The 285,960-nt window shown below is 36.9% G+C and overlaps 31 protein-coding genes, 2 long non-coding RNA genes, 2 other non-coding genes and 4 pseudogenes across 38 annotated transcripts in view; 15 read left to right on the top strand and 24 right to left on the bottom strand.

Moving 5' to 3' along the window:
- The window catches only part of LOC125202272 (uncharacterized), a 1,432-nt gene extending 568 nt beyond the window's left edge, over positions 1-864 (bottom strand). The window contains exon 1 of the mRNA XM_048100644.2: positions 1-864. This exon is cut by the window's left edge and continues 568 nt beyond it. Within this exon, the coding sequence (XP_047956601.2) occupies positions 1-719 (719 nt within the window). The 5' untranslated portion in view covers positions 720-864.
- A 2,208-nt stretch (positions 865-3,072) lies between these two features.
- Positions 3,073-5,307, bottom strand: LOC125202274 (uncharacterized). The gene is made up of 2 exons (XM_048100646.2): positions 4,359-5,307; positions 3,073-3,673 (listed from the first exon to the last, which is right to left on the bottom strand). Exons 1-2 carry the CDS (start codon positions 5,181-5,183, stop codon positions 3,191-3,193), a joined length of 1,308 nt encoding a protein of 435 aa, XP_047956603.2. The 5' UTR covers positions 5,184-5,307; the 3' UTR covers positions 3,073-3,190.
- A 2,868-nt stretch (positions 5,308-8,175) lies between these two features.
- LOC125199513 (18.2 kDa class I heat shock protein-like) lies at positions 8,176-8,902 on the bottom strand. The gene has a single exon (XM_048097503.2). It carries the CDS (start codon positions 8,770-8,772, stop codon positions 8,293-8,295), a length of 480 nt encoding a protein of 159 aa, XP_047953460.1. The 5' UTR covers positions 8,773-8,902; the 3' UTR covers positions 8,176-8,292.
- Positions 8,903-14,884: 5,982 nt separating this feature from the next.
- LOC125191816 (7-deoxyloganetic acid glucosyltransferase-like) lies at positions 14,885-27,510 on the top strand. The gene is made up of 3 exons (XM_089066001.1): positions 14,885-15,456; positions 20,091-20,158; positions 26,555-27,510. The coding sequence occupies exons 1-3, from the start codon at positions 15,005-15,007 to the stop codon at positions 27,508-27,510; spliced, it is 1,476 nt and encodes a 491-aa protein (XP_088922127.1). The 5' UTR covers positions 14,885-15,004.
- Positions 27,511-28,961: 1,451 nt separating this feature from the next.
- Positions 28,962-29,591, bottom strand: LOC125202276 (17.8 kDa class I heat shock protein-like). The gene has a single exon (XM_048100648.2). It carries the CDS (start codon positions 29,517-29,519, stop codon positions 29,049-29,051), a length of 471 nt encoding a protein of 156 aa, XP_047956605.1. The 5' UTR covers positions 29,520-29,591; the 3' UTR covers positions 28,962-29,048.
- A 1,207-nt stretch (positions 29,592-30,798) lies between these two features.
- Positions 30,799-31,556, top strand: LOC148932099 (18.2 kDa class I heat shock protein-like). Its single transcript, XM_089063667.1, has one exon. It carries the CDS (start codon positions 30,956-30,958, stop codon positions 31,424-31,426), a length of 471 nt encoding a protein of 156 aa, XP_088919793.1. The 5' UTR covers positions 30,799-30,955; the 3' UTR covers positions 31,427-31,556.
- Positions 31,557-34,590: 3,034 nt separating this feature from the next.
- Positions 34,591-37,652, top strand: LOC125217046 (uncharacterized). The gene is made up of 5 exons (XR_007175551.2): positions 34,591-34,996; positions 36,079-36,208; positions 36,312-36,388; positions 37,192-37,235; positions 37,324-37,652. It is a non-coding gene; the product is annotated as an uncharacterized LOC125217046 (long non-coding RNA).
- A 1,006-nt stretch (positions 37,653-38,658) lies between these two features.
- On the top strand, positions 38,659-39,298 carry LOC125202547 (17.8 kDa class I heat shock protein-like; annotated as a pseudogene).
- Positions 39,299-47,006: 7,708 nt separating this feature from the next.
- Positions 47,007-48,024, bottom strand: LOC148932098 (uncharacterized; annotated as a pseudogene).
- A 9,714-nt stretch (positions 48,025-57,738) lies between these two features.
- Positions 57,739-59,170, bottom strand: LOC125191807 (uncharacterized). Its single transcript, XM_089064998.1, has 2 exons — positions 58,514-59,170; positions 57,739-58,455 (listed from the first exon to the last, which is right to left on the bottom strand). Exons 1-2 carry the CDS (start codon positions 59,168-59,170, stop codon positions 57,739-57,741), a joined length of 1,374 nt encoding a protein of 457 aa, XP_088921124.1.
- Positions 59,171-74,920: 15,750 nt separating this feature from the next.
- On the bottom strand, positions 74,921-75,673 carry LOC125200967 (17.3 kDa class I heat shock protein-like). The gene has a single exon (XM_048098821.2). The coding sequence runs from the start codon at positions 75,519-75,521 to the stop codon at positions 75,042-75,044; it is 480 nt and encodes a 159-aa protein (XP_047954778.1). The 5' UTR covers positions 75,522-75,673; the 3' UTR covers positions 74,921-75,041.
- Positions 75,674-76,068: 395 nt separating this feature from the next.
- Positions 76,069-77,391, bottom strand: LOC125202229 (uncharacterized; annotated as a pseudogene).
- Positions 77,392-78,344: 953 nt separating this feature from the next.
- Positions 78,345-79,386, bottom strand: LOC148932097 (uncharacterized). Its single transcript, XM_089064997.1, has 2 exons — positions 78,894-79,386; positions 78,345-78,829 (listed from the first exon to the last, which is right to left on the bottom strand). The coding sequence occupies exons 1-2, from the start codon at positions 79,384-79,386 to the stop codon at positions 78,345-78,347; spliced, it is 978 nt and encodes a 325-aa protein (XP_088921123.1).
- Positions 79,387-93,257: 13,871 nt separating this feature from the next.
- LOC125201196 (17.3 kDa class I heat shock protein-like) lies at positions 93,258-94,009 on the bottom strand. The gene has a single exon (XM_048099212.2). It carries the CDS (start codon positions 93,899-93,901, stop codon positions 93,422-93,424), a length of 480 nt encoding a protein of 159 aa, XP_047955169.1. The 5' UTR covers positions 93,902-94,009; the 3' UTR covers positions 93,258-93,421.
- Positions 94,010-95,985: 1,976 nt separating this feature from the next.
- LOC125201765 (18.2 kDa class I heat shock protein-like) lies at positions 95,986-96,765 on the bottom strand. The gene has a single exon (XM_048100006.2). It carries the CDS (start codon positions 96,625-96,627, stop codon positions 96,157-96,159), a length of 471 nt encoding a protein of 156 aa, XP_047955963.1. The 5' UTR covers positions 96,628-96,765; the 3' UTR covers positions 95,986-96,156.
- A 1,765-nt stretch (positions 96,766-98,530) lies between these two features.
- On the top strand, positions 98,531-99,190 carry LOC125201582 (17.8 kDa class I heat shock protein-like). Its single transcript, XM_048099755.2, has one exon. The coding sequence runs from the start codon at positions 98,605-98,607 to the stop codon at positions 99,073-99,075; it is 471 nt and encodes a 156-aa protein (XP_047955712.1). The 5' UTR covers positions 98,531-98,604; the 3' UTR covers positions 99,076-99,190.
- A 673-nt stretch (positions 99,191-99,863) lies between these two features.
- Positions 99,864-102,785, bottom strand: LOC125212870 (7-deoxyloganetic acid glucosyl transferase-like). The gene is made up of 2 exons (XM_048113154.2): positions 102,125-102,785; positions 99,864-100,953 (listed from the first exon to the last, which is right to left on the bottom strand). Exons 1-2 carry the CDS (start codon positions 102,642-102,644, stop codon positions 99,998-100,000), a joined length of 1,476 nt encoding a protein of 491 aa, XP_047969111.1. The 5' UTR covers positions 102,645-102,785; the 3' UTR covers positions 99,864-99,997.
- A 16,808-nt stretch (positions 102,786-119,593) lies between these two features.
- On the bottom strand, positions 119,594-120,273 carry LOC125200663 (17.3 kDa class I heat shock protein-like). The gene has a single exon (XM_048098375.2). It carries the CDS (start codon positions 120,173-120,175, stop codon positions 119,726-119,728), a length of 450 nt encoding a protein of 149 aa, XP_047954332.1. The 5' UTR covers positions 120,176-120,273; the 3' UTR covers positions 119,594-119,725.
- Positions 120,274-120,913: 640 nt separating this feature from the next.
- On the bottom strand, positions 120,914-121,032 carry LOC125202924 (U5 spliceosomal RNA). The gene has a single exon (XR_007173254.2). It is a non-coding gene; the product is annotated as a U5 spliceosomal RNA (small nuclear RNA).
- A 3,627-nt stretch (positions 121,033-124,659) lies between these two features.
- LOC125191790 (receptor-like protein EIX2) lies at positions 124,660-127,551 on the top strand. Its single transcript, XM_048089209.1, has one exon. It carries the CDS (start codon positions 124,660-124,662, stop codon positions 127,549-127,551), a length of 2,892 nt encoding a protein of 963 aa, XP_047945166.1.
- Positions 127,552-128,771: 1,220 nt separating this feature from the next.
- LOC125202283 (17.5 kDa class I heat shock protein-like) lies at positions 128,772-129,436 on the top strand. Its single transcript, XM_048100658.2, has one exon. It carries the CDS (start codon positions 128,861-128,863, stop codon positions 129,299-129,301), a length of 441 nt encoding a protein of 146 aa, XP_047956615.1. The 5' UTR covers positions 128,772-128,860; the 3' UTR covers positions 129,302-129,436.
- Positions 129,437-130,737: 1,301 nt separating this feature from the next.
- LOC125206560 (uncharacterized) lies at positions 130,738-133,218 on the bottom strand. Its single transcript, XM_048105807.2, has 5 exons — positions 132,879-133,218; positions 132,591-132,815; positions 132,178-132,475; positions 131,457-131,594; positions 130,738-131,365 (listed from the first exon to the last, which is right to left on the bottom strand). Exons 1-5 carry the CDS (start codon positions 133,035-133,037, stop codon positions 131,247-131,249), a joined length of 939 nt encoding a protein of 312 aa, XP_047961764.1. The 5' UTR covers positions 133,038-133,218; the 3' UTR covers positions 130,738-131,246.
- Positions 133,219-147,743: 14,525 nt separating this feature from the next.
- Positions 147,744-150,649, top strand: LOC125202834 (rop guanine nucleotide exchange factor 5-like). The gene is made up of 7 exons (XM_048101309.2): positions 147,744-148,235; positions 148,424-148,540; positions 148,623-148,777; positions 148,977-149,051; positions 149,158-149,448; positions 149,530-149,868; positions 149,938-150,649. Exons 1-7 carry the CDS (start codon positions 148,040-148,042, stop codon positions 150,418-150,420), a joined length of 1,656 nt encoding a protein of 551 aa, XP_047957266.1. The 5' UTR covers positions 147,744-148,039; the 3' UTR covers positions 150,421-150,649.
- Positions 150,650-151,619: 970 nt separating this feature from the next.
- On the top strand, positions 151,620-152,600 carry LOC125202832 (uncharacterized). The gene is made up of 2 exons (XM_048101306.2): positions 151,620-152,018; positions 152,419-152,600. Exons 1-2 carry the CDS (start codon positions 151,691-151,693, stop codon positions 152,433-152,435), a joined length of 345 nt encoding a protein of 114 aa, XP_047957263.1. The 5' UTR covers positions 151,620-151,690; the 3' UTR covers positions 152,436-152,600.
- Positions 152,601-152,858: 258 nt separating this feature from the next.
- Positions 152,859-154,590, bottom strand: LOC125202139 (uncharacterized). Its single transcript, XM_048100487.2, has 6 exons — positions 154,331-154,590; positions 153,720-153,792; positions 153,510-153,619; positions 153,347-153,422; positions 153,167-153,220; positions 152,859-153,058 (listed from the first exon to the last, which is right to left on the bottom strand). The coding sequence occupies exons 1-5, from the start codon at positions 154,469-154,471 to the stop codon at positions 153,204-153,206; spliced, it is 417 nt and encodes a 138-aa protein (XP_047956444.1). The 5' UTR covers positions 154,472-154,590; the 3' UTR covers positions 152,859-153,058; positions 153,167-153,203.
- A 10,322-nt stretch (positions 154,591-164,912) lies between these two features.
- Positions 164,913-165,537, top strand: LOC125201694 (small ribosomal subunit protein eS30z/eS30y/eS30x). Its single transcript, XM_048099907.2, has 2 exons — positions 164,913-165,121; positions 165,394-165,537. Exons 1-2 carry the CDS (start codon positions 164,980-164,982, stop codon positions 165,438-165,440), a joined length of 189 nt encoding a protein of 62 aa, XP_047955864.1. The 5' UTR covers positions 164,913-164,979; the 3' UTR covers positions 165,441-165,537.
- An 817-nt stretch (positions 165,538-166,354) lies between these two features.
- TRNAY-GUA (transfer RNA tyrosine (anticodon GUA)) lies at positions 166,355-166,438 on the bottom strand. Its single transcript is given in 2 exon segments — positions 166,355-166,390; positions 166,402-166,438. It is a non-coding gene; the product is annotated as a tRNA-Tyr (tRNA).
- A 365-nt stretch (positions 166,439-166,803) lies between these two features.
- LOC125208765 (protein DA1-related 2) lies at positions 166,804-170,766 on the bottom strand. Of its 3 annotated transcripts, XM_048108348.2 has the most exons (13): positions 170,204-170,348; positions 169,691-169,845; positions 169,047-169,134; positions 168,852-168,969; positions 168,637-168,757; positions 168,456-168,539; positions 168,250-168,369; positions 167,960-168,172; positions 167,816-167,878; positions 167,602-167,717; positions 167,477-167,535; positions 167,301-167,374; positions 167,048-167,224 (listed from the first exon to the last, which is right to left on the bottom strand). In XM_048108348.2, the coding sequence occupies exons 1-13, from the start codon at positions 170,247-170,249 to the stop codon at positions 167,183-167,185; spliced, it is 1,299 nt and encodes a 432-aa protein (XP_047964305.1). In that variant the 5' UTR covers positions 170,250-170,348; the 3' UTR covers positions 167,048-167,182. The 3 variants fall into 3 exon arrangements, with proteins under 3 accessions (XP_088922314.1, XP_047964304.1, XP_047964305.1); XM_089066188.1 differs by lacking the exon at positions 170,204-170,348 and adding an exon at positions 170,742-170,766 and having other exon boundaries at positions 166,804-167,374; XM_048108347.2 differs by having other exon boundaries at positions 166,804-167,374.
- Positions 170,767-173,810: 3,044 nt separating this feature from the next.
- Positions 173,811-178,611, top strand: TOPP4 (type one serine/threonine protein phosphatase 4). The gene is made up of 4 exons (XM_048098463.2): positions 173,811-174,142; positions 176,018-176,577; positions 176,641-176,855; positions 178,272-178,611. The coding sequence occupies exons 1-3, from the start codon at positions 173,965-173,967 to the stop codon at positions 176,827-176,829; spliced, it is 927 nt and encodes a 308-aa protein (XP_047954420.1). The 5' UTR covers positions 173,811-173,964; the 3' UTR covers positions 176,830-176,855; positions 178,272-178,611.
- Positions 178,612-178,752: 141 nt separating this feature from the next.
- LOC125200780 (GDSL esterase/lipase At2g40250-like) lies at positions 178,753-180,233 on the bottom strand. Its single transcript, XM_048098548.2, has 3 exons — positions 179,546-180,233; positions 179,192-179,471; positions 178,753-179,094 (listed from the first exon to the last, which is right to left on the bottom strand). The coding sequence occupies exons 1-3, from the start codon at positions 180,158-180,160 to the stop codon at positions 178,892-178,894; spliced, it is 1,098 nt and encodes a 365-aa protein (XP_047954505.1). The 5' UTR covers positions 180,161-180,233; the 3' UTR covers positions 178,753-178,891.
- A 1,326-nt stretch (positions 180,234-181,559) lies between these two features.
- LOC125191782 (GDSL esterase/lipase At1g20120 pseudogene) lies at positions 181,560-182,316 on the bottom strand (annotated as a pseudogene).
- Positions 182,317-199,913: 17,597 nt separating this feature from the next.
- LOC125201505 (GDSL esterase/lipase At2g40250-like) lies at positions 199,914-201,392 on the top strand. The gene is made up of 3 exons (XM_048099654.2): positions 199,914-200,522; positions 200,610-200,919; positions 201,011-201,392. The coding sequence occupies exons 1-3, from the start codon at positions 199,914-199,916 to the stop codon at positions 201,211-201,213; spliced, it is 1,122 nt and encodes a 373-aa protein (XP_047955611.1). The 3' UTR covers positions 201,214-201,392.
- A 692-nt stretch (positions 201,393-202,084) lies between these two features.
- On the top strand, positions 202,085-207,483 carry LOC125222359 (folylpolyglutamate synthase-like). 2 transcript variants are annotated; one of them, XM_048124944.2, is made up of 16 exons: positions 202,085-202,491; positions 202,882-203,021; positions 203,127-203,192; positions 203,352-203,461; positions 203,639-203,699; positions 203,887-203,970; positions 204,049-204,105; positions 204,253-204,313; positions 204,555-204,601; positions 204,710-204,787; positions 204,965-205,129; positions 205,211-205,489; positions 205,931-206,009; positions 206,232-206,381; positions 206,540-206,700; positions 207,099-207,483. In XM_048124944.2, the coding sequence occupies exons 1-16, from the start codon at positions 202,224-202,226 to the stop codon at positions 207,156-207,158; spliced, it is 1,866 nt and encodes a 621-aa protein (XP_047980901.1). In that variant the 5' UTR covers positions 202,085-202,223; the 3' UTR covers positions 207,159-207,483. The 2 variants fall into 2 exon arrangements, with proteins under 2 accessions (XP_047980901.1, XP_047980983.1); XM_048125026.2 differs by lacking the exons at positions 202,085-202,491; positions 202,882-203,021; positions 203,127-203,192 and having other exon boundaries at positions 203,349-203,461; positions 203,644-203,699.
- Positions 207,484-209,911: 2,428 nt separating this feature from the next.
- LOC125203966 (Integral membrane Yip1 family protein) lies at positions 209,912-213,318 on the top strand. The gene is made up of 6 exons (XM_048102499.2): positions 209,912-210,048; positions 210,614-210,656; positions 210,727-210,813; positions 211,799-211,964; positions 212,178-212,451; positions 212,935-213,318. The coding sequence occupies exons 1-6, from the start codon at positions 209,995-209,997 to the stop codon at positions 213,124-213,126; spliced, it is 816 nt and encodes a 271-aa protein (XP_047958456.1). The 5' UTR covers positions 209,912-209,994; the 3' UTR covers positions 213,127-213,318.
- A 789-nt stretch (positions 213,319-214,107) lies between these two features.
- LOC125201297 (mannose-1-phosphate guanylyltransferase 1-like) lies at positions 214,108-217,136 on the bottom strand. Its single transcript, XM_048099355.2, has 5 exons — positions 216,977-217,136; positions 215,638-215,772; positions 215,445-215,507; positions 215,105-215,344; positions 214,108-215,028 (listed from the first exon to the last, which is right to left on the bottom strand). The coding sequence occupies exons 2-5, from the start codon at positions 215,746-215,748 to the stop codon at positions 214,357-214,359; spliced, it is 1,086 nt and encodes a 361-aa protein (XP_047955312.1). The 5' UTR covers positions 215,749-215,772; positions 216,977-217,136; the 3' UTR covers positions 214,108-214,356.
- Positions 217,137-218,698: 1,562 nt separating this feature from the next.
- On the bottom strand, positions 218,699-221,780 carry LOC125202164 (wall-associated receptor kinase-like 20). The gene is made up of 3 exons (XM_048100517.2): positions 220,969-221,780; positions 220,830-220,880; positions 218,699-219,939 (listed from the first exon to the last, which is right to left on the bottom strand). Exons 1-3 carry the CDS (start codon positions 221,741-221,743, stop codon positions 218,888-218,890), a joined length of 1,878 nt encoding a protein of 625 aa, XP_047956474.2. The 5' UTR covers positions 221,744-221,780; the 3' UTR covers positions 218,699-218,887.
- Positions 221,781-223,729: 1,949 nt separating this feature from the next.
- LOC125195571 (protein FAR1-RELATED SEQUENCE 5-like) lies at positions 223,730-227,462 on the top strand. The gene is made up of 4 exons (XM_089064996.1): positions 223,730-223,919; positions 224,746-225,475; positions 225,942-226,374; positions 226,464-227,462. The coding sequence occupies exons 1-4, from the start codon at positions 223,730-223,732 to the stop codon at positions 227,460-227,462; spliced, it is 2,352 nt and encodes a 783-aa protein (XP_088921122.1).
- A 786-nt stretch (positions 227,463-228,248) lies between these two features.
- LOC148932096 (uncharacterized) lies at positions 228,249-231,362 on the bottom strand. The gene is made up of 8 exons (XM_089064182.1): positions 231,282-231,362; positions 231,113-231,196; positions 229,843-229,977; positions 229,588-229,754; positions 229,321-229,501; positions 229,130-229,252; positions 228,714-228,857; positions 228,249-228,626 (listed from the first exon to the last, which is right to left on the bottom strand). Exons 1-8 carry the CDS (start codon positions 231,360-231,362, stop codon positions 228,249-228,251), a joined length of 1,293 nt encoding a protein of 430 aa, XP_088920308.1.
- An 8,506-nt stretch (positions 231,363-239,868) lies between these two features.
- On the bottom strand, positions 239,869-241,125 carry LOC148932095 (uncharacterized). Its single transcript, XR_016135028.1, has 3 exons — positions 241,055-241,125; positions 240,813-240,909; positions 239,869-240,164 (listed from the first exon to the last, which is right to left on the bottom strand). It is a non-coding gene; the product is annotated as an uncharacterized LOC148932095 (long non-coding RNA).
- Positions 241,126-285,960: the final 44,835 nt, after the last annotated feature.

The following is a 285,960-nucleotide window of genomic DNA, read 5'->3' as shown; positions in this document are numbered from 1 at the left end:
TCTCTCCAGTCAACACTGGCGCTACCACAGGAGGAGGAGAGCTCGTTTCCAACCACCGATCCTTGGCCTGTTCCAGCCTTAAACCAAGAGATCGTTTTCGACACCACAAGATTGCCCTCAGCAATCTTAGCAAGGTATATAGTAGTCTCCCCTTCCTTATCAACCGGAAAATCACCTGAATATTTCCGTAGAAATGGCATATTCACCACTTCATAGTGCATAAGAACTTCGTTCTCACTCCCACCAGATCCATTGATTTTAACGTCAATAACGAAAGTATCACACGAGACATTTAAAGGAACACAATAGGTAGGGAAGTAGGTGAAGTATATAGGGCCATCACATAAACTTGACTCAGCCTTGCTCAGTACAGAATCTTCATATTTCGTCATTCCTTTATCGCGGAGAACTATTATTGCAGAGGTGTTTGAGCCTAGTTTTATAGGTTTCAAACCCACCTGAATCATTCCAAAGCGAATGAAGCTGTAACCGAATTTATGTGCAATTTTACGAAGTTTAGACAAGTAGAGAGGAAACGTTGTGGATCCTCTATTTAAAGGAATTTCTTTCTCCACAGTGTTAACTCTACTAAAAGGAGACCAACTAGAACCCCTTGTTGTCCAAAAAATATCTGAGGCTGAAGAAGGAGGAAGTTTCCAATCTTTAAGACATTTTTCGAAATTTTCGGTGACTTTTTTGTTAGAAATAGAATTCTTCATATTGCCTTAGTCCTAGATTTATGAGTAAGGAGAAAAATGACTTACCTCAAGCATTAATCTTACACCATATGAGACATAACTATGTGAGCCAGAGAGATTTGGAAAATGAAATGATTTGCATGATATCGGGCAGATACTAATTAGAAGTGCTTAAATTAGGTGAGGTCAAATTACAATTGAATAAATTGAGCATCAATAATTGTGTCGAAATTGTACATCCACTTGTTGATTTAATATGGTAAATTTGGCTCAAATTATTAGAGACCGCATTAACTTTTTTTGCATAAATTACAAGGACTTTTACTAAAGCAAATTAAAGTATTGGTAATCCGATAAACTACAAATTTAAAATTTGTAATCATATAGCATCATCAAACATCCACGCATAGCATGGCAAGGAAAATCTTATTTGTAAAATTTTTACATAACATTACATGAATGAGTCAAATAAAACAAAAATGTAAAGGATGAAAAAAGAGAAAATAAAATATCAAAACAACAAAGTTTTTTTTTTAATAATCAATAATGGTTCTCGTTTACACCATGATGATACTACCTATCTCTTGAATGGATAGGAAGCATCAACAAGGAGTTCAACATACTAAAATTTTACATTATAATTATGAGTTCTAACATCACTCTTTTTTATCATAAAAATTACATTTACGCAACTTTATTATCTCGTGCATACAAAAAACCAAGACTAACAACTCTTAATAATTCATAATAAAAAAAGTACAAAAGAAAAAGATACTAAATACTTAGAGTATGATCATCATCTCGGTGCTCAAGGAAGTATTAAGCACATATTAACTGTCGTGCTCACAAGCCGATGAAGCGTTTTGAGCATGCGATAGTTGCACGTGCAAGCGTGTTTGTGGACACATAATTAATGAGGGACATAGAGAGTACATGACACCAAACCAAACTACTAGGAGTCACACTTTACCATTTCGATCCGTCCCCAATTAAGAGTCACACTTTTTCATTTCGGTCCGTCCCCAATTAAGAGTCACACTTCATTTTTACCATAAATAGTAAGTAGGTCTCACATTCCACTAACTCAATTCACTCACATTTTATTATAAAACCAATATAAAAAAATGAATCCCACATTCCACTAACTTTTTCAACCAACTTTTCTTTATATTTCTTAAAACCCGTGCCCGGTCAAAGAGTGACACCTAATAGGTGACGGAGAGAGTAACTAGTATATTAGAGTCAGTCATATTGTCAAGTATTTTTTTAATATTCAATCATCTTTCACTTTTTAGTGTAGAAAAAGTTAAACATATTTTAAAATTTTCGAAATTAGATTATTTTTTCCCACCAGAATCCATGGCTGAGTATATACCCAATGATATTATCAAGTAGTAGTGTGGACCGTTCTATTATAAACAGCGGCGGATCCAGGTGGGGTCGCGCGGGGTCGGCCGACCCCACCGGTGGTCCACCGAACACTGCCGGAAAACATCATCTTCGACCTTCGACCTGGTGCAGTTCTGTCTTCGACCCCACAGCAGCTTCAACTCTACCCAAGCCTTCCGCCGTTTCCAGAAACTAAGAGGAGAAAGGAACCATACGGAGTAATAAGAATAGAGGTATAGATAAGGGGAGGGGTTGCAGAAATTTGATGTGGGAAGCGGATAAAAAAGATGATTGAAATATTTAGGCCTATTTTATTCTTATGTGTTGGGCCACCAAAAATGTTTGTAGCTAGTATTAACTTAATAGGCTGGCTCATTTTGTGGATTAACTAAGCATAATTACTTTTATAATTTTCATTTCATCAACTGCAATTTCATTACATTTTTTGTTTACTCATTTTTTGAAATTATTATTAAAATATTTGGTACTGAAAATTTTAATGGTACATACAAATATTCAATTACTACTTAAAATATAATAATTTTTAAAATAATTATTTATATATTGTACTCCCTCCATCGGTCATAAGTGAGTCATTTATTTTAGGCATATGATTTAATGAATTAATTTTAAAAGAGTTAAATTAGAATAGTAAAGTATGAGATAAAGAAAAATAGAGTGAAAAAAATAAAATATTTGAGAAAATAAAGTAAGAGTGAAGATTTTTTGTTTAAGGAAATGGCTCACTTATGCTGGGACATCCCAAAAATAAACATATCGTAACTCGTTTTTAACGGAAGGAGTATTATTATTATTATATTCGACCCTACGGATTCCATGTTCTGGATCCGCCATTGATTATAAATAAAGCCAAATGATACTCGGTATTGATCTCGTATAGCCCATAGGTACTGAAAATCACCATTTTTTTGATAAAACAAGAAATGGCTGTAATTCATATAAATGTTAGGAAAAGGGCAAAAGATTACACAAATAAAAAGGTGGTCGATGTATTAAAATTTCATCAATATTACATTACACAACTTTATTATATCGTGGATGGATTATGGATACAGAGAAGCAAGAAAACCAGTAATATGTGATTAACCAGAAATGTCAATAGCCTTCACTTCAGGCTTCTTGACTTCCTCCTTTGGCACCGTCACCGTGAGCACCCCATTCTCCATGGCCGCCTTCACCTGTTCCAACTTCGCATTCTCCGGCAGCCTGAAGCGGCGGCAGAACATGCCGCTGCTCCTCTCAATCCGGTGCCACTTGTCATTCTTCTCTTCCTGCTCCTTGCTTCTCTCCCCACTAATCTGCAGAATGCCACCATCTTCAACCTCAACCTTCACTTCTTCCTTCTTCAATCCAGGAACATCAACCTTGAAGAGATGAGCCTCCGGCGTCTCCTTCCAGTCGATGCGGGCGTTGGCCACCGCGCTGGTTTCACGGGCAGAGGAAGTGAAGTTGTTGGAGGAAGGAAAGTCCTGAAAGGGATCCCACACATCAAGAGAGAACGGGTCGAATACGTTGCTGCTGCGGCGCCCGAAGAAGCTCGGAATCAGAGACATTTTTACTTCTAATCACAGAATTTATGTTTGCGATTGATTGAATGATGCGAGTTTATGTGATTTCTGATGATGAATCGGGATGAAGGAGGTGGAGAATTTATAGTAATGGGAAGAGAAATCGGTCGGTTTCGAGTGGATTCTGGATTCCTCTGTTTCGGGATAGAAATGGAAACGTTAGATTCTAGATTCTACTCCTACATTCTACACATGTCTTAGAAAGCTAATGAATAAATTCACGGCCCATGACCAGCAAGCCCAAATTGTACCTTTTTTTAGAATAGTTAATTTACTCTTTTTTAATTTGAAGTTCTTGAAGAAAAAAAAAAAAAAAAAACTCTGAGTAATGATTGTTTTATAAGCAACAATTTTGTAAAATATAACCTGATTATGAATTTTTATTTTCAAGATACACTTTTTATAATAATATCAAACAGCTTATAAGTTTAATTATTTAAATACTTTATAATTTATAATCTATCAAGATATTGCATCTTATAAATTCTTAAAACATCTCGTAAACTCATGAAGGCTATAATAAGCTCTCTCTAGATATATAATATTCGGGTCCTTGAAATTAACATGCAATAGAGAGACTATGTACAGTAAGTCTAACAAATGAACTACAAGCATACAAGTAATAAGCATAGTCCTAAGACATGGACTCCACAATTCTTAATCACCACAATTTGCTTAATTAACCGGAGATATCTTCAACCTTCACCTGCATTTTCCTACTCACTTCCTCTTTTGGCACCGTTACCGTCAGCACCCCTTTCTCCAACCTCACCCGACGAAGGAACTTCCCACCGCCACCACGGGAGGAGGAGAGCTCGTTTCCACCCACCGATCCTTGGCCTGTTCCAGCCTTAAACCAAGAGATCGTTTTCGACACCACAAGATTGCCCTCAGCAATCTTAGTAAGGTATAAAGTAGTCTCCCCTCCCTTATCAACCGGAAAATCACCCGAATATTTCCGTAGAAATGGCATATTCACCACTTGATAGTGGAACTTATACATAAGAACTACGTTCTCAGTCTCACTCCCACCAGATCCATTGATTTTAACGTCAATAACGAAAGTATCACACGAGACATTTAAAGGAACACAATAGGTAGGGAAGTAGGTGAAGTATATAGGGCCATCACATAAACTTGACTCAGCCTTGCTCAGTACAGAATCTTCATATTTCGTCATTCCTTTATCGCGGAGAACTATTATTGCAGAGGTGTTTGAGCCTAGTTTTATAGGTTTCAAACCCACCTGAATCATTCCAAAGCGAATGAAGCTGTAACCGAATTTATGTGCAATTTTACGAAGTTTAGACAAGTAGAGAGGAACCGTTGTGAATCCTCTATTTAAAGGAATTTCTTTCTCCACAGTGTTAACTATAACAAAAGGAGACCAACTAGAACCCCTTGTTGTCCCAAAAATATCTGAGGCTGAAGAAGGAGGAAGTTTCCAATCTTTAAGACATTTTTCAAAATTTTCGGGGACTTTTTTGTTAGAAATAGAATTCTTCATATTGCCTTAGTCCTTAGATAAGAGTATATGGCTACAAAAACTGGGCAAGATTTACGAGTAAAGAGAAAAATGGGTCTAGCAGACTTACCTCATCATCAATCTTACACCATTTCAGACATAACTATGTGAGCCAGAGAGATTTGGAAAAATGAAATGATTTGCATGATATCGGGCAGATACTAAATAGAAGGTGCTTAAATTAGGTGAGATTAAATTAAAATAAATTTTAGCATCAATAATTGTGTCGAAATTGTACATCCACTTGTTGATTTAATATGGTAAATTTGGCTCAAATTATTGGAGACCGCATTAACTTTTATTCCATATAATATAAGGACTTTTACTAAAGCAAAGTATTGGTCATCCGGTAAACTATAAATTTAAAATTTGTAATCATATATCATCACCAACATCCACGCATAGCATGACAAATTGACAAGGAAAATCTTATTTGTGAAATTTCTACATAACATTACATGAATGAGTCAAATAAAACAAAAATGTAAAGGAAGAAAAAAGAGAATAATAAAATACTTGAACAACAAAGTTTTTTTTAATAATCAATAATGGTTCTCGCTTACACCATGATGATACTACCTATCTCTTGAAGGGATAGGAAGCATCAACAAGGAGTGCAACATACTAAAATTTTACATTAATTATGAGTTCTAAAATCGCTCTTTTTAATCATGAAAAATACATTTATACAACTTTATTATCTCGTGCATACAAAAAACCAAGACTAACGTTCGTAATATATAATTCATAATAAAAAGTACAAAAGAAAAACATACTAAACACTTAGAGCATGATCGTCATCTCGGTGCTTAAGGGAGTATTAATTAAGCACATATTAACTGTTGTGCTCACAAGCCGATGAAGCATTTTGAACACGCGATAATTACACGTTCAAGCGTGTTTGAGGATACATAATGAGGGACATAGAGAGCATATATGATGGCACCACACCAAATTCACCATGTTTCATCCCCAAGCAAAAGAAAGATACAACCTCTCTTTCTCAATTGAACAAAGTTTCAAAAACAAACACGCAACAACATCTCTATTTTACACAACATAACAATCACAAATCCACAATTCTCTTGCTTATATAACCAGAGATATCAATGACCTTCACTTCAACCTTCTTGACAACTTCCACTATAAAAAAAAATGTCAGTTTAGCGATGTAATTGCCGACGGAAAATTTTCGCTACATATTACCGACGGAAAATACATTAATTAAAAAAGGAAAAACATTACCGACGGAATATTCCGTTGGTAATTAGTAGCGAAATTTCGAAATTTTTTCCGTCGGTGAACCGACATTTTTTTGTAGCGTTCCTCCTTAGGGCACCGTCAACGTCAGCACTCCATTCTCCACCGCCGCTTCCACCTCATCCAAGTTGGCATTCTCTGGCATCCTCAAGCGCCAGACAAATCTCCCTTTGCTCCTCTCCATGCAGTGCCACTTGTCAGTTCCTTCTTCACCCCCTTCGCAGTCGCCTCTCTCTCCACTGATCTGTAGAATCCCACCACCTTCAACCGCAACCTTAACTTCCTCTTTGTTGAAACCAGGAACATCCACCTTCAACACATACCCCTTCGCTGTCTCCTTCCAGTCGACATTAGCGCTTCCCATCTCAGCACCGTAGGAGGCGAGTTCATTCCCAGCCACCGATCCCAGGCCTATTCCCAGCACCGGGGAAAGGCTGCGCTCCCTTCATGTAAAAAAACTTCTTTCTCAACGGTTTTGACTCTACAATCAGGGAAGAAGCAGCCACTGCTGCTTCGCTCAAAAATACCTGAGGCTGAAGAAGAAGTTTCCAATTTTGAAGAGATTTTTCGAGATTTCGAGACAACATTCTTTTAAAAAAATTGGCTGAGATTTATGCTACATGAGCATCAATCTAACAGCATTTGATGAGACCTAAGTTAGTGAGCTAGAGAGAGCTGGAAAATGAAATGATTTGCTCATATCGAGCAGATACTATCCAGATCATGAGGTACTTAAATTAGGCCATGGGGTATTAAATTTCACGATCAATATTTGTGTCGAAACAATACACCCACTTGTTGATTGAATATGTTGAATTTGAAGCAAATAATTGGAGTGTGCACTAAAACTATAGAAAATGAAAAAGGTGCTACTAAGCTAGTGAGACTTCTAACAAAAGCAAAGTCTTGGTCAATCGATAAATTATAAATTTGTTACTACTATCGTAGTAGCATTACCAAACACCCACCCATAGCATGGCAAGGAAAATCGTACTATCTGGGAAATTTCTACACAGCATAAATGAAGGAATCGAACCAAATAAAAAGAGAAAACGACAAAAAATAGAGAAAAATATACTCATTATTATTTATCAACCTAACTTAAATAGAATGAATGCATTATCCATCATCCATGCATGTACGTGTGCTACATTATATTAGAGTGAACCATATTGTCAAGTACTCCCTCCGTCCCCTATTAGGAGTCACTCTTTGACTGGACACGGATTTTAAGAAATGTAAAGAAAAATTAGTTGAAAAGGTTAGTGGAATGTGGGACCCATTTTTTTATATTGGTTTTATAATAAGATGTGAGTGAATTAGTTGAATGTGAGACCTAATTACTATTTATAGTAAAAATGAAGTGTGACTCTTAATTGGAGACAGACCGAAATGGAACAGACCGAAATGGAAAAGTGTGACTTTTAATGGGGGACGAAAGGAGTATTTTTATAATATTCAATAATCTTTATCACTTTTTAGTGTAGAAAAAATTAAACATATTTTAAAATTTTCGAAATTAGATTAGTTTTTCCCACCAGAATCCATGACTGAGAGCATACATGCACCCATTGATATTATCAAGTACTCCAGTAGTGTGGACCGTTCTATTACAAATGTAGCCAAAAAGATACTCGGTATCTGAAAATCACCATATTTTTTATAAATGTTAGGAAAAGGGCAAAAGCTTACACAAATAAAAATGTGGTCGATGTATTAAAAATTCATCAATATCACTCTTTGATCATAAGAAATAACATTACACAACTTTATTACATCGTGGATGGATTATGGATACAGAGAAGCAAGAAAACCAACAGTAGATATGTGATTAACCAGAGATATCAATAGCCTTCACTTGAGGCTTCTTGACTTCCTCCTTTGGCACCGTCACCGTGAGCACCCCATTCTCCATCGCCGCCTTCACCTGCTCCAGTTTTGCATTCTCCGGCAGCCTCAAGCGCCGGCAGAACTTGCCGCTGCTCCTCTCAATACGGTGCCACTTGTCATTCTTCTCCTCCTGCTCTTTGCTCCTCTCTCCACTGATTTGGAGAATGCCACCATCTTCAACCTCAACCTTCACTTCTTCCTTCTTCAATCCGGGAACATCAACCTTGAAGAGATGGGCCTCCGGCGTCTCTTTCCAGTCGATCCGGGCGTTGGCCACTGCCGTGGTTTCACGCTCGGAGGAAGGGAAGTTAGCGATGGCGGAGGAGAGAGGAAAGTCCTGAAAGGGATCCCATACATCGAGGGAGAATGGGTCGAAGACGTTGCTGCTGCGGCGCCCGAAAAAGCTCGGAATCAGAGACATTTTTGCTTCTACTCAGAGAATGAATGTGTGCGATTGATTAATTGATTGATTGATGTGAGACTCGAGATTTCTGATGATGAATTGGGATGAAGGAGGAGGAGAATTTATAGTAATGGGAGGAGAAATCGGCCCGTTTCGTGCGGATTCTGGAATGCTCTGTTTTGGGATAGAAACGGTAGATTCCAGATTTTACTCCTACGTTCTACACATGTCGTAGAAGGCCAATGGATAGAAACATATTTTTTTTAAACTTACCTGACTTCGATTTGCTTTTTTCAATGACACTTTTTAAAATTATCTCAAACAGCTTATACGTTAATTATTCAAAGACTTTATCATTTATAAGCTATCAAGATATTGCATCTTATAAATTCTTAAAATATCTCAATAATGCTATATTAAGCTCTCTATATAATAATATTAGGCAAAGAGAATAAATCATAGAAAAGTGCATATTTATAATATTCGGTACCTTGAATGTAACATGGAATAGAGAGACTATGTACGAAATAAGTCTTGCATATTACTACTACAAGCATACAAAATCAATTCGTGAGATTCGTAATTGGTTAAACTGAGACTAGTAAGTATCAGCGATATTTAGGATTTTCTGGGTACTTGGATCAAAGTACCTATATTTCTTTTGGTTTATCTCATGCCCTACAAACACATATTTGATTGCACAGGGGGGAAAGTTTGGTTCTCTTATGTTTGGAAATATGGACGTAGACAGTACAGCCAAAGACTCTAGGTGGCATGCTAAGGGGTTCTGGTATTTGGGCTTGTTGGGAAAGAATGTCAAGAGGGGTTTTCGTGTTTAGGATTTTGGTAGGTAGTCTGTTCATCAAGTATACTGAGGTTGCAACAGCTTCAGGCCAAAGGGAGTCTGGGACTTTGGATTCAATCATAAGGGCATGGGTGATTTCTAGAATGGTTCGATTTTTGCTCTCAGCAGCCCCATTTTGTTCGGGTGTATAGACGCAAGATGTTTGGTGAACAGGACCATTTTTTATAAAGAACTCAGACATGATATTATTGACAAATTCCCTCCCATTATCTGAACGAAGAATTTTTATGGTGGTGTGGAATTGTGTTTGGATCATTTGAAAAAACATGATAAATTTATCAACAACTTCTGATTTATGTTTTAGAAAATAGATCCAAGTCATTCTAGTGCAATCATCAATAAATGTCACAAAATATTGAAGACCACTACCCCCAATAACAGGTGCAGGACCCCACACATCGGCATGCACTAAATCAAACATAAATTTTATACGAGTATCTGAAGGTTTAAAAGACTGTCGGTGGCTCTTGGCCAAAACACATGTCTCACAGGAAAAATCTCTAGGTAATGAAAAATCGGAAAACAAAAGTTTGAAATAACCATGAGAAGGATGTCCTAGTCTTCTGTGCCACAACCAAGCCTCTTTCGTGGACCCGTGAGCCAGCATCGCACTGCCATGTTGAGCTACCCCATCCACGTAGTAGAGTCCTTGGTTCTCAGTGCCACGCCCAATGATCCTCCTCGTCCGAATATCCTGTAAGATACAAAAACTTGGATGCATTAGAAGTGTACAATTCAGCTCTCTTGTCACATGATTCACCGATATTAGTCTCTGAGACAAGCTAGGAACAAATAAACAATTTGAAAGTCGGAGGTTAGGGGAAATTGCTATGGTTCCTGCCCCGGCTACCGTAATTAATTCCCCATATGCGGTTCTAATATAGGTTTCAGTCACTTCCCCAAAATTACTAAAATCAGATCTTTCTGGAGTCATAGTATCTGTGGCATCACAATCAAAAATCCAACCCTTCCTATCAACATTATTGGTATTTTGCACAGAAAAAGCAGCGGAAATATTCATTAGGGGTGCAAAACTTTTTTGAATTGAAATTTGGTCTATAGTAGGGGTTATTTTGCATTTTCAGATATTTAGTGGGGGGTTTTCATAATTATGCATATCTGGGGGTTAATTTTAGGAGGCTAGGGTATGAAATATGAATTATGGGACACATAAGGACCAATCTGAAAAGTATGAAAATACTTGGGGTTTGATCCTAGATCAAACCCATTACCTCCACAATGAGTGTTGCTGTTCCATTTTTGCGATTCAGTCGCTCCAGCTCTCTCCACAAAATTTTCGACCTGAACCCCGCCAATTCCGCCGCCACCACCACTTCCACCGGTGGTTTCTGGATGGGAGACGTTATTTGGCTGATTCGCCCCTCCAATTGCTCCTTCTTGGTGCTGATTTTGGGCATTACTCCGTCTTTGCCCTATCTCACTGATTCCGACGGCGGCGAGCTTCGCCTGAGCTCGTGCTCTCTGCCTTTCATCCCACACTCCGGGTATCCAACGCAGAGAAAGCAGGTCTCCCTCGTGTGTTTGTTCTTCCCGCAATGAGAACACCTCAATTTGCCCTCGTCTATTTTTCCTCCAGTTTGGTGACCGGTTCCGGTAGGCGGCTGTCGCGGTGGTCCACCTCTGTTGGTTGGTCGGTCTCTCTGTGGCCCGAATCCGGAGTCTTTGGTGGTTTTAGGGGATGCCGGTGGCATGATTTTTAATCGAGCCGCTTCCCTCTTGACCCTTCCATAGGCCTCTTTGACTGAGGGTTATGGCTCTTCCTTGAGGATGTCCCTTTTCGGATTGTATCATATTCTGGATTTAGCCCGTAAGGAACTTGAACAGCCTCGATGTGTTTGAGAACTCCCTGAATTGCTTTGACTCCCTTGTCACAGCAGTCGACTAGCTGTTTTCGGCATCGATCCACATTAATCCACAGCCTGTGGATACGCCGGTAGTAGGTTTCCAGGTCCAGGCTTCCTTGCCTGAGTGCGATTGCTTTATCCTCCAGATCGTATATGAGATACGGGTCTCTCTTGCCTTCGAAGGTTACAGCGAGATTTTCCCATATGGCTTTCGAGGTTCGATGATGGGCAAAGTCGGCGATAATGTCGTTTTCGATGTTGTCGACGATCCACGAAAACACCACAAGATCGGTTTCTTCCCAATCGGCATATCCGTGACTTTCTGGTTCCGGTGGCTGGTCTTTGATGTGCGAGTATCCTCCTCTGCTTCCTATCGCGACTTTCATTAGTCGCGCCCACAAAGGATAGTTTTTTAACATTCTTGCTTGTCTTCAACTTTGAAGGTTTGATTTTTGGTTTGGTATCTCCTTCTGAATCTGAATCTGACATTTTCGGTGTGCAGGGATTTTCTAGTAGGAATTTGAATTTTCTGGCTTGGTTTTGGTCTCGTGACCGAGATATGGTATGAATATGAACACGACTATGATGAAATTTTTCTGAGCCGGATCTTTCTCTGCTCTGACGCTATGATAAAATAGATTGGGAGAAGGTTTCGTTTTATTTAGGGTTTAGGATTTTATTTACTTGATGAATATCACACAATATGTTACATTGTTATATAGGCATAGAATATGCAAATATGGTAAACCTAGATTATGAAGATGTTATTCTATCTTTGGTAATAGATCAATTTACAATCAATCACATTATTCTCGGTATCTTCCAACACCGGGCTCGACAGTGGGCATCACTTTACCCCCCAGAATTAAACCGGGGTCAGCCGCGCAACACAACGATGGAGGCAACGAGTAGGCGCACGGTTCTGATAAATAAAATTCCCCAGGTCCAATTTTTGGTGCAATGGTCGTCGGACGCAGATGGAGTCTCCTCCTGGAACCCGAGGAACACTTGCGCTCTCATTTTCCTCATTTACGCCTTGAGGACAAGGGCGTTTATATGGGGGGAGGAGTTGATACGACCATAACCAATGAGATAGCAGTCAATGACAAGGATGAGCTGCACGAGCCCTTGCAGCTGGAATCGACGAGCTTGAACGAAGAGACAGAGTCGAGAACGAGGGGCAGAACCAAGACTAGAGGGATCAAGAAGGGTCGGCCGAAGAGGAACGTGTCTCAGCTGCCCAAGTATAGAGATTTCATCAGATATTAGAATTAGGATTGTTTTGATTTGTTTTGCTTTATTTTTGGTTTATTTCCTTGTTTTACCAAATTATTTACCATTAAGATAGAGTCAAATCTTTTCGGATTTCTTCTTGATTCTTTCCTGAATCGTAAGTCCGAATCAAGCAGGGGGAATTCTATAAGAATTTCCTTAGTTCGAGTCATTGAGAATTAAAGTAGAGTAAAGGTCAAATGTGGTCTTTAACATATGGTCGTTTTATCAATTTGGTCCTAAACATTGCATTATGAATTATTCGGCCCCCCACATTTAAAAACGAGCTGAATTCAGTCCTTTATTGGACGGCTCCGTTAAAATTAACGGTCAACAACCATCTAAGCTATTTTGACTGAATTAAGATTAGATTAAATATTTAATCTTTTTCTAATTTTTTTTCTTATTTTTTTCTTAGGGATTGGGATAGCGGTAGAAATCCTCCGGCGACGGAAATTCTTCATTCCATTTCGAAAACCAATTTGAATCATTTTCCCTCATTGTCTCTCTATCTACAAAATCCCTTCCCTTTTATTCTAAAAATTCCTTCTCATAAAAGAGGATTCTTGGCTAAAAAAAGGGTAGATTTAAATATGGGATTGGGGAAATCTATGGAGTTCAAGAGAGAGATACAAGAGGAGGGGGATTTATCGCTGAGGAGGGTGGCGATTATTGTCGCCGTGCTGGAGTTCTAGGGGGTGCTGCTGAGGGGATGCACGTGACCACCACGATATAGAAGGCCCTATTTCTTCTTTGAGATGGGATTCAGAGTCGGTCTTGTACCGGATGGCCTAGATGAAACCCAAGGAGAAGATCAAGGAGCAGAGAGAAGGGAATCAGGAGGGCGGCAGAGGTGGGAACGTGCGGCGGCAGAGGAGAAGAGGATGAGGAGGGCGGTGGAGTGGAAGAGGAAGAAGAGGAAGATGCGGTAGAGGTGGGAGATCTCCTTGCGGGTGGCGTCGGTTTGGGTCTCCTTGAGGGAGAGACGTTGAGGATGAGCTCCTCCTCTAGTCCTCTTTGAGCCACTACTTCAGGAGGAGTTTGTGAGTTGGGTTATCGACGATCTGGTAGAGGGATCCATGTGTTTGCTTCAATTAGAGAAGATGATTTTGTGTTGGGAGAGAACTTGAACTTCAAACATACAAAGAAAAATAATTAATCTTGCCTCTAATTTAGTCAAAATAGCTTAAAAAACCGTTGACCATCACTTTTAACGGAGCCGTCTGAAAAAGGACTAAATTCAACTCGTTTTTAAATGTGGGGGACCGAATAATTCAAAACGTAATGTTTAGAACCAAATTAATAAAACGGTCATATGTTAGGGACCACATTTGGCCTTTACTCATTAAAGTAATAAAAAACACTTTTTCTCATACTATAGCTTTCGAAACCCTTGCCTCTCGCTAGGGTTATTGTTCTTGATCTCATACTATAAACGTTCTTGCAAACTTGTGCTCTCAATCTTCAATAGGGACAATCATTCTATCAAAGGAGCAGGAGGAGAAGAATGACAAGTGGCACCGTATTTAGAGGAGCAGCGGCAAATTCTGCACCTTATATCGAACAAAAATGAAAAAACTACTCCGTTTGAGAATATGGAATTTGGGGGTGTGGAATTGGAACGAGAGTATAATTTAAATCCAATGTTTGGGTATCGATTTAAAGTTTATATCTCAATTAGATAATTGGAATTCCAAATAGTTACTTATAAATCACATTCACCGCATATACCCATCGTGTGCATACACACACTATATATAAAATACCCACTCTGCACACACAATACAGTATACACAACATACTTACATTGCACATACGCATACTGCATACATTGTGCGTGTGTGCAATGTGTATTACAGTATGCATTTTGTGCGTATACACAAATTCTTCAAATTCATTTTATCAAAAATAGAATTTGATTTCAATTCAATTCCATAGAATTATAATTCCAATTTCATGTACCTGAAGTAAACTTTGAAATAATTTTAAATCACGAACTTCCTACCAAACAGAAATAAGACATTATTTCATGAATTAGATTGCAAAAGCATATAAGTGTATGAGATTCCCTCGTACAAAAGTCCAAAACTATTGACATATACCTACCTAGAAAAAAAGAGCCATTTATTAAGATCTACAAGCATATTCCCAACTGCATTAGTAGTACTATCACTTAATATAATCAAGTATACTACTCCATTAAACACTGCTTGCCTAAGACAAAAGATAACAATAGATAGAAACAAAGATGTTGAAGCAAGAAACCACCGTAACGCCGCCGCCGTCGCCGCATATTCTGATATTCCCGGTACCACTGCAAGGCCACGTGAACTCCATGCTCAACCTGGCGGAGATCCTCTGCCTCTCCGGCCTCCACGTCACCATCCTCCTCTCCGATCACACCCACGGCCGCCTCCTCCGCCACGCCAGCCTCGACTCCCGATTCTCCCGCTATGCCGCCGCCTTCCGCGTCGCCACCATCTCCGACGGCCTCCCCGACGACCACCCCCGCTCCGGCCACCGTATTCTCGACATCATGCTCAGCCTCAAGGAGGTGGGCGGGCCGCAGTTCCACAGCCTCATGGAGTCGAGCGACGGGTGCGTGAGCTGCCTTATCATGGACGGCCGGGTGTCGAGCTTCGCTGTACCGGTGGTGGAAGAGATGGGGATTCCGTTTGTGTATTTCTGGACGATCAGCGTGTTGAATGAAGATCGTTGACTCATTAATTCACAGCTCAAGACTTATCTAGACTTAGTCTTTGTTAGTTTTCAAAATTCCTAATGTTTAGCTATTTTCTGTTTTCGTAGTGGTCCTATTTCTTAGCTATATTCAGTTTAGCGGTTGCATTTTTATTGTGTAGAGTGCCTATAAATAGCACCTCATTTCAATGGAATAAATAAGTCTTTTGAGTCATTCTTCTAATACACAAAGGCTACGTTTATTTCCTTCTTCTTGCTTTACTCTACTCTCTGTTTCCAACATTTGTGGCATCTAGAGCTGGGTTCAATTACGATGGCCAGCAACGGAAGTTCGATGAGTGCTACACAACCACTCATTCCAGTCTTCAAAGGAGAAGGCTATGAATACTGGAGTATTCGGATGCAGACTCTACTGAGGTCTCAAGATCTATGGGACTTCGTGGAGCAGGGATATGCAGATCCCGACGAGGCGAACAGATTGCGGGAGAACAAGAAGAAAGACTCGAAGGCGTTGGCGATCATCCAGCAAGCGGTGCACGATAGCGTCTTCTCCAGAATTGCAACGGCGACCACCTCGAAGCAAGCTTGGTCAACTTTGCAGAAAGAATTCAAGGGAGATTCAAAAGTCATCGTCGTGAGTTGCAATCACTTCGACGTGACTTTGAAACGCTGATCATGAAGAATGGAGAATCTGTGGCTGATTTTTTGTCGAGGGCAATGGCAACAGTCAGTCAAATGCGATCTTGTGGATATAAGATCACGGATCAGACCATCGTTGAGAAGGTGCTCAGAAGCTTGACTCCAAAGTTTGATCATGTTGTAGCTGCAATTGAAGAATCAAAGGACCTATCGGTTTTTTCATTTGAAGAACTGATGGGATCTCTTCAAGCTCATGAGTCAAGGATTAACCGATCGTTTGAAAAGTCTGATGAAAAAGCTTTTCAAGTGAAAGGTGAATTCTCCAATCGGAAGGAGTTCTCTACGGCAAGAGGACGAGGCAGAGGAGGTTTCCGAGGTCGCGGACGTGGCCAAGGTCGAGATCGTGGCGGTCGATCTGATGCAAAGCAATATTTTGGTGGACAGCAAGGCGACAAGAGCCAAATTCAGTGTCATAATTGCGGCAAATATGGGCACGTGAAAGCAGATTGTTGGTCGAAGGAAAAACAAGCAAATTGCGTCCAAGAAGAGGCGAATGATAACAAGTTATTCATGGCGGTTGCAGACGTCGTGGATGTGCCGAATGATGTGTGGTTCGTGGATAGTGGTTGCTCGAATCACATGTGTTCCAACAAGGAGATGTTCAAAGAGCTCGATGAATCTCGCAAGATTCAAGTCAGGCTAGGTGATGACAAATCTATTCAAGTTGAGGGGAAAGGTACTGTACAGTAAAGGATGGCCATGGTAACACCAAACTCATTTATGATGTCTATTTTATTCCACACTTGGCACATAATTTATTAAGTGTTGGGCAATTGATATCTACTGGATATATGGTGGTGTTTGATGATCGTTTATGTGTCATCAAAGAAAAAAAATCTGGGCAAATCATTGCAAAGGTTTGCATGATGGAGAATAGAATGTTTCCGCTGCAAATATCAAATGTGGAGAAATACGCTCTTGTTTCTAGCACGCAAGAGGCGTCGAGGCTGTGGCATTTACGATATGGGCATCTCAACACCAATGGATTAAAGCTTCTTCGTGAGAAAGGTATGGTTCATGGGCTGCCTAAAAATGATGATTTTGATTTATGTGAAGGATGTATCTATGGGAAACAGAGGAGGAAATCCTTTCCTAGTGGTGTATCGTGGAGAGCTTCTAATTGTCTTGAGCTCATTCATGCTGATTTGTGCGGGCCTATAAATACAGAATCGATTGGTGGAAGTCGGTATTTCTTTCTAATTACCGATGATTATAGTCGCATGAGTTGGGTTTATTTTATGAAAAATAAATCCGAAGCCTTTGAGAACTTCAAGAATTTCAAGGCTATGATGGAGAAACAAAGTGAGAAGAGCATCAAGGTTCTTCGTACAGATAGGGGTGGTGAGTTTTGCTCTAATGAATTTAATCATTTTTGCGAGACTAATGGAATACGCAGAGAGTTGACAGCACCATATACGCCGGAGCAGAATGGTGTGGCGGAGAGGAAAAATCGCACCGTTGTAGAGATGGCGAGAAGCATGTTGAAGGCGAAGCATCTCCCCAACTCCTTGTGGGCAGAAGCTGTTGCTACTGCCGTATTCTTGCTGAATTTATCTCCTACAAAAGCTGTTCAAAATCGCACACCATATGAAGCTTGGGGAGGTACGAAGCCGACGGTGAGCAATCTAAAGGTTTTTGGATGCGTAGCTTATGCTTTGGTGAGCTCTCAACATCGTCGAAAGCTTGACGAGAAATCTGAAAAGTGTATCTTCATTGGGTACTCTTCTCAATCTAAAGCATACAAGCTATATAAACCTCCTAGTGGAAAAGTTATTATCAGCAGAGACGTTGTTTTTCATGAAGATGCTGGCTGGGATTGGGAGAGCAAGCAAGATGACCCATATACTCTCTTCCCGCTGGACACGAGTGATGCAGATTCTGGTGTGAATTCGCCGCACAGCAGCCCTCCGAATTCACCACAAAACAACCCCATAAACTCACCAAATACTACTCCTCCAAATACGCCTCATACCAGCCCTATAAATCCTCCAAACTTAAATACACCACCTTCATTAAGTAGTTGTTCATCTCTCGAAACACCCCCTCCACGAGGCTATAGGTCTCTAACTGAACTTTATGAAAGATGTACTTTTGCTCTTATGGTTGCGGATCCAAATCGGTTCCATGATGCTGTTGGAGAAGAGAAGTGGCAGAATGCAATGAATGAAGAGATTGCAGCAATTGAAAAGAATGGAACTTGGATGCTGGAAGACTTGCCGGAAAATAAGAGTGCAATTGGCTTGAAGTGGGTGTTCAAGACGAAGTATAATGCAGATGGGAGTGTGCAGAAACACAAGGCTCGTTTGGTTGTCAAGGGCTATGCGCAGAAGCAGGGCATCGACTATGAGGAAACGTTCTCTCCGGTTGCTCGCTTCGAAACCGTGAGAATGTTCTTGGCTTTGGCTGCACATCTTAAGTGGCCTATCTATCAACTTGATGTCAAGTCTGCGTTTTTGAACGGAGACTTGGAGGAGGAAGTCTATGTCATGCAGCCGGAAGGATTTGTTGTTGAAGGCATGGAATATAAGGTCTATAGGTTGAAGAAAGCTTTATATGGCTTGAAGCAGGCTCCGCGAGCATGGTACAGCAAGCTGGATTCGTTTTTCCAGCAAGATGGATTTGAACGAAGTGCTAATGACCCTACGTTGTATGCAAAGAAGGGAAGTAACAGTAGTTTGCTCCTTGTTTGTGTATATGTTGATGATATAATATATATGGGATCTTCTAACTCTCTTGTTACTGAGTTCAAAAAGAGTATGATGAATATGTTTGAGATGACAGATTTGGGTTTGCTTAATTATTTTCTTGGATTGGAAATTAAGCAAGGAGAAGATGGAGTGTTCGTTTTCCAGAAAAAGTATGCCGAGGATCTTCTCAAACGCTTCAACATGACGAATTGCAGAGCTGCAATTACTCCCATGAATATGAATGAAAAGTTGCAACTCAAAGATGGTACGGAGGAAGCTGATGCAGTAAGCTTTCGGAGTCTAGTTGGAGGTTTGATTTATTTAACACATACGAGGCCCGATATTGCCTTTGCCGTTGGAATGGTTTCCAGATTTATGCACAATCCAACACGTCAACATTTTGGAGCTGCAAAAAGGATTCTTCGCTACATAGCTGGAACTCAAAATTTTGGTATTTGGTACTCAAATGTTGCTGATTTTGAGTTGGTTGGGTTCACGGACAGTGATTGGGCAGGTTCGGTGGATGATAGGCGAAGTACTTCAGGCTTCGTGTTCAATCTTGGGTCTGGAGCTGTGACATGGAGTTCGAAGAAGCAAGGAGTAACAACGCTTTCGACTGCAGAAGCAGAGTATGTGGCTGCTACTTCTTCAGCTTGTCAAGGAGTGTGGTTGAGAAGGTTATTGGCTGATTTCGAGCAGGAGCAGAAGGAGGCTACTGGAATTTTCTGTGATAATCAATCAGCTGTTGCGATTGCAAAGAATCCAGTTATGCACGGGAGAACGAAGCACATTGATATTAAGTTTCACTTCATAAGAGATTTGATTAATGAAGGGGTCATCTCTTTGAAGTTTTGCAGCAGCCTTGAGAACTTGGCTGATATTTTCACCAAGTCGTTGTCTTCGGAGAAGCACATCAAGTTCAGAAATATGCTCGGAGTGTGCAATTATGAATCAAGGGGGAGTGTTGAATGAAGATCGTTGACTCATTAATTCACAGCTCAAGACTTATCTAGACTTAGTCTTTGTTAGTTTTCAAAATTCCTAATGTTTAGCTATTTTCTGTTTTCGTAGTGGTCCTATTTCTTAGCTATATTCAGTTTAGCGGTTGCATTTTTATTGTGTAGAGTGCCTATAAATAGCACCTCATTTCAATGGAATAAATAAGTCTTTTGAGTCATTCTTCTAATACACAAAGGCTACGTTTATTTCCTTCTTCTTGCTTTACTCTACTCTCTGTTTCCAACACAGCGCCTGCTCATTTTGGTCGTATTTCTGCATTCAAGAGATCATCGACGCCGGCCAAGTTCCTTTTAAAGGTATATTCTTACTTGTTTATTCATTTTTATTTTGAATAATATGTTTTGTTTGAATATTTTATGGAAGCGGTGATAACTGTAAAGTAAAGCTCCAAAATATAATGTCATCAAATAATCAAATGGAAAAAAATACTACTCCACAAAATACCTTACTCTCACAATAAACTAAGCACCTTTAGCTATAGATCCATTAACCACCTCGAAGTTAGGTCTAAATTTGAAATAATCAACATAAAACGACAACATCACAGCCAAATAAATTCGGTAGTAGTATAAAGAAGTTAGCAAAAACAAGAATTACACTCTAAAATTACGAGCAAAAAGATTAGAGAAAAATAATACCTATAGATCATGATTAATTAGTACTACTAGTCTACAATTATTTCTAATTAAACACTACCAAAGATTCAAAATTCCATTTGAATTTTAATTTTGCAACATACTTCACTTCATTAGGAGGAGCATATACCACCTCAAATTTTCCCTTATATAACTATAATAAAAATTACTATTAATTTATTATTTCTCATACTTAATGGAGTATTAATTCATTCTATCTTAATTTCTCTTTATTTATTTTACTTAACTGGACACATTTTTTTATCGCAAAAATATCTTCCGCGTGGGATAACGGAAACTACAAAATATAAATCACTCATGCACACTAAACACCTTTAGCAATAAATCAACTAATTTTGCTCAAAGTTAGGTCTAAATTTGAAATCGACATAAAACGGCCACGTTATTAGTCTAACAAACTCAATAGCTGTAAACCTTGTCATCTTCAACGATGGAATCAGAGAGTTGAAAATGAATGATGAGTTGGATAGCGCTGGCACTGCAATGAAATCCTTGACAGAAATCATGAAAGATAACAAGCAAGAAGTCAGGGATCCTTGACAGAAATTATGGAAGATTACAAGCAAGAAATTAGTGATCCATTCCATAGATAGAATGCAATCAAATCAAAGTATACCTTTGACATGTAGACATTCTCCCTATATAATGGGACGTACTGATCTCCAAATTCATCATCTAATACAATCATCTTTATGCAATACAGTAGCCTTGTTCATTTTCTAGCTATGGCTTTGAAGGCCTTCAATCTAACTTTATGTCATGGTATCAGAGCCTAGGTTTCGTACCTAGGCTTTGACCCCTTCCTTCACCTTAATCTCTTCTATCTTGAAATATGGCTGAAAGTGACAGCTCTAGCCCAACACAACAAACTTCAGTAAATAACACCCTCACCATTCCTATGCTTCCGCAAAGTCACCCGATATCCACAAAATTATCCGATAGCAATTATTTGATCTGGCGTCAACAAGTCTTAGCCACTGTTAGAGGATACGGACTCGAACCGTATCTCATGGGAGAGCAAATTGTTCCGCCAAAAATGGTGGTCACAACAGAATCGTCAACTATGTCGCCGAATCCGAGCTTTCTTGCGTGGCATCAGCAGGATCAACGCCTAGCGGCATGGCTGCAATCTTCTCTTGACGAAAGTGCAATGGTGATCGTGGTGGGTTTGACCACGAGTAGGGAGATCTGGTCGGCTCTTGAAACGAATTTCTCCAGCCAGTCTAAAGCAAAAATTATGCACTACAAGCTCCAACTACAAACCTTAAGAAAGGATTCCCTCACAATGATGGAATACCTCAACAAAATCAAGAGCATATGTGATATGCTTGGATCAGCGGGATGTTGAATCATGGAGATGGATCAAATTCTTCACATCTTGAGTGGCCTCGGAGCTGAATACAATCCTGTGATGGTGACGATAACATCCAAAGGTGAAACCTGGTCTGTTCAAGAAGTTACAGGACTTCTCTTGAGTTTTGAATCCAGATTCGAATCCACCAAAAGCCTCTCCATCAATGTGGATGGATCTCAACCTACTGCTCACCTGTGTCTCAGGCTCCTCCTCCAAGAAAGGAAAACGCTATTGGCCATTATGGGAGCAGCTTCAATCGAGGGGAAGGTAGCCGTGGAGATGGCAATTTCAGAGGTCGTGGAGGTCGAGGTGGCTACAGAAGTCGCGGCAATCGAGCCACCTGCCAACTATGCCAGAAACCTGGACACATGGCAGATAGGTGCTGGTACAGGTACCAACAAAATTTTCCAGCAACTGCATCTCAGCCCAGACAGTCCAGCTTCAATCCGCAGCATGTACCACCACCTCCTTCGGCAAACTTGGTGCAAACAAGGGGAAGCCCTAGTCATTACTCTCAAACTAATATCAGTGGCGACAACATGTCCTCTTGGTATCCCGACTCTGGTGCCACCAATCATGTAACAAATGATTTCAATAATCTGACCACCTCTTCTGAATACAATGGAGGTAATAATCTTCACCTTGGGGATGGTCACGGGGTCCCCATTTCTCACGTAGGTCAGTTTATTGCTAAATTATCTCCTTCTTCATCAAGAACTCTTTTGCTAAAAAATCTTCTCCTTGTCCCTAAAGTCACCAAGAACCTTCTGAGTGTCTCCCACTTTGCTCGAGATAATAATGTGTTTTTTGAATTCCATTCTTCTTGTTGTTTCGTGAAGGACCAGGTCACCAAATCAATTTTGCTCAAGGGCTCCCTTGAGAATGGCCTTTACAAGTTTGATCTCCACAAGCCTGCTGCTACTTTATCATCCACTCCCATATCACAGTTGAAGAAATGTGTTCCAGTCGCCTATACTTCTTCATTAGGGCACTCTACTGCTTTCCCTAAATCTACTACATCTAGCATAGATCTTTGGCACAAAAGGCTTGGCCATTGTGCTTTCAATATTGTTGAAAAGACTTTGCATAGTTGTAATATCCCCTTCTCATCTATGAAATCAAGTTTATTATGTCATCCTTGCGGTGTTGCTAAAAGTCATCGTCAACCATATTACACTTCTTCTTCTCTTTACACTGCTCCCCTCCAAATGGTACATAGTGATGTTTGGGGTCCTGCCCCCTTGTGTTCTAGAAATGGTTGCAAATATTATGTGAACTTCATCGATCAATTCAGTCGTTATACATGGCTCTATCTACTCAAGTCCAAATCTGAGCTTGTTGACGTGTTCAAACACTTTATGGTGTTGGCTGAAAATCAATTTGATACAAGAATCAAGGCTCTCCAATCTGACTGGGGTGGTGAATACAGGGGTCTTTCATCCCTCCTTCAATCTCGAGGGATTGTGCACCGAGTTTCCTGCCCATATACTCCCCAACAAAACGAGATGGCTGAGCGGAAACACCGACATATCACTTAGATGGGTTTGGCACTTCTAGCTCAATCAGGGCTGCCCACATCTTTTTGGGATGATGTTTTCACCACAGCCGTATATATCATCAATCGCCTCCCATCGCCCACTCTCAACAATATGTCCCCATATGAAAAATTTTATCACAAAAAGCCTGACTATACACTGCTAAAAACCTTTGGTTGCCTCTGCTATCCACATCTTCGCCCTACCAATCATCACAAGCTCGAGTTTCGATCTGATGCTGCAATCTTTATTGGGTACAGCTCTTCTCATAAGGGTTATAAGGTTTTACTTCCTTGTGACAAAGTTATCATCACACGGAACATCTTGTTTGATGAATACACATTTCCTCATAAAAAACCACTCTCTTCCCCCATCACAAATCCCACTGTCACCTCTTATACCTCCCACATTGCCTCTCTCTTTTCCCTCATTACCACCTGCACATATGCTCACTCCAGATTCTCCAATCACATCCGTCTCACCATCTACTATACCTCCAAACTCTCCTATACCTCTCAGCTCCCCCCCGACTCACATATGGACATCTCAGATCATGATTCTCCTGATCATGTACATGGATCCCCTCCACCCACCTCTCAACTACCACCTAATCAAGATCCTCCACCTGCTGTCACCTTTCAACCACCACCTAATAAAGATCCACCATCCACAGATTCATCCTCCTCGCCTTCCCCAATAACTCAGCCATCTAGCACTCATCACATGGTGACTAGATCTAGAACAGGAATTTTCAAGCCAAAGTTATTTCACATCAGTGTAATCGATCCTTCATCCACTGTGCCTCGTTCCATCCGCCTAGCTCTATCTATTCCAATCTGGAAAGCAGCTATGACAACCGAGTTTCTTGCCCTTCTTCGCAACAAGACTTGGATCCTCACTCTTTTGCCCCCGGGCAAAAATCTGATCGATTGCACATGGATCTTTCGAATTAAGAAGCATGTGTCTGGCTCAATTGCTCGCCATAAAGCTCGCCTAGTGCCCAAGGTTTTTCACAAGAAGCAGGCTTCGATTTCATTGATACCTTTAGTCCCGTTGTAAAGCCAAATACCATCCGTCTCATCCTAAGTATAGCAGTCTCATCTGGCTGGTCGATAACTCATCTCGATGTAAACAATGTTTTCCTATTGGTTCATTGGAAGAAGAAATATACATGCGTCAACCTTCCGGTTTTGAACAGGGTGGTCCTAATGTGGTTTGCAAGCTCAATAAGGCGTTGTATGGTTTGAAACAAGCTTCTCGTGCTTGGTTTCTAACCATTCAATCAGTGCTTATGGGTCTTGGATTCATTCAGTCTAAGGCCGATACTTCACTTTTCTTTCGCAAGATTGGCTCTGAAGTAATCTATCTCTTGGTCTACGTTGATGACATGCTCATCACCGGCTCTTCTCCGTCGGCCATACAACTTGTGATTAAACAGCTGAACAGTAAGTTCTCACTGAAGGATCTTGGAGAGGTATCCCATTTTCTCGGTGTGGAGATTTCAAAAACCTCTCAAGGAATCCACCTCTGTCAAGCAGCCTATATCAAGGAATTATTGCTCAAGGTCAAGATGGACAGTGCCAAAGCTTCCTCCACTCCTATGATTTCTGATTCGAAACTTAGCAAGCATGATGGTGATCCTTTTGTCAAAGGTAAGCTTTACAGAAGCGTGGTTGGTGCATTACAGTATGCAACAATCACAAGGCCGGAAATCAGCTTCTCTGTTAACAAGGTCAGTCAATTTATGGCGTGCCCTCTTGATCAACACTGGAAAGCTGTAAAGCGAATTCTCCGTTACCTTGCTGGCTCAGTTAATCATGGCATCCACATTCGTGCCTCTAATTTTAATCTCACTGGCTTTTGTGATTCTGATTGGGCTTTGGATCCCGATGATAGGAAATCGGTCTCTGGCTACTGCACTTATTTTGGGGGTAATTTGGTTTCATGGTGCTCACAGAAGCAAAAGGTTGTATCTCGTTCCAGCACTGAGTCAGAATACCGCAGCCTTGCACTCCTCGTTTCTGAAATAACTTGGCTCACCTTGCTTCTCACTGAATTGGGCATAAAACTTCCTCATTGTCCGATCATATGGATTGATAACATGAGCACTATCGCCCTTGCTTCAAATCCTGTCCTCCATGCTCGTTCGAAACACATCGAACTGGACATTCATTTTGTAAGAGACAAGGTAGCAGCAAAAATGATAGACCTTCGCCATGTCCCGACCACGGATCAAATAGCAGATATATTCACAAAGCCCTTGAGCCACCAATTCTTCTCTCGTCTGCGGAATAAACTCGGAGTTTATTCTCGTTCCTCCATCAAATTGAGGGGAAGTGTAAACCTTGTCATCTTCAACAATGGAATCAGAGAGTTGAAGATGAATGATGAGTTGGATAGAGCTGGCACTGCAATGAAATCCTTGACATAAATCATGGAAGATAACAAGCAAGAAGTCAGGGATCCTTGACAGAAATTATGGAAGATTACAAGCAAGAAATTAGTGATCCATTCCATAGATAGAATTCAATCAAATCAAAGTATACCTTTGACATGTAGACATTCTCCCTATATAATGGGACGTACTGATCTCCAAATTCATCATCTAATACAATCATCTTTATGCAATACAGTAGCCTTGTTCATTTTCTAGCTATGGCTTTGAAGGCCTTCAATCTAACTTTATGTCAATAGCATAAAGAAGTTCAGAAAAACTAGATCCCGGAGTTACACACTAGGAAAAAACACTTAATCAAGGAAAAAGAATGCTTCTATGTATATCATACTCCCTCCGTCCCACAAAGATTGTCCCATTTTCCATTTTCGTCCGTCCCACAAAGTTTGTCCCATTTCACTTTTATCATTTTTGGTAGTGGACCTCATATTTCACTAACTCATTCCTACTCACATTTTATTATAAAAGTAATACTTTAAAAGTATGACTCACATCCCACCAACTTTTTCAACTCACTTTTTATTACATTTCTTAAAACTCGTGCCAGGTCAAAATGAGACTATCTTTGTGGGACGGAGGAGTACTATTTAATTTACCATTTCTCATTAAACACAATCTAATTTTGTTAACCTAACCTTCACAACGTAGCATTTTCCAAACTCACATCCAAACTATTGATTATTTTAATTCAGATAAAAATGAAGACAAATTGACATATTGGAAAAGGAAAGAGATGGACTTAATGGTCACAAGCGTCCCGGGAATGGAGAACCTTCTCCGGCGACGCGACATCCCGGCCTTCTGCAGAGTCGAAGACATCAACGATGCCGGCTTCCAATCCATCAAAACAGAGACCAAAAGAACAGCTCAAGCCACCGCTCTCATACTCAACACATTCGAAGATTTAGAAGGTCCAATCCTCGATCAAATCCGCAAACACATTCCCAATCTCTACTCCATCGGCCCTTTACACTCCCATTCGAAAGCATTGCTGAAAGCAAAAGGAGTCGAATCATCGCATCATTCTAGCAGCTTCTGGAAGGAAGACAACACCTGCATTGCCTGGTTAGATTCTCAACCTCCCAATTCTGTGATATATGTGAGCTTTGGGAGCATCACAATGTTGACAAGAGATGAATTGTTGGAGTTTTGGTATGGTTTGGTTAAAAGTGGTTATAGATTCCTGTGGGTGGTTAGACCGGATTCGGTTATCGGGGATGGAAACGAGATCCCGGTTGAGATCGAGGAAGGTACGAGGTTGAGGGGGTTGATGGTGGAATGGGTCCCACAAGAGCTAGTTCTAGGGCATGAGTCGGTTGGGGCGTTTTTTACGCACAGTGGATGGAATTCGACTCTGGAAGGTATAGTGATTGGGGTCCCGATGCTATGTTGGCCTTATTTTGCGGACCAGACTACGAATAGTAGGTTTGTGAGTGAGGTGTGGGGGGTTGGATTGGACATGAAGGATACTTGTGATAGGGTGTTGATTGAGAGGATGGTTAGGGAGGTGATGGGAGTTAGGAGAGATGAGTTGTTGGAGAAGGCTTGTGGTATGGCGAATTTGGCTAAGGCTGCTATTTGTGAAGGGGGGACTTCGTGTATGAATTTGAATCGATTGATTGAGTTCTTGAAGTCTACGGTTTTGTGAAGGTTTTAATCAATTTAAATCATCATCTATGATGAATTTGAATCGATTGATTGAGTTGTTGAAGTCCACGGTTTTAGGAAGGTTTTAATCAATTTAATCCATCGTCTATGTGTTGGATGATCATGGAAACGAATTGTAGTGTATGTTGTTATTCATAAGTTGCAATTTGGATGGATCAAATAAGACTGCTTTGTTGACAATGCTACGTGACGAATCAATCTTTTTCTTCTAAAACAAATTTTGCAAATTTGGTAACAGTCAATAAATTCTGTTGGTTGACAAATTTACAAGAAATCTCAATTATGTCAAATTCTATCTAGTTTCATAAAATTGATATTCGCTGCTTGTCATGATAGTATTTTTTAATTGTCCTACCATAAAAAATTTCGATTTCGACTTTTGCGATTATCACATGATAAAAAGTTCAGTATAGTCTACGTATCTTAGAATTATAGACATGGCACATACGTGTCGATATTTCGATTTTTTGCGAATTTCACATAAAATAAATTTTGATGGTGGTATGTCATCAATTATTTAGGGTGGGGAACATACATTTATATTAAATTGAATGGAGACTAATGTCATTAATTTATTAGCCGGAAGACTTTAAAATTTCGTTAAATTATGACTAGACCCTCAACGTTTAAAATAAGTGAATATTTTTAATAATTTTACTATAAATTTCAGGTAATATAGTAAGACTTTATTTTAAAAAATAAAGTTCTTATTAACATCCCACACATACAAAATCAACTACTGATTTTGGGGAGTGATCAATTACTAACTCATCATTTAATTGCTAATTACAACTAATTTAAGGCTATAAAATTTTAGAAAACGTGTGGTCTACAATTTGCCACGTGTAATTTTTATTTTTATTAATAAAATAAAAAAAGATTAAAAAAACGTTAAATTAGGGTTTTAGATGAAAATGTCAATATAGTGTTTCAGAAATATCAACACAATGCTTTGAAAATGCCTTTAAGAATGTTAATCCATTACTTATATTGACATTCTACATGTATTATATTGACATGCTTATATTGACATTCTACATGTATAATATTGACATATTTTATATAGTATGTTTACATTTCTGCTTTACGAAAAAAATTGAAAAAATTTCGAATTTTTTTTTAAATTTTAACATCGGAACATAGAACATATGCATATGTGATATCGTTGGAATCCTTATAAAGTTATCTTTAATTTGAAATATGTTATATGAATTTAAAGTTTTGAGATTTCTTTTAAAAGTTAATTATAACTAAACATGTAGTTAATTAACATTAATACCCCTATTAATATTTTATAGAATTAATCCTATGATTTTATTAACATTTTTTGTTGATTGTATTGATATTTCTTAGTTGATGATCTAGACACTTAATTTAAATATTTAATAGCTATTATTTAGTTGTAGTTGTAGTTAGCAATTAGGTATTGAGTTAGCAATATAACACTCTCCGTCTATTTTATTTTGCTCTATTAACATCAAATACATGAAATCAGAAATTCTTGAGATGATTATTCATCTAAACAGAGATACCAATAGCCTTAACTTCAGGTTTCTTGACTTCCTCCTTGGGCACAGTCACCGTGAGCACCCCATTCTCCATCGCCGCCTTCACCTGCTCCAGCTTGGCATTCTCCGGCAGCCTAAAGCGGCGGAGGAACATGCCACTGCTCCTCTCCACGCGGTGCCACTTGTCGTTCTTCTCCTCCTGCTCCTTGCTTCTCTCCCCACTGATTTGCAAAATGCAACCATCCTCAACCTCAACCTTAACTTCCTCTTTCTTCAATCCGGGAACATCAACCTTGAAGAGATGGGCCTCCGGCGTCTCTTTCCAGTCGATGCGGGCGTTGGCCACCGCAGTAGTTTCACGCGCCGAGGAGGGGAAGTTGGTGGAGAGAGGAAAGTCCTGAAAGGGATCCCACACATCAAGAGAGAATGGGTCGAACACGTTGCTGCGCCGGTTGCCGAAGAAGCTTGGGATCACAGACATTTTGAAGAATTGATTGTTGGATTTGATTGCTGAAGATTTTTTCGGAATTTGATGATAGTCTTCGATAACTTAAGTGAGCATGTCATTTATACAGCTACCGATGATTCTAGATAATTCTAGTAATATTGGCGCATTGCGAATTTTATCCGTTTAGATCCGGGGATTCAGGAAAATTCGCGTAGGTTCTGTTCATAAAATGGGCTTTCGTGTCAGCATATAGTATATTTTTAGACCATGAAGAGCTAGGCCCATTTTGACCCTATCTTTTAATTTATTTCATTTTTCAACAGTGTAAATTGTAAATATATTGAATTATTTCAACCGTCTCACATTAGGGTCTGGTTGTTTATTTTTAGTTCATCCCGAGTCCCAATTTATTTATTTATTGAACTAAATAAATAGTAGTACATGATTTTTTCTTACGTACAAAATTAGGATGGGATCTTTATTTTATATTTTTTATACTCTGACAAAATAACCTAGGTACCAAACATGTGATTCTTTGAGTCATACAGGATATATATATAAATTTCAATTAAAAGTACCAAAATTATAATTTCACTCCTTTTTCCTTTCTTCTTTTCTTTTTCTTAGTTTTTATTTCCTCTTCTTTCTTTTTTCTCCAGTTTCTTCTTTTTAAAGTATTTTATACGTACATCTAATTGACATTCATAATATAAATTAAAAAAAAAATACCTAATTAAATTAATTACTTAAACTAATTAAATCAATTAAATATTTTTAATATTAATTGTATTATATCATTTTATGACTAAAACACCTAAAAAATATTCAGTCATTTTATATCGATGTAAAATAAATCATAATTTTAAAATTTATTAATATTATATTGATTAGCTATTAGTAAAATAAAATAATAAGTTATTATAATTTAATATTATATGATTTATATTTTAAATAAGTACTGTATATGACAACTGCTTCCATATACAGTTTACGACAATAACAATTAATTTGCTTTGCAAACCGATTATCATAAACACAACAAGAGAAAGAAAACATATTTTCATATAAATCAATTTAAAAATTTGAATTTTAAGAGTATAAAAAATTACTATTTTTATCAGTTAAATTCGAATGAACAGAAAAATTTGCAATATTCAGCAACTTAAAAAAAATATGAAAGTGCCGAATAATGCTAAAAGCCTTAAATAGTTATGTGTATTGACTTAGAAATATTTAAGTAAATTAATATTGCGTGTATGAATAAATAGATGCATCTGGAAACGACTGGTTAAATCATGAGTTCATCATTTCTAGCCCACCCTCGACTCTTCGAGAATCACCAGAATTCTCTCCTCGCGCTATAAATAATCCTTCTCCTTCACCCAATTTCCCAACAAACAATTCGAGTGATACAAAATTCCTCATCAATCAAACATTTGCACACAATAATTCTGTGATTATAAGCAAAAATGTCTCTGATTCCGAGCTTCTTTGGGCGCCGCAGCAGCAACGTCTTCGACCCATTCTCTCTTGATGTGTGGGATCCCTTTCAGGATTTTCCTCTCTCCACCAACTTCCCCTCCTCCGCCCGTGAAACAAGCGCGGTGGCCAACGCCCGCATCGATTGGAAGGAGACTCCGGAGGCCCATCTCTTCAAGGTTGATGTTCCTGGATTGAAGAAGGAAGAAGTGAAGGTTGAGGTTGAAGATGGCGGAATTCTGCAAATCAGTGGAGAAAGAAGCAAGGAGCAGGAAGAGAAGAATGACAAGTGGCACCGTATTGAGAGAAGCAGCGGCAAGTTCTGCCGCCGCTTTAGGCTGCCGGAGAATGCGAAGCTGGAGCAGGTGAAGGCGGCCATGGAGAATGGGGTGCTCACGGTGACGGTGCCAAAGGAAGAAGTCAAGAAGCCTCAAGTGAAGGCTATTGATATTTCTGGTTAAGTGGAAACTTTGGTTGCCAAGATTGATGTTTTTTTTTTTTTTTTTTTTAAAAAAAATTTCGGACTCTGTAACGTAACCTATCATAAAAATGTTGTACAAGATCGTTAAATAAACAGAGTGTTCTGATGTAGTGTTTGAACTTTTTATCCTCAGCAACATCTAGTATTTTAAATTTACAAGCCTTCTTCTAAACTTAATCGCATTCTTAATTTAGCAACAGCAACATGAAAAAGTTTGTTTGCTTAGTTTCTGAAAGTTGCATCAAACCTTGTTGGTACTTAGCAGATATGAAGTGGAGTAAGATAGAAATTATTTTATTTTTTAAGAAAGTCTGAAAACACTAGTAGGATCATAATTTTTCTGGTTTAATAGTACTCCCACATAATTTTTCTGGTTTAATAGTACTCCTACTACTTCCGCGAGTGATAATACAACCTTCTCAGTTGGGAGGAATCTGACCTTACAATCAATGGTGGATCGAAGGCGGATTATATAGTATTAGCTTGATTTAGTGCGCAAATGGCTATTTTTTTCATTGTTTGGGGCGACGCCGGAGGCAAACAGAGAAGACGGACAGGTAATTTTACGTCCTGATACGGGAAAAATAGTCACACAGAGAGGCGAGCGCCCCCTCCTGTCCCCCAAGATCCGCCGCGGCTTACAATCTATTCCTGAATAATCCAACATTGAGATCCATATAGTACTCCTTCTAGTTACTTAGACATAACACTAAACTAGATTATAATTTTAGGACCATACAGATCAGGGCGGATTCATTTTAGACCAAATAATATAACTAATATTTAACGGATCCAGAATTTGGAGTTAGTGGGTGCGATAAATAATTATAGTGAATTGAAACATCGAAGTCCGAGCAATCGTAGGCCTGTAGGCAACGACTAAATCCATTTGAGCCATATTTTCATGGCAAGTAATAATGAAAATAAAAAAAGTCAAATGAATTTTGACATTTAATAGTATTGCATTTTTATATTATTACAGATGCAAATATATTGTCATGTCCGAATAGAGCTATTAAAATATTAATATTATTATAAAAACATAAATAAAAGCTACTAAGATATTAATGAAATATAAATACAGAAATAAATCATAAATACAAACAATTATACAAGGAACTAAAATTCTAGTATGATAAACTAATACACTTAATAAGAGAAACAGAAAACAAATTGTCATTTTATATACGAAAAATAAAAGTAGATATAAAAGTGGTCTCACACATATATGTTGAACTTTAAAATCTACATTCCAATTAACTAGCTCTTCTCTACCACTTCTCCTCTGTGTAAAAGATACAAACACAGAACAAATAGGCGGCCTTTCCTTCCACTTAAAGCGGCGAGAGCTCCCAACAGAAGGTGATCGGAAAAAAATTTAGGGGTACAGTCGTACCCCCTTATTCCCACGTAGATCCACCGCTGCTTAAGATTAATATTTCTTTCGTTTCTTTATAATAGCTGAATTATTTTTCAATTTAGTGAAGTTTCTTTAAATTAAGTCATTTTCATAATATATAGGAATACTTAACTCACATTTTCTTTTATATTCTATTCTTTTTCTTAATTTATTCGCTTTTCCAATTTTATTTTCTCATCATTTTTCTTTTATCTTTCTCTATTACCTATCTATGTAACATACTAAACATCCATTCTTAAACTTTATCCTAAAAAGAAGTGTCTTAGATATAAAAAAACGGAGGGTGTAAAAACCAATATAATATATATACATTAGAAGAATTTTGTATGTGTAATCCTTTACTCGATTAAGTTAAAAATTGAATCAGTGATATCACGTTCGACACTTTCCATTTATACAAATAGTTACACCCTCAGTATCATGTCCCCAATTTTCATTTTAAGATATTGCTTATTAATTATTTTACTTTATTTTTATTACTTTAGTCATGAATTTCATATTCTACCAAATTACTTTATTCATATTTATTTTAAAATAATATATATACCAACGATCAACATTCTAGTACTAACTTTACTATCTATTTTCCTTTATATTTATTAAAATCCATACCAGATAAAAGTTGAATGCACAGCGACAGTATTTATAACTTAAAAGGTTAATTTTTCCCTTTTCGTTTATCTCGCGTTTAGCTTGTTTACTAATCTATGTAACAAAATTAGCTATTAAATTTTATCTTGAATTTAACTCGCCCATTATAGAATTGATTGACTAGCAAATTTTACTTTGAAAAAAGCTAAATTTGAATTGAATACTTTTCATTACTAAAGACAGACTAAGTTGGGCTTAACTAATGTTTTGACAAAATTAATAAAATATATAGATATACACTATTTTTATCCATAAATATAGTCTTAATTTTATATTTTGATCATTAACCAAAATTACTTTACTCTCTCCCTCCATAAAAAATACTCCTAAGAACTATTTTTATTTTAGTCCATTATATTAAAATGATGCACTTCTATGTAAGAACAAAATTTCTCTACAATGAATAAGGACTTATTCATTGTCCATTAACAATATTTCATTCACAATTTTCTTTTTATCAATCTTTTCCTTACATGTCTCATTAAAAGTTCATATTTTAAATAAATGTGAATAGTCATAAGGGAGGAACAAATATAATACTCCTTTAGTAACATATTCCGCTATCTAAATTCCACACGCATTTTTATAAAACTTATAGTAGTATATAAAAATAGGACTCAGATATCAATATATCATTAATTTTTTCAACTCATTTTTTTTTTGCACTCCTTCCGTCCTATTTTATCAGTCCTAGACGAATCATGCACATGTTTTAAGAAATGTAAAGGAAGTTGATGGAAAAAATTAGTGAAAATTGGATCTCATTTTCATGTATTAAGTTTATACAAAATGTGAGTGATGTGGAATTCTTAAAACCCTTATTGAGTCAAAGTGTGACACATGTTGGGGGGAGGGAGTACTACCTTCTATCGTGGGTGTTAAAAATATGTAACAAACAAATATATGCAAGACCTAAGAGAAGTACCCCATAATCACTACAAAAAATATCAATATTAGTGGCGAAAATTAGTGGCGGAAATAGTCCGCCAGTAATACTGGCGGAATAGTGGCGGATAATCCGCTAGAATATTTAGTAGCGGAATTCCCACGGAATTGTAGCGGATTTTAATTTGGCCATATCTGTGGCGGATTAATTCTGCCACTGTAAATCTTTTTTACAATAAAATAAATATATATTATAAGAAATAAAAATACTGGTGGATTTTTCCGCCACTGTTTTACGAATATGAATTAATTAAGTTAGAGCACAATTAGACTTACTTTTTCATTCACTACAATGCCTCCTCGCCCGCCCTAATTCTTCCACTCCAGCCCGTCGCCGCCGTCGTCACTCCAGCTCCGTCGCCGCGTCGTCACTCCAGATTCGTCGCCACTGTCGCCGCCGTCGCCGTTCCAGCCCTGTCGTCGCCGTCAACGCTCCAGCTCCGTCGCCGCTCCAGCCCTGTCGTCGCCGTCGCCGCTCCAGCCACGTCGTCGCCGCACCTTCTCCCACTGCCATTTCAATTTCTACAGCTTCTGGTTAGTCAATTATGCTCTCCAATACATACACCTTCCCCTTTTATCCTTATCTTATGTTTGAAAACTTTAATTAGATATTCAGAGATTCTGTGAAAATTGGCAAATCAGTTATGTGAGATTTCTCTAATGGCAGAAGTTGTGAGTTTGACATTAAGATTTCTGAGTGTCGTGCTATCTAAGACACTGGAGATTTAATTTTTTTTTTGTGCTCTGAGTGGAAACTGATCTTCTGTGATAACCACATTTGTTGGAACACTAGATACTGCTTGCTATCTGACTTGATAAAGGCTTACTTGAACAGAAGTTTGGTTAGCTTCTTTTCTTGTTTTCCATATATCCATTGTGCTGTCAATGTTTTCACATTTTACTTGTTGGATTTGGACATGCATGGAAGTGCCTATATCTGAATACCAGTTGCAAATTTTTAATTTTGTATAGCTTGTGTGTCTGGACAAGCAAGAGCTAATTGAATCGGTTGAACGCAAGGATGTCATATGTTCATTATTTACTAATTAATTTTGATATTTCTACAGATGAAACAGTAAGCAAGTCCGAAGTGTTGTCAAAATAAAAATGACTCTTGGAGTGTATATTGTTGCTTTGTTATTATGAATTTTGATCGAGCTTTTTAATGTTAGTTCTGAAGTTTTAATCAATCTATTAAAGACTGTATTAGTATTGTCTATAAGATTGGATACTCAATGCTATCTGTTTTTTTTGTGTTTTATGATAATCTAGAGTTAATTTATTATCTCGTATTAATTGAAAATACTTACAGTGGTGAATAACCATAATTTACTCTTGGCTTTTCCTTGTGGAATGAATGTACGATAGGTTGTTTCTTCATATATTTGCTATTCATTTATCTCATCTTTGATACTTTTATTTGATATAATTTTTATCGCAGTTATCCAATAATAATCGAAAATAATACAGGCTTTCTAGGTTTCACATATAGAAGTGGATGGATGTATACATACTGAGTTTTTCAGTAGTTATATTGATATGTTCCATACTCTAAGTTGTTTATTGTTTGTGGTTATATTGGCATGTAATCCATCTTGTTTCCTTATTAATTACAGGTGTTTGGAGACAGAAAAACCGGGTTAATCAGTGCTGAATGACTGCAGGATCCAACCAAGGGGGAGTTCGGAGAGGAGTTGGTGTCATTAACGGGCTCCTTCCACAAATCTGTGACTACTTCATTGAAAGGTAACCGAATAGATGAAGCTGGTGAGTTTGGATTGTAATGGCAGAGAATTTGCAGCGATGAGAAGATGTTGAACTAAATACTTATGTGGTTTTTCTTCCATAGGTGCTGCTTTTGATGAGATTGAGAGTGCTCTATCGAACTTCGATGATGGGCCATATTTTCTTAGCCAGCTCAGTTTGGTGAGATATTATACAACTTTTATATGATATGAATGTAAGCCGATTTATGATAATGGAAATTGCATTAAGGAAAGATGCTAAACATTCATTGTGTTTCTTGCAATGTTTCAAGTCTATGGTGGATTCAAAGTGTCATAAATTGAGTTAGTGATTAATGCATGAAATTTGCTAGAATGTTTTATTTCATGATTTACCTCAGATGGATATTGCCTATAATCTCTTCGTTGAAAGATATCAACCCTTCTTCTCTTAAGTTAAGAACCACGACATCACAGTAGGAAGGCCGAAACTTGCACTGTGGATTGAGGTACAGCAGCGGACTGTGTTTAAGGAAGAACATTTAATTGATTATACATATCATCTGCGTCCATTCCTTAGAATAGTACTTACAAGTTGGTATAATTTGTTTACCTTTAAACTTGAGTCTTCCATCAAGATTTCCAACAATTGTGAATACTAATTCCATGCAATTTCATCTGTCAGCAACTTGCCTTATATTTGTGCTCCCCTTAGTTAACAACTCTTCGTAAGACTGGCAGATGGATTGATATATTTCTGAAATATTTTGGCGTAAACCAGTACGGTCAGTTGGGAACTTGGGTGATATGGAAGTAGACAAATAGTAGTCTTGAGTTAGTGAGTCATCTTGTTTCTTAATTACCTCAACTTCGATATGGTTAGTTGCAAAGTACTCTAGGAGGGAGCAATGAATGGACTTGGCTTGTAGTGTATGATTTTCAATATAAAAAATGGTGGTTTGGTGTATGCTAAACTAATTAGTTTCATTCACTTTGTTGATGTAGAGGATGGCAAAACATTTTGCTGGGGATGGAACAAAGATGGGCAGGTATCATATGTACATAGTGAAGCATCTCATTTTGTTCATTAAACTCCAAACTATAGAATTATTGATACTCTGTTTTTGGTTGAGACAGCTTGGTTTGGGTGACGCGATAGATCGGAATACTCCTCTAAAGTAGCGATGGAGGGATATGTGGCGAGAAACGTGGAATGCGGGTGGTGACCACACTTCTCCTAGATGAGCCAACTAGCTGATCATGTCCCTCCCAGCCGAGACGAGTACAATTGAGCCAACAGTCCCACAAGTCAAGTTACTCCGCTGCCCGACCTGATGATTGTACTACATGAACATAAACCGTTATTTTGTTAACTAATTTTAGAATTTGCACTTATGCTCAATATTATTAAACTTTGGTGTAATGAATAATTTTGAGTAATTAATGAGTATTCGTGTCTATTGTTACTTTTGCTATGAAAAATGTATTGCTTTGTTGGAAAATTATCATAATAGGCTGGATAAATAATAAAACAAATATAATCAAAATTTGTATCAAAATATAGTGGCGGATTAATTCTGCCACTAAATAGCATCATATGTTAGTGGCGGAACAGTGGCGGAATTTCAGTGGCGGAACTAGGTTCCGCCACTAATAATGGCACCCCAAAATCCGCCACTATATTTAACTTTACTGGCGGAATTTCTCTGGCGAATTATTTTCCGTGAGTAATCCGCCACTATGTTTCTGTGGCGGAAAAATTTCCGCCACTGATATTTTAGCGGCGAATATATTGCAGCGGTTCTGTTCCGCCACTAAATCCGCCACTAACTGCTTTACTGGCGAAAATATGAGATTTAGTGGCGGATATTTCCACCACTAATTAGCGATTTTTTTGTAGTGAATTGAATACCCTCTTCTTTGGATGCTCCATTCATTGGTTATAATTTTTAAAAATCTTTTATGACACTCGATATGTTTCTGATTAAATAGCTACAATTTGGGCTGTTTTAAAATGGGCCGTTAATTAATTGACATGCCCAAATTTATAATTCAATCCTTAGATAGGAGAAACCAGAGACGTGCAGAAAATGGCAGCAGAATCTAGAATCTACGATTTCTACACCAATGCAGAGAAATCCAGAATCTACGCGATGCGAAACTGACCGATTTATCCCCACATTACTGTATACTCCCTCCGCCACCATTAGGACTCTCGTTTGTGGGCGGCATAAATTTTCCGAAATATTAAGAAAAATGGATGAAAAAAATTAATATAACAGGGGTCCCACTTGTATATACTTAGTTTTAAATAAAATATGAGTGGAATGAATTGGTGAAAGGTAGGACCCTATTATTACCATTTATGGTAAAAGTGAGCCGGGACTCCTATTCACGAACACGAACGGACTAAAATAAAAAAAAAAACGGAACTCCTATTAGCGGACAGAGAGAATATTCTCCTACTCATTCATCCCGATTCCTCGTCAAAACATCTCAAGTCTTTAGTATAAGTTCTCAGCAATAACCCAATCGCACGCATTAATATTCTCCGATTAGAAGCAAAAATGTCTCTGATCCCAAGCTTCTTGGGCCGCCGCAGCAGCAACGCCTTCGACCCATTCTCCCTTGATGTATGGGATCCATTCCAGGGCTTTCCTCTCTCCACCAACATCCCCTCCTCCGCCCGTGAAACCTTTGCGGTGGCCAATGCCCGGATCGATTGAAAGGAGACGCCGGAGGCCCATCTCTTCAAAGTTGATGTTCCCGGATTGAAGAAGGAAGAAGTTAAGGTTGAGGTTGAAGATGGCGGAATTCTGCAAATCAGTGGAGAGAGAAGCAAGGAGCAGGAGGAGAAGAATGACAAGTGGCACCGCATTGAGAGGAGCAGTGGCAAGTTCTACCGCCGCTTTAGGCTGCCGGAGAATGCCAAGCTGGAGCAGGTGAAGGCAGCCATGGAGAATGGGGTGCTGACGGTGACGGTGCCAAAGGAGGAAGTGAAGAAACCTGAAGTGAAGGCTATTGATATCTCTGGTTAAGTGGAAAATTTGGTGCCTGAGTTTTCTTTGATTTTCAGTTTGTGAAGATTGATGTCGTGTGTTTTTTTTTTTAATTTCCGAACAAAATAATGTAAACTATTTTCAAAGAGTAGTATAATATCTATAAATATATAAAAGGCGAGTTTTGAGAATAATTACACGTGTGCAATTGATAATATAAAAAAAAATTCTAATATACTTACTACATTATTAAATTTAAATAATAGTGTAACCTGAAATATTAATACTATGACTCTTATTTTTTTCATAATTAACTACCGACTAATAATATTTATTGCCACTTATCCACTAACCTATTAATTTTGGGATTTATATAGTCGTCGTAATAAATTATGAAGAGATCATCAATTTAAATATGTATGTGGATATACAAGTCAACCATCTTGAAGATTATGGTCGGGCTTCTTGCTCCAGACAAGGTAATCTTGATTCTTCCAAGTTCGTTCCTTTTATTTGGTATTATGTTGTACTTTATACTGATATTATTATTATTGATAGAAGCTAATTTTGATTGGGATTGACTGTCTTCTTATGGTCTCTCATTAATTATGAACAACTAGGGTGAGATATTGATTCGTGGGAGAAGATGGCACGAGTTGATCAGTGATGAGGAACTATCTGGCCTAAGAAGTGGCTTGGTGAGATAATACTGTTTGCACATCCTCAATCATTTCAGTAATTCTAATCTAGACAGTTCTTGAATCTACTGCTCACTGTAACAGGTTTTTCAGAGTGCAACACTTTTTTATTCTCTCACTGTTCGTGAAAATGTCGGGTTTCTGTTGTAAGATATTTGTCTTTATAAATAGTTTTTGCTTCATTGTTATCAACTGTATTTCATGTTTAAGTTATTGGTACAATAAATTGCTATTGTATAAATTTGTGATTTTAAAACTTGAAATAATAATATTGTTTCTCATTCGGTATATGTGTTATTTTTTTTGTCTGTCTGATTTTATATTTTTTAATAAATATTTTTATTCTATGTATTTATGATTTCAGATTTTATACAATGATATTTTTATAAATTTGTAAAATCATTTCACAATATAAAATAAGTTTAAATAAATAAAAAAAAGGATCGTGCATCGCAAGTGGGTGATACTAGTTGTTAAATAAACAGAGTGTTTTGATGTAATGTTTGAACTTTTTATACTCAGCAATACCTAATGCATACATAAGTTTACAAGTCTTTTCGCATTCTTAATTTAGCAACATAAAATGTTTGTTTGCCCAATTTCTGAAAATTGCATCAACCTCGTTGTTACATATTCCCTCCGTCCACAAATAGGAGTCCCATTTTTATCTGGCATGAATTGTAATAAATGTTAAAAAAAGTGGGTGGAAGAAAGTTAGTGGAATATGAGTCTCACTTGTATATGTAAGTGGAATGTGTTAGTGGAATGGGAGATCTTTTTACCATTTATGGTAATTATGAATCGGGATTCCTATTCATGGATAAACCAAAATAGAAAAACGGTACTCTTATTCGTGGACGGAGAGAGTATCAAATATGAGTGGAGTAACATGATATTAGTACAGTCTAAAAACACTAGTGGGATCATAATTTTTGGCTTAACCACTCCACTAATACTTCCACGAGTGATAATACAAGTGACAATACAGCTTTTCTTAATTAGGAAGAATCTGACTTTGCAATCTAGTAAAGCATAACACTAAACAAGATTCATTCTAGGAACATACAGGATCAGGGCAGATTCATTTTAGATCAAACAAGATTAGTACTCAGATTAATATTCCTTCCATTTCTTCGTACTCTCTCCGTTCTATATTTAGTACTCTCTCTGTCCAATGCTACTTACATATTTATTTTCACACTATCCCAAACTATTTGCGCTATTTCTATTTTAAATAAAAAATTATTGTATTTAATTAAGAAATTAGAGTTAATTAGTGTGTCCCTTATTAAGTGTTGTCTTATTACATTTAAAATTCTAATTTAATCACATTAATTACTCATGTTTAAATTTTCGTTGTCAAAGTGAAAAGTACGAGTTGCATGGGACGGAGTGAGATCGTTTTATGCTAGTAAAGTCATTTTCCCTTTTAGTTCTAGATCTAGGCCTCAAGTCCTGTCCACGTCATCATTTCCCTAATTTTCTGCGCTAGACCACAACTCCCACAACCCTGCAGCCTCATCTAGACCTCATTTAGGCCCCAACTATTAAATTAAACTATTCGCAACTACAAGCTATTTTATTCGTAAAAACAATTTTGAATAATTATATCATAGAAAATTCATTCTTTATTCGAAAATTGAAAATTACAAACATTAAAACATACTCCCTCGTTCCATGTTAATTGAATCATTTTATTATTTTGAGAAGTTCCATGTTAATTGGATCATTTCTATTTTTGGCAAAAAGTAATCATATATCTTACTTTATTCTCTTTTCATCTCATAATACTTTATTCTCTTTTACTTTATTCACTGTCCACTTAACATAATATTTTTAGTCTCCATGACGAAAAGAAGCGCCTCTACTAACAAAGAACAAACGGAGTAATATACTATTTAAAAACGTTATCCCATTAAAACTGTACAAATAACTAAATACATCAAATTGAAAAAAAGCTTAGTCCAAAAAATATATTTAACCTAAAATTTTCTCATTTCTCTTCGTCAAAAAGCGCGCAGTGATCTTTTTCCTCTCCTCTCTTTTAAAATTAAACAAATACTTTGAAGGTTCAAATACAACTCCTTAAAAATTACAATTTTCTTTTAAAAAAATTTTTGAATTGCGGCCGGATCCGTCCTGACCCGAACACCTCGCAATGTGGGGCCGAACCACAACTGAGCGCGTCCCGAGAGCATGCAAAGTCGGGCCGGACCACAATCAGGCCCGGCCTCAGGCTGCTCCGGCGGCTCCGGACGCATCCTAGTCCCGTAGACACCCCCCCCCCACCCATATGCCGTGGGCCAAATAGGAACACTTCCATCACTGCGGAATGAAGGGAGTGACTGAGTTACTTTTTAATTTTAGAAAGTTTCTTTATAATTAAATCATTTTACACTATAAATGTAATTAACTCACACTTTCTTTTCTACTTCGTTCTTTCTCATGGCACATTATTAATTTTTCAATGTTATTTTCTCTATTTTTTGATCTTACTCTATTACCTACCCACTTTAATATAGCTACACATTCATTCTTAAGCTTTATCTCAGAAATTATAAGTATCTCATGTTCGACAATTTCCATTTATACAAATATAAGAATTTTGTATAATCATTTACTTGATTAAATTAATATTTGAATAAGTGATATCATGTTCAGACACTTTCCATTTATACGAAAAGATACTCCCTAAGTTATCGTATCCCAATTTTTTATTTTATGATATCCCTTATTAATCATTCTACTTTATTTTTACTATTTCAGTAATGGTTCTCTTCTCATGTTGTACAAATCACTCTACTCATACTATTATTAAATTAATATATATGCAACCAACCAACATTCAAGTATTCAACCACTGAGATAAGTTAGTATAAGCGATATTTAGGATTATATAAAATCGAATCCGAGGCTGAAAATTTTCGTCACTAGACTCACTACAATGTACTAACAATACGTACATAAATTTTGGGCTAATGATTTAATCATTTAATTGATTTCCGCCCAGCAACAATTCTCATAACCTCACGCTCCTCCTCGGGCTACAAATATTAATTTATACTTACAAATAGGGGTGGGTAAACGGTTTTCGATTATTCGGTTAATCGATAATTGAAATTTACGGTATTCAGGTCGGTACCGGTTTTACGTTTTGCTTCAAGTCGGTTATCAGTTATAACCGACCGGTTATTATCGGTTATAACCGATAACCGAAATTAAATTAATTTTCATTTCAATTATATATTTAATTAATACTAGAAGAAATTGTAATTTATATCTAAATTTTGTCAAAGTCTCGTATTGCAATGTCAAAAAAATCCATTTTAATTCGTGTCACTATCAATAATAATAATAATAATAATAATAATAATAATAATAATAATAATTAAAAAAAAGTAGATAAAAAGTTAAAAGTTAAAACTATAAATAATTTTAATTTCAATTTTATTTTTAATTAATAATAAAAGAAATTGTAATGTACTTTTAAACTTCGTCACAATAGAAAAATTTGTAATTTACTTCCAAATGTTTGTCAAAGTCTCATATTGCAGTATCAAAAAAATCTATTTTAATTTGTATCACTATCACATATACTATACTATCTCAAAGTTTATAAAGTTTCTAAATATTATTTTAAAAGTAAGATCTCTCAAATTAATAAAGTGCTTAAGCATTACAACTATTTTAAAAATAGCATAACCCTTTACTTATTATTGGAGAAAAGTTTTAAAATTTTAGATCATATAAAGTTTAACTCTTTAAAAGTGCCTAAACAATTTATGTATTACTTGCAAATAGAAATAATAATAATAATAATAATAATAATAGTAATAATAATAATAATAAAGTAGATAAAAGTTAAAACCATAAACAATTTTAATTTTAATCCGGTTAGTTCGGTTATAACCGATAATCGACCGGTTCTAACCGAGTCGGTTAACTAAGTAACCGAACTTAAGATCGAGTCGGTTCCGGTTAGTTTTTTCATGAAAATAGAATTTTCAGTTTTTCGGTTCGGTTCGATTTTTAAAAAAAAAATTGATTTTTCGGTTCGGGCAAAAAAAAACTAAAAAATCGAATTATATTATAAATATAATATTATATATATTTATTCTATTAATTTAAATATATTATATCATATATATAATATATATTCTTTTAATATATTTTATATAATATGTATGGGGAGTGTTATATTGCTAACTCAATACTTAATTGCTAACTACAACTAAATAATAGCCATTAGATATTCAAATTAAGGGTTTAGATCATCAACCCCTAAATGTCAATACGATCAACAAAAACGTCAATAAGGGTATTAAGGTCAATTTACAACAAATTAGTTGTAACTAACTTTTAAAAAATATCTCATAACTTTAAAACATATATAACTTTCTCGATTTAAATTATTTTTTAGCATAACATACATCAAATTAAAGATAATAAAATAAGGATTCTAACGAGATCTCACTTACATATGTTCCAACGTCAAAATTTGAAAAAAAATTTAAATTTTTTTAATTTTTTCGTACAGTACAAAGGTCAACATATTATATAAAGTATATCAATATAATAAATGTAGAATGTCAATATAAGCAATGTGTTAACATTCTCAAAGTATTGTCTTGACATTCTCAAAGCATTGTGTTGATATATTTGAAACACTATATTGATATTTTCATCCAAAACCCTAATTTGGTAGTTTTTTTTATATTTTTCAATTTAATTAATAAAAATGAAAATTACACGTGGCAAATTGTGGACCACAAGTTTTCTAAAATCCTATGGTCTTAAGTTGTAGTTAGCAATTAAATAATGAGTTAGCAATTAAATAATGAGTTAGCAATTGATCACTTCCCTAATATGTATTATTAGTATTATATATTTATATTATATTAGTAGAGGTGTGTTATATTGCTAACTCACTCCTAAATTGCTAACTACAACTAAATGATAGGCATTAAAATTTTAAATTAAAGTTGAAGATCATTCAACCCTTGAGTATTAATATCATGCACAAAAAATATCAATATGGGTATTAATGTCAATTAACTATAAAATTAGTTATAACTAACTTTTAAAAGAAATCTCAAAACTTTAAATTCATCTAACATATATCAAATTAAAGATAATTTTATAAGGATTCTAACGATATTCTACATGCATATGTTCCGACATCAAAATTTGAAATTTTTTTTGAAAAGTTTTAATTTTTTCGTACAGCAGAAATGTCAACATACTATATAAAATATGTCAATATAAGCAATGAGTTAACATTCTTAAAGCATTGTGTTGACATTCTCAAAGCATTGTATTGATATTTTCGAAACACTATATTGACATTTTCATCCAATACCCTAATTTGGAGATTTTTTTTTTATCTTTTTCGATTTAATTAATAAAAATAAAAATTACACGTGGCAAATTGTAAACCACACGTTTTCTAAAATCCTATGGCCTTAAATTAGTTGTAGTTAGCAATTAAATGATGAGTTTGCAATTGATCACTCCTAATATGAGTATATACTCCATATTTTTTCGATTTTTCAGTTTTTCGGTTTGGTTCGATTTTGATTTTCAAGAAAATTCGGTTTTTCGGGTTCGGTTCGGTTTGGGCAAAAAACCGAACCGAAACCTGAATGCACACCTCTACCTCAGAGGTCACCATTGTGGAGAGAGGGTCTATCTCCATGCCCCATCGTCTCCACCTCAGAGCAGATGCTCATATCGGCCCTCATCGGCCCTGCTATGGGCCTCCATTGTGTGGGCTCAGACTGATGATGGAGCCGATATCCCCTTTTTATTTTATTTTTAAATTTAATTGAATTTTTAATCCATTATATATACTTCATTCCCCATCAATTCACATTCATCCACTTTCCAATCTCAATTTCAATTTTCTATCTTTATCTCTTATATATATATTTTTTCAATGTAGGATGTTTTATTTATGTTTTATTTTATTTTTAAATTAAATTTATTTTTTGTCGTATATTACATTGTCTTTTAATTACACAAACAAGTGAAATATTAAAAATAATGATGATGTAGAAATGAGAGGGACTCTAAGATAGACTCTAGGATAGGCTCTCATTAAAGGAAGATAGGCTCTGAGATGGGTCTGCTGATGTGGCAGGAGAAAATAGTGATAGGCCTTGAGATTGGCTCCGTAGAATGGTCACAACTGCTAATGCTAAGTTCAATTAACGGATCCTAAAAATTTAAAATACGAATATAGAAAAAATGGGTGAACAAAAGTTATTTATAAACAATTATAGGAATTTAAAAATTAGGGCTCGTCGCGTCGCAAGCACCCACTACGCGTGCAGCCGCACACGATATGCTGCCCAGGCGGCCTATCGCCCTTCCACACCCAGGGCGGCTCTCCCGTCAACGCCCACCCACAATCATTGGTTGCCCGCGCCCCTCAGCGCACCACAACCCAACCTTCTATATTATAATTACTCCCTCTGTTTTACTATAGTTGAGTCAATTTTTTATTTCGGAAAGTTTCTTCATGGTTGAAGTTGAGTCATTTCCATATATGGTAACATTTTTCTCTATCTTACTTTACTCTCTCTTATTTTATTCTCTCAACTTTATTTACTTTATACTTTATTCTCTCTACTTTTTTCTCTCTTACTTTTTTATCTATTTATTTAACACACCCAACATCCATTTCTTAGACTCCGTGCCCAAAAGTTTCGTCTCAATTATAGTGTAACAGGGAGTATTTTTTTTGGCTCATCTGATTATATCCCAAGTCAATTCATATCTCGTCAATCACAATCACGCTATGCCAGCAACACTAGATTTCCTTTTCAAAGTATTCTCAGTATTAGAGAGCAACAATCTGTTGTACTTGTACCTCAGGAAAATCTTATCAAGCGAAACATTGCCCTTCTCATTTTCTAGAGCTATTGAACTAGGTAAATTTTAATGGCAAACATTGTCAAAAAGCACACAAACAACAATAATTCAAGAATCAAACTGATGATACAATCAGACTCAACATATCCACTGCAGCATCCTATTAACACATAGCACTAATTCAAACACAATATTAAAGGCAATACTTCCTAGAATAAACATAAACTAGTTCAATACATGATTAATGAACTTATCCAGAGATTTCAATGATCTTCACCGGCTTCTTCGGCTTGACTTCCTCCTTCGGCACAGTAATTATTAGCACCCCATTTTCCATGCATACCTCCATCTCATCCAAATCAGCATTCTCCGGCAGCCTCAAGCGGCGGAGGATCCCACTCCTCCTCTCCTTGCAGTGCCACTTCTCGCTCTCCTCCTCCTCCTCCTCCTCATTGCTTCTCTCTCCAATAATCTGTAAAACTCGACCATCTTCAACCTTAATCTTAACATCCTCTTTCTTGAAACCAGGCACATCCACCTTCACCACATGCCCCTTCGCCGTCTCCTTCCAGTCCACGCTAGCACCACCACCGTTCTCACCGGCGTTTCCACCACATCTACCAATCTGATTCCACTCCATCGTTTTCGACACCACACGCTTGCCTCTACCAATATCAAGCACGTATAAACTAGTCTTCCCTCTCTCATCAACAGGGACACGCCTCGAAAAAGGCCTTACAACAGCTGACCATGTCTTCAATTTATAGTAGAACCTATACATAAGGGTTATCCTTTCATCCCCATTGATTTCAACATCAATGCCGAATGTGGCAGCAATCACTTACAGCAACACGATACTCAGGGAAGTAGGAAAAGTAAATTGGGCCATCACATAAACTTGATTCGGCCTTAGCCAATACAGAAGCATCAAATTTCTTAAATCTCTTGTCACGAAGATGGACTAATGCAGATGTGTTTGAACCGAGTTTTGTGGGTTTCAAACCCACGTGAATCATTACAACATGAACGGAGCGGCAATCATTTTGAAATGCTCTTGCACGATGTTCAGATAAGAGAGTAAACGTTGCGGAACCCTTTTTCAGAGGGATTTCTTCGTCAACGGTGTTAACTTTACAATCAAAAGACCAACAACAACCCCTTGGCTCAAAAATATTTGTGGCTGAAAAAGGAGGTAGTTTCCAATCATTGACGGATTTTTCGATTTTTTCTGAGATCTTTTTTACTTTGTTTTTGTGAGAATTCTTCATAATTTGCTACAACAAAAATTTCCTGAGAAAAATGGGTATAGTAAATGTAACATCTCGGAATTTAGAACCCTAATTTTAGAGCCCTAAAATTTATTATCGATGACGTGGAAGATGTGAATTATTTGATAAGTGAATTTATTGCATGAGTTCATTTGATTGAGAGTTTGAAAAGTCAAATTTGTTGACTATTATGATGTGGCATATGTGATTAATTAATTTATAAGGTGAATTATTTGTTTAAGGGTGAGTGAGAATATTAGAGGAAATTCCCATAAATACTTGTCACCTAATTTTTTTGTTTTGTAATTTTCGACCCCTAGCCTTTTGGAGGAGGAATTCTATTTTTCCGGATTTAATTTAATTCTTGGGATATTTATCCAAATTGAATCCAAAACTCAATTATTCCTTATTCTTTTTGGGAGAAAAATCGAGCCCTTTGTTTTTCTAGTGATTTTCGAAAATCACTTGTTATAGGAAGGAGAGAATTATTTTATTTTAGTTAATCCATTGTTTGATTCCTTTCCATACCTAGAATTTAAATATTCTACCAAATCTTTCCATACTTCAAGAGATCCTTGTCATACCTTAATTTAGCCAATATTCAAAAATCCATGCCTTATTTAGGCACCAAATCACACGCCTATTTCTAGGCCAATGGGGGAGAGTTTTTATTTTATTTTACTCCGTGATATTTTATTCTACTCCGTAAAATATACCAAAACGAAACCATGGCTAATTAGAAGGCCTAATTTTCGAAAATTCCATGTTTACGCCTTAGAACTTATTTTTGGTATTTCTTCTTCCCTACTTCACAATATTATTTTATTCATTGTGTAGAATAAAATCTTACCAAATATTCTATTCTAATTACCTAAAGATCTTGTTGAGCACTATAAATAAGAGAAGACCCCAACCCTAGACCCCAAATTTTCGTCCCCCACCATTCCCCCACTCTCTCAAATTATTCTTCTTCTACTCTCCAATATCTTGCTATCTTTTGGAGAAGAATCGAAGTTTAATCCAAGAATTCTTGAAGAACCAAGTCCCTACTTTGTTTCTACCGATCGTTTATCCCTAAAAAGGTACTTTGTTTATATATATATAAGTATTCCTCCATCTTCATCCCTTTTCCTTTTTCTAACCGATGAATCGGTCTTCTTGAACCCTCATGCATCTTGTTTGAGTGAAAGTGGGATAAAAAGGGATATGTGAATATGGAACGTGTGTGTGTGTGTGTCGTGTGTGAGTGTGTGTGTGTCGTGTGTGAGTGTGTGTGTGTCATGTGTGTGTTGTGTTTGTGTAGAGAGTGTTTGATGGCTAAATATTATGGTACGATAGATATGATTTTTATTGATTAGTAATGATAGGATAAATCGTTGGGAAGAGGGAAAAACATCGAGACATGCATAAGTAAGAGTAGTGTTGAACCTAATTTGTGATATGTGTGCCTATGTGATTAAAAAGGTGAAACCTCAGTTGCGAAGCCGGATAACAAAGGAAAGAACATACTTGAAACCTAAGCAGTCGAGGTGGGCTTTATTCTTAAACTCTTTTACTTCTTGCAAAAATATTGATTGGTGTTATAAGGCTGGTTTAACTGTTATGCCATGCCTATGTTTGTTTTGTTGTGATATTGTGCGTCTGATGCCTAGTTTGTGAGTTCGCTCCATTGGGCTAGGGCTGTGGATATGTTATACGAATTCGGGTCTGAGTACGGGCCGCAAACCCTACCAGGCTGTGTACACGTGGGGATCGGGAGCCGTCCTTGCTAGTCGGCCGGTCTCGTGGGCGAAAAGTGTGGCCACACTTTCGTCGCACCCTGGATATGATTGTGATTGTGGAATTTGATGAGAAAATGGGGGATTGTTTGATTGACCAATCTATGAAAAATATTTTTGTGATACTCGTTGAATATTTATTTTGAAAAGTGTAAAACCTCGAGTTCACTATGGTAAGGGTGGCATAACTTATAAAATATTTTGGCAACGAGCTCACTGAGTATTTCAAAATACTCAGCCCTGCATGTGTTTTCCTTATGTGCAGGTTGAACGATGACGAGCGGTGGCGGGTGTTGAGCATGATAATTAACTAAGATGGTTGTTATGAACTTCAAGCGTAGTTGTGTCTTCATACATAGCTATTCTTTCCCTTGGTCGCTTTCTGCTGAGTTTTTGCTACACTTATGCTTATTTGGAATATTTTGCACTCTTCTTTCGTTTTAGAGGCCTTAGACTATCTTGTGGTTTTATCTCGAAAACTATGTCATACTCTTGAGATTTTTGATCATTATTTATGATACCTTTCTTTCCTTATTCGAGCTTCTAGGTTAAGTTATTACTTTAAATACTCTGATAGTTCTTTCAAATCTTTTGGTCAACACTCTTTAATTGAAACCCTAGCCTTTGTTCATTTCTTCGTGTCCGTTTGGTAGCAGTTGCCGCATTTATTGTACCCTAGGAAAGCGGGCTGTTACAGTAAACTTACCAAAACATCAATTTTACACTATTTGAGACCGACATAAGAATCTGAGCTCGAGAGATGGAAAATGAAATGATTTAGAGCATCCCCGTCCGTGCACTTAGCTAAGAGCACGGAAGTGGGCCCGGACCCATTTTTACTCATTGTCCTTAGCTAAGAGCACAACACCCACATTCGTGCTCTTCCGCAAGGACAAGCTAAAGGGTCTCACCATTCTATTATTCAAATTAAATACTTTAATTACTAAAAACATTTCTACATTATAAAAATACATTAAAAAATAAAAAGTACATAATTAAAATCCTAAAAAATAAAAATACATAATTAAAATCCTAAAAATTAAAAATTACATTATTAAAGACTAAAAAATACCCCCGTGAAAGACTAGTCATCTATCCCCAATGTAATCTTGAGACCCCGGATCATTCCCCCATGTGTTGCAAGTTGCTTGGAAGTCATGTTAGACGTATCGTTCATATAGAGTTGACCCAAGAGGGCCCACAACGAGTTGTTCGAGGGTGGAGGAGGCACAAAGGGAGCGGGAGCCGGAGCGGGGGCGGATGGAGTCGGGGCGCGACGGCGGGTGGCCGTCGCCTTCTTCCTTCCTTACGGCCGGCGGGAACTGCTCGGGCCAGCGTCGGGGCTACCCAAGTTAGTTCCAGCAAGCTGGGTAGCCACATCATCGGAGGCGCCGTCGGATAGGACTACCGACCTCGATCGTTTGCTAGAGGAGCTGGAGGAGGATGCTACTACGCCGCCCCTATACCTCGGATGAAGGCGCCCTCCTGCCAACAAGCGAGGTACTTGAACGCTTTGAACTCCAAGCTTTGGTAGGTCGCCAAGGCGGCACTGATGATGTCGAGCTCGATCTTGCCGCTCCCCGCTGCCTCCTCTTCCTGTTGGAAGTACTCCTAGAACTTACTAATTGCCTCGTTTCATCTGAAGATGCAATTGCGCACCATACTATCATTGTGATAGATGGTTACCTCCGGCCGGGTTTCATTGTAAAGACGAGTGATGCGCCACCAATACGTTTCCACGGTTTGGTTTGTGTCAACGTCCGGATCTCGGACACTGCCAAGTAGGCTTTGAACATCGCCATCATCTCACCCGGAGTGTACGGGGTGCGGGTGCCACGAGTACGAGGAGTAGGAGTACAAATAGAAGTAGGAGTAGAAGTAGAGCTGCTGCTCCCTCCCGATCTGGGTTCGGGTGCCCACCCGAACCCGGAGGCATTTTGGTCGTCCATCGGGTAAGGGCGGTAGCCACCCGCAACTTGCGAACCTTGGGTTTGAGGAGGTGCTGTAAATTGCTTTTCTGGACTAGGGAATGAGTCTGAGTTGAACCAATCGTGGTTCCAACCGCAATTGCGAGAGGGGTGATCGTCGGAGCCGGACATTGTGTAGTGTGGTGGGAATTTAGATGAGAGAATATGAGAAAAAAGATGAGCGAATGTAAATGATAGAATAGATGAGAAAGAAATATGGGTGTTGAAAAGATTCATGACAAAACATAGAGAAGAAAGTGGATTTTAACATTTAGCCAAAAATGCCTTTAACTTGAATGTTGTTGTTTCATTGATTGAATTCAAATGCTCATTGAGCTGATACATGTACCCAACATTCGAACTATCTAGAATACTACATAATCTGTGTAGTACAAAATTACAATGTTTAATCATAACAAACTCTGCTAAACCACTTTCTTCTTTAAAACTTTGACCAACATGTTTCTCCAAGTACATGGTTGGTCCTGCACCTCAACTGCTCCCTTCGGTACAGATAGCAGCTCAGCTTTGTGGAGTTGTCTCTTGTTTTCTCTCGTCTACACTGCATTGCACTCTCACATTGTTCATCCATCCTCTTCACATTACAAGTACCAGCTTGATAAGTTTGGCAATTATCCACCATCTTCACATTGCAAGTAATAGCTTGATCAGCTTTGCATTCTCCTCTAACGGTGTAAGTATTAAAATAAAGAGAGAAAGAAAAATAAATATTTTAATAAAAGTAGAAAAAAGTGGTTGAATGTAATAATTGGAGAGAGAAAATTTTCAAATAAGAAAATGTGTCATCTTAGTTGGGACAAACTAAAGAGAAAAAATGTGTCATCTTAAGTGAGACGGAAGGAGTACTATTTTTTAGTGGGTATGATATTTTTAGAGTTGTCGGTCAGTATGATTAATTTGAGAGCATTATAGTGGGTGTAAGTGTAAGTCTTAAATATATAGAGTTAAATAGTACTCTCTCTGACTCATTGAAGATAATTCACTTTTTTTTTTGGTTTGTCTCAACTAAGATGATCATTACAAAAAATGAAAACACATTTATCTCTAATTTATTCATTCGCTCTTATTTTATTCTTTTCATCGAACACACAAATTAAAGTTGCATAAAATTTTGTTCTGCTCAAGGAACAGATTATCGTTCTTGGGACGGAGGGAGTAGTACTACTTTTGTCCCATTTTATGTGAAACATTTCCTTTTTTTAGGCAAAGGTTTTTAGGAGTGAAAAAAGTAAAGTAAGAGTGGAGATAAAGTAATTTGAGAGCAATATAGTGGGTGTAAGTCTTAAAGTAAGAGAGATATAAGAGCATCTCCAATGGCTTTAGGCCAGCCACAGGCTAGCCACTCTCTCTCCCTACCACGTCATCAGCACTAAAATTCCACCTGCCACATCATCATTTTACTCAAATAGGCTAGCCGCAATAAAAATAATTCAAAAACAACTACATTTACGCAATTAAATTTACGAGATATATACGGAAAAATTCATTCATTTCATTTAAATAAAAAAAAGATACATAGATAAAAAAAAGTACATGATAAAAAAAACCGGGCTTCCACACACGAGCCCCGCCTTTCTCTACTCCCCATTGTCGTCGCCGACGTCGTAGTCCTCGCCGCCGTTGCCGTTGCCAGCCGGGACCTCCACATCGGTGCCATCTGAGCCCGCGTCTGAGCCCCCCATCAGTGCCCTCGTGGCATCCAAATCCACCTGCATGTTGTCGAGCATCGAGCGAAGAAACCTCTTCTCCGTGGGGTCAGTTGCGGCCCTCCACTCTTGGAAGACCTTGTACATCTGTTCCTGCGTTTTTTTACGCGAGAATAAGGTGTACGTGCGTGGGGGGGTTGCTGAGATGACCCCCGCCCAGAACTTCTCGGAGTCCTTCTACACCAGATAGCACTCCCAGAAGGTGAACTCCTTATAAGTCCCCTTCACGAGGAACTGACTCTACGCTACCCTCCGGGCGTCCTCCTTAGTCTGCATACTAGTCATCATGCGGAGGGCGTTGGTGTACAACCCCGAAAATTGGCCGACCGCAGCCCTGATGTGTTCCCACCCCTTCCGACACCCCTCCCCACTGTAGTTCTTTCCGTGCGGGCAGTACCTCCTGTAGGCTGCTCTAATCTTAACCCACATGTTGACGATCCGCTGGTTGTTCGCAACCATCGGATCGTCGCAAACCGACAACCACGCCTTGGCCAGGGCGACGTACTCATCCTCCGTCCACTTCCTCCGCGTGGGGGTGTCGTCAACAGCTGCGACGACTCACCAACCACCTTGCTCTTCCCCTTAGTCTTCTTTTTCTCCGGCGCGTCCCGACCAGCTGGAACGGGAGTGTCCGCCTCCCCGATATCGATCCCTGACTCAACTTTATTTTACCCAAATAATACCCGCAAGTGTACGGGGTTATCGTAGCAAACAACAATCAAGAGTATATCGTATCCCACAGAGACAATTTAGTGTAAACCTAAGTACCACGAACAAATTTCAACTACTATCCAGACGATCGAGAATTTTGGTTTTAAACTAACAACTACTAAAAGCATATAAAATCAGATATTAAAATAAGACACTTAAACAAGAAAGCAATTAAGCAAGTTGTAGAAAATGATAGAGAAATATGCAGAATTCAAGGATCCGATGCACAACTCATAGCCTAACCCAATTGAAACCGATTTACCATTTAAAGTCTCCAGAATTGTTGAATCAATCACAAAAATAGATTAAACCCCCTCCCGAGGTGAGAAATCCGTAGATTAGGTGTAATAATTGAAGTCTCATTCTAATTCTTAGACCTAACTCCTACTAGTTCAATTAGATTTAAGATCTCACTCAAAACCTCAACTCTCCCGAGTTTTATTGAATTAAGGTGTGAATTATTCTTCTTTCAAGGTTAAATATTTCATCTCCCGATTATTCTAAGAAACCATACACTCCCAATTGGTGATCAAGCAATTGTTAGGAAAAAACACAAGAATAATTCAAACAATTGCAAGAGCAAGATAAAAACGAAGTCAATTGGATTAAAACTATGAATCAATGCATCTTCACCAAGAATTCTACATAAAAAGTTTAGTTACTCATGTTCATGGTAGAAAACAAAAAGAAACTAAGCAAAACAATGGAAATCATGATCTGAATTGCAATTGGCGGAAGAATTGAAGCTTGAATCTTCAATCTTCTTCCAAGAGTTCTTCACAAAGAGAGAGATGTGTTTTGTCGCTTGTAGAGAATGCCTAGAATTGACCTAATTCTTCCTTCTTATTTCCTCTTCAAAAAATTGCGTTTCAGCTCCAAAAAACGCCAAAATGACGGACCCAGCCGGGTGGAATTAATCCACTGGAAATTCACCCGGCCGAGTGGGACTTCTTCGGTACTCTCTGGAGTCTCGCAGGCTTAATTACGCCACCCGGCCGGGTGAGATTTTCTGGACAGCGCAGTGTTCGTATAACGGCCATAACTTCTTCTACCGAACTCCGATTGAGGCGTGCGAGATACCCACGCGAAGATCATTCAAAGACGAAGAGATTGATATGCATTAGGGGCTGATTGGACTTCAAAATATCTAGTAAATATTGTCTCAAACCAAGGCTGCTGCACATCCACATATTTTGTACCTTTTTCTACACATTCTTAACAAAATGGTCAACATACCAACATAATAGAGAAGTAGATATAAACACGCCTAATAATGACGAAATATGCTCAAATTCATACAAAACCACCCTCTAAAACTATGTAAAATCCAAGTATGTCAACTCCCCCAAACTTACATAATTGCTAGTCCTCGAGCAACGAAGAAAAAAGAACTAAAGGAAGACTTGGATTTAAAGGGATTTTAGACATCATCATCGTTTCAAAGAATACGGAATAAAGGAGCATATCACAATACAAATTCCATCAAGTTAAGATGTCGAATGCACTTTTACTACTAACTCGTATATCAACTTGGATTCATGCTTCAATCGGATGTATATATGTGTGTTTATTCACCTCACTCAAAAGTGTATAAGATATCAAGTAGTCGCTCAAATCAAACAAAAATGCATGGTTTACCATAAGCTTGCTCAATGTCTAACCTCTCCTCTACCTCGTGTGACAATAAATCAAGAGTCCGAAAGGTCTTTTATTTAGGTTATAATGTAGGCTCTTTGGTAAGGTAAGGAAATATTTGGCTAAAGTGACTGAAATTCCCAAAACGTAAAATTCCAAGAAATCACAACAATCAACTTTTAACTTCAACCATTCTCAAAACACTTCTCGATAATAACTAGACTTTTTCTAATTTCTTCCCAACTTTCAAATACCTCAAATTATTCTCTATATACAATTTTTTCTCTTTTCCCTTTCTTTTTTCTTTTTCTTCTTTTTTTTCGTTCACGTTTTTTTTAAGTACAAACTCAACCAACCTTTTTCAATCATACTCTCCCAACTCTTCTTTTCATATCTCAACGAATTTAGAGTCTAAGATTCGCAACCCACTTGATTAGCTTGACAAAAGAAAAGACTTAAGGCTCAAACTTGGCTATCAAGGGTGTTATACATGAAGGTTAGTGTTTAGGTAAAATTGAGGCTAACAACAATGGCCTAACATCTTCCCCTATCTTTAAGGTCGCTATGTAGACTCAAGAAGACCAGGAGCAAGTTCTAGAAACACATGCACAATTTATGATAAAACACACATGAAAGAATTGAAGGCTCAAAAATCTCACTTGGCTAAATAGCATGAATCAAGGCAAACAAGCATTTCGTTACTTATGCACCCTATTACTCAAACTCTCAAGTCAATGGTCAAGTGATAGCTCAAGATGGATGGTTCTTTAATCATAGATGACTAGTCTTCACCCCAATTATTACCAAATTTTTTTTTTTCAATTCAAGCCTCAAAATTTCCAATCAATCGCAACCAAACAAAATAATTCTATCCTAAAATAAAATAAAAAGCAACAAAAGACAACTAATCAATCTAAAGCACTAAGATAAGTACCTCGTTAGTGTCCCTATCCACCATATTGTCCCCCCCAAATTTATTCAAAGTTATGCAAAGAATAAGTTTGAAAAGTTGGTGGAGAAGGGAGACTTACATGGTATGCAAGCAACACAAAACACACTAAAAACAAACTGAAACGATAAAATTAAAAGTTATCTACTAGGGGTTACCTCCCCTACAGTGCCTTTGGTTATCGTCGTTGGCTCGACATCCTCCATGAGCTGCATCATGTCACGCCATAATTGGTGGTGTTGGCTTTTCTGTCAATCTTGGAAGCATAGGATCTCGCCAATCTCTACTTCCACCAGGTATTTTTCAGAGCTCCATCAGAAAGTTTGGTCTCTGCTTTGGATGAATTTTCACCTTTTATTTTCTTCTCCTTCACTTTAGGATTTGATGCAATCTTTTCTTTAGAAATTGATCCACCACATGAACCAAACAACCACTGCGGCAAAGATAATTCCCCAATTGTGGACTCAATTTCTTGTGCCTTTTGGACTTCTACAACATGCATGCACAGTTTTGCACTCCTTCTTCGTAACCAGTTCATCTTCCTCACGACTCTTCATAGCATTGTAGATAGATAAGATGTGGCGTTTGTTGCCCATATGAAGAGTGAGCTCTCCCCTCACTATATCTATCAATGCTTTTCCGTTGCAAGGAATGGACGCCCCAGGATAAGCGGTACATTCACGTCTTCTTCCATATCCAACACTACAAAATCGACAGGAAATATGAAGTCGTGTACCTTCACAAGAACGTCCTCAACAATTCCTTTAGGATAGGTGATGGTTCTATCTGCCATCTGCAGTGTGATTGTAGTCGGCTTGAGAGTGCCGATCTTCATCTTTCTGAAAAATGATAAAGGCATCGAATTTATGCTCGCCCCCAGATCACAAAGTGCCTTTGTCTGTCTGTCATTTCCAATGACGCATGAGATGTTGAAACTCCCAGGATCTTTAAGCTTGGCCGGCAGCTTTTTTCTGAATTATGGCACTACAGTTTTCAGATATGTTCACCGTCTCATAGTCAGTCCACTTCTTCTTCTTGGAGAGCACATCTTTTAAGAACTTTGCATATGTAGGCATTTCTTGAAGTGCCTCCACCAATGGGATATTCAAGTTCACCTTCCTGAAAATGTCTAAGAACCTCGAGAATTGAGCATCTGTCTTCTTCTTTTGAACACGTTGAGGATAAGGGATCCTCACTTCAGCTGGAGTATGAGCTGTAGGTGGTGTGGGTGAAGGTATAGTCGTGTTCTCCTTAGGTGGAGTAGAAATTTGCACTGTCTCACCTTCTTTGACCAATTCCTCCTCTTCAGCTCTCTTTTCTGCTACTCTACCCTCATTCCCGGATGGCATTGAAGGTCCGTCGTAGTTTGTTCCACTCCTCAGATGTATAGCTTTGCAATCCTTGGGATTGATGATAGTGGTAGAAGGGAACTTTCCTGGTTGCATAAGAGTGCTCACAGTCTGGGAAATCTGGCTGATTTGAATATCAATGTTCTTCAAATGCGTGGCCATTCCCTGTACATCTGCCTCGACCTTCTCCATCCTTTGATTGTTCTGCTCCATGACCTTATTAGATTGTAGCATGAAGGACTTGAGTATGTCCTCCGTGATCATCTTCTTGGGGTCGCTCATCATCCCATCAGAAACTGTGAGTCTCGGAGGAGGCTGCAGGACATTATTGGGATTCCCATAAGAGAGATTGGGATGCCCCTTGTTCCCATACTGGTTGTATCCTCAAACTATTAAAGTTCGGGCGTGAGTTGTTGTAATACCTGTTGCCCCCTTGCTGCACATAATTCGCATCCTCCATATTTCCTTGGGGCTCTTGAGACGGTTGCCCCATCGCCATGCAGTCGAACTTCATAGTTAATGCATCCAGCTTGTCAGATAAGGTGCTCATTGTATCATGATCCGTGGTATAAGCCACCCTATGCACCTTACTCCTTTCGTTGCTCCATCCTTCATCACTGGATGCAAGCTCTTCAATTACCTCTATCGCCTCCTCCTCTCCTTTCTTGAGAAGATTACTTCCCGCGCTTAAATTTAACTCTCGTTGCGCTTCAGGTAAACATCCCTTAAAGAATGTAATAACTTGCACTGTTGGGGACAGACCATGATTGGGACACCTCTTCAGCAAGGCTTTGAATCTCCCCCATGCATCTCTGATAGTCTCCGCAGGAATCATCTGAAAGGCAATGATCTCGTGCTGCCTCTTAATAGCCTCACTAGGGGGATATAACTTCTCCAGGAATTTATGGACCATCTGGTTCCATGTTCTAATGGACCTCGGTGCTAAACTCTCTAGCCAATCTTTCGCTGAATCCTCTAAGGAAAAAGGAAACAGTCTCAGTCGGATCTGATCATCTGTCACGCCATTCATCTTCGTTAACAACAAATCTGAATGAACTTGGTAATGTGCTTGTTAGGGTCATCTGAGGATTTGTCCCTAAAAGCAATGTTTTCCGCCATTTGGATCAGTCCTCTTTTCAGCTCAAAGGTGTTGGTGTCAATATTATTGTGGACTGGTGGGTTTGCTACTCCATTGTAGGCATATTGATTTTGCACTCGTACAGCTGGTGCACGATTGACCTGTCGGCGCAATTCTTCCAGCTGTCGTAAAAGCTCGGCATTAGTGGGAGGAGGGGGTGGTGGGCCATTGTTGTTGTTCCCTTCTTCGTTCTCCATCAAAATAGGAGAATCAGAATCAAGCTGAATATGATCCTGAACTGGTGATCGAATAGGTGAGAGGTCCCTCCGATCTGAAGATGCTCCTACGCGGTTAGGCGAAGAAGCCTGAATCTTCTTTGTGAGTCTCCTATATGCGTTCCTCTTCCGGTTTGATGCTTCGATTTCTGGATCAAAAGGTTCTAGAGGCACGCCTTTAGAACGTGTGCGCATACACCTGAACAAGAAACACAAATGTGAGAACCCGAAAAAAAAATTAAAAGAAAAATAAAGCAGTAATGTCTGAAGTAGTAATCTTGATTATTATCACGATATCAAGCTATATAACACAAAAAATTGTCCCCGTCAACGGCGCCAAAAACGTGACTCAACTTTATTTTACCCAAATAATACCCGCAAGTGTACGGGGTTATCGTAGCAAACAGCAAGCAAGAGTATATCGTATCCCACAGAGACACTTTAGTGTAAACCTAAGTACCACGAATAAATTTCAACTACTATCCAGACGATCGAGAATTTAGGTTTTAAACTAACAACTACTAAAAGCATATAAAATCAGAGATTAAAATAAGACACTTAAACAAGAAAGCAATTAAGCAAGTTGTAGAAAATGATAGAGAAATATGTAGAATTCAAGGATCTGATGCACAACTCATAGCCTAACCCAATTGAAACCGATTTACCATTTAAAGTCTCCAGAATTGTTGAATCAATCACAAAAATAGATTAAACCCCCTCCCGAGGTGAGAAATCCGTAGATTAGGTGTAATAATTGAAGTCTCATTCTAATTCTTAGACCTAACTCCTAATAGTTCAATTAGATTTAAGATCCCACTCAAAACCTCAACTCTCCCGAGTTTTATTGAATTAAGGTGTGAATTATTCTTCTTTCAAGGTTAAATATTTCATCTCCCAATTATTCTAAGAAACCATACACTCCCAATTGGTGATCAAGCAATTGTTAGGAAAAAGCACAAGAATAATTCAAACAATTGCAAGAGCAAGATAAAAACGAAGTCAATTGGATTAAAACTATGAATCAATGCATCTTCACCAAGAATTCTATATAAAAAGTTTAGTAACCCATGTTCATGGTAGAAAACAAAAAAAAAATAAGCAAAACAATGGAAATCATGATCTGAATTGCAATTGGCGGAAGAATTGAAGCTTGAATCTTCAATCTTCTTCCAAGAGTTCTTCACAAAGAGAGAGATGTGTTTTGTCGCTTGTAGAGAATGCCTAGAATTGACCTAATTCTTCCTTCTTATTTCCTCTTCAAAAAATTGCGTTTCAGCTCCAAAAAATGCCAAAATGACGGACCCGGCCGGGTGGAATTAATCCACTGGAAATTCACCCGGCCGGGTGGGACTTCTTCGGTACTCTCTGGAGTCTCGCAGGCTTAATTACGCCACCCGGCCGGGTGAGATTTTCTGGACAGCGCAGTGTTCGTATAACAGCCATAATTTCTTCTACCGAACTCCGATTGAGGCGTACGAGATACCCACGCGAAGATCTTTTGAAGATGAAGAGATTGATATGCATTAGGGGCTGATTGGACTTGAAAATATCTAGTAAATATTGTGTCAAACCAAGGCTGCTGCACATCCACATATTTTGTACTCCCTCCGTCCCATTGAAGATGACATACTTTCCTTTTTAGTTTGTCCCAACTAAGATGACCCATTACTTAAAATGGAAACACCTTTATCTCTACTTTATTCCCTCTCTCTTACTTTACTCTCTCCTCTCAACACACAAAATAAATTTGCATAAAATCCCGTGCCGCCCAAGAAAGGGGTCATCTTCCTTGGGACGGAGGGAGTACCTTTTTCTACACATTCTTAACAAAATAGTCAACATACCAACATAATAGAGAAGTAGATATAAACACGCCTAATAATGACGAAATATGCTCAAATTCATACAAAACCACCCTCTAAAACCATGTAAAATCCAAGTATGTCAATCCCCAACTCATGCAATGAGAAACGGTCATCCCCAGTGAACTGCGCCTCCACTGGGGTCGACGTGTGAGACGAAGCCGTCAAAAAATCAAGAGAGGGACGATAGACCATGTCCCCCCCCCCCCCTGACCCCTGCATCCTGTGATGCATATCGGGCCGCATCCCTCCCTGCCATACCGGCATCATCCTCATCATCTGTTGCAGCATCTGGGGCATACCTCCCCACCCTGGCGTTGTCTGCCCGCCGCTGGCCTGCCCCCCGCCCGGCATCCCCCACTGCATCCCCCCTACACTCCCGCCATCATCCCCATCAACTGTTGCAAAGGAACGTTAAACCCTTGGCCCATCTACCCGCCCATCCAGCCCCATCCAGATCCCATGGGTACCGTGGGAGTCTGAGATCCGCTCGTCGCCGGACTGGACTCGTTGTTGTTGTCCATCGCTCGATGTTGCTCTTGTACAGAAATTTAAAGAGAGAGAAAAATCGTTAAAACTAGTGGTGCATATGAAAATGAAACTAAAATCGCGTATATATAGTTTTTCAAAAAAATTCAAAAAATAAAAAATCCCGCTGGCCGGTCGCTCGCCGATCGGCACACCACAATGGAGGCCAGCGCATCGGCCAGCGCCCACAAATCGGCGTGCGCTCGCCTATTCTCTCGCCGAAAACGCGCTGGTCAATTCCAATGGTTCGGCTAGCCGACCGACTAGCGACGCGAATCGGTTAGCCAGTGGGCTAGGCGCTATTGGAGATGCTCTAATATTTATAATACCAAGTGTGTTATTTAATTAGAGTGTGAATTAAATAAAATGGTTAAATTTACTTCATTCGTTTCATGTTAATAGAGTCATTTTACTATTTTGGAAAGTTTCAAGTTAATTGAGTCATTTCTATTTTTAGCAAAAAGTAATTCTACCTTTTACTTTATTTTTTTTCGTCTTTCTTATTTTATTCTCTCTTGTTTTTTTCACAATCCATTTAACACACTATTTTTAAACTCCGTATCAAAATAAATGTGTTTATTAACAACGAATGAAAGGAGTATTAATTAACGATTGAAAATTACTAAAATTAAAAATGTGTTAACTTGGTTGGAAGAAAAGAAATTGTACAATTCAATAACAGTTTAGTGGATTATCTTTCATTTCCTAGGAACTAGTTGTGCAGGTCTATCTAGTCCATTTAATGGCACCAACGTCCTGATCCGCACTCAACCAAAATACGGTAATACTCCCCCTGTCCCATTAAAAATGAAACGTTTTCCTTTTTTGGCTGTCCCATTAAAAATGAAACGTTTCCTAAAATGGAAACAACTCTATCTCTACTTTTTCATCTCTCTTACTTTTCTCTCTCTTCTTTAACTCACAAAACAACACTATATAAAATCTCGTGCCGATTCCCAAATATTGCATTTTAAATGGGACGGAGGGAGTATTTTGTACAAAGTAGCTTTGCCTCTAGAGAATCTTTTCACCACTGTCTTGGTGTTCATCATTTTACTCCCATCATTTTTTATAGATATTCATTCCGGCATTAACAATGCAATGTTATAACCGTTGATAGTTTGTTACAAATAACACATATAGGCCTTACCTTGGCTTGTGTTATTCTTTACATTCGTTGCTCTATATATATTGCTCCATATGAAAGCAATGATTTATGATAATCAAACTGATAAGATTACATATAACAATGAACACATATCGGCATTAGGCTTCTTACAATAGTCTTAGCAACTTAAATAAAAACCACTCTAGCCTACTAACACGTGTTTAAAGGCAATACTACTTCCTAAAACAAACATATACTACTACTACTACCAAAGACTAGCTCAACACATGATTTTGCTTAACCAAACAAATCAACGATCTTCATCTTCTCCTTCTTCATCTTGACCTCCTTCTTAGGCACAGTGATTGTTAGCACCCCATTTCCCATGCACACCTTCATCTCATCAAAATTACCATTCTCCGGCATCCTCCACCGCTGGACAAACCCACTCCTCCTCTCCTTACGGTGCCACTTGCCGCCGCCCTCCTCCTCCTCCTCCTTGTTTCCCTCTGCAAAAATCCGGAGAATCCCACCCTCTTCAACCTCAAACTTAACCTCCTCCTTGTTGAAACCAGGCACATCCACCTTCAACAAATGCACCTTCTCCGTCTCTTTCCAATCAACATTAGCCACACCCGTGTCGCTAGAGGTCGCCTTCTCTTCGCCAGAGAGACTTCCACGGCCTATTTTGCTCCAGTCCGTCGAGCCTATGGCGAAGAGGTTTTCAATTTGCGTCTCACCCCAAGAGATTGTCTTGGTCACCACACGTTGTTGAGCAATATTAGTGACATATAAGGTGGTTTTTCCTTGCTCATCGACAACATTACGTCTCACAAATGTTGTTAACGCACCCTTCTTCAACAACCTATAAGTCAACCTAAAGAAAAGAGTGACGTTCCGATTTCCCCCATCCTTCAAACTAGAACCATCGATTTTAACATTGATGAAAAAATAATCGGAAGACGAGGAACCAGAGAGATCTAAGTAATCACAATTAGGGAAGCAGGAGAAACAAATTGGGCCATCATATAAACTCGATTCAGCCATTGCTAGCACCGAGTCTTGATAGTTGGGACGTCTCATGTCAACAACACAAATTTTTGCAGAGGTGCTTGAACCTAGATTTTTGGGTTTCAAACCAACTTGAATCATTCCAACCTCAAGGTAGTCATGATAACTCCAATTTGCTATTTTAGAACATTTAGCCAAGAGAGGAATTGTTGAATATCCTTGAGGTAAGGAAATTTTTTTCTCTAAGGTTTTGATTGTATAAAGTGGAGAAGGATTGAAACAACTGCGTGGCTTATACTCATTGGCAAATGGGGGTGAGAATGGAGGCAGTTTCCAATCTCGAAAAGACTTTTTCTTTTCGATTTCGGAATCGTAAATAAGCCGTTTAACATTAAAACAATTATATCTATATACTCTGTACCAAGATTGCTGCTCCATATTGAAGAGGGTGGAAAATCAGGTGTAGAAGACCTACCTGAAGATCAGTTGAGAAGCATTTTAGTCATTAAATAGGTGTGGCTAAACAGAATTGAAGATTCACAACTCACCAATTTCAAGTAAGCACTGTAAGAGGTTCTCAGAAATAAGATAGCTCTATTACATGAGTTGCAGCCCTTTTAAAACAATGAAATGCATGTACTTCCTCCGTTTCTTTTCTTTATAGTTGAGTCATTTTTCCATTTTGGAAAGTTTCTTCATAGTTGAGTCATTTTCATATATGGTAATTTTTTTTTCTTTCTTACTTTACTCTCTCTTACTTTATTATCTCTACTTTATTCACTTTATACTTTATTTTCTCTACATTTTTCTCTCTCTTACTTTTTTTATCTATTTATTTAACACACCCAACATTTCTTTCTAAAACTCCGTGCCCAAAAGTTCCGCCTCAACTATGGCGAAACGAAGGGAGTATAATTGTATGCCCTTCCAAATTAAATACTCCTCTTTATGCCACTTTGACTTGTCATATTCTATCAGTTCGTACCAATATTTTAAAAATTGGACCGGTAAGCGAATCGGTGAGGCTATTGGTTCATAGTTCAACTGATCTGACCGGTTAAACCATTGGTCGGACCGGAATACTGTACATAACTAAATATATATTATAAAAAATATTATAATTTAATATATTACCAAATATTGTATTAATTATCCATCATAAATCATATATATATATATATATATATATGGATGTACTAAGATGACAACCCTCATACCACCAATTTAGGCCATTGGATCTGAAAATCGTGTGATTGTCATGCTGCCACGTGTAAAAACACGGAGGGATAAAATAGGAAATTTCTAATTTTACGTTACCAGATTGCAGTGCTGTTCATTGAATATTGCATTCTTACCACAACAATATTGCAGTTTACCACGACTGCAATATCCAATACAGTAGACTGCAAACCCGTGTTTTTTCACGAAACTTAATCCTAGGCGTCCATAAATGAGATCTAACGGACTATATTGGTAGTATGGTGTTATCCTATCTATGGTGGCACCATAGTGCACCCCTATATGTATATATATATCTAAAAAATAAATTTAGTATCATTAAATACAAATTATTATACAAAAATGATTAAAGTATTGTATTATATGTATATATTACTATCATATAGTAACAATAAAATTTAATTATAGATAAAATTATAATTAAAACTTAGAAATGATAAACATAATTTCATTAGTGGTTGATAAACAAAATTACTACATTATTATACATAAAATGATTAAATTTATACAAAAATTATAAAATGATAATTTATTAGTTTATAGGAGTATATCATTGCAACATAATATTAAATTGATTTAAAAAATATGTATAAATATATATTTTAAAGATTTTGCAAGTATAATACTTACGTATACATAAAATGTTGATAGTATTAGTTATTTAAGGAATAGTATATAAAAGTGTTTACAGTATGGATGATAAATTCGGCAGTTTGCATATTAATATAACTATAATTAAAGTTCATGCTACGTCAGATACGTGAAAGTGGTGGAGTGGTGGAGGTTACAGTCTATTGACAACAAGGAGGTCTAAGGATCAATTCTTGTGGGAGCAATTTTATAATTTTTGAAAAACCATAGTAAAATGAAAAAGCGGTCGACCCGGTTTCTAGCTGAACCGCCGGTTTATCCGGTCCAAAACAGCCCAATCTCCAACTGGTTTAATAGACCAAAACGGACAAGACTAGGCACCGGTTCGCGGCCAAATCGTTCCGACCGGCCGGTCCGGTCCGTTTTTTAAAACACTGGTTCCTACCACTAATATGATTAGGGATGTCAATTGGGTCAGTCCACCGGATTTCGGGCCAATCCTATTTGGGTTGCGGTCTAATCAGGTTGTCATTTTTTTCGGGTTATAAAAGTTTAACCCTAACTCTAAAAGTTCGGGTTTCGGGCTAATCCAGCGGGTTAATCAGGTTGCTACCGATAAAATTAAATTCGACCAATCCAATAAATAATGGTGAAAATTAGTTGTATTTATTAAATGTAAAATATTTAATTATGATAAATTTGAGATATATGCTTAAACTCAAACATAAACATGATCAAATACTAATATTTGAGATTTATGCAAAATAAAACATAAACATCAACAAATTTTAAAGCATGTTTTAGAAATTTATATATTTTTTAGTGAATTTGAAGTTTCTAATTTATATATCTATTATTATGTTAATAAAAATTTAATATATAATTTATATATTTAATATATAAAATTGAAAGTTATTTTTTTAGTAATCTATATTATAAAATAATCAATGAAGTGTCCAATTAGAGTCAAACAAATAGAACGATAGAAATTTTATCGGGTTTTCGGGCCAGCCCATCGGATTTTCGGGTCTGGCCCTAACGGGTTGCGGGTTAATTGGGCTGTAATTTTATCGGGTTAGAAATTTTCAGCTCTAACCCCATAAATTTGGCGGGTTATTCGGGCCGGTCCACGGGTTGCGGGCTACATTGACATCCCTAAATATGATACTCCCTCCGTCCCAGATTAAGTGTCACTTTTTGCCATCAAAGTTCGTCCCAGTTGAAGAGTCACTTTTAGAATTTTCCATATTTGGTCATACAATTTTACCCCATTCTTCATCAAAATTACATAAAAATGTCATTATCTACATTAAAATAAATCAAAACAAAAATCAAAAGTCAAAAGGGACTCACCTTCAACCAACTCCACCATCTCACTTCATTTATTACACACTCTATCATTTCAATTCATGTATTACACACTCCAACATCTCACTTCATTTATTACACACTTCAACTCTTTCTTAAAATTCGAGCCATAACAATAAGTGACTTCAAATGTGGGACGGAGGTAGTACATATCTTAGTTCAAATGGAATTTTAGATGTATAGAAAGTAGTTAAATATACTAACGGGAGAGAAAAAAAATATGTTATCTTATTTAAGATAAAGAGTGAACTACATAAATGGTACCTGATCTTTCACTTTCGCACATAAATGGTACCTGGTCTTTATTTTATATCGTTTTTGGTACCCAGTGACAAAAATAACCCTAGGTACCAAATATATGATTTTTTTTTCATGGAGGATAATTTTGGAAATTTCCATGAAATAGTACCAAATATGTGATTATTTTTTCTTCCTTTCTTATTTCTCTTTTTCTTCTTTAATTTCTTCTTCTTCTTTCTTTTTTCTTCATTTTCTTTCTTTTTAGTATTTTATCTTCCTTTCTTTTATCTTTTTTCTCCTTAGTAAAATGTTTCTTCTTCCTTCTTTTTTCTTCTTTCTTTTTAGTAGTTTATACTTGCATCTAATTGCATTCATAATATAAATAAAAAAACAAAATACCTAATTAAATTAATTATTTTAAATAATTAAATCAATTGAATATTTTTTATTAAATTATTTTATACTCATTTTAAGGTTGAAACACATAACTAAAAATATTCAACTTTTTATATCATTATGAATACAATTCACAATATTAAATTTTTATTAAGGCTATATTGATTAGTTACTAATTTAATGTAAAATAATAATTATTATTATTACATAATATTATGTGATTCATAATTATATAATTATACTATAATTATTTATTAATTACTATTAATTTTTAGTATTATAACAATAATAATTATAACTATAATTATATTTAAGTATATTTGAATGATATTAAAAATAAATATTAATCTTAATATTGATTAATAATAATAGTATAAAGAATTAGGAGAATGAGAGAAGATATTATAATATCACTCTTGGTACTAATTTTATATTTGCCAAAAATACCCTCTATGACATAAATGGGAAAATATATTTGCTTAAAGGGCATTTTGGGAAAAAAAATTGCATCAGGTACTAAAAATGTGATTTATAGGTACCAAAAATGATAAAAAAAAATAAAGATCAGGTACCATTTACGTGCGAAAGTGAAAGATCAGGTACCATTTATGTAATTCACTCTAAGATAAATTATAAAGAAAATTGTGTTAGCTAGTTGGGACGGAGGGAGTACATTTTAAGAAATAATCTCTCTATCATATTCTAAGTGGAGCATTTCTTTAGGGCGGAAGGAGTATTTTTAATTACTCCCTTCATTTCATGTTATATGAGACATTTCTCTCTTTAACGAAAATTAACCCTCTATTTGACTCACTCTATTTCCTTATAGTTGAATCATTTTTTCATTTCGAGAAATTCTCTTTTGAGTCATTTCCTTATATATTAATTACATTTTTCTCTTTACTACTTTACATTTTCTTACTTTATTCTCTTTATTGTATTCACTTTTTACTTTAATTTAATTTCTCTACTTTTTTTACTTTTATTATTTATTTAATGCATTCAACATCTGTTTCTTAAACTTAGTACCGAAAAATTTCGTTTGTAGTCTTAGCCAATAGAGGATTTTTATTATAGAAATTAAGAATAGTGTTTTAAGTGGATGGTGAATAAAATAACATAAAATTAAATACTCCCCCGTTCTCTTAGTTGAAGTGAAATTTTTCAGTATGATGTTTAAAAAATAAATATTGAATGTATTAAATAAATAAATAAATAAAGTAAGAAAGACTAGTTAATATTTCTCAAGTTTAATCACAGTCCAATTAAAATCCTATTCTTAATATCTTTAACAAAAATCTTCCATTGGCTAAGAGAGCATCGACAATGGATGCCCTAGTGGAAGCCCTAGTGGAAGCCCTAGTGAGAGCCCTAGTGGTTGCCACGTCAGCATGCCCTATCTTTCTGCAATGGTGGAGCCCTAGTGCATGCCCTATCTCTTATCCACTTTTCATTTCAATTTTAAATCATTGTTTTTTAATTTTGTTTTTAGTTACTATAAAATACCAAAATATATTATTTTAAACACCACAAATGCAAAAAAAAAAAAAAAAAAAAAAAAAAAAAAAAACTACAATACTTAATTGAAAAGTGGAACTACATCATACTTAGATAAAAAAAAAAAAAACTACATTAAAACTAAAATACTAAAAAAAAGAAAAAACCAAACTAGTCATCTAAATTCAACCTTTGCGTCAAATTCTTGATCATATTCTTAGTCCTCTGTCGGGCTTCCGGGTCGGTTTTCTTGACGAAGGTTGTTTTGGGCGTCAAGTATAAACCTATACTCAACCACCTCGCGATAACCTCCGAACTCCTCGATCGCCCTGTCCATGAGCTGAACAGATGGAGGAGGCGCAGGCTGCGGGGGGCCGCTGATCCAGACGCGACAGCCTTCGCCTTCCCTTTGGCCTGGGCTTTAGCAGCCTTAGTACCAATGGGACGTCTAAAAGTAGACGTAGGCATGCCGGAACTCCCTTCCGGCTCAGCGTTCAGATCCACAGGAGATGGGTCGCTGCTCGTGTAATCGACAGCGCTGGTGTTCTTCGTCCGCTTCGGAGCCGAGGATCCAACCGGTATCCCACCGTTGAACTTCCTCTTGTCTTTCATGATCAGCCAAACATTGTACAGCTTGATCTGCCCGAACTGCCGTTGGTACTCGGACAACGACTTGTTGAGGACATCCTCCATGCTCTCACCCCTTCCGTCTCCCTGTTCCTGTTGTAGATATAGCAGAAGTTGTTGATGTGTACCTTGATCCGATCCCAACACTTGCGCAGCTGAACCTTGGTCCGCTTGAATGCCCACTTCGGTTTCACCTCGTTGTAGCGTTCTTCAATGCGATCCAACATCCTGGCCGAAGTCTGGTTGTTGGAGGATATCGAATCCTCCGATACATCGACCCAATACTGAGCCACCTTCAGGTACTCATCCAACTCGTAGTCAATACGCCCTGTTGCGTACTCCTCGTTCGGCTCGTCGTGTGGGACTGGGACTGGGACTGATGGCGCCTTTTCTTTCCGCGCCATCTTCTTCCTCCCTTTCTTCGGCGGCGACCGAACAGGGGCAGGAGGTTGCCCACAACTAGGCTCCATATCCTCAACCCGATACTCCTCGGTGCCGAAGAACGGATCGAACTCAGAGTCGGAGACGAAAGTGGATCCTACAGATCCGGACGTCTCAACCTGGTAGTCTTCGTGGCCGGGCCACCGGGCGCCGCCGCCGCCGCCGCCTCCTCCAAACATGGGCATATCGTCGTCGACATTATTCGGGCTTGGGTATTGACTCGGATCCATTGTTGAAAGTGTGGATATTGAGAGAATATAGAAGAGAAAGTGAAAGGTTTGGTGTGTGAAAACTGAAGAAAATGGAGTATTTATAGTGGTTTAAATTAGGGTTAAATAATTTATAAAAAAAAAAACCGAAAAAATCAGGCTGGGACTCGGGCGCGCCTCTGCAATGGGCGCCCGATTTCACGCCCGATCGATCGGGCGGGCGATCGGACGTGACCGACGCCTGCAATAGATGTCCGACCACCTCCAAACCCGATCTCTACCGACCGGGCGCGCGATAGGACATCCATTGTGGATGCTCTGACCATAATGTCACATCAGATCTCATCAAGCATGCAAAGCAAATATTGTCCGGTCATTTCCTAGGAACCAGATGTGCAGGTCTAGTTCATTTTCTTTTGAACCCATCAAATTCATGCACAGCTTTCTGTAGGAGTAATTGAATTTACTCTAGCTTTAAAAGCAGATTCTCAATCACCTAGATTGATCTGCTGTACCTCAGGATTGTGTAAATAATTTTTTTTCTTTTCATTTTTTATAGCTATTGAATGAATTACTGCCTTCCTTCGTTCCCTAAATTTTGACACATTTTGATCTGGCACGGATTTTAAGAAATGTAATAGAAAGTAAGTTAAAAAAGTTGCTAGAAAGTATTAGTTTTATAATAAAATGTGAGTAGGAATGAGTTAGTAGAATATGAGGTCCACTACCAAAAATTAGTAAAAAGTGAAGTGTGTCAAATTTTCAAGGACGGACTGAAATAGTAAAATGTGTCAAAATTTGAGGGACGGAGGTAATAATTTTTAAGACAAATCTATGTGACCAAATTTTTAATGGCCTACTTTTAGCTTCAAGATAGTGCATATTTTAAACAATCTGTCGTGATCCTCATCTAATTTTTTTCGTACTACTACTCAACTTATTAAAATATTGGACAAATTTTGAGACACAAATAAATTTTTTAAAAATAATAATAATTTAGGATGCAAAAGAAAACATTTTTAATAAATGATTAATTGACTTAATCTATTGTTTTTTTAATTTAGGACGCTTCCATTTACGTTCTCTAATTTTAATTAGGACACCAAAAATAAGGACATTTTTTGAGGCGTTGGTGTTATATTAGCGTCCTTAATTGTTTTAAAATATGTCTTAACGGTTTTTTTGTTGTAGTGTCCCCACATCATTAAAAAAAATAATTTTCAAAATTAAAAAAAGTATATACACTTGTAGAAAGGACTAATAAAGAAAGAGTGCATATTCTTATGAGACAGAGATATTATATATTATGAATATATTATGATTCATAAACATTGTATATATTACTCCCTCCGTCCCACATTAGGAGTGTCATTTAGTTATGACACGGATTTTGATAAATTGGTGGAATGTGTAATAAATGAAGTGAGATGATTGAGTGTAATTAATGAAGTGGATTAGTTGAAGGTGAGAGTCCCTTTTAGACTTTTTGATTTTTTTGATTTTTGTTTTGGTTTATTTTTATGTAGACGGAGTGTGTAATGACATTTTGATGTAATTTTGATAAACAATGGGATAAATTTGTATGACTAAATCTGAAAAATTCTAAATGTGACTCTGAAACTAGGACGAACTTTTATGGCAAAATTTGAGTCTTAAACTGAGACTGAGCGAGTATATATTATAAATATATATAATGATTCATAAACATTGTATAAATTAAACTAGACTTCCAATGAATATTAATGCTATTATTTAAATTAGGGGTGTCGAAACGGGTAGCGGGTAACGGGTAATCCCGAACCCGACCCGATACCCGGCGGGTATCGGGTACCCGTTACCCGACGGAATCGGGACACGGGGCGGGGTCGGGTATAATTATTTTGGGTTTTGCGGGTATCGGGTATCCCGATATCCGACCGGATAATCCCGATAGTCCCGAAATACCCGATATGTATATTAATATTCTATAATTTTTAATTTTAAGTGAACACAATTTCTTCCATTACCAGTTATCATAAAGATTTACAAACCTTTTTAATGGAGGATTTGGCATAAAGAACATATAAGAAGAAGCATGAATAACAGTGTACCACTATACCAGTTAGCCATCAAAATTAAAGTTCAGACATATGTTTGCTAATCTGAATTATTGATTTACCATGAATAGACTTTCTTAGTCATTTCTTCCATCTACGTGAAAATTGTATTTCAAAATGTGTTAATAGTATATAGATCGATACCTCATAGAAACAAAAGAACTTGAATCATTTTCCTACTAAAAACAATACTCATTCAGTTATTGAAGTGTTAGCATACATAACAAAATAGTAATAAGCTTAATATTAAAAAAATATATGAAAAATAAGATTTTAAAAAAAATGTTGCGGGTCGGGTACCCGCAGCGTCGGGTGCGGGATACCCGACTCGGGTATCGGGTTATACCCGACTCACTGCGGGACGGGTATCGGGACTGCCATTTTGTCCGAAACGGGTAGCGGATACCCGACTCGTCGGGTGCGGGTATCCGCAGGTACCCGTTTCGACACCCCTAATTTAAACCATATCAACAACAATCTTATATGTATAGTAGGGTTGCATTATAATGCTAACTTTTCTTAATTTGCTAACTTGCTAATTCATCAACGTAGTGCATAAAAAATGTCAACACGATCCAATAAAATATTAACTTAAATTTGTATTGACATTTAAATATCAATATCAACACACTGTATTAAAAATCAACTAAGTTTATGTTGACATTTCAATGTCATCTTGTTAACATTTTTAATAATTGCATTAATAATTAGTAAAATTAACAACTTAAGAAAGTTAACAACTATGCATTGATAAATTAGTATAATTAGCCACTAAGAAAATTAGCAACAGATCACATCTCTCTTATATATATACTTCATATGTTTTATATTTTTCTAACCAACATAAGTTTACAAAATCCGAGGGCTTATTTTGCAAATGTATCTTAAATATTTGGGTTGTGCTACTTAACGTGTATCGGCCCACATTCGTAATATATTCGCTAATTCTGTTACACACCGATTCATTGTCCCTACTCCGAGCTGACTTGAATAATGAAAAGTACTCCATTCAATATCAATTTTCTTTTCAAAGCAAAAAATAATTAATTCTTTTGACAGTAGGGAATAATAACGTGTTAGTAGCGAGATAAAAAAAGAAAAATAAATAAAGAAAAATAGACCAAAAAGAGCCTTTTATTAAATAATTAGAAAGTATTCCTCTATCCCACTTAAAATGTTTATATTCTTGGATTATATGGAATTTTAGAAAATATTGTTGTGTATAGTAAGTAAATAGAAAAAAATAGTTGAATATGTTAATAAAAAGAGAGTAGAGACATTTAATGTCAAATATAGAGAGCGGCATTTTAAGCAGGATAGACTAAAAAAATGGACATCTTAAATAGAACGAAAGAAATATTGATTAAATAACCTCCCATATTCCATTATTTATTTAATTGAAACAAGAGAAGGATAATGCTTTAGTTCTCATATTAAAGTATTATTCCTACAAATAAAAATAGTAGTATCATCCTAATTTTTTGGTAGGCAACTAAATTCTTGATGACTCTTGTCAAACAAACTCATAAGTTTGATAAGGAGTAAATATTTGGACAACATACTTGAAGTAAAAATATACTATCGTTTAATCGATAGATTAGGAGTTCTAAGTCACTATATTATATTCCTCTCTATTATATTCAAAATATTCATCATTTCTTTTTAATTTATTCCATCGAAGATGTCCGCAAATAAATCATTCACTATATTTTCTCTCTATACACCCCCTAATATCTCATACCTCCAAAAAATATGAACACCTATATTCCATGTTAATTGAATATTTTTTTTCAATTTAAAAGATCTCAATATAATTAAGTTATTTTCATTTCTATAAAAAATTATTCTCTCACTCATTTTATTCTTTATTCACTTTCTTACTTTATTCTAAATTATTTTGATTTCTACAAAAAACTATTCTCTCCCTCATTTTATTCTTTATTCACTCTCTTACTTTATTCTAAATTATTTTCATTTCTACAAAAAATTATTCTCTCACTCATTTTATTCTTTATTCCCTCTCTTACTTTATTCAAAAGCCATTAATCTTTATTCAAAATTATTCAAGATCTATTAACAAATTATTCTTAATCCTCGTACCAGGAAAAAAATTCTATCTACTAACACGAAATAGGAATATTATTGTTTTGTTTTTCAAAGTATAAATATACTTTGTAATAAAACTTGTTGTTTGGGCTTTGGATAGATAAAAAGTTCAAACACTTAATTTAAGACTCTTTATTTATGTATTCAATCTTTTACATAACTTCTTGGAAAATAGTAACATTAAGAAACACCAATCTCCACAAAGCACAAACTGAAAATCAAGAAAGACTTAGCCAGAGATATCAATAGCCTTCACTTCAGGCTTCTTGGCTTCCTCCTTTGGCACCGTCACTGTCAGCACCCCATTCTCCATGGCCGCCTTCACCTGCTCCAGCTTGGCACTCTCCGGCAGCCTAAAGCGGCGGCAGAACTTGCCACTGCTCCTTTCCACACGGTGCCACTTATCATTCTTCTCCTCATGCTCTTTGCTCCTCTCTCCACTGATTTGCAGAATGCCACCATCTTCAACCTCAACCTTCACTTCTTCCTTCTTCAATCCGGGAACATCAACTTTGAAGAGATGAGCCTCCGGCGTCTCTTTCCAGTCGATGCGGGCGTTGGCCACCGCGCTGGTTTCTCGGGCAGAGGAAGGGAAGTTAGCGACGGCGGAGGAGAGAGGAAAGTCCTGAAAAGGATCCCAAACATCAAGGGAGAATGGGTCGAACACGTTGCTGCTGCGGCGCCCGAAGAAGCTTGGGATCAGAGACATCTTTGCTTCTAATCGGAAAATTAGTATGTGCGGTTGTTTTGATTGATGGATTGATGTGAGACTTGAGATTTCTGATGAGGAATCGGGATGAAGAAGGAGGAGAATTTATAGTAATGAAGGAGAAATCGGTCCGTTTCGTGCGGATTCTGGAATGCTCTGTTTTGGGATAGAAACGGTAGATTCTAGATTCTACTCTTATGTTCTACACACGTCTCACAAGGATGATTAATAAAATTCACGGCCCATGACCAGCCAGCCCAAATTGTAGTAGCTCTTTTTTTAGTACTTGTATAGTTAATTTGAAGTTCATGAAAATCAATTAAAATATGGAGTACAACTTTGAGTAATGATTGTTTTATTAGCAACATTTTTGTTAAAAATAACCTGATTATGATTTTTTTTACTACACTTTTTATAATAATCTCAAACAGCTTATAAGTTTAACTATTTAAATACTTTATAATTTATGATCTAGCAAGATATTGCATCTTATAAATTCCAAAAATATCTCAAAAACTCATGAATAAGCTCTCTCTAAAATAGAGGATAAATAATGAAAAGTGCAGATATATAATATTCGGTGCCTTAATTAACATGGAATAGAGAGACTGTGTACAATAAGTCTTACAAATCAACTACAAACATACAAGTCCTAAGACATGGACTCCACAATTCTTAATCACCACAATTGTCTTAATCAACCAGAGATATCTTCAACCTTCACTTGCACTTTCCCACTCACTTCCTCTTTCGGCACCGTTACCGTCAGCACCCCTTTCTCCAACCCGGCCTTCAACTCATCCAGCCTGGCATTCTCCGGCAACCTCAACCGACGAAGGAACTTCCCACCGCCCCTCTCCGCACAGTGCCACTTGTCTCCCTCCTCCCCCCCCTCCCTCCTCCCTTCTCTCCCCACTAATCTGTAGAATTCCACCACCATCTTCAACCTCAACCTTCACCTCCTCTTCATTAAATCCCGGAACATCCACCTTCAACACATGCGCCTCAGCCGCCTCCCTCCAGTCCACCCGAGCCCGCTGCCACTCCGAGAAGGGGCTCTCCTCAACCAACCATCTCTCCGGTATCGAAACCCTATCCCAATAAATCTGACTCGACACCACACGGTTGCTTTGAGCAACTTTGGTAACGCACAATGTCGTTTTCCCACTCTCATAAACAAAATTACCACCAATCCTCAAGCTTGCATTTTGCATCTTCATCGCATTGTAATGGAACCTAAACATGAGAATTACTTTTTCTTCCTCACTAGAATTGGATCCGTTGATTTTGATATCAAGGGTTAAACTAGTAGCCAAATCAGGATCACGCAAGGTAAAATATGCATGTTTAGGCTTAGTAGAGACGTGGGAGAAATAAATTGGGCCGTCACATAAACTTGATTCAACCATGCTCAATATAGTAGTCTTGTTACGAAGGCATATAGTTGCGGATTTGGTTGAACCTAGTTTTGTCGGTTTCAATCCTACTTGGACCATTCCTAGATGAAGGAAGTGAAATGATGAGTATTCATCAGATATAGGAATTTCTGCCTCCTCAGATTTGACTCTATAATTACGACTATTATTGAAAATACCATTTCGATGGTAAATATCTGAGGCTGAAGATGGAGGGAGTTTCCAATCTTGAGAGATTTTTCAAAATTTTCTGAGATCGTTGCTTCTTTGTTTTTCTTAGAATTATTCATAATCTAGATAGTACTATGTGTCTATAAAAATTGCCCAAGATTTATGAATAAGGAGAAAAAAGAAGTGTAGTGTAGTGGACTTACCTTTACGACACTCTTAACACAATTTCAGACTTAAAGATGTGAGCTGTGGAGAGAGTTGAGTTGAGACTTGAGAGGATTGGTTTGCTATATAGAAGGACGAAGGTGCTTAGTAATGATATTATAGTAAATTTTAGCGGCAATAATTGTGTCGAAACGGTACATCCACTTGTTGATTGAAAATAAATTTGGCTTAAAAAATTGGAGGGCACGTCAATAATTGTGTCGAAATAGTACATCCACATCCACTATGTTATTTTCTCTTGGCGAAATACAATAGAAACTTCACCTGCTTATTTGTTTACACATATATATTAAGGACTTTTTACAAAAGCAAAGTCTTGGTCATCTGATAAACTATAAATTTTCAATTACAGCATCACCGAACACACCCTAGCGTGACAACTTAAATCGTATTCTACATAATAGACATCGTGAAGGAATCAAATCAAAGCAAACGGAAATAGACAAAAATAAATATTAAATGAATTTATATTAACCTAATCCTCCCACAATACAACATCGTGCCACACGCAGCTTTGAGGGTGATCTAAGAAGTTTTAGAACTTAATTTCTTAAAGAACGGTCATATAACTTCAACTAATCAAAAATGTTCTAGTCCATTTCCATGGAACTAATTGCAGGCCAGTCTACACCATTTCCTCGGTAAAAAAAGCTCACCTTAATTTCTCTACTCAATAAATGATCGGACAAAATTTAAGCGCAAACTTCGCCTTAATTATTTCACCAATTTTTTATGATCAATGGTACCAAATTATCAAGCAATTCAAGAGGAGGTACATTAATCATACATCAGACTCGTGTCAAACAACCACAATAGAAACTTTTTCGTTGACGAGAAAAGTAGAGTACTACGTAACATTTGATGCTTCGAATTTAAACATAGAATAAAAGTAGACTAAATATAATAGTCTTAAAACTTAACCACCAGTCTTACTATTATTACTACCAACACACATATAGAATTAGCACCACAACAAATATTAATAAGGCAATTCAGTTAATTAACCAAACACTTAATTAATTTTCGGCACCGTTACCGTCAGCACCCCTTTCTCCAAGCCCACCGTCGATTCATCCAACTTAGCATTCTCCGGCAACTTCAACCGGCGGAGGAACTTTCCACCGCCCCTCTCCACGCAGTGCCACTTGTCTCCCTCCTCCCCCCGCTCCACCCTTCTCTCCCCACTGATCTGGAGAATTCCAGTGTCACCATCTTCAACCTCAACCTTGACTTCCTCTTCACCGAATCCAGGAACATCCACCCTCAACACATGCGCCTCCGCCGTCTCCTTCCAATCCACGCGAGCATTACCACGGCGCTGCTCCTTCGAAAAGGCAGCATTGTTCTCATCCAGCCACCTTTCCGGCACCGAAACCCTATCCCAGATGATCTTTCTCGACACCACACGGTTGTTTTGAGCAACTTTAGTAACATACAATGTTGTTCTTCCACTCTCCTCAACAAAATGACTACTTCTCATTCCCACATACTGACAATCTTTCATCACATTGTAATGAAACCTAAACATAAGAATCACCTTTTCTTCCCCCAAGCATCTCACCAGAATTAGATCCGTTGATTTGGATATCAAGGGTTAAGCTAGTAGCCAAATCAGGATCATACAAAGTGAAATCATATTGAGAATCGGTAGAGAAGTGGGAGAAGTAAATTGGACCTTCGCTTAAACTTGATTCAACCATGCTCAATATAGTGCTCTTCTTACGAAGACAGATGGTTGCAGATTTGTTTGAAGCTAGTTTTGTAGGTTTCAAAGCAACCTCAACTCTTCCTAAATGAAGGTAGACAAATTTTCGGTAAGTCAATTTTAGATCATCGGAGAAGAGGTTAAATGATGCGTATCCTTCAGATAAAGGAATTTCTTCCTCTACTGTTTTGAGTTTGAAATGAAGACTGTAATTGAAAATACCATTTCTCTTGTAAATATCTGAAGCTGAAGAAGGAGGAAGTTTCCAATTTTGAAGATATTGTTCGGTGCTCTTAGGATTTTTACAGCTATTTTCACCAAGACAGAAATTTCTAGATAATTTATCCATGTCTAACTATACAATTCATAGACTTACCTGGAATACTTGGCAAAAAACAGATTTCACGAGGTGAAGTGTAATTAAATAGGAGTACTGAGAAAAGAATTTGGGCACATGTTTTCTCACAAGAGTTGGTGTATGTTGAAGAGGTAAATATAAACTGGAGTGATTATATTGCCTGTACGTACTTGATTTTGAGTTGCTTTCTTTATTCAGGGCGTCTCCGGTGGCGCCCTCCCACTCGTTCCTCCACTAGCCTTTCTCACAAAAACTGCATGTCACGTCAGCACTAGCCCTTCCCGAATACTGCCATAACACTAGCCCTTCCCACTGCACTAGCCCTTTCCACTAGCCATTTCCACAATTAAATTAATTCACAATTAAATTAAAATTCACGGAATTAAAATTCGACACAAATACGAACGGGAAATACGAATATTTCATTAAAAAAAAAACATACATCATTCGAAAAAAAAAATTACATAGTAGATAGAAAAAAAAAACAACCACATCAGTGTCCACCCCTCCGCATCCAAACCTCTTCGATGATATCCTCCTGAAGTCGAATATGGGCATTTCTTTGCCGCATGTCGGCAAATGCGAGCAACCGCTCAACCTCTCCATGAGGTACCCCCATGTTCACATTCGTGGTGGCCACGCCGTGGCTTGGACCGGCACCCGTGTCATCTTCGCTGGTTCACTGAGTCAGTTCGTCCCCATCACTTTCGACAATCATGTTGTGCAAAATGATACACACGTACATAATGTCGCCGATGTTGGGAATATACCACTGCCATGCCGGACCCCTCACCATCGCCCATCGACTCTGGAGCGCACCAAATGCGCGCTCAACATCCTTGCGCGCTGCCTCCTGCCGGGTCGCAAAGTAGGACTTCTTTGGCCCGATCGCATGCTTGATCGTCTTCACAAAGACGGGCCAGTTTGGGTATATCCCATCCGCCAAATAGTATCCCATGTTGTGCTGGTTGCCATTGGCGACGAAACTGATGGCGGGACCAACGTCATTGCACTGATCGTTGAACAGGGCGACGACTGGAGGACGTTGATGTCGTTGTTCGACCCGGCCACTCCAAAATAAGCATGCCATATCCATAGCTGGTAGGCAGCTACAGCTTCAAGGATCATCGTGGGATGCTTGGCTTTGAAGCCGGAAGTGTGTATCCCCTTCCAGGCGGCGGGGCAGTTCCTCCACTCCCAATGCATACAATCGATGCTGCCCAACATCCCAGGGAACCCGTGCACCGACCCGTGCATATTAATCAGCCGCTGGCAGTCTTCGGGGCTCGGACGCCGAAGATACTGATCCCCGAATATCGCTCTAACGCCCGCGCAAAACTCCAACAGACACTCGACGGCTGAAGACTCCCCAATGTGGAGGTACTCGTCGAACATGTCGGCCGGGCCTCCGTACGCCAGTTGTCTGATTGCGGCCGTACACTTCTGTATTGGCGTGTGTCCGGGTTTGCCAGCCGCATCCTCCCTGATCCTGAAAAACTCGTACCTTCTCTCTAATGCACCAACGATATGCATAAACAGAGGACGATGCATCCTAAAACGTCGGCGGAATAAGGCATCCCCAAAACACGGTTGCAGAGCAAAGTAGTCCTCATACAACCGAATATGTGCAACAATGTGGTCCCGGGATACATGCCGTCGGCGATGGATCGGCCGAGGCACGGCCGCCGCCGCCTGCTGTCGCCGCTGCTATCTCTGCCGGATCCGTCGATCAATTGTTTCTTGCACAGCGAGATCCAATTCATTATCACTATATCCATCACCATCACTAGCGCTTCCGCCACTACCACCCGCACGACTACTCGTCATTATAGATAATTGAAAAAAGAGGTTAGAGAGAGAAATTTGTCAACACAAGTGGTGTGAATGGAATGATGTTGGAGGAGCCCTATTTATAGAGTTTTTTTTTTTTAAATAAAAAAAATTAAAAATTCTCGACGTCCGACCTTCGCCATAGTGGCGGACGTCCGGTCGGACGTCGACGCGAGGGGCGAGCCCTTCGCAGGGGCACTCGGGACGGGCGTGGGCGCCCTTCCCGCTCCCTACGGCGGACGTCCGGTCGGACGTCGCCGACGAGCAACCGAGAGGGGCGCCGGTGGAGATACCCTTAGAGCTCTCAAATTATTATTGCATCCTATTTTGGACTCAATGTCGTATATCACTTGTGGGAATAATGGGTGTGGGTTGGATAGACTAAAATTTACTCTGTCCGTCCAACAAAAGATATCACACTTGTGAGACGGCACGAGATTTTAGGAGATTTGTTTTATGTGTTAAATGGAGAGATAAAATATGATTTTTATATTCATGTGAGAGAGAATTTTTCCAAAAGGAGAAATGTGACATCTTTTGTGAGACAAACTAAAAAGGAAAGTGTGATATCTTTTATGAGACGAAGGGAGTACTAGTCTTTTGTGTTGAGTAGCAAAAGCTTGTCGAATCGCTCGGGCATTGAAGTCCACGGCATCTCCCATTGCAGGGTGGGGGGAACCAAAGACGGGGCATGGTGGAGAGCCACTCCGGGCTGGGAGAGACGGCTTGCGTCTCTGTCCGACACCTGTCCAGAGTCAGACCCCGGGAGGTGGAGTGGGTTCAATCTCATTTTTGTCATGGTTTTGCAGTGAGATCACCCTCATTTCAACCATAATTTAGTTTTTATTAAAATTATGATATTTGTAAGGACAATTGGTTACTATATTATTGAAATTGGACCAATTTCAGATTTTCCATCGACTTAGAAAATTGTCCTAACATTATTATTAAATTAAGCTGAAGTGTTAATTAAATATTGAACCATTGTTCCTAGTATAAATATCACTAATTTCGACAGCAATCCAACTTTTCTCACGACTTAAAATTTGATCCTAAATACTCTTGGTCATCGAAGATGACCCATTTTTTTTATTGTCCTAATCAAAATGACTCATTACTTAAAATAATTTTTTCTTTCTTACTTTCTCTGTCCCACTGCAAGTGAAACATTTCTTTTTAGCTGTTATTTTTCGAAGATGATAATAAATAGTTAAAGTAGAGATACAATAAAGTACTCCCTTTGTCCCACAAAAGATGTTCACTTTCCTTTTTAGTTTGTACCACAAAAAATGTCACATTTTCTTTTTTTTTGGAAAAAGTTCTCTCTCACATGAATATAAAAATTATATTTTCTCTCTCTATTTAACACACAAAACAAAGCCTCCTAAAATTCTGTGTCGTCCCACAAGTGTAATATCTTTTATACTCCTTCCGTCCCATTGAAGATGACCCACTTTCTTTTTTAGTTTTCTCAACTAAGATGATCCATTACTTAAAATGGAAACACCTTTATCTCTACTTTATTCTCTCTCTCTTACTTTACTCTCTCCTCTCAACATACAAAATAAAGTTGCATAAAATCCTGTGCCGCTTAAGAAAAGGGTCATTTTTCTTGGGACGAAAGGTGTAATAAAGAGAACAATATAGTGATTACTACGTATATTTTATCCGTATTTTATCTATCTCCTCTTGCCACACAAAAGTAGTCATGTTCCTTGGATGGGGTGAGTATCATAAATTTGTCTGTTGTTGATTTTTTAAAATGTTTGATGGATAGCATATCACGTCAAGCTAGACAAGTAGTATTGACTAGTCATTTCGTAGGAACTAGTTGAGCAGGTCTATCTAGTACACTTCATTGGCACCAACTTTCCAATTCACACTCAACATAAATAAATAAATTTGTGTCCAAAGTAGTTTTGCCTCCGAGAATCTCTTCACCACTGTCTTGGTGTTCATCATTTTATTCCCATCATTATGTACAGCTATTCTTTATCAATTCAACTTCCAATCTTCAAAAACGTACGTTGATGGGTGACCATGCATGTATTTGAACATTCATGCCAAGCAAAGATTAACCTTGTGATGTTCTCTACATTCGTTGCTACATTACGTAAACACTACAAAAAACACGCTGATTACCAACGGCAAAATCCGTGGGTAAAATTAAATTATCCGTTGGAAAACTGTGATACTAAGGGATTACCAAGGGACACCAGACGTGAGGAAAAGGCACGTCGCAAATTTTTTTTACCAAGGGATATTTGTCGTTGGAAAAATTCCCAACGGCAAATCCCTTGGTAAATCTTGGGTTATGGTTTAGGGAATTTCCAACGGCAGTTGTCCGTTGGTAACTGATGATTATGGTTTAGAGAATTACCAACGGCAATTGACCGTTGGTAATAATGCAGAAATTTTATACCGCTCCATTTCACTTTTCATCATGCCTGTACACAATATCATGTTTCTAGCTATATAATAAAATCCATAATAAACAAATAATGACCAACAAAATAAGAATCACAATAGATAAAATTCACCAAAATATAACCAATATCGTACGAATCAAAAAGAAGCATAGAGTATCAAGTTTAGAAGTTAGTTTGTGAGACATCAATTCTAATAACTAATAGCAGCAGCATCATCATCATCAATTCTAGCTAGTAGCATCATTATCATCGTCATCATCAACAACAGGAGTGTGACTTGATTGTTGGGGTAGCTTGGACATAAACCGCTTCATCAACTCTTCCATCTCCAGTTTTCACTCGCGTCTTTCCTTAAGAAATTCTAGCTCCATTTTAGCCATCATTTCCTGTTGCAATCCATCTCGTATTCGGTCCACAATGGAAGGATCCAAGCCAACTGAGGGGTTTTGTGTCGAGTTGTTACACATAAAGCGTTTTGCAAAGTTCCCTGCCCCTATAATCCTCTTTTTCTTGTCGAGCTTGCCTCCAAGAACATCATCTATGAAAATCTTGCTCAAATTTGGATTGTCACCCTTTGTTGCAGCAATAGCTTTCACTTTCGCCTAAATAATAACAAATTTATACGTGTAAAATTAGCATTCAAGGATATTCAGACATAAACAACAGCCCCTCGCCACAAGTAAACAGATATTCAGACCTCCATCCCTCTCTCACTCTCTCACAGACACTGTGACTTTTATACGTGTAACTCCCATCCTCGTAAGTGTGTAGTGCGTGGAACGAGTCATAAGTACAAAAGGCAGTAGTAGAAACACATGTTGCCATGTAATATTGAAAAATATAGGACATATTTTCATTGAAGTTCCATAAAAAATAAATGAGCTTGCACGAGCAGTAGGAAGCAGAAAATTGGTCCTTCTAGCTAAAAGTTTTGGTTACTCGGTTACTATGCTCATATTGCAAAGAAGTAAACAACACAGTGGATCCTTCATTCATCTAATAAGTAATAAAAAAATCATACCTTATCCAGAAAATCAGACAGGAATCTGGTAAGCAGTCAGCGATCAAATAAATATTAAGTAGGATTTATCGGATCCTTGGTTCATCAATAAGATTCAATATCAGCAAACTTGAGGTAAACCAGAACAACAGAAAATCATCAATGTCAGTTAATTCCTCACCATTGAAAGAAGAAGAAAACGATTGGAAATCAGAGTTAAACCAAGATCTAATGAGAGGAATACCCATAAATGAAAACACAAGGTATGCTCATCCTCTCACATAAATGAAATGGAATTTCTTTGCTTTGTTGTGATGAGAAGAAATGGAAGCAGATTAGTGGCATGACTATTCTACCTTATTATATATAATGGTGTTATAAGTTACATGTCAAAAGACAAATACAGCTAGAAATAAAAAAGAAGCAGCCTGAAATATTATGATGATTGTTACTTTAACTACAAGAATTATACTAGTACTTCGTATGAGTATCATAAATCTCTTTTTCAAGGGAAATGGAATGTCGTCTCAAATATTAGTTAACAATCGCCTGAACGTAATAAAAGTCAGTATTTTGCAATAGTGTACCTCACCGTGGAAGTTGCATAAGTAGGCCCCGATCCTTCTATCAGAATTAAGCCTTGCTCCAAAGCCTGGTCCATTGCCGATAGAGCATAAGCAAGTAGCAGATGAGCACAAAATAAAATGGTACTACATCTGTTCTTCATTGTCCATTTATTTTGACATGTAACTAATAACACCAAAACCAAAAGAAATCATAGAATGAACCATCTATATTTGATCAAACAACTAGCATTTTCTCCTCATTCATTCTTCGCTGCATCAAAGAGTTCAAATAAAAGCAAGCAAAAGCAAGAATATCTGCCAACATAATTAAAGTTAATGATTAGCAACAACAAATAATCAATAGTACAAAAAGAGTTTATTTATCAAAGCGTGAAACTAGAAAAGACCAACTCGGCTATCAAGTTTATTTAGTTTACACGGGAATGGTGGTCTGTTAAACCCATATTTCTGCGTGATATTTTTGTGAATACTACATTTGTCTTTTGAAATGAGTTTGGGAGAAGCAAATGTTTTACATCTACTAGAATGTACAAATGCATTTTGCAGCTATTAGTCCATAACTTCTTATCATTACCGATGTCCTTTCCTCCTCAGTGGCAGCCTTGCGAATGTATTTGGACATAAAAAGGGTAACACGTGAGAAGTATAAAGAAGCTCAACTGAACAATGAGTTTAACTTATATATAAAGAAGCTCTTAGCAGTAATAACTCTCAATAAGAATGAATGCAAACACCACAATTTTTAAGTCCCGGCCAAAGCAATGCTACGTACAGAGATCGCTAGAACATGAAGGTCATACAAATATGCTCTTTTGTTTTCCACTGAGAAGTTTCTCCGCTATCCACAAATCAAAGTATCAAACACAGAGATATAGCAGATGATAGTCACATCAATGTGAAATAATTTCCATAGCCTTGATGGATTCTACTAGTTTGAGAGTTTTTTATAAACTAACGCAATGAAAAAAGGGCATTCTACTGTCAATTGAGAAATGTTTGTGAACACCACAACCTTCTAATGCAATGTATACTAGTAGTTCATAGTTTAACCCAAAATCAACACTAATTCTGAACTAAAAATCAAATGCATCAAACTATAGTTGAATGACAGAGTTGAATATAGAGAATGAGAAAATGCACACCAACACTCAGGGACGAAAATTGACAGAGTTGGATTGATAGAAAAAAATGCATAAATAAAGCATAAAAATGTGGAGAATTCCTAAAGTAAACCGCAGAAAAGAAGAGAGAAATCACCGAATCAGTGTGGGAAAAAACGACAACTCTCTCTCTCCTTCTCTCTCCTTCCTCGCAGTTAAAATGCACAAGCTTCAAAGCAATTTTCCCAGATTGGAGATAGAGAACCGAACGAACAATTTTCACTGATTGGAGATATCAATTTTCGCAGATTGGAGGAGAATCGAGCAATTTTTGATTTCACATAGCTGAGGAAGTAGAACTGTCGAAACGGTAGAAAGAGCTAGGGTTAAAGTAAAAGGCGGAATAGTGCATTTTAATTTCCCATGGATAATGGCCCTCAGAAATTAAATTCATAAACTAATGATTAAAAATGGAATATAGCATTTTAATTTTCCCACGGATGTTTCCTTCGGAAATTAATTCCTAAATTAATGATTATTAAAATAATAGCTTTACCCACGGAAATCTTCCGTTGGTAAAATAAAATGCCAAACTCCGTCCCAGATACGTTGGAAATGACGGCAGGAAAGTTACCAACGACAAATCCCTTGGTAATCCATCGGTAAATTCCTACGGATATTGTGTTCTCGGTAAATCCCTTGGCAATTAGCGGTTTTTTTTAGTGAAAAAAGCAATAGTTAATGATATTTAAACTGAAATGATTAGTTCATAGTAGGAGTACATAACAAAGAACATGGAAACAAGAGTAGACAAATTACAGGAGTCTTACAACTTAATTAAACATAGCAACTCCACCCTACAAACACATAATTAAAATATATTTAAGGCAATACGATTCCTAAAACAAGCATATACTACTATAAACTACTTCAACACATGATTTGCTTGCTTAACCATAGATATCAATGCTCTTCATTTTCAGCCTTCTTCATCTTGACCTCCTTCTTAGGCACAGTGACTGTTAGCCCCAGCCCCCATGCATTACTCCCCTGAAGGCCTGAACCAATCCAACCTCAAGGTAGTCATGATAACTCGAATTTGCTATTTTAGAACATTTAGCTAAGAGAGGAATTGTTGAATATTCTCCAGGTAAGGAGATTTTTTTCTCATAGGTTTTGATTGTATAAAGCGGGGAAGGATTGAAACAACTACGTGGCTTATACTGATTGGCAAATGGGGGTGAGAAAGGAGGCAGTTTCCAATCGCGAAGAGGCTTGTCATTTTCGATTTCGGCATCTAAAATGTTTCTATTAGGATTAAAACACATTGCTATTGAAGAGGATGGAAAATAAGCTGCAGAGCTTCAAGACTTATAAGGTTAGGCTAGAGTGAGTCGATTCGATACATGAGATCTATTAGTACACGAGTTCTTGCCCTTTTTTTTGTCCACAAACTTTGTCAAACTATTATTTTAAATCCTTTAACTTTTAAAATATCATTTGAGGTCCGTCAACTATGAGGTAATATCAATCGAAATACTGTTTTTACTATTTCCAAGTTTTTTCAGATGAAAATACCTCAATAGTGTACTACTCCTACAAAATTGATAATTGAAAAAAAATAATAATGAGGTCAAAAAAACATAATGCAATGCACTCTAAATGACATATTTTTTTAAAATAGAAACATCATTGTTTTACTTTATTCCTTTATTCTTTGACATTTACTCATAAAACAACATTACATAAAATCTTAATGTCAAACAAGAAATGTTTCACTTAGAATGCCACTAGATACCCGATACCCGACCCGAATTTGATTTCGGGTACCCAAATACCCGACTCGGGTATCCAGTCCCGAAAAATCGGGTATCCAGTCCCAATTGTGATTTTGAATTTTTTTTTAAAAAAAATTAACTACAAACTTTTAGAATTTATTTAATATTATTTAATTCAAATTTAATATAAACTTGAAGTACTAATATCCAAGTAAAAATAACTACAAACTTTTAGAAATACAAAATTCTTATAGTAGCTCGAATTAAAGAGAAAATAACTACAAACTTTTAGGAATACAAAATTCTTGTAGTAGTTCGAATTTAAAAGAAAATAACTACAAACTTTGAAAAATACAAAATTCATAAGTTATACATATTAAATTTTTTTATCCATCCATAATAAGTCAATAACCATCAAAATTCATAAGTTCAAACATTTATCCTTTATAAATATCAAAATTCAATAATTCATAAGAATCAAGATCTAACAATAATATCATCAAAAAATTCAAAATTATAAATATCACAAGTCAATGAAATTAAAATTTAATTAAAAAATTAAATTACATATCTTATATGCTAACTATTAAGTATTAATTAAATTATAGTTAAGAAGTTAAATTACATTTAGTTATAATAAAAATATAATTTATTAATTTTAGAAAATAAATCGGATAAATCGGATAATTCGGGTGTACTCGATCGGATATCGGATAACCCGATACCCGATAATCCAAAATTCTCACTACCCGATTCCGATCCGATACCCGAAAAATCAGATTTCGGGTATCCAATTATCCAACTTTTTCGGGTTTGGATATCGGATATCCAATACCCGATATCCATTTTGACAGGCCTAGCTCTTACTGTCACTGTTATTGTACATTACAATAGGATCATTTCTTTTCTAGGAAATTAAACATATTCCACTATTTAATTTCTCTTATTTTACTTTCCTTTACTTTATTACTATTTGCTCCTTTAGAATTGTTTCGTAAGAAATTTAATAACAGAATATTTAGTGTGTAGTACTAATAGGTAATAAAGCAGATAAAGTAGTATTCACTCCGTCTCTAATAATTCGTCACCATTTAATCCGACAAGGATTTTACGAAATGTAAAAGAAAGTGAGTTAAAAGAGTTGGTGACATTTGAGTTCACTTTTATAGAGTCCATTACCAAAAATGATTTAAGTAAAAGGTGACAAATTTTTAAGGACGAACAAAAATATAATTAAAATGATAAATTTTGTGGGACGAAGGAAGTAAAGAAAAACAAATAGATAAAATAAAATCTAAAATTGAATAAAGTTAATTAATTTCCTGGGACGGAGGGAGTAAAAGGAAAACAAATAGAGAAAAAAAAATCTAAAATTGAATAAAGTTAAGATAAAAATTAAAAAGAGAGGATGAAGGAGAAAAAAAAAGTAAATTAATTATTACTTATTAATTAATATTGTATATAGAACTCAACTATAAAGAAATTTCTTGAAATGAAAAAAATTCAATTACTTTTTTATTATTTTATTTTTAACATTTAATTTATTAAATACTCTGTACGTACGTACTGAAAAAAAAATATTCCAGCGGCAATATAGAGTCAATTCAAGCATATGCGCGCAGATGCAGTCAATAGTGTTTTGGTCATTTCCTATGAAGTATGAACAGATCACAGATGTAAAGGTCTAGTTCATTTATTTTGAACAAAACTGCTCCCTCCGTCCCGCTTAAGATGACACGTTTTCCTTTTTAGTTTGTTCCAACTAAGATGACACATTTCCTTTTTTGGTAACTTGCTTTCTCCAATTAATACACTCAACCACTTTTCTCACTCCTATTAAAATATAAATCTTTCTTTATCTCTCTACTTTAATACTTACACTCACCTTCTCTCTCTTCAATTAAACACTTTAACCAATAACTTCTAAAACTCCGTGCCGGCTAAGCAATGTGTCATCTTAGCCGGGACGGAGGGAGTACTACGTACTCCAATTTCTTTTCAAATCAATGAATCATGTTTAATATAAGCAGATTCTCAGTATCCTAATTATTTATGCTGTGCCTCAGGAAAATCTTATCACATCTGTCATGCGGTATTTTTTTCTCCATTTCATTATTTTAAAGCTATTGAGTAAGGTAATTTCAATGGGCTACGTACATTTAGCTTCAAGAATGCAGTAATTACTTTTTTATACTCCCTCCGTGATAGGGTCCTCGATTCAGAAAATATGGCCGAAAATCATTTCCAATATATCTTTCATGAATTTAGATGACAAAGAGTATCTTTACTTTAGTTAGTTATCTTTAGTTATTTTCTATGTCTTTTGCAATCTTTTATTTTAATCATCTTTCTTGATTAGCAAGACTATGTTAGAGTTTAGAATTCTATATAATAGAATTCTATTGTATTTTCAATTATTGAGAAATAAAGTTAATTACTTGTTCTCATTCCCCGGTTCTGGTGAAAATTGCCCCCTAGCATCTAAACTAGGGTTTATCTTTTCCTTTATCTCGTTCTTCAAACATTCGTGCTCTAATTCGATAGAACAAGGTTTCATCAATTGGTGCTTTCATCGAGAGGAATTAAATTATTGCTAATTCCCCGGTTTAGATTCTATTTTATTAACTTTTATAGGCTTCAATTTTATAGGTTCTATCAAGTTATTATTAAAGTTAATAATAACTTTTATTATTATCTGCTTTAATTGCCTATCTTGAAGAAAATGGTGATTGGCCTGAATTTGAGAGAGACTGGGGGAGATATCGGTTTTCTCCAAGAGGGAGAAACCGTGTTTGAGAGAATGATAAATATTAATTTAATTCATTCTGCTTGATAATAATAAAAGACTTCACACATCCTATAAACTAGGGAAGTAAATCAAAAGCAAATCAAATCCTAACTACTAGGGAAAGTAAATAAAATCATAGAAACTAAATAATACTAAAACATAAATAAACTAAATAAATATACGGAGAGAATACCAGCTCCCTTCCAGAATAAAATAGAATATCAGGTCCCTGTCAACTCCCCCACTGTTGAAAACCATCTTGCCCTCAAGGTTGAAGTCGGAAAAATAATCTTCCATCTCGTTGTCATTGTTTAGATCTTCAAGCAAAATTGTATTGCTTGTGACCTCAACGAATGATGGAGAAACCGTCTTCGGGCATGAGATCTCTTCAGCGATTTCAGTGACATAACCAATGATGACAACATTGATTTTTGGGCTATGAGATTGTGGAGGACATTTGGTTTCCACCAAAGCCATTGCCTCATTCAACGCTTGAGGCGATTCGTCGTCATCTTTTTCCGTCTCGTTGATGACGAGATCAGACTTGACATTTGTTGTTGACACATCGTCATTTTTTGCAGTAGTCTCGGCGACAGAATCATATGTGGCCTCCTTTTTAGCCATGGCCTCTTTTTTTGCTAAATATGCAACTGCCTCCGAAATTTTGTTGAGAAGTTTATTCGTCTCGGCGAAATAAATGGCATCCTCATCAAAGTTATGATAAACAGCATCCAGAAATTCTTGCCATGAGCAATTAAGATTCGAGCGTCGATACTCGTGGAGCCATACAGATGCTGGATGGTCAAAAAATAACCTCACAGAAAACAAACGATCAGTATCAGAAAACAAATGATAGTCAAAATACTCCTGGACATCCAAAATCCATCTCACGAGGTTAACACCAGAAAACCGAGGAGGAGAGTCTGGAGGAGAGTTTGACAGCAAGACGGACATGGTAGTAGAAATCAATAGGAGGATGAGAACCTAATAAAAGCACCAATTTGATAGGCTTTAATTGCCTATCTTGAAGAAAAGGGTGATTTGCGTGAATTTGAGAGAGACTGAGGGAGATATCGGTTTTCTCCAAGAGGGAAAAATCGTGTTTGAGAGAATGATAAATATTAATTTAATTTATTCTGCTTGATAATAATAATAGACTTCACACATATTTAGCATATGTGTGGTACAAAAAGATCTCCTATAAACTAGGGAAGTAAATCAAAAGCAAATCAAATCCTAACTACTAGGGAAAGTAAATAAAATCATAGAATCTAAATAATACTAAAACATAAATAAACTAAATAAATATACGAAGAGAATATCAGCTCCCTTCCGGAATAAAATAGAATATCAGGTCCCTATCACTCCGTCTTATAAAACTATGGGAATGAGAATGACACCGAAATTAAGATAAAAATTGATAAAATAAGAGAGAAGAGGAGAAAGAAACGGTAAAGTAAAAAAAATTAGGAGAATGCACATATTTTTATAGGACGGACGAAAATAGAAAGTGCATATATTTTTATGAGATTGGAGAGTAGTATTTTTAAAAAAAAAATTAAATATTGCATAAATTATACTCTTTATGTCCTTAATAAATAGACAATATCATTTTTCTCCGTCTTCCAAAATTAAACCAAGTCTAAATATGAAAAACTTTTAATAAATTATACAATCCATTTATACTATTTATACTAGTTTTCTTCGTATCTCTCTTACTTTATCAGTGGCACGTTAAAATCCTGTGATATTTATAAGTTTGTCTATTTAAATATCCGAGGGCTTCATTTGCTAGATGAATCTTAAATATTTGGGCTCAGCTACTAATAGATATTGGCCCAAACATACGAGTGCCCAAATTCTTAATATCTTCGCTAATACTGCTACATCGGTCCATAGTGTTATCCAACTAGGAATTGCTTTGTATAATGAAAAGTATTCAAAATAAATTTTCTATTTCAAAAATAGTTGTTTAGGTAACACTATGGAGTTATAATCGATGAGTTAGGAGCGAGATAAAAGAAAATAAGAAGAAAATATTAACCCAACAAAAGTCTGTTATAGAGAACTAAGAGTACTTATTAAATAATGAAGAGACATCACTTATTAGAGGATGTACAGTGTTTTATCCTCAAATTATTATCCAACATCAAATTTGTTCGAAGTTCTTGACAAACAAACTTCCAAGTTAGACAAAATACTTATTGTGAACTCAATAAGTACTGTGTTTGAGTGGATCGCCTACTTAAAAAATATGTATCATTTCTATTTCACACTCACAATAAAATAAAATGAACCAATAATCACTTATTAAAATTACTTATAAATGAACTTATTTGGCAGACACAAATTCGAACACCAAATGAAAGACTCCTTTATTTATCAATTATCAATCTTACATAACTTCTTGTCGATATTTTACATTACATTATACACCATATTCAAATAGAAACATAAACAAACACCAATCTCCACACAAAGACTCAAAAAAGACTCAGGCACCAAATTTTCAGCTTAACCAGAGATATCAATAGCCTTCACTTCCGGTTTCTTCACTTCTTCCTTTGGCACTGTCACTGTCAGCACCCCATTCTCCATGGCCGCCTTCACCTGCTCCAGCTTCGCATTCTCCGGCAGCCTAAAGCGGCGGCAGAACTTGCCACTGCTCCTTTCCACACGGTGCCACTTGTCATTCTTCTCCTCTTGCTCTTTGCTTCTCTCTCCACTGATTTGCAGAATGCCACCATCTTCAACCTCAACCTTAACTTCTTCCTTCTTCAATCCGGGAACATCAACTTTGAAGAGATGAGCCTCCGGCGTCTCTTTCCAGTCAATGCGGGCGTTGGCCACCGCGCTGGTTTCTCGGGCAGAGGAAGGGAAGTTAGCGACGGCGGAGGAGAGAGGAAAGTCCTGAAAAGGATCCCAAACATCGAGGGAGAATGGGTCGAACACGTTGCTGCTGCGGCGCCCGAAGAAGCTTGGGATCAGAGACATTTTTGCTTCTAATCGGATAAATTAATGCGTGCGATTATTTTGATTGCTGAGAGCTTATACTTTAAGACTGGAGATGTTTTGATGAGGAAACGGAATAAGTGAGGAGAATTTATAGTAATTTGGGGATAAATCAGTTGGTTTCGCGTGGATTCTGGATTTCTCTGTTGATAGAAATGGTAGATTCTAGATTCTGCGCCCACTTTCTACACGTCTCTGGTTGCTCCTCTATTAGTTAGGATTGTATTATAAATTTGGGCTTGTCAATTAATTAACGGCCCATTTTAAAACAGCCCAAATTGTAGCATCCAAAGTAGGGGGTATTCAATTATGGAGTAATAATCTTATGTCTTGCATATATTTGAACATGTGTCACGTCGAATGGATTTTAAGAAATACCTCTTCCATCCCACTTTAGCAGTTTCGATTATCTATTTTAGTCTATTTTATACTAAGAGTCCTAGTTAAAATGTTCCATAAAGGATAATCAATCCCATATTCCATTAACTTCATATTATTTATTTTATTATAAAACTAATACATAAAGATAAGATCCACATTCCACTATCTTTTTTCACCAATGCTCTTTACATTATTAAAATCTATGCACAATTCAACTTAGACTGTTAAAATGGGACGGAGGAGTTTAAAAGAAAATGAAAAGTTAATGTTATGTGAGTCCTACTTTTACAAAATAAAAAGTAAGTGGAATTGAGTTAGTGGAATATGAAGTCCATTATAAAAATACGAGTAAATATAAAGTGAGCCAAATAATAAGGAACATACCAAACTGAAAAATTAGGGCACGTAATAAGGGATGGAGGAAGTATTATATGTATTCCTCTCTTATGACTATTCACAGTTTCCATTAAAATACTATGAACTTTCAATGAGAAATATAAGGAAAGAAAAAAAAAATGTGATTGAAGTATTGTCAATGGAGAACCGAGAATGAGTCTTACTTCATTTTAGAGAATTTTTTTTCCATATATAGAAAATGCATAATTTTAATGATTCAACTAAAATGAAAATAGTTACTACTATTTTTTATGAACGAAGAAAGTATACTAATTTTTTTGAATGATTAAAATATAAAAATAAGATTATTATTCTGGATAGAAATAGTGTATATCTATATATTTTATTAATTTTAACAAAACATTAGCTAACCCGAACTTAGTCTGTCTTGAGTAATGAAATGTTCAATTCAAATTTCGCCTTTTAAAGTAAACTTTGCTAGTCGATACTGTAATGGGCGAGTTAAGTTCAAGATAAAATTCAATAGCTAATTTTGTTTTTAAAGAAACACACAGACTAATGAGCAAGATAACGCGAGATAAACGAAAAGAGAAACATTAAACTTTTAAATATCTGTTGGTTTTTAATTTTTAATTTAATCGAGTAGCGGATTATACATACAAAATTGTTCTAATATCTGTTGGTTTTTACTCCCTCTATTTTTTTTAATACGTAAGACACTTCTTTTTAGGATAAAATTTAAAAATGGATGTTTTAATATGTTAAGTGGATAGGTAATAAAGAAAGATAGAAAAAATAGAGAAAATTAATATTGGAAAGTGAGAAAGAATGAAATAGGAAAGAAAATGTGAGTTAATTATTTCTGTATATGAAAATGACTATTTTAAATAATAGAAAAATAACTCAATTATAAAAAAACGGAGGAATAATAATACTCTTGAGTACTAATCTTATTTGATTTAAAATGAATCTGCCTTGATCCTGTATGGTCCTGAAATGAATCTTGTTTAATGTTATGTTTTACTATGATCTCCATGTTGGATTATTCAGGAATAGATTGTAAGGTCAGATTCCTCCTAATTGAGAAAAGTTGTATAGTATATTATCTTATTTAAGCTAAAAATTATAATCCGATTAGTGTTTTTAGACTGTCCCAAAAAATAAAATAATTTCATCTTACTCCACCTCTAATCTGATAAGTACCAATGAGGTTGATGCAAGTTTGAAATTGAGCAAACAAACTTTTTATGTTGCTAACTGAAGCATGCGATCTAGTTTAGACGATGACTACTTATAAATTTAGAACATGTATTGGATGTTGCTGAGGATAAATGTTCAAACAATAAATCAAAACACACTGTTTATTTAACGATCTTATACAACATTTTGATGATAGTTTACATTACAGTGTCCGGAAATTAAAAAAAACCACACCCACACAATAAAATCAATCTTCACAAACTGAAAATCAAGAAAGACTTGGCCACCAAAGTTTTCACTTAACCAGAGATATCAATGGCCTTAACTTCAGGCTTCTTGACTTCCTCTTTAGGCACAGTCACCGTGAGCACCCCATTCTCCATGGCCGCCTTCACCTGCTCCAGCTTGGCATTCTCCGGCAGCCTAAAGCGGCGGCAGAACTTGCCGCTGCTCCTCTCAATACGGTGCCACTTGTCATTCTTCTCCTCCTGCTCTTTGCTTCTCTCTCCACTGATTTGCAGAATGCCACCATCTTCAACCTCAACCTTCACTTCTTCCTTCTTCAATCCGGGAACATCAACCTTGAAGAGATGAGCCTCCGGCGTCTCCTTCCAGTCGATGCGGGCGTTGGCCACCGCGCTGGTTTCACGGGCGGAGGAGGGGAAGTTGGTGGAGAGAGGAAAGCCTTGGAAGGGATCCCACACATCGAGGGAGAATGGGTCGAACACGTTGCTGCGGCGATTGCCAAAGAAGCTCGGAATCAGAGACATTTTCGCCTCTAATCAGAGAGTTTATGTGTGCAAATGTTTGATTGATGAGGAATTTTGTATCACTCGAATTGTTGGATGGGGAATTGGGAGAAGGAGGAGGATAATTTACAGCGCGAGGAGAGAATTCTGGTGATTCTAGAAGAGTCGAGGTTGGGCTGAAAATGATGAACTCATGATTTAGCCAGTCGCTTTCCAGATGCATCTATTTATTCATATACGTAATTTACTTAAATATTTCCAACTCGATAACACATAACTATTTTAAGCTTTTAGCATTATTCGGGACTTTCAGATTTTTTTTGTAAGTTGCTGAATATTGCAAATTTTAGGTTCATTCGGGTTTAACTAATATAATAGTCATTTTTTTTTATATTCTCTTAAAATTCTAATTTTTAAATTGATTTATATGAATATATGTTTTCTTTCTCTTGTTGTGTTTATGATGATCGGTTTGCAAAGCAAATTAATTGTTATTGTCGAAAACTATGGAAGCAATTGTCGTATACGTTTATAATAAATCATATAATATTGAATTATAATAATAATTTACTTATTATTTTATTTTATTAATAACTAATATAGAGTTAGTTGAATGAGAGATCTGCTAATAAAAATGAAGTGTGACAATTATTGTGGGACGGACCGAAATGGAAAAGAGTGCTAATTATTATGGGACGGAGGGGGTATACAGCAATTAAATTAAAAATATTCAATTAATTTAATTTAGTTTAAGTAATTAATTTAATTTGGTATTTTTTCCTTAATTTATATTATGAATGTCAATTAGGTGTATATATAAAATACTAAAAAAGAAATAAACCGAAGAAAAAAGAAAGAATTGGAAATAAAAACTAAGAAGTAAAAAGAAAGAAGAAAGGAAAAAATAAAGAAATTATATTTTTGGTACTTATAATTGAAATTTCTAGATATACCCTTTAGTCAACTCAAAGAATCACATGTTTGGTATCTAGGGTTATTTGTGTCACGAGTTACCAAAAATGATATAAAACAAAAAAATCATGTAATTTTTGTGCGTAAGCAGAAGATCAAATACTTCCTCCGTCCCACAAAGATTGTTCCATTTTTCTATTTCCGTCCGTACCACAAAGTTTGTCCCATTTCACTTTTTACCATTTTTGGTAGTGGACCTCATATTCCACTAACTCATTTCGACTCACATTTAATTACTATAAAACTAATATGTAAAAGTAGGACTCACATTTCACTAATTTTTTTAACTCACTTTTCATTATTTCTAAAAACCTATGCTTGGTCAAAATGAGACAATCTTTATGGATGGAGGAAGTACTATTTATATTACTCCCTCCGTTCACAAATAATAGATCACTTTTGCCATTTTGGGACGTCCACAAAAAATATATCACTTTCTTAAAATGAAAAGTTTATTTCTCATACTTTTCCCACTTTTTCTTCCCTCTCTTATATTTTACTCACTTTTTCTCCCTATCTCTCGTACTTTACCTACTTTTTCTCCTCATCTCTCTTACTTTACCAATTCTACATTAAAATTCATGTCATATACCAATTAATCTATATTTTATGAACGGATAAATACTATTTATATAGTTCACTTAAAAAATTAATTGGGACTCCTAATATGGGAAATAAACAACCAGACCCTAATGTGAGAGTGACACGGTTGAAATAATAGGACAATTTACACTGTTAAAAAATGAAATAAATTAAAGATGGGCTCAAATGGGCCTTACTCTTCATGGTCTAAAATTAAATACGCTGATAAGAAAGCCGATTTTGTAATAGTAACTATGAACAGAACGTACGAGAATTGTCCAGAATCTCCGGATCTAAACAGATAAAATTCGCAATTCGTAGATATTACTAGAATTTACTAGAATCAGCACTAGCTGCTATAAATGAAATGCTCACTTGTCAAAGACTATCATCAAATTCCGATAAAATATTTGACAATCAAATCCAACAATCAATTCTTCAAAAATGTCTCTGATCCCAAGCTTCTTCGGCAACCGCCGCAGCAACGTGTTCGACCCATTCTCCCTCGATGTGTGGGATCCCTTCCAAGGCTTTCCTCTCTCAACCAACCTCCCCTCCTCCGCCCGTGAAACCAGCGCGGTGGCCAACGCCCGTATCGACTGGAAGGAGACGCCGGAGGCCCATCTCTTCAAAGTTGATGTTCCCGGATTGAAGAAAGAGGAAGTTAAGGTTGAGGTTGAAGATGGTTGCATTTTGCAAATCAGTGGAGAGAGAAGCAAGGAGCAGGAGGAGAAGAACGACAAGTGGCACCGCGTGGAGAGGAGCAGCGGCAAGTTCCTCCGCCGCTTTAGGCTGCCGGAGAATGCCAAGCTGGAGCAAGTGAAGGCTGCGATGGAGAATGGCGTGCTGACGGTGACCGTGCCCAAGGAGCAAGTCAAGAAACCTGATGTTAAGGCCATTGATATCTCTGGTTAAGTGAATAATATCACAAGAATTTCTGATTTCATCGACGATGTAATAAATTGTGTAATTGTGTAATCTATGCTTGATTTTGTATGTGTGAGATGTTAATAAATTTTTTTTTTTTTAATCTTACTTCTACTCGAAATTTATACCAGTAGTAAAAATTACTTCCAACTATTTACTTATTTTAAAAGTTGAAGGTCTAGTCAGTTTAACGAAATTTTTAGGTTTTCCGGCTAACAAATTAATGGCATTAATAGTCTGCATCTAAACTACTTATATCATCAATTTAATATATATGTATGTTCCACCCTGAATAATTCATGACATATGGACCACTAGAATTTTATTTTATATTAAAATTGCATAAAATCGAATCATCAGATTGAGACACGTAGTATGTGCTATGTTAAGATACATAGATTACTGGACTTTCTATTTTGTGATAATTGCCAAAATTGAAATTTTTTTTATCGCAGAACAATTAAAAAAAAATCATGACAAGCAGCTAATATCAACTTTATGGTGCTAAATAGAATAGAATTTGACATAATTTTGAGATTTCTTGGAAATTTTCAACCAATTGGAAATTTATTGACTATTACCAAATTTGCAGAATTCATTTTAGAAGAAAAAGAAAAGACGATGACAAACGATGTGGTTTGAGATTTTTTATTTTGATTTATAAAATTACAATTTTACATATCATTAAAATGAAATAACTTTATTTACGTCTCGCTTATTCACTTCTACTAATTCCACTCCTTCTAAATTTGTATGCTTATTCGCCATGAAGCACATTGTTAACAAAGCAATCTTATTTAATTTGATCCATCCAAATTGCTACTTATGAATAACAACATACACGACAATTCGTTTCCACCTTTCCATGATCATCCAACACATAGATGATGAATTAAATTGATTAAAACCTTCATAAAACCGTAGACTTCAAGAACTCAATCAATCGATTCAAATTCATATACGAAGACCCCCCTTCACAAATAGCCTTCTTAGCCAAATTCGCCACACCACAAGCCTTCTCCAACAACTCATCTCTCCTAACACCCATCACCTCCCTAACCATCCTCTCAATCACCACCCTATCACAACTATCCTTCATGTCCAATCCAATCCCCCACACCTCACTCACAAACCTACTATTCGTCGTCTGGTCCGCAAAATAAGGCCAGCATAGCATCGGGACCCCAATCACTATACCTTCCAGAGTCGAGTTCCATCCACTGTGCGTAAAAAATGCCCCAACCGACTCATGTCCTAGAACTAGCTCTTGTGGGACCCACTCCACCATCAACCCTCTCAGCCTCGTACCTTCCTCGAGTTCAACTGGGATCTCGTTTCCATCCCCGATAACCGAATCCGGTCTAACCACCCACAAGAATCTATACCCACTATTAACCAAACCATACCAAAACTCCAACAATTCATCTTTTGTCAACATTGTGATACTCCCAAAGCTAACATATATCACAGAATTGGGAGGGTGAGAATCTAACCAGGCAATGCAGGAGTTGTCTTCCTTCCAGAAGCTGCTAGAATGATGAGATGATTCGATTTCTTTTTCCTTTAATAATGCTTTTAAATGGGAGTGTAAGGGGCCGATGGAGTAGAGATTGGGGATGTGTTTGCGGATTTGATCGAGGATTGGACCTTCTAAATCTTCGAATGTGTTGAGTATGAGAGCGGTGGCTTGAGCTGTTCTTTTGGTCTCTGTTTTGATGGATTGGAAGCCGGCATCGTTGATGTCTTCGACTCTGCAGAAGGCCGGGATGTCGCGTCGCCGGAGAAGGTTCTCCATTCCCGGGACGCTTGTGACCATTAAGTCCATCTCTTTCCTTTTCCAGAATGTCAATTTGTCTTCATTTTTATCTGAATTAGATTCATCAATAGTTTGGAGGGTTAGGTTATCAATAGATTGTGTTTAATGAGACATGGTATATTAAATATGATATATATATAGAAGCATTCTTTTTCCTTGATTAAGTGTTTTTTCCTAGTGTGTAACTCTGAGATCTAGTTTTTGTGAACTTCACTATGCTATTGAGTTTGTTAGACTAATAACGTGGTCGTTTTATGTCGATTGCAAATTTAGACCTAACTTTGAGCAAAATTAATTGATTTATTGGTAAAGGTATTTAGTGTGCATGAGTGATTTACTATTTCGTAGTTTCCTTTATCCCACGCGGAACATATTTTTGCGATAAAAAATTGTGTTGAGTTAAGTAAAATAAATAAGGAGAAAATAAGAGAATGAATTAATATATACTCCATTAAGTATGAGAAATAATAAATTAATACTTTTACTCCCTCCGTCCCACGTTACTTGAGGTGTTTCTTTTCGGCACTAGATTTAAGAAAGTTGTGTTTAGTAAATCAAATAAAGTAAAAGAGAGAATAAAGTAAGAGAGATGAGAGAGGATAAAGTAAAAGAATGAATAAAGTAAGTGTGATCAGATGTTTTGTTTTTAGCCAAAAAAAGAAATGACTCAACTCAAGTAACTTAAGACAATTTAAAATGGAATACGACTCAAGTAACTTGAGACGGAGGGAGTATTATAGTTATATAAGGGAAAATTTTAGGGGGTATGCTCCTCCTAGTGAAGTGAAGTACGTTGCAAAATTGAAATTCAAACGGAATTTTGAATCTTTGATAAATGTTTAATGAAAAATAATAGTAGTACTACTAATCATGATACATAGGTATTCTTTTTCATTAATCTTTTTGCTCGTAATTATAGATTGTAATTCTAGTTTTTGCTAACTTCTTTATAGTACCGAATTTATTTGGCTGTGATGTTGTCTTTTTATGCTAATGATTTCAAATTTAGACCTAACTTAGAGATAATTAATGGATCTATAGCTAAAGATGTTTAGTTTATTGTATTTTGTGGTAATTCTTTGAATAATATTTTTTTCCATTTGATTATTTGATGACATTATATTTTTTGGAGCGTTACTTTACAGTTATCGCCGCTTCAATAAAATATTTAAACAAAACATAATAAACAAAATAGTAATGAATAAATACGTAAGAATATACCTTTCAAAGGAACTTCGCCGGCGTCGATGATCTCTTGAATGCAGAAATACGGCCAAAAAGAGCAGGCGCTGATCGTCCGGAAATACACAAACGGAATCCCCATCTCTTCCGCCACCGGTATAGCGAAGCTGAACACCCCGTCCATGATCAGGCAGCTCACGCGCCGCCTACCGCCGCCGTCGCTCGACTCCATGAGGCTGCGGAACTGCGGCCCGCCCACCTCCTTGAGGCTGAGCACGATGTCGAGAATTCGGTGGCCGGAGCGGGGGTGGTCGTCGGGGAGGCCGTCGGAGATGGTGGCGACGCGGAAGGCGGCGGCGTAGCGGGAGAATCGGGAGTCGAGGCTGGCGTGGCGGAGGAGGCGGCCGTGGGTGTGATCGGAGAGGAGGATGGTGACGTGGAGGCCGGAGAGGCAGAGGATCTCCGCCAGGTTGAGCATGGAGTTCACATGGCCTTGCAGTGGGACAGGGAAGAGCAGAATATGCGGCGGCGGCGTAGCGGTGGTTTCTTGCTTCAACATACTGTTATGTTTTGTCTTAGGCAAGAAGTGTATGCTTGATTAAATTAAGTGATACTATTGGAGTTGGGAATATATTTGTAGATCTCAATAAATGGCTCTTTTTTTCTAGGTAGATATTGGACTTTTGTACGAGGGAATCTCGTACACTTATATGCTTTTGCAATCTAATTCATGAAATAATGTCCGGCGATTTAAAATTTTTTAGAGTTTATTTGGAGCATGAAATTAGAATTACTATAATTCTATGAAATTGAATAGAAATTAAATCGTAGGTAAATACAGTAATCGATACTATAAAATTGAATTTGAAGAATTTGTGTGCACGCACACAACACACATAATACACATTGCATGCATGCATAGTGTGTTTGTATGTGTACGTGTGTGTGAGCGCGTGCAAGCGATAGATATATGAGGCAGGGGCGGATTCACCTTGATATAATGTGGGGCAAATGCCCCTCCTCGAATATTTTTAACATATGCTATTTTGTTAATTTTGTGTTTTTTTTAAAAATTTCTTTTTATTTGCCATTTCTCAAATTTTCAAATTTTCCTTACATATAGTTTTCCCCCTGTCCATTTATATTCCTGGATCCGCCCCTGATATGAGGGGAAAGCATACAATTAAAAACTATTTAGAATTTATCTACTTTAGATATAGAATTCAAATTAATATCATTAGATTTGGATTTGAATACTCCAATTCTAATTCTAATTCTAATTCTAATTCCACTTCCACGTTCCAAATTCCATGTTCCCTAACGGGGTCTTACTTTTTTCGTTTTTATTCAATATAAGAATAGTTGGATTAAGTTGAAGCCAACGAACTATTTCAAAATAAAATGACCCATCAAAATGAGCTATTCAAAAAAGTGGAATGTCCAAATTATAAAACAAAAACAAAAACATTTAAATGAGACAGATAGTACATTTTAAAATTTAACCGTAAATGATTGTAAACTAACCATATCGAAAGTGATAAAATAATAAAAACAAAATGGAGACCCTACATTAATTTGAAATTAAAGTACATTAGTGTTTTCTTTTCCGAAGGAACTGGCTTGTGATTGAAATCAAATGAAACTGAATCGCACATGTGACACTCAATAGATGCGTATCATAATACTCTATCCATCCCACTCACTAAATATCAAACATTTAGTTTGTGACACGAAAATCAAATGAAACTGAATCGCACATGTGCACTCACTAGATGCGTAACATATCCCACTCACTAAATATCATACATACACGAAATTTTATATAATGTCGTTTTGTAAATTATTGAAGAGAGAATAAAGTAAGAGAGAAAAAAAAATATAGATGATGTTGTTTCTATTTTAAGAAACGTTTCATTATTAATGAGACAACCCAAAAAGAAAAACGTTTCATTTTTAATGGAACAAAGGGAGTAGTTAATACTATTACGATATTGTCGTTATTGCATACTATAGGGTTTGCACTTAATATATGGTTTAAAATATTCTTATATATATATATATATATATATATATATATATATATATATATAGGGGTGCGTTAAAATAACAACACTCTTAAAATGACACTGTGACACCACGCTAGACTGCAATATTATATATGCTAAACTGCAATAGTATAAACGCTAGACTGCAATCTATAGATTGCAGTCTAGCGTATTGGATATTGCAGTCGGGAAAAATTGCAGTCTAGTGTATTGGATATTGCAGTCCGTGAAAATTTACCCTTGAGCAATTTTTATAATTGCCACATGGCAGCTTATTATTCGTCCACATGTACAAATGATTGGCTAGGAATGGTGGTATGGTGTTACTTTAAGAGGTGTTGTCATTTTAACACAATCCTATATATATATATACAGGAGAGCACTAGGGTGCCCCCTTATTTAGAGTCACAACGTACATCCAATCTGGTGCTGCCATATGGCACAAAACATGCAATATTTTAAACACAAAAATGCAATCTAGTTGTATATGCATTTTCGCAGATTGCATTTTAGTTGTATGTAAATTGCATTTTATAGTGTTGAGTTTTGCATTTTCACATAAATTGCATTTTTTATTGTTAAGTTTTGCATTTTCACATATAAAAATGCAATTCGTCCATATATAAAATGCAAATTAAACAGTCAATATCAAAAATGCAAAACTCAATGATAAAAAATGCAATCTGCATATAACAAAAGTGCAATCCGCCGAAATTCATTTATAGCTTCTACAAATGTGTATTGCATTTTTCTGTATACAATATTGCATTTTTCGTGCCACATGGCAGCACGTGGTTGGATGTACGTTGTAACTTTAAAATTAGTTGTTATACTAGTACATCCCTATATATATATATATATATATAGGGGTGCGATCATATCATAACTCATATTTATGTGATAACCTAAGGGTAATATCGTCATTATGTTATCATATGATAATTTTCGTGGATGTTTTTTTATATCAACATTGTGTATTACAAATATCAACAATATGACATTAGAATATCAACACAAGGACAAGAAAATATCTAACACATTTTTATTGAGATTGGACATGCATAATATTGAGATTTTGCCTACAATATACTGAGATCTCGTTGGAATCCTTATTAAATTATCTTTAATTTGATATATTTTTTGCGAAAAAATAATTTAAATTGAGAGAGTTACGTAAATTTAAAGATTTGAGATGATTTTGAGGAGAGAGAAAGTAGTTAGTTATAATTACTACATATAGGATTTGACATTAATACCCTTTTAATTTAATTAATAATTATTTAAATTTAAAATATATTACACTTGACATTATATCAACCACAAGATCTTCTAATCTAATGGTTAAAAATTGGTCTCAATTTTGGATTGCTAATTAGTTAGCAATTGATCACCTCCCTATATATATATATATCCCATCCATTATTAAGATCTAAAGGCTGAAATTAGTTCCTGATATAATCATTTTTATTCATTAAAAAACTATAGAAGGGCGTTTAGGGGATATGCATTGACGTCGGTTATGATAAGTCCATGATTCTCTCCCTCACAATATCTTGCAGCGGTTTTTTTCATTCATAGTACAGAATTGTCTCTTCTCTTTCATCGTTCTCCATTCTCCATTCTCTTTCATCATTCTTCATTCTCGAAAATTCTGGTCTTAACAAATAGTGCGATCGTGTGAAACTTGTAGAATTATTTTTTGGAGAGTTCCGGGAAGATTATCTTTACTACAATGGAAGAAGGTGGTTCTTCAACAATGGACGAAGCTTATGATTCAACTATGGAAGAAGGTAAATTTGTCGAAAAGTATTTGATTATTGTATCAACGTTTCATTAATTTCCATATCACACATATTAATGCAACCCTTTTTGATTTTCTGTATCTGTTAATTGGTACTAGTTCCATAATTGACGTTAACAATGGAAGAAGGTTTATGTAACTTGAAACTATCCGGTAGGCTTTACCAGTAATTGGTGGATGTGGTTTAGGGTTTAGTGTTTATTTTGTTTTCTCGACTGCTGTGTTATGATGTACGAATAGTAGTCTTTTCTGGATTGGAGCAGCCCCGTATCGTGCCATATTATCGAATTCGTGTTGTTCAACAATGGAAGAAGTTAGTCCAGTAGGCTTTAGCAGTAATTGGTGGATGTGGTTTAGTATTTTGCTTAGGCGACAAGTCTCATGTATTAGGGTTTAGTGTTTTTTTTTTTTCTCGCCTCTGCTGTGTTGTAATTTTGGATTTATATAATGTACGGATAACAGTGTATAATGCATTATTTCTTATATGTAATGTGTGGTTGATATCATATAATGAAAATAAATTCTGATATGCTTTTATTTATGTATAGTGTTCGTTATACTGTTTCAAATCAAGGGATATCGCTTTTCTACGGTTTTATTCGACGGTTTGAGACGGACATTGACGTGCTTCGTGCATTCGTAGGTGGTTTGGAAGAACTTGTTAATTCTCTTCAAGCTGGAACTCCTCCAACGTCGGCCTTTGAAAAGAGGCGCATGATTGAAGAGTTTTATGGAATGCCAAGGCCTGAAGTAGTAGAGGTCCATCCTCTGGATGTTGTAAAGACCAAGGGTCATGCTAGCAGCTCCGCGAGCCAACTGATTTCAAAGAGAGAAAAGGCTGTAAAGGAGGCTAGTAGGCCTCTTAGACGTTGTAAGGCGTGCGATGAGTTGGGACATCACGACTCTAGAAACTGTCCAATGCTTAAAGAGATGGCGAAGGAGAAAGAGTTTAGTAAAGGCAAGAGGAAAGCTTGATGTGTTTTGTACCTAAAAAATTAGTTTTATTATTTGTTTCGTTGTCTTAGTTTTATTATTTCTAGCGCTGTGAACATTTTATGCATAATAAATTTGCATTTTTTGGGAGTTAATGTGCATTATCGAATAATAGCCTTGCATTAATAATGATTTTCTGTGCATTACTCCCTTTTTTATACCATTATTCCATCACTTTGTTAACGTGCATTATCGAACAATAGCCTTGCATTAATAATGATTTTCTGTGCATTACTCCCTTTATTTATATCATTATTCCATTACTTTGTTAACGTGCATTATCGAACAATAGTCTTGCATTAAGAATGATTTTCTGTGCAGTACTCCCTTTATTTAAGTACAGAAAGTTAAGTGCTTGTAGACAATAATGTACAACTTCGTTACTAATAATGTACATTAACAGACTAAAAATGTATAATTATTATGCATAAATTGTTGACAGTGGTAGGATTAATAACACATTCGAAACGAAATGATAACTAAGATTAAACCGAAAACTAGAACTAATAATGTTTTTAGGTACAAGATACATCAAGATTTCCTCTTGCCCTTATGAAGCTCTTTCTCATTCGCCATCTCTTTAACCATTGGACAGTTTCTAGAGTCATGATGTCTCATCTCATCGCAAGCCTTCCACCGTCTAAGAGGCCTAGTAGCCTCCTTTATAGCCTTTTCTCTATTAGAAATCAGACGGGAGGCAATAGGACCTTTGTGCTCAACCAACCTCTCCCTGAACTTTTGCGCAATCGCAAGTGGAAGAACATCATCCACCGCTTCGTCAATATCTAACCAAGGCTGCTTCGCCGCTACCTGAAAATCAATAATGTATCGCATTAATGCACAATACTAACTGCATAATGTAAAAAAGTAAGCAAATAATGCACCAATGAATATTACATTCTATCAACCATTGACCTTTTATAAAACCGAAGCATTTAAAGTAAAACAAAAAACATAATGTACACCACTCCATACAATAATTTACACCACTCCCTACAATAATGTACAAATGGCAACAAATAATGCAAATATGAATACAAATTTCACTCAATTTTAAGGCATTTTATCAAACCGACTGATGTAGATTCAAACAAAAAAGTAATGCACACCACTACCTACAATAATGTACACATTGCATCAAATAATGCATGAATGAATATAAAGGCAAATGCAAGACAAACCAAAAATCAACCCAGATACGATTTCATCTACCAAATCGCCCAATACACAATTGGAAACCAGTCATTCACTACAAACTTCAATAATGGACAGAACCCTATAAAAAATGAACACGATTTTACGATTTACAGTGGGTATTACGAAAAAATAGGCGATTAACAGTGGGTATTACGAAAAAAATGAACCCTATCAATAATCGACGATTAGGTTGTGTGTCGGCGGTGAAAATAGACGATTAACAGTGGGTATTACGAAAAATTGAATCATTAAATGTGTCGACCAAATGTGTGAAAAAATCGTCACTGTTTTAATGACGAAAATTGACGATTAGAAGTGTCTCTTACCAAAAATCGGAACTTTTGAAACCCGCCTTGTTGTCGACTGTAAATCTATCATCGCGCGGCGAATGAATCACATTAGAACTATGAATCGTCGATCGGCGGTGCTTTCACGGTGAAAAATCGGTGGGAGTGGTGGTGTCTCTTCAATTTGAGTAGCGGTTAGGGTTTTCCTAGTTTGAAATGAGGGAGACGATTTGAGAATCGTGGGCTGATGGGAAGAGACGTTTGGAGTGAGAGAGAGAGAGTGAGCATATGGAAGGATTGCTTAAATCTCGTTCCTGCCGTTTTAATTCATGGTTGTTTTACAATTTTACCCATATAAATGCACAGAATGAACCTAATAATGCAACACGGGATGATTTTGTGAGGCTTCATCTAGTCCATCCATCATACTAATCTAATGGATGTGATTAAGAAGGAAATAGTATCTAAAGGGGTAAAAGGAGTTTAATGCTACAAATATATATATATATATATATATATATATATATATATTATATATATATATAGTCCTATTATCCACAAATCCACTCTTAAAGACCGAACCACCGAACCCTACCAAATTAGGGCTTTTAGATCAAGTTTTTTATGGATAAGATACAGAAATTTATAAATTATTTTCGCCTTCATCACGAGCCTATTTTAATTCATCTGAAGGTAAATAAGTCATACTAACATGTTACGAAGATTTAACTTCGTTCTAGAATATATTACTTCATTCTAGTAGGTTTTTACTTCATTCTAGTAGGTTTTTACTTCATTCCAGTACATAAATGTGGTTTCGCCGTCGCGTGCCGTTCTTTCTCTCTACAATATCTATCACCAACGCCATGACGCTAATATGGTTTAATAAACACACGGAATAATGTAATAAATTATTGGAATGAAGTATGTGTAGAAGCATTTGAAGTACAGAATGAAGTAATAAACCTATATAATGAAGTAAAATGGGCTTGTAATGAAGCCGAAAAACTTTTCACAGCAGCACATCTCATAAAAAAAACTAGATCTAATGGCCCAGATTTGGTCTCTAGTTCGGTCTTTAAAATTGGTTCGACATTGATCACAACTCTATATATATATATAGGGATGTATTCAGGTCAGAACGCTAAGTATAAGTAAAACTCAAAACACTTGCAGTCCATTGGATCTTATGATCTAACGGTTAGATTAATGCCACGTGTCATCTAATGATGTAGAATTTTAGACTAATAATGTAGCATTTTAGTTTAATAATGTACAGTTTTAGTCTTACAATGTACATTTCTAGTCTAATAATGTACCTTGGCTAATAATGTAGATTTTTAGTATGATAATGTAACTAATCACAACCATCCAATCTAATGATCCAAGGGCTGTGATTAGTGTTGTGTTTTACACTAAGATGCTGTAAGGACCCTAACACACCCCTATATATATATATATATATATATATATATATATATATATATATATATATAGGGTTGAAAAAAATATGATCGGTTGAAAACTATCTTAAATTGATAACTGACAATTGTATCTACAATCTATGTTATGGACATGTCAACAGAAGACACATATCGTATGTCATTTGTCAACTAAGAGCATCCACAGTGGGGTGGATGATAGGTTAACCATCGTCCGCACCCGATCGATCGTCCGCGGACGATGCTCATCGTCTGTGGCGTCGCTGATGATGCGACGCATTTTTTATTTTTAATTTTATTTTATTTAATTTTCAAAACCTATATATATTCTCACTCTTTTCACTCATTTTTCACTTCTTTCGCTCTCAAATTCACACTACATATTCTACACTTCAAACAAAATGAATCCCGGAGATTACTTAAGTCTGAATAGTCCGATGTTCGGTGGTGCACGATGGTCGGGTATAGAACCCGATGAATATCGGCCATTCGACACCAACGCCTAGTACGATCCCGAGTTCAGCACGGACTTGTATGGGCTGTCAGACATGGAGCCTTCTCCGAACTGCACAACCGTCGCCGCTGCTCCTCACGGCCGATCCGCCGCCGCCGCCGCGTCGGGCTCCGCCACGAAGAAGAGGCGGCCTAAGGCACGAGCCCAGAAGTTGCCGCAAACGACAGTGTGAAGAGTACGCCCCGGGAAGGACGAACTACGGCACGGACGAATCCTTCCTCTTGACAAGATGTTGGATTGATGTGTCAGAAGATCCGATGTTCGCCAACAACCAGAAGGTTACGGTGTATTGGGAGCGCATAGCCGAAAAATACAACGAGGCCAAGCCGCCCCACGCCTACATGCGCCATAGGGAGCAGCTAAGCAAGCACTGAGATCAAATCAAGAAGCAGGTCAATCTGTTCGCGGGGGAGTACGACAAGTGCGAGAGGGAGCAGGACAGCGACGAGAATCTGTCGGATGTGCGCGACAAAGCGGTGATATCGTACACGTCATTGTACGGCGAGTTCAAACACTACCAGTCCTGGGCGATCTTGAAGGAGAACCAGAAGTTCGTTGGTGGTATGATTCCCCAATCGACGGCGGTGAAGAAGAGGGCGTCGAAGCGCACCTTCGCTGATTATACAAGCAGCGAGAGCGGCGCGTCTCCAATGGAACTCAACCATCTGGTGTTCGAGGATGAGAGTTTCGGCACTCCGATATCCCGGCGTTCCCCTGGCGTCAAGGCCACCAAGGCCAAGGGCAAGGCGACCACATCCGCCGCAGCGCCGCCTGACCATGCCTGTAACACCCCGACTTTTTGACATCATTTAAGCTCTTCTAAAAGGGACGCCGAATGGCTAGACAAAATTTTTTTTACACATAATCGTTAAGACGATCAAAGGAGCATTGGACATTTAACATCGATCAAGAGAATTTTCGAATTTCGTCTAGTACAAAGGAATTCAAATCCAAATAAGCAATCAAGTCCATAATGATAAAGTACAAGTGTTGGCCCATGTTGAATCCAGCCATTGGGCCCAGTACAGCTAGCTAGAATTTTTCAAACAACACCTGCAATGAGTATACAAAGTCATTTAATACCAAGACCCGCAGCCATTCCATTAACATTTATGACACAGCCATGCTTTTCAAAAATAAGCTAAGACCTTACCAAAATAGGACAAGTCAGCCACCTCTTTCCAGCACCTGCATCCCCCAACTTCCCCTGCCACAATGAAACAAAGATAATTATTAGACATGTACCTAGAATTCCTAATAACACAAAGTTCTCTTAAATTAAAGTTGTTGAAGAATCAACAAAGAGAGATCTTGCTGCAAGGAGAAGACAAGAGATAATAGAAACCCAATTAAGTCCTCACAAGATACCAAATCAGCTCCAATAAAGCCATGAGTACACTCTACAAAAGTTGTCACAACAGCTAGTAAGAAGCCAAGAAAGGGCAGACTTCCTTAACCACAATAGAAACAGTCAACAAAGACCAAGGGGACAGGATCCCTCTTTGGCAGAGATTAAGGCAGACCCAATCCCAACAAACTGCAATCCCTCTGCCAAAATCCCAACAACCAAGCAGATTTTTTGCCTATATATATATATGCGTATACATAGCCATCCAATTCCATCCTCTCTCCACAAATACACTTCGCAATCAGTAGCCAAAGAATAGAGGGTAGGGAGAGAGTTTAACAGTGAGTAAGTTGGAGGAGAGTTTGAAGTCAGCAAGGAGAACTCCCCAATCTCACCACAGTTCCTTATCTTTCCAAGAGGTAAACACCACCATACCCTTTGCATCATATAGAACAGTCACAAGAGTAAATTCCAGAACTTAGAATCATAGAAGCATGATCACTTAGGAAGTCATACAAATAAGGTCAATAGCCAAAGATATGATCTTTATGAGCCAATGCATAGCCAAAACATAGTAGTCAATAGGGAATAGCGTAGCATATATATGTAAAGACTCATACCAGTGAGCTAATTTTTCTCTCCAAGATCACAACCTTAAAACTAGGGCTGGGGAAAAATACCGAACAAATGATATATCGCTCGTATCGTATTGAAAAATATCGAAAAATTATCGAATTTTCGATATATCGTAATTTTCGATACAATACGATATCGTATCGTAAGTTTTCGATACGATAACGGTATGAATTTCCTTATATCGCGATATATCGTTTTATATCGAAAATACGATATATATCGAATATTTAACGATATATTGCGATATCTCGATATTTAATGATATATTGAATTTCGGTACGATATATCGAAATATCGATACGATAACGATATAAAATTTTTTTATATCGAAAGTTCGATATATCGAAACTTTCGATACGATAACGTTATGAAATTCTTTCATATCGATATTTTCGATACGATACACGATACAACGTTTTCGATACGATATATCGTATCGACCCAATCCTACTTAAAACACTATAATCAAAAGTCTCCAACATAGCTACTGTCCAAGAACTCAAAGCTTAATAGACCGAGCTTTAAAAGGATAAGAAAGAGATAGAGGACTTAGCTTAGTGCGTAAGGCTGTCCGCGGAAGCCGAGTGACGACAGAGCCCCAAAAATCACCGCGGGGCAGCGACGGAGGGCCACACTGCGAGGCAGCGCACGGCAGCGTTGAGGAGTGACGGACAGCAGCGGCACTGTCCAGCCTCACGACGCAAGCAGCATCGGTGAGATTTCTGCCGACGCAAAGCGAAAGGAGACCCGACGTTGGCCCGAAAGGGAGTCGGAGTTGGATAGTACGAAAGAGGGGAAGCAGTGGCAGGTTGCTGCTGTCAAAGGGTCGGCCGACGACGCACGGCGGAGAGTCGAAAACGCCGAGAGCTCCTCCGTAACTTGTCGAGAGTAATTGAGGGAGAATCACGCCGACCGTGAATTAGCCGGCGAGGCGGCGGCGAGTCGCAGAGCAGTCGACGGCGGGCGGTGTTGAGCACAGAAAAATGAAGATCCTTCGATATATTAGTACTTGGATGCGTCGTGTCTCCATACACGATGTCATCTGCTCTTGACTCTTCCGCTGCAATGTAAAAGTCGAGTTCACATTCTCTTTACCATGTACTCTAATTTATATAAATTCCAAGTTATTTCAGTTCATGTTCAGTTGTGCCACAGTTTTCCCCCTTTCTTCCCCGCTTCTTTCATCCTCCTCTAGTCGCGATCAGCCGGGTTTTCTATCCTTAGAAAGTGCGGTCGTGACAGAGTGGTATCAGAGCAATTTTCTTCCTGCTCTGGACCCAAGATTCTTATTCAGTCTTAGTCTAGATTTGTATCCCTAGACTAAAAGGTTAAACGTCGAAGGATCAACACCCCGACTCATCACGCTCAACTAGGAAATGATGTAACCTTACATTTTTCAGAAAGAGACCAAATTAAAAAAAAAAAAAAAAAAAAAAAAAAAAAAAAAAAGTTTTTGCCTAAAGGAATTAAATTCCCTTTGTGGAGCAGTTTTACAATTTTTCAGTTTTAAAGGAAAAGTGTTGTGCAATCCCTTTGTGGGACAGTTTTCAGTTTTAAGGAAATGTGCTTTTTCTTTTTTTCCTCTGTGGGACAGTTTCAATTTAAAAATAAGAAAAAGTATGTTGTGTTTTGCAAAATAGTGCTTTTTGAAGTAAGAACATAGTTTGATTCTCAAATTGAAAGTTTGAAAGTTTTTCTATAGTGATGTTTAATTTCAGTCAGAGAGTTGGAAAAGTACAAGATATCTTTTATGAGTCAAGTTTTCAAACAGTGAGACCTATAGAGTAGAGAACCTAGACATTTCTCGCAGAACATAGAGTGCTTTAAGATGCATGCCTTTCTCCTAGAACATGGTTCGACCTCGAACTTAAATGGAATAATTTCCAAGATCACTACTGCTTTCCAGAGCGATAAAAAAATGAGAAAGGACTAAAGGGAAGATTAGAAAAAAAAACAGATTAGAGCTATGAAGAGAAACTTGGTAGTAAATTTTTGGCCGATGGGCGCAATAGTTAGGGAATCGGTCGATTGTCCACAGTAAAGGTGTTAGGGAAACACCACAGACAAGAAGGGGCTACATGAGAATTGGAATGAGATTTAGGAGAAATATAAAACGATTTAAAGGACGTAACCAAATTTCGGGACGAAATTTTTATTAAGGTGGGTAGAATGTAACACCCCAACTTTTTGACATCTTTTAAGCTCTTCTAAAAGGGACGCCGAATGGCTAGACAAAAATTTTTTTTACACATAACCGTTAAGGCGATCAAAGGAGCATTGGACATTTAAGATCGATCAAGAGAATTTTCGAATTTCGTCTAGTACAAAGGAATTCAAGTCCAAATAAGCAATCAAGTCCATAATGATAATGTACAAGTGTTGGGCTATGTCTAATTTTCTCTTGAGCCCAAATTCTTTTATGTTCGGCCCAACCTTCTTCAACCTTGGCCCATGTTGAAACCAGCCATTGGGCCCAGTACAGCCAGCTAGAATTTTTGCAACAACACCTGCAATGAGTATACAAAGTCATTTAATACCAAGACCCGCAGCCATTCCATTAACAGTTATGACACAGCCATGCTTTTCAAAAATAAGCTAAGACCTTACCAAAATAGGACAAGTCAGCCACCTCTTTCCAGCACCTGCATCCCCCAACTTCCCCTGCCACAATGAAACAAAGATAATTATTAGACATGTACCTAGAATTCCTAATAACACAAAGTTCTCTTAAATTAAAGTTGTTGAAGAATCAACAAAGAGAGATCTTGCTGCAAGGAGAAGACAAGAGATAATAGAAACCCAATTAAGTCCTCACAAGATACCAAATCAGCTCCAATAAAGCCATGAGTACACTCTACAAAAGTTGTCACAACAGCTAGTAAGAAGCCAAGAAAGGGCAGACTTCCTTAACCACAATAGAAACAGTCAACAAAGACCAAGGGGACAGGATCCCTCTTTGGCAGAGATTAAGGCAGACCCAATCCCAACAAACTGCAATCCCTCTGCCAAAATCCCAACAAAGCAGATTTTTTGCCTATATATATATATATATATATGCGTATACATAGCCATCCAATTCCATCCTCTCTCCACAAATACACTTCGCAATCAGTAGCCAAAGAATAGAGGGTAGGGAGAGAGTTTAACAGTAAGTTGGAGGAGAGTTTGAAGTCAGCAAGGAGAACTCCCCAATCTCACCACAGTTCCTTATCTTTCCAAGAGGTAAACACCACCATACCCTTTGCATCATATAGAACAGTCACAAGAGTAAATTCCAGAACTTAGAATCATAGAAGCATGATCACTTAGGAAGTCATACAAATAAGGTCAATAGCCAAAGATATGATCTTTATGAGCCAATGCATAGCCAAAACATAGTAGTCAATAGGGAATAGCGTAGCATATATATGTAAAGACTCATACCAGTGAGCTAATTTTTCTCTCCAAGATCACAACCTTAAAACTAGGGCTGGGGAAAAATACCGAACAAATGATATATCGCTCGTATCGTATTGAAAAATATCGAAAAATTATCGAATTTTCGATATATCGTAATTTTCGATACAATACGATATCGTATCGTAAGTTTTCGATACGATAACGGTATGAATTTCCTTATATCGCAATATATCGTTTTATATCGAAAATACGATATATATCGAATATTTAACGATATATTGCGATATATCGATATTTAATGATATATTGAATTTCGGTACGATATATCGAAATATCGATACGATAACGATATGAAATTTTTTTATATCGAAAGTTCGATATATCAAAACTTTCGATACGATAACGTTATGAAATTCTTTCATATCGATATTTTCGATACGATACACGATACAACGTTTTCGATACGATATATCGTATCAACCCACTCCTACTTAAAACACTATAATCAAAAGTCTCCAACATAGCTACTGTCCAAGAACTCAAAGCTTAATAGACCGAGCTTTAAAAGGATAAGAAAGAGATAGAGGACTTAGCTTAGACTGTAAGGCTGTCCGGCGGAAGCCGAGTGACGACGGAGCCCCGAAAATCACCGCGGGGCAGCGACGAACCGGTAGCGACGGAGGGCCACACTGCGAGGCAACGCACGGCGGCGTTGAGGAGTGACGGACAGCAGCGGCACTGTCCAGCCTCACGACACAAGCAGCATCGGTGAGATTTCTGCCGATGCGAAGCGAAAGGAGACCCGACGCTGGCCCTAAAGGGAGTCGGAGTTGGATAGTACGAAAGAGGGGAAGCAGTGGCAGGTTGCTGCTGTCAAAGGGTCGGCCGATGACGCACGGCGGAGAGTCGAAAACGCCGAGAGCTCCTCCGTAACTTGTCGAGAGTAATTGAGGGAGAATCACGCCGACCGTGAATTAGCCGGCGAGGCGGCGGCGAGTCGTAGAGCAGTCGACGGCGGGCGGTGTTGAGCACAGAAAAATGAAGATCCTTCGATAGATTAGTACTTGGATGCGTCGTGTCTCCATACACGATGTCATCTGCTCTTGATTCTTCCGCTGCAATGTAAAAGTCGAGTTCACATTCTCTTTACCATGCACTTTGATTTATATATATTCCAAGTTATTTCAGTTCATGTTCAGTTGTGCCACAGTTTTCCCCCTTTCTTCCCCGCTTCTTTCATCTTCCCCTAGTAGCGATCAACCGGGTTTTCTATCCTTAGAAAGTGCGGTCGTGACAATGCCGCAATCCCGGCCCTGAGCTCGACCCCGACCGAGACTTCGGCTGCGTCCCATGCCTATACCGATTTGGTGGCCTCCCCCGACTACAGGACGTTGTTGGACGCGCACAACGTCCTGATGCAGGCGACCAACCCGGCTCAAATCGAAGGCATCCAGCGGATGATCGATGGCCTCAGCCGCAGATTGGGACTACTCTAGACCGGATTTAGTGCACTTTTGTTTTAATTTCTTAGGTTGTAACTTTTTTTTTATTTCTTATTTTGTATCTTTTTTTTAATTAAGTAAATGTAGGATATCTTACTTGTGTTGTTTTTATTTATTTATTTTGCTTGATATATTTGCATGAATTGTATAAAAATATAAAATAGAAGTAAAATGTTTAGGGCGTGGCTTAGGGCGGGCTATAGTCCGCCCCATTGCAGGTGGAAGTGGCGGAGGATAAAATGCTGACGTGGCGCTGCATAGGGCGTCGCTTAGGGCGGGCTATAGTCCGTCCCACTGTGGATGCCCTAAATGTAACTACATTTAATCGACTTACAATTGTCTTTGTGTTGATATCCATAAAATAGATTGTTAACATAATTATCAGCTATGAATATAAGATAGTTGTCAACGTAGCAAGACCATACAGGTATATATTACAGTTGGGTAGTGATAAAATACAAAATATATAACTTATATATTGTACAAACTCAAAATTTCTCAACACAGCTTCAACACAGTTTCAATACAATATCAACACAGTGTAAAATTTCAAGATTTTAATGTCAACACAGTATCAACACAACATCAATCATTCACTACCGTTAAAATGTTGTTGACATTTTTCTATTGATGTTTTTTTGTGATCTGTTGATATTTTTCAATAGTCCAGATCATAGTTTTGAGTTTATATAATATTTATAGTTTTCATTTGATCAGATCTATGTCTTCTTTATAAATTCCTCATTAATTCTTGTCTTGGTAGTCTAAAAATAGTTTCTCCATATTTGACTATGTTACGAAAATACGTTTGCCTATTAGTGAAATATTCATATACATTTGGACCAAACCGGTATTAATTATTAACAATGCTTTAATATTATATTATCTTTCAAATAATAAAGTCCTATCAGAATTGTTATATAGGAGTATGACGGCCCATGTGTTTTGACCCAAAACAATACTTAAATTCCACTGACCCATCTAGGAGTATTAGATTTACTTCAAAGTTCTTGCATCTTGTGTTTGTTGTAATGGATCTATTACCTCTTCAAATTACTAGCAAAGAAATTCCCAATCATGTAGATATGATCCTTACAAAAATTCATACTCCCTGTATCTCAAGTTACTCAAGTTACTTGGAGCCTATTCCATTTTGAATCATATCATATTCTATTTTGATTTAAAATTATTTAAATCATTTCTTTTTTTAACTAAAAATAAAAAATCTAATTATATTTTATTTATTTTGGATAAATAATTTTACTTTTATTTTATTATCTCTATTTTATTTTTTACTTTATTCTCTATTTTATTATCTATATTTTATTTTTTACTTTATTCTCTCATCTACCTAATATGAATTTATTAAACACAATTTTCTTAAATCTCATATAAAAAAAAACTTTATTCTCTCATCTACTTAATTTAAATATATTAGTTTATGTCTTCTTTATAAATTCCTCATTAATTCTTGTCTTGGTAGTCTAAAAATAGTTTCTCCATATTTGACTACGTTACGAAAATACGTTTGCCTATTAGTGAAATATTCATATACATTTGGACCAAACCGGTATTAATTATTAACAATGCTTTAATATTATATTATCTTTCAAATAATAAAGTCCTATCAGAATTGTTATATAGGAGTATGACGGCCCCATGTGTTTTGACCCAAAACAATACCTAAATTCCACTGACCCATCTAGGAGTATTAGACCCATCTAGGAGTATTAGATTTACTTCAACGTTCTTGCATCTTGTGTTTGTTGTAATGGATCTATTACCTCTTCAATTTACTAGCAAAGAAATTCCCAATCATGTAGATATGATCCTTACAAAAATTCATAGTCCCTGTATCTCAAGTTACTCAAGTTACTTGGAGCCTATTCCATTTTGAATCATATCATATTCTATTTTGATTTAAAATTATTTAAATTATTTCTTTTTTTAACTAAAAATAAAAAATCTAATTATATTTTATTTATTTTGGATAAATATTTTTACTTTTATTTTATTATCTCTATTTTATTTTTTACTTTATTCTCTCGTCTATCTAATATTGTTTTTTACTTTATTCTCTCATCTGCCTAATGTGAATTTATTAAACACAATTTTCTTAAATTTTATATAAAAAAAACTTTATCTCTTTTTCTTAAATTTTATATAAAAAAACTTTATTCTCTCATCTACTTAAGTATATTAAACATAATTTTCTTAAATCACTTATTAAAAAAAAACAGATATATTAAACATAATTTTCTTAAATCATGTATTAAAAAAAAACCTAGAAGCGAAAATAATATAAAAATTGTCTCATACTATTAAATTAAAAACTCCAACCCCATAGAACAAACACAGTATGATATTATTTCATTTCACTTCATTGCACATATGTTACATTCGACTCGATACATATTCAAACATGATTACAAAATAAAACACAACACACTTCTTATTCAAATTCCAACCACATTTCTCAACCTGAGATATCAATGGACTTGACCTCAGGCTTCTTGACTTCCTCCTTGGGCACCGTCACCGTCAGCACCCCGTTCTCCATACTCGCCTTCACCTGATCAACCTTCGCATTCTCCGGGAGGCGGAAGCGCCTGAGGAACTTTCCAGAGCTCCTCTCCACGCGATGCCACGTGTCGTTCTTCTCCTCCTTGTCGCGGCTGCGCTCGCCGCTAATCTGGAGGACGTTCCCTTCCTCCACCTCCACCTTCACCTCCTCCTTCTTGAGGCCGGGCACGTCGGCCTTGAACACGTGGGCCTCCGGCGTCTCCTTCCAGTCCACCCGAGTCGCCGCGAACTGCGACGTCTCGTGGCCGGAGGAGGCCACGGGCCAGTCGCGGAAGGGGTCTAGGAGATCGAGGGAGAAAGGGTCGGAGCTGCGGCGGCCGAAGAAGCTGGGGATGAGCGACATTGTGATTGATGATTTGTGATTTTGAGAGTGAATTTTACTATGAAATGATGATCAAAGTGATTCTGATTTCTGATGTTGTTGATCGGTGAGGAGGAGGTGCAAGCTATTTATATGGTCATGAAATGGTGAATTTATGAATTTTAAATTGTTTTGCTAGAAGGATATGGTGTTAGGGAGAATGTTATGGAGGATTCGAGATTTAAAAAGTTGTTTCTAGAGATATGTCGTGTATGTAGGCCGTGTTGATAGCCAATCAGGTGTTAACACGTGTTTATTTGCTATACTTTTTTGTTAACACGTTTTTATATATTTAAACTTTTATGTTCTCATATTTCATGAAATAGTTATACAGAAACCATTTGTAATTTACAAGAACTCATGAATATTTAAAAATTTGTGGACTTTAAATTAAGTATATGAAAAAAATGCACTTTACAGTTTACATCTTTTAGATTTCTGAATTTAAAATAATATTGCTAAAATTACTGAAAAATGTAAAAAAAAATATGAATCTAGTCAGTTCATTATCGTTCTCGCCATGGTTAATTAAATTATACTATCTTGACAGAATCACCAAATTCAAGAAACCATTTCAGAAAACATGGTTATGGTTTTCTGAGCTTCAAAAATGAATTAAATACTTTTGGAAAAGCAAAAGAAGTTTATTAAGAATGCCCTCAAAAAATATGACTGCTTGAATGCTACAAACACATCCAAATTCTAGACTGAATTGTTGGGCGTTTCCAATATTAGGAATGCCCTCAAAAAATATGAGTATGTTGCTTGAATGCAACGAACACACGGTATTCTTTAGTAAAAGGCGAAAGAATAGTTCGCTTTGTGCTCGAGGCGCAACTGCTTGAACCAAGTCACACACAACCAGGAGAATTTGAGTAAGGAGTTTCCTACCTCATTTTTTCCTTTTATTCGATGTGGGACATATATATAGTATACTACTACTATTCAAGTTGGTTGTGTCTCATTTTTCTTTCATAGTTGTTTGGGGAGTAGTTTTTAAGCTTCTTCCAAAAATAGTTTTAGTTAACTCTTTGACAGAGTTCTTTTATACTACCTCAATTTTCTTAGTTCAAGAAAATGGAGGTCGTTTTAGCCTTCTTAATCCACCCATTCACCATGACTAAGAAAAAAGCTTGAGTAGGAACAAGAAAGTTCTACTTCTTTTAATTACCGCTCGGACACACTCTATACTCACGCTGTCACGGACATTCGATGACTGAAACAATCGACTTATTAATTAGAAAGCAAACGTTTTTACCAATTGAGTAGTTCACCGTCAAGGGAAGATGCAAAATAAAATAAGTTAATGTAATGTATTCAGGTGTACTATATTATGAACTGAACATCTCCAAAATATACATGATGACTAGGGGTAAAATCTAGACTGAATTGCTGGGAGTTTCCAATTATTGGAATCACCCTTCAAAAATTATAGTATGCTGCTTGAATGCAACGAGCACAAGAATAGTTCGCTTTGTGCTCAGTGCACAGCTGCTTGACTCAAATGCTGCAAACAATGGATGATTTATACAAGTTGTTTCCTAGGTTGTTTGGTTGTTATTCAATGTGGGATGTATATCATGACAAAGCTACATCTCCTCTTAACTCTTTCGTACAAGCTAAATCAATATTAGTATTAAAATGACAAATCCATTAGATTATTTTACTTATAATCCGTGTCATCCATGTCAAAGTTGTTTCTGGATGAAAGCAGAATTAGTTATAATCTATACAAGGAAACATAAAAAATCTTATAAGAGAGAGTGACATAAAATAAATTAATGATTCCAACAAGACTTCATAGACTTCCTAGAAATTTCTTTGAAATATGGTCATTACCTAATTCAAAGTGCTTTACAAATTTATGTTTTCACCTGAAACAATGAATACCTCAAAAAACAGAGCTTTCTTCTTCCTCCTCATCACCATCTTCTCCAACTCCCATTCCTTCATATCAATCCATGGCGGCAGCACAAGTTTCTGCCACAAAATCGAAAAGCAATCTCTTCTAACCATGAAGCAATCCTTAAAAATTACCAACCACACCCTCTCCTCATGGAACACCACCAACTCCAACTGCCGAGCATGGAACGGCGTCGTTTGCAGCAATCTAACCGTTCACGTTCATCGCCTCCATCTCCGTTCTCAATCCTTACACGGCAAGCTAAATCTCTCCACACTTCTTGATCTCAAGCACCTCACTTATCTTGATCTCTGCCAAAACAGCTTCCAAGGATCAATCCCTTCATCCATAGCTTCACTCAAGAATCTCGAGTATCTGAATCTCTCCAACGCCGGATTCCACGGAAAGATTCCTCCGACGATAGGGAATCTTTCGAGCCAACGCACTTTGGTTCTAGAAGGATCTTTGTTGTTTCCTCTAAAATAATTTGATTATGAGTAAAAAATAACAATATTCCAATAAAATTAACCGCAGTTGTGAACCTCTACAATAGTTCAGTTAAATTAGAATATGAAGTGTGAACCATGTCAGTGATTTAAACTAGAATTAATGTCAAATATAACTGTGAAACTCTTTATTAATAAATTACTCTAAATTTTTTAAAAGGTCCCGCAAACTTAGAGGTGGATGGGGATCCTTTGAACCCCCGACAACTTGAGGTATTACAATATTATACCGTAGTAAAATAATAAGTTCACTCTTTAGCATAGTTGGTTTGTGAAGCTGCCTTGGTCTTGGAACCAACAAAGCATAAGTTCCCGCATTTGTATAAATTTTCTTATACTAATTCATATCTCTAGTAAATACTCTTTCCGTCTCACTTTAGGAGTCTCAGTTTATCAATTTTAGATATCCTACTTTAGAAGTCCCGGTTGAAATATTCCATAAATAGTATTAGGTACAACATTCCACTAACCTTTTTCCACTCATATTTTATTATAGAACTAATATAAAAAAGTAGGACCCACATTCCACTATCTTTTTTCACCAACTTTCCTTTGCATTTTTAAAATCCGTGCCGAACTCAACCAGGACTTCTAAAGTGGGACGGAAAGAGTAATTTTTTTTATGATTCTCATAGTAAATTCATTAGCTACTAATTAATTACTTTATACATTTTTAATTTTCTCACTCTAGTAATTTTATGTAATTGTTATTGTAAGATTATAAAGAAATGTATCTTTTATTTATGGAGTATAGTTCATTCTTAAATTATTTATCTTTACCATCCATCTCTATATCTCGTAGCTTTATATGTTCTTGTCGGACTGTTTATGACGTCGTTGACACTAAAAATATACAACAATTGATAATACTAATTCATTTGTGAAAAATATTCTCATTAATGGACGACACGAATATGTAAAGTAGTATATAAATTCGGAATGACTTTCCATTTTTAGTATGAGACTAATTTTGGTAGACAGATGGAAGTAGAAAGATGAAACAATTTTTTTGTGAACTAAAGAAATACTAGTAATTTGGACCCAGTATCAAAATCTTGCATCCGCCACTCGCCACTGCGCCACAAAGTAAGCTCGGCCATTTGGGTCGACCTTAAGTAGATGTCTCTCCAAAATGCAATGGAGATCACCAACTTAACCCATCGTAGAAATATTAGATCAGTGCAAATTAAAATTGATCGGTTTGACAGTGAACCGGCCACCGAGTAAACCTGTTCGCGTCGCTCTTGTTCTTTTATATTTCGCCAATTGAATTCTCGTTTATTATTTCTTGGGCCTTTTTGATTTATTATTAAATGTGTTCAGTGTGTGTGGGAATGCATGTGTACATTTTCCTAGGATGTAGGGTAAAAGTGTTAATAATGCCTTTCCTTCAGAGCTAGGTTATGTTAGTACTATTATATTAATTCGGTTTGAGCAGTTGTCAAGATCAGTAAACATAGTAAACGATAGCTTCTTTCATTTTAATTTCTAGTGGTTAGGTACTTAAGTATCAAGTCATTGTAAATAGGGAGCTAGCCCGGCGTATGAAACCCAATCATAAGGTTAATTTTGTAATTATTTAATACTAGTACTAGGATTTATTGTACTTAATCAGAGTATATACTGATAATTTCAAACTCTTAAAATTAAGTTTATCATTTAATAGTAGTGGAGTAGTAAGTATCAAAAATGACAAATCCATATTAGATTATTTTATTAAAATCCACATCATCTTTGTCAAAGTTGCTTCTAGATGAATGTAACATTATACAATATACAGTTATAAGAAAACATAAAAAAATCATAGAAACAGAGAGTGACATACAAAAGTAATGTTGGTAAACAGGATTCCTAGAAATTTCTGAATTTTGATAAATTTGGTGCATGATTACCTAATCCAAAGTCTTGATTTCACAAATCAAATGATGATTACCTCTAAACACAGTGCTTTCTTCTTCCTCATCATCACCTTCTTCTCCAATTCCAATTCCTTCATATCAATCCATGGCGGCAGCACAAGTTTCTGCCACAAAATCGAAAAGCAATATCTTCTAACCATGAAGCAATCCTTAAAAATCACCAACCACACCCTCTCCTCATGGACCACCACCAACTCCAACTGCTGCGCATGGAACGGCGTCGTTTGCAGCAATCTAACCGGCCACATTCATCGCCTCCATCTCCGTTCTCAATCCTTACACGGCAAGCTAAACCTCTCCGCACTTGTTGGTCTCAAGCACCTCACATATCTTGATCTCAGCCACAACAGCTTCCAAGGATCAATCCCTTCATCCATAGCTTTACTCAAGAATCTCGAGTATCTCAATCTCTCCAACGCCGGATTCCATGGAAAGATTCCTCCGACGATAGGGAATCTTTCGAGTCTACGCACTTTGGTTCTAGAAGGTTCTGGCCAGAAAGTGCATGGCCTCGAATGGCTGTCTGGTCTAGTCCGTTTGAAGCATCTCAACATGAATTTCATCGATGTCGGAAGGGATAACAAGTGGTTGCAAATCATCAACGCTCTTCCTCGTTTGGTTGAGCTGCATCTTCGTGGCTGCAAGCTTCTCTCACCTAGAATTGATCATGTTAATGTCACTTCTCTAACCTTTCTTGATCTCTCTAGGAATGAGATTGCCTCATTTTCCATTGCGAGGTGGATTTTCAGACAAGGTAGCCTTCTGTTTCTTGATATGAGTCGAAACTATTTCGAAGGCTACATTCCATCTACTAGCAACACAACCAAATTGCAACACATTGATCTCTCTTGGAATAAACTTAGCTCCCCAATTCCGGATTGGATTTACTCATGCCATGATCTGAAGTTTTTGTATCTGGGAAACAATTTCTTGAACGGTACGATTTCAAAACACGTAGCGAATCTAACGTCTCTTGAAACTTATGATTTAAGGTACAATGTGATTTCGGGGGAAATACCAAGAGAGATTGGTAGTCTGTGCATGATGCGAGTGTTGGACTTGTCTGGTAACAGACTGGAAGGGAATGTATCTCGTTTATTTGAAAATATGTCAAGTTGCTTCTTAGAAGCGGTCGTGATATTGCGCCTGAGGCAGAATAAACTGTCTGGTCACTTGACGGATCAGTTTGGTGAGTTCAAGAATGCGAGGTTTCTTGATCTCACCAAGAACTCAATATCCGGAGTGATTCCTAACAGTATAGGTAAATTATCGCGCCTAAGGAGATTATGGCTCGGATTCAACAAACTGAGTGGAGAGCTGCCAGTGAGCATAGGGCAGCTTTCGAAGTTGAGAAGTCTTACATTCGGGCGTAATATGATGGAAGGAGTTGTGAACGAAACTCACTTCGAAAAACTCACTAAACTGAAGTACTTGTTTGCATCTGGAAACAACTTTACTTTGAAAGTGAGCCCAGATTGGATTCCACCTTTCCAACTTGAGGAGATTGGCATTGGTTCATGGAATCTAGGGACAGTTTCTGAGATACCCTCATGGATTCAACTACATTGTAAGAATGTTTTAGTTCTTGATTTATCTGACACTGGGCTGTCTGGTGAAGTTCCAATATGGGTTTGGGATGTGATTTCACTCAACCTTTCTCACAACAATTTTCATGGAGAAATCCCGGATTTTAAACCGTGGGGAAATCGCCTTGTTTTCCCTTATTATCGTCACGCTTATTTGAGTTCCAATCGATTTAGTGGCTCGTTGCCTCGAGTGTCATATGATACATTGGAGTTGGATCTTTCCAACAATTCTTTCTCGGGCACTTTGTCACACTTTCTATGTAATGCCACAAGTGATAGTACTAATATACTGAAGATTCTCCATTTGGGAAACAATTTGATAAGTGGGGAGATTCCAAATTGCTGGATGAATTGGTCTTCTTTGGAATACATCAATCTAGGTAACAACTTGTTGTTTGGAAGAATCTCTAGCTCTATAGGGTCTTTGTCTAATTTGTTATCCTTGAATCTTTATGGAAACAATTTCTCTGGACAAATACCTTTGTCAATACAAAATTGCACCAAACTAATGAAGTTTGATCTTGGTGGCAATGGCCTTGTTGGGAAAATGCCAACATGGATTGGAACAAGCTTCTCCAATTTGATGATTCTTATCTTGAACTCCAACAAATTTAGTGGTGACATTCCTTCAACTTTATGTCACTTGCACACTCTCCAAATCTTGGATATCTCAAGTAATGATTTCTCTGGGTTGATACCTCCTTGTGTTCATAACCTCACTGCAATGGCTACAAGAAGAGGTTTTGGTGGTGGAGGCATACAATATTCTCAAGTGTTTGATGCATTTATAGAAAGTGTGTTAATTGATGCAAAAGGATTAGTACTTCAGTATGATACCATTCTTGTATTGGTGACAAGCATCAATCTCTCTGATAACAATCTGACCGGGGAAATCCCGGAAGGATTGACAAGCTTGGTCGAGCTCAAATTCTTGAACCTGTCGAGGAATCACTTGAGAGGGTCGATCCCGCGTGGAATTGGAGATTTAAGGGAGTTGGAGTCACTTGATCTCTCAAGAAACTCCCTGGTTGGTCAGATACCAATTACCATTACAGCACTCTCATTTCTGAGTTACATCGACTTGTCTTATAATTTGTTGGAGGGTAAGATTCCGGAAAGTACTCAAATTCTTAGCATGGGTGCGTTGAGCTTTGTCGGGAACCATCTTTGTGGGCCACCGTTGCCATGTAACTGCAATGAGCCTTGTAGCGACGACGAGGACGAGGAAGAGGATGAGAATGTTGATCATGAGAATGAAATAGATTGGTATAAAGTGCTGGTGTTGTTAGGATATGTAGTTGGATTTGTAGTTGTGTGCATTATATTGGTGTTGAACAAATCATGGAGTGAAGCCTATTTTGGTTTGGTGGAGAGAGTTTGGCACAAAATTTGTGTCTATTCCACCATAAAATGGGTGAGGCTCAAAGTATCATTGATAGGATAATAAGGTAGTAGTGCAAGAAAGTCCAATCTCTATTGTATTATCGTGTAACATCTCTTATTTTATATAGAGGTCGAAAATGTACTTATGAATTAGATTAGCATATTTGGTTTTAATGAATCAAATTGGGACCATATATTAATTCATCCAAAAAAAAGTATACAGGCTCTGAGCCCTGAGGCTCATGAGGCCATGCTGATGGGTCACTCGCGATGCTGTAGTAGCATTTGTTTTTCTCAATAAAAAAAGAGAGTAATAAATTATAGAACACATGATTATGAATTAATCACCAATGAATATGAATATGAATATGAATATGATACAGTGGCTAATCAATACTCTAACAACTGAAATGGACACGTGCCCACATAGTAACAGTCGGTTGATGTATATATCTAGATTCACTCTATTTGGAATTGGAATTGGAACATGTGATAAACTTCTGGAATCCTAAATTCAGTTTCAAATCAATAATCAAATTGCGGAAAATCCTCATATTCCATAGTATAATTATGCCACGTGTCATTAGCACCGAAATTCTACGAGGAAAAGTTAAAACAGTATGTTGTCGACACATCCAGCATATTGGACCCATGCCTACACATTAGCATTAAACATTTCCAAATTATGCATTATCGTCAGTAGTAATAGTGATAAATTTAATTAAATAATTGCATTAAAATCATCGTACTTTTGACGAATTATTTTCAGCGTTTGAGCCCAATTAAAAGGGCCTAGTTTAGAACAATGCGAGAATCCACGCTTGGTATGATTGAGCCCAATTAGTTTCTTTCTAAGGTAATTACAAAGGTTATTCATGGACAGTAACTATTTCCACGCTAATTTATAGTCACATATCACTCAATTACACCCCTTGACCCTTTGATAGTTTGATTTCTTAATGTTATCACTCAATTACACCCCTTGACCCTTTAATAGTTTGATTTCTTAATGTTAGAACACAGTGATTATAGACTTTAGAGTAAAATTTAAAGTACATAAGAAACTCCAAAGACCAAATTTTCGATTTTAGAAGCCATTATCCCTTGAGTAATCAGAGATTAATTAGTTGAACTTGAATTATTCGAGAGAATTCTGTGTCTATTTCAGATAAAGGTTACTATCTATCACACATGTTCCTGAACTCTCTAAACTTCTCCACATAACTTATTTTTAAATAAAACAAATCTAAAGCTGCACATATATATAAATACCTCAATCTCCCTCCTTCAAAATCACTCATCAAATTCAAACATCAAAAATTCACTCAAACATATCTCAATCTCACCATCAAATCAAAACAGGAAAAAAAATGTCTTTGATCCCAAGCATCTTTGGGCAGAGCGGGGCAATCGACCCCTTCTCCGGCGACCTGTGGGGCCCATTCCGCGACATGCGCGGTGACGAGGCGTCGCAGTTCGCGGCGGCACGCATCGACTGGAAGGAGACGGCGGAGGCGCACGTGTTCAAGGCGGACCTGCCCGGGCTGAAGAAGGAGGAGGTGAAGGTGGAGGTGGAGGACGGGAACGTCCTCCAGATAAGCGGCGAGCGCAGCCGCGACAAGGAGGAGAAGAACGACACGTGGCACCGCATCGAGAGGAGCTCTGGAAAGTTCCTGCGCCGCTTCCGCCTCCCGGAGAATGTGAAGATGGAGGAGGTGAAGGCCGGCATGGAGAATGGGGTGCTGACTGTTACCGTGCCGAAGGCGGAGGTCAAGAAGCCGGAGGTGAAGGCGATTGAGATTTCCGGTTGAGACGGCGGCGGAGTGGAGTTCGGAGGCTTGTTTTTTTATCAGTGTGATTGAATAATGAATTTGTTGTTTGTGTTTGTAATATACTTCTACTTTGTATTGCAATAAATAAATTTTACTACTATATTTTGTTTTAAATTTGAATGATTAAATTTATGATTCGACATGTTAATTTTAGACATTCATATGTAAGAATTTGGTTTATTGTTTGAACATGGGGTGATGTTATTGTATTGAAGAGAATATAAAATGAAACGTGAGAAACATCGTTTTAGAACGAAAGACTTTATATTCGGAAATGACGTGACTCATGTTTAAGAGTTTTTATAAAATAGAACATGAGAATCATTTTTCGGCATTGAGGAGAAAGGCATTTGAGTGTTACGTGTATGCATATCACGCCTCGCGCAACCATAAACACATATCACGCTTCACGCAACCATAAACGAATATTTCGTATCATTTGAATTGTATCACCGATATAATGTGACCATATTACCCTAATTTTGAAAAATCTATAAATTCTGTTTTGTAAGCTATATAATTATAAAAAAAAATTATTGATTGTATTACGACTATATTAAGTTATTTAAGTTTAATTTCGATTATTTACATGTAAATTCAGATATAGCACTTAGCCACTTAGACAAAAATATTGGCGTCCCATTAAATGAGTCTTGTGCTGATATTCGGTCAAATTTTACAGAAATAGTATGAGGCAAATCTCTTGTTCATTTTTAAGAAAATACAAAAATCAAAAATTAAAAAATATCCTTCTAATTTATTTTTTATACAAACTTCATCTCATTTTCAAACTAATCTTCTAATTAAGCTAATTATGCTTTTAATTTTAATGTAAATAGTTTATATGTTGGGCCATAATATATGACGATATATAGACATAATTTTCTACCTTACTCTATTTATACCAAAATTCGAGCCCATTTTAAAAGGTCCAAAACTCAAAGTCCTAAAATGCAATCAATCATTTACTTTTGATACAGACGTACAGTGTATTAAATCTAAACACTAAAGAATACGCTTCTCTTTTCCCTATGAATTGTAAATTAGTGTCCAAAAATGGAAAAGGCAAATAAACGTAAAATAATGTTAGTATTGATTTTATAATAAATGCCCATTGACGGTGAGAGTAATTTTATCACCTGCCAAGACATGAACCATTCAAAGAACCTAATCATATATTTAAACCACAAAGCCAACTCCAAATATCAATAATTGCAATTCAATAGCATACCTACTACAAATAAATTAATAAGAGTAATAACAACAGTCACAAATGATATAACACAATTCCAATTACTATTCATGATTATTGCCATTCAATAATAGCCTCCAATATTACCAAAACATTAAGAATTATATTTACATTTCTATCTACCATCCAACAACACAAAGGGTAATAATTTAAAGAGGGCAGATTGGCAATAAATAGATAAATATGATACATTAATAAGCAAAGCTACCATTCTTATTACATTATACTTCAGCAATTAAATACTCTATCTATTACAACAGCAAAAGGGGGACTGTGGATTTTCCTTCACTAAAACATTTTCCCAAAATGAAACTAAAACCCAATTTTTTCCAACATCCCTATTTCACACATAGGAATAAGCCCACTTATTTCTTGAAAACATTACAAAAAACCCCCAACTTCAAACTAATTTTCTTGCTGTTCTATACTAGTACTAATTCATACCCCCTTCTTCCTAATCTTGTAAAAAGGATAAAATCTCAAAAAAAAAGGAAAAATAACATGGGATTATCCTATTATTACCCTTCCCCTAACTACAATCATTCAAATTTTGACTGGTAAATCATCATGAAAACCAAACACCATATAGCTAATTATAGCTTAGAATGTTTCTTTTCTACCATCTTCAAAAAAGGCTAAAACACCATTCCTAGATGAACCTGCAGGGCATCATCAATAGGTCCACTCCTGAGGGAGGTAAGCACCACGGTTGATCGGAGACGAACCCTCGAGCAGAAAGCTCCGACGTTGCTGTTGCAACAACAAGGCGTTCCTTCGTGCCATCAACAGATCTGTTCACACATCATTCCACAAATGTAAGCAACAAAACAAATCACTGAACAACCACATCTATGCAACGTGTTAAGTTCCGGGATTACACACCGTAGTCGGAGATAAACCCCCTATCCAGCTTGGGGTGGTAAATTGGCTGAGGTTGAGATTGAGCAAAACCATTCATGTTATCCAAGTTCTTTTTCAAGGCATGAACATTTCTAATTGGAATGGCAGCAGCTGAGTAACCTGAGATTAGGGGAAAAAGAATATGTTAAACAAAAAACACAACTAGTAAAAAGAACAGTATAAGAGCATGTGAATCCAGTCAAATTGTCACACTTTTGGAATATGAACTAAAATGGACATATTCTTTTGACAAAATAGACATTGCAACCTCCAATTTCATACTATATTCATGATGCTATTACTATAAGTTTGTATGTTTCCTTAGTGCTTTAACATGGAATCTTGTGCTAGCACAAGACAAGAGGCATGGATTTGAATTGTTTTGGAAATACATGTATAGTCAAAAGTTTGCTACAAAACCTAAACCTTTGAAAAAGAAAATGGTCAAATTAAGGGCCCATTCCCACTGGCTAGCTATACATGCTTTGCAGTGAGAGAGACAGAGCCCAGTACACTATTTTTCTTTAATTAGTATTTCTTCCTCACCTATACCAACAGATAACAGGCAAGTTATTGAAAAAGAAGACAAAAGTAAAAGGCATAGACGATTCCAAGATCACTTTTTTATCACTACCCATTTCATGAAAAACACAAAACTAATCAAGAAAAGGAAATGAAGAGACGGTGGAGTGTGAAAATATACCTGCAGACTTCTTCCGAGCATCCGAAGCGTAATAAGCGTTACAGTCATTTTTAATAATAACATCATTATTAATAATATAATTATTATTCGGATTAGGATTAGGATTAGTATTATTCCCATATCGCCGTGGCAGAAACACCCCAGTGCCAGCGCACCCCTTTTTCACCGCCGCACCGCCGCTACCAAAAGCCGCCGCCCTTCCGCCCAACCCGACAACCCGAGTCGGGTTGGGCTGAACGGGCCAGGCCTCCTGACCCGCTCTCATTTGGTACTTCTGCTTTACCATTTGCTGCTGCAGCTGTACCCCAACATTTTCAAATTTCAAAATTCAAAATTAAAAAAACAAAATTGAAAACAGAAAACAGAACACGAAAACACCGTGAAATTTTTTTTCAAAAAAAAAAAAGTCGTACATAAATGCTGTGGACGAGAGAGGGATTGGGGGTTTTTGCAGCTGCGGCGTTGAGCTTGAGTTTGGCGAGCTGGCCGGCGGCAAGGTAGACGAGGTCTCCGACGGCGTCGTTTTTGGGGGTGGTGGGGGGAGAGGGGAAGCCGTTGGGGCTGCCGTTGTTTGACCCGGCCCAGCTGCTCAAGTGGGAGAGCGTCGACTGCGGCGACGTCGACATCACCCAACGCTTCTGCAAAAAATTGAAAAATGTGAGAAAAAAAAATCAAACAAAATTGAAAAAAAAGATTGGTACCTGAAGAAGGTGGTCGGTTTTAGCGCCGAAATCGTAAGGGAACTCAGTGGGAAAGCAGAACTCGGGGTCTGACTCAGTGAGATTCTCCTTGTCGAGGAGGAGGTCGTCTAGGAACTCGGAGGGCAAGAAGAACCCAGCTGCTTCGGCGTTACTTGACATTGTGTTTGTAGAGAGAGAGAGAGGGAGTGAGGAGTTGAGTGAGTGTGTTGAGTGAGTGAAAAGGTTTCTGCTTGGAGAAGCTATAATAATGAGGCGGTAATGGGAATGAGTATTTTGTGAGCAGAGAGGGACCCAGTTTAGATAGAGAGAGAAATTGTAGAGAGAGAGGGGGGGGAATGTTGAGGAAGACAAGGGAGAAGCATTTATTATGGGTACAGGGCTATTTTTGGACAAAGAATATAAGAAATTCAAAAATCAAATGGGTTTCTTTCCGCTTGTTTTTGAGACTGCGGTATTCGCTTTTTTAAATTTTAAATTTAAATTGGATAATAATCGAGTTAGGGGAGGGAAATATTTTTAAAAAATTGGTGGGGGTGTGAGTGTGTGTCAAGAGCCCTAAATTCATGCAGGGTTCAAGACATTTGTCACACTTGTGCTCCACTACCATTTCGTATTTTAATATTATTAGCATAAATGCAGATATAATATGATGGGAATTAATGTACTATACTTTTATTTCATAACTTCATAAAAAATTGATTTTACAAGAACGAAGTTACAACTACATTCATTCAACCTCATTTCGTATCCTAATTTATATTACAACTCACAACATTCCGTTTTACTAAAATCACACAATAAATTATAAACCATACCTTTTACTATCATATAGTAACACTTTATATCTATATTTCATCTTTTATAATTATCAATTTTTATAATTTTTATCAATTCAAAATTGCACGGGTGATCATAATCACAATCTAGTCTTTCCCACAACGACTTCATGTTGTTGTACTATGAGGCGATCTTCTCCCAAGAGAATTTCATCTTCTAGTTGTTGTCAAGAATAGATTTTTCGAAACGTCAACTCTGATGTAAGTTGGCATATTCGTCTTCTAAATTGTGTACTTTTTGGCTACTTCTTTGATGGCCGCTTTCTTCCCATTTCGCGAAGGCTTGATGGTTCCATGTCGAAGACTCCATAGTCTTTGATGTTCACCCTCATCAATTAAAAGGGAATATCGGTTGAACCATTCATACGTATTTGGGTTGAGCATGAAATCTGGATTGTTAGGATCCATTCGAGAAAGTTGTTTGAAAGGAAGTTGGATGAATTTATAAATGTAACTTTGAAATCGAAAAATAACTACATATCTTGCTTGATGCACTGCATCGCTCTCGGTATCTAGTGGCCATCGCCCAACCGGTATCGTACTAAGTACGGCATCATGCTCGCCATCCGCAGCACGAGCCACCACGCTATCACACCTCTGGCTCTATCCTAGAGGTGTGGTACCATGGTTTTTTTTTACGGGTCCTAATAGCCGCATACCCCATTCTTTCAACCACCAAAGGTGGTCTTTGTCACACTATTGTAGATTAACATTGCATAGAATTCGAAATTATGTTTAGAATGCTTCCCTATGATCATAGGTGGACCATATGAAATGTCAAACACAATGATGAGAAAGTATCCAAGAATTATTATTTTGGGTCAAAACGAATTAATTAACTAGGGTAACAAATCGCTTTCTATGAGGCCATATGCAATTGTGGTTGCCTCAACATGCATAATTCTCACCCCTTTAATTGCGGCTAAGAAGGACATGTTTGGCAAAAGTTGGTGAGTCTCTACTGTTCTAATTAGGTGAGTAATCATATGCATTGTGGCCTCGACATTGACATTACATCATTTATTTCTTATTGTATAATTTTCTATCAATACAGGTATAATGTATGTACATAGGTGGATAAACATGAAATGATATCACCAGGGTTGCTCATGCACAATGGGTCAAGAAAAAGATCGTTGTCGATGTCAAAAAAACAATGACCATACGTCGATTGTTACTAGCAATGGGCGACAAACAAAGAGCAAAAACAAAGCTGAGTCGAATTTCTTTTTGGGATATCCGAACTAAGTTGAGTCAAATTCTTTTTTTAGCTATCCCAACTAAATTGAGTTTTTTTTTTGACAAAAAGCAAAACATCAAATTGCTGGTACTTTATTTTATTTCATCATCTACTTTACTTTCTCTTTATTTTTTCTAGAGTACTTTTTTCTTCTCTCTTACTTTTTAACATAACAAAAAATATTTATTCAACTTAGTTGGAACGAAGATAACTTTATTTCTTAAGGGCTTGATTGGTAGCAATCTTGGGCTTTTACTGGAATCCCAGTTAACGTGAATTACAATAATTTTAGATTATTAATGTTGGCTTTAATGATGTTTGGTACAGACCTTTTTTAGCTTAAACCATTGTTTGGTAGACCAAAGTCAATTTACTGGAAAGTCATACTAAACATTGTGCTACCATTTATGTCCTTCCTTTTTGAAGGCAAATGACTCTCTTCTCCCTCTCTTCTTCCTCGTGACCCCTCTGCCTCTCCCTCCCTCTATTCGCCCCCTTCTCTGCCTCTCCCTCCCTCTCTTTGCCCCCCTTCTCTATTGCCTTTGGGGTCCTCCCAACTGCAAAAACCCTCATCCGGAAAACCCCAATTTCCCTTAATCACCGGAAAATCAAACCCAGAGCAAAATCAATCTCATCAAATCGGCTAAACTAGAATGAAATGCTTCCACTTCACTGCCGGCGGAGGGGACGACGACGGTCTCGCGCAAGGTCTCGTGGGCGCGCTCCCTCAGTGTGGCGTCCGTATTGTATTGTATCAGCTTTCAATTTTTCATAACTGAGGGAAAGCTTTCAACGTTTATCAGGCAACCTCGACTCAGCTCCGAGTTCGACACTGAGTCGTGCCAGGATTTCATAACTCAGGGCCGCGCTAATCATCTGTGGGTATTCTCCTTCGCCGACCTCAAATCGGCTACCCGCGGCTTCAGCCGCTCTCTCGTCATCGGCGAGGGCGGCTTCGGCAGCGTCTGTCGGGCCTTCCGGGCTTGTTGTTTCTGGCTAGCTGCGTCTACAGAGTGGAGTCGTTGGTGGACAAAATAGGTACACAGTTGCACTTCACTTTGTCAGAGATCAGGGCAAAAACTAATACCACAAATCTCCTAAGATAAGGAATTGCCAATATCCCAGATTTCAGTATGAATTTGTCGAAGATCCAACATTTTTCTTCCGGGTTTGTCGACTAATTCAAAATCTACCAAACAGGAGATAAGTCAGTAAAAAGGATGGCTTTTTAGGCTTTTTTAGGGTTTTATGGATTTTTAAGAGCTAACAATCAAGCCCTAAATACACATATGTCTAATATTGTTACTCCTAGTAAATGATTCTCCAAATCATGGCCTCTCGTCAAAAGAAATGAAAAAATGGTGCATACCCTGATGTAAGGTCCACCCTTTTTAATTCAGATTCACTAATTTCTAATTATAATTAATTGATTATTAGAGTACATAAATTATTACTACTAATTCTCAGTTAATAAAACTTAGTTTTTTCAATCTATATTCCTTTTTTTTTTGGCAATAATTAAATTGCTGTCAACAGTATCTTTGACACTAGAGATTTTGTTTAAAGATTTTAAAGGCCTCTAGATAATGATATTGTTCCACATGTATATAGGATTTCGGAAGATCATTTGAGTGAAGGTGAGTAATGAGTTGACATCTAATTAAGAATTATAGTACTACACAATTAAATTGGCCTTTGGCATCCGCGGTAGAAATACATATTCCTATATGGCAAGGGTGTGACAGTTATTAGGCAGAAGTACATAGTAGCTAGACTGTGATAAAATAAATGGGGCAAATCGATACATATAAATTATGAGTACAAGGATTTAGATAATTGGAATTATTATAATTTCTGTTTAAATCAAAATATTTTTGTGATAGGAGTATTAAAATGCTATTTTAGATTTGGAGTTGAAAGTTTTAATTTCGTACTCTCATGGATAATTTAAATTTTAAATCCAAATATTTTTACGATTTTAAAATACTCTTTTAGATTTGGAATTAAAGGTTTTAATTCCAATTTCATACTCTCAATTCCATGGTAACAAATAAAATATTTAAATTATCTTATTCATGACACTTTCTCCATTCTATAAAAATAAAGATATTTTTTATTTTGAGATTTCCTATGAAAAAATCTCAGTCAATTTTTGGCAACTTTATGCTCTCTAATATGGTGGACTCCATTCTTCATTAATAATAGGAATATTAGTAGTATTTTTTTATTTCTACTTCTTTATTACTTTACTAATTGTGCATTAATTCATGTATCGTCCTAAATATTCATATTTCTATACGATGAAGCGAGTAGTTCAAAAATCAAAACTATTTAAGTAGAATATTTAAAAAACTTTTATAAAAAACAATTTTCTAAAATTTACTGACAAGCTTTGAGCCCTCTGAGCTGATTGAGAATGCGACTAGAGCAATGATAGTCTTGAAGTGTGTCTCTCTAATTATAGAGCTATATTTATTGAAATTGAAACATCCCCATTTCTAAAGATATTTAATTTTTTTATTTTCTTATAAATCTAGAAAGGTTAGTTATTTTGTTGAACTATATCAACACTTTGCTTCAAACACTTAGAGCATCATCAACGTTGTTGGGCCGGGCTGCAACTCACGAGGTCCCGGCCCAATTTTAGCGTTGGGGGTATTGGAGTCATGGCCTGGGACGGTCCCGAGGACGTAGTTGCGTCCCTGGGCCGCTCCCAAGTCCCGTCTAGGCCTAGCGTTAAACGTGTTGGGCCGTGCCGCGGAGAGTCCCGGCCCGGCGTTATTTGGGGTCCGGGCCGGACCGGGACTCTACTTCATATTTTTTTTTAAATTCGAAAATTTTTATATAAATACCACTCTTCCATCCATTTTCATATTACTTCAACTCCATTTCTCTCATTCTCACAATAAAATTCGAAAAATGCCTCCTCGCCGTGAAGGTCAACGAGCAATCGAAGCTCAAATGGCTTGAATATTAGAGACGGCGATGCCCGCAATCCAAGAAGAAATCAACAACGAGGTGGAACGCTATCAAGCTGCTATTCAAGCGTGGAACGAGCAACACGTCCGGGTACCGTGTACTCGGATGTATATCCACCGAGACCGTGAACAAGCTGGTTTGTGGCTTTTCATGGATTATTTCTCTGCAGATCCTCGATGGAGTGATCAGATGTTCCGTCGCCGGTTCCGGGTGCGGAGGCATGTGTTCTTGCGCATTGTCAACGCAGTTGTAGCTCGTGACGCGTACTTTATGCAAACCTTCGATGCTGTCGGGCGGCAAAGTATATCGACTTTGCAGAAATGCATATCCGCCCTCCGCCAACTCGCTTACGGAACAACTGCAAATATGTTTGATGAGTACCTCCATGTGAGCGAGCATACTGGACGTGATTGCCTAGCCAAATTCTGTCGGGCAGTGATCGAAGCATTCAAGGACAAATACTTGAGAAAGCTAACGTCCGACGATGTTCGCAGATTGGTGCGAATGCACGAGGAGACCCACGGCTTCCCGGGGATGCTGGGCAGCATCGACTGTATGCACTGGCAGTGGGAGAATTGTCCAATGGCTTGGAGAGGAGCATTCACTAGCGGGCACAAGGGCACACATCCAACGATTGTGTTGGAAGCCGTTGCCGACCAACGGTTGTGGATCTGGCATGCCTACTTTGGAGTCGCTTGGTCGAACAACGACCTCAATGTGTTGAACGAGTCTCCATTGTTCAACGACTTGTGTGCCGGGCGAGCACCTACCGTAGAGTTTACGGCCAACCACCGTCGGTACACTATGGGGTACTATCTGGCAGACGGGATCTATCCTCGATGGCCCGTGTTCGTGAAGACCATCACATGTCCGACTACGGGTAGGAGGAAGTTGTTTGCGCGGAAGCAAGAGGCGGCTCGGAAAGATGTGGAGCGCGCATTTGGAGTCCTCCAATCACGTTGGACTATAGTGAAGGGAGCGGCCCGTGGTTGGCACCGTCCCCTAATCGCCGACATCATGTATGCATGTATAATAATGCATAACATGATCGTTGAGGACGAGGGAGAAAAAGTCACTTTCTGGAGCGACGATCTGCTCTCCAGCAGTAGCTACACTGTCACCGATCCGCCCGTGCAAGGTGTTCCTCCCGACGTGCGCAATGTCATGGCCCGTTCAGCGGCGATGCGCCAAGAAGATCAACACACACGCCTCCAAGCAGATCTAATTGAAGAAATTTGGAACCGCAATTGACTTATGTTTTAAATTTTTTTTTTTGAATTTTTAAATTTCAATGTTGTAATTTTCTATTTTCCAAATGAACAATGAATTTTTCCGATTTTAATTGTTCAACGTATTCTATTTTACGAGTAAAATAGGTAGTAGTTGTGAATAGTGCAAATGAATAGTTGTGGCCCGAGTTGTGGCCTGTGGTGTTAATGTCGTTGTGGCCCGAAACTCCAAATTTAGAGAAATGATGACGTGGAGGGGACTTGCAGCCCAAATCCAGGATGAGGTTAAGGATGCTCTTACTACTTGGTTACTTAAAATTAGTTTTCCCCGAAAATGCTCAAATTGAATTGATTCTTCAATATTAAACCATGTTTCATACTCATCCAATCGAACAATAATTATAAAATATAATTTTACATTAGATAAATTTTTTTTAAAAATCAAGTTTAATTAAATTATGATCCGCAATTTTAAAAATCAATCCAAAAAATTATGTAGATTAAATTTGTCTTAATACAATATGATCATCATGTGCAATATACTCCATTATTCTATGTCCACTTATGATTTTTAAAATTTAGCCAGAATTTGATTTTATTTTTTTTCTAACAGCAATTTAATTTTATATTTTTGGCAGGGATTGAGTGAGAAATTTAGTTTGTACAATACCATTTGCTTCAACGCTTTATACATCAGTCTTTCATTAAACACCACCAATAACAATTGGGGAATTTGCTGCTCCCTGAATACGACCTTTCACTTTCCCGCCCAATTTCAGCCGTCGCTTTCAATATCGGCTTTTTTTTCTTCCAATTTTCCAATTCTTACTCTGCTGTCTCCCATAGACACACAATTCCAAACTTACCTCAAAAACAACAAATATTACTCCTTCACTTTTAATTTTAAATATCCATTTTGAACAATTTTCATTTTCCTAATTTTAGTCCTAATCTTTTACGTCTAAGAATGTGCTCTGCAGCTATTGAATCAAGATCCGATTAACACAGCTGTCTCGAATCCATTTTGAATGGGATGACCAATTAGGAGTACTATATATTTTAAATTTATCTCAGTTTGAAAATGATGCAACATTATTAAACTTGCTTTTGTCTCATTCTTAGACAATTCCAATACAATTCATTCGGACCCATCAACACAAAACTCTAAATTTGTCATATTTTATGATATTTTTGGAATTCGAAATTTTTTGTTTAAGGGAGAAATAAATAGTTACGCCCTCCGTCCCACATTTGAAGTCACTTATTGTTATGGCTCGAATTTTAAGAAATAGTTGAAGTGTGTAATAGATGAAGTGGGATGATGGAGTGTGTAATAAATGAAGTGAGATGGTAGAGTGTGTAATAAATGAAGTGAGATGGTAGAGTTGGTTGAAGATGGGTCCCTTTTGACTTTTGATTTTTGTATTTTAATGTAAATAATGACATTTTTATGTAATTTTGATGAAGAATGGGGTAAAATTGTATGACCAAATATAGAAAATTCTAAAAGTGACTCTTAAACTGGGACGGACTTTTATGGCAAAAAGTGACTCCTAATCTGGGACGGAGGGAGTATATACTACTAGTATGGAAAAATTAACACGCGCAACACGGAGTTGGGAACGTCACAGCCGTCAATGACAATGCAGAGTCAGGGGCGTTCAAGCAGTCGACACCATCGACATAGAATTGGAGGTTCGGATAATATTATAATTTAAAAATAAAATAATAAGTGTGTGGAACGTGGGTTCGGGTTCGGATTATATTTACAATTTAAGAATAAAATAATAAGTGTGTGGAACGAGATCCCCTGTTGTGCTATCAGCCACATCGGGGGATCCAAACCGAGAGTTAGTTCTCTAATTCTTGGTCTCCATTCTTTCGATTTCTTTATGTTAAATCACTCTCACCTCTCTTTCTCTATTTTTGAATGTTCTGAAATATATGGATAAAATAAGCTAATGACCGTAAAAGGGTAAAATAATAGAGTACTGGAATGGTTGATAAGTGAATAATAAGTTGGTAGGAGAGTGATAAATTGCTAACTCATCATTTGATTGCTAACTACAACTAATTTAATGTCATAGGATTTTAGAAAACGTGTGGTTTACAATTTACCACGTGTAATTTTTGTTTTTATTAATTAAATAAAAAAAGATAAAAAAAAACTCCAAATTAAAGTTTTGGATGAAAATGTCAATATAGTGTTTAGAAAATATCAACACAATGCTTTGAGAATGTCAAGATAATGCTTTAAGAATGTTACCCATTGCTTATATTGACATTCTACATGTATTATATTGACATATTTTATATAGTATGTTGACATTTCTGATGTACGAAAAAATTTGAATTTTTTGAATTTTTTTTTTTCAAATTTTGACGTCAGAACATATGCACGTAGGATATCGTTGGAATCCTTATAAAATTATCTTTAATTTGATATATGTTATATGAATTTAAAGTTTTGAGATTTTTTTTAAAAGTTGGTTATAACTAATTTTGTAGTTAATTGACATTAATACCCCTATCGATATTTTTTGTGCATGATATTAATACTCAAGGATTGAATGATCTTCACCTTTAATTTTTGTCACCTAATTCCTTTTTCATCCGTTCCTAAAAATTTGTCACCTTTTACTTTTACCATTTTTGGTAGTGGACCTCATATTCCACTAACTCATTTCTACTCACATTTTATTATAAAACTAATATATAAAAATAGGACCCACATACTATCAACTTTTTCAACCTATTTTCTATTATATTTCTTAAAACTCGTGCCGAGTCAAATGGTGACAAATTATGGGGACGGAGGAAGTATTATTTAGTTGTAGTTAGCAATTTAGGGGTGAGTTAGCAATATAACACACCCCTGAGTTTGTATGTATGTTGGATAAACAGATAATGGTTTCTTAAAATTTAAATTAATTAATGCTGCATAATTTAATTTATAATGTACAGTACTAACTTATAATTACAGTATACAACAAAAAAAATATTTGGGAGTGTAATACAGTAATAGTACGTCCCTCCTTATTCCCATATATACGGGGGCTGCATTTTGCTCTTATTATAAAGAAATTTTCATAGCTAGGGAACAAGTCGATAATTTAAGATTGAGTGAAAATAATTAAAACCTGTTGGCAAAATTAATTAATGCAAAGCTCAGACAATTTAAAGTACAATCTGGAGGCAGACAGAAGGTGTTTATCAGAGCACTTAAGTTGAAGAATGTCTCCTACTATCATAGAAAAATATAAAATTATAAATCATGGAAGATTAAATAATGCTCAGCCCATTTGAATCTGTCTTAATCATATGCTACATCATATATGTGATTCCATAACAATATGGTGTTTTTAGCAATATATTTATTATAGCTTTTCAATTTTAAATCTTTGTCTCATCATATGATCATTACATGTATGGATCATGCATCACATGATTAGTCTTTGGCATTATTTAGTGCATGAACATGTGATCGTATGGAACACAAATTATTTTAGTCAAGATCGAGATGTGAAAAAAAAATATTATACTACTATTATTCATTCGTAGATTTACTCATCATATTTAAATAATTAATCTCTTGTATAAACGCATGAAAAATATTCACTTCGTTCGAGATTCTAGGAGTAGACCATATCTATGTTCTGCATTATGATTATAAAATAGTAGTACTTCCAAAGACTAAATACATTTGTAACGTAATGTTTTAGAAATTTAAATACTATTACATGTTACTAGGATTGTATAGAATAACGTGTTAGAGTACTTATTAATTATTCGTCGGTGGATATTACGTATTATACAATGTTTTTAATTCATCGCATTATATATTTTCTTTGCCTTATTTTTATATGCCACGATATTTTATTTGTTAATTAAATTAAGAGAGTAAAAAAATAGTAATCTCATTTAAAAAAAATAGTCCAAATAACAATTTGAATGGGATGCCTAAGGAAAGTATTTTATTTAAAGTAGAGAGGTGAGTAATATTTTGGATCATGTATTAGAATAATGATTCGAATTACATGATTTTTGTAAGAATGTGATACGATTAAAATATGAATTTTCAATTGTTTTGCATGAATGAAAATTAAAGAGCTGATTCTCATTTTTGGAGAAACAAACTTAACAAAAAAAAATCAGGGAGAACTTAATTATATATTCTGAAAAAAAAAAAAAAAAATAGAATGATTCTTCTTTTCCTATTTTGTAACTCGGTCTTTTTCTCATTTCCATACTCGAACCAAATAAGTCCAATCATATAACTAAATTCGATTACGAAGCTATGATAAAATTCCCAAAAATGTATGTGAACACCTTTTTTTTCTTGGAAAAGAGAAAATCAAATTGATCAAGGCAATCCTATTATTTATTTAGATATCTTTAATTTTTTTTTCTAAATTCCATTTATGATAATTATCCCAAATATGTATGTGAACACCTTTTTATATCTTGGAAAAGACAAAATCAAATTGATCAAGGTAAATAGGTATCCCTATATTTTTGCTTTAGATCGCATTAATTCTTTTCTAAGTTCCGATTGTGAATCATCCCAAATATGTATGTGAACACCTTTTTCTCTTGGAAAAGAGAAAACCAAATTAATCAAGGTAATGCTATTTTTCTTTACATTTCTTTCTAAATTCCAATTATGATATTATTTCCCAAATATGTATGTGAACACCTCTTTTTGCTCTTGGAAAATAGTAAAATTATATTAATCAGGTAAATGCCATTTTGCTCTAGATTTTTTTTAAAATTTTATTTTCTAGGTTTGAGGGGTGGAAGAAGGCATGCATTTAGGATTATCATTTTCTTTCCACTAAAGACATTATTACTGCATAAGCATGGGGTCTGTCTTTGGAGGGACATAACTTCATTGATTCCAGAGATAAAAGAAGGCATTATGTCGGAGATTCACACCCAAAAACAATTTTATTTTATGATTTTTTGCCTGTCTTCCACTTAAAGTATTTATTTATTTAATTTTATTAGTATTTATATAGCAATCCCATTCATAATGTTATTAAATTATAATTAATGTGACTTCTGTAATTGTAGTTCCAATAAAAATTAGCCTATTAGTTAGTGGTTGAATGACACATTAAATTCACCTGAAAACATATTCCTTTTGTCTTAAGGTTTCCTTTTTTTTTGTTTGAAAAATCTCAAGGTAAAAAAATATTCATCATTTGATAAAAAAATTTAACGTTTTTTAAACTTTTTACACTTTAATTCTTTTTCCCTATATTTTATTACTTCTATATTTAAATCAGTAATTAAACACAATTTTCTTAATTATCGTGACAAAAGAATGTCTTGATAGAGGTTAGTAAAATCCACATTAAATGTTTCTTTTCTACCGAGTATATAAAGTAGCCAAATTACTAGTTAATGATACCTATAATTATGTACACGAATATGCCAAAGATAATATTCCTAGAAACAATGAATGAGATTCTTGATCCGCTGTTGTATTGCCTGGCCTCAATCTTTTTAACTTTCGTCCTTTTATTATTTATGAGGCTTAAATATAATCTACGAATTTGGTTCTAATATAAAATTGTAGTAATACATTTACTTTGTGATGGTTCAATAATTATATCCAAAACCTTTAAAATTTAATGCTGATTATAAATGTGATTATCAGTAATGCAACCAAGTAATTACTATACTCATATGCATGGAATTGGAGTATATTGCAACTTTTAATTAATCTAGTGACAGGGGCACCTTATCTTATTAGTCTTCATTCATAAATATTAAGTACTCCTATATAAAGAAATACAACTATACACTTTCACACTCACACCTTAACTAAATTAGGGTATCATGATATAATTTGGTAGGAAAAAGAAACATAATCAATCTGACAAATCCAACATACTAATAAATATCAAGTCCATAAAAGTATCCAAATATTGGATCCTAGCTTTATCATTCCTTGAAATCCACCCCAGTTACAATAAAAGTCTCGATTCATGAAATTATAGTTTGGTTGTTAAGTAATTTCCTCTTCGTACAATAAGTCATAGATTCGAGTCATCACGTGGGTAGTGAGCAATCATTATTAATCATTTTAAGAAAATGACAATAAGGTATACCTTATCAAATTTATACTATCAAATTGTTGATTAATAGTACCTTCAAATTCATTTTGCATTAGGCATATAATGAACATGTTTGGATTGAATTTTAGCTTTGAAGAATGAAGTGACACCTAGGCCCAGCTCACTATATTAGCCCATCACTACAAAAGGGCCCATTTATACTAAATTACTCTAGTACAGTATTAGATACTCTTATTTGTCGTTAACAAATTTTATTAGACGATATAGAAATTACTAATAAAATTAGACAACCTTAAATAATACTAGTAGGAGTAGTAAATTATTTGAACTCAGCAAAGTTTTAGTCAGTGTAGTTAATGAATATTTAAATAATGAAATGGAAGTGTGATGCTCTCAAGGTCTTTGCAGTTATATTTTCTGGTTAGCCCATAAGTCTGAAATATATTCCTGTCACGTATTAATTCTTCTTGGAAATTGTTTTTCTGGACTCTTGTTTTTATTATTTACTAGTATAAAATAGTGTAGTTAATGTTTACTACTCCTATATTCAGCATTACACTACTACTAGTAATTAATTAAATAGAAATGATGCAATTCCTTTTGTTTACAGTATTGTTTATGCATGGATAAAGTTGATCGGTCAAAAGTAACAGTGGCTTTTCTCTAAAGGAAAGAATTATGCTGTTGACATTAAGCAGTTTCTTTTGTTTAATTTTTGAAATTACTATTGTGATCTCAATTCAAACAAAAGTGACAAGCATGTTATAAACTTAACTTTTTCGAACTTAAATAACCATATATTCCATTCAAATATTAAATGTTATTGAACAAATTAAAGTAATGAAAAAATAATCTATTTTTGTTTTTGCGCGGCTATGTGAGGTGTATAGTATCGAGGTTGTTGCTTGTAGCGTTATATAATGCATCCGTTATAAACTGTATTTGTAGGTTGCTAGCTGGTGGTGACAGATGCTTTTTAGAGCAGTTTGTTTGTTGGTTAGCTTTTTTGAGTCCGTTGTTTTTGGACTCTTGCTCGTTTCTTGCTGCTTGAGTCTTTTCTTTCAAATAACAAATTTCTTAACACTTCATTCTCTGAATATATCGCTGTGAATTTAATCATAAATGGTAACGAATGGGTAAATGGGTAAATTACTCCATACTTGTGAGTTGTGTCTTTTTGAAGTAATATGTTTGTTACCGTATGCAAGAAAATTTATTATGTATGCCCAATCAAAATTCACATAAAAGTAAGTGATGATCAATTCATATTTGAGTTAGGTGAATATATGAAATAGCACAACATATCTCTTAAATTTCTACCAACTTTCAGTTAAAGGTTCTTAAAGCAATCAATTGTACGAGCAATACATTTCCATATTCCAACTCTAAGGAGAATATTATATTAATACAGCAAATTACATTAAAAAATTTTATACTAATAAAATTAGATATAGAAGAAATAAAACAAGGAGTATTTCCTAGTACTCTTATCATATCACATGAGATTTATGAATTTCTATTACATAGGTGTAACTCTGAAAAAATAATTGCCAACCAAAGTTGTAGTAGTAGTAATTTAGTTTCTCTTTCTTTTACATGTTTGTATGGAGTATATTTCTTTCAAGAAAATCCCCACCTGCCTAACACTTATACTACAAAAAGATGGAAGAATTCAAATTTTTCTTGCTCCCTCAACATTTTCAAACATACTGTTGGTTTATTAAAGATGATGGCCCATTTTCGTCATTTTGCAAGGATATCTAGAATTTGATTAAACTACAATGCAAGTTGTAGCCCAAGTTTAAAATTTAAACTTTCATTTGCCCAAATGTCAACTTAATATATCTAGTTTTCTATGGTACTTTTGTTTTATGTTTCCATCTCTTTGAACAAGATGGTTTTCATCCATATTAAATAGTACTACTTTTAAGTTTAATTTTTTTCCTTGGCAACTAAGAAAATACATTTAAACTAATGGTATGTTTTAATAAATTTCATTTTTATGTAACACCTAACAAACACCAAAATTTAAACATAGAAGAGAGATACAATGAAATTGATAATGCGACACATACTACACTTCCATTCAATAAAAATAAGTATTGATTAACGAAACATTGGTACGATGTAATGATAAAAGGTAATGTTATAAGTTAATAATATTAATTTGAAAATTTAAATTTAAAAGGATACCAATTTAAATTCGAGATGACTTTTGCAAAGGAAAGATCCAATTTTTGAAAATGAAATGGTGGGAATTTAGAACCTACCATAAATCGGCTCTTTTTTATCAATAAGATTTAAACTTATTTTACTAATATACCGAAAACAATTTCCTCATTCTATTACTTGGTCATATACAGAAAAATGATTTAATTGTCTCTTGCTCATGATTATAAAATCCAAAAAAGGGATGCATTTTAATGTCCAAATTATTTGAATGTTGATTTCAAAATCCAAGTCCAAACAAGAATAATAGACGTTGGATTTGGCACTTGGCAGTTGTGGCTAACAAACCCTGAAAAGAAAATCTAATTTCTGCAAATCTCACTGCACAGTATCTATTAAGACAAATCTCACCCAAAACCCTTCTTAAACTCCTCTCCCATTTGAATTCCACCTTTTACACTCTTCCACAGCAATAAAGATTGGATCTTTACAGTGGAATTGATGGGTCTTGATGAACCCTTTTCGGGAAAGGCCAGAATTCAAACCGAGCTCTTCTTTTCTTGAACAAAATTAGCGGGTTTTTACCTTTTTTGGCAACTTTTTTGTCGTTGCTCTTCTTGTTTAAATGGAGGTTGTAGCTGAGGCTGAGTCAAGAGGTAGCAAACCGAGTTCTGATGATAATCCTTCTTCGCCCCAATTTGGATGGCCGATTGGAAAGAGGGGAAATTGTTTGAAAGTTGGGGTGAAAATCAAGCCTCATTTGATTGTTGAGAGTGGTGATGGAAAATCTGGGATTGAAAAGCAGGATTCAAAATTTTCAGGTTTTTAAATGCTGTTTAATTTTGTTACCTCCATTTATTGTTTTTTGCAATGAATTTTGTCAGATTCTGATTCATACATTATGCACTGTATAGTGTTGGTTTACTGTGTGTGATGATTGAGCAATTTGATCTGAATTTATGAATTGAGCTGTTCAAGTAAAATAGTGGATTTTGTTTGGATTGAGTAGAAATTAAGATGATGAAGGAGCGGTTTGCAAAGTTGTTGCTTGGTGAAGATATGTCAGGAAGTGGCAAAGGAGTTTGCCCTGCACTCACCATCTCAAATGCCATCACAAATCTATATGGTAAGTCATGATTCTGTTTGTGTGTGTGTGTTTGTTTATGTTGCATTGTGTTGAGATGTTTTCCTGCAAATGTCATGTGTAGCTTCTGTGTTTGGACAACTATGGAGACTGGAACCGTTGCCTTCCGAAAAGAGATCAATGTGGCGAAGGGAGATGGAATGGCTTCTCTCCGTGAGTGATCATATTGTTGAACTCAAGCCTTCTTGGCAAACATTTCCGAATGGGGGTAGAGTTGAGGTAATACTACGTTCTTTGGTCGAGATTTCTCATGTTAACTTGTTCTCAAACCATGCTCCTTGATTAGATGTACTATGCTATCTAGTTGGTCTCTCTTTGCTATCTTGTTTTAGGAGATTGATACACAGTTAGATAGTAGATGAATTGAGTTATCGATGACTATCAATTATCGTAATTTTGGCAATTTTCTATGGTTCAGGTTATGAGTTGCCAACAAAGATCAGATCTCTTTATTAATCTGCCAGCTCTTCAGAAACTCGATAACATGCTACTTGTAAGAATTACCTAAGTTTGTAACCTTTTTGTTTCGTCGTTGTAGTTGTTGTTGGTGATGGTGTTATGAATATCTGTCTTATACGTATCCACTTCCTCTGTATTAGGAAATACTTGATGGATTTGCCAAGGCCGAATTTTGGTATGTCGATCAAGGTATAGTTGCACCAGAAGCTGATGAATCAGTCTCCTTCCCGAAAGCTGTTCAACGCCAGGAGGACAAGTGGTGGCTTCCCGTCCCACGTGTTCCATCCGGCGGTCTGCCTGAGGCCTCGAGGAAGCTATTAGGTCACAAGCTCGAATCTACGAATCAGATTCTCAAAGCTGCCACTGCCATCAATAGCAGCACTTTGGCTGAGATGGAAGTTCCAGAATCATACTTGGAAACACTTCCAAAGGTTCGATTTTGTCCAAGAAATATAATCTCTTTGATTCTGCAAAATGTTAATCTGAAATGATTCTTTTGTTTCATCATTCAGACGGGGCGAGCTTGTCTCGGGGATGTCATCTACCGTTACATTACCACAGAGCATTTCTCCTCGGAGTGCTTGTTAGACTGCCTCGATCTTGCATCCGAACAAGCTGCTCTGGAGATGGCGAACCGCGTGGAGGCAGCAATCTACATGTGGCGGAGAAGACAGCACCCGAGCCATACTGCTGTCAGATCCTCTTGGGATATCATGAAAGATCTGGTGACGTACGGTGACAAGAGTGAACTGCTCGCTGAGAGAGCCGAAACCCTCCTGCAATCCCTGAAGCAGCGATTCCCGGGACTCACGCAAACAACTCTAGACGCCACCAAAATACAGCACAACAAGGTTTGCATCTCGCAATAAATGCTTCAAATCATCATCAAACTCGTTTAATGGTATCGTTTCCTGCTTCAGGACGTCGGGAAGTCCATCTTGGAGAGCTACTCGAGGGTCTTGGAGAGTTTGGCGTTCAACATAGCAGCACGCATCGAAGATCTACTCTACGTGGATGACATCAACAGGCAGCCGGACAAGCTCTCGTCAGCGCATTCTGCCAGCTTGATGTCTCACAAGAAGATACCACTCCCGTACCCAGTGTCCGTCTCAGGCACTCCTTATCGGACAGCTTACGCAACGCCTAAGAAATCTCCCGGTCCTCCTCTGGCCAGTCCCTTGAGAGGAGATAGGACGCCTTTCCCAGACAACAAGCCTGCACGTCGAGGAGTAGGAGTGAAGAGAGTTCTCACGAACTATCTTGTCGGTGAAGGGAAGGCGAATGGCCGCGAAGGGGTGGATGCTGTTTCGAACCGAGCGAGTGAAGGGAGAGCATCGTCTCATCTGAGCATGGCGTCGCCTTCGATCCAGAAAGAGTCGATTTCACAGCTAATAGACCGGTAGTGTTATACATATAAGGCATAGCTTTAGTTTGTTTTACTTGGTTTGAGAAAGAGGCATATATATAGAGAGAGTTTCTGCTGGAAATTGAGAGATGCATTGAACCATATATATGTACATTTTCATATTCGAGCCATTTTTTTGTATTGTCGTGATAGTTTTTGGTCTTCAAGTGGAGTCGTGTAGTATTATTTAGAAATAAATTCTGACGAGATGAATCAGCTTTTCGTGATCGAATTTTGTATAGCTTTACATTTTTTTTAATGGATAAATGAATTTAAATTTAAAGGATGGACTTAGATGAAATTAATCAACTTTTCCGTTACCGAGTTTTGTGTAGCGAGACATATAATGAAAATACTAAAAGGGCTGAACTGAGCCCATCGTCCAAAAGAGTGGCCCAACCGACTTAAACTTGGATCACATTGTTGGGCCGGGCTAGGTTGGTTTAGAGGCTATTATATAACAATATTTGTAAAATACTATTCGATTCAACCCAACATTTCAATAAAATAATCATTTTTCTTTTATATTTATCAATCATCCTATTCAGCCTAAAATATTCTTCTCCATATCCATTAAAACATGTCAAGTGGCAAAGGCCCATGAAAGATGAATTGGTTGGCTTGGGTTGGTGATCCTACTTTGGTCACTATCGGTTATTGCAAAAATATGGAAATTTAAATCTGTCCTCACAAGACCTAGATAAATTAAATTTGCAAATGGAACTCTTATAGACAAGTAGTGCGACAATTGTTTTTGGCTATGAACGGTAGACGAAGAATGGAAGTAAATCTAAGTTTCAGAGGTTTGGACGAAGAGCATGGAAGTAAAAGTCCTGGGAGTCGATCGATCTCATCGTCGACTAATCAGTGCTGCAAAATTCCATCAAATTTGGTTTTGGATTTGCTATTTTCATAGAATGATGAGAGTAGGTGAAAGGACCTTCTAGTAAAGTCATTCTCCACAGCTCTACCTCATGAACTAATTTAACTTATGAAATCCAACAACATGATTCCACTAAATCCCAGCATTTTTTGACACATACTCAATAATCCATTTTTCAATAAAATTAGTAAATTACCAAAGTGCTCCACTAAAATGGTGGATTTCCACTCGTCGCATCTCCAAACTAAACCCTCCCAAAATCTCAACACTATATAAACACACCAAAACCATCTCTTATCATCACAACACAAACCATCACTACTACAACAAAAAAACACACATCAACAATCAATCATCATTCATCAACAAAAAAATAATCAAGAAAATGGAAGTGTCGGTGAAATGCCTCTTTGTCCTTGCAATCCTCGCGATTGCGGGGATCGCGGTGGATGCAACGGGCGAATGCCCAAAATCCACCCCGGACGCGGAGGCCATGAAGCTATACCCATGCGCCTCCGCGGCACAGGACCCGGACGCGGCGGTTCCTGCGAGCTGCTGCGCCGAGGTGAAGCGGCTGGGGCAGAACCCCAAATGCATGTGCGCCGTGATGCTTTCCAACACCGCCAAGAGCTCCGGCGTCAAGCCCGAGGTGGCATTGACCATTCCCAAGAGGTGCAACTTCGCTAATAGGCCCGTCGGGTACAAATGTGGACGTGAGTCGATCCTATTTCAATCTCGTATTTTATTTTCAAATTTTATGTGCAGTATGAATCATTTCATTAACAACTAAGGACGGCAATCGAGACAGTTTTCAGAAACTGAACTCATATAACTTTTTGATTCATTCATGTCAATTAGTACCTCAACCCCACCTGAATCTCCCATAAATAATGATATATTTTACCCTGCCGTTATTACTTATTTTATTTAGAATTTAATATATCAAGAAACGTGGGATAATTATATTTTACTGTCAACTAACAATTTCTTAAAACCTGAGCGGTCGTCACAGACATGCATAGAGTATATTTTATTATTGGATTAGTTATTTTCTCAATAAATGATGTATTACATGCATTGTTTATCTAATTATCGGTTTGTTTTAATTTGCAGCATACACTTTGCCTTGAGATGGAATAGAAAGTGAAGAAGATCGATTTGTGATTTCTAGTTATAATTATGTGTATGTAAATGGGATGTATCGTGCATCCCGAGCTAGTTCTTCTAGCCTTTAAATAATGTAATTTATCACTGGAATAAAAAAAGTCACCTTTATAAAAATATATAGTAGTAGCATTTTACTCTTGCGTGATGCATATATTTATCTTCTATTTTATTAGAAAAAAAGATTTAATTATTATGGATTAAATTTTTTAAATATCATGAAAATGATATACAAGCATATTTAAATATTGAAAATTATTGTTCAATATTTCTCAATTAAATATATTCTATATTTGCGTATAGATTGTATAAATATATAGTGGATTAATGTATTCAATATGATAGTGCATGCAAATTGACTTAGCCATTCATACCCAACTATATAGATATATCAAGGATAAACTGTAATTTACCATATGGAGTAATAGCTATATAAACCAGGTAGAAATACTTATACTCTACAATACAAGATAAAGGAAATAGAATGATACAATGATTAATTAACTACATACATCTATTTATATAAACTTCTCTAATATTCTCTGCCCCTCTGCATAATGCTTGTGGTCATATATATTCATCCCTGTTCCTGCAAACATATTAAAATAAGTTAGCGATTAACATCCCAATCAAATATCAAAAGATAAATGCCCCACATAAAAGTGTAAATTAAGAACAAGATCTTTCTCTAAATTACCTTTTCATTTTTAGTGGAAATTCCTAATATTAGATCCTCAATAATAGAGAGATCCTGCAATGTGTTATAAATTGAATTGTTCAGCAATTTTTTTGTGAAAAAAAGAAATACATATATACACCAAGAATAGTTGTTAGTTAATTAAAAATAAGCATAAAAGAAAAAGAAAAATTCCTATACCTTGCCACCAATTTCCTCTAGAAGCACAACTAGAATTGCTGTCATTTTGCGCACCATTTCCTCCATCTTTCTTGAACTGCACCAACGATTGGTATTATCATGAATTTTCAAAAATAATAAAATTCCCAATTCTTGAAATTTTACAAATAAATAGTAGACTTACATTTTGTGGAGGACTATTAGTTGTTGGAGAGTAACTTTCTTGGCCACCATAATAAATTGAAGAATTGTAGTAGCAAGGTTCAGCTGGATTGTCTTTCACACTCTTATAATCTGATGTAAAAGCAACACTCACATAATTATATATTTTGATTTTATAATTAACTTTTTGAAGAAAGTTACTAATAATTTTTTTTATCGTATAGTAAAATACCTTTAGGAATTTCTTGTTTGCCATTTCCATAAGCATATGTGTAGTCTTTGTGAGAAGGATCTCTTCCAGGAACCTGAAATTTTTTAGAAAGTATAAATATATTTTTGAATTAATTTATATAGCATGTTAAGTGTTCATCGTTTTCACAATAATACATGTTGCGCAAGAATATTCTCTAATCTTGCACTAAAGTAAAATATCTCAATGGAAGAATATTCACAAATTATATAATGCAGTTATTAAATTTTATAATCCAAAAAGGAAAACTTCTTTAAATGATTTCCATGCTTGCAAGTTTTCTTTTTATGGATTTCCTAACAACATTCATCTACATATACGGATATAAATCTTATAAGAATAATATTAGTAGGAGTATATAGTTAATACCTTTGGCTTTCCAATATACTTGGAAAAAAAATGTTTCCATATGTACATATACTATATTATGGCTATAAACACACAATTACTAATAAATCATCTAATTAACCAACTTTAAGTGGAATCAAAGTAAAAGGAGATTCGACGATTCAATATATTCTAACATGATAACATTAGTTAAAAATTACTCCATAATGCTAGAAAATAATAAATTAAGATAGTATGAAGAATACCATGGATGTTTGTGGCCCAAAGATTGATCCAAAGTAACCTTGGGAGGAATTCGGAGGATTTGAGGAGTCTTTGGGACCAAACAGATCGGCTGCTAACGACGAGGGCGAAGACGATCCCACTTGCTTATTTGCTCTCTCCATTTGAAGTGTGATAATTCTTGAAAATGGAGGTGTGGATAAGATAATAAAGATTTTGGTGAAGAAGAAGAATTATGAAGATAGAGAGGGAGAGGACACGTGAAGTTGTGAGTGTGAGGAAAATGATAGGCTCTATTGCCCATATATATAGATACTCTTTTGAGAGAAGAAGATAGGGTAAAAGTATTATTCTATCTATCTCCTACTTTATTTTTTATTGGTATTTTTGTGTTAATTTGGATGGAGTCTTGATGGAAAATACTATAAAATATTAGAGTACATTTTGTGATCAAATTCATTCGAATAATAGTGGTCGGTTTCAATGAAATCTCACTTACCATAATCAAGATCCCACTTGTGTAATTTGACAATTATATTGCAAGCCTCATCTTATTCTCTTTCTCTCTCTTGGTTGAAAATCAAATTGTTCGTTTGTGTGCTTTATAGTAAGGGTCAAAATTCAAATGATGGTTTATGCTTTTGGGATTGGAGTTGTGCCTAAATTCTTCTTTTTTTTGGTGGGTTGGAGGCACATATTTTCTATGCATGGTAGTTGAATTTTGGTGGTACTATATTTTTGGAAGAACCCATGTTTCCTTGAAATGTATGTGTGATAGATCCACAAAGTTCCATATACAAGGAAGGATTCTTTTATAAAAACAAAATAAAGGAGAATTAAATACATTTATGATCAATGTTCTTGGAAAGGTATTATGGAAGTTTTAGTTTTGTAAACTCATACTACCTCCGTGTCATGTTATTCACATTTTTTTTTCATCTCGTTCCAAACTACTTGCACTATTTATATTTTAAGTAAGACCTAGTGTATTTAATTAAGATATTAGAATTAATTAATTAAGTGTTTCCTTATTACACTCAAAATACTACTCCCTCCGTCCCACTAAGTTTGTCTCAATTTGACCCGACACGGGTTTTAAAAAATTGCTTGACTTTGTATTAAATGGAGGTGTGTAGTGGAATAAGGGTCCCACATCAAGGAGATTGATGTGCGTATTTAATGCCGTTTTTGGTAGATTGTGAGATGAATGAAATGGTAAAATGAGACAAACTTTGTAGGACGGAGCAAGTAGTTTACTTGCATTAATCACTCAATCCTTAAGCGACGATCAGAAAAGAAAAGTACGAGGAGAAGGGTCTATAGTAGTATAACTTGTACATGTATAATACTCCTATGAGACATGATAACAAACTAATTACATATTTTAATAAGTCCAATTCCGGTCTAATCTCGTTCAAATGGATATTCCATCAGATTAAGGGTATAATTCTGAATTGAAATGCAATTAATACTCGTAGTAGCATTTATGCTTTTATAAATTATAATGTCTAATAGAAAATTAGCCATAAATGGTATGATTCATTAACATCTACATCTGGCAAATCCTCGATCTTAATCTAGCATAATCTTATTCGGTAGATTGACTTTTTAATCCAAATATTGAGCAATGAGAATAATGATATATACATATACATATACATGCACAAACAAATGGAATATCATAAGTTATATTCTCCTTTAGAAGAGATAACAAACTAGCAAGTGACCTTTCATTACTGTTAAACCATTGTATGAGGAATCCAATCAACTAGGCCTATATACATTATGAATTTATAATGCTAAAACTAATACTTTGATGCTGTAATTAATTAATTTTTTTTATAATTATGGGTATATGAATTGAAGCAATCTTTGACCTATCTGTATGTATATACATGTTTCCAGACAGGGTGAGAACCTTATCCAATTATCTAGGATTATCTCCTAGCCACCCCACGTCCCCACCCCACCCCACCCTACCCCCATCCCACCCCCACAACATTATCCATCACCTTTCAGACAACAGTAATATATTCGGATGTCAATTTCATGATCTTGTTCAAATGGTTGACTCTTAATTCCTCCATTCTTTTTACTGCAAATGTTGCTTGAATGACCATGGGATCAATAAAGATATTAGAGCATCCACAACACGGGCTTATTGGCATGTCTTGTAGGAATGAGATGGCCACCACCCGCGTGGGATGAGACGTCTTGCAGGGAGGGAAGGCTGGTGGGCCACTCGCCACATGTGCAAGTGGCCCGCGAAACTAAGAGGTGAATATCTGGTTTCAGGAAAAATGAAAAGAATTCTCTAAAAAAAGAAAAATGAAATAAAAGATAGACATTATTCTTAGGCTCAATTATTATTTCAACTATGTGACCTTGTCTTCATGTTAGTTTTTTATGAATACAAAATGCTCATACCCAAATTAAAGGTGATCAATTAATAAAAGAGAAAAAAGGGCAATAAATAAACCAGAAATAAATAAGTATATGAACAACAAATAGAAAAAAAAAAAAACCACTCTATGCTAACACTCAATCACAAACAAGAACCAAAAAAAAACATCGATGCCACTGATATTAAAGTGCTTGGCTTTAGTTTAATTTAATCTTATTTTTCCCTTCTTCTTAATATAATGGAGTATTCCACATTGATTAAAATAAGTCTCCAAATTATATAGTACTACTAATTAATTATATGTTCTTCGATTGAGTGTAAAACTGGTCGGTTCCTTGTGCCTTTAGACTGAATTTCATATGCAAAGCAAATTAAACCATGCATTTCAAGAAGATATAACTTTTATTCTTGGGCATCCAAAAACACATTATTCTTAGGGTATATTATTTCCATTGACGTATATTTAAAGAGAATATTTGATTTGAGAAAAGAAAGAGATCAATTCAACATGTGATAGTAAATTAATAATATTCTTCCTTCAATTTCTTTTTAAATTGGAGTCCAAAACTATCTCTGTAGATTTTTTTAAATTTCTTTTGTGCATGGATTCATTTTTGCTAGCTTTTCATCCATCCTTTTATTTTGGCCCTTGACCCCTATCCATTGCTGAAATGCAACGACCCTTTACTGAGGAATGGAGCCACAATAGTATATAAATAGGGAAAATAATAAAACAAAGGTTTTTTGAATAATTCGAAATTTTCTTCATGATAGCTAGTCATATCACATATGTGATGAGCTATCTTCAAAAGTTATGAATCGACTCAACTTTGTTTCTAGCTCATTTTCTCATATCATCGTATTTAAGGCCATACACCCACAAATAATTAAAGTGGTTGCATTTCACTTTAATCTCATCGATCATTTCAATCAAATAGTCTTATGATTAAAATAGGTCCACATTCAAGTGATCTTGATTAATTAGCCCATATTCACTTTAATTTCATCGATCATTTCAATCAAATAGTCTTATAATTAAAATAGGTCCACATTCAAGTGATCTTGATTAATTAGCCCATATTGCAATAATTAATTAATTTGATTTGCATTTTAAATATTATGTGGCCCCCCTTAGATAATTTTCTTGCCTATATGTCATCATACAAAGTAAGATAATTTTTAAATGTATTCATAATCTTTTCTTGGAAATTAAAGATATATTATTTTTATACTACTATTTTGCGCACACCAACTTTGCTTTTGGATATCCTTAAAACTAAAAGTTGCGATTGCCATTTTTTAAAAATGCACATCATTCACATTTATAAAGCATAGAACACTTTATTATTACATGGTGAAACATTGTAGCTAGAAGGAAAGAATCTCAACTAGATAGGCTTGTTTGTAATAATCAATTAAAGCATGCAGAGGATAAAAAGCAAGAGATATGAGTAGTGCTTATCTCTTTGCCGCGATTGAAATAAAATTGGGAGCAACTTTATGCTAATTACTTGAAATATTCATCTTTCTATCTATACATAATTTTCGTTGTGTATCATTTGATTATAGCAATGAATTCCAAACACAATGTATTACTTATCTTGTTAATGTATTTTAATACTATCTTGATTGGTATAAGGTGACCCCTTCAGATTTTATGAGAGGTGTGATCCTTCTTCTTTTGGTATTTTCTCATTAACATCTTCTGTTTTTTTGTTGTTCAGACACCTTCAAGTTTGTATTGTTGGTTTGCTGTTTGTAATAAGCTTCTTGACTGCTTGTGAAAATTATTGTATTGTTGAACTTTCAGACTTGTCATTTCTTTAATTTGACCATTTTTTACTTATACTAAAACTTTAATTTGACCATTTTTTACTTATAATAAAACATAGATTCAAGATGGTTTGATACGAGTTCATAGGAATATTAACATAAAAATGTTAATCAGAGACTAATTTACTTAATTATTGATTAGCTATTTAATTTCGTGCCATTTTTGGTTCGGGCCGACATCGAACTGAAAAAAGTTCCATCAATTTAACGTCATATATCAATTATGCAAGCCATTCATTGTATGTAGGACATTTTTAATGAGCAACTCCCAACTCAAAGCTGCCATTATATATCCTTTGGCATGTGAATTTTCTTGAGCATCATCTTTTTCACCTTTTAACTTGTCATAAGGTGCGAATTATTTTGCAGGTGAATAAAACCTAAATTACTAAATCAATCCTGCCAGTTTTTGAAATTTTCAATAAAAACCCAAATATGTAAGGAAAAATTTAGTGAATCTTAACTAAAACACTTGAAACAATGTAATTGTAGAATTCATTAGACAACAAACAACAGTAGTAGCAGTGGTGTAGTATTCAAGAGACTAGAGTTGCCAACTGGACTGGGTTGACCCAACGCAGTTGGGCTCAAGACTAACCCACCAGAGAAATGAAACGGGTCTAGACTGGCTGAGCTTATCAGTTGCAGAGAAATGAATCATGAATTTTTATTTCTGAGTGTTATGTGTATTGACAATAATATTACTATTACTATTACTTGACTAAAATTGATTCATGAATAATGAATTGACAATAATATTACTATTACTTGACTAAAATTGATGCTTCCATGGAACACATTTAAGCTTGTTCTGACAATTGCCCTCCCATTTGTCTTTGCACTCCCCATTTGCTTCATCGCAACAATGACACACTAATCCAATGCTCGAGAACGTTCCTGAATATTCCAAAGTAATGAAAGAAAAGCTTTAGCCACGTTTATTAGTAGTAATATAGGAATGTTAAATTGTTAATCATGTCAATCCTCTCGAGTTTGGGCTACTCTTATCGGGTTAGCTATTCATTCATATGCAATATGCAAGTTATTCGGTTTGTAACTTTTCCAGCTAGATATTTTCAATTCTAACCCTAACTTTCCGGTTTCAGGCTAACCCGACTCACGGGTTCAAAATAATTAAATTATTCTAACTGAATATTTTCTTGATAATTTTGTATTTATAAATAAACGAAAGTACTCGTAAATGAGTGTCAGTTTTAACTTGAAACTAAAATGAAACTCTTAAATAAGAGTTCGAGTAATGATTTTTTTGGCTATAAAAGTTTAGTTATATTTCTATCGGATTATTCAGGCCTACCCATGAGTTTCAAGCCTGACACATTAAGAGTTAACTAACTGCACACATGTATGTCAAGAGACTTACTCTGTTGATAATTAAGAACAGCAGCTGTGGCTTGAGAGCTCCGAATGTGATGATTGATGGCAATAAAAGATATGAGAAACAAAATCAAGCATTTTACTTGTTTGTTAAACATGGCTCTTAAACTTTTCTCAGCTTCAAGAAAAATATATGTATATGCTAAGAGGAATAATAAAAAGATAATATTGAACTTTTGTAAACTTCAGCTACATATTTACATATATATAGGTGTTTGAATTCAAACTAAAAGTAATTAAAGTTTTTCTAAAGTCCGATCGAAGTGCAAGTTTGAATTCAACTCGCCCCAAAAAGTGATCAATTGGAAATAATTTTTAATTTCTTTATTACTAAGAAATTAATAGCAAATTTTAGCCAAATATTGGCACTAAATTTCTCAGAAGTAAATGTAGCATATTTTCGTCTAATAATCGTCTTGTAAAATAGCAAAACTTTAGATTAAAAAAACTTAGGTATATATAATATATATCAGCCAAAATGTTAATACAAAGAACATCATGTAATAGATTCAAACATATAAATGGAGTATGGTTGGGATCAAATTGGTTATATATTTTCAAATTTGTTTTTCACAAAATGTAAAAGTAAATAGATGCTTCCATAGAAAAGGTCATGTTAGTCAAACTACAAGCTAAGGAAGATATATTTGTCTCGAACATGCATGATTTTCCAATGAATTTAATATGATTAGGTGCAAATTCATCCCATTTAATTTGTAGTAGTAGTATAAGATTTTTTTGACTGTGACTTAAAAATAACTCTATGAAAATTTGGTCCAAAGCAAAAATACTAGTATTGATATCGGATGTCCATCGACGAATCCTTCTACTTTATACTAATGTTTTATCTATATGTACAATAGAGCTTATGAACAAATAATATTATTCAATTTCGGTATGATATTCGAATTCAGAATAAAAAAGCATAAGAGCACTCCCAATGGCACTCCCTTATTTCTCCCTTATTTCTTCCTAATTCCTGCCACATCAGCGCCACATCATCATCACATTTTATCCCCAGTTTTTAGCCAACTGATACAATGGTTTCTCCCTTATTTCTCCCTAACTCAACATTTCATTTTTACATCATTATTTTTTATATTATTTAATTTTCCCTACAAATGTATTTAATAAATAGACTAATAATGAACAATTCATCGTTGTATTAATCATTGGAAAATATAATACAACGAGAAAAAAAAAAACTACAAATAAAAACGGCAAATAAACAAAGATTTAAAAAAAAAAAACTAAGACGGAGGGGCCGGAGGGGCGTCGGGCTCGAGGCCCATCTTAATCTGCAGGCCTTGGATGCATTTCCAGAGGGCCGCCTTTTCTTCAGGGGTCCCGCCGCCGGTGAAGTACAGCGTGTACATCTGCGTCAGATTGGCGACATTGTTCGAATAAGTGGCTTTTTCTAAGTCGATGTGGGGTTCCGAACCGACTTCCGACGTTGTGCCCTTCCCCTTCCGCCTCCCCTTCGCCTTCTTCGCTCCCTCCGGGCGCTCGTGCGGACCATCCCCACTCAAGTCGATGTGGGTCGCGCTCCCCTCGCTCTCCGAAACGCTAAGTCGCGAGCGCACCGATTTCCCGTGCAGCGCGGCGTGCATCCCCGTCCGGAATTTGGGGAGATCCTTCAGCTTATCGTAGATGTTCCAATACTTGAACCCCTTCGACAAGTACTTGCCACAATACCTCTGCATGGCCTCATCTCGGACCATATGCTCGTTCTGGCCACTGGGCATGTCGGCCAACAAGTTAGAATAAATACCGTTGAAGTGGCCGCAGTCCCTCATGAGGCGCTCCCAATGCCGACGGATCGCCTCGCTGCCATGGTCCTTCATTGAGGCAGTCTTGTGGCTCCTGTACTTCGCGGCAACCCGCTCCCAGAATATGATCTCAGTCTGGTAGTTGCTGCGCTCCGCGTTCTGTGACGTGTCCGCCCAGCAGGTGGCTATCAGCTCGGACTCTTGCAGAGTGTAAGTAGTCCTTACCCGATTCGGCCTCTCATCGGAACCCGTATCAGTCGCAGGCGGCTCGGTGGGCGTTTCTTCCACCTCGAAGTCCTCCGCGCTCAGTGTCGCGGCCTGAGATTCTTGGTCGCCTGGGGTTGATCCGGGGGTGTCGAACTGGGGCCGATACACATCGTCGGCTGGAGAGGGCATTCTGCCGGCATAGTTGAAGTACGGAGAACGTCTCCGCGCCGGAGGAGTCTGCAAAGGAGACGGACCCGTGTATGGAAGTTGGCCGGGAGGAGAACCCATCGCTAACAACGAGTGCATCCACTGCTCGTTTGCTTCATCCATGTTGGGAATTTGTGAACTCGACTCTTTCCCCTTACCCTTACCCTTACCCGAGCGGGAATTTTTCTTCCAAAAGCTCATAATTTGATGAAGATTGAAGATTGGGAGAAGAGATTGAAAATGGAGAGAATGAAGATTGTGGGTGATGAATGGAGGAAGTGGAGGAAATATTTATAGGGGTGGGATGTAAAAATAGCCGTTGGGCCGAAAAAAAAAAAAAAAAAAATTTAAATATCGCCGATTTATCGCCGAGCGTCGCCCACAATGGCCGGCGATCGCTCGGCGATAATCCGGCGATAAAACGCCGGTTGGCGAAAAAACGGTAACATTATCGCCGAATTATCGCCGTTTTCACCACAACGGCCGGCGATTTATCGCCGGATTTTCGCCACCCCCATTGGGAGTGCTCTAAGAGCATTTTTGGACGATGAAATTCTACTAGTTGTTAAGTCATTTTCCTCAAATTAATCAAAAGGTTTGGAGTTTAAGTAATTTCAAATATTTGAGTGGTGAGTTGTTACTAAAAATATTTGTAAATTTCATTATGAGAGAAATCAATGTCGTAAAGTAATTAGCACGAAATTTATAATGAACAAATCGAAGGTATCGTTGAAATTAATTTAGACATTTCGCTTTCAGGTTTCATTTATTCTATAGCGACTTAAAAGAGTAACAACCATGTTTGTCGTTGTTCAATTTCAAGTTGAAAAAACAAGTGTAAATATGGAAACATGAATCGATTGGGCGTGTAGCATGGGCTCTATTGATTGATTGGTGCAAAATGTCCAAGTTATATGAATACAAGAACTTAGTTACGATTCAAAGCAAAAAAAAATAAAAAAGCTTCTTTTTGAGATACAGGCATACAGCTGTGGGTAACACAAATAAGATCTATATTTTCAAAAAGATTATCTTAATGTTTTTTGCAAGTAGGAAATGTCAAAATCAAAGAACTTGACTATGTAGCTCGTAATATGGGCTTGTTTCCAAATGTACATCAAAGTCGTTTGGATTAAAATTTTTAGTTAGGTGAAAGAATTTCACTACTTACATAGGAATGTAGGATTAAATTGAAACTGTCGATTCAATTTGCAATTGAACTTGCAGTTCTAATTTGGTACCATAAATGTTTTAATGTGTTGAAACTGAAATTGGCTATACCAATTCAACCGATATCATTCCATTCAAGAATTTTTGGAACCATAACCAGCAATCAACCGCCTATGTTGGGCCAAAACCAATAAACCATGATAAATAAATAAAAAAAATCAGAAAAAACCTTGAAAAAAAACTGAAAATCAGTAAATGTTGGCTAAAATCGACCAAAGCCCTTGATTTAAAATGGAAACTGGATTCGTCAGTTATGGGTTCAAAACCGAATTTGTGAATCTACTTACGGTTTCATTTCCCTTGTTTGGAATCGGCGATTCTAGAACGAGAGTACCAGTAATAATCAAATATTCCCTCAATCCACAATAAATAGTAGTAGTATCATTTTGGTTTATTCATCAAAATTAGTCTATATGTATTTATATAAATTTTTTAATTGCCGAAAATCTCATTTTTATTAGAAATTCTTTAATCACATTCTTTTTTACTTCCGGCATGTTTGATAGCCCAAGTTAGAAAATCCAAGAAAATAAGATCAGAAAATAAACCAAATGTTATAGGTAAGCTTTCTCAATTTTCAATTTTTTTATAAAAATGAGCACATGTTTGATACCCCAAATGTGCCCTAGTTCTAACAAGATCAGAATGAGATATGGATTGTGTAGACAAAATTGCCCTTATCTTTTCCCATTTTTAACAAATTTACCACAATTCCCCCCAATGGACAGAAAATTGAGTTCTTCAACAATGCAAGAAACCTCCAATTTTGTGAATAAATCTTCCGAAGAATAGGGTTGCACAATAACAAGAGGCCAATTTTAGTGTAACAAATTCGTGTAGAGAAAGAAACTGATGTCTAAAAATCGCGTGGTGTGGTGCTGCATCTCTGACCTAATTTTAGAGAGAAAAAGGGAAGAGAAGATGGAGTGGTGCTGCAAATCTGACCCAAAATCAAAGTGAAAAACGGAATAGGCGAAGGTTTGGTGCTGTAAATCTGACCAAAAATCAAAGAGTAGAAGAGAAGAGAGGATGGAAGAGAAGATAATCCTGGTTTGGTGCTGTAAATTTGACGGAAATTCAGCAAAGAGAAAAAGAGAAGAGAAGAGAAGATGGAAGACTAGAGAAGATTGACTTGAAATTAGGGCAAAGAGGGCTAATTTTGGAAGCAATTTTATTTCTTGATGAATTGGAAAATAAACCTCGGCTGAAGCAGCGATAAGTTTCCAGAGATAAGCTGGTATACACTCTCGGGCCTGTGCGGGCTCTCGTTTTTTTGCGGGCTTCTTCAAAAAATGTGAAAATGTATCAAATAATGGAAAAGCCTAGGAAAGGGGTCATTTTCTTGATTTTCCTGGGCTATCAAACATACCCTTCGTGTCGTCTACTATGAGAATCATTTTTAATGGACGAGGGACTAGATTGAAAAGCCCAGCCATTCGAATATATAAATTGATAAGATATTGGGCCGAAGACTGAAGTAACATAATCCATTGGGCTTTCATTTTTTGGAAAAAATACCCAATTAATATTTATATTTATATATCATGCTAACCCTAACCTTCACTGTAACCTCTCCCATTGCTGCTGCTCTCTCTCTTGATTCATTCAATCAATCGATTAATCAATCATGGGTAAGGTCCACGGTTCGTTGGCACGTGCCGGTAAGGTGAGAGGGCAGACGCCCAAGGTTGCGAAGCAGGACAAGAAGAAGAAGCCGCGCGGCCGAGCTCACAAGCGGATGCAGTACAATCGCCGTTTCGTCACCGCCGGTAATCTCACTCTTCTCTTGTGTGTTTTTTTGCTAGAATTCTGTTGCATTATGACCTAATTGTGTTTTATTGAATTTACCATAATGTATTGTTTGCATTTAGCATGATTGTATTTGTTTGATTTTTTCTTCTGAATTGGGGATTATAGGATTGGAAATTGAACCCTAGTTTCAGTGATGTGTTTGATTAGATATGTATCATTATGAATGAATTGATATGTGGAAAGAAGAGGGGACGAAATTCATAAGCTGGTATTCGTGTATTTGTTGCAGTTGTTGGCTTTGGAAAGAAGAGGGGACCGAATTCATCTGAGAAGTAATTGGTGAAGAGATTTTTATTGGTTTGATTTCATCATGTAGTATTGTTATTTACTTTGTCCTATCATTTTGAATATAAAGATTGGATTTTTATTTCTATTTGCCTTCCTTTTGTGAAAGAATTTGCTTATCTCTGAGCTTTCTTGATAGTTTGAACAGCCATTATCAGTAAATCGCAGTATTTATGTTTGGTTTCGATTGGTACAACGAACTGGCTGGGGAAGTACTCTATGAATCAAGTTACATGAGAATCTAGTTATTTCCTCTCAAAAGTTAAGTAGAAATAGGTAATATCCCAACATTCACTAAATATTGGCTATCCAAAATGGTTAGTTTTTGCTTGGCAAAAGAATTAGTTGGAGATGAATTTCTTAAGTATAACTAATTGGAAAACCAGTTGAGTTATGCAAGAACAAACTATTGAAACATTTAGGGGTGTTGTTGAACTAATCAAGTCCGTTGTTTTTAACCAATAATTGAAATTCTGGCTTTTGGTTAGTGTTTCTTTAAAAATTTGGTTTTCAATTCAAGGAATGAAGATGCGCAATGCAATTTGCGAGGATGATCACTTTGACCAAATTAATATACTTATTCATAGAATGAGAGAATGATGTTATTTATCCATTTTTCTTCATGCTAAGAAATCATATTGATACGAAGGGAAAATAGACAGCGATTACATACACACATTGCCCTAGGGCGTTCAAATGGCATATGGCAAGATTTTAAAAAAATTCAATTATTTTCGATAAACAAATTTATCAAAATGTTAGAATTTCAGTATTGCATTATAATCTCATATAGGGACAGAGATTGGTATAAAAGAAAGGATAGTGAGTAATTTTTTATCAAGAAATTATGGGTTAATAGGATATTATGATTAATTAGCTGGCAAAAAAAGTATACAGAAAAAAATTCCGACCTACCGGATTCGAACCAGTGACCTAAGGATATCAGCACAAACTACAGTCCTCCGCTCTACCAACTGAGCTAAGGTCGGATGTGTTAAAATCTGTCAAATTTATATAACTTACACTAGGAAACTTCATTTTCTCAAGTAATTGATTAACATTTCTTTTTTATTGCTTATATTATTACAACTACTCTCGTAGTAGAATGATTAGTTGGAGTCTGTGATGAGTATAAGTACTATGTTTTGGCCAATCCGAGCCAAGGGTAAATTTCGAATCAGTGGCCTGAATCGACACTTACTATTGTAACCCCAAGGGTAATTCGATTTAATGAATTAGAGATAACATAATCGCATAATATGTTGTTTGTTTAATAGATATGATATTATGATCTGATATTGAAAACATAATTTTAAGATAGAGATATACACAAATTCTAAATTTCAATTCTAAATAAAACACAAAATTTCTTATTTAGCCAATCTTATAAAGCCAACTCATAACAGGTCAATATGCGGAAGAATCTCTGAAGATCACAATTTTTTAAACAAAATAAAAATAAAAATTATTCCCCTCATTTTCATACATAACACTATGCATTCACATTTGAAGTTGTATGAATAGATCATATGATCCACTAATATATGATCAACTCAATCTTTTGAGAACCTCCTCTTTCATCTCAACTCACTATTCCGGGAAGGTTCCCGTGAGTCGAATATGGTCCAACGTACGTCGTAGACCATACCTATTCACGGCTGCCATGGCGGCTCTATACCCCCCTCCATATGCTGGAGATGCATCGTGGGCGATCTGGTGCATAAAAAACTCGCCTAGCTTGTTCTCGACAGTCGACTTACCTCCCTTCTTGGATGCTGACCAAGGAGAATATGACGATGATGAGGAGGAGGAAGACGAAGCTGTAAAGGTGGTGGATGGTATGCTCAATACCTCTGACTCCAGCCATAGGCGCGCGAGCACTTGACAGATACCTTCTTCCACCTCGTGCCTCAGATGGCGATAGCCTGCATAGTGCCATAAGTGGAATGACTTATTTAACATAGAAGGCGCGTACAAACCATCATTAATGTGAAGTGAGACACCATTTTAAGGGCTCGGATCAATACCATTGAGACGTAGCCATCCGTGCATCAGCTCGTGTGCAAGGATTGCTCCAGTCAGCAACCTGCAGCAACAATTGGTTAAACACATTCAACGTTGCAAACCCGAGATCTAGCTAGACAGTAGTTACCTTGGAAGGCCATACAAAACCAGAATGGCTGTAACATCACACCTCCTAACCAGCTTCTGCAGTTGTGTCCTCATTCCCACTAGTCCACACCGCTCCATTCTTGGCCTTCTCGACACCTGAATATTGGTCGTACGACACAGAATTTGAAACAAACAACCTAATAAAACTTCTGTTGAAGGAAAGAATGATCCAATGCTACTGGAGAAGAGCTTACACTAGTAACAGTTTGCTCTTCGGATAAGCATAAGCCTCTTGTTTCCGGCATGTGATGATAGCCCTGCAAAATGGTAGTCATTCGTATAAATAATACTACTAGTAATCAACAATACAAAAAAATGGATATGGAGAAAATACTTACATGCTTCTCGCCCTCAATGGCCTCGTTAAGGGCTATTCTTTCAACAAGAAGCATTGGAATTTGCTGATCAATCCTCATGTTCAGTCCCTCATAGTAGTCCCTAATGGCATGGTACAACGGCTGGCAGTCACCGGTGTCCATGATAGCCGACTCCATACACTCCAAGCATATGCTACGACTATCTCCCAGCGATATGTATCTAGTATTCCATGACTTCAAAGTTGAAACAACAAAAAACTGTAAGCTTAAGAATTTCATTTAACAGTGTAAAAATGACAAAAAATGTATACCTCCAAACGTTCGCAACTGCAACACCTAGCTGTGTTGTCGTGTTCGTGTGAAGGACAGTACTTTTGAGACCAGAACGGGTGGCATCTGTATTCGATCAAGCCAGCTCCATTAGTGGGAATCTGCAGATTTAATGGACAGTAGCAAATTAATGTGAATAATCTGATTTCAATGACTGGGAGTTAAATAAATGGATGATGTTACTTACAAACTGATGACAGACTTCACATTTTGGATGAGTGAGCTCCTTGAAGCAAGACTTGTGGTATGTGTCTTTTCCTGACAAAGAGAACTATACTAAACAAAAAGAATTGCATATTAAAAAAGGTTCGATGATAACGTTCGATTGATATGAGCAGTACTAACTAAAGACCAAAGGACCAAAATACCTCAAGCTCAGTAATAGGGTGACCACACGCGAAGCAGCAGAAGCACTCGGGATGAAAAAATGTCCCCATGCATCCGAGATAGTTCCCCTGCACGATTTCACGTTCGCACCCTCCACACTTTCTGCAAAAGATCACTGCATCATTGACAGGAAAAACTAGAAATTTGTGAAGAAATTTTCAAGATCTCTTGGCAGAAATTGTGTAAAAAAAAGTACCTATAGGCCTCCGGATAATAGTCTCTAGGGCCATACTGAGGGTTATATGGGGCTGAGTTTAAACTGTCGTGAAGTGTTCTCGCTAGATCTTCATCGTTGGCAGTTCTCCATCTATAGCCTGCACAGTTAAGTCCATCACCTTAGATTTCACTCATTATGTGGTTGCTGTTGAGGATGAAAACAAGAAGATATTACCATTCGGTTTGCTTAGATCTTCGTTCAAAGAGGCAGCTACTGCGCGATCTAATTCCTCTTTCTCTCTATTGGCCCGAGACCGGTCATCCTGCAGGCCCAACCAGCGAAAGTTTAACAATCGAAAACTGTTCATTCGTTGTCAATGAACTTTCCATTTCTTATTGTTTTCGATCAAGCCATGCAAATTCAAACTTTGTAGAATAATGCAATATGCAATTATCAAAGATAATAGTACAGAATTATGACAACAAAAGGCAGGATCATATAATAATTAAGCACTAATTAGTTCTTTTTCTGATCTCCAATAGTATGTGTGGTTTAGCTCTATCCAAGATCTACTTTTCTTTCTTTGGGATAATGCAGTTGACAACTCAGTTGGATTTAAGATAAGAAAATCTTAGAAGATAAAAAAAATATCTAAAGTAGGATAAGTATATGATACCAATTTGAAACATCTCTATTGATATATTCATATCAGGAATATATTCCACCTATCTTCAAACCGCACTTTTAAATTCAAAATCTTAAGATAGAGCACAAAAATAATCACTAAAGTATAATATTCCAACAGCAGACAACTAGTGATGAAAATTCTACATTGAAAGATGAACATAAGGCACATTTAGAGACAGAGGGATCAATACCGAAGATCTAGTTGGGGCTCGTAAGATGACATTTCCATCACCGGGCTGTTGCACCCCCGTTGCAGCTCTCCTTCTACTACCTCCACCTTGGAAAACCTTGCTCAGCCATCTCATGAGGCGCGACTTCCTCTCTCCGTACGAAGAGACGATATTCCCTGCTTAAACCCCACAATTAATACATAAATTTCTTAATGCTTGAACAGTTAGTTATACAAGAGTGAAGAAAAGTAGCCCAAACCTCAAAAAAACTGAAAACTAAACTAAGAACTAGATCAAAATGCAGCCTCAAATAGCCCTTACACATAGTTATGATTAATCCAGATTATACAGAAACAACCTTCTTGATGCATAACTGATATAAATATGAATAAGGGCATTACTAAATTGGCAAAAAGGTATAATCTTGAGGCAAACAGAAGCAAAATTCATCCCTCAAAACAAAAATATCATGTGGGAATTGTGAAAAAAGGCAAAATTTGTTAAGTTAGTTAGGAAAAAAGGAGAAATTCATACCATAAATGCAAGGCTGGGCAAGGTGGTTGACATTTGAGGAAGACATGAGGTATTTCCAGGTTGAAGAGAAGGTTGTAAAAATTTTCAATGGTGAAAGGGACTGAGAGAGGAGGAGGGGAGAGAGAGGAAGAGGAAAACAGCATTGTAAATAAAGGTGGAGAAAAGAGAGAATCTGAGATGGGGGAAAGAGATTCTTGGCTTGGAGAAACAAGAGAAGAAAGTTAATGGTGGGAGAATCTGGTGATGAGGATTGAGGTCAGATCAGAAAAAGGAAGGGAATATGCAGAAAGGCTATGAATTTATCAACTTGAGTTTGAGTGAACTACAATCTTCTTGCCCACCACCTTTGGTGTTATCTTTCAACTTTACAACATGAATGCATATGGCTCTCACTAGAGTTTGATTTCACCTTTTCAGCTTTTATAACATTAACTAGCTAGAGAGTCCAGTCTAATGAATAATTAGGTATTTTTGGAATATGATTCGCAGGCAAATTAATACATGTTGAATACGAAGGATAATGAATGCAGAAGCGTACTTGTGTTCATGCCTCGATGAATCTCAAGTAGGGTTGAGCGTCTTGCAAATGATACGTATGAAAATGTAGATAAAGAGTTACTACTATGTTTCTCGTTTGGTACCTTCGGTTGATAGGAATGAGATACTATCACTTAGAGGTCATGGCCTCTTATATAGAGAACAAATTCATAGCTTTATTCTAACTTCAATTTCAACCATAACAAATAGAGTTATCTCCGCACCATTGGTCCTAATAATTGTTATAGATGATCGTTTGACCATCATATTTATATTAACTTATAAATCACGTAATCAGGTTATTCAATAGATAATCATAAATATGCACAATCGTAAGACGATTATATTGTACCATATTATAATAATTCGACACCTCGCATGGATTTCTTAGTGAAGTTCTAAAACATGTTATATCTCTAGTGAAAAATGAGACCTAAAGACTAAAGTCACCTTTGATGTATATTTTTATGGTCTTTCACCTAGAAAGGAAAACAAGTCAAAAGTTGCAAATAATGGGGTTATCAACAATGAAAATGCTTTCAAACTTCTTCAATCACCATACTTAAAAAATAACAATATAGCCTCAAGACTAAGGGAATATTTGCATTTTTAGCATGTGAAAAATCTAAAAATCACTGGATAAAATTCTCATGACCGATTCATTTAAGGTATAGAATTGAAATCCTCCAGCCACCCCTAGTTTTAATTATTTCAAAAAATTTAATTTGTCAAACTTGAAATGTATTTTGTTTAATTGAAATTCTTCCTTTAGTAGAAGTTGAAACATATATAGGTAAACTAGTGTGGAAAGAATTCCATTGAGAAAAGGTATAATTATTATCATGCATTCTTCTTTTTTAAGCCAAGAAAAAAAGTGTAGTTATTAGATCAGCATGATACTTGGCTTTATTAAAGAAGGGAGACAAATGGCGAATCTATCATAAAGATTAGATCTGTCTGCTGCAAGAATAATCAGCCTTGTTTCAAAACACATTTAACTTAAAATTTAATTTTCAATTATGTAAAGTTTAAGATATATTCTATTCCTTTCAACGATATGAACTAACTTGTTACGATTGCGCAATCTAATTAAAAGTAAACGATGCTCAAATATTAATGCAATTACGTTACGTTAGTGTTGTGGGGCATACAAATTAGTTAGCAACTAACAACTTTTGGATATAAGGATAATGCCCTATTTGTTATTACTTAAAAATAATTTAAACTTTTCATGAATATATTTTAAAAAGTATTCTTATTACAAAATCACCCGATGTTGAATCGGAACCAATACTGAAATCATGTATTATCTCATCGGGTTGGTTAAAGTTTCGATTTTTTGGATGAGTTCTTAAACCAGCGACATCACTAAATTCCACTCCTTATAAGATACTCCTAAAGGAAATTGATCGAATAATTGGACTACTACTATAACCCGTTTAAGATTTCATAAAGTTATATTTTGTCAGTATAAAAATCGAGAACAAATCACCTAATATATTTTATGGGAGGTAAAGATGTAAACTTGGATTTAGTGTTATTCCTTTTGTGACTTCTTTTACAATTTCTGACGTATCTCCAGCCAAGATGTGCTTGAAAAGGTTTGATTTAGATTTAGATTTTTATTTAGCCACATGCAATAGTATTACTACTTTTTTACTTTTATAGTTGTCAGCACAATATTATTCCATTCAATTTATAGAAATAAATTTATGAAGATTTATTTTTGATAAAAATTGTGACGATCATTTGAACTTCTATGTCCAATAATTGAGTTTCAAAAACTAGGCTTGAGAACATGATCTCATCTTGATTGTATACCAAAGTGGTTCTAAAAAATACATGACAAAATAACCTTTTTCCTTTAACTTGTGACGCTTAATGGGGTCTCTTGAATGATCATATAGAAAAATTAGTGTGGAAATAGAAATCGGGTGCACTATTTGTCGTTGTATGATCAAAAGTAATATATCCCGAATACGAGACTCGTGGAATCGAACACAGTGAAAGTTATCGATGACTCACCGTTGTTTGATGACATTGTCCATCATCTTTTGTAGATGATGTCTAGATCTGAAGATAAACAAACTGAAGTACTCCCTCTGTTTCTTCATAGTTGAGGCCGAACTTTTCGGCATGGAGTTTTAGAAATGAATGTTAGGTGTGTTTAATAAAGAGATAAAAAAGTAAGAGAGAGGAAAAGGTAGAGAGAATAAAGTATAAAGTGAATAAAACAGATAGAATAAAGTAAGAGAAAGTAAAGTAAGAAAGAGAAAAAAGTTACCATATATGAAAATGACTCAACTAAGAAGAAACTTTCCAAAATAAAAAAATGACTCAACTATGAAGAACCGGAGGGAGTAAATATAAACAACATAAGTTTGTACTTAAAAGCTCAACTTTTTCTTAATTTCACCGAGCCCAAAAATAATTAAATCTCAATTTTGAATGTATATATATTCAAGTTTCTCCTATTTCACTAATTCTCTTTTTATCTCTCAAACATCATAACCACTTTTAGTGTCTCACCTCAACTGTCATTTATGAGAATATTAAAAGTGTCTTTTTGCATCTTATCCGTTACATAATTTCAATTTCAATCAAAGAAAGAGATATTAACAAGTGAGGCAATTTTGATCAAAACCACACAATTTTCAGACAATTATATTGTTGGCATATAACTTGAAAATGACCCTTGACTAAACGAATCCTTAGCTAAAATAAATGAATGCGACTATACTATATAATTGGTCCATATAATCCAAATAATTTTCATGACAAACTGAATTAGTAATTTTCTAATTAAATGTGCATCTTAATTAACGAGACCTTCTATTTTGTTCCTTCCTCACATATGTTGAAAAATCTCACAATCTCTCACTAAAACTCATGAATTCAAGTTAAAAGAATATTTGAAAAGTATTCTTGATTTCACAATCCCGCTAATTTTGATAATGTAATTTAACATCAATATTTTTCATTGATGAGATGAAATATTAATATTAAAATGAATAATTTTGGAAGTCAATGCACCAATCAATTCAAAAACATTACGTAATTACTTTTCTCTCAAACCCCCAAAATATCTGTTGCAGAGACCCACAGAGCAACAGGGCAAACGACTCTTCTCGCTCAAAATCCCAAAAATCGCACACACCCATGCGTATGTGTGTGTGAAGAAAACGCACTCGAGAGGAAGGGAAAGAGGGCGGCAGGGTGAGCTAATGGACCCTGTGGTTTTGGACAGGATAATTGACAAACTAATTGAGGTCCGATCCTCGAAGCCGGGCAAATTAGTGCAGCTCTCGGAGTCTGAGATTAAGCAGCTTTGTACCGCATCGCGTGAAATCTTCATTAATCAGCCCAATCTTCTCGAACTCGAAGCACCTATCAAGATTTGTGGTAATTTTTTTCGCTTTTTTTAGGATTAAGGTTTTGATTTGATGATTTTTGGGGATTTTGCTTGTTTTTGTGTGTGAAGTTTTCCGCTTTTGTTCTAAAAGCTTTAGGAAAACCTAAATTGTTTTATTGTTCTTTTCCTGGGTATTCAAGTCTATGATTGCTGTTAAGTTTCTCAAATATTATGCAATTTTAATTCAAAGCTTAATTTAGCATATTACTGTTAAGATAATCCCTATTATTCACATAATATTGTTGACCAGACTGGAAATTCTACAGGGAGGTTGTATTTTCTGTAGCTGTATGTAGTTGAAGTTCCTTGTATAATTTTAGTTGGATCGGTTGGTGATGTTTGGCCTTTGTCTATCATTTTGGTGAATTAAAGGCTAACAATGGCACCGTGCAATATTTAGCTTCGATCTAGTCTAATTGGGACTTTATCATACCTAGTGTAGTGACGAAGATAGTTTCCTTTTCTGTTAATTGTGTTTCACTGGTAAGTCATCATAACATGCATGTACTCCTGTTTGGAATCTTTTGTTTGTATTCTTTTATACATAAATGTAAAACTTACATTGATTCTACATGTTGTGTGGTTGTGTTAGGTTTGTTGTTGTTTTTTATACAGCTAGAGCTAAGATTGCAATGTTTTGTACTTCCTCGATTAATTTATGCTGCACCTTCATGGCTCAGAGCTTTAGAAATGTGACACAAACACCGATTCAGATGAAGTAAAATATGGGTTCTAAAGTTATTTCTAATATTAAGACAGTTGGTATTGTCCAGTTTTCATAGAAATGAAATGCTTTTTAGTGTCATGTTTGTAGTCTTCACTGAAATGCTTTAAGCAGGAATCAGGATCAAGTTTGTAGTCTTCAATGAAATGCTTTTGAGTGTCATGTTGGAAAGTGGAAACTAAATATCAACAAGGTCTTGTTAAATGACAAACTGCCCCACAAAGTGAATAAGGGAGCTTTAGTAATATCCTGCCTGTAGTCGCTAACCAAGATACCTCCATCTCTAGATAGGAAAATATAAGTGACACTGAGAAAAGTTATCATGAGCACAAAATAAGTTCTATCATGCTTTAGAGTTGAACAGTGATTAGTGAAGGAATTTTGCAATCAACTTGTCATAGATTATACAAACTTAATACTCCCTCCGTCCCATAGAAATTGGCTCTTTTAGGGTTGGCACGGGTTTTAATACGTAATTTGGTAAAGTAAGAGAGAAGGAGAAAAAATAGTTGAAATTGTGTAGTGGATGGTGGGTCCATAAATGAAAAAGTAGAAAAAGAAGGAGAAAAAGGTTATCATAAATGGATATGGCCAATTTCTATGGGACGGACGAAAAAGGAAATATGGCCAATTTCTATGGGACTGAGGGAGTAAAAATAAAGAAAGAACATCTAATATACTGAGGCCGTGTGCTGTAAATGGAACAGGAGGGAGCTTTTGAGATCCCACATTCCCATATTGAATGGTTATATGACTTTTCACCCTGGTTTCTGTCGGTTGTCTTGACAAGGGAAAGGGAAGTGCTTGATGACCCAAAACAGTGTCTCATTTGGAAACAAAGAAGAGGGGCTGGTGGTTTGGTTGTATGTGAAGTTTATGTCTTTGTAGTTAGATTACTTCTCCAATTTCGTACTGCGAAAGTCTGTTCATAAACTTAATACATTTACTAAATATTTTTGTTTCACTAGCTTTTTGTTTAATAATGTTTTGCTCAATTATAAGTGATTAGTTAATCAATTTCTCTTAGTAGCATCATGATGAACGATCGTTTATTTAATAATTGAAAACAATCAATCATGTCTCTAGCAGTGCTGTGTGATGAATGTTAAACTAACCAGTAGTAATTCCGTTCTTATTTCAGGTGACATCCATGGGCAATATAGCGATCTTTTAAGGCTTTTCGAGTACGGGGGGTTCCCTCCAAAATCCAATTACCTATTTTTGGGTGACTATGTAGATCGTGGGAAACAGAGTTTAGAGACGATATGCTTATTGCTTGCATACAAAATCAAGTACCCCGAGAATTTTTTCCTTCTTAGAGGAAACCATGAATGTGCTTCTATAAATAGGATATATGGATTTTACGATGAATGCAAGCGCCGCTTCAATGTGAAATTGTGGAAAGCCTTCACTGACTGCTTTAATTGGCTTCCTGTTGCTGCACTAGTCGATGACAAGATACTATGCATGCATGGGGGCCTTTCTCCAGAACTGAATAACCTGGATCAGATTAGGAGTTTGCCCCGCCCGACTGCTATACCGGACACTGGTTTGCTCTGTGATTTGTTATGGTCAGACCCTGGTAAAGATGTTAAAGGATGGGGAATGAATGATAGGGGAGTTTCATTTACATTTGGCGCTGATACAGTCTCAGAGTTCCTGGCAAAACATGATTTGGACCTTGTCTGTCGTGCTCATCAGGTAAATCAATCTTTGCTCTGTTCCTGGGTTAAGACTGTGTTCCTAACCTCTATCTTATTTCAGGTTGTGGAGGATGGTTATGAGTTTTTTGCAGATAGGCAACTTGTAACCGTTTTCTCAGCTCCAAACTACTGTGGTGAATTTGATAATGCTGGTGCAATGATGAGCGTTGATGAAAACTTAATGTGCTCTTTTCAAATTCTGAAGCCAGCCGAGAGGAAAAACAAGTTCATGATGTCCACTAAAATGTGATGCTTCATCACATCCTAATTTTCAAGGTCAGCTCAAATTGTTGCTTATGTTTTTCAGTCAATTTTCTTGAATTGGGACTGCTTGCATGCAGTTTATTGATATCCTTAAAGCTATTTCATAATCAATACTAGATATGAAAACCACGTAAAAAGCAAAAGGCAAGCCTAAAGGAATGAAGTCAGTTCTGATAAGTAAAGTAATCAAAGTTCTCCTGTGTTCTTGCTTAGCAGTAGACTTTCCATAACAAGACATTACATTTTATCCCTTCATTTGTCTACTTTCAACTACTGTGTGGTGAACTTCCCTCCTAACATAACATGATATCCTGTGGTCTGACATCAGTGCATGTTCCATTCATCCTCGGCATGAAACACCTATCATCTTAGACAAGATATCCTGCTGTTTAATATCAGTGCTTAGTGCTTATTGCCCATGTCATTATCATAGCTAAGAAATGCTATCATATACATATCATTAGAATGCTTGCGCAGATGAGAAAACCCAAAATCAGTGCTTGATTTGGAATCAGATCTCAAAACATCTAAACAAGCATGAGCTATGGCTTGCGGCATCAGCCTATGGCAATATCCTGATAGATATGTAATTTCATATTATGGTTTATATAAGTGCATAAATTTTTTACTGTGGTGCTTAATGTCGACCTAATGCTCTAGTTAAAACTTAAAAGAATGAACATATAGGCTCACAGCTAACCTACCAATTGCTTTGGTGGATTGATTGATTTTGAACTTGTTTGACCATCTTATTATTGGAATACCCAGTCCTATCATTTATCAAAGTAATCCTCTCACTGAAGGTAAACACTCCCTAGATACTAGATGGTTAAAATGTTATAGACTATCACTGTGAACTAAGATGTATTGGAATTTCAGAAAATCCCAAGGCCCTTAATAATCTCTGTCGTTGAGCTAATTGTACTTGATTCTATCATTGGTATAGGACTAACCTTTTTTTCCACCCTAGAGAAAACTTGATAAAAAATTGGAGACCACTAAAATGTGGGAAAATATACCCATTTATTTGTATCCCGCACTTTATTATGGTAAATTTGCAACAAAAGAGAATGCACCCTCAAGCTAACTGTTTGATACTTTTATCTGTATGGATGCCCATTTTGAGAGAGGTTCCTATATAAACTTCAAACTTTTTGAGTAATTTATTTGGTTCCTAGTACTTGTTAAATCTCTAATGTATGAGACTACGCAGCACTGTTGAGCCCACTAAACATATCAATAAAGTCCCTTTGCATCCTATTTCGGTAATTCAAGCAGCTAGCTAAGTTTTGTACACTGCCAAACTGTAGAATTATTTAATTGGAGTTCATTTAGGCTTGTCATTACTTCAAATGTAAAAATAAATGATTGATTCCTAATCCCACGATCTACTAACTATGCACTGCATTCTGTATCTTATTGCTGCAGGTACTAGTCTTCAGTTAGTAGAAGTCGCAGCTGCACCCGGCTTGATCTCCCCCAAGAGCGTTGAATAAGAACCGTGCTTAAGCTTTTTTTGTTTTTTTTCCTATCTCAAACTATAGTACACTTGAGAAGGAGTTTTTATTAGCGCATCTTCAGGGGTGGATTAGCGGTAGATAAAGTTTGTTTCAAACTCATGTTAGCAAACCATGGGCGCCATAATGGGCCAATTTATTTGGAAAATCTTGGCATATTTGTCTAGATTTGAGCTTTGCTTGCAGTGCCTCCATGAATTGATTGAACTATGTTTTTACTAGTTTAATGGTAGAGATGATTATGTGTACTATCCCCCCTTGTTTGTGGATAAATTTGATTGATATTAGTAGCTTGTTTTCTTTGTTTGGAGTTTGGGGTGGGGAATTTGGATATTGGTATGAAAACTAGACTACTAAACCTTAATTAAAATTGGAAACAGTGACAAATCTCAAAGACGAATATATGAGGATGTTATACCAATTATGACATTGGGAAGATGAAATCATTCCCGAAGATAAACAGTATAAAACAAATAGACAAACTAAGAATGATTATTATTATCTCGTAGCTAGCCATCAATTTTTTAATCCTCAAACAGAACTAGGGAATAAACGACGAAGTGGTCTGGCTCTGAAATTGTTTGTAAGAGCTTTGTAAGCAGCTTCTGATGGATTAATTGAATCCCAAAACACATACTCCGAATGAACATTACATGCGACTGAGGCTACATTGCAAAGTGGCCCCAACTCCACCGAACCACTTCCACAACATCCCTCTTTTGTAGACTTGAACCCTAAATCACAAAATTATAAACACATACATAAAATATAATTAGATAATAGTATTATGTTATGCTAAGTAGTACTAGTAGGTAATTATATATAGCTCACCAAATTGATTAGGCTTATCAATCATCTCCATCATAGGGTTGAAGATATCCATATAAACAGCCTTGAGCGTCGGCATTGCTACCATCATCCTCCTCACTCGAACTTGTAGCTTCGCGTTGTATTCCTTTGCGTCCTTGTTGTGCTTCACTTTGCACTCCCGCCTTAAAAAGTCACCGGTCAAATTTGCATTATTCTTAAAGAAGGTGGTGTCCACCGGTAGACACCCTAGCGGCGGAAGTCCAATGATAGCTACATATTTGGCACCGGCCTTGTACAATTTCTGCATAAACCCTAATTAGTTTTTTAATTTACGAAAAGTGAATGGATGACAGACGAAGAATATGACAGTCGTACTTTTACTAAAGTGTCTAGGTTTTTGAGCAACATGTCATGGTAGGCAGGTAGGGAATACTTAGCCCTAGTGGTTGGCAACAAATAGTAATTATCAAGCATGTCACTTGACCCTGCTGATATTATAAACAATGCATTCCCTATTGTTGCCGTTGCCCTTTGAATCCCAAATCTCTCTTCCATTTTCACAAACGCCTTTTCGAAGTTTTTGAACTGTTTGTCCAAGTTGAGGACGCCGACCTCCGCGGCCGTCAGGTCGTGGTAGCCCGAGCACGCGGACGCAAAGCTGACGCCGGTGAGGAGGCCGTAGACGTCGACGGTTGAGTCGGCGTAGGCCGGCAATACGTCCTTGATGCGGAAAGCGGAGACGAGCATGTCCCCGGGGAGCTTCCCGTTGGTGAACCTTCCCGTGGGGCTTCGGCCCGGGAAGTCGAGTCCATAGGGTTTGTGATTGGCGCGGCAGACGGTGGGGAGGTTGTTGTTGTTGCCCGGGTCGAGAAGGGCGTCGCCGAATGCGTATATGGCGCTTGGCCGAGCGGCGGCGGCGGCGGCCGGAATGACTTTGATGGAGATGAAGAGGAGGAGGAAGAGTATAGGGAGATGGCTATTTTTTTCCATTTTGTTTTGGCAGGTACTATTAATTAACTGATTAACTAATTAGCTCACACTTAATGTTAAACATAAACAAACTATGAAATGCCCCAAATTTATACACAGCAAACAAGAAGGAAGGAGGGAGGATTTGGATGCTATTTTAAAGTGTCAAAGGAGGATGACCAATTCAATGTTTGAGTATAGCCTAAATCAGATCCAAAAATGAAGAGAGTTATTACATTACACACGATTAGTAATGCAATAAAAGTGGATCCATTGCTTTTTTCTAGGCCACAAATCAAAGTTCTCTTTTAATTGATCGTCTAGATAGTATGAATTGATTAATGAAAGTAATAGTTTTGTAATATAGATATTAATATTGATCGATAGATATGCACAGTAATAATTAATGTAAAGAACAATAAATTTGAATTGCAAAACATCAACACAATAATAAAGTAGGAATACATCTTTAATGTGCTGATTATAAGCATTTTTTATAATAATTCATCCAGTATTATTATCTCATATTTCATAGATAATTATGGAGTATTAATGAATTATTGTTATTGAAATTACCACTACTTTGATGTTAATTTCATGATCGTAAATAAGTGAATCAATAGATTGAATTATTAGAATTAAAACTCTTTATAATTGATAAATAAATAGAAATTCAACCTAAGGTTGAGTACAATGATCCAAAAACTGACTAAAAATGAAATTCTTGCAATGCATGGAATAGACTAACTAAAACTAGAAAGCTAACTAGCCTGAATTAATTCTTAACTCCAGGAAAAAGTTGACTAAGCGCTCTGTCTTTGAAACTCTTTGCAACAACTTTGTAAGCAGCTTCTGTGGGATTAGATGAATCCCAAAATACATACTCTGAATGATCATGACACATGAGGGAGGCAATATTGCAAAGAGGCCCCACCTCGAATGCACCAGTTCCACAACATGAGGTTAGTGTAGTCTTGAACCCTAAATCACAAAATTATATACATATACAAGAATATTAGGAAATATGTTACTGAAATTAGTAATTAATTAGTTAAATAGGTAGCTCACCATATTGGTATGGCTTGTTGATCATGTTCATCATAGGGTTGTAGTAGTCCACATAGACAATCTTAAGATCAGGCATTGCTTCCATCATCTTCTTAATTCGGGTTGCGAGATTAGTGTTGTATTGTTGGGCGTCAGAGTTGTGGTCATCTCTGCACTCGCGCCTTAGAGGGTCGCCACTCTCGTTCTTGATTGGTGGGATGTTGGTGAAGGCATCTACCGGCATACACCCAATCGGCGGAACACCAACCAGTGCTATCTTCCTAGCACCGGCATTTCTCAATTACTGCACCGTCACATCAAAATTGAATTAGTCATTAGTGTCACTAATACAGTAATATTCCATCTGTCTCATTCAAGATGACTGACAAAAGATTTAAAGTAGAGTTATATACTCCATTAATATAATTAATATACAGTACTATTTAAAAGAGAATGGATGACAGATGAAGAATATGATACGTACTATAACAAAATTTTCCATGTTTAGGAGCAACATTTGAATGTAGGCAGGGTAAGAGTACTTGGCCCTAGTGAGTGGCTGCATATAGAAATCATTGATTATATCAGTTGAGCCTGCTGCAACCAAGAAGAGTGCTTTCTCCACTGTTTGTGTTGCCTTTTGAAGGCCGTATGCCTTCTGCATTTTGTCAAACGCCATTTCGAAATGCCAGAACTGTCTATCCAAGTTGTGGACGCCCAGCTGCAGCGCGGTCATTTGGCTGTAGCCCGAGCACGACGACGCGAAGCTGACGCCGGTGATTAGGTCCTTGTCGGTGACCGAGGCGTCCGAGTAGGCCGGCAACATGTCCTTGAGGCCGTAAGCGGCGACGAGGAAGTCTCCGGGGATCTTGCCGTTGCTGAACCTTCCGGTGTGGCTTCGGCCAGGGAAGTCGGACCCGTAGGGATCGTGATCGGCGCGGCAGAGGGTGAGGATGTGGTTGTTGTTGCCGGCGTCGAGAATGGAGTCGCCGAAGGCGTAGATGGCGCTTGGCCCGTTTGTGGCGGCGGAGGGAGTGGTGGTGATGGACAGGAAGAGGAGGAAGGCTAGAGGGACGAGAGGGCTATTGCGCTTCATTTTTTGATTGAATTCGAACTGCTTTGTTTTGATAGGAATTGATTAACTCGATGAGCTCTGATGAAAAATGCTATGAGAGGCCACATATTTATACACAAACTTGAGAGGCAGAATTTGTTGCAAGAAATTTTCAAAGAAGAATGCCGATTCAAGGTTAGTAGTAAAATGAGAGAGCTAATCATAGGTAGAGAATTTTAGTGTTTATATCCTATATCTTAAAATGGGAGAGCTAATCATAGGTAGAGAATTTTAGTGTTTGAATCCTATATCTCAGGATCATTTTGTAGTGGTATGAAACAAAATTAAACATTAAGACATAAAAAAATAGCAACAAGTAGTATGCATGAGTACGGGGAGTGATCAATTGCTAACTCATCATTTAATTGCTAACTACAACTAATTTAAGGCCACATGATTTTAAAAAACGTGTGGTCTACAATTTGCCACGTGTAATTTTAATTTTTATTAATTAAATCGAAAAAGATAAAAAAAAATGCCAAATTAGGGTTTTGGATGAAAATGTCAATATAGTGTTTCGAAAATATCAACACAATGCTTTGAGAATGTCAACACAAATTTAGGATTGACATTGTATATGCTTTATATTGACATATTATCTTAGCTGCATTGACATTAACCTGTGTATGAAAAATACGAAAATTCTAGATTTTTTTTTTCAAATTTTGACGTCGGAACATATGCATGTAGCATATCGTTGGAATCCTTATAAAATTATCTTTAATTTGATATATGTTATATGAATTTAAAGTTTTGGAATTTCTTTTAAAAGTTAGTTATAACTAACTTGACATTAATACCCCTATTGATTTTTATTGGAATTAATCCTATAAACTTATTGACGTTTTTTGTTGATCGTATTGACATTTTGTGGTAGATGATCTAGGCCTTTAATTTGAATATCTAATGGCTATTATTGAGTTGTAGTTAGCAATTAAGCATTGAGTTAGCACTATAACTATTTAATTACTTAGTAATCCAAAGTGTGGTGTGTCCTAAATAATTTATTGAATTCCTTTTTTGAATTTCTCGTTCCACTTCGTTCCTAAAAACTTAGTAATCCAAATTATGATATACATCTAGATAAGTGTGGTGTGTCCTAAATAATTTATTGAATTCCTTTATTGAATTCCTCATTCCATTTCGTTTGTGAAAACTTAGTAATCCAAATTATGATATACATCTAGATAATTGCATTCACTATTTACGTCTTCATATCCGGAGCATAAGATACATGTGTAGGAGTAATTTAGTATGAAGGAAATATTTGAGAGGAGAATGAGTAAAATATATGGAAAATGATTTAGGACAGGTTGGTGATGTGGAAAATGATACAACTATGTCATATTTATTGGCATTCATTCCATATTCTAGAATTCTCTACTAGATTCTTTAATATTTTATATCTAGTTTTCTCCATAAAAATCTAGATATTTTACTACGAATTCTACTAAAAATATCTATATATTTCTACTAAAATATCTAGATATTCTCCTACTTAATTCTAGATAATTCTATAATATCTACATATTTGCATCATATCTAGATAATCTATACATCTATACAATATATAAAAGGGGAGTTTTGGAGAAATTTACAAGATTGGCATTTAATTTTAAAAATTATATTAAATTGAAAATCTATAATTAAAAGAGCATATAAAAGGGGAGTTTTGGAGAAATTTACAAGATTGCCATTTAATTTAAAATTTTTTATTAAATTGAAAATATATAATTAAAAGAGCATTTAAACATTTGATTACAAGCCTACATGGAGTGAGTGGGAGGTTGGAGTGAGTAGAGAGGTTTTACAAGGTTGTGCAATATTGGCTCATTTATACCCAAAAAAATGTTGTTTGTCTTATTATTATGTTATGGAGGAGATGAAGTTTAAAGGTTTTTGAAAAATAATTTACAATGGAAGAAGTTTCATTTTGAGCAGAAAATTGATATGGATTTGTGATTTTTTGGGAGATCTGTTTGACTTTGTTTAGGATTTTGTGATGTTTCTTGGTTTTATGGGTTGCTAATTGATTTTTGCTTCTTTCTAGAGTTTATGTCGCGTAAAATACGTACAAGGTATATGGAGAGAACAAATTTGAAGAAAGCAGGAGGAAGGACTTGAGTTTAGAAGATAAGGATTAGATCAGCAGGAGAGCTAGATAAAAATGACCTATTTTAGCTAGGTAGAAAGAGTTTTGCTTCTCGATCTGTTTTTCTTTTTCTCTTTCAAATCTCGACCAATTATATACTCATAACTCTTTCAGCATGAACTTTCCATACACACACTGTGGTCCGAATGCAATGCTTGAAAGACGTTGAAACAAAATCTTGTACCATTGATTCTCCTCGCTTTTCATTCTTTTCAACTTTCATGCATTGACAATATATTTTGAGTTTCATGCTCTTATATATATATATATATATATATATATATATATATAGGAAAATGATCAATACAAAAATCGACCCCAATACAAAATCCAGACCAAATCCTGACCATGAGATTTGACAATCTAAGGGTCAATAATTAAAGAAAAACACGGAGGGTCATTATAAAACAGTTTTAGGTCATATTATAAACTTTGGGGTTGAGGTCATGTTAAGATCCTTTTATGTCATCCTTATTATAATGATGTAAAAATAAGCTTACGATGACCTAAAAATGACCTCCATATGCTTGGTTATGTATTTTTGAATTAAAAATGGGTTTGCATGGATCAAAACCCTATATATATATATAGAGGAAAATGATCAATACAAAAATGCATCTCAATACAAAATCCAGACCAAATCCTGACCATGAGATTTTTCAATCTAATGGTCAATAATTAAAGAAAAATACAGTGGGTCATTATAAAGCAGTTTTAGGTCATTTTATAAAATTTGGGTTTGAGGTCATGTTAAGATCATTTTATGTCATGCTTATTATAATGACATAAAAATAAGCTTACGATGACCTAAAAATGACATATGTATGCTTGGTTCTGTATTTTTGTATTAAGAATGAGTTTTACATATATCAAAACTCTATAGATATATATAGATAGGGATGGGAATGAGAAGAACTTGAGAGAGAATAATTAGACTGAAAGTATGAAGGTTTGCTTAAAAGGTATGTAATTAAACTATTTAGCGACATAAAATGTGTGTTGCAGAAAATAAAACACGAAGAATCCATCGTGAAAGATGCAAAGTTTTAATATTATTTCTTAATTTTTTTTGTGATAGTTTCACTATTAAACTATATATATATTCTTAATTATATGTGGTTGATGTACGTTATGAAGTTTCTGTATTTACTAGATTTTTGTCAATATTTATGTGCTAATTTTAATGAGCATATTAGAGGAGCATCCGAGCATGGGTTGAGAAGAAACAAAAAGCACAAACAATCCATCATAAAAAGATGCAAAGTTTTTTTTGACTTGTTTCACTATTAAAGTTTGGATTTAGGGTATCAAATAGATTTTTGTCAATATCAATAAATACTATATTACAAGAGTGCGAGTCGAGAAGAAACACGAACACAAAGAATCCATCATGAAAGATGCAAAGTTTTTTTTTTTTTTTTTTTTTTTTTTTTTTTTGAATTTTTTGGTGACATTGTTTCACTATTAAACTTAGGATTTACGATATCAAATAGATTTTCGATAATATTTATGGGCTAATTATAATGAATACTATATTAGTATATTACAGAGCACGGGTCGAGGAGATACGAGAACACGAGAATCTATCATGAAAGATACAAAGTTTTATTTTTATTTTTTAATTTTTGGTAATATTGTGTCATCAATATTTATGTACTCCTAATTATAAGAATGTATTTTTATACTACTTTTAATGCATAATAATGTATTATTATACATATTTTTAAAGGAAATACAATATGTCATAGCACGAGGGTGATACTAGTTCTATTATAAAAATCAAGTTTATTTATTTTAATTCCAAAGATGTTTCACTGGCCACGACGTCAAAACTTGATGTGTAATTTGGAACTCGTGTTTCGTTATATACTTATATTAAGAACTGATCAAGCTTAAATTTGTAGTGTTATAATATTACAACTATCTTGTAAGAATATAGTTCATATGTAGTACTATTATGGAGTTGAACCTCATGGAGGTAACTTTTATCTTATTCTATAAGAAAATTTAATGTTTTTGGAAACGATTAGGTTAAAAATCACATAAAACTAGGTAACTAAAATACAATTAAACAATCAAGAAAATTAGAGCATAAATTGTACTTCCTCATTCCCATTGAACATGACTCATTTTCCTTTTTAATTTGTCCCAATTAAGATGACCCATTACTAAAAATGTAACGCCCCGCTTTTTCGAACCCTAATTTTGTGACGTGAAAATTTTTTGCATTAAATACTTTTAATGCTATGATATGTGGAATTAATTGATGAGTGATTTAATTGCAATATTCTATGTGACCTAATTGCGATTTTGAGTTGAGATAAACTTGTTGAATATGTGACGTGACTATTGAATAGTCAACATGGTGGAAAATATGACGTGGCCGTGGAATGGTCAAAGTCGTTGGAAAATGTGGAATGGAGGTGGAAATTCGAATATGTGAATATTTTGATGTGGGAAGAAATAATATTTTTGGTGAATTGTTTTTCTAAGGGATGAGTGAGAATTAAATAGGAGCATTTTTTAAGTATGTGGAATTTTCGACCCTCCTATTTATTGGAAAGAAATCCTATTTTTCTTGGATTTAATTATTGCTTGGGATAGTTATCCGAATTAAATCCAAAGTCCGGATATTCCTATATATTCCATGAAATTTTCGAAATCCCTACTAGTTCATGGAGATTTTCGAAATCTCCTATTTTATGGGAGAAGGGATTATTTTATTCTATTATTGGATCCCTTATTTATTCTCTTCCATAAATAAATTCAAATATCCTAGTATATCTAGCCATATCCAAGAAGATCTTGCCATATCTTATTTAAACAATATTTGAAATTGATTTCCTTGTGGAGAATCAATAGGTCACGCCACTTTCTACTTTTTGAGAGAAATATTATTATTTTTATCTTGCTCCGTGATATTTTATTCTACTCCGTGAAATATCCAAATTAAATCATATGCTAAATAAATAGCATAGAAATTCAAAATCCCCTTATTTCTCCTAGAAAATCACGCCAATTACAACTACCATATCTCCTCCAATCTTTTAATTATTTAATTGTGGGATTAAATCTTGCATTCTATAAATAAGAGTGAGAGACTTAACCCTAGCACACCAAAATCACGCCTCCCACTCTTGGAAAAACCGTCTCCCACTTCTCCATTCTCTCTCAAATTTTTCTCCTACTTTCTCCATTAATTCTTCATCTTTTGGAGAAGAATTGAAGCTGAAATTCAAGAATTCATTGAAGAATCAAGATTCTACTTGTTTCTACCGTTTGTTTCTGCAAGAAAAGGTACTTCTATTATTAATCTTTTCTTCCTCTACCGATTAATCGGTGTTCTTGAGTCCACATGCATGTAGAACGAGTGAAGGGGGAAATTAATCGGTGAATTTGGATGCATGTGTGTGTGTGACCGTGTGTGTGTGGGTGTGCACGCCTCGGTAGGCGTGTATGTGTGTTTGTGTGTGTGCGTGTGTTGTGTGTGGGAAACACTCATGCGTGACACGATTTGATGATAAATCTGGAGTTGTTGTGTGATAAAAACGATATGATAATCGTACTTTGATTCTGATTGTTGATTTTGGAAATAATCGAAGGGAAATGGGAAACGAGAGATCATGCATTATTTTAATCCATGATTTGAGACTTATTTGAAAAATATGAACTAAAGGTGATAGTTCGCGTTCCCGGTGGGATATCAAGAGGAAGTGCATTTTTGTTGAACTCGAAAGAAATCGAGGTGGGCTTTATTCTAAACTCTCTTCTATGTGCAAATTTATGATGTTGGAGAAATAAGGGTGGATTGAACTGTTATGCCATGCCTATAAATTATTTTGGATATTGTGATTGCCTGATGCCTAGATTATGAGTACGCTCCATTAGGCTACAGTGGCTATAAAAACGAATTCGGGTCTGAGTAGGGCCGCAAACCCTATCAGGCTAGTGTACACGGGAGATCGGGAGCCGTCCTTGCTAGTCGGCCGATCTCGTGGGCGAATAGTGTGGCCACACTTTCGTCGCACTATGAAATGATGATTGATGAGAAAATGGGAGGTATTATTTGACTGGCCAGTCCATGATATATTTTTTTTTGTGACTCGATGCTTATCTTTCAATAAATGCAAAAACTCGAGTTCACTATGGTAAGGGTGGCATAACTATAAAATGTTTTGACATGAGTCCACTGAGTATGTTTAAAATACTCAGCCCTGCATGTGTTTTCCCTATGTGCAGGTTGAGCGGCGATGGGCGGTCGGTGGTGTTGAGAAGATTGAATCGAATAAAATGGATGTTTGGAACTATAAGTGTAGTCGTGTCTTCATACATGGCTCCGCTTTTCTCTTGATATGCTTCCGCTGAATATTTGAAACTATCATTTTTGGTTGTGGTGAACTTAATTCTTTGTTTTGGAATGAGGGGAATTATTGCGTTTTGTTGGAATTATGCTAAACCTTTGACTTTTGAGCCTATTCTATTAAGTCTTGATTCTCGTGAGTTAGCCGTTGACTTTTGCCTTGATACTTCATTAAATGCTAGGGTAAATCTCTTTAATTGAAACCCTAGTCTACATTTTTGTCGCTTTAAGTTCGCCTAAGTAGCAGTCGCCGCATTTATTATACCCTAGAAATGTCGGGCTGTTACAGTTGGTATCAGAGCCTCAGTTCTTTCCGCTCTGGACCCAAGAGTCTTGTTGAAATAAAATCTGAAATTTGGGGAAAATGATTAAATAATAATCGTCGAAGACTCAACACCACGACTCATCACCGCTCAACCACGATGAACGAGGTAACAAGTATCTCTTGAATATTGATTTGAATTATGAAATATTGGAAGTTGAAGCGAATGTGAGTTATTGTGATATTTGGAAATTTGTGATGGAGTATAAAACGATGATTATGCATGCAATTGAAATTTGCGGATTATGATTATGCAAAATAAAAGATGAATGCTGTTATGCAAGTGATTTGCGATTAAGATCGCTATGAATCGAATAAATGAGATTCTATATGATTTGTGATTTTCGTGATGAACGACATCTATGAGTATTGATTTGAATTGTGAGATGTTGGAAATTGCGATGGGAATATTACTCTGGTGAAAATGAAAATATTTCAATGGTAATAGAAGTTAATATGACGTCTTTGAAAAAAAATATATATATATATATTGCTGGGGAGTGTGAAATGATGTATATGCATGGATATGAAATTGCTAAGTGCGATTATGCCAAGAATGATGAATGATGTTGTGCAAGTGAACTTGTATTTTACTCGATAAAGAAAATCGGCGAATACGTGTTAGACTTCTATGTGCTTGGATGAATGAAATCCTATATGACTGTGATTTCTTGATTGTATGTGAAACAATACCTATGGTAAATGTGAAGTAAATACTATGGCTTTTGGAAAATGTTGTGAAGATATAAAATGGGAGACATTATGAGAATATACAAAATGTTTTTAACAATGGGGCATGAATGCGTTGAATGTGATGGATATTGAAGTATGATTGTGAACTTGTATTGGTTGATGTTGAGATTTGTTATCACTTCTGCGAAACTAAAGAATTAACTTGAAGGAAATACATGTTGCTTCCATGAACGACAAAACTTTGTGCCTATGTGGTTGAAATTTCATGACTATGAAACTGTGAAAGGCAAAGCATGATACGCGTGTGGTTGCGAGCTGTGATTGTGATGTACATGCGCATGAACTGCATGATTTATGAAATGCGATTCCATGAATGATTGATGGATTGAGTGTTGCTATTCACATATATCGATTTACGATATTTGTTATGAAATACCAAATGGGTTATATGACAAACATGTTTGATTGTGCAATATATGAATGAAGTTTCATGTGGTGATAACCAGTGGCGGAACCAGGAATTGTAAGAAGCCGGTGCTGAAATTTAACGAAAAGTATGTCAGCGCGGCACCGGTAGCCTAGTTATTTTCGAGAGCGAATAGCCTTTTCTAATAGTGTCACAATATCAGTATTGAATTAATGAATTAGAAATAAATTACTCCCTTCATTAGCCAAAATCTAACATGTTTCGTCATTTTGGATTGTCCGTTATTTCTAGACACATGTACATTTTTTTTACTTTTAATAAGCATGTCTCATATTTCACTAATTCATAATATTCACATTCTACTACAGATAATATTAATATATAAAAATGAAACTCAACATCCACTGACTTTTTCGTTCATTAACCTTTATAAATATAAAGTTAAATAACAATGTAAAACTATGGCAAGTAAAAATACATCTTTAAATGATGGATAAAGAGAGTAATTTTTTTTTATTAATAGAAATTAGAGATTATGATTATAAACATTTTGAAAATAAAATAATTAAATGAATTATATATATATAGAAAATAATACAATATTTTATCACATAAAATGCACAAATTTAATACAGTTTTATCAAAAGTTTTTAAGAATAAACTAAATTTTAAAAGTAAAAATTCCCCTAGTCTATCGGGATATGAGATTTACTCCAAAACTTAAAAAAAAACTGACAAATAGTAGAAAACTACTTTTCTCTCTCCAATGCGCACCCCTCTTCCCTCTCTCCCATTTTCTTCCTCCCTATTCTCTCTCCTCTGCGCCTCATTTCCGCCTCCCCTTTCTTTCTGTGCTGCGTCTCCTCTCTTCCCTATCCGCTCCCACCTCTTCAACTCTCCTAAGTTTAAATGGGCTGCCGGCACCAGGCAAGCCCCCGCTGGAGCGGGGGTTTGGCCCTATGCTGGTTCCGCCGGTGGTGATAACCTATGACCAATGAAGTACAAGGCATCGTATAGAATCACTTCGAGAGTGAAATGTGTGAACTTTGTTGCGAACGTAGAAGCCCAATGAAGCTTGAATAGCATTTAAGTAATGATCGAATATACGTTGAAGTGTGAGACTTCAAGCTATGCTTGAAATTATAGAGTGCCTAAGAAGTAGGCCATTCTTAGGCCAGACTGAACGTGCTAGAACTCAGTTGCAAGATAACAACTGCAATATCACTTTCCTGAGTGACAAAACCAACGAAAATATATATATGTTGAACTTGGTGTATCCTTACAATGGTGAGATCATACCTAAGAGCTAATAAAACTATGCAGTCTTGCATACCCTGCCAAAGTGGCGACGCGACACAAATACGACGACGTTTATGACACATTAAGATCGCGTGTATAATGGCAATCGAAAATGACCATGTGGCATGGCAAGAAGAAGACTTTGAAGATGCGGCCATCAAAAATAGTTATTAATTTCGATGATACGCTGAATCTCAATTTGGAATCCACGGTTCCATAGAACGATGTTACCACGTTCATGCTCGCGAAAAATGTGCGAGAGAGTGCGACCTTCGTAGCTTGAATGACCGATTTTTAAATCAACAGTACTTACTTGGATCCTAAGTTCTTTTCGGGACATTTTGAATAACCGTGAGCCATTGTCTATTTAAACGCCTTGATTGATTCACAATTTGCAAGTGATATCCATTATTTCTTTTCCTATAACGAGTCATGACTCACTTGGCTTGAAAATTTGGTGTTCGCCCTTGTAACTTTGGACATCGGGATTGAGTGGTCTTCTTTAATTCGTCATTCATAAGGACGATATTTGAATTTACGAGCCTCCGTCATTGAACTTTGATCCTAAAGTTGTTTGCAGTTATGACCTTTAGTATGATCACATCTCCAGACCTGATTTATTCAAATGATGGAATATTCTACTTGAAATCTTGTTCACCTCTTCATTTCGCCAGTTCGCTCTTGCAGAAGTGAAATTCTTTGTAGCTCAATGATTTTTCTTTCGCCAACACCAAGTTGAGGCTATGATGTTCTCTTCTTCGTTAACGGGGTTGATCGTGTTAATTTTCTGAAAAGTTCCAATCACTTTGGGTTGCCCTCAACAAACCCGTGAATCCATTGATGTGATTACATTTTTCAATAACATGATGTCATTGAACCATTGATAGTGCTACTTCATGACATTTGTCTATGTTTCTAAATTCTGCCGCGACCGATTGTTTTAGGCTTTGACATGTTTGAACGATATCATTCATTGCTGTCCGGAATTTTTGCAAAGTTTGATCGGGCAGTCTGCTATGGAATTTGAGATTTATGGTAGTTTCATCCTGTTTTCATGACCTACCTCATGTTCTTTCGAACTCTCGTCTGAAGTAAATTCTCAAGCTCTATGGGTTTTACTTGATCCCTCTAAACCCATTTAAAATTCTCAGAATGGACGAGTTAAGTTCAACGGAACTTAGTCCTCGCCTTGTTTCAAACCGTTGTCAATGATGAGATTTGAAAGTGTCGAGCTAGAAATATTATCCTTGTTTCCTTGATTAAGTTTGGAGCCTCCCGATGAAAGACATTTTGGTGGTGTTTTTTTCGAGTTGAAATCAATTTCTATCCAAGTAAGACTGTTTGATCAATTTTCGAATTATTGATACTAGACTCAAGGAAATGTTAGAATGGTGCTTTCGAATCACGCGCGGAAACTTTTTTTACACCAACTAAAAGCGTCGACATAACCAATAAACGAGACGTTAGATCATCTGCAACAATGAACTACCTGTCACACGCTGCTAGAAGATCGAACTTAAACAATAATCTCTTGAGAAAGGAAATATGTGTGCGAATAGCTTATGATCAAGGCATGACTATTAACGTGATAATTGTTTATCGATAAGATGATGGTGTCTTCACCAGTGGGTGGGACGATAGAAATCTCTCGAACATACTCGAACGTAGAAATTGTTATGGGAGAACTTAAGTTAGTCGCTCACGATTTGCAAGTTATGACGATGGAGGATATCGATATAATCTTAGGGATGGAATGGTTGACTACAAATTTTGTGACGATTCGTTGTAAGGAGAAAGAAATATCTCTAAAAGCTCCAGGAAAGGAACCCACCGTATACCATTGAATCTCGGTGAACCGACGAACCTCTATAATCTTTGCGCTATAAGCTACCGCGATGATGAAGAAAGGACGTCCCGCATATCTTGTCTATCTCCACAAAGAGGAGAAGGAGGAAAGGAGAGTGAAAGACGTCGCTGTCGTGCGAGAATTCCCAGATGTTTTTCCCGAAGTGCTACCTGGACCGCCGCCGAATCGACAATTGGAGTTCACGATCGATCTCGAGCCGGGAGCCGCACCCGTATCTAAGGCACCGTATCGAATGGCACCTAAGGAATTGGAGGAACTCAAGATACAACTTCAAGAGCTCATGGACCTAGGTTTCGTTAGGCCTAGTGTCTCGCCGTGGGGCGCACCAGTGCTTTTCGTCAGGAAGAAGGATGGATCAACGAGGATGTGTATCGACTCTAGGGAGTTGAACAAATTGACCCTCAAGAACAAGTACCCACTGCCGAGAATAGATGACTTGTTTGATCAACTTCGATGAGCAGGAGTCTTTTCAAAAATGGACTTGAGATCCGGATATCACCAACTACGAGTTCGAAGGGAGGATATACCGAAGACTACATTTCGTACAAGATATGGACACTACGAGTTTGTTGTGATGCCGTTCGGCCTAACGAATGCCCCAGCAGTGTTCATGGACTTGATGAATCGAATATTCCATCCGTACTTGGATAAATTCGTTTTAGTCTTCATAGATGACGTACTAGTCTACTCAAAGAACGAGAAGGAGCATGAGGAGCACCTACGAATCACGTTGGAAACGTTGAGGACCGAGAAGTTGTACGCCAAATTCAGCAAGTGTGAATTTTGGCTGAAGGAAGTGAATTTTCTAGGACACATTGTGTCGGCAGAAGGAATCCGAGTAGGCCCCGCCAAGGTTGAGGCGGTACAACGATGGAAGTCGCCTTCAACACCAAACGAAATTCGGAGTTTCCTACGATTGGCAGGATACTACCGAAGATTCATTGAAGGATTCTCCAAGATAGCGAGACCAATGACGCAACAACTCAAGAAGGGAGTCAAGGTGAATTGGACCCCAAAATGTGAAGCAAGCTTTCAACTCTTGAAGGAAAAGTTGACAACCGCGCCAGTGTTAGCTGTGCCCGAACCTGGAGTGAATTACATAGTCTACACCGACGCTTCGAAGGTTGGATTAGGATGCGTGTTGATGCAAAATAGTAAAGTGATCACCTACGCGTCACGACAATTAAGACCACACGAGTTGAACTACCCAACGCACGATTTGGAGTTAGCAGCAGTGGTACATGCCCTAAAGATTTGGAGGCATCATCTCTACGGAGTTAGATGTGAAATCTTTACGGACCACAAGAGGTTAAAGTACTTCTTCGAACAAAGAGACTTGAATACGCGGCAACGAAGATGGCTCGAATTAGTGAAGGACTACGATTGTGGCATTAACTACCACCCCGGCAAAGCAAATGTAGTGGCAGATGCTTTGAGCCGTAGAGATCATTCGCAAATAGCTACTTTCCTAATGGAAGAGGAGAGCTTGATACGAGAATTTAGCAAAATGCGATTAGAAGTGATAAGAGCACCCGAAACAGTGGAAGAGCGAATTGCCACTTTGGTGGTTAAACCAGATCCAAAAACGAGATTCGTTGCAGCGCAACGGATGGATGCGGAACTAGAGGAAATCCGAGTTGAAGTGAGAACCGGCGAATCCGGAAAATTTAGTGAGGAGTCCGACAACGCCCTCACCTTTGAAGGAAGGTTGTGCGTGCCAAACAACGAAGAACTCAAGAACGAGATCATGGGCGAAGCTCATGAAACTCCATACACTGCTCACCCTGGAAGCAAGAAGATGTACCAAGACTTGAAAAAGTCCTTTTGGTGGAATGGCATGAAGAGAGATATTGCGGCATTTGTAGAACGTTGCTTACCCTGCCAACAGGTGAAGGCATTACATCAACGACCGCATGGAAAATTACAACCATTGGAGATACCCGAGTGGAAATGGGAGCACATCGCCATGGATTTTGTGACGGCCTTGCCGAAGACCCTAAATGGGAACACCGCAATTTGGGTGATTATAGATCGCCTTACCAAGAGTGCGCATTTCATACCGATTCCGGTAACCCATGGATCGAGCAAGCCGGCTCGGATCTACATAAAGGAGATTGTGCGATTGCACGGAGTCCCAGTGACAATTACGTCCGATCGTGACCCGAAGTTCACATCGAAATTTTGGATTAGTCTACAGCGCGAGCTTGGAACAAGATTGAATTTTAGCACGGCATTTCACCCGCAATCCGATGGGCAATCCGAGAGGATGATCCAAACTCTCGAGGATATGTTGAGAGCCGTGATACTCGACCACGGTGGAAGTTGGGAGACCGTACTACCGCTAATTGAATTTGCTTACAATAACAGCTTCCAAGCAACAATCAACATGGCGCCATATGAAGCCTTATACGGAAGAAAATGTAGATTGCCGCTCTACTGGGATGAAGTTGGAGAGCGACGGGTGCTAGGACCCGATGCGGTCGAAGAAATGGTTGAAGTTGTTCGACAAATTCGTGTGAGAATAAAGGAAGCCCAGGACAGACAAAAGTCATACGCTGACGTCCGACGAACCGACTTACAATTTCAAGCCGGTGATAAGGTTTTTCTTAAAGTGTCCCCTCGAAAGGGATAACACGTTTCGGAAAGGAAAATTGAAACCACGTTTTATCGGGGCTTACGAAATTCTAGAAGGAATAGGACCCGTAGCCTATCGATTGGCGCTACCGCCAAGTCTTGGAAATGTGCACAATGTCTTTCACGTATCGCAGTTGCGAAAATATGTGTTCGATCCGAAGCATGTGATTCACTACGAAGAAGTCGCGTTGAATTCCGACTTGAGCTATGAAGAGAGACCCCAAATGATCTTGGACCGAAAGGTTCAGAATTTGAGAAATAAATCCATTGCTAGCGTGAAAGTACTTTGGAGAAACCACGAATACGAGGAAGCCACGTGGGAGCTCGAGGATAAAATGATGGAAATGTACCCGGAACTTTTCCATGAAGGTACCAAATTTCGTCCCGAAATTTCTTTTAAGGGTGGTAGGATGTAACGCCCCGCTTTTTCGAACCCTAATTTTGTGACGTGAAAAATTTTTGCATTAAATACTTTTAATGCTATGATATGTGGAATTAATTGATGAGTGATTTAATTGCAATATTCTATGTGACCTAATTGCGATTTTGAGTTGAGATAAACTTGTTGAATATGTGACGTGACTATTGAATAGTCAACATGGTGGAAAATATGACGTGGCCGTGGAATGGTCAAAGTCGTTGGAAAATGTGGAATGGAGGTGGAAATTCGAATATGTGAATATTTTGATGTGGGAAGAAATAATATTTTTGGTGAATTGTTTTTCTAAGGGACGAGTGAGAATTAAATAGAAGCATTTTTTAAGTATGTGGAATTTTCGACCCTCCTATTTATTGGAAAGAAATCCTATTTTTCTTGGATTTAATTATTGCTTGGGATAGTTATCCGAATTAAATCCAAAGTCCGGATATTCCTATATATTCCATGAAATTTTCGAAATCCCTACTAGTTCATGGAGATTTTCGAAATCTCCTATTTTATGGGAGAAGGGATTATTTTATTCTATTATTGGATCCCTTATTTATTCTCTTCCATAAATAAATTCAAATATCCTAGTATATCTAGCCATATCCAAGAAGATCTTGCCATATCTTATTTAAACAATATTTGAAATTGATTTCCTTGTGGAGAATCAATAGGTCACGCCACTTTCTACTTTTTGAGAGAAATATTATTATTTTTATCTTGCTCCGTGATATTTTATTCTACTCCGTGAAATATCCAAATTAAATCATATGCTAAATAAATAGCATAGAAATTCAAAATCCCCTTATTTCTCCTAGAAAATCACGCCAATTACAACTACCATATCTCCTCCAATCTTTTAATTATTTAATTGTGGGATTAAATCTTGCATTCTATAAATAAGAGTGAGAGACTTAACCCTAGCACACCAAAATCACGCCTCCCACTCTTGGAAAAACCGTCTCCCACTTCTCCATTCTCTTTCAAATTTTTCTCCTACTTTCTCCATTAATTCTTCATCTTTTGGAGAAGAATTGAAGCTGAAATTCAAGAATTCATTGAAGAATCAAGATTCTACTTGTTTCTACCGTTTGTTTCTGCAAGAAAAGGTACTTCTATTATTAATCTTTTCTTCCTCTACCGATTAATCGGTGTTCTTGAGTCCACATGCATGTAGAACGAGTGAAGGGGGAAATTAATCGGTGAATTTGGATGCATGTGTGTGTGTGACCGTGTGTGTGTGGGTGTGCACGCCTCGGTAGGCGTGTATGTGTGTTTGTGTGTGTGCGTGTGTTGTGTGTGGGAAACACTCATGCGTGACACGATTTGATGATAAATCTGGAGTTGTTGTGTGATAAAAACGATATGATAATCGTACTTTGATTCTGATTGTTGATTTTGGAAATAATCGAAGGGAAATGGGAAACGAGAGATCATGCATTATTTTAATCCATGATTTGAGACTTATTTGAAAAATATGAACTAAAGGTGATAGTTCGCGTTCCCGGTGGGATATCAAGAGGAAGTGCATTTTTGTTGAACTCGAAAGAAATCGAGGTGGGCTTTATTCTAAACTCTCTTCTATGTGCAAATTTATGATGTTGGAGAAATAAGGGTGGATTGAACTGTTATGCCATGCCTATAAATTATTTTGGATATTGTGATTGCCTGATGCCTAGATTGTGAGTACGCTCCATTAGGCTACAGTGGCTATAAAAACGAATTCGGGTCTGAGTAGGGCCGCAAACCCTATCAGGCTAGTGTACACGGGAGATCGGGAGCCGTCCTTGCTAGTCGGCCGATCTCGTGGGCGAATAGTGTGGCCACACTTTCGTCGCACTATGAAATGATGATTGATGAGAAAATGGGAGGTATTATTTGACTGGCCAGTCCATGATATATTTTTTTTTGTGACTCGATGCTTATCTTTCAATAAATGCAAAAACTCGAGTTCACTATGGTAAGGGTGGCATAACTATAAAATGTTTTGGCATGAGTCCACTGAGTATGTTTAAAATACTCAGCCCTGCATGTGTTTTCCCTATGTGCAGGTTGAGCGGCGATGGGCGGTCGGTGGTGTTGAGAAGATTGAATCGAATAAAATGGATGTTTGGAACTATAAGTGTAGTCGTGTCTTCATACATGGCTCCGCTTTTCTCTTGATATGCTTCCGCTGAATATTTGAAACTATCATTTTTGGTTGTGGTGAACTTAATTCTTTGTTTTGGAATGACGGGAATTATTGCGTTTTGTTGGAATTATGCTAAACCTTTGACTTTTGAGCCTATTCTATTAAGTCTTGATTCTCGTGAGTTAGCCGTTGACTTTTGCCTTGATACTTCATTAAATGCTAGGGTAAATCTCTTTAATTGAAACCCTAGTCTACATTTTTGTCGCTTTAAGTTCGCCTAAGTAGTAGTCGCCGCATTTATTATACCCTAGAAATGTCGGGCTGTTACAAAAAATAGAAACACTTTTCTCTCTACTTTATTCTCTCTCTTACTTTACTCTCTCCACTTTACACACAAAATAAAATTGCATAAATTCTCATGCCGCCCAAAGAAGGAGTCATCTTCTTTGGGAGGGAGGGAGTATCACAGTTTTATTAAACTTATGAGAGCTGAAAATTACTTTCGTTATGTTGCACTGAACATGCTTCTACAAAATTGAATGTAGCCTTGTTGAACATTAAGTTTAAAATTCATACTCATCGAATTTTCGCTCGTATGCATACATAGTAAGCTCTAATCCAACTTTGATATATAGCTTAGTTGGTACGCATGTACGACTTTCCTCTGCAAGCCTATAGTTCGAACTTTGGCAGCGCAATTTTTTATCGCATTTGAAATCGGTAAATCGATTAACCTGTTTGATTCTAGTCAGTTTCACTACCGAGGGTTTGTTCAGTTTGGTAAAAAATCATACCGATCATCTACCTAGCCCTAACAACAAGTAAGATATAAACACTATCATAGACATTTATAACTAAATTATCTACTCCCTTCGTCCTACAAAGTTTGTCTCAGTTTGACCTGGTGCGAGTTTCAAGAAATTATTTGACTTTGTTTTAAATAGAGGTGTGTTGTGAAATATGGGTCTCCGATTGAGAACATTGAAAGTTGTATTTACTTTTCTGACATTTAATGCGGTAATGCATAATAATTAAATATGTGGAGGACTCTCTACTATACAACACAAGGATATAAGTGAATCAAATACTAAATCAAATACATCTCCTAACATATAGGATTGACTAGTACATTAACTATTATTAGCTCTCCCCATCGATCGAAGGAACAGATCTAGGTTATACTCAATCATTGAATTGGCCATCCTTGCCTTGAAACTTTCAAATGCCACCCACACTCTCTCCTTCCTTGTGTATAAATATGCGTAATCTCATAGTTTGCTTGAATTTCATAGTGCAGCATCAAAATGGAGAAGAATGGCCATCTCCCTCTTCTCTTCTTCCTCCTCCTCCTCTCCATCACAATCATTCCGGCCGCCGCCACCCGGCCAACAGCCATATACGCCTTCGGCGACTCCATCCTCGACTCCGGCAACAACAACAAGCTCGTCACCATCTGCCGCGCCAATCACAAACCCTACGGAATCGACTTCCCCGGCCAGAGCCACACCGGAAGGTTCAGCAACGGCAAGCTCCCCGGAGACATGCTCGCCTCCGCTTTCCGCATCAAGGACCTCTTGCCGGCCTACGCCGACTCAAGCCTCGACGTCGACGACCTCGCCACCGGCGTCAGCTTCGCGTCCGCGTGCTCCGGCCTCCACGACCTGACAGCTGCGGAGGTCGGCGTCCTCAACTTGGACAAACAGTTCAAAAATTTTGAACAGGCGTTTGTGAAAATGGAGGAGGAATTCGGGCTCGAAAAGACGACGGCGACGGTGAAGAGGGCGTTGTTTGTGGTCTCGGCTGGATCAAGTGACATGATTGACAATTACTATTTGTTGCCAACCACTAGGGCTCAGTACTCCCTACCTGCCTACCATGACATGCTTCTCAAAAACCTAGACACTTTTGTTAAAGTACTTTTTTTTTTATAATAATATTATATTCTTCGTCTATCATTCATTACCTTTTCATATGTTAATAAATAATTCGGGTTTATGCAGAAATTGTACAATGCTGGTGCCAAAAATATAGCTATCATTGGGCTTCCGCCGCTAGGGTGTCTACCGATGGACACCACCGTCTTTCCACCGCCCTTGCCCTCGTCCACGCCGTCAGAGAAAAGTGGAAATTTGACAGGTGAACTTTTCAGGCGCGAGTGCAAAGCGAAGCACAACGCGGACGCAAAGGAATACAACGCGAAGCTCGAGGTTCGAATAAAAAGGATGATGGTGGCAATGCCAACACTCAAGGTTATTTATATGGATCTCTTCACTCCTATGATGGATATGATTGACACGCCTAGTAAATTTGGTGAGCTACTACCACTTTTCATAACATAAGTAGTGTATATTTCATGTAATGATATATGTAAAATGTGTTTATAATTAATTTTGTGAATTAGGGTTCAAGACTACACTAAAGGGATGTTGTGGAAGTGGTACGAAGGAGTTGGGGCCACTTTGCAATGTAGCATCCATTGCATGTAATGCTCATTCGGAGTATGTATTTTGGGATTCAGTTAATCCATCAGAAGCTGCTTACAGAGCTCTTACAAACAATTTCAAGGCCAGACCACTTCGTCGTCTATACCCTAATTCTGGTTAAGAATTATATAATGATGGCTAGCTACTAGATAAGAATCATTCTTAGATTACTCCATTTAATAATTTGTTTTCCAGCTAGCTTCATTCTTTGTTAGTCTATTCATTTTATACTTTATCTTCGGGAATGATTCCATTTTCCCATCATCATAATTGGTATAACATTCCTCATAAATTTGTCTTTGAGAATTGTCACGTTCTTTCCAATTTAAGGTTTAGTCAATTTTGATATATTGCATTACTATTTACTTTAATCACACACGGAATTGGGTTATGGTTTAAACAAAATCAACCACACTAATCAGATTGGACGAAGAAAAAATTAATCTTGTATTCATATATTCATATTGCATATTCATGTGTATATACATCGACGATCACTCAATACTTTTACCTCCGTTAGGCCACTCCCATTAAGGCTGGCAAAAACAAGTATGCCTCAATGGGCTTAAATTCAAGACCCGGCCCAAACCAACCAAATTTTAAGCCGAAATATTCAAAATTTTAGTGGGCTAGGGCCAGCCTAACCTGAAAAATTGCACAATAAACAACAATTCGAGCCTCATTGGGTTATAATTTCCTAGCTCGGTGCATTCTGAACCGGCCGACTCGAGCGCGATCAACTCGGTTCTATATATGCATCTATGAAATTAACATGCCCGAAAAAAATTCAAGCCTAATTAACAAGTTAGATCGACAAATCAATTCATACTCCCATTATTTTCTAAAATATTAAGTCCAGAAAAATGGAGCCCAGTTGAGATAGCCCATTGAGGCCCACATGAATTAGCAAGCCCATCCCAGCAAAAATGCCAAATCTGCAATTCTCTCTCCTATTTCTTCGCCATTCCTCACAAATTCCGGCGACAGCTCGCCGTCCGTACGCCGCCGCCGCCATTCAACAACGACGAGACTCAGCCCTCAGCTCGACGACAGCTCAACTCAAACCGTTAGCGACGGCGTGGAAGAGAGCGGTGGGGGATAGCTTATGAACGAAGAGAGGGAAAAAACGGTATGATTAAAAGCGTTAAAATAACATATAACGCTTTCCGTGGGTCCAATTGTATAACAGACAACCCAATCTTTCCTCATCCTCCTCCCATTCACCAACCGCCACTCTGCATCTCTTCACCTTTTAGCTCCTCAGCTTCTCACCAACACACTCTCTCTATATACACACACAAATACGTATATCAATCAAACATCTCTGCTTCGGTGAATCGTACTATCTTCCGATTTTCAAGCAGGGAAGCATTCCTTCGGATAGAAGCGATGTCGAAAGGTGAGCGAGCACGCCTAAATTCTTTCAAATACTGCATTTGATTTAATTATCCAATAAAACTAGAATGAACTAATATATACTGCTCCATCTGATAATTATTGTTGGTAAACTGTGTGGTTGTGTAATCGATGCTATATAATGCTCGTTTGGAATTGGATACAAGAAATGTCGAAAGTGAGCACGCCTAAATTCGTTCAAATACTGCTGTTTATTTAATTTTTCAATAGTTCTACAATGAACTAATATGCATATGTGTCTGATGTATTGTTGTGTGGATGTGTAATCGATACTGTATAATGCTCTTTTGAAGTTGGTCATATATCTGTGCTTAGGCATTTCTGCTGATTTAGTTGATTTTTGGGTGATTTTATCATTTCTATGTAAATAAAGATGGAAATGGATCAGTAGACACTATGCCGTCTCCATACGACGAGGCGATGGAGGCTCTGTCTTCACTGATAACGAAGCGCAGCCGTGCAGATAAAAATAACAATGGGGATCGGTTTGACATATTGTTTGATTACATTAAGGTATCTCTATTCACTTATATGTCTGTAGGATCTGACTCCTTTTTTTTTTATTAATTCAAATCTTGTGAGTAACTGTTTTTCGTCTTCTTTGTTTTCGAAATGTAGATGCTTGAACTAGAGGAGCCAATAAAACATATGAAGGTTATTCATGTGGCGGGCACCAAAGGCAAGGTGAGGGGATGGATTTATGAGTGTTTTGGGTTTTGATGGATTTCGAATGGCTATGCCTCATCAACTTTTTAGCAAATTCATATGAGTCCACTTCTTAGTGTTGGTTTTGTCATGGTATAGCACTGATAAAGCTTCTGTTTGGTGCTCTGTAACATGAAGGGGTCAACTTGCACTTTCGCAGAATCTATTATGCGTAACTGTGGCTTCCAAACTGGGCTTTTCACATCTCCTCACCTTATTGATGTTCGAGAAAGATTTAGGCTGAATGGGTATGATCTTAAAAACAGCATGTGTGGAGAATGCCTATTACTATAGCAAAGCTTATAGTAGTATTTACACACAGTCACACACAGAGAGACATAAATACAGACGTGCATATGTTGAGGGGGAAATGCAATCGGATTGACTTTCTTATATTTATCCCCCACCCCTCCCGGATATTTTAGTTCAGATATTTGTGAAGAGAAGTTTCTGGAATACTTTTGGTGGTGTTGGGATCGACTAAAGGCAAGTATACAATACTGTTCCAGCATTTTCATTATATATATTTTGTTGGTCTACCAAACTCTTATACTTGAGATACCTTTAAAATCATGGGTCTACATTATTTTGCCATTTTATGCTGTACAGAAATGAGGCTGCTGGTTTTAGTTTTCCCTGGGACCTGCTCAATGATTTTATTGTTTTAATGTAGGAAAGAACGTCCAATGAGGTACCCATGCCGACTTATTTCCGTTTCCTCGCCTTGCTCGCCTTTAAGATATTTGCAGCTGAGCAGGTAAATTTTAACTGTACTATGTTATAGATTGTACTGTTTGGGAAACTTTTATCTCATTTTTTATGTTATTTGATCCAGGTTGATGTTGTCATTTTGGAAGTTGGTTTAGGTGGAAAATTTGATGCTACAAATGTGGTATGAATGAGACACTCATCTGCACACTGGACTCACCTATATCATTATGTTTAAGTTGAACTATATGCTTGTCCGAATTGCAATATCTTCTGAAATACTATCAGTTTTTCATGGAGCTCTAACATTATGATGATGTAATTCATTCAGGTTGAAAATCCAGTCGTCTGTGGCATAGCATCCCTAGGGTATGACCACATGGAAATTCTTGGTTAGTGCCTTCTCTCCATGATAATTTGACTGTTTTAGGAAGCCTCCTCCCCCTTCGATTTATTATGTACTGAATGATTCCAATACAGACAATGGTTAAGGAATCTAACTTTCTTAGTTTATTAAAATCCCAATGTTACTCCTTCAAGGCGTTGTCTTTTGAAAAGTAAACATGTGTTATTCTTTGTGAAAAAAAAGCATTGCTGTATGTTTTATAGTATATTGATTGGTTCCTTGAGCAGGAAATACACTTGGACAAATTGCTGGGGAAAAGGCTGGAATCTTCAAGGTTGGATGGGCACTGATTTCTGATGGGAATGTTCACTATTTGAGATATAGAGAATGCCAGTAATCTCTTCCCCCCTGTAAAACCTTAATCTTTGTTTTCTGTAATTAGAGTGGTATTCCAGCCTTTACCGTACCACAACCCGAAGAAGCAATGACTGTTCTTGTGCAGAAAGCCGCAGAGCTCGGTGTGAGTTAATATATCTCTATTGAAATTGATTATCTGCTCTGTTCAAATTATACTTTTACATCATAATCATGAAGATATATGCTTATTCTATTTAGACTTAAAGGATCGATCATGTTTCCACACTATTTTACTTACAAAGATTTACAATGAGTAAAACTTATAGTATAATGCTTATAGGTAAATCTTCAAGTAGCTGATCCTCTAGATCCTAGCCTACTGAGTGATGTGCATCTTGGGCTTGAGGGTGAGCACCAATACTTAAATGCAGGACTTGCAGTTGCATTATGCTCAACTTGGCTTCAGAGAGAAGGTCATGTTGGAATCAATTACTTAAACCAGAATGTAAGCTCTATTTAACTGCAATTCACATTTATTACATCACTCCATATGCTCATCCATTGTTCTGACTTTTCGCGGATGTAGACCTCTCTCCCAGAGGAATTCATTAGAGGACTTGCGACTGCCTCTTTGCAAGGACGTGCTCAAATTGTCCCTGACCATCTTATTGAGAGTGAGAGCCCAGGAGATCTTGTCTTCTATTTGGATGGTGCCCACAGCCCCGAAAGTATGGACGTATGTGCAAAATGGTTTTGTCTAGCAACCAAAGAAGATCATAACCCTTCATATAACCAGTCTTACAATATCGCTAAAGGATCACTTGAATCAGGGAACAGTGCACCACTCAGAAAGTATCCTACTCAGGTATTGATCGAAAGTTGTGTTGTGCATGACATATAACCTCATCATTGGCACAAAACTCATTGCATCTTTATAACCTCTTGCTTTGGTAGAACCATCTCTGTTGTAGTACTGGCTCATCTAGAGAGGATAGAAGCTGCATGTCTTAAGCAAGCTCTTGAGTTTCATGGTTACAATCAATGTGGGAAAATGTGCACCGAGAAAAAAACAATTTTAATCGTTAAATTATATGGTCTGGTGAGGTATTGTTTGTATCTAGTAAATCTTTAAAATTAGAGCACTTCATGACTGCCATTAAGTTTATAGCTTATAAACTGGAGTTTAAAAACTGGTTTATGGTTAAAATTTCTCTTCTTTTTTTCTGAGTAGTATCTTTCTTTCTATATTTACGGGTTAATCAATTATTGACATGGGATGATTTTTAATTTGTTGGCAAATGTGCAGATTCTGTTGTTCAATTGTATGTCTGTGAGAGACCCTCAGTTGCTTCTTCCACGCTTGATAAATGCCTGCACTAGTCATGGTAAATACCAGGTTCATAAAGTATATTTGGTGTAGAAGTAAATATATTCTAATATATTTATTTCATTTTTTTTCTTAATTTCAAGGAAATGGTAAGATTTTTGGTACTAGCCATAGGTTATTATTTTTATAGGCTTCAACCCTCTTCAACAAACAAAAATGAATTGGAAAAGAATTTAAAAAACAAAACTTTTTAAACAATTCCCTGCATTAATGCTTTCAGGAGTCCACTTCAAGAAGGCCTTATTTGTTCCAAACACGTCAGTGTATTACAAGGTGGGCACTGCTTTACCTGCTGCTGATGCTCAAGTTGATTTATCGTGGCAGCTAACACTTCAAAGATTATGGGAAACTCTCATTGTTGGGGAAAAAGGTAAAGTTCCCCTTGGGTGTATTTGCAATTTTACAGTGGTTGCTTACCTGAATCTCTGACTTGAATTTTCTGCATTTCGTATGGAATATGAGTAAATTTTAACATTAAAAAGATGTTAGTCTCTCTAGCTGGCCTTAACTCTGTCACTTATCTTGCAGGTAGAGATCCCAAAAACACGGAATTAACGTGTGAAGCTGGCAATAACGATGCTGAGAAAGGTTGTCATAACTCTGAGAACAGCACAGTGTTTACATCTCTTCCTCAAGCAATCAATTGGCTCAGGGACAGCGTCCGAAAAAATCAATCTGTTCGTTTCCAGGTAATCTTATTACCTTACTATTCTAGGACAATCATCCATTTTACTACATAGGGTAGGGATCCACACTTACTGTTGCTTTCAACGTTACCCTTCACGATTCATGCAACCTACCGCGCTCCTTACTTCCTACACCATAAAGGAATCACATTTATGATATCATTACCATCACTTCTAAGATGCTCTCGTATTTATGGGAAAGCAACCAGGTCGAGAAGTAGGATCAGCATCAAGTCATTAACTTGCATGATAAAATAGATCAATGAGCTGCAAAAGTAGTTATTAACAGAGAAACAATTGAAATATATGTGGTAATCATTTGATATTTTTACAAATCCATCCTCATGTAACTATTCTTATTGGCGTTTAACAAGTTTTTGTCTCTGTATTTGCTTCACCAGGTCCTGGTGACGGGCTCGTTACATTTAGTAGGCGACGCGTTGCGATTAATCAAGAAGTAAAGTTGGGAGGATCACATATTTCTCTATAAATGATTTCATCATTCATTATATATTTGATTAATCAAGAAGTAAAGTTGGAAGGATCACAGTTTTCTCTGTGTTTGATTTCATCATTGATTAGAGACTCAACAACGAAAAGATGTCTCTTTAACTAACATTGCAGATATTGTATCATCATCTACAAATTTGTGTTTCTAAAAATTTGTTTTTGTCTGTTTTCAATTACAGTTGGATGGTTTTTATGGTGTTTTTGTCATGTTAATCTCTTCTTGAAAGTGTAAATGATCAATATGATTGGGATGTTCATTTTTTCATGTTATAATCATTTTATTTATGTTCATTCATTTACTTGAGTTTAGCTTTTGGTTTGATGCACTTAGAGCACTCCCAATGGAGTTCCCTAAAAACTCCCTTATTTCTCCCTAACTCCTGCCACATCAGCGCCACATCAGCACCAAAATTTATCCCCAGTTTTTAGCCAAGTGCTACATTGGTTTCTCCCTTATTTCTCCCTTATTTCTCCCTAACTCAACATTTCATTTTTACATCATTATTTTTTATATTATTTAATTTTCCCTACAAATGTATTTAATAAATAGACTAATAATGAACAATTCATCGTTGTATTAATCATTGGAAAATATAATACAACGAGAAAAAAAAAACTACAAATAAAAAACGCAAATAAACAAAGATTTAAAAAAAAAAAATCTAAGACGGAGGGGCCGGAGGGGCGTCGGGATCGAGCCCCAGCGTACTCTGCAGGTGTTGGATGCATTTCCAGAGGGCCGCCTTTTCTTCAGGGGTCCCGCCGCCGGTGAAGTACAGCGTGTACATCTGGGTCAGATTGGCGACATTGCTCGAATAAGTGGCTTTTTCTAAGTCGATGACGGATTCCGACGCGACTTCCGACGTTGCGCCCTTCCCCTTCCGCCTCCCCTTCGCCTTCTTCACTCCCTCCGGGCGCTCGTGCGGACCATCCCCACTCAAGTCGATGTGGGCCGCGCTCCCCTCGCTCTCCGAAACGCTAAGTCGCGAGCGCACCGATTTCCCGTGCAGCGCGTCGTGCATTCCCGTCCGGAATTTGGGGAGATCCTTCAGCTTATCGTAGATGTTCCAATACTTGAAGCCCTTCGTCGACAAGTACTGGCTACTATACATCCGGATGGCCTCATCTCGGACCATGTGCTCGTTCTGGCCACTCGTCATGTGAGTCATCAAGTTAGAATAAATACCGTTGAAGTGCCCGCAGTCCCTCATGAGGCGCTCCCAATGCCGACGGATCGCCTCGCTGCCATGGTCCTTCATTGAGGCAGTCTTGTGGCTCCTGTACTTCGCGGCAATCCGCTCCCAGAATATGATCTCAGTCTGGTAGTTGCTGCGCTCCGCGTCCTGTGACGTGTCCGCCCAGCAGTCGGCTATCAGCTCGGACTCTTGCAGAGTGTAAGTAGTCCTTACCCGCTTCGGCCTCTCATCGGAACCCGTATCAGTCGCAGCCGACGACGCCGGCGCCTTCCCCCTCCCGCTCCTAGAAGGCGGCTCGGTGGGCGTTTCTTCCACCTCGAAGTCCTCCGCGCTCAGTGTCGCGGCCTGAGATTCTTGGTCGCCTGGGGTTGATCCGGGGGTGTCGAACTGGGGCCGATACACATCGTCGGCTGGAAAGGGCATTCTGCCGGCAGAGTTGAAGTACGGAGAAAGTCTCCGCGCCGGAGGAGTCTGCAAAGGAGACGGACCCCCGTATGGAAGTTGGCCGGGAGGAGAACCCATCGCCAACAACGACTGCATCCACTGCTCGTTTGCTTCATCCGTGTTGGGAATTTGTGAACTCGACTCTTTCCCCTTACCCTTATCCTTACCCGATCGGGAACTTTTCTTCCAAAAGCTCATAATTTTGATGAAAATTGAAGATTGGGAGAAGAGATTGAAAATGGAGAGAATGAAGATTGTGGGTGATGAATGGAGGAAGTGGAGGAAATATTTATAGGGGTGGAATGTAAAATAGCCGTTGGGTTCAAAAAAAAAAAAAAAAAATTTTAATTATCGCCGATTATCGCCGAGCGTCGCCACAGTGGCCGGCGATCGCTCGGCGATAATCCGGCGTTAGAACGCCACTCGGCGAAGCAACGGCAACATTATCGCCGAATTATCGCCGACTTCGCCACAATGGCCGGCGATAATTCGGCGATAACCGGCGATTTATCGCCGAGAATTCGCCACCTCCATTGGGAATGCTCTTAGAACACATCTTTTTGTCTTATTTTATCATTCCCGAGTAATTGCGATATTAAATTTAAAGATTGTATCATAGTACACTCAGAAATTCCGAATATCAAATTTGAGTATCTAATTTTGTAGTATACCATATCTCACTATCGATTTTTTTCATCAATTTCAAACTCTTGTATTTCAATTTAATTTTAAAAGAATTAGTTAGTGCTAACCACTCAAATAAAGATTTATAAACTATTTATATATAATTGACATGTTATAAACTAATTATTAATTATTAGGGTTGATTAATCCATAATTAGCAAGTGTATAATTTTTAAATTTAGTAGTCGTCATTTAAAAAATAATATTAGTGAAATTTATAATACTAGGATACAGTGAGACAGAGTAATAAAATCTTTATATGAGATACAAATAATTTGATTTTTTCTTGAAAAAATACTATAAAATAGCTAAATTTTCGGGTCGGGGCAGCCCGGCCTAACACCGAATAACAAACTTGGGTTCAAAATTTCGCCCCAACTTTTCTTCATAATTCAACAATCAACCCAATATAACATGAAAATTATCACGAAGTTCTCTCTTTTCTGCTGAGCTGCTCGAATCAATGGACGAATCCTTCACCAACATCCCCAGCAGCCACTTTGTTGGATCCGTGCCGGTACGATGATCGAAATCCCATAGCTAGTTCTCTGTATAGGCCGAAAATTGCATCTGCATGTTTTTGTAATTGTGCCTTTTGGAGTACTTTTTTAGGGCGGGGATTATTGCTTGGATCAGTTTTGTGTTTTAGTTATCACATTGTGATATTTGCAATAGAGAATTGTTTTAGCATGAATTTGAGGTCTGGAAGGAAGATTCTCCAGGAATTTGAGCATTAAGTTAAGTGGGTTTCCTATTCTATCACGTTTTTCATTTGTGAGGGTTTCCCTTTTCTCTGTTTTATTTTTTCCAAGTCTTCGGGGATGATAGAATGTTAGCTTCTTTGTGTATACTGTAATAGGTCTTAATGACTGAATTGAGGTTTGAGTTACTCTTTTCCTGTTTACGGTGGCTACATTTTGACCTAAGCTTTTAGGCATGGGTTTGATTGTCAATTTGTTATTCCATTAAGATTAAGTTACATATTTTTGAAGAATAGATATAAATGGCTCCTAGCCAAGATATAATCTGATTGTGAATATGAATTTATTGATTTGTTTTATGATGTGTCTGGATATGCACAGGCTGTTATTAGTGAAGATAAGAAACCCGCTAACCCGCCAGAAGGTACAAGATCTTTTAGAAGTTTCATTTGTATTCGCTAATTTCATTCACACTGACTCTGAATTTCATGTAGTTCCAGGAGCAAACTTGCAAATATTTCCCCCCAATACTAATAATGGTCAGGGCTACCAAACAATAGGCGGTCCCAGCGGTAATGCTGGTAAGTAATAGAATCCTTTATTTATGTGAATTGTTTAGTTTGCAGGGATCATGGAGTACTTTACTATTGCATCCTGTGATTGTATTGTTCAAAAAATAGTTCTTTTCCCTATTCGAGTATTAGTTATGCCTTGTCAACTAGAAAACCTTAGTTTTTCTTTTGCTTGTTTCTCGATTGTTGCTGCATGAGAAGAATCACCATTTCCAACTAACGAAATCCTAGAATATCTGAAACGAATGTAGCTATCAGCCTATTACTGTTGAAGAATTAGATAGGACACTAGGAAGCTAGTTGGAGCAGTATAGCCATTGATTCTACATGTAAGAAGCTCTACTCCATCGGAACCCATGATTTCTAGATGGAAAATTAGACTTCCATTCAAGAGAAATTGCCATCAATTGTTGCGTGTAGGAATGGGATGATGTTGGTAATAAATCATTCTGATCTTTAATTTCGATGGTTTATTCAACTTTTGCATGATCCTTTAGGTTGAGCATTGAAACATTACTATTCTTTGGGAGGTTAATGGAGATAATCATTTACTGGAATTCATAGAGAAAATTTTAGTTTCAACTCTAGTCTAGTTTGTGCAGCTTGCTAAAGTACTGTGATTTCGGGATTTTGCACAAAAAGTGACAACTTTCAGATTGAGCTGTGAGCTGTGGCCATTAAACCATGCCAATGCCCCCCTTGAAATGTAATGAGATAATGCATATGAGGAAATGAGAATTCAAAAATTGGCATGACATGCTTATTAGTGCTGACGAGTCAATATCACAATCAAATGTTGTCACTTGAAAGTAGCTCGAATAATCATGTTTTACCATGACAAATACCATGCTCATTAGTTAATATACCCTTGTACATACAGCGTGAATTGCTTTCTGTCCCCCTATTTGTTAAAAGAATTATTTCTTCAGTTTACATTTGAAACTACTTAATCATTCTAGGTTCTCAAGTTAGCTAAATATGTGTATGTTCTCAGATGATGGTGGTCTACAGCCAACAAACAACTGGAAGGGACTATTCAGCATCTCTTCATACACACAATATTTTAATGTAGACACCGACATTGTTTTGAACAGATTGATAAGTTCTTTGTATCCTACAACCGGAGACTTTGTCAACAAGATTGATGCAAACCCAGACCTGTAAGTTTGATGACGAACAATCCATGAAATTGTTGGATATTGTATCAACTACTTGCCGTACCGACCGTTGCCTTTGTGGTTGCAATTTTTATTAGGAAGGGGTTTGCTTGAAAAATATATTTCTTCTCAAAATCTGAATTCATAAACAGAAATGATGTGACTTGATTATTTTTGCGGCTCCCCATGACATTGCTCATTTCTTTCTATTTTCAGCTATGGGCTTGTCTGGATCTCTACTACATTGGTTTTTGTGATTGCCTCGCTTGGAAATTGTGCCACCTACTTAATGAACAGCAAAGGCAACCCAAATATCACATGGACATTTGATGTCAACTATGTAAATGTCGCAGCAGGCTCCATTTATGGATATGCGCTCATAGTTCCGCTGGGATATTACTTTTTGCTTCAGTACTTGGGTGCAAGTGTCAGCCTCGTACGCTTTTGGTGCTTGTGGGGATATTCCCTTTTCATTTTCATCTTGATTTCTGTAAGTATCTTTTTTCCCATTCACCTCCATTTTTTGGTGTTCAAGTTCTAACAATTGTTTATTTCCCTATAATGCTGTTTGCAACCCTTCACAACAGTTTTTAATTCTTAGTGTCTACTAATACTAAACAAAAAAATTCAGTTAATGCTAATGTTTTGTGAACTTGTAATTGCTCTAATAGTCTTATTACATGAAGTACCTCTTTTCTCTTTTCCCCTATTCTTTCTCTTTTCTTCACTTGGGGAATGAATGCCTTTTGAGCCTCACTGCTTGATGAAGATGGATTTGATTGAACACTTGGATTAATTTCATCATGAAAATGACATTATATGTTTTTAAATACCTGTTAGACGAGGATGACAGAAGCTTGTGCTGCTTGAGAGTCGAGACGTTCTATTGGCTGCATTTTGCTTCTCATCAACAGTCTTTCCCTAGTTTTTTCCGTGCGCAATATCTGATGCTTGATTTTCATTGCCTGTCCAGTTTCTGTTGCTGATTCCCCTTGAATTTCTTCGGTGGGTTATCATATTGGTTGCTGGTGCTGCATCAGCCAGCTTTGTCAGTTTGAACCTCAAGAATTATGTACAAACTGCAGATACTATGATTGTGGTCGTCTCAGCATTCGTACTGCAAATGGGTTTGTCAATCTTCATCAAGATGTGGTTTTTCCCCTAACTTGTACTTTATCGTGTTTTCCTATGTTTGAGTACAGAACTGGACTTACGAGCCTTGTAAACGTTTTTTCCACAGTTTAGTATGCGGTAGTTGGTTGCTGGTGTATTCATATATTGTAAGCACTGGTGTCTGTATATTCTCAAATGCTACAAATTTGGTTGGAACTTTGTAAGGATTCTGGTTTCTGGTTAACTGTCTTGCATATATTAATTCATTTTGAAATTTTGGATTTTCCAAAATTATTTCAAAGTTTAATATACTATCAATGATGTCGCTGACATGTAAATTGTCCAAAGATTTTTGATCTTTTTAGCTGTGCAACGCAATAATTTCAGCTAATATCAAATCATTTTCATACAAAAACATGAATGCTACTTTATGTTTATGTCAATTTTTCGTCCATTTTATATACAGTTGGAAAATATTATAAAGTGTACATAATATAATAAGCGATGGATTATATATCAATTTAAACAATCAATCATGATTTATAATATAATGATCTGCTAAAGGACAATTGAAATAATTAGCCCAAGACGTATCTTCTTTGAAAAAAAAAAAATTGAATCCATGTCGCCTAAGGTGTTATTTTGCAGGATTTTCTACGTTAGAAAGTTGGATGAAAGAAATTGATTTGGACCTTTCCTATATAAAATTGATGAAAGAAATTAGGTATGTGAAAAGATTAGCTGCCACAAAATCCAAACCCAACCCAAAATTGGATCCTATCCATTTAATTGTTAATAATTAATTCATATAAAAAAAATAAAAGTATCATTTTGATACTATTGAATATTGAGATGCAAAACAAGGTATAGTACAAGATCATTCTCCAAAGAAAATAAATACAACACTAGCTAAAAAACTGACAAACTGACTTTAGAGGGTTCTATACAAAAAATTCTGCAATCTAAATTTGAAGAGATTACACATCCAAAACAGTAGTATTCATCATCCTTATACAATACATCCACAAAAAAGTCACCAAGAAACAATGCTTAATTTAAATTTATTTCTATTTACAAGATCACATCACATAATTAACACACAAATAGAGATGTCTGTTCAAGCCAAGAGAAAGGGAGAAACTAAGGCAAGGACTGACTTTTACAGTTGGTTAAATTAAAAATCAAAATCAAGAATAGAAGAAGCACTAGAACAAATCACAAACCATTACATATTTCAGACATAGTATAGCTTAGCAAACAAGATTTGGTAATTGAACAGACCTCACATCACAATCTCTGGTTTCAGGATGCTGGACTTGATCTCCTTGTGAGGCAAGACCACGCCGCCGTTGCTGTAGACCTCATCCCCGACGTGGACATCTTCGCCTAGGATGGTCATGTTCTCCGCACGGGCCCACTGACCGACAGTGGAGTGCCAGCCAATGATACTGCCCGAAACGCAAGCGTGTTTCTTGATCCGGACTCCCCGCATGACTGTGCAGCGAGACAGCCTCACGCCCGACTCGACAACGCAGCCGGGACCAATTGCAACATCAGGCCCGATCAAGCATCCCTCGCCGATTTTGGCAGTTTCGTCCACCAAGACGTTGCCGATTATATTAGTGCCAGAGGCCAGCAGCGGAGACGACTGCTTCCGCAAGGAGTCTAAGTAAAGTCTCAGGCCGGTGATGTAGTCCTTTGGCTGCCCGATGTCCATCCAGAACCCTGACAGCACCATCGCATACAGCTTTTTCTCGGCTGCGATTTTCGGGAACACCTCTTTTTCGATGGAGGTGGGCCGTAGCTCAATACGGTCCAGAACTGAGGGGTTGAGCAGATAGATGCCAGCATTGATCTTGTTACCAACGAATATCTTTGGCTTCTCGACAAACCTCTCAACCTGTCCGGTCGACTCTTCCATAATGACAACGCCATATTTTGAAGGCTCGTCCACCTATATTGACTATTTAAATTAATTTTTGTCACACACAGATCCGAGAAATAATGCGACTGGAGTATCGAGATACTACCTTGGTCACCATGATAGAAGCCTCTCCTCCGTGGGCTTTGTGGAATTCGATCATGTCTTTTAGCGGGTATTCACTGATGACATCACTGTTAAGTACGAAAAATGGCTCGCCAGAATCATCAATAAGTTTGTCCCTAGCTAAAGCAAGGGGACCAGCAGTACCGAGAGGCTCGGTCTCTTGGGAGCATGTAATCTTTATCCCGAGCTTTGCCTCGAAATCCTTCAAGAAGTTCATCATAACCTGAAAAGGTCCATTTTTAGCAACGATAATCCACTTAAAACTAGATTTTCAATATGAAAATTTTACAATTGTAGAAACTGGGAGTCGACCAACAGGTTACCTCTGGCTGATAATTGATTGCCAAGACCACTTCAGTAACCCCAATAGCCTTGAGGGCTTCTATCTGATTCGTTGTTAAATATTATCGTCAGAGCATATATAGAAGAAAATAGATATATATCTTGGTCCCTGATGCAGTCAAGAATCAACATACGACATGATTGCAAGCTAACATAATTAAGAATATAACATACCTGATGCAAAATCATGGGCTTGTTGCCAAAATCAACAAGTGGCTTTGGCACGCTGAGTGTCAACGGCCTCAATCTGGTTCCAAACCCTCCAACAAGAATAAGTGCCTTCATCTTAGCTACGGTGTTCTAAGAATCCTGCAAAAGAAAAGTTATAAATCTTCGTCCTTAACCCTTTCTCTGTTTATGCAGCTCAAAGGAAACTCTATATTGACATCGGTAAAATAAACACGAAGGTAACAAGTGCAAAGAAGAAAGAAACAAAATCAAAAGAGTTGGAAAGAGAGAGATCAAAACATTTAAAGATGTAGTAGTTGGGAAGTCGGATATCAACATATGCGCCACCGCCATGTGATCAACACAGTAGCTAGGAACACAAGAGAAAACGTCTAAAACTTTAGCTGAAGAAAGAAACAATTTTTCCAGCTATACCAAAGTTGGATACCTTGATTTCGTGACAAAAACAAAGAATTTCTAGAGGATAACTAGATACAATTTCTGCAAACGTATCATAGTTGTGCATGGGGTCCATCCATCTACAATAGTTTAATGGAAATCATAAAGATCTAACTCTGCATCCAAATGTTATATTCCAAAAAATATATGGAAAGTTATACCAAAAAACAACCAGCTTCCACTCTAAAGTACACAAATGAACTTTCCCTCTCAGTTTCTTGTCGAATTTCGCTACACTAACTTATAAGTAAAGTGAAATTGAGCGAAGCCGTTTAAGTGAAAACCAACATTTCTTGTGTGGCACGGCCTAAACCTCCATGAGACTAACGCGTGAACTTAATTCGATCAGAAATAGCGGAGAGATCACGGTTGTAAACCTCTTTGCTACGTCCTTTGCGGGTTAGATTAATACCTCAAGATCTTACTCACTCATGATCAACATGATAGTAATACACAAAAGACCGACTTACCACAACCTAATTCATGAATATGACAGACACGTCCTAGAAAAAATTGATCAAGCAAATGGCACACTATCCAATTATAACCTCATTCACAGCAAAACACCATTTAGTCACTCAAAGACTCCAAATTTATATCAGATCCAAAAAAACACAGCAAAAACGGATGCATTAAAACACACCCTTCCACAATTCAATCAGCGAGAATATATATTTACATACAAAACGACAAAAAAACAAAAAAATAAAGCAACCCCATAACAGCAATCACTATAAATCAGCTCCTTCAACAAACGGCTCGTATCAAACATTCACATTGGTAAATATCATAAAATTGACAGCAAAAAACTCTTGAACAAGCTATGAATCGCATCAAATGTGAATTCCAGCAGAAACCCATATCACGTTGGGGAAAAAGATCAAACCTTGGAGAAGCGATTGGTGGAGAAAATTCCCCCTGGTGTTGAAGGAGAAACCACCACAGCAGAAGCGTTGTTGGTGGAATTTAAGTGCAGTGTGGTGTGTGTGTCGGTGTGGATTAACGATGTGGACCGGACAGCGAAGCTCTTCCTCTTGGAATTAATAAATTTATATCCATTGTAAATTTGTAATAATTGGTGGGTGCCCAATCCATACCAATTTTTACTAACGCCACACCCAATAACTTCACATATTTTGTTTGTTGGATTTGTCTTGTTTACTTATTTTTGTTCGTGAAAAATAAATTTGGTAAGAGAAATATACAAAAAAAAAAAAGAGATTCAATTATTATTAGTAAAAATTAGACCAATCTAAGACAAAACTGATGATACAAAACTAATTTCAGTAGAGTATTAATAAGAATAGAACAATTTTCGTTGATGGGAGTAAGTTTTATTAGAGTTGAGCATTACGTGATAACAAATTCATAAGACACAACATGGAAGAATTTATTGCACAACACATACTACATTTAAAAAAAAATTGTTTGAATATTTTCCTACTTTGTAATTCATATTTGACTGAATGAAAGATACTTTCATTTAAGTGGGTAGTCTGATTTTAATACCAATGAACAATGATAAATTGAAGGGGCTACCCCTGGATAGGGCAACTGCCCCCAGATCACCCCGAGAGTTTAACATTCTTTTAGGGTCGATCGACACGCTACAACCACCTCTTGATTTGTACGATTCTCAAGATAAGGGTCATTTTAGTTTTTTTAATTACAATATAAAATTATAATTTTACTTTGAAAAATAATTCTTCCTTCATCCTGTATTCATATGGAAATTCGTTATCTCATTTTAGATAGAAAAGGTTCTTATAGTGGAAATTGCAACAGGGCAAAGAAAGAAGTTAATATAGGAGTAGTTTCTGTTTGGCAATAGAAAATTAGCCGTGGCAATATTAATAACCTAAACAATTATTGCCTTATCTGCAACGTTTTCATACAAAAAGGTACAGCTGAGCTGTAGCTGTCAAGCTCCATATATAACACAGCTATCAACTTTTTTAACTGACTTTTGACTATTTGAGGTAAACTCCTCTTTTACTATTTGAGGATGCTCAAAGCGTGCTTGATTGACAAGAAGTTATAGGCTTTTTAGTAGTTCCAGATTGGGAAAAAATTCAGTCCAAAACAAAGCCACCACATGGATAAATGGATCATTGTTGGATGAAAGGATTCCAGCCTCCGACGAATTGTGGGATCTCTTAATGGATGCATCGTATCAACATGTACACATGAATGATAGATCTAACAATCAAAACAAGAAATCGAGTTCTATTATATGGCTTTTATATGCTGTATCACGAGTTGGAGATAGATGGGCTCGAACCTTAGACATATTAGTTCTTAATTAGAATTCAAAACCAAAATAAAGAATACCTTTGAATTCGAATTCAAAGGGATTTGTGTACCCTGACTAGACCTTCGTAGCTCCAAATCACCAGATTCGTTACAATTCCTCTTGCAATAAAGAACTAACCCGTGACTGGTCATTCCTAAACGAGTCACGTAGGGTTCAACGAACTAGCCCTACTCCACATTGGATCAAGAATAAGGTCATAAGGATCAAACATTGCTGATTCACACTACCATTTAAAAATCATTTTTTAGTGATATTGTTTGTGATTCATGAATTGAGATTATTCTAGCTAGAAGATTGGATTTAAAATGGAAATATTCAAAGAAAAAGTGTTCACTAGCTAACCACAAACTATGTACAATCAGTGAAATCAACATTAAAGTATAGGAATAAAAACCAAAGGAGAAAAACAAAGAAAGAGCTCCCTCCAAAAAAAGCCTGCCATAACTATATGTATGCATATATGTATATTAATTCCGATCAAAGCTAAGCCTCGGCGGGCTTCGCCGTCGCAATACTAATGATATACTCAATCTCCTCCGCCACCTCCTTCATCGACGGCCTATTCTGGCGGCGCTCCTCCAAGCACCCGACCGCGAGGAACCCCAACGCCTTCATCGTCTCCAGCTCCAAGCCGCTCGCCCCCTCCTTCAGTGCCGGATCCACCGCCTCCATCACCTTCTCCGCCTCCACCAGCCGCTGCACGTACACCGCCAAGTTCACGTCGTCCGCGTCCCTATTAAAGTCGATCGCCTTCTGCGACGTCAGCAGCTCCAGCAGAACAACTCCAAAACTGTAAACATCGCTCTTGTCTGTAAGCTGGTAATTCCTGTAATACTCTGGGTCCAAATACCCGAGCGTGCCCTGGGCGCACGTGGATATGTGGCTCATATCCGTGTGGGCCAGGCGCGAGAGCCCGAAATCGGACACCTTGCCGTTCAACTTCTCGTCGAGCAATATGTTGCTTGACTTGACGTCGCGGTGGTAGATGGGTGGAACTGCTGAGAAGTGGAGGTAGGCCAGGCCCTCAGCAGTCGCGTGGGCGATGCTGAGGCGGCGTTTCCAAGAGAGAAGCTCTCTCTTGGGGCCTCCTAGGTAGTCTAGGAGGGTCCCGTTAGGGATGTACTCGTAGACCAGCAGTGGCTGCTGCAGCTCGACGCAGCAGCCAAGCAGGCCTACGAGGCTCCTGTGGTTGACCTGGCACAAGATCCGTACCTCGTTGAGGACCTGGTCCGTGCTCTTGGAGTTGCCGAGCTTGGCGCACTTGACGGCGACTATGGTGCCGTCGTCGAGGATGCCCTTGTAGACTTCGCCGTAGCCGCCTGCGCCGAGGAGGCGGTCCTTGGCGAAGTTGTTGGTTGCTTTCTTTATCTCTTTGCCGGTGAAGACCTTCGCGGATTTGCCTCCACCGGCGTTGAGGATCTCCTCACGCTCGCGCGTGAGGCGATCCTGCTCGCGCTTGATGCGCTGGTGGCGCCGGTAGAAGAAGAAGCCGATGAGGGATGCTAGTAGCGCCACACCAAGACCAACGGTCACACCTGCATAAATTGTTACTATTAGTTTATGTAATATAACAATTCTTATATTTATTAAATCATCATTATAATATAAAATGCAAACAAAGATAAAGATTGATTAAAATTTCAATTCATCTAAAAGAAAAAAGAATTGATTACGAGTGACATCAAGATAAGTGAGTAGATATGATCAGCAGCTCATAAAGTCAAAAATGAGAGGCTAGTAGTAACTTTTACCCTAACATTTAATTATAAACCTAATTTTCACTAAATAGAAAATTTATTATTTTTATACTAGCAATGGAAAAAATGTACACACTTTTTTCTGCAGCGTGAAAATATTAAATTATTAAAATCGAAAGCTCAAATAAAATTCACTCAAGTTTGAATTATTGATAGAGAACATGATCTCTACAAAAAAAAGTCAACTTTACCATACCCTACCGCTACCATGTTATGTACATTGAATTTTTTTCAAACAGAATGTACACAGACAAAATTAAACTCAATATCTAGTAGTCTAGTGGGAATACTTTTTCCTTCCTAATTCATTATGACATAGTGAGAAAGTCCCCTTCTTCCACCCATAGTCACATGGAGTACAAAACAGAAACAGAAACAGAAACAAATAAAATCTAAAGTCTTGGTCGTATAAAGGTCAAATGGCTATGCCCAATTAAATAATAAATGTAGTTTTTACTAGGTGATCTAACACTATCCAACTAGTATAACATATCAAAAAGTCATTCATATATATACACAACACAACACAACGGTGGATATAGGTTGGATAGGAGTTAATAGACCCCGTTACCTCTATTTTCTAACAGCAACAACGACTTTGATCATCGTGTTTGATCTCATGAATTTTGTGTCATTAATCTATACATGTCATTACACTAATGAATTACCTGTAATAAGCGCAGTCCGATCTTTGCCACAGCCATCTGGATCTTTACACTCTACATATCAACATTAGATTTAAATTAATAACAAAATTAATGACACATAATTAATAGGACTAATTAATTAATGAACAGTAAAACAAACCTAGAGCACATAGTCCGGAAACCGGGTCCCACTCCAGACCCGAATTACAAAAGCACCTTCTAACCGACCCGCCTGAGTTCCGATCTGGTCCGCAGGTCGAACCGGATCCGCAATCCGCCTGGGCCGTGCAGACGGGCTCAGGTGGCAGCAGCCAGAGCAGCTCCACCGCTGGCTGCGGCCACCTGTCCACCGGCAAGTCCGGATCCAGGTTGACGAAGCTGCGGTAGGCGCGGCAGCCCTCCTGCCTGACCCGGATCCGGTAGGCCGTGGTGGAGCCGCCAGCCCGGAAGGCGCAGCACTGGGTGCCTTGGCAGGGGCTGGCGGTGGCGTTGCTGTAGACGTGGCAGAGGCTGGTGGAGGTGCAGTTGAGGGGGGAGTTGAGGATGGAGTCGGAGCAGTTGAGGTAGAAGATGGTGTTGCTGCTGGTGATGTTGAAGGGGGCGGAGGGGTTGAGCTGGAGGCCGTTGGAGGGGAGGTCGGCGGCGAGGCAGGTGTTGGGGGGGAGGGGAGGGGGGGTGATGGTGAGGCGCTGGGTGGAGGGGGAGATGGAGGCGATCGGGTAGGTGTTGTTGGAGGAGTCGAAGAGGAGGGTGGAGGCGGCGGAGCACCGGATTTTGTAGGCCGGGTCGCCGCAGGTGGGGGCGGTGCTCAGGGGGTAGGGGACCATGGTGGCCCCGCACGGGGGGCACTGCGGGAGGGAGAGGGACGGGATCGCGGCATAGGATAGCAGCGCCGCTGCGAGGAGGAGGAGGTGGGGAGGGTGGTGGGCGGCCATGGCGGCGGAAGGTGGTGGTTGGAGGAGTTAATTTTTATGGAAATGGAGGTGTTTTCTTTATATAACCGGTGCTTCGTCCATTTCTCATTAGGAGTCTCGCATATTTTCGACCCGAGTTTTAAAAAATGTTAAAAAAAAAGAAAAAGATCATGGTAAAAAGAAACTCTTATTAATGAAAAGACTGGAAATGAAAAAGTTGAGACTTTTAATTGTGAATTAAGAAAGTTTGTTGTTAATTGATTTATTTTTGCATTTCAGTAAATTTTAAGATAATAAGTCATTTCTAATTTTAGAAAAAAAATGATATCCTCTCAGTATTTTATTTTTTTATTTATTTATTTTATTCCCTTCCTGCTTAACAGTAAATATCTCCTTTTCAATTTAGCAAAATAAAGTGAGTCAATTAAAAAGAAATCGATGGAGAATATCTAATCACGTGTGATTTTATTTGAATTTTTTTTTCTTCCTTTTGTTTTCTTTATGGAGGTAATTAATAACGGTATTTTGGTCAAACGTTTGAAATTATGGATGCAAAAGTTTATTTAATCCAATGTTCTGGATGGGGCATTTTGGGGTTTAAACTTTTAAGTTTTAATATTGTAAAATTAAATGAACTAAGCGGGACTACTGCAGCAAGCAATCTTTATTAGCAGCATTGAGCTTTTTTATACTCCAGACTACTTTCTTACAATCTAGGAAGTACTCCTAGTAATTAGTCATTTAATAAATATATTGAAATAAATAGGTTATATATGTATGGAAAATTATGTATATTTGAGGGGGCAATTTGCCCTTTGTGTGTAGGTGTGGGAATACGAATATCGTGTATTGGGTTTATCCAGTGTTTTAAAAACCGGATCGGACCGGCCGGTTCGATCGGTTCAACCGCGAACCGGCAGGTAGTCCGGTCCGGTTCGCCCCTTAAAACCACTAGCATATTGAACCGCCGCGAACCGGTGGAACTGGCCGGTCAGACCGGTCCAACCGTGAACCGAAAACCGGCTTTTCACTTTTTCAAAATATATTTTTAAAAATTTGTAGTTGCTATGCTAGGGCTTGAACACACGACCTTCTCTCTAAATACCACCTCCTTTACCACTCCACCACATGATCATTTTGAAATATTATGAACATTAATTATTCTTATACATTAAATCCAAAATTCTTTTTCCTCTAAAACTAATAATTCATTTTAATTTTATATTATTTTAAGAAATTGTTAATTATAATATATTTCTTATATTTTATTATACTTTTACAATCACTAATATTTTACAATATAGAAGTTTATAATTATCCATAGAGTTTAATACTAGTTTTAAATATTGTGTATTATAATTTATTATTGTATTTAAATTTAAATGTCATTAAAATTATAATATACTAATACAAGACTTGATTTCTATAATAATACTATTAAATGTATAACACTATAATATTTATTGATAAAATATTTAATTAAATCTTATTATTTACTACTAAATAAACAAATATATATATATATATAGAGTTGTGATCAATGTCGAACCATTCTTAAGGGCCGAACTAGAGACTAAATTAGGGCCTTCCATTTTCTTAATCTTGTGGCTAGGATTAATTTACAATTTATTTTTAATTTTATTCAATTAAAACATGCTCAGGGGTATTTTAGGAAATTACAAATTACTATCAAAATATGCAAAACTTGCTGATCACGTTCTCCTTCACATCGTCGACGAATCAATTCTCGTTCTCCTTCAATTCTCGTTTAATCGCAATTCGTCATTCTCCTTCAATTCTCTTTCAATTCTCGTTCAATTCACGATCTGCGGTCCACGATCTTCAATCAAGTTCTTCAATTCGTCGATCGCGTTCAATTCTTCAATCAAGTTCTTCTACAATCTTCTTCAATCTGCCTTCCACGAACGATCGTGTTCTACTTTAAATTACGAACTGCCTTTGATTCACCATCGTGTTTTGCTCCAATTTGGCAATATTCTGACTCTCATGGAGAATATCGACCGATTCGGATCTACATCAACAAATTCCGAGGTTGAAGACGGATTAAGATCTACTTCAACTGGATCTACTTCAACTGGATCGATTATGGATGATCTTACTAATCTAGGAGGATCTCTTTTTGACACGGATTCAGATTCAGATTTAGAGCCAGAATTAGATAATACCACAGTTGAAGGTTCGTAACTTTTTTCAATCGAGCAATGTGTTATTTTCGATGTTTTTCATGTCTGTAGTGTAGACATATTAATAATGAAGTAAATGGTCGGAAATATGAGCTAAAAACTGAACTTCTGTTCTTGTTGAATATTAAATGCTTGTATTATTGTAGTGTATATGCGATTTGTACTCATAATGAAGTAAAGTTTTGTTATCCTGAAGTAATAACAAGTAAAACTGAACTTCTGTTCTTATTGAATATTAAATTATGATATTATTGTAGTGTATATGCGATTTGTACTCTTCATGAAGTAAAATTAAGTTATCCTGAAGTAATATCCATTAAAACTGAACTTCTATTCTTATTGAATATTAAATTCTGATATTATTGTAGTGTATATGCGATTTGTACTCATAATGAAGTAAAGTTTTGTTATCCTGAAGTAATAACAAGTAAAACTGAACTTCTGTTCTTATTGAATATTAAATTCTGATATTATTGTAGTGTATATGCGATTTGTACTCTTCATGAAGTAAAATTAAGTTATCCTGAAGTAATATCCATTAAAACTGAACTTCTATTCTTATTGAATATTAAATTCCGATATTAATAATGAAGTAAATCACTGTTAAAATGAATTAATAAAATATTATAATGAAGTAACATCTTTAACTGATGTGTTGTTTGCACATTAAAGTATGCCATTAATTCGACTAAATTGTTGTTATAATGAAGTAATAAAACAGCTAAATGAACTAAACTGTTGTTATAATGAACTAAATTTGTAGGCATAAATGGTTTGTTTTAGTTTTCCACTGACAGTAGTTTGCATGTTTTATATCAGTGTCATACCTACCTGACTGTCCATCCCAACTAAAGCCCTATGTAGGACAGATTTTTCCTAAACTTGATGATGCTACCGAGTTCTATAATAAGTATGCACGGTATGTTGGGTTTGACACTCGTAAACATGGATCAAAGAAGGAGGGGGATCTTGTCACATGGTTATATGTTGTGTGTAGTAGAGAAGGTGAGAAGAAAAATAAAATGCAAGGGCAGTCAAAACGAAGACGATCTTCTAGGAAGTGTTTTTGCAAGTCTAAAATTGGGATTAAGTTTTCTAAGGGAATTGGTTATGTTGTCAAACAGTTTGAAGAAAAACATAATCATGATATGGTTGAGGGACGCCATAGGCGATTCATGAGGCTGAATCGCAACATTGATCTAATGCATCAGAAATTTATATTAGATTGTGCAAGTGCAAACATAGGTCCTATGTTGACTTTTAAGTTGCTGAATGAGGTTCTTGGTGGGCTGGATTATGTTGGGTGTACGGTTGTAGAAGTTCGAAACTATAGGCGCGACTTGAGAGCATTTACTCGTGGGGCAGATGCACAGATGATACTTAATGAAATGAGCCGAAAGAAGGAGAATTGTCCGGCATTCACTTATGATTTTGAGGTGAACTCCAAAGATAGGCTCACTCGTCTTTTCTGGTGTGATCCCATTGCTAAGAAGAATTTCCATCTCTACGGTGATATAGTATCGTTTGACACAACCTATTCAACTAATAGGTATGAAGTATGTTGTTTATAGTAAAATGATTATTGATGTGATCAACTTGCATATGCATGAAACATTTACTTTAGGTACTAGTAACTGTCAATAATGAATTAATAGTTTACTGGAATGAAGTGAGTGCATAATTATTTAGAATTCTTAGTTGAATGTAGTAAAACTCCGATAAGATGAAGTATTTACCAAACAAAATGAACTAACTTATAATGTTGTTTATAGTAAAATGATTATTGATGTTATCAACTTGCATATGCATGAAACATTGACTTTAGGTACTAGTAACTGTCAATAATGAATTAATAGTCTACTGGAATGAAGTGAGTGCATAATTATTTAGAATTCTTAGTTGAATGTAGTAAAACTCCGACAAGATGAAGTATTTAATTAATAGAATGAACTAACTTATAATTCATGTACTGCATAACATTTACTGAATCTTTTTGATGAATTGATTTAATGCAGGTACGGCATGATATTTGCACCGTTCACAGGAAAAGACAACCATGGAAGACCTGTAACATTTGGTGCAGGCTTATTATCTAAGGAAAATGCCGATTCTTTCTCATGGTTGTTTGAACCTTTTGTCAAATGCATGGGTTCTGCACCAAAATTGATCATTACTGATCAGGATTTGGGAATGAAGGTTGCTGTGGAAAGAGTCCTTGTTGATACAAGACATCGATGGTGCATGTGGCACATCATGTTTAAAGTTGTGGAAAAGTTACCAAAGAGTCAACTTGGTAATGAAGATTTGAAAAAGGAGTTAAATAGTTGTGTTTGGTCTGAGTTGATAGAGCCTGAAGAATTTGAAGAATCCTGGAATAATGTAATGGAAAAATATGGGCTTAAGGACAATGAGTGGTTTACCTCTATGTTTGACTCACGAAAATATTGGGTATGTATCCTCCTTTGGAAACATATTTTCTGTCTGCTGAAGTATATTAGCCAATAAATGAAGTACTTTTATCACTTGATGAACTACAGGTTCCTGCATATTTTAGGGATTTTCCAATGAGTTCACTGATAAAGACCACATCTATATCTGAATCTCAGAACATATTCTTCAAGAGGTACTCCAAGTCTCGATCTAATCTTGTTGAATTTCTTATGTATTACAACAATGCATTGGATGGTCAAAGGAGCAACAATAATAGGCTTGAATACTTGGATTTTAACACAATTCCAACTTTGAAAACAAATTCGGCTCTTGAGAAGCATGCATCAACAATTTATAGTGACAGTGGTTTCAAACTAATTCAGAGTGAGATTGAGGAAGCAGTCGATAATGTCACCATGGTGACAGTGTCAACTGTTGGTGAGAATGAGATTTATGTGTTGAATGATAAGTTCTCAAAGAACTGGACAGTTTCATACTCAATTTCTTGTGATTCATATGCATGTGGTTGTAAGATGTTTGAGAGGCTTGGGCTCGTTTGCAGTCACATATTTTGGATCTTGAGAAACAAAAAATTGAAGTTAGTCCCTGATGAGTTACATGGAGGACGCTGGTTGAAGTCTAAATTTGTCAAGCCTGTGCATTTTGGTTTTGATGATAATATTGAGTCATTTATTGTTGTGGATGAGACGAAGCAGGAATACAGTGATATGCATGCAGATTTTTATGATATTGCACGGCTTATAGAGGGAGATGGTGATAAAATTCATGCATTTAGACATATTATGGCTGAAGGGAAAAAAGAAGTACTTGGTGAGGGAAATGTATTGTCTATAAGTGCAAAGAGACAGATGATTGAGAATTTTTATGGCTCAGAAGTCCCTACTGAAATAGAAGTTCATCCACCTGATGTTGTCAGCACCAAGGGTTCTGGTCGACGTCTTTCACGACTTGAGAAAGAAATAAGAGAGTTGTCGAAGCCTGGAAGGAAATGTGGCAAATGTGGCGAGATTGGTCAGCATGATTCAAGGAATTGTGACAAGATACAAGAGTTGAAGAAGAAGAAAAAGAGGAAACAACAATGTTGATGCTTGTTGTTCTTTTCTCTAACAGTAGTTCTGTTTTGTCATTTATTACTTCAGTGGTATATGTTTTGTTCTTCATTTTTTAAGTTCAGTACTTCAGACCCATAGTTTCTTATTTCATTTAAAATTTGAATTTGAATTAGAATTAGTTTAAACTTTTTATGAAAACAAATCATTAGCTTATTGATTGATATAAGTTTATTATATCATTAAATAGAATATTTAGTTCATTTATATGAGCAAATAACACAGCTGTTAGTAGTATTATATAAAAAACAGTTCATACAATATGACAGCTACTTCATCATACTTAAATATTACTTCAAACAGAGTTATTAAAATGCAAGGTAAAAAATAGTTCATTCAGTACGACATTTACTTCATTATATAGAAATATTACTTCAAACAGAGTTAATAAAATGTAAGGTAAAACTTGTTCATTCATTACGGCAATTACTTCATAATACTGAAATATTACTTCAAATAGAGTTAATAAAAGGCAAGGTAACACTGAACTTTGATCACAACAGTTAAATTTAAACCATAAACCCATACAACGCAGTAAATAGATACTTCATAATAAAAGCCTGATACTTCATTATTATAGATTTTCACTTCATTATTATAATTTATTACTTCATTGTACAAATTAACTACCCAATGAACTATATCTATTATCCAATGCAACATTTAAATCTAATATAGAACAACATTAATAAGCGAAGTACTTTATTTTGAATTGCTCAAAACAGATCTATGTATATATCAAAACTTAATCTGCTAAAATCTTCATTTTTTCTTTAAATATGCTGCAATCATTTTCTCAACATCTATTACATGGCTATTGCTTTCCTCCTTATAGTATGCTTCGGTAACTTGTTTGTTCTTGAAGCTTGTATGGCTGTTATTTGCTAACATCAATGCAGAGCAATACTTGGCCCTCAAGCTTTGGAGAACACCTGAACTTGATTTTTTTAAACCACAGTTCCAATAACCTTCGCGCTCACCCTTGTATGTTTCCATGTGGCGCATTAGAAATACTGCACAGTCTTCAACATTTTCAGAAGTTCTCCATGGCATTTTGAATCTCTGTATTTTAGCATTGGATATTGTCTTGCACTGTTTGTGAAGACCAATGTTGGTGAGGAATTGACAAAAATATGATCTCTGCATGTATAATAAAATATATGTTATTTTTAGTTGTGTATCATATGTAAGTGTAATAAAATTAAATCATATGTGAAGAATACAAACCAGCGTCTCTGGAATGTCACTATAATTGGTTGTGAGATCATTGTCGTCGCCATTTTCAGAGTTATCTAGTACAACAATTCCATTTCTTTTGAAGCAAAAGCAAATACCATAATAATGCTCATTCGCACATATGGGGAAAAAGACCTATGTAATGAAGTAAAAGATTACTCGAATGAGGTTAAAAACTGGGAGAATGAAGTATTGTTAAATATCTGAAGAATATGAAACAACACAGCAGCTGAATACAAAACAGTAAATAGATAGTTCATATTTAGAGTCTATTACTTCACTTTTAAGTTTTATTACTTTATTTTGGCAATTAACTACTTCATAGGTTTATACAGTATAGCTTTAACTTCATTTTTTCAAATTACTACTTTATAAAAAATTAAGATACTTCAGAATGATGCTTGTACCGTGTCCACATGTTCCCATTTGAAATACGGTATTTCCTTCACCTCTCTGTCCAAGTTGCTGCAGAAGTTTGCAATGATTTTGCTGACATCCATGTTTTGAGGCTTTGTAACAATCGTATACAACTGTATATTAACATAGTTAGGATTTTCACAACAATTAATATTATTTAATTTAAATAATTTTTACTTACACAAGGATAAGTGGTGAAAAATAGTCGTCTTGATGAGTACAGTGATCGGAATTCTTCCATATTGTTGAGGTAGGAAGCCCATGCATCTATAACGCCAACCACAATTAATTTCCTAGGTATCAAGGAACACATTTCCATCTTTGTAACTTTTACAACGTCATCATCATAAACAAGTTCAAGTCTGCATATTTTTTAATATATGTTAGAATTTCACATACTAGTAAAAATAATGCGATACAATGTTAGAAAGCAATTTAGAAATCATACTCTTCTGTTTTATGTGTTGTAAGAATCCAGTAATATGATTCTTTTTCATCTTTACTGAGCTTGTTTGTAATCTTAACTGCTCGTTCATTGAATGGAGATCTCAACGCATGAGACACTGTTTTCTCATTTCTAGTACGTACATCTATCCGTTCCTTCAAAGTTTTGATCTATTGTTTGCAATAAATAAATCAATTATTATAGCTTCATCATATAAAGAACAAACTTCAAATTATCTATGACTTTGCACAAGCTTACCTTATTGGCGTTGTAAACAATGAGCCCAGTTGACACTGGCTTACCAACCAAACAACTTTCCATGAAATCATCATCCATGTCTATATCCTTATAAGCATTCAACACTGACTGAATTTCCGCATCCACATTAATATTCTACATAATGAACTAAATTGTAAATATAATGAAGTACAAAGTATGCACTGCTGTTTGAGTATGCCACTCATAAACATATATCAATAAAAGCAAAGGATCATTTCAATGCTTATATGTTGTGTGTAGTAGGAGAATAAATATTTTTAATTATGTAAATTAGATTTGTACCTTGGTTCCATCATCTTTATGAAATCTCGCATTGGATCTATGCTCATCAACACACGGTGTATTCAAATTCTGGTAGTGGTTCAGAAAATGATCCATTTCAAGGACAAGATACTTCATTATTTAAGATGTATACTTCTCAAATTGTTATTTTACCTTCTCCATTAGATTAACTCTTAAGTTTTCGATAAGTCCAGCATCAACACTGAACTTTGATGGCTGTGTAATATCTACCATTTGTATACTAAGATCCTGGAAGTAGAATTACATAACAAAATACTTCATTAAATAATATAGTTAATTCATAATGAACTGGATCTTCTACATAATGAACCAAATTATAAATATAATGAAGTAAAAAGTATTCGGTTCTTGTTAGGTTTGACATTGGTTGTGTGTAGTTGGGTGATAAAGATTTTTAATCATGTAATTTAGATTTATATAAAAAACAGTTCATACAGAATGACAGTTACTTCATCATACTGAAATATTACTTCAAACAGAGTTAATAAAATGCAAGGTAAAAAATAGTTCATTCAGGACGACAGTTACTTCATTATATTGAAATATTACTTCAAACCGAGTTAATAAAAGGTAAGGTAGAAAATAGTTCATTCAGTACGACAATTACTTCATAATACTGAAATATTACTTCAAAGAGAGATAATAAGAGGCGAGGTAACACTGAACTTTGATGGCTGTGTAATATCTGTCATTTTTTATACTAAGATTCTGGATGTAGAATAACATAACAAAATACTTCATTAAATAAGATAGTTAATTCATAATGAACTGGATCTTCTACGTAATGAACCAAATTATTAATATAATGAAGTAAAAAGTATTCAGTGCTTGTTAGGTTTGACATTTGTAAACATGGATCAAACAAGTAAATGGATCATGTCACAAGGTTGTATGTTGTGTGTAGTAGGGTGATAAAGATTTTTAATCATGTAATTTAGATTTATACCTTGGTACCATCATCCTTTGGCTCATCATCTATATGCAATCTCACATTTGATCCATGTTGAACAACACATAATTTATTCAAATCCTGGTATTGATTTAGAAAATTATTTATTCCAAAGACAAACTATTTCATTGTTTGAGATGTATACTTCTAAAAATTCAGATTTTACCTTCTCCATTATATTAGCTTTTAAGTTATCCATAAGGCCTGCATCAACACTGAAGTTTGATGGCGATGTAACATCTCCCATTTGTACATTAAGACCCTGCCAGTAGTATTATATAAAAAATAGTTCATTAAGTATGACAGTTACTTCATCATACCGAAATATTACTTCAAACAGAGTTAATAAAGGACAAGGTAAAAAAATAGTTCATTGTACGACAATTACTTCATTATACTGAAATATTACTTCAAACAGACTTAATAAAAAGCAATGTAAAATTTTACCTTATTCACATCATATATGGGCATGAATTGTACAGCCTCGAAGATATAGTTCTCGGGATATATGTCCCTTGACGGTGTATTATCAACCTGTCAATTATAAACAACAATACAAACAAAACCCAATGAACAACTGTTCTCCATTGCCTAAATAGAACATGTTAGTTACAAAAACCATTTCATATTTTACAACAAAATAAGTTTAGTTCATCCCCAAATACCAAACAAAATAAGTCAGTTAGTTACATCCCATTGTTTATATGAATTACAACACAACAAAACAAAGTTCCCATACTACAACATCCAATTTTTCAACCAAGAAGCCATTCATCCACTTACATTCCTTCCTCCAATCTCAAATCCTAAATCAAACGAAGGACCTTCAGTTTCCCATCTTTTTCTTAGCTCTGCCACCTTCATTCCTTTCTCAACTGCAGCGATAAATTCAGGATCATCAACGTCGTCATCTTGCATTGCTTGAGACATGTTTTGGATTTCAATGCCATCTTCTTCTTGTCCCATCTGTTGCACGCCCATCATTTTCAAAGAGCATTTGGCTGCAACTTTAGAGCATGCATCTTTCTTGACATCTTCTGCATCTTCTTCTATGTTCTTCATAAGTTCACTTAGTGCATCAGCTGCAATTCCCATAACTTTGAAAAAATGCTTTCTACGTTTTGCAGCAGCAGAGATATCACTTCCTTTTATGCAAGATGAGTTGGCAATGTCATGCTTTGCACCCAATTCAAACAGATTGCTTCTTTGGGGATTGAAAATACCCTCCTTAATGCCTCTTCCAAATGGCCCAGGCTCAAGCTCCATTTTCTGTCTTTTGTTTAGCAGTTTGCTTGTCCAGCCCTTGATTGTTGGGAATGTTCTTGTGACGAGCCGTGATTGAAGAACAATCCTATCAACATAACATGGCTACAAAATGAAACTTAGCATTAGTTCATCACTTCTAAATAATACTTCATATTTAAAACAGATTAATTCAAGAATATATATTTTAGTTACTTACCACCAGAAATGAAACAGGTCCAGTGAATGGTTTGCTCTTGTCTTTAGCCCAAACCTTGTGGGCATGAAGGAGAGAATCAATCACATAACCGCACCAATTATAATCTTTGACATTATCAATGTCATCGATTACCTCTTCAATCTGTGTTGTCAAGTATCCGTCTCCAGAGGGGTTAATCAAGATTGTGTCGAATAAAATCAAGAAAATCTTCCTGAACATTTCCCCACCTTCAACATCACTTAACATTTTTTCCATAAACATATCAGGACCCATATTTTTTCTAGCTCGGTTACAAGATTCAGCAATCTCTTTGATGAATTTGTCCAACTTTTGATGTCCATTCCTTTCAAATTTCAAATGACCATTTGGTAAACCAAGCGTGGCATGGACATCATCATCGCCGATATGTAGTATTCCTCGTCTGAACTTTACTCCGCATGTATCTATATCAAAATTATATAGTATCTCATATGCAAGCTTTGCTGGAATAAACGTCAAATTGAAATGAAGAAGACTCCCGAAACCCATATCTTCTATTGCCTTTTGTTGTTCCTCATTCAGAGATTTTATTGCTTCAACAAACTTTGTCGGACCTCTTTTAAGACACAGAACTCTGTCAGAAACTCCTGTGCCCTTCTTTGCAGCAACTTTATCAACATTCTTTGACGCTTTCTTTACTATCTTTCTGTTTACATCTTCCCCAGTAGGTGAAGTATGTTCTTGCTCAGTTCCCCTTATCCTCTTCATACCTAATATATGTTTATAATTAATAATGATAATGATATAAAATGTATAAAAGTTCATTACTACCGCTTAAGGTTTAACACTAAAATTTGTTGTATCATTAAGCTAATTCAATAACATGTCAAAAATACTTCATAACATACTTAAGTTAGTTCATATTTATTGAATATAGTACATTACTATCCAATAATGATGTCAAAAGAGATGCCAATAATGCACATTTTTAAATGCTCTTTCTGCACTACAATATAATCAATGTCGAGTAAAGAAATTCCAGATACAAGGAAGTGAAACACACACGGGTAGTAGATCATAGTTTATAACATCATATTTGAAAACACTTGTATAGTACCTCTGTTTTGAGCTTCTTCTACAGGCTGCTTGTCATGTCTTTTCTTTGTTCTCAATTCATCATTAACTTCATTAAAACATGTCAGTTTATCTATGTTAGTCACCTATATTATTATTTTTTATTGAATAATTAAAACTTGTTTACATATGCTGCAAACCTGATGCTTGAATTGTTTTATCTAGATTTTGAGTAGCAGGCTTCTTTGAAGAGCTATTACCACCAGATAATTTCTTCATCCTCAACATTTCTGGAAAAAAAAAGAGCACTATAGTACTTCAATATGGTATTACACAATTCTATTATAGATTTATCAGTTAATTTAAATAAAACATCAAATGAGATATTAAATATGAAACAAAAATCCAACATTAATTTGATATACCTCTGTTTTTATCTCCTTCGCGATCTGCTGGATACTTGTCATGTTTTTTCTTTGTACGCAATTCATCATAGACTTCAGATTCTTCATTAGCATGCTCTTTTGAAGTATTATCACCAACAGCTACATTTTTCATTTTCAACATTTCTGGAAGAAAAAAAAGAGAGGACTATTTTAGTCAATGGATAAAATGACATGTTGTATTAAATCAAAATATAATGTGAGTTTATGAATTAAACCTTATAATTTTTGTGTTGGTATAATACTCTTTTCTAGAGCTTTCAATTTCTTGTCCTCTGCATATAGCACAGTTTGTATGAATGAAGTAACATGGAACATAAATGAAGTAATAAAGTGTATGAATGAAGTAATTGCCTAAGTAATTTGAGAGAATTTCCAAAGAAATACTTGCATTCTTCTTCTTTTGTAAGGATCTTTCACCTAAACACAAGATTACAAAATAGATATAGATATCATCATCAATTACAGATACTTCTCAATGAACACTATGTTACTTCATTAAATACACAATTAACTTCATTATATAGCTTAGATTTCACTTTTTACTTTCTGGCACAGAATTATTTCTAAGCCTTTTACATGATAACTTCATTTAGTACATAGATTACTTCATTATATCAATTTATTACTTCACTTTACCAATTTACTACTTCAACTAATAAAGCATATAGGTCATTTAAATGTGCAAACAACAAAGTAGCTGAGTTTAATCCTAATATCCTAAACCCATTCAACACAGTAAATAAATAATTCATATTTAATGTCTATCACTTCATTACAAGCAAGTTTTACCTCCTAAATAGATAATTCATATTTAGTAAATAGATATAATGAATACATAATCAATGTTAACATATCTTCCCAATTACATATAGTTCACAAAGAATACTATGTTATTCATTAAATACACAATTAACTTCATTATATAACTTAGATTTCACTTTTTAATTTCTGGCACAGAATTATTTCTAAGCCTTTTAGATGATAACTTCATTTAGTAGATAGATTACTTCATTAAATCAATTTATTACTTCATCTTTCCAATTTATTAAATGACATGTTGTATTAAATTAAAATATAATGTGAGTTTATGAATTAAACCTTTTAGTTTCTCTGTGGTTATAATACTTTGATCTGGAGGCTTCAATTTATTGTCACCTGTATATAGCACAGTCTCTATGTTCATTAATGTGTGCATTAATATGAATTAAGTAATTAGGTGTATGAATGAAGTACTTGCATATGAACATTGAGAGAATGTCTAAAGAAATTCTTGCATTCTTCTTCTTTTGAGACGAATTTTCACCTATACATAAGAATATAGTATAAATTTACAACATATAGTTCTGAGAATACTATGTTACTTGATTTTAAATTTATATTACTTCATTAAAGACACAACTAACTTCATTATATCAATTTACTACTTCATAAAAAAGAATATGTAGTTTATTTTAATGTACAAACAATACATCAGTTAAAGATGTTACCTCATTATAATGTTTTGTTACTTCATTTTTAGTGTCATTTACTTCATTATATTGTTTTATTACTTCATTTTAGTAATAGATCATTTTAGCAAGAGATGGCACATGTTACAGTTTGGATATTAGAAAAACTAGATGCATCTGAACATACTCAGCCACACATTCTAAACAAGATAGTTTTTATATTAGGGCTTTAACTTCATTTTATCAAATTACTTCAGTATATTAGGAATTTACTTCAGTATAAGGTTTTATTACTTCATTTACAGGATAATATCAGAGATTCAGGATCAAAAGCATTTTAGGCAAAGTCAAATACAAAGCAAACCTTGACATAGATCAAAAGATTCAAGCAATTCACTCCAAACCCCGAACTGGTTCATGATCAAGAACAATGATAAACAACAAAATCAAATAACAACAAGCTCAATCTCAGTTACAACCAATTCTTATTTCAAAAACATCAAACAATGCAGCAGTTAATTTTTATTCTAAAATCCTAAACTCATTCAAGGAAGATTTACCTACAACAGTTAAGTTTAATCCTACATTCTCTGATGAAACTTCATGTTCGAATACTAATGAACAAATCCTCTATCAACAAGCATCCAACAAATCATGTGTTACCTCATTGTCATAATTTATTTTTCATTTTTCCTATTTAATTCTAGGTTTACCTTCTGTATCTGCAATTTTTTTTCCAGCAACTTCATCCGGCTTCCGATTTGACTTTTTGATTGTCTCTGTTTTTGCCAGCTGCTTGCGTTTATATTTCAATACTATTTTGACGAAAATAAGAATATAGGTTAGGAATTAGATGAATTAAATTACGTGTAAGAAGTTTTCAAAGCTTCAAATTGTATTACCTTCATCGGAAATATTGCCAGAACTCAACTGGCGTCCAGAAGAAGTTTTGCGAGTATCGACCATTTTGCTACTTAATCTAGCGATTAAATGTTGAACTTATAGCCGATTTCAGTGGTATTCTTCCGGCGACGATCGATGGAAGATGAAGATGAAGATGAACTAAGTTAGAGAGAAGTTTTGAGAGAAGAGTGGTTTTTGAGAGAAGCTTTTGAGAGAAGATTTGCAGGCGAAAAACGCATGAGAGAGTAAGAGTAATTTTTTGAATTTTTACCCTAATTATGAAATTACAAAAATACCCCCGAGTTGAAGTAAATTGAGTGTATAATGAAGTGCGAAAATTAACCTTGGATTATCTAATCTAATCCATCAAATTCAAGATCATGTGGTCAAGATTCGGTCTCTAGTTCGGTCTTTAAGAGTGGAGTTGTGGTTAATAGGACTCTATATATATATATATATATATATATATATATATAGGGTTTTAATCTATCAAAAGAAAGCCTTAAGTACCAAAATACAGCCCAAAAAACGGCCGTCAGATCTGTAAATGAATGACCACGATCTGTTTTATATCTTGTGAAATTTGTGTCATAGTAAGATCAATTTGCGTCATGTGAAGGGTATTTTTGGCAAATCAAATTGGTGGAACCGTCATTGCCGTTTCATATGGGCGGATTTAATGGGATAACTAACTACATACTCTACAACTTCGTTACCTATGCCATTTATTAAGTGAGAGAGAATAAAATTTTAGTCATTTATTCCCCAAATCAAGCAGAATTTGATCCAATCTCCCCAAATCCACCACTCCAGCAAAACACAAATCGGCGTCCAAAAATCCTATCTAGTCTACCTCGCTACTCAAATCAACAACAATCCTCTCGCCGACAATGGTGAACATTCGTTCAGCTGGAACATCGAAGTATGAAGGAAAAGGTTAATTAGTGTTTCTAATTTGTTTGACTTCCAGAATGTGCAATTGAAACTAACGTAAATTTATCTTGTTTTGGTATTGATAAGGCTCGTTTCATGCATCGGTTTAGGGTTAAAATTCTGTGCATTTGGGGCGCTAATGTGCGTTATTGAGTTCAGGTGCGTAGTAAATCTGTCGGACCCAGGAGTTGTTGTTACCTGACCTGGCAGATGCAAAAGAGATGAAATTGAAGCAAAAGTCAGAAGTCGTCGTTCAGACCTGGGAAAATCAAAAGTTGGCGACAGGAGCAGAATGGAGCGAGAGCAAATTATCTTAAAGAGTCTTACTCAAGGGCAAGGGCGTAAAATCACCGGAGGGATACCCTAGGGATCAGAGCCTCACATATATAAAGAGCTCAACCTTGAAGAACAAGGAGGGATCGGTCAACAGCCACTTCTGCACTTTCTTAGCTCTAGCTTTCGTTCCATGCTTTAGTTCCACACTTCAAGTTTCTCATTTCGACTGCTGCGCACTTGGACAAGGAGGATTCTGGCCACCGTGGTTCTCATCGTCATCGTTGTTATTTTGTTGTGTAACACCGCCTCGTGGAGGCGAAGAAACAATTTTATTTGCTTTCGTTTAGTACCTTGTTGGTTTTAAGTTTCGCAACTCTAGTTTCTTGCTTTGATCTACTGGATTCAGACCTATTTCAAGTTATTATGGAAGTTTATGTTTGCTTTTGGTTGAATATCTCTGAGTTTATGTTCATCTCTAGTTTTTAGCTCTAGTTTTTGTTTGTTGTTGGATGTTTGGAGCTGAGATCTGTGTTTGTTGTTGGAGGTTGGGAATTTGCATATGAAGATGTTTGGATTTGTTGAATTGCGGTGTTTTGGAGTTGATGTTTCGTATATTTGGTGCTTGATGTTTACGTTATGCATGATCATGGGTATTTACTTTCTGTTTCTGCATCCTTTAGGTCCAGTAGCGTAGATCTGTTAGTTTAGGCTTAAATTTCTCGTTCTAAGTCTTGTTTTAAAGTTTAGATTTAAGGTTGCTCTGTTTTCATGGTGTTTAATACCCTGTTTTCTCTGCTATTCTCGTTTGGTTCCCGAAGAGGATGAAGTTGGTGGTAGTTAGAACCAGATCTGCTTTATGTCAGTACTTTTCTGCATGTACTTTACTTTTTCTGCATATCTGCTAGACCTGTCAGTACGATCTACTTTGTCTCTTTTACTTTTCTGCATGCTTTTCCAGACCCTGGTAGTTTAAGGAATTTGTCTTGCTTTTTCACTTTATGCTTGTCTGTCCAAATTAGGAAAGTCTGTCTAGTTAAGTTTACCCCAGCTGTCTTAGAACTTAAAAATATTTCACTTTCTCTGAGTCATGTATGTTCCGTACGTTTTCGTTTCTTAGGTCCAGTAGGTAGAGTAAAGTTCTCCTGATCTATTAGACCCAATAGGTAGAGTAAAGTTTCGCTTATCTCTCAGACCCAGTAGTTTAAGTTCTCGACCCACAAAAATTGCGTGGCAGCAGCCAACCCTTTCCCAAAACATCCTCAATTACAGTTCCGTGACACCTGCTTCCTCGTGGGATCGATCCTTTACTTCCTTGTGCTAGTTGTAATATAGTGGGTTGAGGTTTTTGAAGGGACGGAGTGCACCCAACGACCCCTTTCTGGCAAGTTTCATGATCTTCTAGCCCCTGAAGTCTAGTCGAATCCTCTGGACCTGTTAGATCGTGTGACACATATCACAGTACAAACCTGCACTGCACTTTTCGGACCTGTCAGGTATGTTGTTAACTAGTATATAAAAGGGTTGTTGTGAAGAAGAAGCTACCGCACCAGCCACAATAAAAAAAAGTATTTTGTTTAAAATATCTGTTCATTTTATTCGAGATTATAGTCTAATTTTCGTTTGACACACCTTTCCTATTGATGTTTGCCTTCCAAAATAGCAGATCCAACAATTGAGAGGAGTTCGAATGAAACGGGAGAGGGCATGACAGTCGACAAGGTTAAACAAGCTCTTTCATTTTGGATCATCCAATATTAACATGACGGAAAACTACACTTACAATGACCTAGACATGCCCTATGTATGATTTTGTATTAATGTCAAATTTTGTGTACATCAAATCCTACTTTGAAATTGCGCAAACAATGTTTTGGGTGTAGTGCAAATATTGAATAGTACATCAATCATTTGACTAAAAATCAAATCGTTAAGGGTATTGCAATCCCCTTGATTTGTATGGTCGAAATACCAAACCATGACATAATGTTTACACTGTGTCATACTAAGTGTATATTTGGGTCATTTCAATATATTGTTATCTACATATGGACTTAAATTGAATTCCGTACAACGGAACACATCCAGGTTTTAGATACGTCATACTGAATGGAACATTGAGTCATTTTTAACAATAACAACAAAATAACTATAGCATTTCATCTTATGGGTAATTTGTGTCATAATAATCCAATTTTTGAGTCATTATATAATACTACGGAGTACCCGAATGCATCATACAAATCTGATCGAAATGTTCGTATCAAACAAATTGAAGTAAATGTTCACATCAAACAACCTGACAATGCAAGAAAAATGGCGTCCAAAATGAAAATTAAACTGATGTTAGTTCAAAAAGAAAATACATAGTGTCAAACTTCAGAATTTCTTCTAGACCGTCGTTGCTCTTTCTCTTTGAATTTGTTGCAATTCCTTGAATCGTGGTGACGCCACTCCTGGCATTTCTTGCATTGACGCAAACGCTTGCTCTTAAGCTTCAAAGCCTTCTCCACTCCTAAATTACAACGCTCCTAAAAACTGACGATGAAGTAAATACAAAATATTCCACCTATTGGATTTAGTATGATCATAGATCATAACAAAGGCACAACGAAGCATAATAGAAAAGATGACATAATAAACTCATACAAAATAAGTGATAATGATAATAGGTAATACTAAATGCAAATATATGTCATACAAAAACATGTCATTATAACACCATAAATAAGTCATAATTACAACATCCCTAAAACTGTCGATGAAGAAAGACAAAATATTCCAACAACAATTCATTATACTGAAAAATTGATGATTGATAACGAATTATACAAATGCTATAAATTATGACTACAGTTGACAAACCACGTAGATCATACTTAGGCATAACTGAAGCATATCATACAACACGTCATACAAAAGATAAAAAATGAGTGATACAAGATAAATAACACAAACCCAAAAAATAACAATACAAATGGGTCATACAAAAGGAGTAATTGTAGCATGCCAAACTAATAAAAGTACCACCAATTCTGTGATTTTATAAACATACAGTTTCCATAAAACGAAATGAAAACATGATGGCAAATGACAAAGAACATTGGTGTGACTAAATTCACAACCAATCTGATCAGATGGATCGAAGACTGAAGAAAAAAAATAATTATCAACAAAACCTGTATTCTCTACAACGTCATCGAAGGATGGTTGATTGTCTCCAAACGAATTAGGGCATATTACGGTTTCCACGTATGGAGATAGGCTGCATAAAATCTACGGAAAAAAAGACGACAATTGTAAGTTATGAAATTGTCATACATAATCCATCAAAATTAAGAAATTGAATTATAGATTTCAAAATTACAACCGACTAACGAAATTAATTAGGAGATGAGATAATTTTTAAAACAGAAATTACCGGTGACAGATACGGCGATGGATGAAGAAGATGGAAAAAACCACAAAAGTTGAAGATGATGAATGTTAACAACAAAATCATGCAATGATTTGTTAATAGAAAGAGAAACGTGCATGATTATAGGAATTGCAACAACAAACGGATGGACATGATTAACATTATTAACCTTTCAGGATTTTAAATGAATAATATAAAATTAATTGAGAAATTATAGGAGCCATCAGATCTTCTAATCTCAAGATTAAAATGTCTAATCCTATGGTCTACAATCGGCCTGTATTTCTTGATTTAATGGGATTCTTGTTTTGATCAAAATCATATATATATATATATATATATATATAGAGAGAGAGAGAGAGAGAGAGATGATCAAAATAAGTATGTGTTTAAATCCAAAAATGCAGCCCAAATCTTGGCCCTAGGATTAGATGATCTAATGGTCAATAATTAACCAAAAATACGGAATGTTATAATTAAGCAGTTTTAGGTCATATTATAAGATTTGGGTTTATGTCATGTTAAGATCATTTTAGGTCATGCTTTGTTAGCATGACCTAAAAATAAACTAACTATGACCTAAAAATGCCCTACGTATGACCGCGTTCTGCGTTTCTGTATTTAAATCTGGTCTTCATAGATCAAAACCCTATATATATATATATATATATATATATATATATATATATATATATATATATATATATATATATATATATATATATATATATATAAACAGTATTCCGGTTCAACCAATGGTTCGACCAGTGAACCGGTTGAACCAGTGAACCAGTAACAACGCCGGTTCGCCGGTCGATCCGATTTTTAAAACATTGGGTTTATCCGTACCCAACTCGATACCCACCGGGTATTGGATACCCAATATCCAATTTTATGGGATTGAGTATGGGATTGTATATTAAAATTTAAGATAAATCGGGTATTGGCTAACCCGAATGGGTATTGGGTATTATCCGAATATCCAATTTATTATTTAAAGAATTTTTTAAATTAGGTTTAGCCATTTTGGGCTTCAAGAGCTAGGCTAATTTATTTACTACTACTAAGTACAACTTACTAGGTTAACTTTCTATAAACTTATATAAATAATTCAATCTCTCTTATTCTAGGTCACGACTTCTCCAAGGTCTCACCTCGCATTCATCCTTTGGAATAATTATTTTGACTTTTGAATTATATTATTGGTTGCTTCAACAGTTTAATTAAATGCGTAACTTTTATTACTCCCTCCGTCCCACAAAAGATGTCACACTTGTGGGACGGCACGAGATTTTAGGAGGTGTTGTTTTGTGTATTAAGTGGACAGAAAATATATAATATTTATATTAATGTTAGAGAGAACTTTTTTCATAAATGGAAATGTGACATCTTCAGTGGGACAAATTAAAAAGGAAAGTGAGACATCTTTTATGGGACGGAGAGCTTATTTTACTTACATATTGCATAACACATTAAAAATATTAGTCAATTTAAATATTTGTAGATTTATATTTATATATAAAATTTGAATTTTTTTATTAGTTATTAACACATAGAAAGATTCGGGTATTTGGGTACTCGATACGTTGGGTATGGATACCTGGGGCGGGTATTGGAGTACCCGCAAATATACCGGGTCAGGTTTTGGATAGACATTTAGATGATTTTCGGGTTTGGATATCCGGTTTTTTTGGGCTGAGTATCCACGGATACCCGTATTCTCACCCCTATTTGTGTGCATAAGGTGGCTCTACCACTGAACTAAGCTATTCATGATCTATTCGAATTTTGACGTACTAAAATTCGTTTCAATTTTAGTATTCATCTCATCAGTTCACGAAGAAGTTTGTTAGAGGATATAATTTGGAAGTGTAAGATTGTTAATTTGAGCAAACACAGTGTAAAGTGTAAACTTTTAATATTGTGTAAACATTTAGTAATTTACTCATAACAATCAGAAGAATCTCTTGTCTATTTTGTACTACACAATAATGCAATCCCAAATTAAAATGTATAAAGGGGTATAAATTTGGTTACAAAAGCATTCAAGATTGATAATATGATGTACTAATAAAAATAGCAAAACTTCACAAATTTGGCATCTTATTATACAAAGGAAAGTACTCTTAGATATCTTTGAAGTAATGTGATCGAACACGTTTACGTAACATGTTAGAAAATAATGTTGAAACAATTAAAACAGAAAAACGTCATCAATTTATTTTCATGTTTTTTAGAAGAAAGAAAAATGAATAAGGTATGTTATATACTCCACTCTTTAATAGGTCTGTCAAATCGGGTATCCGCGGATACCAGATCCGAAAATTTCGGGTACCCGATCCCGATTTTTCCAAAATCTAATACCCGATATCTGATCCGAAAATAATTTCGGGTACCCAAATACCCGACTCGGGTATCCAGTCCCGATAAATCGGGTATCCAATCCCAATTTTGTATTTTTAAAATTTTTTTTAAAGAAAATTAAAAATTCATAATTTATAACATCCATCATTCATCCATAATAAACATCACAATTCAAACATTAATTCTAAATGTGACTTAAGTGTGAAGGATTTTGGGAGTTTTTTTAATTATTTAATTTTTTAAATAAAAGAATAAATATTTAATTTATTAAATTAATAAAAAATTAAAAAAATCGGATAATTCGGGTAATTTAGATATACCCGATCGGATATCGAGTAACCCGATACCTGATAATCCAAAAGTTCTATACCCGAACCCAATTCTGAAACCTGAAAAATCGGATATTCGAATATTCAATGATCCGATATTTCGGTTGGATATCGGGTACATATCCATTATTTGATATCTATTTTGACACCCTAGGCATGAGCATATCTTTTTGATTAGTAATATAATGAGTGAACATTGACCTAACACTCGTTGACTAGGAAGGTTCCTCCACTTCCACAAAGTCATCCTTATATAAGAAAGTCATCCTTATATAATTATTTTTATACAAATAAATTGATATGTAACCACCAACACGATTACAAATCCTACCAATAACGATTGAAGATATCTCAAATTTCAATATTCTGTACAGGATTGGTATTTATACCTTTTACTTGTGAAAATTTGAAACTGATTGGTTTCTTGGCCTGAAAAGTCAACTACATTGTTGGCTTTCAAAAAAATATTTCTTAATTTGTTGGATAAATTATTTATCATACTTTTGATTTTCTTCAAATCTTTGTTGTTGAACATTTGGTACTTAAATTCATGGTTATTTTCCATACCTTAATCTTGAATAGTTAGAAATATAATACTCCCTCTGTCATCGAAAAATATGAACATTTGATTCGGCACGATAATTGGTAAAATAAGAGAAAAAGATAAATGATAGTGTAATTAGTGTTACTGGAGAGTGGACTCTACATCATTAGTAGTCATGTAGTGAAATGATATAAGTTGTAAATAAAATGATGTGTAAGGGTAATGTGTTGTTTTTTCAAAATAAAAAAGTTCATATTTTTCAGGGACGGCCAAATAAGGAAACAGCTCATACTTTTTAGGGACGGATGGAGTAGTATGATTTGTGAATTAATTGGAGTATAACGCATGATCAATAGTTAAAATATGATATGATTTGTCTCTACTGTTGATGCCAATCCCAAGCTTTAAGTTAGCCTGGCCAACTTCAAAATCCACGGAGGCTCCGTTCTATGCTTTAGGTTAGCTCGGCCAACTTCAAAACTCATAAAGGCTCCGTTCAATATCATAGAATTGGACATGCAGAATTAAAATTGAAGCCTTCAATTTCAAATCCAATGTTTGGTACCGCAAAAAATTTGAATTTGAAATTGAATTACAATTCCAATTCCTCACAATTTCACAATTTAAATTTCATATCAAAAGTAGAATTAAAACGAATACATTCACACACTACATATACAAATACACATACTTGCACACACACCATATAATTTCTTCAAATTCAGTTTCATATCGTTAAAATCATTTTTACCAAACAAAGAATTTAAAATTAAGTTATAATTTAATCAATTCATATTCTATTTCTAATTTCGTATACTGAACGGACCCAAAGAGAAATTGGTATAGACTATGTAATGGTGGTTTCTTGCAAAAGTGTGGATGGTAGATTGGTCACCAATTAATCCGTGTTTCTTTTTTTTATAGCCCACAAACTTCAATTTGCCTAATTTAATAGTAGTTATTTTGATTAATTTTCCCCATTTTCATCACTAAACTATAGATGATAGTACGTTTCTAGGTCAAGAATTAAAAATCATGATATGTTCTAACATATTCGAATTGTTAAAGAGTTTGTATCGAACCAAATTTTCAGAAATTTTAGAACTACCAAACTGAAAAAATGTACTATAAAAATGTAGAAAAAATCGAAACACAATCAAAGAGGCGTTGAACTGTTGTGTACAAAGAGTAATGGAGAAGCGTGAAAACTTGTAGGGCCTTCAAATATAGATTAGAGAATTTTATTACGGCTGCTTCTTTCTCACAGCCCAAATGGCCCAATATACTTATACACATGTATAATTCAGTAACAATCTGACAGGTCCAGTTTATCGTTCATATAAATAAAAGTTATTGTTATGCGAAAAGAAGTTACCGGAGTAAAAGTTACTGATTTTGCAAATAAAGTCATTGTGTTTGTTCCTCAAGAAGTTCAATCACTTGTCTAATCACAGACGTAGATTAATTACATGTTTATTTCAGGTCACGGCGAAGAAGATAGTCTAATAAAAAATTAACATGTTCACTGAATTCAAGATGAAAAATATTGGACCCCTCAATTACTTATTGTGCATTGATGTTATTAGAATCAAACAAAAATTTATCAAATAAAGAGATACATTTCAGATTTTTAACTGAAGTATGGACTGATTGCAAGCTAGTTTAATAGTATTATTATCATTCAAAATCATGGATTGCAAATCATATCAAGAGCCAAGATGACTAAATGGGGACGATACCAACGACTGGTGAGGAAATTCATATACTTATATTTTTCACAAACTCAATCGGCCGGTATTAGTAATGCAGTTGGGGTGATGAGTCAATTCATGAATTAATCATAAATGGATGGAAAGGAAACTCTAAGGATTGTAAGATATTAAAAAAGGAATGGATCGATAGGTCATGGTCTAGTAGTATACTGTATAAAATACAACCAGTTAAAGTAAAATATTTGTAAACTATAATATCCGTACAAGTACTAATAGTAATATATTCACTATGTCCCAAGAAAGTTGAGTCGCTTCATTTTTTGCACTCGTTTTGTATTTTTTTTTTCATGTAATCACTAATCATAATCACATTTAAATTAAGATAATCATATATTAAATCTAAGATGGCTGAATACTTACTAATTTTAAATATATAACAAAAAAAAAATAAAAGTAAAGCGATGGTTTATGCAAAATTATCGATTTCCTTTTTCTCTTACCAAATGAAAGGACCACATTTATAATCCTGTAACTTAGCCGCCTAAGTTTTCTTTTGACGTGTCATTCTCGATGATATCTCAGTATTTCAGTTCACACCTGTAAATTGAGATTTTGAGGTACATTCAAATATATGACAAATTAAATAAGTAATTTGACTCATCCTATATTATCTATCTTTATTAAATATCTTGTATTTAATAATTTGAGTTTTTGTGATATTTTACTTTTTTTTCACTTTAATTATTTATTTTTTCTATTTTAACTAGTTATTTTTATTTTTCAGAATAATTGTAAAAAAGAAATGTATCTAGTAGCATATCTGGGACTGAGGGAGAATCATATTGTCAATATTTTTCTAGAGGGGGGCTGTCAACATTGATCCAAGTCATAGAAAATAGAAATGCATGAGTTGAAAATTAGCTGACATCAAAGTTGGGTTCGAAAATAGAAATGCATGAGTTGAATAATTATTTTGGACGATATTTTATATTGATATATTAGCTCGAAGTTGGGCTCGCGCTTATCAAATCAATAGATTGTAAGTTACCACCACACAAATTTTCAACAAAATACCTATAAAACTTTAGAGTGATAATTTTCATTTAGACTAGTCATCTCATAATTTTTGAAATTAAACCATTTTTATTTTATTTTTGCAATTGTCCCATAGGCAAAATTGAAATTAATAGTACGATAAAATAAAATATTAAGCGACAACAAAATGACATTATTTTGGACAGAACGATGTCATTCAATATTAGTAAGTGTTAGTTAAATAGCATTAGAATTATTCAAAACGATGTGGTTTTATCGTCTTATCGACATTAGTTTGATTTCGATGATCGTGAAACAATAGCCAAAAAAACTACTCCCTCTGTCTCGGAGTATTAGACTCACTTCTTTTGTGCACATGATTTAAGGAATTGATATTTAAATAGTTAAAGTGGAGAGAGTAAAGTATGTGAGAGGGAAAAAGTAGGGGGGAGAAGAGAGAAAAAAGTAGGTGGAGAATAAAATAAAATAGATGCTAGTTGCTAAAAAAGGAAATGAGTTTGGGACATCCCAAAAAGGAAAGTTGGTCTAATACCTTGAGACGGAGGGAGTACAAAACTATAATACTCCATATATATATAGTTACAGTTTAAATATTTATAACATAGCTATAAATCAATAAAAAAAAAATTATGATTTAAATGATACTTATCTGAAACCTAAATTGCAACGTTATGTGACGTATTAGAAATGAGTCACTCACCCCTTAAAAAACTCACCCCTTAAAAAGCCACTCATCCCTTTCTAATATGACGTACATCATCACCGCCAAAACTTTGACAAAGTACCTATAAAACCAACACATCGGTTGAGCTCATTTCCTTCACCAAAGCCCAAGAAATGGCCTCCTACTCCTCCGCCGCCCTCTTCCTCCTCCTCGTCTCCTCCCTGCTCACCGAGGCGGCTGCAGCGCGGGGTGTCCCAGCAGACTCCAAAATGTCCGGAGACGCCCTCCGCCATTTCATGCTCCCTTTGAAAGGCGCCGAGCCATTGGGAGGAAACGACGTCTCCATCCCTAGCGGAGACGGCGAGTTGGTGGCCCGCTGGTCGCCACCGCCGCCGCCAAATATTGTACTAGAATCGGAGCCCCCACGGAAACCAAGTCCGCCAACTTGCAAACCAAGATGTTAAGTTTCTACATTAAGAAGGAATAATTGTTACGTACATATACAAATAGGATACATTTGTTACACGATTTTATCTTTTTCTTTTCTTTTCTTTTGGATGAAAAAATGAAGCCATGGTTAATGGCTCATTTGGGTCCCGGCCCAGCCCCGCCCGTAATTAAAAATCCCGGTGGAGACCATCGTTGCTGCCGCCGCCGCCGTCGCTGTCACTGGTTGTAATTAATTAACGGACCGTTATAAGTTATAACCATGTCCACGTACAATTTTTGTACGGACATGGCTGATGACGAATACGGCGTTATGATTTAATGTTATCTTTTGCTTTTATGGAAGAATGATTGTTTATTAATCAAGCATATTTTTGATGAATTGCTCTTCTTTTTATCGTAATATAACTAAAATTAACTAGCCTTCTTTACGTATTGTTCTAGTACAAAATGTTGACTAATGTATGGATTGATATAGATGTGAAACTTATTGTGAATCAATAATAAAAATAAAAAATGAAAATGAAGTGCATATAAATCACAAACTTATGGGAAAGATTTTGTTACGGATGGGAAAAACCACAAAATCATGAAGTGACAAAAACGTAGAATTCAAACTAATTCTCTATTCCGGTGGCATTTGTTTAAGAAATAAGTATATATGCAATTATTGTCCAAATATTTGTACAATCATCCCAATAACATTAACAAGTATGCAATGTTTGATCGCCAACTAAAGTGAACATATTAAGGAATCGTAAATATTGATCACAATGTTTGAATGAGATTAAATTGCGTCACTTGGTAGAGTTTATAATTGATTTAAGTAGCTTATATCTAAAACACATGGACAGATTTATTTGTCTAGATTTACTTATGAAAGTCTGTTTGAAACATTAGTTTAAAGATAAGGTTCAGTCAAAGTGTATAGATACAAGTTGATAAGTGGAAGTTGACATATAAAGTGGAACATTCTATTCACTCCTAGCAATTTCATAGATACAAATACACTTAAATTACAAGTCTTTGTTGACATTTGCACACGAGAATTGACAGGTATGGAGAGTAAGAATCTAAACATGAAGTATTATAAATTTCATAATTGATAAAAAAAAAATATCTCATTCGTCCCTTAAACTTTATCATGTTTTGATCATGAGCACGAAGTTTAAGAAATATATATAGAAAGTGGAGTAGGTTGAAAAGGTTAGTGAAATACGAGTCATACTTTTGTAGTAAGAGCATCCACTATAATCGGCGAGCGACCGGCCGAACCATTGCAACCGGCGAGCGCAGAATCGGCGAGAATTTCGGCGAGCGCTCGCCGATTCTCGGGCGCTGGCCGATCCGCTCGCCGCCATTGTAGGCTGGCGATCGGCGAGCGCTATTTTTTTTAATTAAATTTTCGAAACACTATATATACGCGATTTTCACGTCATTTTCATTCGCACCACTTGTTTTAACGAGTTTTCTCTCTCTCTCTCTCTCTTAATTTCTGTACAAGAGCAATAACGCGAAATGGATCACAACAACGAGTCTACTCCAGCGACGAGCAGGAATCAAACTCCCACGGTAACTGCGGGAGCGGGATGGGGGCAGATGGGCAGCGGGTACTACAACATGTGTACCCTTGGCAGCAGATGATGCCGCAGTAGAGTGAGGCGGTGGCTCGTGTGTGGAAGCCCGAATTTTTTTTTATTATGTATTTTTATTTATTTTTAGTTAATGTACTTTTTTTTATTTAAATAAAATTAACGAATTTTCCGTATATGTGTCGTAAATTTAATTCCGTATTTTGTGTTTAATTCCGTAAATTTAGTTGTTTTTTTAATAGTGCTGATGATGTGGCTAGCCTATTGCTTGTCCAGTTGCTTGTTAGATGATGTGGCAGGAGGAATTTTAGTGCTGGATGATGTGGCAGGAGGAAAAATAGGCTAGTCTATGGCTGGCCTATTTATCATAGTGGATGCTCTAATAAATTTGAGTGAAAATGAGTTAGTGACTTAGTAGAATGTGAGGTCCATTATTAAAAATGGTAAATTTTTTAGGATGGACGAAAACAAAAATATGTGGCAAAATTTTAGGAATGGAGGGAGTAGTAGAAAATTATCATGGCCAAAAAAATATGTCTCTACCTAATGTTTGATTTTACTGCTAAGCACAGTACAATTATAAAAATGACTTACATATAGCAACGTCGGAAAAAAATAGCTTAAAATTATAAGCAACCACACCTGATGAAATTAATTGGTGATGATAAAACACCCACAACAAAAACAAAAACGGAGTCTAAACTAGTTTCGAGCATATATAGCCATATAGGTGCTTAATCTTGTAATAAATCCATTTTTTCAAAATTCATCTTTATTCAGAGTTTATAAATTAGTATTATAAAAATCACTATAAATATGAATAAAAAAAAGAATATTCTCGAATGTAAGGAATGGTCCCTATCAAAAAAAATTCATGCATCCATACTTGAGTTTGAGTATGTGTTACTCTCTCCGTCATTAAATGTATTTTCTATTTTTTTCGTCATTAAATATTTTATTCTATTTCTACTATTTTTGGTAATATATTATTCTATTTCTACTATTCTATATAGGATGTGTTCCCTTTGCATTAATTAAATCAGTCAAATAAAATGGAATCCATCTTCTTTCTATTCGTTGTTTTATTAAAACCGTCGCCTAAAAATACCATTAAGATTTCATTATATTCTCCAGACGAAGGGTCCAAAATGTCGTTGTGTTATTCATTTTGGTATATATCGTTTTCGATATCTCTTAAAATAAATAAAAGTTATTTTGACTCACTCCTACTTACTTTACAATACTAGGACTCATATATATATATATATATCGGCATCGATCCTCGTCACTATTTGAGGTATATTGACATTGAGTCGTTGTCTTCATTACCTCAAAAGTTAGTATCGTGATCATCAAATAAATCTATAATTGGAACATTCATTCCATTAATCATCAAATCAATCAATTAAACGCAGCACTTCACTGAGTTCCATTAATATATAAGATCAAACTAGCTAAACCAAGCGATATCCAATCTAGCTAAACCAAGCGATATCCAAATATTCCCTTTCAACCTAGCTAGGTTCTAGATAGTAACTTTAGATTTCAAAGTCTAAGCATCCATTTTTATCTAAACCAACTCATTTTCCATTTTTATCTAAACCAACTCATTTTCATTTTCTTAGTATAACAATGATAACCAACAAATTATAAGTAAAACAAAGCTGTAAAGTGAACTCATGTGTTTTCCCAAAAAGTAGTGAAACTAGCTTAAATCTCGTATGTACATTTACTGAGTAATTCTGATTCACAAAGAGTTTTAAGAAATTATTTCACACTGTGAAAAAAAAAGGTAAAGAAAGAAAGTAAATGAAATGTAAGATGCAGCTATTTACTCTTTAAACGCATGGATTTCGTTCTAGCTGAAAGAAATTAGTTAACATTGGAGTTTGGAAATTTGAGTCAAGACAGTGACATATCATAGATATACAGTTAAATCTTATGCTACTTTGTTTGTGAGATGTGGAGTTTATGAGGGTGGTGATCCGCTCTCACAAAAGATAAGGGACAGTTTACAAAATCAGCACAGGCTGTCGACAAATGCAGCTACTTACTCTTTAAACGCATGGATTTCAACTGTCTTTTCTTTTCCATTTCCATTCGCGTGCTATTTAATTAAAAGCGATAATTGGTGCATTATGAGCTATTGCCTTATGGGTATACGAACACGTAGATGTCTAATCATAATTTTTCTGTTTTCCGCTATTATTTTATGATTGTTAAAACGAAATAATATGATGTTGTAATAATAATACGGTAATATCTTAAAGAAAATGACTTGTATGTTGTGCCACGTTAATTATAATTATGACCCTTATGATTATATATCGAATGCTTTTATATTCCAATTTTAAAATTTATACTAGTAAAATCTATCAGAATTTAGAAGTGAAGTGATTTACATTATTTAATTAGTGCATTATTATCGGCATACGAAATTTAAGTTTTTCCAGTTTTAGTTTTCATGGAGTTAAACCAAAAAGAGCAAAGATGAAGCGGCAAGGCAGATACAAAATTACCAAAATGGAAGCTCTTAGAATTACAAAATGAGGCAAACGCAGCTTTCAAAGAGTGGCCTCCAGGGCTGTCGGGAAAAAGGAGGGCTTACGTTGTCGGAAAAAGAGGGCTTACAAGCTGAGGTTCCACAAATCTCCACTGCCCAAACTTTGACGAAATACATTTAAAACCTGCACAAAGGCCGATTAATTTACCGTCATCCCAAACTCTCTAAAGCAACCCCATTGATCGGTTACTCTCCTTTCCCAAGAAATGGCATCCTTCTTCTCCACCGCCTTCCTCCTCCTCCTCCTCCTCCTCACCGGGGCAGCTGCAGCGCGGGTCGTCCCCCAAGATGTCCGCGGCCATTTCATGCACCGCAGCTCACCACCGCTGCCGCCATTAGTTGTAATAGAATCGGAGCCACCACAAAAACCACGTCCGCCTACTTGTTTGCCCAGATGCTAATTTGGTATTTAATCCTTCTTTTTTCTTTGCTTTTTCTTGTGCTCACTGCCTAATTTGTGTCCCAATCCTCAGGCCGTTTCATCGCTCCCTGGTGGAAACGACACTTTGGATGCCCGCTCGACTCAATCGCCGCCGCCGCACCTGCATTAGGTGACGTGTTAGATTCAGTTAATTGCTTATTCCGTTGGATTTTATAGTTTATTGTTGATTTTGATGAATTTCTCTCTGTTTTTAACTATACTCTGTTTGATCCATCTCTAACTACTCTCTGTTACCTCATTTCAGTTGTAGTAATAGTTCTAATTCATAGTATTGCTTGATAGAAGACTCTGAATATATACTATACCAAAATAGAAGTAACGAATGTTTTGATCCCTAAATATCATGCACAAACTTAACAAACTAATGGCCAAATTCATATACTCACGTGGTATGAGACACTATACGCCCCCAAGTTGGTGGCAGATGAGGCTCTCAAGTCATGAACCTGTACTCCCTTCATCAACCATTCCTGGTCACTAATTTTTCACTAATTTTCTTTTTAGTCCATTTGCCATCATTACTAGAGTTTTCTTTTTAGTCCATCGGCCATTACCGTCATCGCTAATGGAGTTAGTCTGTTCGCCATCATTACTGGAGTTTTCTTTTTAGTCCATCGGCCATTACCAATCACAAGTATTCTTTTTGGTGAAGCATCATGAAGCCTCAACCTGACACTTCCAACAGATCTGATTATTGCCTAACAAAACTGATCCAGCCCCTTCAACCAAATTGTCAAACCAGCTTCTAATGGGACACATATGGAAGCTACATCCTGAGTCCATGATCCAAGGCAAGACTTCTGATCTTTCCATCACATTTAGAGCATGTGGAGCCTCCAGCTCCTCAACACAATCTGATGCATTCTTGGCATTTTCTCCTCAGCCTGCTTTCTTTTCCAAGAGAAACAATTTTTCTTTAGATGGTCAGGCTTCTTGCAATAGTGGCAAGACCTGGTCTCCTTCTCAGATTCTTGAGTAGGTTTCCGGAATTTTGACTGCTTCTGCCCAGTGCCCTTTTTCTTGAACCCCTTCTTTCCTTTTGTTCCCTTGATGTTCAGACTTTCTGCCACAGAATCAGTTGCCTTACTGCCCTCCTTTTGAATCTCCTTGCACTTCCTCCAAAGTTATAGAGGTCTCTCTGCCATATAGCATAGCATCTTTAAGATGTTCAAAAGACCTTGGCAGAGCATTCAAAAGGATAATTGCCTTATCCTCGTCCTCAAGCTTAACATCAATATTCTCTAAGTCATCGAGGGTCTTGTTGAAGATCTCCAACTGCTCCTCAATTCCCTTCTCATCGATGATCTTGAAGGAGTATAACTTCTGCTTGACATAGAGGAGATTTGCTAGGGATTTGGTCATATACAATGACTCCAGTTTAGACCAAATCCCAGCTGCGTAGCACTTTATCCCCAAGATTGAGAATTGTCGCGCTATGAGCTCTTTCGAACATTTCCTCTCGCTTAGCAATTTCTTTCGAATCAGCTTCTTCATCCTTTCCTTTTCCCTTCTCATCTCCTTTCAAGGCATCAGCCAACCCCTGTTGCACAAGCATAGCCCTCATCTTCAATCGCCACAATCCGAAGTCGTTCTTGCCGGTGAATTTCTCGGCCTCAAATCTGGAGATCACCATCGCTACTGCTCTTGCGCCCGATCAGATTCCCACATACGGTGCCACGTTGTGAATTCAAACGCAAGAAAAGCAAATCGAACAAGAACACGAAGGTTACGTGGTTCGGCGCGAAAGGCCTACGTCCACGGGCAAAATCTGGTGATGTATTTTATTGAAAAGCTCTCTCTAATTGAAGGATTACAAAACACTCAAGCTCTAGGAGATTTACAGAATGAGCAACACTCTCAGCTCGCTCGAAGTCGACTTGCTTCGAGAGCACACACGCACAGCTGGAATTTTTCCTCTCTGTCTTGATCTCTCTTTAAGTTCTTGATCTTCTTCAAAGACTCACTGCTATATAAATGCAGTTAGATCCGAACGAATCAAACCCCAATTCCGTTCACAGCAAGAAGCCCCAAATCAGTTGTAACTACCAACGGTCACTTTCCCAATTCAGCTGCCCCTTTTCCAACTGCTCTATCATTTGAAAAAACTCGATTCCAAAATTGATTTGATCAGCTCAACTATTAACACAATTATATTTCTTAAATTCATACTAAATTTTAAGTGGGACAACTAATGGCGGTTAGAAAGAGTAACGTTCATTACCGTTATGATTTATACTATGTCAATATTTTATAATCGATTTTTTTTACTGCACAAGTTCCAAATTGTAGTGTCAATTAGTTGTGAAAATTACCCGTTGTCTGTTTTCAAAAAAATTAGCATAAAATACCTCAACTAATAAATTAAGGGATATTGGCATCTGTTGGATATTTGGGTGGACTATTATTTGGGCTGTGTTATTTCTTAAGCCCAGATGTTATTAATTGGGCTGAACCCAATTACTTAACCCCTCTCACCAGATGCTGCCACGTGTCTCTCTCTTTGGATGATGGCTTCCAAGCCGTTGGATGTAGGGTTGTTTGTGTTAAGTGAGAATGGGGTTGTTGCCGGTTCTTATTCTGATCAATCTCTCTCTCTGCTCTCTTCGACTCAGAGCTTCTCTCTCTTCTCTTCCTTCTCCTCCGATGATCTTCTAGTTATCTCTTGGTGATCTTCCATAGTTCTTTGTGTGATAGATCTTTTGTGAGTGCTGGTGTGAAGCAATCTCTTCGATTGCTTAGTTCTGGAGGAGTTTTAGGGTTTGTGAGAACTTGAAGGCCGTGTGTGGAGAATTTGTTCGGTGGAACTAGATCTGGTGTGAGGGGTTTCATTAGTGGAGGTGTTGGTGGTTTGAGGGTTAACTCTATCCAATCCATTGGTGCTCCCTTGGATCTAATTCTGGAAGAATAGATCAGTGTTTGGTTGCGGCGGGTTCTGAGCCAAGTTTCTTTGATCTCGTGTTCTTGCTCTCTGGTGTTTAGTTGATTACTTGTGTTTAGATCCGAGAGGATCTCTCTTAGTATTACTAACTCGTTTCTTGAGTGTGCAGGTGCAATTGAGTACGATTGAAGTTGGAGTTACAACTTCAAGACCTTGTAATAGTTAGAACTAGATTCGTAGCAATCTTAGTTTGTATTACTTGTGTAAATCAGCCGCGTGGGTGAGAGTTTGGCTGAGCTCTCTTGTACAAGAACAAAGAGGTCTCGATAATTAGTGAATCTAGACTAATCTGATCCCTACAGCATCTAATATCACGAAACTTTCAAAAAGTTGGGTTTTTCCCATGAACTTTAAATTTGGCAAATAATATCACGAAACTTTCAAAAAGTTGAGTTTTTCCCATGAACTTTAAATTTGGCAAATAATATCACGAACTTTACCATGGGTTTATTTTTTTCCACGAATGAAAAAATTCCCACAAATAATATTATGATACGGATTTTTTTTCATAATTTCTCGGCAACAATTTTGAGAGCTTCAAGTTTTTCAATCTTTGAAGTTAGTTTTTCTTGAAGCACACCCTCCAAAATTTTTCTTTAATCTATTAAAATAACATGAAGTTTTTCATTCGTGGGAAAAAACAAACCCGTGGTAAAGTTCGTGATATTATTGGTCAAATTTAAAGTTCGTGGGAAAAACCCAACTTTTTAAAAGTTTCATGATATTACACGCCAATATCCCTAAAATTAAATTTTATTCTCTAACTATATGTGAATTTAATAAATTATATTATTTCCAAATTAATGTATAAAACAAACATTTAATATTACTGTATTATTCAAAATATCAATACTGAATTAAAATTTATTAATTTAATTAATAAATTAGTTTTTTAATTGATATTTATATAATTAATTCAAAATTAATGTATAATGTTTTTTCATTGCCAACAATGGGCTGATATCATAAAATATGAATGAAGTAAATAAAGTCGGGCCCATGAAAAACAATTAACAGTCTGGTTGCTACCCCTAAGAAGAGAAAGGAAAATGGCCCATTGTCTGTATTCAAAACAGAAGTGGCCCACTGGTTTTGCATTTCAATTTCTTGTACAGATTAGAGTGTCTAATTACCAAAGTTCCCAATAGCATGACTTTTTACTATATAAAAAATATAATACTACATTTTTAGAAATTATTACTATAAATATTTACGTATTTTTATTAACACACTACATATAAAACAAATAAACTACAAAATAAATTATAACAAAAAACTGGTGCATAAAACATATGAAAAAGATCACCTAGTCAATTCCTGGGACAGTGGGAGTATAAAAATAATGTAGTTATCACATATATATCTAAACTTTTCATTTGCCAGTTTTATGAGAAAACTTTTTCATTTTTCATTTTCCCATTTGAAAATTCAAAGGGGAATGAATTAAAAGGTTTCAACATTGCCACAATCTCCTAACTCAAAGGTACTTTCAATTTTCCCATTTATCATATCGCATTTAGCCATTTAGGTGTAAGATGAGAGTAGCTCCACCTTGATCAGCCACTTATTTTTTGCAATTTTCTTAGTATCTTCATCCTCTAGAAATTGCCTATCACCTAATAACACCAAAAAAAATACACATTCGTGTCAAATATAATGTTGGGATCCCACCAATAAAAAAAATTAAAACAATTAGCCTGTAAAACAGTAAATGAAACAACTTTTTTCTATATTCATTTTCAGACTTCGACACCCAACAACCAAAAAATCAACGAAAAGTTGCAACCTTGTGCACACAAGGCAAATAAACCTAAATCAGGAAATCCACACAAGGCAAATAAACCTAAATCAGGAAATCCACACAATTGCTAGAAAAAAAATTCTCTTTCCTAAAATTAAAGTACAAAATGATATTCAATGAGATGAGGTGTATGGGTTTACCATGCACCCCTCTTCTTCTCAATAAATACTCGAAACAAAATTCTCTTTCCTAAATTAAAGTTCAAAATGATATTCAATGAGATTAGGTGTATGGGTTTACGATGCACCCCTCTACTCTGGATAAATACCTGAAACAAAATTCTCTTTCCAAAATTAAAGGTCAAATTGATGTTTCAATGAGATGAGGTGTATGGGCTTACCATGCACCCCTCTTCTTCTCAATAAATACTACTCTATGCGTTACGTGAAATGTCCAATTTTTCTAAAATTTTCCACTTTGTTTTATTTCTATTTTTAGTAAATGATCTATACTTTTCACTAACTCTTTACGCTCATATTTTATTATAAAATTATATAAATATTAGACCCTCATTTCTCTAACTTTTTCAACTCACTTTTCTTCCCATTTTCTTAAAACCTATGCCGAGTTAAATTTGGACAATATTTTATTTGTTCTCCTTCCGAGAATGAAGTTTCAATGAGATGAGGTGTATGGGTTTACCATGCACCCGTCTACTCAGGATAAATACTCAAAACAAAATTATCTTTCCAAAATTAAATTTCCAAATGATGGTGCATGTGATTTGTCATGCAACCGCCCCACACAGGATAAATACTCGAAACAAAATTCTCTTTCCAAAATGAAAGGTTCAAAATGATGGTGACTTGAACAGGAGCAGATCCCTGTGGAACAAAAATCACAGCAGCAATTGCTTAAAACGCAGATGATAGAAATGAAACGCAGATGATAGAAATGAAACGCAGATGATAGAAATGAAACGCAGCACTAATTCATTTTGTTCAAACATCACTACTTCCATGGGCCCACCTAACCGATCCAACCTTTCGCACAAATATATGAGTATTAGGAGTAATATATTTATAAAACTGATTCCAACATATTTAGTCATTAATTAAAATAAATTTGCATTATCAATGAATTGTTAAAAATAATATACATTGTCAATATTTCTAGTAGTACTATTTTTAAGTTGATTTCAATAAAGCTGATACTAAATATGTATATCAAATATCGATTTTCCCGGTGAAGTAAATTTCTTTATAATAATGATTCTTTTATGATTAAATAATTTTACATATCACAGTAGTAGTAATTAGTTTTATCACAATTACACCCAATATATTTAGTTTTTTTTTTTTTTCACAATTACACCCATTCCTATAAGGCTATAACTATGATTAATACTACTAATCGCTATTAATGCCGACCTCCAATCAACCGAAACTCTATAAACCAATCCCATTGTTACTCTAGTTCATTTTCAGACTTCGAAGCCCAACCACGAAAAGTTGCAACCTTGTGCCTTGTGCACAATATTGTAAAACCCAAAATAACTATAAGTAAAAATCCCCAAGGCAAATAAACCTAAATCAGGAAATCCACCCAATTGCTCGAAACAAAATTCTCTTTCCTAAAATGAAGTTCAAAATGATAGATGAGGTGTATATGTTTACCATGCACCCCTCATCCTCTCAATAAATACTCGAAACAAATTTCTTTTTCCTAAATTAAAGTTCAAAAAGATGTTTCAATGAGACGAGGTGTATGGGTTTTATCATGCACCCGAACTTCTTCGCAATAAATATGCTAATCGCTATTAATGCCGACCTCCTCCAATCAACCGAAACTCTATATACCAATCCCATTGTTACTCTCATTTCCTTCACCAAAACCTAATAGAATGGCCTCCATCTCCCCCGCTGTCTTCACCCTCCTCCTCTGCCTCCTCCACGTCTCGTCCCTGGTCTATGGGCGCCCCGTCCCGGCGGACTCCAAGATGTCCCTGGACGACCGTGGCCATTTCATGCTCCACAAGAAATCAATGGACTACAATCCAGTCGACGGAGGAAACGCCGTCTCCATCGCCGGCAGCCGCAGCTACATCCCCGGTGGAGACGACACGCTGGCGGAGTCCAAGATGTCCCTAGACGGCCGCGGCCATTTCATGCACCCCGAGAAGTCACTGGACATCGTCGGAGGAAACGCCGTCAGCCGCAGATACATCCCCAGTGGAGACGACATGTTGGCTGCCCGCTGGTCAGAATCACTGCCGCCGCCGTCAGTTGTAATAGAATCGGAGCCTCCATCGAAACCCAGTCCACCAACTTGTTTACCCAGATGTTAATTTTCTACTACTCCTCTGTACTATTTGTGGTTTTTACTATTTCTACTGTATTTCTTTTTTGGTAAGTAGTAGGAGTATTTAATATTTACCGTCGCCGCCGTTATCTGTATTACGTTGTCGAACTTAAGCTGGCTTGTGTCAGTTTATACGTACTACTTAATTAATTGCTTATTCTGTGGACTCTTTTTTTTAATGACATTTTGTCTTTTTCGTATTTTTATCTATATATATATCCCCTCACTTCTACACGACTACACACGTTCATATGCTCCCTCCGTCTCAATAAATATGAAACGTTTGTTTTTTGACACAATATTTTATGTAGTTTTGTTTTGTGAGTTAAAAAAGAGAGAGTAAAGTAAGAGAGAGGAAAAAGTAGCGATAAAATTATTTCTATTTTAAAAAACGTTTCATTTTTAATGAGACAACCCAAAAAAGAAAACGTTTCATTTCTAGTGGAACAAAGGGAATATACGTTTCAGCAAAGAAACATTTACAGCAAAAGATAGAAAGAAAATATGAATAGTGATTGGAGCAAATATGAGATTTAATGTAACAGCCCGCCCTCCTAGAGTACAATAAATGCGGCGGCTGCTACCCAAGACCGACTCCAATGAAGTAAACATAGGCTAGGGTTTCATTTAAAGAGTGTTGACCAAAAGAATTGAAAGAGATATCAGAGTATTAAATGCAACAACTTAACCTAGAAGATTAAAGGAAGAAAGATATCATAAATGGCGATCAAAATATCTTAAGAGCACGCTCAATATCCAAGATGAAATCACAAGAAAAGACAAGGCTTCAAACCGAAGGCAAGATGCAAATACGCCAAAAATCAAATTCTAAAGTGTATCAAAAATTCAGCGGAAAACGACCAATAGAAAGTATAGCTATGTATGGTGACACAACCACACTTAGAGTTCCACATATCCATATTAGTTAATTAAGCTGCTCAACACCCGCCACCACTCGTCTTCATTCAACCTGCACATAAGGAAAACACATGCAGGGCTGAGTATTTTGAAATACTCAGTGAGCTCGTTGCCAAAACATTTTATAAGTTATGCCACCCTTACCAAGTGAACTCGAGTTTTAAGCAGTTATAAAAGAATATCACGAGTATCACAAAATATATTTTCATAGACTGGCCAGTCAAAATAACCTCCCATTTTCTCATCAAATAACAATCATTCCATGGTGCGACGAAAGTGTGGCCACACTTTTCGCCCACGAGACCGGCCGACTAGCAAGGACGGCTCTCGATCCCATCGTGTACACAGCCTGGTAGGGCTTGCGGCCCATACTCAGACCCGAATTCGTATAAGCAGATCAGATATCACATTAAAACAAACATAGGCATGGCATAACAGTTGAACCACCCTTATAACACCGATCAATAATTTTGACAAAAGTAAAAGAGAGTTTTAAGAGTAAAGCCCACCTCGATTGCTTAGTTTTCAAGTAGATTTGCTTTTCCTTTATCCGGCTTCGCAACCAAAGTTTCACCTTTTAATCACATAGGCACATATCACAAATTAGGTTCAATACTACTCTTACTCATGCATGTCTCATTACTTTTCCCTCTTCCCAACGATTTATCTTATCATTACTTAATTTATCAAGATCATGTTTATCACACCATTTTATTTACTATCAACACACACTACACCACACAACAACACACACACACACGGTACACACACACACACACCACACACACACTCGGCACACACACATACACATGTTCCCACATCCCTTTTCATCCCTCTTTCACTCAACTAAGATGCATGAGGGTTCAAGAAGACCGATTAATCGGTTGGAAGAAGAAAAGAAGAGGTAGAAGAAGAACAAACATAACTCTTAATCAAAAATACCTTTTTAGCGAAAAACAATCGGTAGAAAACAAGTATTAGCCTTGATTCTTCCAAGTTCTTGGATTAAACCTCAATTTCTTCTCAAAGGATGAAGGATTAATGGAGTAATGTAGAAGAAAAATTGAGAGAGTGGATGTGAGCAAGGGGGCCGAAAATTTGGGGTCTAGGGTTGGGGTTTCTCTCTTATTTATAGAGTCCAATGAGATCTTTAGGTAATAAGAATAGAATATTTGGTAAGATCTTTTGCCTTATAAATAAATAGAATAAAACAATATGGTGAAGTAGGGAAGAAGAATTAACAAAAATAGAAGATGGCAATATCTCCTAATTTTCGAAAATTAGGCTAGGTAATTAGCCATGGTTTTGTTTTTGGTATATTTTCCAAGTAGAATAAAATATTATGGAGCAAAATAAAAATAAGGAAAATCCTCCATGAGGCAAGGTAAGGGGCGATTTCTATGCCTTTTAAATAAGGCATGGATTTTTGAATATTGACTAAAATAAGGTATGGTAAGGTTCTCTTGAAACATGGAAAGATTTGGTAGAATAATTAAATTCTAGGTATGGAAGGAAATCAAGTAAGGAACCAAATAAAATAAAACAATTCCTTCCTTCCCAAATATAGTGATTTTCGAAAATCACTTAGAAGAATAGGGGCTCGATTTTTCCGTCTCTAAACAAGGAAATAATTGGCTCTTGGAATTTGATTTGGATAACTATCCCAAGGATTAAATAAATTTCGGACAAATAGAAATTCTTTCTCCAAGGGGTCTAGGGTTCGAAAATCATAAGAACTAGGGTGACAAGTAATTATGGAAATTTTCTCAAATATTCTCACTCACCCATAAACAATTAAATTGCCACATAGTCTCATAACTTAATATATCACATGCCACATCATTAAATTAAATAGTTTGACTTTTCAAACTTTCACACAAACCCTAACTCAAATCGACCATGACAACTCGTGAAATAAAAGCATTCTCGATGCCACGTCATCAAAATTAATTCTAGGGCTCAAAATTTAGGGTTCTAAAATCCGGGATGTTACATCCTACCACACTTAAAAAAAAATTTCGTCCCGAAATTTGGTACCTTTATGGAAAGAGTTCCGGGTAAAGCTCTATCATCCTATCCTCACGCTCCCACGTGGCTTCCTCGGGCCCATGGTTTCTCCATTGGATTTTCACGAAGGCGGTGGTTTTATTTCTCAAGGTTTGGATCTTCCGATCTAAGACTAACTGGGGTTGCTCCTCATAGCTCAGATCCGGGCTTACAGCAATATCCTCGTAACGAATCACATGCTTCGGATCGAACACATACTTTCGCAATTGCGACACATGAAAAACGTTGTGTACATTCCCAAGGCTGGGCGGCAGCGCTAATCGATAAGCTACGGGTCATACTCCTTCTAGAATTTCGTACGGCCCTATAAAACGTGGTTTCAGTTTGCCCTTGACCCCAAAACGCGCTATCCCTTTCGACGGGGATACTTTGAGGAAAACTTTATCACCAGCGTGGAACTGTAGGTCCGTCCGTCGAACGTCAGCGTACGACTTCTGTCTGTCCTAAGCTTCCTTCATTCGCGTGCGGATTCGTCGAACGATTTCGACCATTTCTTCAACTACATCGAGTCCAAGCGCTCTTCGTTCGCCAACCTCATCCCAGTAGAGCGGAGATCTACACTTTCTCCCATAGAGTGCTTCATATGGCGCCATGCCGATCGTTGCTTGAAAGCTGTTGTTGTAGGCGAACTCGATCAATGGGAGTGCGGTTTCCCAACTTCCGCCTCGGTCGAGCACCACGGCTCTTAACATGTCCTCGAGAGTTAGTATCGTCCTCTCGGATTGTCCATCGGAGTGGGGGTGAAAAACGGTACTAAAGTTTAAGTGTGTTCCTAGTTCGCGTTGTAGACTAGTCCAAAATTTTGAGGTAAACTTCAGGTCACGATCATACGTAATCGTCACTGGGACTCCATGTAGTCGCACGATCTCCTGAATGTAGGTCCGGGCTAGCCTATCCGATCCATGGGTTACGGGGATTGGTATGAAATGCGCACTCTTGGTAAGCCGATCGATGATCACCCAAATCGCGGTGTTCCCTTTAAGGGTTTTCGGCAACGCAGTTACGAAATCCATAGCGATGTGCTCCCACTTCCACTCGGGTATCTCAAGCGGTTGTAGCTTCCCGTACGGTCGTTGGTGTAAGGCTTTCACCTGTTGGCAGGCTAAGCAACGTTCCACGAAAGCTGCGACATCTCTCTTCATGTCGTTCCACCAAAAGGACTTCTTCAGATCCTGATACATCTTCGTGCTCCCGGGGTGAGCAGTGTATGGGATTTCGTGAGCTTCGCTCAAGATTTCGTTCCTAAGACTCTCGTCGTTCGGCACACATAGTCTCCCTTCAAAGGTAAGAGCGTTATCGGATGCCTCACTAAAACTTCCGGACTCACCGGTTCTCACTTCGACTCGAATCTCCTCTAATCTCTCATCTAGCCGTTGTGCTACAACGATCCTCGTCCTTAGATCGGGTTCTACTACTAACGCGGCGATTCGGCCTTTCACGGTATCGGGGGTTCTAACTACTTCTATCCGCAACTTACTCAACTCTCGCACTAAACTTTCCTATCTCGTTAGAAAAACAGCGAGTTGCGATTGGTCTCTACGGCTTAAAGCGTCTGCTACTACGTTTGCCTTGCCGGGGTGGTAGTTGATACCACAGTCGTAGTCCTTCACTAGCTCGAGCCATCTCCGTTGTCGCATGTTCAGATCCTTCTGCTCGAAGAAGTACTTTAAACTCTTATGGTCCGTAAAGATTTCACACCTAACTCCGTAGAGATGGTGCCTCCAAATCTTTAGGGCATGCACTACAGCGGCTAACTCTAAATCGTGGGTAGGGTAGTTTAACTCGTGCGGTTTCAACTGTCGCGACGCGTAAGCGATCACCTTGTTGTTCTGCATCAACACGCATCCTAATCCGACTTTCGAAGCGTCGGTGTAAACTACATAATCGACTCCAAGCTCTGGCACAGCTAACACTGGTGCGGTGGTCAATTTCTCCTTCAAGAGTTGGAAACTCGCTTCACACTCCGGCGTCCAATTCACCTTGATTCCTTTCTTGAGCTGCTGGGTCATTGGTCTCGCTATCTTAGAGAATCCTTCTATGAACCTTCGGTAGTATCCTGCCAAACCCAGGAAACTCCGAATCTCGTTCTGCGTCGATGGCGACTTCCACTGTTATACCGCCTCGACCTTAGCGGGGTCCACTCGGATTCCCTCTGCTGACACGATGTGTCCTAAAAAGTTGACTTCCTTCAGCCAGAATTCACACTTGCTGAATTTGGCGTACAGCTTCTCCTTTCTCAACGTCTCCAGTGCGATCCGTAGGTGTTCCGCGTGCTCCTTCTCGTCCTTCGAGTAGACTAAGATGTCATCTATGAAAACTAAGACGAACGTATCTAGGTACGGGTGGAAAATGCGGTTCATTAAATCCATAAACACGGCTGGGGCGTTCGTCAGACCGAACGGCATCACAACGAACTCATAATGACCATATCTGGTACGGAATGCGGTCTTAGGGATATCCTCTTTTCGCACTTTCAGCTGGTGGTATCCGGACTTCAAATCCATCTTGGAGAACACTCCGGCTCCTCGGAGTTGGTCGAACAGGTCGTCTATCCTCGGCAAAGGGTATTTGTTCTTGAGGGTCAATTTGTTCAACTCTCTATAGTCGATACACATTCTCATTGACCCATCTTTCTTCCTAACGAAGAGCACCGGTGCGCCCCATGGCGAAACACTGGGCCTAACGAATCCTAAATCCATGAGCTCTTGCAGCTGAATCTTTAACTCCTCTAGCTCCTTAGGTGCCATGCGGTACGGCGCCTTCGATATGGGTGCGGCTCCAGGTTCGAGATCGATCGTAAATTCTAATTGCCTATCGGGCGGCGGTCCAGGTAACTCCTCGGGAAAGACATCGGGGAAATCTCGTACGACAGCAACGTCTTCAAGCCTTGCTCCCTCCTTCTCTTCTCCGTGGAGATAGACAAGGTAGGCCGGGCGTCCTTTCCTCAACATGGCGGTGGCTTGTAACGCAGAGACTATAGCGATTCGTCGGTTCATCGAGATTCCGTGGTACACGGCGGGTTCTACACCTGGGGTTTGTAGGGTTATCTGTTGCTTCTTACAACTAATCGTCGCGAAGTTCGCAGTTAACCAATCCATTCCTAAGATCACGTCAACGTCTCTCATCGCCATAACTCGCAGGTCGTGAGCAACTAACTTAAGTTCTCCTAGTACGATTTCTACATTCAAGCAAAAACGAGAGATCTCTATCACTCCTCCTACTGGTGAGGACACCGTCATTCTATGTTCGGACTTCCTAGTAGGAAAACTTAGGGTATGCACACACAACTCAGAGATGAAAGAATGGGATGCGCCCGTATCAAACAAAACAACGATAGGGGTGTCAAGGATTTCGCCTATACCTGCTAGGTTTCCACTCTCGGGCTTTCCTTGCTCGACCTTGGGCTGCTTCTGCTCTATAGCGTACGCTCTAGCCGGGGCTGGAAATCTTGGGCGGACAGGCTGCTGCAGCCGCAGTTGCTGATTCGGGTTTGCTCCTGAGCTCGTAGGTGGCGCTCTCGGCTGCTGACGGAAACCCTGATGGTTCTGCCTTGGTCCGGTTCCCTTGCTCGGACACTCCCTCGAGAAGTGCCCGTTTCCTCGACAGTTGAAGCATCTATTCGAGTTCGGTCCTCTACACTGCCCGAAATGGTACTTGGCGCAAACGTTACACTGAGGTGGTCTGGCACGGAAGTCGTTCCTTGGATTGAACGAAGTCTGTCCTCCTCCGTTGGGACGGTATCGCTTGTTGTCATGGTGGATCCTATTCTCCTCCCATCTCCTCTTGTCATGGTTAGGGCGTGGCGGGGGTAAGGTCATTGCGGTGTTCCCCGCACTCTTCTCCTTTGGCATTGCTGCCTCTACATCCAATGCGAGGGCTAGCGCCTCGGCATACGTAAGGGTTCCGCGGACTGCCAGTGCCATCCTAATCTCGTGCCTAAGACCCTCACGAAACTTATCAGCCAGCTTCTCATCGGTATCGGTCTGTTCCGGCGCATAGCGGGTCATGTCACAAAGTGCGCGGTCATGCTCGGTTACAGACAGACGTCCTTGGGTGAGGTTGTGAAACTCAGCTGCTTTCGCCTTGCGATAGCTCTTGGGTACGTACTTATCGTAAACTTCTGTCTTGAACTCCTCCCAAGTCATCCCGTCTATGCGATCCTGGGGCATGGTTTTCAGTTTGGTGTCCCACCAGAAATCGGCGGATCCAGTTAGCTGATGCGTCACGCAGATCATCTTCTCCGCATCGTTGCACACTAAGGTTCGGAAGACGCGCTCTAAGGCTCGTATCCAAGTTTCAGCTTTCGCAGGTTCGCCCATTCCATCGAAGGTAGGAGGCTTTTGATCAAGAAAAAGTTTCACGACTTCCCTATCTACTCGTGGAGGTGGTGGTGGTGGTGACGGCGGTCTTGGTTGCGTCACGCTTTGCTCTTCCGAAGCATGGGAAGATGGTTCCTCGTTCCTCACGTTGTGTCTAGGCGGCATTGTGATTTACCACACTCGAACGGTTAGCGCACTTACTTAACATTTCAAGGTAGTGATAGGGTACTTTGGAAGAAAAGATTTTAAACTCAATCACAAGCAGGGTCCAAAGAAAGACCACACAATAGCAGTTGTTAGGAAAACAGAGAACATAATAAGGTCGCACCATTCTAGCTCTCCGTCCCATTCTAGCTCTCTATAGCGCTCCACCGGAAAGTTCCTATTCTTAGCGTAACGGCGACGCATAAGGGCGTGATAGGGTTGGACCATCTACAAAAGGGGAAAGGAACAAGTCAGCACCATCACAAAAGTGGAAAAGAATAGATAGTGCGTGATCTCAAATGGTGCTGCGAAGGTGTATAAGAGTCAAAGAAAGGTGGTTCAAAACGTCGCGTCCAAGGTCCTCGTTCCTAAGACAACTATTCGTGCGTTTTCTGTTCACGTTTCGTCGAATCTCCACATACACTAACGGCCTTATACTAGTTCTTTCGCGTTTCTAGTGTTGGTACAAGCGTTGTGATCGTATAGTTAAGTCATGCTAAGTCCCAAACATGCTAGGTTCCAAAAGTCCAAGTCTAAGCATAGCAATATTTCAACATAGTCTCACGCAATCACATTCGCATTTCACATACTTTCACAAGTTCTCATGTGTCATTCAACAATTCATTCAAGAAGCATCGCTTCGTGTTCATAGTATTTCTAGCACATAGAGCATACTTTCCACAAATTCTCATATTCATCAAATCATCATTCAGAAAGCGCCACTTCTCATTCACAATATTTCAAAAAGCATCAAGTTTCAAGCACAAGTCACAAAATATCTAATACCTCTTTCTTTGCGGTTGAACGAGACGAGTTGCGGTGTTGAGCCCTTCGCATTTAGTTCGTTTACCAAAAGATTACAAAGACAACCTAAAGTTTGAAAAAAAAAGACTCTTGGGTCCAGAGCGGAAAGAACTTAGGCTCTGATACCAACTGTAACAGCCCGCCCTCCTAGGGTACAATAAATGTGGCGGCTGCTACCCAAGACCGACTCCAATGAAGTAAACATAGGCTAGGGTTTTATTTAAAGAGTGTTGACCAAAAGAATTGAAAGAGATATCAGAGTATTAAATGCAACAACTTAACCTAGAAGATTAAAGGAAGAAAGATATCATAAATGGCGATCAAAATATCTTAAGAGCACGGCTCAATATCTAAGATGAAATCACAAGAAAAGACTAAGGCTTCAAACCGAAGGCAAGATGCAAATACGCCAAAAATCAAATTCTAAAGTGTATCAAAAATTCAGCGGAAAACGACCAAGAGAAAGTATAGCTATGTATGGTGACACAACCACACTTAGAGTTCCACATATCCATATTAGTTAATTAAGCTGCTCAACACCCGCCACCACTCGTCTTCATTCAACCTGCACATAAGGAAAACACATGCAGGGCTGAGTATTTTGAAATACTCAGTGAGCTCGTTGCCAAAACATTTTATAAGTTATGCCACCCTTACCAAGTGAACTCGAGTTTTAAGCAGTTATAAAAGAATATCACGAGTATCACAAAATATATTTTCATAGACTGGCCAGTCAAAATAACCTCCCATTTTCTCATCAAATAACAATCATTCCATGGTGCGACGAAAGTGTGGCCACACTTTTCGCCCACGAGACCGGCCGACTAGCAAGGACGGCTCTCGATCCCATCGTGTACACAGCCTGGTAGGGCTTGCGGCCCATACTCAGACCCGAATTCGTATAAGCAGATCAGATATCACATTAAAACAAACATAGGCATGGCATAACAGTTGAACCACCCTTATAACACCGATCAATAATTTTGACAAAAGTAAAAGAGAGTTTTAAGAGTAAAGCCCACCTCGATTGCTTAGTTTTCAAGTAGATTTGCTTTTCCTTTATCCGGCTTCGCAACCAAAGTTTCACCTTTTAATCACATAGGCACATATCACAAATTAGGTTCAATACTACTCTTACTCATGCATGTCTCATTACTTTTCCCTCTTCCCAACGATTTATCTTATCATTACTTAATTTATCAAGATCATGTTTATCACACCATTTTATTTACTATCAACACACACTACACCACACAACAACACACACACACACGGTACACACACACACACACCACACACACACTCGGCACACACACATACACATGTTCCCACATCCCTTTTCATCCCTCTTTCACTCAACTAAGATGCATGAGGGTTCAAGAAGACCGATTAATCGGTTGGAAGAAGAAAAGAAGAGGTAGAAGAAGAACAAACATAACTCTTAATCAAAAATACCTTTTTAGCGAAAAACAATCGGTAGAAAACAAGTATTAGCCTTGATTCTTCCAAGTTCTTGGATTAAACCTCAATTTCTTCTCAAAGGATGAAGGATTAATGGAGTAATGTAGAAGAAAAATTGAGAGAGTGGATGTGAGCAAGGGGGCCGAAAATTTGGGGTCTAGGGTTGGGGTTTCTCTCTTATTTATAGAGTCCAATGAGATCTTTAGGTAATAAGAATAGAATATTTGGTAAGATCTTTTGCCTTATAAATAAATAGAATAAAACAATATGGTGAAGTAGGGAAGAAGAATTAACAAAAATAGAAGATGGCAATATCTCCTAATTTTCGAAAATTAGGCTAGGTAATTAGCCATGGTTTTGTTTTTGGTATATTTTCCAAGTAGAATAAAATATTATGGAGCAAAATAAAAATAAGGAAAATCCTCCATGAGGCAAGGTAAGGGGCGATTTCTATGCCTTTTAAATAAGGCATGGATTTTTGAATATTGACTAAAATAAGGTATGGTAAGGTTCTCTTGAAACATGGAAAGATTTGGTAGAATAATTAAATTCTAGGTATGGAAGGAAATCAAGTAAGGAACCAAATAAAATAAAACAATTCCTTCCTTCCCAAATATAGTGATTTTCGAAAATCACTTAGAAGAATAGGGGCTCGATTTTTCCGTCTCTAAACAAGGAAATAATTGGCTCTTGGAATTTGATTTGGATAACTATCCCAAGGATTAAATAAATTTCGGACAAATAGAAATTCTTTCTCCAAGGGGTCTAGGGTTCGAAAATCATAAGAACTAGGGTGACAAGTAATTATGGAAATTTTCTCAAATATTCTCACTCACCCATAAACAATTAAATTGCCACATAGTCTCATAACTTAATATATCACATGCCACATCATTAAATTAAATAGTTTGACTTTTCAAACTTTCACACAAACCCTAACTCAAATCGACCATGACAACTCGTGAAATAAAAGCATTCTCGATGCCACGTCATCAAAATTAATTCTAGGGCTCAAAATTTAGGGTTCTAAAATCCGGGATGTTACATCCTACCACACTTAAAAAAAAATTTCGTCCCGAAATTTGGTACCTTTATGGAAAGAGTTCCGGGTAAAGCTCTATCATCCTATCCTCACGCTCCCACGTGGCTTCCTCGGGCCCGTGGTTTCTCCATTGGATTTTCACGAAGGCGGTGGTTTTATTTCTCAAGGTTTGGATCTTCCGATCTAAGACTAACTGGGGTTGCTCCTCATAGCTCAGATCCGGGCTTACAGCAATATCCTCGTAACGAATCACATGCTTCGGATCGAACACATACTTTCGCAATTGCGACACATGAAAAACGTTGTGTACATTCCCAAGGCTGGGCGGCAGCGCTAATCGATAAGCTACGGGTCCTACTCCTTCTAGAATTTCGTACGGCCCTATAAAACGTGGTTTCAGTTTGCCCTTGAGGAAAACTTTATCACCAGCGTGGAACTGTAGGTCCGTCCGTCGAACGTCAGCGTACGACTTCTGTCTGTCCTAAGCTTCCTTCATTCGCGTGCGGATTCGTCGAACGATTTCGACCATTTCTTCAACTACATGAGTTAGTGGAATATGGATCCACTATAAAAAATGGTAAAAGTGAAGTGTATCAAACTTTCAGGGACGGACCGAAATGGTAAACTGTGTCAAATTTTCAGGGACGGAGGTAGTAGTATATTAGTTTTAAAAATTTATTGGCCCAACGAGTTATCCCAAAATCCAAAATTTAGGATTATGGTTGACAATTTATAGCTTGAAAAATTTAAAATCTAATATAGCTTAGACAACCCGAATGGGTTGATGCGGTTAACTTCTCTAGTGGCTAATTTATTCATCGACACGGTTGTGTAGCATCACGGCTTTCCTAAGACTATGGTGTCGGATAGAGATCCTATCTTCTTAAATGAGGCATGGGAGTGATAGGAAAAACTTCCTATCGGATTGATCGGCGTCCGTAGATCGGCGATCGATAAATATCTATCGCGGACGAGTGCCCGACTCGCCCGTCAAGCAAGACGATTTTCTCACTTTGGAGAAGCCAATGAATGATAAAATAATATTGATATTCTTGATAATTTCAAATGATTACAATGACTCCTATTTATAATGCTAATAACTAACTTAATGAACATGAAAACAAAGATATGGAAAAGATATGTGAATCCCTGAAATATCTAAACAAAATATGAAATATGCTCGTATCAACTTCCCCACGGTTGAAATCCACCTTGTCCTCAAGGTGGGAACTTCGACACAGTGAAAAGAGTCGAAAACATCAATTTTGGCGGGCTATTGGCGATTGACAGGCCGGGGCTGAGAGCACAACACACATCATTTAATTCATAATCCTCAGGTCAAGGATATTTACTAGACTGCAAGATCTAGGAACTCAATAACCAGAAAATCACGGTCGTTGGACTCACCTTCAGCCCGCTGTCAAAGAAAATAATACCTCAACCCACTATACTGTAACTAGCATAGAGAAGTAAGGGTCGAACCCACAGAGATAGATAGGACGCGAGCGATAGTTAAGAGGACTATGGACTGGTTTGGCTGCTGCCACGCAAACTTGGGTTGAGAACTTAACTACTAGACCCAGGAAATGCAAATGATCTGTTCTAACAGCTAGACCTATGAAAAGGAAAACATAACGAAAGCATGCATGATGGAAACAAAGATTTAAACAGAGCAACACTTCAGCAACAGAATTAACCAGACCTAGCGAACTACTATCCTTAAACTGACTAGACAGACGAAGAACAGACCGTGGGGACCATTTCCAAAAACGGCAAGGGTACGAATGAAAAGCTGCAAATAACTAACTATGAATTTAAATAACATCCTTCCTCATATCTTCAACCGATTCAAGCATAAACATGAATGAAACCGAGCAACAACCCAGATTGAAACAGAAGATGACGATTCGATCGTCGGAAAAACACAGATCACCGGAAAATGCTCAGATCTACAATAGCTAGACGAAGTAAACTAGGAGCAGTAACTAAAAACCCATAACCATGCAGAATTCAACAGATCTAACACCGGATGCTTCATCCGCTCCGGATCCAAGCCATCCACAACAAACCATAGCAAATTCCATCTCCAATCACTCCAATCTAACTAATCCAACCGATCAACAACAATTCCAACACAATTCCAACTTTAAAAAAACAAAATCAAGTGCGAAAAGCATCCAAGGTAAAACAACAATCAATGCAAACATAAAACGAAAACCGAACATAAACTTCCATAGCTAAACGATTAAGAATTCAACAAGGATTCAACAAAACAAACGTTGAGGTTCGAACAGCGAAGACTTGGGGAAATTCAGAGCAGAAATTTAAACTAAAGCAGTAAATTGTTTCTTCGACTCCCGTGGAGACAGTGGTACACAACAGTAGATCAACAAACGAACCCCGACCCCATGAATTTTTGGTATCCCCCCAAGTGTGTGTAGAAGTGTGAAAATGAGCTAAGAGCAAAAAGTGAGTCATGATTCAGGTGTGTTGCGTGCTCTTTATTTATAGGCTTGAAGATGATTTTCTAGAATCTTCTTGAATTTCCTTCTTTAACCTCCATCTAGAAATCTCCTCCATCCGGGAATTTCTTCCTTTTCTGCTCATTTTCTCGCCAATTCCTTCGCCAGGTGATTTTCTTCATTTCATCCTGGATCTGGCGATTTCCTCTACACACCTGGCTTAAAAGCTTTGTTAGACTCAGAAATTCAACGAATTTAACCTCATAACCAATGCACGAAATTAGCCTTATCAAACTGCTCACACTTAAACTATACTTGCCCTCAAGTATAAAGACAAGAAAAAGAAATAAGGTGAATTTCAATGCATGGTTATCCTATGACCGACCCTAAAGACACTTAGACTCCTAGACCTAGACACATTACTGAAATGATAAAAAGAAAACACATACTTAAAGAAAAATAAAAACAAACACGTATGCATGAACTAGCTCGAACTTTTAAGCAGCCGTCCCCACAAGCTTAAGGTCAATCCAATAGTCTACACTCTCCTCCCCTTCCCTTCGTCCACCTAGTCGGTTTGTCAGTTCGTCAAGATAGCCTATAGCTTCACCAATTGTTGGATTCAATCGATCACTCATTCCTCACCAGGGATGTCAGGATCGATCACTCTAAGTTATGCCCTACCACTGATGCCTCGGGTTATAAGAATTTCTCCTTCTAATCCTCCTTTTACACTTAACTTTTTTATTTTTCCTGGACTTCGTCCAGCTTATACCTCCAAAATATTATTCATATATATATATTTATTTCCTCCCCTAGACTTCGTCCAGCTTATACCTCCTTTACCTAGACTTCGTCCAGCTTATTCCTCCAGTACTCTTTTTTTCCCGTGGGGTTTCACTTTCCACCACTATTTTCTCCTTTCTATATTCTTCTCCCTAAGCATCAGATGGCAGTCCCTTTTTACATGTTAGCACACAGTATTTAGGCTTATAACTCACTTATATAATGGGGTTTCACAACTAGGTCAGCTAAGACATTTTCTATCGTTCTTACTTCTTCCAAACCGATTTCAGCTTATTAAGGAAAGATACCTCAAAGTTGTAGTGCATCATATCTTCAATTACTCTCACTAAGGGGATCATGCCTTATTATCTTCACCAGCTCATGCTAAAACACATAAATCCTAAAAAAACTAAATCCTAAAAAAACTAACTTGCTACATTCAATTATTCTCATTAAGGGGATCTTGCCGACTGTGGTGTAAACCCTGGAGTGTTCTTCGGTGGGCCGAACATCCTCTCATTTCATATTCCTTATTCGTCCTCTTTGTTTGTAAACAACCCCATCCGGAGGGACCACTCTCTTACACTCATCAGATGCTCAATGTTGAACAGGTGGAAGAAGATTGAATTAGCGTCTGGGTCCTTAGTTGCCTTGAATCGAAAGGTAGAGAAAAACTCCCTCACTGCAACCAAAGGTACCTCATGGTCACTATGATTCAGCAACCCTTTGAAGCCGATGTCCTGAATATAGGAAAGGAACTCTTCCTGCGATTCAATGTGTCTCAGGGACTCTGGATCATAGCGCTTGCTCGACTTTGCCAATTTCCCAACTGCGCTTCTTTCTTTATAAGTTTTTTCTCTCTTGGAGTCATCAAACTTCTCCATGGACCCCGACAGCTTTTTGGTGATCCATATCTCAGCCCATTCTAAGTTAGGTACCTCCTCCTGCTCTGACTCTTCTTCCGGCTCACTCTCAGTGGCTGGACTACTCGGTCCAGGAACCTTGGTTGGTGCGGGGAGTGACGCCTCGACTTCCTTGACGGAAGCAGTTCTTTTTCATTTTCTGGGCTGGGAAATGGCCGCATGCTTTCCTTTGCGTTTACGTTCCATGGCCAAGCGGCGTTCTTCCGCTTTATCAACCTCCTCTCAGACCCGGGAGCTTCCCCCTCCTACTTACCTCCTGCCCCGGGGCAAAGAATTCCGGTCCCATAGGTTGGTCGAGGTCATCTACCTCGTCCAGCAAGCTTCGTCACGTCCGTCGCCTAGATTTCCTCAGATCTATCAGCGAGTCCTTTCTTTCTGGTATATCCACCAGATCCACAATTTCCTTTAGCCCTTCCTCCTCGGGCTTCTCAACATCAGTATTCACGGGGATTTCCTCCCCCACAGACTTTATCGGGGTTTCCCCCTCAGAATATTTTGGGGTTTCCCACTCAACAACCAGACGCGGGGTTTTCCCCGCAATTGACGTAAACAGGGTTCCCCCCTCAACATACACAAACGAGTTTCCCCCTCAGAATTTCTTGGGGTTTCCCCCACAGCAACCAACACAGGGGTTTCCCCCTCAGAATTTCTTTCAACAAGGGTTTCCCCTTCAGTCGCCTCCTCATCATTCCTTTCATCCACCACCATGCGCTCCGTCTCCTCTTGAAATATCCAACTCAGAAGATCGGCCATCTTGTTCTATGTACCCTTCTTTTCTCTTACCTCCCAATAAAACTCTTGCAGAAGTAACACCCATTGGATTAACCTTGGCTTAGACTCCTTCTTAGTCAGTAAGTACTTTATAGTTGCGTGATCTGTGAAAACAATCACTCTTGACCTAAGCAAGTATGGTCGGAACTTCTCAAAGGAATACACAACAGCGAACATTTCCTTCTCCGTGGTATCGTAGTTTTTCTGAGCTTGATTAAGAGTCTTTTGACGCATAGAAAATCACATAACTCTTCCCATCGATTCTTTGACCCGTCACTGCTCCTACTGCAAAATCGCTCTCATCGCACATGACTTCGAACAGATGATTCCAGTCGGGTGCTCTAATTATTGGAGCAGAGATAAGCTTGCATTCCGCAATTGAAAGGCCTTTTTACAATCTTTGGCAAAAACGAATTCAACATCGTTGTGCAAGAGGTGAGTAAGTGGCTAAGCAATTTTTGCGAAGTCCCTTATGAATCTTCTATAAAAACTTGCATGCGCTAGGAATCCTCTGACTTCTTTCTGATTCGTAGGGTAGGGAAACTTCGAAATCACATCAACTTTTGCTTTGTCCACCCGTATACCCTTCTCCGAGACTACATGGCCTATGACGATTCCCTCTGGTACCATGAAGTGGCACTTCTCAAAATTCAGAACCAAATTCTTTTCCTGACATCTTCTTAGTACGAGGTCTAGGTTGGCTAAGCAGGAATCAAAAGAATTCCCATATACAGTGAAATCATCCATAAAAATCTCGATACACACCTCCAGTACATCTGAAAAGATACTCATCATGCAACACTGGAAGGTGCCAGGTGCATTGCACAAACCAAATGACATTCTCCTGTATGCATATGTGCCGAACGGGCATGTAAAAGTAGTCTTCCCTTGACCTTCGGGGTCTACATAGATCTGGAAGTACCCACTGTATCCGTCAAGGAAACAAAAATACTGTTTTCCAACCAGTCTCTCGAGCATCTGATCAATGAAGGGTAATGGAAAATGATCCTTTCTAGTGGCTTCATTCAACTTCCGATAGTCGATACACATTTTCCATCCGGTCACCAGCCGAGTTGGCACCAATTCGTTTTTATCATTCTTGACCACTTGTATCCCTGACTTCTTGGGTACCATGTGGACTGGACTGACCTATTCACTATCCGGGATGGAGTAAATAATGCTAGAGACAGTAGCTTCAAAACTTCCTTAAGAACTTCCCTCGTGTATGGATTCAGCTTTCGCTGCGGATCCCTATGGGCCTTTGTACCTTCTTCCAATCTGATATGGTGCATGCAAAGATCGGGACTAATTCCTACTAGGTCTGAGAGAGTCCATCCCATGGCTTTCTTGTTCCTTCTAATCACCTCCAGTACTTCATTTTCCTGTTCCTCGGTCAAGTTGCTGTTGATGATGACTGGGAACGTCTCATTTTCCTCCAGATATGCATACTTGAGGCCTGGCGGAAGGTTTTCAGTTCCTTCTTAGGTATACTCTCTTCCTGAGGCAAGTGATTTTTTTTCTGTAGTATCAGTTATCATTCCCTTCCTCGACCCAGCAGCATTTTCCACATGGGCTGATCCCCTTGACCTGGCTAATTCCGGATTCCTACAAAACTCCGAAATAGCGTTGGCTAGCTCTTCGTCTGTCAACTCCCTTGTGTGCATTGCCTCACACCAACCTGCTACCTCTTTGTCAATAGAGTGGCTCAACTCTGAATTATCAATCTGCTCCTACATTAACTCAGTCTCAAGATATTCCTGGACTAGGGGGTTAATAACATCGACAACATGCAAATTTTCAACATCCAACGGTTTTTTCATAGCTTCATTAATGCTAAATGTATATTTCTCCCCATAATAATCCAGACATTTGGTTCCATCCAAACATCAATTATTGTCTTCGCGGTGCGTAGAAATGGTCTACCTAAAAGCACGCCGCTAGACTCAACAGATTCATTCTCACTCATTTTTATAAAATGAAAATCAGTCGGATACAAGAAATCATGCACTTTTACTATTACATTTTCCAGCACAACTTCGGGAGAAATGCATGTTCTATCGGCCAATTAAATTATCACCTTCGTGTCAACCAATCTAACTCCCACCAACTTCTTGTATATGGAAAGCGGTAAAACATTTATTGACGCCCCTAGGTCACACATAGCACGTTCAATCTTTATGTCGCCCAAGGAAATAGGTAAGGTGAACATGCCTGGGTCCGTGCATTTTGAAGGCATTCGCCTATTTTGTATCACAGCTGACACGCTTTCTCCAATCACTATCTTCCCATCAGACTTGGTGTTTCTAGCGATGAATTCCTTTGATGAACTTGCTAAAGGTCGGCAGTTTCATAGCATGCAGAAATGGCAGGTTGATTTCCAACTTGCCAAAAATCTCCATGAAGTCCTCGGTATCATCCTTCTTCTTTTTAGCTTCCCCTCGGTAAGGGAACAGCTTTATGCGTTTCAATGTACCTGCGGGACCTCCAGCTGAAGGCTCACCGGTTTCCTTCCTTACTTCTTCATTCTCCACCTCTTGTTCTAGGTCTAGGAAAAATGGATTAGCCACTCGGGGTAGCGGTCTTTCCAAATCATCGTCTAGAAGACCGTCCTCTACTATGGTGCTCCTTATCTCTGTACTTCTTCGGACTAAACTCTCCTTCTCCTTGCTTATCACGGGGGGGTACATCCTCATCATCTTTCATCATTGGCCCTTCATAGCCGCGCCTTGATCTCAGAGTAATCTGACTGATGTTTGCCCTGTCGGGTGGCTTCACCGAGGCTGGTATCCTTCCTTCATTCCCTCGCATCTCACTCAGCGAAGTAGCGACCTGAGACATTTGCTTAGCCAACATGTCCATTGCAGCTTTCTACTCCTGTTGCGCATCCTGAAGTTTATGCACCACGTCATTGTTGGATTGCATATTATTCTGCATATGCTATGGAGAACTGACTAGGTCATGCACCATATCATCTAGATTCCTCTGGGGTCTATAGTTGGGCTGGTTGGAACTTGATCCTTGACCATGGTTCGGTCCACTCCCCTGATTTTGGTGGAAGTTCCCTTGACCTCCCTGACTGTTGTTGTGCTGGTTTCCCGACCCTTGATTTCATTGGTGGTTAGGCTAGAAATTCTTGTTATTCCCGGTGGTATTTCTCTAGTGTGGTGGTGTTGGGGTTTGTATACTAAAAGATGCTTCGAGCGTACATGCCTTCGTACAGTCAGCTTGTGCATGTATACGAGAAACGCCACGTCCACTTGTTTACCTAATTATGAGAATAAATAATATAATATAATGGTTTATTATTGAAATATGATAAACAAGTCTAATGCTTTTTACTAAGAAGGTCAAGTAGGGAAATTCGATGAATCTCCTCATGAGTTTTCCAGCAGGGGACTTGGCCAGATCTAGTAAGAAGAAACACGTATTCACAACCTAGATAGGCTTTGGCTACCTATTGTTACGGTTGCGGTGTTTGTGATAATTCTCTCTTACCTAAGACGAGATTAGTAACACCGGTGTGGTAAAACACTGAAAGGATCTAATATGAAATGTATTCTTTATTGCTATCTAACGTAAGAATATATTTCAGAAATTTTAGTATTTTCTAGTCTATGGAATTAATATCAATATTGTTTATTCCGTCATACGCCACTTTGACTTATCAATATGTGAGAGTTTGTATGTAACTCAAGTTCATGATATCTTGGGTGGTAGTAATTGAATAACATGAAGGTATTGGAATATTATTTCATAGAATTCGCGTGCCCAGTGTGGTATGATTAAATCCCTGAGGGGTGATCCCCAAGAGGTGTTTGAAAAGGGAATTATTCAGAAAACTGTGCAGTTGGAATTTATTCCACGAATAATAAATAAAGTTTAAACCAAGAAAAACTCTTTAGAGAATTAATTTAATTCTAGTCACATAGCAGAAAAAAGAATTAAATTGACGGATCAAGATAATCTTAAACGCGAGAAATATTATAAAATAAAATGAACCCAAGTTATTTGTAATTTGGTGATTTAAGTGGGAGTGCAATATTATTCTTTAGTGGAACAAAATAATATTCCATTGATAATATATTAAATCATGGGTCATTTGATTTAATTAGTAATTTATCTAATAGGTGAGCCCAACACTTAAATCATTCCATGGATCCCCTTACTAGCCCATTAAGTCTATTATAAATAGTGAAGAGTATGGAAAACCCTAGCACACCACACAATACACAACACACACTAAACCCTAACCCTAGCCGCCATTCTTGGCGTCTCTCTCTCTCTCCCTCTTGGCTCGATTTTCGTGCCTAGCACGTGGGAGATTTGGGGTTCTTGTTTTGTTCTTGATCTATCCTAATTCATAGGATTAGATCGAGGCAATCTCGTGTTTTATGTTTGGTTTTCCTAGATCTCTTCAAAGCTATTTGTTGATTATCCAAGATCCGCCCACATGTATGGATGATCAAGGACAAGGGAATAGTACGGAAGATTCGTGGTCGATAAACCAAGGATCTCCGGGTGGTGCAGCTAGCAACGTCAATCCAATGATGGATCAAGAGGTAACAATCGAATCTACATTAAATATGCATGATTATGTGTTTATTTGATGTTGTATCTCTAGAACTATGTTTATTGCATGAAATTGGAATCGAATGCATAATCAGCTAAACAGATCCGTTAAGGACCTGTTTGTTTTCCGTGTCTTCCGCTGCGGTAGTCCCAACAGGTGGCACCTAGGAGCTTCCTTGGTTGTTCTGGTTCCTATTGCCCCAATTAGGCTGGTCTCCTTGAGTTCGGTAGCCCCAATTATTCTACCCTTTTTTACTCCTCCCTGACCAGTTCGAGTTGTGATGCGGCCCTTCTTGATTCCGGTTAGGCCAATTCTGTTGGTTTCTCAGTTGGACCAGGATACTGAAGTTGAGGTTGTTGGTTCCCGTCAGCCCATCTGAAACAGGGGTTGTCTCTCCATGGGGCTACTTTAATCTTCCACTGGTTCCAGCCTGCATTCTGGTTATTCTGTTTCCAATTTCCATAGCGTTCACCTGGGCTTGGAATTCTCCATCAATTGACGGACCGTAATAGAGTTGGAGTTGATTTTCTTCTTGACCTGGCAACTTCTCTTTCTCCTGTGAGACAGGGGAATTCTTCTTTTCAATTGCGCTTAGAAGTGCATTTTCCAATCGATCTATTCTATCACCCACTCCTTCTCATCCCTGCTATTTTACTGATGCTGAGCTTCTTCTCATAAGAGTATGCAGGTTATCATAGGCCTTCTTTGCATCGATCAAATTCCCAACAGTTTCTCGTGCTTCACTTGTTTTATTCTTGGTGAAATTCCCCCCACTCGAGGAATTCATCAGATCCTTGGACTCGGGATTAGCTCCCTCATAAAATAGGTAGTAGGTTTCAGCCTCCATCATTCTGTGGTTGGGGCAAGCATCAAGTAATCCCTTAAATCGAGACCAATATTGACTCAAAGACTCATCGTAGTCTTGCTTGCACTCCTGAATCTCCTTCTTAAGGGCATTGGTTTTGTTCGAAGGGAAGAAGTAATCCAGGAATTCCAACTTAAAATCCTTCAAGGTATGAATTGAGTCCGGTAGCAACCTTAACAGCCATGTGTTGGCTTCTCCCTTCAAGGCGAACGGGATTGCGCATAGGCGATAGTCCTCCTCCGTCGCATCATTTGGCCTCTTCTGAATGCTGCATAACTTACTGAATTCATTCAGGAATTCATATGGACACTCATTCCTTCGCCCTGAAAAAATTGGTAGAACACCTAACACGTTCGTCTTTATGTCGATGGACCTTTGACGCTGATTTGAGACAATATGAAAAGCGAGAGATGTGATGTGAGTGTTGCTGTGTAAATTTGAACTTCCCAGATCCAGAGAATCTACTAGACACTGGGTCTAGGAACTCAGAGAATCCTCGAGTTACCTGTCGTTGGGCACACAATCACTTCCTTCCCCTTTCAAACCCTCAACCCGCTATGCTAAAAGATTAGTACAGGGAAGCAGGGATCGAATCCACAAAGATGGATGCGTAAGTAAACATGTTAGATACCTGAAAACTATTTTTGGTTGCTGCCACGCAATTTTCGGGGTTGAGATTTAATTCTTAGACTTGGGAAATGAAATGCTATATCCTAACAGCTAGATCTAGGTGAAGATAACAGAACATGCATACTGACGACCAAACGTGCTTGAGTTAACTACTAGACCTAGTAAACGACTTCCTAAAACTAACCTAGACAGAGGAAAAACAGAGTGTGGGGACCATTTCCCAAAACAGCATGGTACGGCAGAAAAGCTGCAAATTAACTAACCAAAGATTTAACTAACAGCGACATTATCTTCTCCAAACTTTGATCACGAAATGCAGAGGAAAAAGAGAGTAAAATGAAGATCAGAACATGGTAAACTGAATTAAACCGATTAATGCGATCAACTACAAAAACTAAAGCAGACCTATTATTACTAGACGGGGTAAATCCAGAAACATAAACAAAAAACAGGTAAAGAGATTGTATCTTCGCCTCCCGTGGAGACGGTGTTACACAACGACCGAATAAATTCCTGAACAGTAAACCCTAGATGATTCCCCTAAAAGTGTGTGTAGAGAATGAGAAAGGCTGAGCTAAGAGATGATGGTGAGACAAAAGGATTCCTTTCATGTTGGGTGCGTGCTCTTATTTATAAGGTATGGAGCTTCTAGACTCTTTCTTGTGCTTCCCATTTTGCCCTCCTTTCAGATGCTCCTTTGTCTAGTAAACTCCTCTTTCTTGCTCACTTTCTCTGCCAGCTTCCTTCTCCAGGTGATCCTCCCCTTCTTCCTGGATCTGGCAATTTCTCTACACACCTGGTTTATAAAACCTTGTTAGACCCAGGAAATCACAGAATTTATCACCATAACCAATGCATGAAATTATCCTTATCACAATAGCATGAGCCGGTTCGCCATCTAGATGTGCAGTGAGTGAACCGATCTCAGGATCAGGATCAACTAAGTTTGCCATGTCACCGACTGCTTCCTCCTCTATTTCTGAGTACTATGTTTCTGATGACGACTTAGGGTCCTACCTGCCTGACGAATTCCACTCTTCGTCATAGTCTAAACCAAACGGAAATGGATTTCCAATTGTTAACCCCAATCTAGTGGTGACTGTGGATGTTGAGTCCTTGACTTGCCACCTGAACTGAACGTTCCTTTACCCAGACGAGTTACTCCAGATTCCAAACCGTGAGCCTCTGCTCATAAACTGAAAAGAAAGAAAAACAAAAAGGAAATTAAAACAATATACGCCAAAATCTCTAAACACTCACACAGACTACGCCATCCATCCCCAGCAACGGCGCCATTTGATAGGTCGGGACTGAGAGCACATCACTCATCATTTAATTCATAATCCTCCGGTCAAGGAGATTTACTAGACTGCAAGATCTAGGAACTCAATAACCAGAAAATCACGGTCGTTGGACTCACCTTCAGCCCGTAGTCAAAGAAAATAATACCTCAACCCACTATATTGTAACTAGCATAGAGAAGTAAGGGTCGAACCCACAGAGATAGATAGGACGCGAGCGAGAGTTAATAGGACTTTGGACTGGTTTGGCTCTGCCACACAAACTTGGGTTGAGAACTTAATTACTAGACTCAGGAAATGCAAATGATCTATTCTAACAGCTAGACCTATGAAAAGGAAAACATAACGAAAGCATGCATGATGGAAACAGAGATTTAAACAGAGCAACACTTCAGCAACAAAATTTACCAGACCTAGCGAACTACTTACCTTAAACTGACAAGACAGACGAAGAACAGATCGTGAGGACCATTTCCAAAAACGGCTAGGGTACGAATGAAAAGCTACAAATAACTAACTATGAATTTAAATAACATCCATCCTCATATCTTCAACCGATTCAAGCATAAACATGAATGAAACCGAGCAACAACCCAGATTGAAACAGAAGATGACGATTCGATCGTCGGAAAAACACAGATCACCGGAAAATGCTCAGATCTATAATAGCTAGACGATGTAAACTAGAAGCAGTAACTAAAAACCCATAACCATGCAGAATTCAACAGATCTAACACCGGATGCTTCATCCGCTCTGGATCCATGCCATCCACACCACAGCAAATTCCATCTCTAATCACTACAATCTAACTAAATCCAACCGATCAACGACAATTCCAACACAATTCCAACTTTAATAGAACAAAATCAAATGCGAAAAGCATCCAAGGTAAAACAACAATCAACGCAAACATAAAACGAAAACCGAACATAAACTTCCATAGCTAAATGATTAAGAATTCAACAAGTATTCAACAAAACAAACGTCGAGCTTCGAACAGCGAAGACTCGGGGAAATTCAGAGCAGAAATTTAAACTAAAGCAGTAAATTGTTTCTTCGCCTCCCGTGGAGACGGTGGTACACAACGGTAGATCACCAAACGAACCCCGGCCCCATGAATTTCCGGTATCCTCCCAAGTGAGTCATGATTCAGGTGTGTTGCATGCTCTTTAATTATAGGCTTGGAGATGATCTTCTAGAATCTTCTTGAATTCCCTTCTTTGCCCTCTATCTAGAAATCTCCTCCGTTTGGGAATTTCTTCTTTTTCTGCTCTTTTTCTCGCCAATTCCATCACCATGTGATTTTCTTCATTTCTTCTTGGATCTGGCGATTTCCTCTACACACCTAGCTTAAAAGCTTTGTTAGACTCAGAAATTCAATGAATTTTACCCCATAACCAATGCATGAAATTAGCCTCATCAACGATGTGATGTCGGGCTGCGGAAGTAGGGTTGTCCGACGGCGGCAGCCAAAGCTTGGCAGACTGGCGGGACTCAGCAACCAAATCTAGTGTTGTGTGCGGACTATCTTCCGTCGGGCAGCGGCGCAACTTTGGTTCGAGATGGTGGGAAGGCTTAACTAGTTGCTGCGAACGGGTGGATTTCCGTCGGGCAACGACGTAGCTATGGTTCGATCGGTGTGGCTAGTTGCTGTGCGCGGTGGATTCTCGTCCGGCAGCGACATAGCTATGATTCGATCGGTGTTTTGGAGGGTGAGCTCGGATGAAAGCACCAATTTGATAGGATAAACCTCCTATCGGGTTGATCGGCGTCCGTAGATCAGTGATCGATAAATATCTGTCACGGGCGAGTACCCGACTCGCCCGTCAAGCAAGACATTTTTTTCACTTTGGAGAAGCCATTTGATAAGGCTAATTTCATGCATCGGTTATATGGTGAAAAATCACCTTTTTACTGGGTCTAACACAAGTTTTAAGCCAGGTGTGTGAAGGAATCGCTAGGTCCAGGAAGAGCTGGAGGCAGTGGACCGGCGAAGGAAAGCGAAGAGAAGTGAGCAGAATTGAAGAGAAAAAGGGCTAGACGAAGGAAGTCCAAAGCTGAGGGTAACGAAGACTATTCACACCATGCTGGACCCACTTCCACGCCTATATAAAGAGGAGCATGCAGCACACGAAACATACAGGATTTTGCTCTCAGCTCACACACTTACACACACTTGGGAAAAGGGGGATTCTGGGGTAGTTAGGGGTTTTTTCTTCGGAGAAAGTCAGTGGTAACACCGTCCTCAAGAAGGGCGAAGATACAATCAGTTTACATTCAGTTTTTTTTTTGCACTGTTATTCCGTCGAACTTCATCGTTTCCAAAGTTGATTGGTTGTTTGCTACTTATCGTTTATCTATGCATTTATTTTACATCACGATGGTGTTTATTTTGTGTTGATTTACGTTGATTCTGTGTTTTGAGGTTTATTTCAAAAGTTAAATGTTATTCTTTGTTTGGATGTTTCTGTGCTTGATCTGGGAAATAGGTTGTGGATTTGTGTTGTTGTTGATCTGTGGTGAATCGGCGAATCTGTAGTTATGGATATAATTTTGGAAGGAGTTTGTTTCGGATGCTTGGATCCGGAGTGGATTTAGCATCCAGAGTGTGTATCTGAATAGGGGAAACCAAGTTTTGCATGGATTTTGAACTTTCTGCTTTCTTTTTACTTTACTTCGTCCAGTAGCCGTAGATCTGCTTTAGTTTTAATTGTTCTCCGATTTTGTCGCTTGAATTTCTGTCGCTTCGTTTCAATTACGTTCTCACTCTGTTTTTACTGGAAGTTTCATGCCATTTGTTGGAGAAGATGATGTTGCTGTTAGTTAGTACTTTAGTTAGTTGTTTTCCAGCTTTTCATCCGTACTTTACCTTTTCAGTAAATGGTCCCCACCATCTGTTGTTTTCCCAGGTCTAGGTAAATTTAGGAAGTAGTTCTTAGATATAGTTGTTAGCATAGCAAAATTTCAACACCAAGTCTAGTTTAATTTTCTCAACCCAAATTGCGTGGCAGCAGCCAACCCAAAAATAGTTC

The sequence above is a fragment of the Salvia hispanica genome, chromosome 2, assembly GCF_029641045.1.
Source record: "Salvia hispanica isolate PSC_SH4W2 chromosome 2, Shi_PSC_v1, whole genome shotgun sequence".
NCBI lineage: Eukaryota > Viridiplantae > Streptophyta > Magnoliopsida > Lamiales > Lamiaceae > Salvia > Salvia hispanica.
The sequence above is the reverse complement of the archived record's forward strand: the minus strand, read 5'-3'. Positions and strand labels throughout refer to the sequence as shown.

What these genes read in the sequence shown, in the direction of transcription:
- LOC125195571 (XM_089064996.1), top strand. Translation starts at nt 223,730, where the DNA reads ATGGAGAATATCGACCGATTCGGATCTACATCAACAAATTCCGAGGTT. An exon ending in AGATAATACCACAGTTGAAG is followed by an intron (nt 223,920 to 224,745) that starts GTTCGTAACTTT and finishes GTTTTATATCAG; the next exon opens with TGTCATACCTACCTGACTGT. An exon ending in TTGACTCACGAAAATATTGG is followed by an intron (nt 226,375 to 226,463) that starts GTATGTATCCTC and finishes GATGAACTACAG; the next exon opens with GTTCCTGCATATTTTAGGGA.
- LOC125202139 (XM_048100487.2), bottom strand. Translation starts at nt 154,471, where the DNA reads ATGGAGAGAGCAAATAAGCAAGTGGGATCGTCTTCGCCCTCGTCGTTA. An exon ending in CAAACAAGAAATTCCTAAAG is followed by an intron (nt 153,620 to 153,719) that starts GTATTTTACTAT and finishes CTTTTACATCAG; the next exon opens with ATTATAAGAGTGTGAAAGAC. An exon ending in CTAATAGTCCTCCACAAAAT is followed by an intron (nt 153,423 to 153,509) that starts GTAAGTCTACTA and finishes TCGTTGGTGCAG; the next exon opens with TTCAAGAAAGATGGAGGAAA.
- LOC125202164 (XM_048100517.2), bottom strand. Translation starts at nt 221,743, where the DNA reads ATGGCCGCCCACCACCCTCCCCACCTCCTCCTCCTCGCAGCGGCGCTG. An exon ending in TTCCGGACTATGTGCTCTAG is followed by an intron (nt 220,881 to 220,968) that starts GTTTGTTTTACT and finishes GTTGATATGTAG; the next exon opens with AGTGTAAAGATCCAGATGGC. An exon ending in TCGGACTGCGCTTATTACAG is followed by an intron (nt 219,940 to 220,829) that starts GTAATTCATTAG and finishes CAATTTATGCAG; the next exon opens with GTGTGACCGTTGGTCTTGGT.
- LOC125206560 (XM_048105807.2), bottom strand. Translation starts at nt 133,037, where the DNA reads ATGTCAAGTAACGCCGAAGCAGCTGGGTTCTTCTTGCCCTCCGAGTTC. An exon ending in AAACCGACCACCTTCTTCAG is followed by an intron (nt 132,816 to 132,878) that starts GTACCAATCTTT and finishes AATTTTTTGCAG; the next exon opens with AAGCGTTGGGTGATGTCGAC. An exon ending in TGCTCGGAAGAAGTCTGCAG is followed by an intron (nt 131,595 to 132,177) that starts GTATATTTTCAC and finishes CCCTAATCTCAG; the next exon opens with GTTACTCAGCTGCTGCCATT.
- LOC125202832 (XM_048101306.2), top strand. Translation starts at nt 151,691, where the DNA reads ATGGAAGTGTCGGTGAAATGCCTCTTTGTCCTTGCAATCCTCGCGATT.
- LOC125208765 (XM_048108347.2), bottom strand. Translation starts at nt 170,249, where the DNA reads ATGTCTTCCTCAAATGTCAACCACCTTGCCCAGCCTTGCATTTATG. An exon ending in GCAGTTGCGAACGTTTGGAG is followed by an intron (nt 168,173 to 168,249) that starts GTATACATTTTT and finishes TCAACTTTGAAG; the next exon opens with TCATGGAATACTAGATACAT. An exon ending in GTTTTGTATGGCCTTCCAAG is followed by an intron (nt 167,536 to 167,601) that starts GTAACTACTGTC and finishes TTGTTGCTGCAG; the next exon opens with GTTGCTGACTGGAGCAATCC.
- LOC125212870 (XM_048113154.2), bottom strand. Translation starts at nt 102,644, where the DNA reads ATGTTGAAGCAAGAAACCACCGCTACGCCGCCGCCGCATATTCTGCTC. An exon ending in CGGCGAAGTTCCTTTGAAAG is followed by an intron (nt 100,954 to 102,124) that starts GTATATTCTTAC and finishes AATCTAATTCAG; the next exon opens with ATAAAAATGAAGACAAATTG.
- LOC125191807 (XM_089064998.1), bottom strand. Translation starts at nt 59,170, where the DNA reads ATGAATGGCGTGACAGATGATCAGATCCGACTGAGACTGTTTCCTTTT. An exon ending in ATAGTTTGAGGATACAACCA is followed by an intron (nt 58,456 to 58,513) that starts GTATGGGAACAA and finishes AATGTCCTGCAG; the next exon opens with CCTCCTCCGAGACTCACAGT.
- LOC125191816 (XM_089066001.1), top strand. Translation starts at nt 15,005, where the DNA reads ATGTTGAAGCAAGAAACCACCGTAACGCCGCCGCCGTCGCCGCATATT. An exon ending in TATTTCTGGACGATCAGCGT is followed by an intron (nt 15,457 to 20,090) that starts GTTGAATGAAGA and finishes TTTCCAACACAG; the next exon opens with CGCCTGCTCATTTTGGTCGT. An exon ending in CGGCCAAGTTCCTTTTAAAG is followed by an intron (nt 20,159 to 26,554) that starts GTATATTCTTAC and finishes ATTTTAATTCAG; the next exon opens with ATAAAAATGAAGACAAATTG.
- LOC125199513 (XM_048097503.2), bottom strand. Translation starts at nt 8,772, where the DNA reads ATGTCTCTGATTCCGAGCTTTTTCGGGCGCCGCAGCAGCAACGTCTTC.
- LOC125202283 (XM_048100658.2), top strand. Translation starts at nt 128,861, where the DNA reads ATGTCTTTGATCCCAAGCATCTTTGGGCAGAGCGGGGCAATCGACCCC.
- LOC125200663 (XM_048098375.2), bottom strand. Translation starts at nt 120,175, where the DNA reads ATGTCGCTCATCCCCAGCTTCTTCGGCCGCCGCAGCTCCGACCCTTTC.
- LOC125202276 (XM_048100648.2), bottom strand. Translation starts at nt 29,519, where the DNA reads ATGTCTGTGATCCCAAGCTTCTTCGGCAACCGGCGCAGCAACGTGTTC.
- LOC148932096 (XM_089064182.1), bottom strand. Translation starts at nt 231,362, where the DNA reads ATGGGAGATGTTACATCGCCATCAAACTTCAGTGTTGATGCAGGCCTT. An exon ending in ACAACACATAAAACAGAAGA is followed by an intron (nt 229,502 to 229,587) that starts GTATGATTTCTA and finishes AAAAATATGCAG; the next exon opens with ACTTGAACTTGTTTATGATG. An exon ending in AATGGGAACATGTGGACACG is followed by an intron (nt 228,858 to 229,129) that starts GTACAAGCATCA and finishes TTCATTACATAG; the next exon opens with GTCTTTTTCCCCATATGTGC.
- LOC125202274 (XM_048100646.2), bottom strand. Translation starts at nt 5,183, where the DNA reads ATGAAGAATTCTATTTCTAACAAAAAAGTCCCCGAAAATTTTGAAAAA. An exon ending in AGGTTGAAGATATCTCCGGT is followed by an intron (nt 3,674 to 4,358) that starts TAATTAAGCAAA and finishes TAAATTCTGTGA; the next exon opens with TTAGAAGTAAAAATGTCTCT.
- LOC125201297 (XM_048099355.2), bottom strand. Translation starts at nt 215,748, where the DNA reads ATGAAGGCACTTATTCTTGTTGGAGGGTTTGGAACCAGATTGAGGCCG. An exon ending in AGCCCATGATTTTGCATCAG is followed by an intron (nt 215,508 to 215,637) that starts GTATGTTATATT and finishes ACAACGAATCAG; the next exon opens with ATAGAAGCCCTCAAGGCTAT. An exon ending in CAATCAATTATCAGCCAGAG is followed by an intron (nt 215,345 to 215,444) that starts GTAACCTGTTGG and finishes GGACCTTTTCAG; the next exon opens with GTTATGATGAACTTCTTGAA.
- LOC125201765 (XM_048100006.2), bottom strand. Translation starts at nt 96,627, where the DNA reads ATGTCTCTGATTCCGAGCTTCTTTGGCAATCGCCGCAGCAACGTGTTC.
- LOC148932097 (XM_089064997.1), bottom strand. Translation starts at nt 79,386, where the DNA reads ATGGATAAATTATCTAGAAATTTCTGTCTTGGTGAAAATAGCTGTAAA. An exon ending in AATCAACGGATCTAATTCTG is followed by an intron (nt 78,830 to 78,893) that starts GTGAGATGCTTG and finishes ATGTGATGAAAG; the next exon opens with ATTGTCAGTATGTGGGAATG.
- LOC125202834 (XM_048101309.2), top strand. Translation starts at nt 148,040, where the DNA reads ATGGAGGTTGTAGCTGAGGCTGAGTCAAGAGGTAGCAAACCGAGTTCT. An exon ending in CGAATGGGGGTAGAGTTGAG is followed by an intron (nt 148,778 to 148,976) that starts GTAATACTACGT and finishes TCTATGGTTCAG; the next exon opens with GTTATGAGTTGCCAACAAAG. An exon ending in AACTCGATAACATGCTACTT is followed by an intron (nt 149,052 to 149,157) that starts GTAAGAATTACC and finishes CCTCTGTATTAG; the next exon opens with GAAATACTTGATGGATTTGC.
- LOC125222359 (XM_048124944.2), top strand. Translation starts at nt 202,224, where the DNA reads ATGATTAAAAGCGTTAAAATAACATATAACGCTTTCCGTGGGTCCAAT. An exon ending in AAAAGGCTGGAATCTTCAAG is followed by an intron (nt 204,602 to 204,709) that starts GTTGGATGGGCA and finishes TTCTGTAATTAG; the next exon opens with AGTGGTATTCCAGCCTTTAC. An exon ending in TCTCATTGTTGGGGAAAAAG is followed by an intron (nt 206,382 to 206,539) that starts GTAAAGTTCCCC and finishes CTTATCTTGCAG; the next exon opens with GTAGAGATCCCAAAAACACG.
- LOC125203966 (XM_048102499.2), top strand. Translation starts at nt 209,995, where the DNA reads ATGGACGAATCCTTCACCAACATCCCCAGCAGCCACTTTGTTGGATCC. An exon ending in ACCCGCTAACCCGCCAGAAG is followed by an intron (nt 210,657 to 210,726) that starts GTACAAGATCTT and finishes AATTTCATGTAG; the next exon opens with TTCCAGGAGCAAACTTGCAA. An exon ending in TCATTTTCATCTTGATTTCT is followed by an intron (nt 212,452 to 212,934) that starts GTAAGTATCTTT and finishes TTGCCTGTCCAG; the next exon opens with TTTCTGTTGCTGATTCCCCT.
- LOC125201694 (XM_048099907.2), top strand. Translation starts at nt 164,980, where the DNA reads ATGGGTAAGGTCCACGGTTCGTTGGCACGTGCCGGTAAGGTGAGAGGG. An exon ending in TCGCCGTTTCGTCACCGCCG is followed by an intron (nt 165,122 to 165,393) that starts GTAATCTCACTC and finishes TATTTGTTGCAG; the next exon opens with TTGTTGGCTTTGGAAAGAAG.
- LOC125201582 (XM_048099755.2), top strand. Translation starts at nt 98,605, where the DNA reads ATGTCTCTGATCCCAAGCTTCTTCGGCAACCGCCGCAGCAACGTGTTC.
- TOPP4 (XM_048098463.2), top strand. Translation starts at nt 173,965, where the DNA reads ATGGACCCTGTGGTTTTGGACAGGATAATTGACAAACTAATTGAGGTC. An exon ending in AGCACCTATCAAGATTTGTG is followed by an intron (nt 174,143 to 176,017) that starts GTAATTTTTTTC and finishes TTCTTATTTCAG; the next exon opens with GTGACATCCATGGGCAATAT. An exon ending in TTGTCTGTCGTGCTCATCAG is followed by an intron (nt 176,578 to 176,640) that starts GTAAATCAATCT and finishes ATCTTATTTCAG; the next exon opens with GTTGTGGAGGATGGTTATGA.
- LOC125191790 (XM_048089209.1), top strand. Translation starts at nt 124,660, where the DNA reads ATGAAGCAATCCTTAAAAATCACCAACCACACCCTCTCCTCATGGACC.
- LOC148932099 (XM_089063667.1), top strand. Translation starts at nt 30,956, where the DNA reads ATGTCTCTGATTCCGAGCTTCTTTGGGCGCCGCAGCAGCAACGTCTTC.
- LOC125201505 (XM_048099654.2), top strand. Translation starts at nt 199,914, where the DNA reads ATGGAGAAGAATGGCCATCTCCCTCTTCTCTTCTTCCTCCTCCTCCTC. An exon ending in ACCTAGACACTTTTGTTAAA is followed by an intron (nt 200,523 to 200,609) that starts GTACTTTTTTTT and finishes GGGTTTATGCAG; the next exon opens with AAATTGTACAATGCTGGTGC. An exon ending in TGACACGCCTAGTAAATTTG is followed by an intron (nt 200,920 to 201,010) that starts GTGAGCTACTAC and finishes TTTGTGAATTAG; the next exon opens with GGTTCAAGACTACACTAAAG.
- LOC125201196 (XM_048099212.2), bottom strand. Translation starts at nt 93,901, where the DNA reads ATGTCTCTGATCCCAAGCTTCTTCGGGCGCCGCAGCAGCAACGTGTTC.
- LOC125200780 (XM_048098548.2), bottom strand. Translation starts at nt 180,160, where the DNA reads ATGGAAAAAAATAGCCATCTCCCTATACTCTTCCTCCTCCTCTTCATC. An exon ending in ACCTAGACACTTTAGTAAAA is followed by an intron (nt 179,472 to 179,545) that starts GTACGACTGTCA and finishes GGGTTTATGCAG; the next exon opens with AAATTGTACAAGGCCGGTGC. An exon ending in TGATAAGCCTAATCAATTTG is followed by an intron (nt 179,095 to 179,191) that starts GTGAGCTATATA and finishes TTTGTGATTTAG; the next exon opens with GGTTCAAGTCTACAAAAGAG.
- LOC125200967 (XM_048098821.2), bottom strand. Translation starts at nt 75,521, where the DNA reads ATGTCTCTGATCCCAAGCTTCTTCGGGCGCCGCAGCAGCAACGTGTTC.